Raw genomic sequence first — 225,552 nt, 5'->3', positions numbered from 1 at the left:
TATTTATTTATCCTAAATTGATATTTACTGTAATAAATATCACAAAATTGTATTTGCGTAATAATATTACAATTAAATCTCAACTAAGGTGAATAAATACTATATGTTCTTCGTTGATTATTTATACTGTCCGCGTCGTTAATGCCTAAATTGACGTTACAAATTAACGTTACAAAACGTCGTAAATTAACCGTAAATTAAACGGATCATTTCTGGTTGCCGTGACCTTACAGAAACATTTTTGGAATTACATCTGTGCATACAACTTTTCCCTAATGTTGTATGCAAGTTTCGCAAGACTGTTGGAAATGGTATGACGTCGCATATGTAAGGTAAAATTGAATCGGGACATTTCTGGTTGCTTATACGTTACCGAACATTTATGCGACAATTGCATAATGCAACGTTATATAAACGTCGTTGCAAAGTGATTTTATTTAGCAAGATATGACTCTCAAGCATCATATGTGTTTTTTTTTGTTTGCGATTGATACATCAGGTCGTATAACATACATACAATCGTATAAACATATATGCTTTTATCGTACACTGTGATTCAGCGTACACGTCTTATAGGAATAAATCGATACAACGGTATCGCTGATTTGATACGAAAGACAAAATATTTTTACAAGATTGGGCTGTTGTGTATGCAGTTTTTACATTATTACTGCGAAACGGATGTTATTGTTATCTAACCGACATACTCATAAGAGATGACTTACGACTTCACTCCATATAAATTACATGGAGCAGTCAGTAGTCATAGTGAAGGCGCGCTCTTCTGATAAAAGGTGTATACAACCATTAATGAACACCCTGTGACGATGTAATATTTCGTCGTAATAATTCTTGGACAATAGCTCCATATTCTCACCTCATTTTTACCTGCTTTATTCGGCCAATTTGAAGAGTGTGAATAAATTTATATTATAGAAGCGTCACAAAAGTGACGTTTATTTTCACCTTTAGTCTAGAAATACACGTTGTACAAGAGTTTTTGGCTAAAACTCAACGAATGTCATTACCGACCGTACTCACCTGATGTAGCCCCGTGTGACTATTTCTTGTTCCCGAAGCTAAAATTACCATTTCGAGGAAGGCGTTTTGAGTCAATTCAGGCCATAAAAGAAAATTCGCTGAAGGAGCTGAAGGTCATACCTCAATCAGCCTACAAACGACATATGGAGGATTGGATCAAGCGGTGGTATAGTTGTATTGCACTTGATAGGGCTTACTTTAAAGGCGACAAAATAAATTTTGATAAATAAATTAATTTTTTTGTGTTTTACTTAACAATTCCGAATACTTTTTACACAGAGTATATATTCATATCATATTTATCGTGTTTAGAGTGACAATCTCGAATAAAGTATCGGACAAAAATAACAAACAGATAATAAATTTATCTCTTTTCCCCTCCATTATTTAAGGTAAACAAGCGTATAAAAAACGCACCCGCGCTGAAGCCGCACATTTGCACTGTGTGTTATCACGGGCGTGGTTATTACGGTGTGCAGTTACAACCTTGTCTTCAGAGGCACGGGCATTGTGAAGTAAGTACTTTGTCAGTAATTTTTTAATATTATATTATACGAGCAGATTCAAGAATCTCGCAAATACGAAGTACATAAATATGATCACATTTTCAACAAATATCTTTATATTTTGTATAAGTGCCCAAACAAAGACGATTAAATATTTCTTTTATGTATGTACGTAACAAATATGGTTTATTTTACACACACTTATTTTATTCAAACAAATCATTTTTAATTAAATCTAACTTATTATAAAACTTAATTGTAAATTAAATTATAAATTTAAATGTAAAATTTAATTTCTTCAACATTGTTGTTTTAGCAAATTAACAACTATTTGATTAATATAACAAAAACATTAATTAAATGAAACAGTTTCACAAAATTATATTGTTGTTTTAAATCATACGATTTTGTTAATTATTGAACGCATATTTAACTTAACAGTATATAATTCAAATTAATCTCCAAATTGAAAAAACTAAATAATTTTGTTGCTGAATTTAAATGAATTATCACTCTTTCTCTCTCTCTCTCTCTTGTTGTAGTAATGAAATTATAATCTTTTGGAATAAGTTGCAATGTTGAATCAATCGTACTTATGTGACATTGATTCAACATAAAGTTTATTGTGTTCATGCAGCTTCCTTATTTAAATCAAATAATCGTTTAGTTGTATAGAATGAAATATTTAGTTGCAGCAATAAATAAACAAGATATACGATTGAAATAGTTTAGTCAAAACAACTAATATTTATTCTATGCAACTAATCGATTATTTGGATTTGTTCGCGATCAAACCAAAGTTAACAATCTTGTATATTTTTATTGCGTCCTCCTGTAGATTTAAGTTTCAAAATTCAAGCGGTTACTTTCATTATTTCTTGTGTGTACACTTGATTATTTCGACCAGCTTCGGTGCTATTATTATTTGCTTGTGTATACGGAGTCGAGTGTTCGGTCGCTCCGTTCTTTATCACGCGCTAACAGCGGGGACAACTCGGCGGGAAGATCGTGACAAAATATTGATATTCTTCTCCTAAGACGCTGGCCACGGTTATCTTAGACCAGTCAGCCAATTAGACGATTTCCCGCGGAAAGATCTTTCCCCCGAATTGTTCCCGTCGATCGGTCGCTCTGCCGAAGATCTCGTCGCTAACTCAGACTCTCAGAGTGATTCGACCGAGAACGATCGCATTTAAAATCACGCCGCAACGATCCGTGAGATTGAAAATCGACAGACTACTGACCGACGTTGGTCGGAACTTGTTTGTGAAGGCCAAAGACAGATTTATTAACGCAAGTGGTGGCATGCATATTGGTGAGACAATTTGACAATAAAGGTCTTTCGTTAATTTTGTGCAGCGGACCTATTGAGTATTTCTTTAAATCTCAATCCTCGCGCCTTTAAATCTCGCACGCTCGCGGAGCAGCTGATCGCGGTCGATCCTCGTCGCTCCTCTCGGCTCACTCTAACGCTGTCGCGCTCAGCGGCAGGACAACGGCAAGCTGTGTATTACTGAAATTACGCGTCTCACTCGCGCTCACTCGAGCTCGCCCGGTAAACTCAAGTTCGCGCACGTTCTCTCTCGGCAACGTGCAGTCGCGAACAGGATTAAACGAGGAAACTTTAACATAACAATATTTATATTGAATAAATTCTATATATGTGATTGGTTTAATATGTTGCCGCTTATTTTAATTGAATATAATTTGATTAGTAAAACAAGATCTTAGTTCATTTAATTAAACACGGCAACCAAATTATTTCATTGTCTTAAATTGCAGATATTAATTGGATTTACTACAATGTATTTGAGTCAGATATTTTAATATTTGAACTAAGCAATTTATAACCAATTAAACGCAGATAGTTCACTTAACATCTTTTTTTCTCAGAGTAAGCATAAATTTATACCAAGAATTTTCTAAAAGATAAGTACATGGTTAAATACGGTCCTTTGTACTTTGCTGCTGATTTTACGTTCGTTCCCGGTTTATACTGCGTGACTCTAATTAAAATCAAGTCACCTTCTTTATACTTATCGTTAGTATTAACTTTTTATTCCCTCTATTAATAATATTATAAGATATTATTCATAATATATTTAATTACAAAAAATGTTACCCATAAATTATATACATGTATTAATTTAAATAAAAGTACACTCTTATAAGTATACTTTAGATATACATATATAATATTAAACATAGTAAATGGCACATTCAAAAATTTTTTACGATCTTAGACTATATATAGTGTCGTTCCTAAGACCGAGCGTCGCGCGTTATGATAACATAGTAATGAAATGAGGAATAAAAACGGCAATCATAGGTATGAACACCGATAAACATTTTAATTTCAAGCCTAAAAGTACAAATCCAAAATAACTCTGTTTTAAATAAATAAATTGTTATTAATAAATATATACTAAAAAAATTATCATTTTTTGTAATAAATTTGTTTGCACAAAAGTTTGGTTCTATTTTTGCAGATCGAGAATAAAAGAAGGTCCATTCGAGTCTTCTACAGCAAGATGTCTACTTAGTCTGAAAGTGTCAACGGTCCTAAGACGCGAGAGTCCGCGATTGAAAATGAAGTACCATATTCTGAAAGTGATATTGCTATTACGGGAATATCAGGTAATTGTCGATTATAGTAAGACTTGCACGTGGCTCGCTAAGGCTCGTCTAGGCTCGTCACAAGCTCGGCGAGCCGATTGGTAAAAAATAGGCTACAACCGTGGTCGCACGTCGCGTAGAGACTCGCCGAGCCATAGCGAGCCATAACAGATTTTGGCTCGGCGAGCCTCAACGCGCCATGGAAACATGGTGGCCCGTTATCGTTCGAGATAAATCGTGACTGGCTTGTGGCGCGTCGTATGCACAGACCAGCACAGACTGTCGGTAGCTGTTCACGAGTCAAAGAGTTCGCGGCTGACACGAGATAAAAACAAGCGCAGCAAGCGCAGCATTGTTAGGCCACATTTCCCCATTGCATAAACGTGTCGAATCTTGTTCGATATTGATAGATCGTATACACTATGGAGTGGTGTAATGAGAAAATTATTGATTTTTTGCAATTATATGAAAAAGAAGATTTATTATGGAATCCAAAACATCCACTATACAAAGATCGAAATGCAATGAATGATTCATGGAAAAGAATAGTAGAAAATATAAACATTTCGGTGATGGAAATAAAAAAAAAAGATAATTTGTTAGCGACCTATAGAAAAATACATAAAAAAGTTCAGGCTTCAAAAAAAAAAAAAAACTGGAAGTAAACGTTCGGAAATTTTTAAACTATCTTGGTTCGCATATGATATCATGGAAAATATTACTAAATTATATTAAATATTTATTCAAATAGTACTAATTAAATATAAATTCAATGTATAAATATATATTAATTTAATACAAGAATCACTAATTTAAGTATTACTTTTTCTTAGAGTAAGTATTTTTGTACTATAAGTAAATATTTTATTAGTAGTATTTGAATAAACATTTATAAAAATGTATGAAATTTTTCTCACATAAATATATAGCGCGCGAAGTGACTTGGCTCGTCCACAAGTCCATTGATTCGTGCACTTACCGACAATCTTCGAAAACGATGCTTTCCGAGCCACGGATCGCGACAACGAGCCACCCCAAGGGGATAACTACTAGCTAAAATGTTGTCCCACAAATTACATGATTTCATATGATTTCATATGATTTTATTACGATTTCTGGTGATTTCATCCGATTTTATGATTACATCTAATTGCAAAATGATTACACGGGGATTTGTAAGGATTTTATTATTATTTTATATGATTTCATCTAATTACAAATGATTTCATAAAGATTTCATAATGATTTCGGGGACTGTCCCACGATTACATGAAGTGGTTACCCCCTCGGAAATTCCAAAAGGGTTTAATGAAACGTTTGCATGAAATAACGACTTTATCCATTCATTATCCCGTGTTATTCGAGTTTCTTGCATATTGCTTCTCTTATAAAGTCACCTCGTAATAATCGTCAACGAGCAGAAGTTTGCTCGTGCACCGTCAATTGGCAAATAATTCTGTTTGCAGTTGTTTGTCACTCTGATGCTTGGCGGCGCCCTTTTTTCTAATTCCATGTGCGTGTGCATAAGTATACATTTTATGTACCGAGAACTCTCTTCTTCTCTCTCCGTTCCATTATTTTTTGTTGTGAGATGATCTTTGACCTCTCTAGCTGATAACCCTCCGATATTCCATGAATCAGAACACTTGTTTCTTTGAGTATATCAATATCTGCTTCTGGTTAAAGAGGTGCCGATCGACGTTTAAATTTAGCCCCACGATTTTAAAAAGAGCCGAAGATCAGTACAGTAAGACGCTCGGTGTATCGTGGAAGTATCGAAAATGACACGCAAGGTTTTAATTATTTCTTCGTCGCCCTCTATCTCATTTACACAGCTGTGTTTTCTTCCGCGGTATATGGTGGAGTAGTTTGCTTACAAGTGACTTTTATCGATACAGTTATTTTAATTTAATTTTTTTTATACAAGAGAAATTATAATTAAAATCATAATCTAAGTGTGATGTAGATTGGAGTAAAAAGAATATGGCAAATTTGGCATCGTCAAAAGTATCGATGTTTTACTTTATCTAATATTTTGTACGAAAATACGAATTTACAATGCAATACTTTTAGATCGATATTTATAGTAGTAAATAATTTTTAATCTTTGATTAATTAATTAAAGATTTATTCATAAATTTGTTACATTTTTTTCTTTCAATCAAAGATTGAAAATCATTTATGACTATGAATATTGGCCTTAGACTTCTCACTTCTTCCAAAATTGATAGAGCTAAGAAACTCATTTACTTTTAAATTAATAATTTTGTTAATGAATTGTCTTGCAAATAAATCGAGTCAATTAAAGATTGAATTTAATATATATTTATTTGTCACACACTATGGCCAATCTTACATTGCTGTCGCTAATTGTACATATTGTCGAGGTTTTCTCGTTCGCTTCTCAAGGACAACGACAACGACTGATCAACGCGTGCACAAAATTCTTTTCTTACTCTTTCAATCGTATTTACATGCTATTCAAATTTTTCGACACAGTCAAAATTTGTTAATTTTAATGTAGTCTCATTCTATGAGCGAAATGTTATACATCCCGCCCACCAATTAATGCTAATTAATTAATACAAAAAACCTTTTTTACAATTGTCATCGTTGCTGTCAGAATCTGGAAGATTACATAATTTAGTTAGCGACCTTTTATACATTCCGGTTGCGGTTTTTAATGTGACAACTCGAACCTTGTCATCTATGCCCTTATGGATTTCAATTACCCTACCTAATTTCCATTTTAACAGTAGTGAATTATTATCTTGTGTTAATACAACGTCATTGATTGCTAAGTTAGATTTTTCGACCCTCCATTTCACCTTGCCTTGTAATGATGTTAAATATTCGATAGTCCATCGCTTCCAGAAATCCTGCGTAATTTTTTGTAATAATTGCCAACGATCAAGCCGGTTGATTTAAACGCTGGACAAGTCATTGTCTGGAAGACTTGTTAACGGCTCTCCGATGAGAAAATGGCTGGGTGTAAGTGGTTGCAGGTCTTCAAGTGTGGAAGGCAGTTGGCAAATTGGACGCGAATTCAAGCATGCTTCTATTTGAATTAAAATTGTATTTAATTCTTCAAAGGTCAAAAATATGGTGCCAATTATTTTAAATGAAACTTACAAGATTTGACTCCTGCCTCCCACAGCCCACCCATGTGAGGTGATGAAGGTGGAATAAATTTCCAATAAATGCGATTGGGCACAAAAAATTTCTCGCTTATTTCTCGCTTATTTATCGTTAATTAAGAAATGCATCTCGCTGAGCTCATTTTTCGCTCCGACGAAATTCGTCGCGTTATCGCTAAAAAAGCGTTGAGGGCAACCCTGCCGACCCACAAATCGTCTAAGTGCAGCAAAAAATAATGCCGAACTGAGGTGGCTAACTAATTCGAGGTGTATTGCCTTAGTCGCAAGACAGATAAACAGTGATATATACGACTTATTGGTCTTTCTACCACGTCCGCGATTTACTAATGTTCTGATAGGGCCAGCAAAATTCACGCCAGTTACGAGAAACGGGCGTCCCGGAGTGACACGGTCTGCGGGTAATTGTCCCATTATCTGCGATAATGTTTTCGGCTTATTTCGGAAACAAATCACATCCATGAGCAATCCTTCTAGCGATTGCCCCTCCCTCCGAGCGGCCAGTAATTCTCACGAATAGCGTATAATAGATTTTGCGGACCGGCATGTAATAATCTATGATGTTCTCGCTTATTTAATAATCGTGTAAAATTGCTGTCTGAAGGCAACAAAATAGGATGTTTTTTCTCAAATGACGCGACCGCGTTTTAAATTCTGCCGCTCGCCCTGAGAACACTTTTTTTGTCCAGAAATGGACTAAATTGCGACAACTTGCTTGTTGCATTAACATGACCTTTTGCTTGTACGGCTGCTATCTCACTGGCAAAATGAGCCCTTTGCGTAGCTTTAATTAGTAATTGATGTGCCTTACCGATTTCTTCCACTGACAAATAATTGAAATTTCGATTTACTTTACTTAATTTTGCATTCTGACTAAATTGCAAAATCCATGCTAAAATGCGCTCGATCTTTGAGAGCGATGAATAATTATTTATTAACGTTTGAATTAAATTGTTTGAAGTATTAACGCTTAAGTTTGTTCGTGAATTTGGCCGTTGTTCGGCTTCAATTTGATTTATCTCTGATTGTGACAATTCAGTCAATACCGATTGCAACTCATTTTGCGAGCAATCATCACACTTCGCTAGCCAATCGGGACCCTCCCACCATAATCTACTTTGTATTAGATTTTTCATACTTGTGCCTCTTGATATTAAGTCGGCTGGTTTGTCCTCGCTTCGGACATAACGCCAATGATTCGACGGGAGAGTTGACCGAATTTCGGCTGTTCTGTTTGATACAAATATTTTTTGACGCGATGGATTGCAGGCGATCCATGCCAACGCCACCGTGGAATCGCTCCATGCATATATTTCGTCAAAATTGATTTTAAGAGCTTCCCTTTTTAATAATCTAGCTAAAACAATGGCTCCACATAGCTCTAACTTCGGCAATGTAATGGTTTTATTTTTAATTGGCGCTACTCGTGATTTTGAGCACAACAATCTTGAACTATAATTATTTTTGTTATCAATTGTTTGTAAATAGATGTATGCTCCGTACGCTTTCAACGAGGCATCGCAAAATGCATGCAGATAAAATCGAATCGCATTAGAATGTGAGATGACTCTTCGAGGGATCCGAATCGTGTGGATTTCCTTGAGATCACCCACATAAGCATTCCAATGCCTGTTGCAAATCGTGCGTTAACGGATCATCCCATTCCAAATTTGTGGAATGGCGCCTATGTCTCTTGCATGATAAATGTTGCGCGAATTAAAATTGGACTAACTAAGCCTGTGAATCGAATAATTTTGAAATTGCTGATAAAATTTTGCGTTTTGTTTTTACTGAATTCGTTATTGGTTAAAATGTAAATTGAAATGTATCTAGCTCTGGGTGCCAGTTTAAGCCTAATGTCTTAACTAAGCCCATATTAATTGTAACCGTTGAATTTTCAACTTGATCAGCATTCTCGAATTCACTCAGAATTTTCTTGCAATTTGAATGCCATTTATGAGCCTTCGCTCATAAATCCACCGCTATTTAATAGTTTTCTTAATTACGAAATTAAATTAATTGCTTTAGCCTCACAGTCAACTCCGATAAGGATATAAATCGACATATAAATCGTTTAATAAAACCTTAGACGCTTGACCGACCTCCTCGCCGGCGCCACTAGCTAAATATCGAACGCAACGTATCGCTAAAAATGGAGCGCACGCTAAGCCGTATGTTACGGTGTTTAATTCAAATTCCTTTATCGGTTCATTCGGAGAAAATCGCCATAAAATTTTGAAATTTTTGTTCTGAATATTTTATCTGCGTTGCTCAATCGGCTGTTAGATAACGACCTAAGTCTGGAGCGTAATGTAAATGTACTACCAGACAATCATACTGTGGAAATGTGTAATTTATTAAATGGAGACTGAAAATGTGTCACGATATATTTTTTCTCTCATACGTATATATGAGAGAAAAATATACAGATGGCACATTGTCAGTCTCCATTTAATAAAGTTTATATAATTAAACGTTATTCAGTTTCTATTTGATTATCATGTCTGGTACTGAATTCACATTACGTTTTAAATTTATGTCGTTATTTAACAGTAGATTGAACAGAACAGATAAAATATTTTTAATCCAATTTGTTCTTTTATTTCTATATAAGGTACATTATATTACAGTGATAAAAAAATTAAGCTTACTTTGGTTTTTAGTAAATTGTTAATTTAAAAGTATTAAATAAGTTTTTTTGCTGTACCAATCTTGTAAATATAAATAAATATAAATACCATATAAATGCGCTGGTTGAAGTTTGGAACGTTTCTGGAGCAATTTTTAAAAAATTATTTTTTACGATTCTACTTTGTCAAACAATGACTGTTAAGTGCTATAAACTGTGCTAAAATCATAATGATTACGCATGATTTCCATTGATTACACAAAAGCCCAAAATGATTTCTGCTGATTACATATGATTTCATTATAATTTCTGGTGATTTCATATGATTTCATTATGATTTCTAATGATTTCATATGATTTCGTTATGATTTCTGATGATTTTATATGATTTTATTATAATTTCTGATTTCATGATTACATTTGATTGCAAAATGATCACACGAAGATTTCGTAAGAATTTTATAATGATTTTATATGATTTTATCTGATTACAAATGATTTCGTAAAGATTTCATAATGATTTTGGGGACACTGTCCTATGATTACATGAAGTGGTTATCCCCTCGAGCCACCCTGTTCTTACGGCGCGTATAGGCTAGTCGAGCCAAGGCGAGCCTTGGCGAGCTACACACCGTGGGACCTCGCCTTAACGTACAAACCAAATAAACACTTTTTCCAGGTCGTTTACCCGAGTCATCTACTATCGAAGAGTTTAAGGAGAATCTCATGAAAGGAATAGATATGGTCACCGATGACGAGCGCCGTTGGCCAACGGGCCTTTACGGGCTACCAGCAAGATTTGCCAAAATAAAGGATCTCAGCAGCTTTGATGCCACTTTTTTGGGAGTTCATCCTAAACAAGCAAATGTTATGGATCCGCAGCTTCGTTTAATGCTCGAAGCAACATATGAATCTATAATTGATGCTGGTATCAATCCTACAACCGTGAGAGGATCGCGTACCGGTGTATTTGTAGGAATATGTAACTCGGAATCGGAAGAATTTGGGATGAGGGACCCAGAGGCCATAAATGGTTTGTATATTATGAAATATAATGCCAAAATATTTTCTCATGATCAGTTTATAATTACTTTTATTTTTCTATCTATAAAAGTCTAGTTAAAGAAACAATTTCTTCAATGAAACGTAACTTTTATTTGAGTGTACGTGTAATAATTGTTGTTTATATTTGTATATTTATTATAAATATCTTATGGCATGAGAGAAGATGGCATGATTTGATAAAAATAAATAAAAAATTTATATTTGTTTGCAGGAGTAGTACTTTACAAATGAGTACGAAACTCTATTCGCTAACATTGCTTTAGCACTTCCCAGCATACATACAGTATGTAGGGAAGTGCTAAAGCAATGTTCGCGAATAGATTTTTGTACTCATTTGTAAAGTACTACTTTGTTAATTCAAAAAAGCAACCGCATCGCTCCGGTAGGCGGTACATTCAATTCAGCAGCCGTCCTTCGTGATGCTCTCATCGAAAATTTGGAAGAAGCCGATTTCAAGACAGTTATTTCACCAAAAATCAATGTTACAAGAAATTTAGACGCGGTATCGAGAAAGCTTTGCCCATCGCTCGATTACTTTGTGGTATTTTCGTCTGTATCAAGCGGTCGTGGTAATATGGGTCAAACAAACTATGGTTTCGCAAACTCAGCCATGGAAAGAATGATGGAAGAGAGGCAGACTAATGGTTTATCTGGTCTTGCCATTCAATGGGGTGCCATCGCAGACGTTGGCTTAATCATGGGTAATATTATATTAATATATGAAATGTTCCAAAAAAATAGAAATCTTTTTTTTAATCAAATTCTTGAATGAATCGTCTCTCCAAACTTTTTCCGATTTGCCTTTTCTTTACTTTTGTAAACTCAATCTTTATTTTATGTCCTTTTTAAAAAGTATAATTTATAAAATAATAATGAAACAATACGTAATGCATATTTTATATAACATTGTTGTCTACAGAATTTATTAATTTCATATATACACAGTTTTTCTTATGACATTTTTCATTTTCAGAAATGATGGGTGGTAACGACGCCGAGGTGGGCGGTATTATACCACAACAGATATCAAGTTGTCTCGCAACGATGGATATATTCCTTCAACAGTTACATCCGGTGTTGGCTTCTTCGGTGTTAGCTGAAAAATATAAATCCGACGATGGCAACAAGGCCAATCTTGTCACAACTGTTGCCAATATCTTAGGCATTAAAGATGTTGATTCGATTAATCCCAATAATACCTTGGCCGACTTGGGTATGGATTCGTTAATGGGCACGGAGATAAAACAGACTCTTGAAAGAAATTACGATATCGTATTATCGGCGCAAAAGATTCGTGCCTTAACTATTGGTACATTGCAAGAATTATCAAGAAGATAATTCTTGCAATGTACCGATAGTTAATAAAGGTGATATTACTAACTCTTATTCGATCATAACTGTGTTATATGACCGAAAGTAACGGCGCGCAGTTTGGTTGAGTCTGAGAAAGTATATAAAATCACACGTATATATAAAGCACTAAGATCTAGCTATGACCAAATAGGCCTTCTTATTTGAAATTGTATGTTATATGTATCGGTCGAATATCTCTCTAGTTTATAATTTCTTTATTATTGTAATCGGTGGGTAGTTCGTATCAAATATTAGTTACATATAGATAGTTAGTAAAAGATAGTTAGTACATCTATTACTATCAATTTGATGTACTAACTTCTAAAATAGTATAGAAATGTTATAATACATTGCATTATTAATAAAAAATGTTAACGCATTATTTTAATGTTTACACATTATTTTCCCGACATTTTCTTTATATCAACTTTTGTAAATATTATATAACGGCAATATACAATTTCGATATTGACATATTACTTTTTTCGATTTCAATACGGATGTAAAAAAATTTATTGGAAATGTACTGGTTCAGTACTGATATTCGATATATTTCTTTAACCAACGTTTGTATAAGTTCAGTGTTATAAATATAACGGCAATGTACAGTTTTGATACTGATACCCGACATATTACTTTTGCCGATTTCAATACGGATAAAATAACAAAAATCTATGGAAAATGTACTAGTTCAGTATTAATATTCGACATATTTCTTTTGTCAATTTTTGTATGATATCCCAGATAGCACAGGACGTCCTTGGGACGTCCATTTTAGTTCCATATGTCCACGGACCAAAAACGGATATCCATCGGATCTAGAGGCGCGGTCGCGACTCGCGCCTGTGTAGGAGAAGCGAGTCGCAAACCGAACCTCTTTTACGCAAGTCAGCGAGTTCCAAGCATGCGAGATTATCAGATCTCAGTAACGGCTGAACCGATCAAGTTCTGAGTAGTCTCAAACGATAGTTTGGCCCCGACTTGTATAAAAAAGGTTTTTATTTTTCCTCCCCGTGCCCTACGAACGGAGATATCGCAACGCAAAGTCCAAATCTCAATTTTTACATTTAAGAAACGTCATCGTCGCCAAGATTTTCTTGTCCAGTATTTTCCACATATTTTCGACACAGAGAGGCGTTCGCTATTATATTATATTAGCTATATTCAATCAATCATGTCATGCACCTTCATTTAACCTGAATAGTAGTTGTCACCTAACGCAACTGACCATTCCGTCACGGCAATTCCGGTGCGAACAATCCTTTAATCCGTTTTCCGCCCGGTTAAGAATAATCAGTACAAAATTACCGTTTCAAAAAAAAGGTAAGAAAAGGCACCAAGTGTATGTGCGCGCACTAAAAACCTTTTTTTTTCTGCAACTGGTACTATCTCTGTGTTAATTGAAAAACTTACTATGCCAGCCCATGTCGTAATATCTTGAACTTAAATATAGTATACCTTTGTGAATTACAATATTACATTTTATTCCATTTTTTTTCTTACAATTTTGCCAAGTTGAAATCATGTCTTTTATTACAAAAAAATACAAATTGCTTGATACTGCAAAACGCATGACATCAGTATAAAATTACCTTTTCAAAAAAAAGGTAAAGAAAAGCACCAAGTATGCGTGTGCGTGCACTTTATCTTTATTTTTTTTCTAAACCCAAGTGATATTATTTTTGTATTTTAACAGAAAAAATTTTTTATGCTAATTTAATTTTACAAAATCCAAGTAGTACTACTTCGTACTTTATATTTTCATTGAAAAATTTTCCTATTCTAACCCAATTGGTATGTATTTGATTCGCTAAAACCTAAGTAACAGTGTAAATCGTGTCTTATTACAGAAAAAAAAAGAAATTACATATTGCTTAACTACAAAACGCGTGATATCAGTACAAAATTACCTTTTCAAAAAAAAGGTAAAAAAAGCGCCTATGTGTGTTGCGCGCAACTTATTTTGAAATTGTGTAATTTAATAAAAATGATATACGTTTATTAAAAAAAAATGTGTGAAATCTTTTAAAATGCACCTATTATAAAGAGAATATACTTTTTCTATAAATTAAAGTAGTCGTTTGTAATTTTGTATTTGTAATTTCTTTGAAAAACATTCCTATTCTAACCCAACTGGTAGTATCTTTAATTTTTATACAAAACCCACGTGGTACTATCTCTGTATTGTTATTGAAAAATTTTCGTATTTTAAAAATTCAAGTAATAGCATCTTTAATTCTCATTGAAAAATTTTATTCTAACCCAAGTAGTATTTCCTTAAATATTGTGTAATTTAATTCAACCTAAATGCATTTTTCCAAAAAATCTTTTAAACAATCAAAGAACTATTTTTGTATTTCCATTGAAAAATCTTTCAATTTTAACCCAAGTGGTTGTATTTCATTTTAATAAGTTTCAATGGAATATTTACCATTTAATTTAAAAGATTAAAGAGGAAATGGTACAAAATGAGAAAATTTTATTAAAATAAAAAATTTTTGATGTACAAAAACGTGGCACTGCTAGATAGGAAAAGCAATGAGAAGAATTGAATAATTTCTGTACAAAACGTAATTGCTACTATCTCTGTATTGTCATTGAAACTCTTTCAAACCAAGTGGTATTTAATTAAAAATAAATAATATATTAAAATTTTGTAATTTAATTTAACCTAAATAATTTATATTTTAACAGAATCTTTATTTTTTTAAATAAAATTCAAGTGGTATCTTAAGTTTAACTTACAATAAGAATTACTTAAATGTTAAGTAATTAAACCTAAAGAAATTAAAACTTATTTCGCAAATTTCTTTTATAACGCATATCTTACAAGTGTTACATTTATTGCGTTCTTTCTTATGTCTTTTCTGCTTTTTCTATCTAGCAGCGCCATGTTTTTGTACATCAAAAATTTTTTATTTTAATAAAATTTTCTCATTTTGTACCGTTTCCTCTTTAATCTTTTAAATTAAATGTTAAATATTCCATTGAAACTTATTAAAATGAAATACAACCACTTGGGTTAAAATTGAAAGATTTTTCAATGGAAATACAAAAATAGTACTTTGATTGTTTAAAAGATTTTTTGGAAAAATGCATTTAGGTTGAATTAAATTACACAATATTTAAGGAAATACTACTTGGGTTAGAATAAAATTTTTCAATGAGAATTAAAGATGCTATCACTTGAATTTTTAAAATACGTAGAGTTTTCAATAACAATACAGAGATAGTACCACGTGGGTTTTGTATAAAAATTAAAGATACTACCAGTTGGGTTAGAATAGGAACGTTTTTCAAAGAAATTACAAATACAAAATTACAAACGACTACTTTAATTTGTAGAAAAAGTATATTCTCTTTATAATAGGTGCATTTTAAAAGATTTCACACATTTTTTTTTAATAAACGTATATTATTTTTATTAAATTACACAATTTCAAAATAAGTTGCACGCAACACACATAGGCGCTTTTTTTACCTTTTTTTTTTGAAAAGGTAATTTTGTACTGATACGGGATACCGCGGTTGGTCGCGCAATGTTTTAATTTTTAATTGCATAAAGAAATTTACTTGGATACGAAAATTCGTTTGAAAAATAATGTAAATAGAATTACGATTTTTAATAATAAATTAAAATTATGTCATCACAGCAATACAGCACTTACACGAAAAGAAAAATTTTCTTCATCTAAGCAAATTATGTCTGTTTAAAATCATAAATTTTTCCAAGATTTTATATTGTTGCTTATATAGATTTTATATTGTTGCCTAAACAGGACGTTATATGGATGTCCATTTTTGGATATATTTTGGAATATCTTAAACAGGACATTTTACAGATATGTTCTTGGACACAAATCTTATATATAATGTTTATTCATTAATATATAATATTTTATTTCTATTGTATTTATATGACACAGACAAATACAAGTTTTGGAAATTTTTTATTTGTATATGCTTTTTAATCTTTATTTTAATATATTATAATAACAATAATGTAATGTTAATATACGAAACGTTTTTAGAAAACTTTTGTAATTTTGTAATCTATATAATAATTGTTACAGATCCAGTTCAAATTGATAAATTCGAAGAATAAAAGGTGGTAATAAATAGTTATTGCCTCATCTTGTACAATTTTAATTACTGAAATTTTTTATAACAATAATATGCGATAATTTTCTTTTATTCTCTAATTTGAAATTAATGGTTGCGCGCTTCCAGCCATTCACTGAAAAGTGCTATTGCGCAGGCTCGATTTTTCTAAGCTGGAACTGGCCGGAACACACGGCAACACGCGGCATATACTGGTGCCGGCCAAAGTTAAATGTTTACTTTTCGCAGACATAAATGTGTTTTCAGTGCAAATGATCTTTTTCTGAACATTGTGTAGTACTATAGAAAACGCATTGTGTAGTATAGAACGTTGTGTAGAAGCAGGGAAAACCAGATACAGTAAGTATATTTCTTTTGATGAGTCTTCGATTTCTTTTAGATTATAAACCATCTAAATATTTCTTCCTCATTATTTCTATAACGTAATTATACATGCATTTTGCAATGTTTAATGCTTCATATGTGTAAACAAACGTAAAAATCTGTGGATAGTTTTAATTTATACTTATAATTTATAGCTACAATAAAATACGCAGTATTGATATTTGTTAACTTTATATATACTGTAACGAAGCGATCACAAGCATATAGGCGCATGCGAGTAGAAGTGTGCCTGTGGTGCGGGGAGCGGGCGATGGATGGGCGATGCGGTGTAAATTAAAACAAAGGGAAGTCGCAGTTGTCACCAGGGGTCTCAAGCCCCCGAATTTTCCTGTTACTATGTAGCATTCTTTTGATAAAAAATTGCAATTCAATTACGATATCGCTCGTCTTGATGCCGCCTCTCGCATTCATTACGTTCTCGACCACGGGCCAGAGTACACGCTTCCGCACGTACGAAAATCGTGAATTATAATTTGATACGAAATTATTCACTCTTTCTTTTCTCTAAAGACGAGGATTAAGTAAAGAGTTGAGATACGAGTGGCTGCTTCAGAGTGTGCCAAGACGAAAGGTCAAATTCAGTTATTAATAATAAGTGCATGTATCTTATACGATTATATTTGTGACTATAAAAAATAAATTCAGTGAAACGAAACTAAGTGAGGAAAAATTAAGTTTATTCCCGCTGAGACATATACATTTTAGAATTGTTATTTATTTTTGACGAAGATTTATATACAATTAAAAACAAGGTCCATAAAAAGTAAATAAAAACGAGGAACACAAAATTCAATATTAAAATATGACTAATTCTTATTTGTAGTCTTAAAGTGCATACCTTTTTTGAAGCTAAGAACCACATTTTGATTTGTACTTATATGCAATATAAAACTTATTTCTCTAATATTCACAAGCAATTGTATTATAAAATTCATGTTTAATCTTCGTTACACATAATAATTCTTCACAACATAGTGCTCTCTGTATTTCCAATGTTACGGACTTTTTCTTCATATTATTAGTTTTTTTTTCATTAATAAAGCTTTAACTTATGATTATTTTTATAATTTCATATATTCTTCTAATTATTTTTTACATTATCTACTAAATAATATAATTTATTCTTTAGAAATCACTTTCTTAGTTTGAAAATTTATAAAAACCTATAAAACTATCAATAATAAATTAAACCATAATGTGAGTCATTAATAAGAAAATGTTTTTTATACAATTTGATACAAAACTGATTTAATGTTGCACTTTTTGTATATGTATATATTGTAATTAGAAATAATTCAATTCGTTCTTTTCTTTCCACAGAATTTTTTCGAAGGAAATAACATCACAAAGATTACGGCAAGATTAGATCAAAATCAAGTAAGGAAACGAAATATAATTTTGATAAAAAATGCCAAAAATAAAATATAATTATTATCGACGAGCGAAAAAGATGTCAGATTCGGTGATTAACACTATACAAAACATTTGTGAAACGTCATTATTAAGAACTTCGTTCCCGAATTCTAATAATAGCGTTACTAGACCATCACTTGAAGCTGACAATAGGTTACATGAATTACATAATTTATCATTGAATTTGGATAACAATGGTGAATGACTTGTCGAATTCTGATCACTCCACAAATATAAATATCGATTGTGAAATTGAAGTAATGAATGAAAATAATTCTAATGACAAAGTAATTTATAATGCTAATACAGAATCTAACAATTTTTATTCTGATGACTGTTTAAATTTTTTGCCATGGCTTCGAGATTGGGCAATCAGAAATCACATATCACACGTTGCATTGACCGAATTAATGACTCGCATAAAACCCAAGTATCCGGAATTACCTACTGATGCACGTAGTTTATTAAAAACTCCTAGGAAAATTAATGTATAAAGTATTCCACCAGGATATTATTATCATTTTGGATTGCGCAATTGCATTGAACAACTTGTATCGCGATATTCTGAAAATTTGCAATCTATTCAAGTTAATGTGAATGTCGATGGGCTTCCTTTATTTAAAAGCTCAAGTAATCAAGTATATCCGATTTTATGCAACTTAGTAGAGAATTATAGCGAAGTAAATGTTGTTGGGATTTACTATGGAAACGAGAAACCTGGAGATGCAAATTTATTTTTACAAGCTTTTACAGAGGAAGCAATTAATTTTACTTTAAATGGCATAACAATTAATGGGTATAATTATGCATTTAAAATTAATGCATTTATCTGTGATGTACCCGTTAAAGCATTGATTAAATTCACGAAAGGACATTCGGGTTATTATTTGTGTAACAAATGTATATGTAAAGGAGAATATTATCTTGACAGAGTGTGTTATCCATATGTAAATAGTTTTGATCAAAGAACGGACCATGATTTTCGTCGAAAATTACAGAAAGGTCATCACACAGGCACATCTATACTTGAAACAATTCCTAATTTAGATATGGTAAAGGATTTTCCATCTGATCCAATGCATTTATTGTATCTAGGAATTGTCAAAGCGTTAGTTGTAAAAATGTGGTGTCATGGCAAACTTCGATGCAAATTATCTTTTAATCAAATATCAGAAGTCTCTGCATCATTGGTGAAACAAAATCGTCATATACCATGCGAAATTAACCGAAAATCAAGATCATTAATTGAAAGCAATAGATGGAAAGCAACTGAGTTTAGAACTTTTGTGTTATATACAGGACCACTAGTTTTAAAATCTGTTCTGGATGCTGATAAATATGTTAACTTTTTAACTTTACACGTAGCTATCATTATTTTATCAAATTCAAAACACATAGAATTGCATTTAGATTATGCGAAATCACTGTTGAAATATTTTGTAAAAACGTTTATAATTCTATATGGAAAAGAAAATGTATCACATAATGTGCATAATTTACTTCACCTTTATGATGATGTTGCAAAATTTGGAACATTGGAGGAATTTAGTGCATTTGCCTTTGAAAATTATTTGCAAATAATCTTAAATATGATTCGTAAAAATGAGAAACCGTTAGAACAGATTGTTTGTCGCATAAGCGAGCAAAATTCTTGTGCAAAATCTATCGATAAATTAAGAACAATTAATAGAAAGCCACAACTTCAAAATCTACACTTTAATGGTCCGACTATAAATGACATTATTTACAATTCAAAATTGAGTCAATATAATAAAATTGTGTTTAAACAATTTATATTAAAAACGGCACCTGATCATATCTGTTGTTTAACCGATGGAACTATTATAATTGTTCAGAATTTTATTTCAACCGATGAAAATACTTTTGTAATTGGCAATAAATATCAGTCACTTACTAATTTTTACTCGGAACCATGTGAGTCATCAAAGTTAGAAATTTATGTTGTTGATCGTATCCAAGATTTACAAATGTGGGATATAAAACAAATCGCATACAAATGCCTGAAATTAAAATTCAAAAACCAAAGTATCGTTTTTCCACTTTTGCATTCAAAATAGTTAAATAATATATTAAATTGTATGTTATATTCATGATACAAAGTAAAAGTTAACTCAATTAACAAACCGTTTTTATGTTTTTATACGATAAAATATAGTGTTCTAATTTTATAATTTGTTGATAAAAAATGTTTCCAATTTTGTTGTGAAAATTTTTGTTTCAAACTTGATCAATCTATATCAAAAGCTATTTGTAGTTATGCCTCGTGCAAAAGTTTTTTTTTAATTTACATAAAAATTATTATATATAGAATGCATATATAAGTGTAAGTGCGATTTAGAAATTATGTTAAAGTTTTTTTTTAATTATTAAGACTAAAGGCTGCGTTTGATTCATTAATTGGAGCAGTAGAAATGTCAGATCAAACATGGACTGTCGTCAGATTTATTGACGAAGATACAGTCGAGGCAGTACCATCTAGTTGGATCATACAAAACCGATGTTATTGGCCGCCGTTTAAAAACGATAAAATTATGGCCATTATTCGGAAAAATGAACAACCGAATACATGTTGGCCTTCTTACGAAATCAGCATATTTCGAAACAGCACTTTTGGTAAGTATATGCAGTATTTGTTTATATATCTATGGTAATTTGTGCTGGTAATCAATAATTTGTGATGGTAATCAATCACAAATAAAATCGTACTAAATATTTCTTTTAAAAAACGCATGTGTTAACATTATAACATTAAAGACATTGTAAACATTTTTTCGATTGATTTTTATTTAAGCCTAAGTAAATTTCTTCTATATGTACAATAAATTAATTTTTAAGTGTTTTAGTTCATATTATGTTTTTAGATAAAAATATCACGCGTAGTCCTTAGATTAAGTTCTGATATAATCTGATTATCAATCTTCATATTTCTAGCCGATTACAAAACTGCCAGGGAAAAATGCAAAAAGTCAGAATGCATTTCTGATTTAAATTCTGAAATAGATGTACGGCGAAAGCGACCCAGTAAACGACTATTATCTTCTTCCGATGACGAGGATGATAGGACCCTACCAACACTTCCGCTTTTAAAACGTTTGTTTAAATATATTCTAACTATATGTACTGTGGCAAAATGTACATTTTGTATAATTAAATTTCAGAAGTGACGGGAGCTCAAAACAAAAAAAAGACAAAATCTCAACTCAACCTTTCGTCAAATGAAAGTGATGCATCCAGTGTGTTACATGATGAGCCAGCAAACATTTTAGACAACAAGATTTCAAGCAATAATTTGATTTGCACTTGCAAACATTGTCCAATTCACAAAGAGTTACAAAATAATAACGGTTTGTATATATTGACGCAGCAAATATTAATAAATATTTTTGGTGTACTCTTTAAATTTAACATAGCTATTTATTCAACTAACTAAATAATTAAATAATTGTGTATTCAATGTACGCAGTTGACTATTTGATTCATTAATCATATGTTTAATCCAAAAGTTTTGGAAAATGCTGATGGATAAAACATTCTACATTTCAGTACATGTATACCATCAAATCTAAAAGAAAATGTAATCGTTACAGTTACTGAAATAAAGAACAAAACTTATAATCCGTAGTAATATTTGGTTGATTCAAATGCAGTACTAGAAAATATAAAATACCTTAACAATTTAAGTTTTAGTGACATATTTTAAAGAAATTATACGACAACAGCATCTCCTTAAAGCAGAAATTTGGCAACAAAGTGACAATTTAAGAATTATTAAAAATGCAGTTGAGAATCCGAATTATGCACATTTTAATAATGCAGACGATGTCAGGAAGCAATCCATTTTTTATTCCTGCAATATCGCAATATCCCTATGGATAATGAAAGGCAATTAGGGCAAATGGAAGGCTTTTTGAAAACGGATGAAAATTTTAATACATCGCTAAATATTTAATGTATATAGTTATCATTTATTTCATATAAAATTATATTATTTATTGCTCCAAAATTAAAAACTAAACGGGAAATAAATAATAGGCAAACAGCGTAGCTAAGTTTACGTGCTATCAAATATTTATTTTATTGATGTATAATATTAAATTATTATAATATTCACAATGGTTACATTTGAAATTGCGTTTAGTGAACATGTTTACTACAAATGTAACTTTTATTCCATCATTAAATGTTATTTCAAATGTAACCATTGTAAATATTATAATAATAAGTTACACCATTAAAATAAATGTTAGATAACACGTTAACTTAAGTTCTTTGACTATTATTTATTTTTTGTTTAATATTTATTTCACAATTCCGTATTTCTATACTGCTGTTTCGTAATAACTGTTTCAGATTTTAGAAGCTTCAAAAATTGGTGGGAACAATGCATACGAGTTCATAAAACGCAATTTGAGCCAAATTTTCACCAATAAACTAGCTTCTGAATATAGTTGGTTGGGAAAAAAAAATAAACGTGTATTCCGATCATCAAAGCTATCACAGCTATTAATCGGTACGTTTTTAATAATCCTTACTTTTTTAAATTATGCTATTTTAAATAAATGTTAAATAGGTAAATATATATCGGATTCTGTTATAGCCGCAGGCGAAATAGTCAACGCTATGTTCACAAAAAAGGATATCGAAGAGGCAATACAGAAATGGCTCAAGAGGGCAAAAGAAAGGCTTCATGCGGAACAAAATAAATTAAACGTTCAAAGGCAACTGGAAGATCAATAAGATTCTTTTAAGCCTCAGTTCCAGTTCTTATTTGGTTTACTTATATAGTTTGTTTTTTGAGTTAATTATAAATAAGAAATAGTTTTTAACAGCTTTTGTTCCTATTTGGTTTACTTAGTTTGTTTTTTGAGTTAATTATTAATAAGAAATAGTTTATAACACATAATTTTTGACATCTTCATGTATCTACGATAAAAAGTTTTTTATTTTGAATGTTTATTTTGTTTAGATATAGTTTATTAACATTAAAATTTTATGTGATAATATATTAAGATAGACTGTATGAAAAAAATCAGAATATATGTTTTTATAATTATATGGAAAATTGTTTTTTTATCATTTGATTGTATTTAACTTTATTATATCACATTTGATAAATTAAACTTAATTATATTGTACGCAACTGACAATAATATAATGTCAGGTGTTCATAAAAATTTTATATATACGCTGTATATATTCGCAGCATTTTTTACGTTTCCATCACTATTTGATTTATTTTAATTAATTAATAAATATAAATTAAATTTTATAAATTTTATGTCTTTAAATATTTTTAATAAGCATTGAGCATATTAAAATTTATAAAATTAATTGAAATTACAAACACGGAACATGTTTTGGACATTCTGTGGATGTCTACTTGTGAAAATTGGACTATCCAATGAATGTCCAATTATAGTCCGCCGGACGTTTGATGGATGTCCAGCATGGACGTTCTATGGACGTCCAATCGATTTGCAAACGTACCTCGAAAGAACGTCCATTGGACGTCCAAGGGCACCCAAATTGGGCGTCCAATGGACGTCCCATTGGGCGTTCGCAAACGAACGTTCGATGGACGTCCATGTGCTATCTGGGATGTTACTGAAAATCTTATCGGTAATATGCTGAATACTACTATTCTGTACTAATCTACATAATTTGTTTGTTTTCTGTTCCTAAACTCTCTGAATTAGTGTACACTTGAAATGAAATAGATAGATGTTTAAAAGTTGGCGAAGGTAAGAAGGAACATTTCAGTGTAGTCTAGTGCAGGAATAGAAAACAAGCCTAATGGGCTAGTATGTACAATACCATTAATTTTTTAATGTTGGTCTAATAGAAGGCCAGTACTGAAAAATGAATCTTATTTTTTGGTGCAGTATCGCTATCTCGTCAGTATTCAATACTGATTCAATGTATTTTATTCCTACTTGGGTATATAACATAATATGCATAAAGTTAGAAAATATTTATCAAATTTTAAGGTTCCTGAGTACTCGCCGCGACTATATTGAAGTCGTTACGTCAGAAGCAAGAAATTGCGTGAAATGACACGTAATTTTGTCAAAGATGCCATTTCTAAATAAAGCCAATTTGGATAAAACAGACTAATCAGATGGCTTTAAACCACTTCTAAATATCGGTCACGACTATCTTTTTCTTGAATTTTATTCGTAGAGATGTGGCTTAAAATGTTTCACGGCCCATACAATCGCTGACAACTCTTTTTCAGTCGTACTCTGTTATATAACTATACTTTTTTTTAGCGCGCGATGATACGCGGCTGACATATGCGATCGGGCGATCCTGACCTACCGCAAACTTAAGACTATTACGACGCGACAGCGTAATCCGACGCGTTTGTCGTCACTATGAATTAGATGTGTAGCTGTTTGAGAAAAAAAAGCTGAAAATCTTACGTTTCATAAGTTCATTACTTATTCTTTTTGCATATTCTATTATACTAGAACAACATTAGCGCGCGCTTCGCCCGCGCTATTTATTTAATTTCATGTTTACATATAACTAAATATAAATAATAAAAATTTCAAAAATTAGTTATACATTTTTAATTAAAAATAATAGAGTTCACGATGACAAATGACAGATCATGTTCTTGATGACAAATTATAAATAAATAAAAATAGAACATGATTGATTTATTACTAAATGTCTATTAAATTATCATTAATAAGTAGTATACATTAATATCACATTCTTGTAATCATTCAATAATAGTCTAACATGCTGCTCTCATGGACATATTTGAGTCGTCTGGAGAGAAGCGAAGATTGTAAAAATAACGTTTTTCGGCTCCGAGCTATTTTAAATATGTCAAGATGGTGCAAGATGATGCGCGCTAAGCTTATAAAAAAGACGCATAAGCGTCTTCAGTGTAATCAGTTCGTGAAGTGAAGTCGCAAGGCGCGCACGCATTTAAACTGCTTTTACTTGTAACAGGTAAGTTACATATAATTTTTAACATACTAGAACAAAACAAGCGCGCGCTACGCGCAGGCTACAGAGCTTTTAATATGTATATATATATATATATATATTTATTTATTTATATTATTAATTGGAAGTCCAATAATATATTCCTACTTATATAAGGTGTTCTAAGTTACTTTTAGGAAATTTTGAACATTATTTTTAAAAAATAAACAAGTTTTATGAGATGCCCTATTATATCCCGCATAACGGAGCATAATAGGATTAGTGCACGTTTTCAATAAAATAATAATTTTGTCCTTTTAATCTATTTTTTTTGCAAGAAATGCAAATTTTTTGTTTTTTCTTAAAATAGATATTCCAAAGAATATTTAAAAAAAAATCAATGTGATTTATTTACTTTTAATATGTTTAAAACTAGTTTAAAATGACTATACCCGTTATGCCCCAGGTAACTTGAGCCGAATAAGGCCAGTACCAAATAAGGCCCACTTTTAAATTTATCATTTAAAAATGCGCTTTATGTTTAAAATATATACTTAAAAGATGTGTCATAGAAAGTAGATAAAGAGAGACTAGGGAATTGATACCGGTAGCAACATGTTTATTCAGTGCAACAAAAGCTTGTAACAAAGTGGGGAAATTAACCGTTTTTATAAAAATTTGTTGTAAATTTAACAAGTATACATTATTTTATGATTTATTACAACATGCCCCGTCATGACAAATAATGTTTCTTATTATTTGTCAAAGATAATTCTTTTATTTTTGAGATCGTTAAAGCACGGACCTCTTGTGTCGATAATACGATTGTATTTGTGTAATGGAGAAAAGGTACATATAAATATATGTATTTTATATGTACCTTTTCTTCATTACACAAATAAAATCGCTTTTGTTCCAATGAATAAACATGTTGCTACCGGTATCAATTCCCTAGTCCCTCTTCAGCAAACGAGAAATAATTGAAAAATATTTAAGATTATTAAATAGAACAAAATCAAATCCAGTTTTTGGACTTTTTGAATCCGTTTTCTATCCGTAATCCATTTGAATCAATAATTACGGATTGGCTATATTTGCTTTCTGTATCTTATTCAATATACATAAAAGTAAAACGTGCGACCTATTCATTTGAATCCGTAATTGTGGATTGATTATCTGCTTTTGATATCATATTCAATATTCAATGCAATGAACGTGAGTCTATTCGTTTGAATCCGTAATTGTGGATTGGCCATTTGTTTTTGGTATCATATTCAATGTACAATGCAATGAATTATATTTGACTACCCTAACAGCACAACCATCCATATGTCAATTGTAAATCGACTTTTCTAAGTCAGGCTTTCGGAGTTGATTGCAAGTCGACTTTGCATAGACGTCCGCAGACGTCCTTCAAATATCACGACTTTACGACGTTTAGAAAAAAGCATATGGTCCTGTAGTCCTGTGTGCAACATGTATTGTTGAGAAACATAAATACTCATATCAATAGACAAAATAGGTCCATATATGAAGAAACCTTGATCTACATCCCAATGAGCAAACAATATTTTTTAATTAGTTTTTTAATAAAAATTTTTTTATATTTGATTTAATTATTGTATTATATTGATATATATTTTCTAATTGCATTCTTTTTTAAACAAATAACAGAAAAGTTATTCCAGATGCTATTTTACATTTGCAAAATTAGTAAAAAAACTATAATTTTATATTTGTTTATATAAATAATATGCTTTAATTATACATATTTCATTTTTTCGATAACGTATATTGACCTAATCTAACAATTATATACACATATCAGTATAAAGTGTTTACAGGTCATCATGAGAGATCAGTTCGCAGCGATCACGGAAGTCAAGCAACGTTCACTGGAGTCGCGACTTGGATGGGCGACCGCTTGAAAATTTCCGAAAAAAATTCCTAAGAAATTGATTTTTTTTGCAAAAATTGTTTTTGAAAATATTACAAAAATATTGTTTTACTCACGTAGATTCCATTTGAATGATTTACGTAAAAAAAATGTAATGAATTTTATTTAATTAGAGATATAGGAAACGGATTCAATGTGTTAAGTTTCTATAAAATTCAATACCTTCTCGCGGATTCAGAAACATAATTCATATAGATTTATCCAATCTAATCATTTCTCGTTTGCTGGGTCTTTATCTACTTTCTATGACACATTTTTTAAGCATATATTTTAAACATAAAGCGTATTTTTAAATGATAAATTTAAAAGTGGGCCTTATTTAGTACTGGGCCTTATTCGGCTCAAGTATCTTACGAGACGCTCGCGGAGAGTAAACAACTCCTCCTCGCGCGCCTAGTATGGCCTCAAATGACGGCACCGTGATATTTCTCATTATTTATTTAACGATAATTCTTTCATTTTTGAGCTCTTTAAAATTCGGATCTCGTGTGTTGATAATACGATATTGTAATTTCTCTCAAGAGTCTGTTTTATTTCTACTCCCATTAGAGAATCCATACCTAAGTCGGCCAAGGTATTATTGGGATTAATCGAATCTTTAATGCCTAAGATATTGGCAACAGTTGTGACAAGATTGGCCTTGTTGCCATCGTCGGATTTATATTTTTCAGCTAACATCGAAGAAGCCAACACCGGATGTGACTGTTGAAGGAATATATCCATCGTTGCGAGACAACTTGATATCTGTTGTGGTATAGTACCACCCACCTCGGCGTCGTTACCTCCCATCATTTCTGAAAAGGTAAAAATGTCATAAGAAAAATTGTGTATATATGAAATTAATAAATTCTGTAGACAACAATGTTATATAAAATATGCATTACGTATTGTTTCATTATTATTTTATAAATTATACTTTTTAAAAAGGACATAAAATAAAGATTGAGTTTACAAAGGTAAATAAAAGGCAAATCGGAAAAAGTTTGGAGAGACGATTCATTCAAGAATTTGATTAAAAAAAAGATTTCTATTTTTTTGGAACATTTCATATATTAATATAATATTACCCATGATTAAGCCAACGTCTGCGATGGCACCCCATTGAATGGCAAGACCAGGTAAACCATTAGTCTGCCTCTCTTCCATCATTCTTTCCATGGCTGAGTTTGCGAAACCATAGTTTGTTTGACCCATATTACCACGACCGCTTGATACAGACGAAAATACCACAAAGTAATCGAGCGATGGGCAAAGTTTTCTCGATACCGCGTCTAAATTTCTTGTAACATTGATTTTCGGTGAAATAACTGTCTTGAAATCGGCTTCTTCCAAATTTTCGATGAGAGCATCACGAAGGACGGCTGCTAAATTGAATATCGCCTACCGGAGCGATGCGGTTGCTTTTTTGAATTAATCTTTTAGCACCCGTTAACGTCGTAATATTCTCTGTGCAAACAACAATTTGTATGCCACTTTCGCGCCAGCGACGTACACACAGTGCTTGATAACCGGTACGTATGCCTGAGCGTGATACGAGAACGATAAATTTGGCGCCGCGGCTGATCATCCAGTTGGCCAACTCCAGACCGAACCCACCGAGACCGCCAACCAAGATGTATGATTTCTCCGGATTCATGTAAGTACGGGGAATCGCGGCTACTGTCTTTGGCGTTGGTGACGCACGTTTCTTTGGTTCTTCATCTGCTTTTTTGATTCATGGCGACAGGCAAACACATCGGTAAAGTGTTTTTTAGTAGCACTTTACCGATGTGTTTGCCTGTCGCCATGAATCTGAATCCCGATTCAAGCTGTTGTTCTGTAAAAATGTTTGATTGGAGCGGACGTACCGCGCCATTTTCCATTCCCTCCGAAACGAGTTTTATCAGTTCCTTTTTTTCCACGCTGTCTTTTTCGAATAGCTCATCCAACAATATACCATGAAAAGACGTATTCTTCAAAAACATTGACATTTCTACACGGCTGCCATTCAACATATCATACTTGCCAATTTCAAGGAAACGGCCACCGTACGCCAGACACCGAATGCCAGCTTCCAATTTCTCTTCTGTCAGTGAATTGAGTACGACGTCGACTCCACGCCCTTCTGTTTCAACAAGTATCAGTTGTTCAAAATTTGTATCTCGGGAATTGCCGATATGCCTGTCGTTTAACTGCGGAAAGACTTTATTCAAATATTCTCTCTTCTCCGGCGTGCCGACGGTAGTAAAGACGGTACACTTAGCGTACAGAGCAATGGCAATTGCAGCTTGACCGACGCCGCCTGTACCAACGTGGATTAGCACGCTTTCGCCTGCTTTCAATCGACCCCGTATAAACAGAGCATAATAACTAGTTGTGTAAGCGACAGGTATCGTTGCCGCTTGTTCCAAGCTCCACTTGTCGGGTACCTCCCAAAGAAAATCACGATCCGCTACCACGGTAGTCGCTAATCCTTTAGCTGCAACCATGCCCATTACGCGACGACCATCGGTGTCTCTTCCAGAAAATTCAAGTCCCAATATGCACTCTTCCGTAGCCATATTCCGTGGTAAGGCGTCTAGCGATAGTTTGCCACTTGCCAACATGATATCCCTATCATTCAAAGAATTTATATCCATTTATTCTAATTGAATGCTATCGTTGAAAATTTTCAATAAATTTCCAATAAATACTACGTTGATAAATAATACTTACCTAAAATTAATTGAAGAATAGTACACGTGGCAAAACGTCATATTGGGAAAATTGTCAGATCGGTAGTAACTTAATGGGCCTTCCATCCATCTTAAGCTGCTGAGGTCTCCCCTCATCAATGTGTTTACGTAAGCGTGCTCCACCTGTAGGGAAGATACATTGTTCTGTTGATCCAATGGCAAGTGTCGATAACTGCCCCATTATCCTCCTTTTAACACATTGGCCATCAATCCTTTGTCTATTTGTTCTGCGTAAAACGGTGAGGATAAGCAAAACGTGGGAGTGTTCTTGTCTTGAATGAAGACAGCGCGCATTTGCACCAGCTGTTTTGCGCCGTATGCAAGTCATGAGTCCGACTAAGCCTATGAATAAAAAGACAAGATTTTGACCCGTTTACTTTGATTTTGTTCCGATAATTAGGATTGCAGAGCAAATCAAAAAAATGAACTTTTTTCTATCTTACCAAGGGTTTCTTCGCCTTGGGATACAAGGAGTACTTCTTGACCCTCGCTATCAGATTTCTTCAATGTTGTTTTTAAATTCTCCAGCCATGAGAGATTTTTCTCTGTAATTTGTATGACGATCGGTTCTCTCCTTTCTTCCCGTTTTTTCAGCAGCAAGTATGTTTTTCCTGCTGGATCGGTTTGTTTCCCGGCCAACGTCAGATCAGTTTCCTCTAACGTGATCTTCAAATCCAGTTGCTTAGCGGTTTCCTCCAGAAGAATGAAACAACCAGGTTTTAAAGCAGCCACCAAGTTTTGGAGAATAATATGAGACTGATTTGACAAAACATCCGCCGCTATGACGAGGTGCACATCCTGAGCGGGAGGTGCAGACTTTACATCTCGCGTTACAACGTCGGCATTCACGTTCATTTGACTTAAACTCTCTATGTAATTGTCGGCAGAAACTGCGATCACTTGTAAATCAATCTGGAACAAATCAAGTGGTTTTATAGTAATTTTAAATACTGAAAAGGGACTTCTTAATAAGAAGTAATTACAAATAGAAACAAATTATGTCTGTCAATTTGTGACATGCCTTATTTCATTTGTAAGCTTACATGCATTTTAAAGCTGTGCATACAAATACAAGAAATAAGTAAACAGTTTAGTAAGCCGAAATGCTTTCTTCAAATGAGCGCGTCATCATAATCAGCGCAATCATAGATTTTTTTATTTCTAATTATGAATTTCTAGAGTTTCCGTTAATCTTTGATATTGTATACACGAAAAAGTATTAGGAACTTTCTAAATTATTTCATTTTGACTGACATAAACTCTTTATTACAATCTTGCGGTACACTTACGATAGGCGAGCCTAGTTCACCATTGAAAATTTCAAATATAATGGGGGCCAAAAGAGCTTCTGCGGGTCGTTCGCCTGCAACTTCCACGGCCTTCAGTTTCATTGCCATCATGTTCTCACACATAATTTGTAAAAGTACAGTGAGTGCGTGTATTTTTCCTCTCTTTGGATCTTCTATTAGATTATTCGAATTTTCATAAGGCACAAAAGTATACCGTTCATATTTGGGATCGAGTCTGTTGTCGTCGAGGTGCCAAAGAAAATTTTATTCTTCTGAGCTCGATACCACCCGATTTAACAATATTGATGTTCTTATAGTGATACACCGGTAATCCACCATTTTCTGGCAATTCTTTTACCAATCGTTTATGAAGAACGGGGTTGATCGCGGCGTATTGGAGACGCGTCGGTAAATACAGTAGTCTATGTCTAGAGGGCATTATGCTAAACTGAAGCATAGTATCTACGTACGGAATCCATTGATTAAACCAGTATAATTCACCGACAACGCTATAATTATCAGAATATTTGATTCCTTGGAAGGTATCGCGATACTCGCACCCGCGCAGCCTCAATTCCTTATAAATATCTTTAGCTTTCAATGGCAAAATCTCCTCGTTGGTAGGTGGCATTAGTGGTGTCGGCAGCTTCAATTGATCCTTCTCGATAGCCTTGGACACGCGGACGTTTCCGCTACCGACGATTGTACCGGCCTCACAGATTTCAAAGTCGCCCGTTCCTTCGAAAATGGTTATCGAGAATTTTACTGTTCCCTCCTTCGTCAAAATAGTCGCTCGCTGAAACCACACGTTCTCGAATATCACAGGCAATTGTTCAAAATCAGTGCCGCTAAAGTTTTCCATACTAGAAGAATATAGCCCGAGGCTGGAAAAAGCACTCGTCCGTCTATCTCATGTCCAGCTAGATATGCATCTGTTTCTTTTGATATATCTATTTCAACTATATGTTCTCCCGAGTGGCTTGATATCTGATTAAAATTAGGGACATCCCACGCGATAGAATGGTCCCACTTGATTAGAGGCCCGATCATCGGTGTTCCTCGACCAACTGGAAAACTTACCGCTGGATATAATTTGGAGATGTTCGGTTGCGCACCAGCCATATATAGCTTACCCACATTAGACAGCAGAAAGATTAAATTGTCCGAATGATCGCGTTTATGGAGACAGATGTTGGTCACCGTTGGTGGGAACGATCTTCGCAAAATTGCCTGTAGCAAACAGTGTGGTGCAATTTCGATTGTTATCGCGTTTTCTGGAATATGCGCAATTGCTTGCTTAAAGAGCACAGGAGACAGCAAATTGTTTACGAAGTATTCAGGCGAGCTAGTCTGCGCGAGCGGACTGTCCCATGCAGACTCCGGTATGGAACTAGAAATCCATTTCGCTGATCTCTGCGTTGGATTTGGAATAATTTTATCAAGCAAAACGCGTAGCATTGGCCCAGCCGATGCGATGTATTCGCTGTGAAGAGCGAAGCCAGAACTTTGCACCATTTTAACGAAGATATCTTTGCTCTTCAGACTTTCTGCAAATTTTTGGATAGACTCAGCCGGACCGGAAACAGTGACTAAGTCTTCGGCGTTGTGGCAAGCAGGAGTGATATCGGGTGGACACATTTTTCTGGCTTCCTCCCAACTTAAACCAACTGCCGCCATAGCGCCAAGTTCCAACTTGGAATCCATAATCGCCTTGCCTCTAGAGTAAGCCGCTAAGACAGTTTGCTCCGGTGTAAACGCACCGTCAGCATAAGCACAACCCAATTCTCCAACGGAGTGTCCGACTATACCGTCCGGCGATATACCTATCGACGTTAAAATATCCACGAGAGCTACCTGCATAGCCGTGATAGTCACAAAAGATTTGAGTATATCCTCGAACATCTCGTCAGTGGCGTTCATGATGATATTAATGAGGTCGATGCCGTGGGGTGCCAACGCGTCCGCGCATCGTCGCAAACTACGTTGAAAAGTTTCAATGCCGAACAATCCATGACCCATGCCTGGCCATTGCGAGCCCATACCGGAAAATATGAACCAAATGGGTCGCCTTTCTTTATAACTCGTTCTCTCGGTCACTTCTCGTGTATTATCGATGTTCAGTACTTCGTAACCGCGAATTTCATGACAGGAAATATCATTATTGTGTATTAAGTGTAATAGCGAGAGAAATTCATCGTTGTTACGGTGCTCTTTTGTTTTATCTAATAAAGTGTGTACCGCTTCCTTTGTTCGACCCGATACAGCAACCAATTTCGGTAACGATTCGGTGATGTTCAATAACGGTGATAGTTTTGGTTTTGCATTGCTGCAAAGAATGACATGCGCGTTTGCGCCGCCAAAGCCGAACGAATTGATGCCCACGAGACCACCGTTCCATGGTGTGGCCTTGTTGACTACTCGAATGCGTCCTTCCTTTAAGGCAGGAATATTTGTATTCGGAGTATCAAAGTGCAAATTTGCGGGTATTACACCTGCTTCCATTGCGATCAATACCTTAGCGATTGAGTATAATCCACTAGCCGGTTCCGCATGACCCATGTTAGATTTGACTGAGCCAATTAGCAAAGAAGTCTTCCGGTCTTTGCAGAATAGTTTATCGATAGAATTTACCTCCTCTGGATCACCTACTTTGGTACCAGTACCATGAGCTTCCACGTAACTCACGTCTGCGGGATTAATTCCTGCTTCGTTATAAATATCGTTCATCAATTGGTTCTGCTTTTCACCATTAGGATACACAATACCCTGGGGTTTGTAGCCGTCGATATTCGTCTTTGTTCTAATTACCGTCGCGTATACTCTACGCGCATTCTTTGCTTTTTGCAAATATATTGCCACCACCGCTTCAGCTCTCACGTAACCGACACCCGAAGCATCGAATGCCTTACATTTGTCATCCTGGGACAGCATATTCAATTTGTGAAATTGAAGTGAGGAATTCGGCCTTAACACAAGATTCAGTCCACCGACGATAGCAGCATCGTACTCGCCGGCGCGTATTGCGCTCACAGCGTGATGTAACCCGTACATGGGCGATGAACAAGCCGTATCCACTGCGTAACTAGGTCCAGTAAAATCAAATGAGTACGAAACTCTATTCGCAAACATTGCTTTAGTACTTCCCAGCATACTGTATCCTGCAAACAAATATAAATTTTTTATTTATTTTTATCAAATCATGCCATCTTCTCTCATGCCATAAGATATTTATAATAAATATACAAATAGAAACAACAATTATTACACGTACACTCAAATAAAAGTTATGTTTCATTGAAGAAATTGTTTCTTTAACTAGACTTTTATAGATAGAAAAATAAAAGTAATTATAAACTGATCATGAGAAAATATTTTGGCATTATATTTCATAATATACAAACCATTTATGGCCTCTGGGTCCCTCATCCCAAATTCTTCCGATTCCGAGTTACATATTCCTACAAATACACCGGTACGCGATCCTCTCACGGTTGTAGGATTGATACCAGCATCAATTATTGATTCATATGTTGCTTCGAGCATTAAACGAAGCTGCGGATCCATAACATTTGCTTGTTTAGGATGAACTCCAAAAAAAGTGGCATCAAAGCTGCTGAGATCCTTTATTTTGGCAAATCTTGCTGGTAGCCCGTAAAGGCCCGTTGGCCAACGGCGCTCGTCATCGGTGACCATGTCTATTCCTTTCATGAGATTCTCTTTAAACTTTTCGATAGTAGATGACTCGGGTAAACGACCTGGAAAAAGTGTTTATTGGGTTTGTTCGTTGAAGCGAGGTCCAACGGCGCGTGGCTCGCCAAGGCTCGCCTTGGCTCGACTAGCCTATACGCGCCGTAGGAACAGGGTGGCTCGAGGGGATAACCACTTCATGTAATCATAGGACAGTGTCCCCGAAATCATTATGAAATCTTTACGAAATCATTTGTAATCAGATAAAATCATATAAAATCATTATAAAATTCTTACGAAATCTTCGTGTGATCATTTTGCAATCAAATGTAATCATGAAATCAGAAATTATAATAAAATCATATAAAATCATCAGAAATCATAACGAAATCATATGAAATCATTAGAAATCATAATGAAATCATATGAAATCACCAGAAATTATAATGAAATCATATGTAATCAGCAGAAATCATTTTGGGCTTTTGTGTAATCAATGGAAATCATGCGTAATCATTATGATTTTAGCACAGTTTATAGCACTTAACAGTCATTGTTTGACAAAGTAGAATCGTAAAAAATAATTTTTTAAAAATTGCTCCAGAAACGTTCCAAACTTCAACCAGCGCATTTATATGGTATTTATATTTATTTATATTTACAAGATTGGTACAGCAAAAAAACTTATTTAATACTTTTAAATTAACAATTTACTAAAAACCAAAGTAAGCTTAATTTTTTTATCACTGTAATATAATGTACCTTATATAGAAATAAAAGAACAAATTGGATTAAAAATATTTTATCTGTTCTGTTCAATCTACTGTTAAATAACGACATAAATTTAAAACGTAATGTGAATTCAGTACCAGACATGATAATCAAATAGAAACTGAATAACGTTTAATTATATAAACTTTATTAAATGGAGACTGACAATGTGCCATCTGTATATTTTTCTCTCATATATACGTATGAGAGAAAAAATATATCGTGACACATTTTCAGTCTCCATTTAATAAATTACACATTTCCACAGTATGATTGTCTGGTAGTACATTTACATTACGCTCCAGACTTAGGTCGTTATCTAACAGCCGATTGAGCAACGCAGATAAAATATTCAGAACAAAAATTTCAAAATTTTATGGCGATTTTCTCCGAATGAACCGATAAAGGAATTTGAATTAAACACCGTAACATACGGCTTAGCGTGCGCTCCATTTTTAGCGATACGTTGCGTTCGATATTTAGCTAGTGGCGCCGGCGAGGAGGTCGGTCAAGCGTCTAAGGTTTTATTAAACGATTTATATGTCGATTTATATCCTTATCGGAGTTGACTGTGAGGCTAAAGCAATTAATTTAATTTCGTAATTAAGAAAACTATTAAATAGGGGTGGATTTATGAGCGAAGGCTCATAAATGGCATTCAAATTGCAAGAAAATTCTGAGTGAATTCGAGAATGCTGATCAAGTTGAAAATTCAACGGTTACAATTAATATGGGTTTAGTTAAGACATTAGGCTTAAACTGGCACCCAGAGCTAGATACATTTCAATTTACATTTTAACCAATAACGAATTCAGTAAAAACAAAACGCAAAATTTTATCAGCAATTTCAAAATTATTCGATTCACAGGCTTAGTTAGTCCAATTTTAATTCGCGCAACATTTATCATGCAAGAGACATAGGCGCCATTCCACAAATTTGGAATGGGATGATCCGTTAACGCACGATTTGCAACAGACATTGGAATGCTTATGTCGGTGATCTCAAGGAAATCCACACGATTCGGATCCCTCGAAGAGTCATCTCACATTCTAACGCGATTCGATTTTATCTGCATGCATTTTGCGATGCCTCGTTGAAAGCGTACGGAGCATACATCTATTTACAAACAATTGATAACAAAAATAATTATAGTTCAAGGTTGTTGTGCTCAAAGTCACGAGTAGCGCAAATTAAAAATAAAACCATTACATTGCCGAAGTTAGAGCTATGTGGAGCCATTGTTTTAGCTAGATTATTACAAAGGGAAGCTCTTAAAATCAATTTTGACGAAATATATGCATGGAGCGATTCCACGGTGGCGTTGGCATGGATCGCCTGCAGTCCATCGCGTCAAAAAATATTTGTATCAAACAGAACAGCCGAAATTCGGTCAACTCTCCCGTCGAATGATTGGCGTTATGTCCGAAGCGAGCACAACCCAGCCGACTTAATATCAAGAGGCACAAGTATGAAAAATCTAATACAAAGTAGATTATGGTGGGAGGGTCCCGATTGGCTAGCGAAGTGTGATGATTGCTCGCAAAATGAGTTACAATCGGTATTGACTGAATTGTCACAATCAGAGATAAATCAAATTGAAGCCGAACAACGGCCAAATTCACGAACAAACTTAAGCGTTAATACTTCAAACAATTTAATTCAAACGTTAATAAATAATTATTCATCGCTCTCAAAGATCGAGCGCATTTTAGCATGGATTTTGCAATTTAGTCAGAATGCAAAATTAAGTAAAGTAAATCGAAATTTCAATTATTTGTCAGTGGAAGAAATCGGTAAGGCACATCAATTACTAATTAAAGCTACGCAAAGGGCTCATTTTGCCAGTGAGATAGCAGCCGTACAAGCAAAAGGTCATGTTAATGCAACAAGCAAGTTGTCGCAATTTAGTCCATTTCTGGACAAAAAAAGTGTTCTCAGGGCGAGCGGCAGAATTTAAAACGCGGTCGCGTCATTTCAGAAAAAACATCCTATTTTGTTGCCTTCAGACAGCAATTTTACACGATTATTAATTAAGCGAGAACATCATAGATTATTACATGCCGGTCCGCAGAATCTATTATACGCTATTCGTGAGAAGTACTGGCCGCTCGGAGGGAGGGGCAATCGCTAGAAGGATTGCTCATGGATGTGATTTGTTTCCGAAATAAGCCGAAAACATTATCGCAGATAATGGGACAATTACCCGCAGACCGTGTCACTCCGGGACGCCCGTTTCTCGTAACTGGCGTGAATTTTGCTGGCCCTATCAGAACATTAGTAAATCGCGGACGTGGTAGAAAGACCAATAAGTCGTATATATCACTGTTTATCTGTCTTGCGACTAAGGCAATACACCTCGAATTAGTTAGCCACCTCAGTTCGGCATTATTTTTTGCTGCACTTACAATTAGACGATTTGTGGGTCGGCGGAGTTGCCCTCAAAGCTTTTTTAGCGATAACGCGACGAATTTCGTCGGAGCGAAAAATGAGCTCAGCGAGATGCATTTCTTAATTAACGATAAATAAGCGAGAAATAAGCGATAAATTTTTTGTGCCCAATCGCATTTATTGGAAATTTATTCCACCTTCACCACCTCACATGGGTGGGCTGTGGGAGGCAGGAGTCAAATCTTGTAAGTTTCATTTAAAATAATTGGCACCACATTTTTGACCTTTGAAGAATTAAATACAATTTTAATTCAAATAGAAGCATGCTTGAATTCGCGTCCAATTTGCCAACTGCCTTCCACACTTGAAGACCTGCAACCACTTACACCCAGCCATTTTCTCATCGGAGAGCCGTTAACAAGTCTTCCAGACAATGACTTGTCCAGCGTTTAAATCAACCGGCTTGATCGTTGGCAATTATTACAAAAAATTACGCAGGATTTCTGGAAGCGATGGACTATCGAATATTTAACATCATTACAAGGCAAGGTGAAATGGAGGGTCGAAAAATCTAACTTAGCAATCAATGACGTTGTATTAACACAAGATAATAATTCACTACTGTTAAAATGGAAATTAGGTAGGGTAATTGAAATTCATAAGGGCATAGATGACAAGGTTCGAGTTGTCACATTAAAAACCGCAACCGGAATGTATAAAAGGTCGCTAACTAAATTATGTAATCTTCCAGATTCTGACAGCAACGATGACAATTGTAAAAAAGGTTTTTTGTATTAATTAATTAGCATTAATTGGTGGGCGGGATGTATAACATTTCGCTCATAGAATGAGACTACATTAAAATTAACAAATTTTGACTGTGTCGAAAAATTTGAATAGCATGTAAATACGATTGAAAGAGTAAGAAAAGAATTTTGTGCACGCGTTGATCAGTCGTTGTCGTTGTCCTTGAGAAGCGAACGAGAAAACCTCGACAATATGTACAATTAGCGACAGCAATGTAAGATTGGCCATAGTGTGTGACAAATAAATATATATTAAATTCAATCTTTAATTGACTCGATTTATTTGCAAGACAATTCATTAACAAAATTATTAATTTAAAAGTAAATGAGTTTCTTAGCTCTATCAATCTTGGAAAAAGTGAGAAGTCTAAGGCCAATATTCATAGTCATAAATGATTTTCAATCTTTGATTGAAAGAAAAAAATGTAACAAATTTATGAATAAATCTTCAATTAATTAATCAAAGATTAAAAATTATTTACTACTATAAATATCGATCTAAAAGTATTGCATTGTAAATTCGTATTTTCGTACAAAATATTAGATAAAGTAAAACATCGATACTTTTGACGATGCCAAATTTGCCATATTCTTTTTACTCCAATCTACATCACACTTAGATTATGATTTTAATTATAATTTCTCTTGTGTAAAAAAAATTAAATTAAAATAACTGTATCGATAAAAGTCACTTGTAAGCAAACTACTCCACCATATACCGCGGAAGAAAACACAGCTGTGTAAATGAGATAGAGAGCGACGAAGAAATAATTAAAACCTTGCGTGTCATTTTCGATACTTCCACGATACACCGAGCGTCTTACTGTACTGATCTTCGGCTCTTTTTAAAATCGTGGGGCTAAATTTAAACGTCGATCGGCACCTCTTTAACCAGAAGCAGATATTGATATACTCAAAGAAACAAGTGTTCTGATTCATGGAATATCGGAGGGTTATCAGCTAGAGAGGTCAAAGATCATCTCACAACAAAAAATAATGGAACGGAGAGAGAAGAAGAGAGTTCTCGGTACATAAAATGTATACTTATGCACACGCACATGGAATTAGAAAAAAGGGCGCCGCCAAGCATCAGAGTCAGCATGACAAACAACTGCAAACAGAACTATTTGCCAATTGACGGTGCACGAGCAAACTTCTGCTCGTTGACGATTATTACGAGGTGACTTTATAAGAGAAGCAATATGCAAGAAACTCGAATAACACGGGATAACGAATGGATAAAGTCGTTATTTCATGCAAACGTTTCATTAAACCCTTTTGGAATTTCCGAGGGGGTAACCACTTCATGTAATCGTGGGACAGTCCCCGAAATCATTATGAAATCTTTATGAAATCATTTGTAATTAGATGAAATCATATAAAATAATAATAAAATCCTTACAAATTCCCGTGTAATCATTTTGCAATTAGATGTAATCATAAAATCGGATGAAATCACCAGAAATCGTAATAAAATCATATGAAATCATATGAAATCATGTAATTTGTGGGACAACATTTTAGCTAGTAGTTATCCCCTTGGGGTGGCTCGTTGTCATTCGCGATCCGTGGCTCGGAAAGCATCGTTTTCGAAGATTGTCGGTAAGTGCACGAATCAATGGACTTGTGGACGAACCAAGTCACTTCGCGCGCTATATATTTATGTGAGAAAAATTTCATACATTTTTATAAATGTTTATTCAAATACTACTAATAAAATATTTACTTATAGTACAAAAATACTTACTCTAAGAAAAAGTAATACTTAAATTAGTGATTCTTGTATTAAATAAATATATATTTATACATTGAATTTATATTTAATTAGTACTATTTGAATAAATATTTAATATAATTTAGTAATATTTTCCATGATATCATATGCGAACCAAGATAGTTTAAAAATTTCCGAACGTTTACTTCCAGTTTTTTTTTTTTTGAAGCCTGAACTTTTTTATGTATTTTTCTATAGGTTGCTAACAAATTATCTTTTTTTTTTTATTTCCATCACCGGAATGTTTATGTTTTCTACTATTCTTTTCCATGAATCATTCATTGCATTTCGATCTTTGTATAGTGGATGTTTTGGATTCCATAATAAATCTTCTTTTTCATATAATTGCAAAAAATCAATAATTTTCTCATTACACCACTCCATAGTGTATACGATCTATCAATATCGAACAAGATTCGATACATTTATGCAATGGGGAAATGTGGCCTAACAATGCTGCGCTCAGGGTGGGCCGAGTCTTATGGACGAATTTGATATAGTATTTTGGCGCCATCTGGGTCGGGATACCCTAAAAATTGGAACTACGTAACCAAAATTCCAATATGGTCGCCAATGTTTCTCGCCCGTGGTTGTCCGTCGTTACCATTACATATGGTTTGATGTCATTTGATGTGGACTTGATTTCGTTGTTGTGTGTAGTTACAATTTTTTACTGGTTTTGTTAATGCCCTGCAGTTTAAATCATAAATTGGAAATCACGTAAGCGTCTTATTTGTGAGTGAGTAATCCCTCGAATCGATAAATATATAATCAAAGAACTGAAGATGTGCATAAAATCACATGTTATTAATCATAGAAAATTGAAGAGGTTATACGAAATAAAAAATGTAATTGAAATAAAAAGAATTGTAATGTAAAAAGAATATGGCGTTATTGGACCTCCAAGTTTAATAAAATAATATTCTTACATAGTTAAATTTTATTATTATATAGTGTTTTTTTAATTTGATTTATCAGCACCAATTTTATTTCAATTGCATTTTTTTTATTTTGTAACATTATTTTTGAATTTTTCACAATTACATATTGTTATTTATTAACCCGTAAATACATTCTTTATTCGTTCTTCTTTTTCTTTTTTTTCCACAGCACTATATAATATTCAAACTTTTAAACAGCATATACTAGTAATATACTTTGTTGCTGTGCTGTTTGATTGATATAGTTGACCAAAAAATTCGTAGCAGTGCGTAGTTACAAACCATTTTTTACTGGTTTTGTTAATGCCCTGTAGTTGAAATCATAAATTGGAAATCACGTAAGCGTCTTATTTGTGAGTGAGTAATCCCTCAAACTTTCGTCCGAGCCTTCTGTCTTATTCAGTTATAGTAGAAGATTATAATACAGGATTCTACTTACAGATTTAAAAATGGGTGGTAGGGCGTGTTGTGTCCCAAATTGTAATTCAGGTAAAAAAACACCACGTCACAAATTTCCAAAAGATCCAATAAGATGCCACCAATGGATACAAAGTTTAAAATTGGACTTTTTGGAAAATGCGTGTGCACAACATTTACAAAAGTACAGAGTTTGCTATAAACATTTTCGAGAGGAAGACTATAAATGTTTTACACAATCTCGAGTATTAAAAGAATTTTCAATTCCTGGTCTTTACATTAATTCTGACAATAATACTGAAAATAATACTGAAAATAATACTGAAAATAATACTGAAAATAATCCTGTTAATCCTGAAACAATTCTTATTGATCAACAACCATTGCAACAAATTTTGGAAGAAACTGAAATCTCGCAAACCAATAAAAATATGTCCCATATAAAGGAACAAGTACAGCAGCATACGGCAATATTAAATGAAATGACAAAAACAACAGGAGAAGTGCAACATCAATATCAACACTTGCAAAATGAAGTAAATGCATTGAAAAATGAACACGAAAAACGATTCAGAAAGATAGAGGGGTACCTAAGAAGGAATAATAAAAAAAATAGTATCTCCCGAAGACCAAACTTGCAAGAAGTTACTCGAAGAAAAGATCTAAGTCCCATTGCGAGAAGATTATACGACACCACTGTACTGTTAAAACGAAAAAATTTACGACTAAAGCGTCTTGTGAAATCCAGTAATAAACATAAAAATAAAGAAAAATCAATTGACGACACAATGAAAAAGCAATTTTCAAGTGAAGTACAACACCAGTTCACTGGTATGCTTTTGCGAAATAGTGATGTACCTCCGAAGGTACATATTTTAAAGACTTAACACTGATCTTATTGCAACTTTTAATATACAGCCATGTGTGTGCAAAAGTATTAAGCATCTTATAATTTTCAAGTTATTCTAAATTGTGATAGAAGCAGGCAAAAATAAAACTATATAATTTTAAGTAGTTATAAATATTGATTACTTAAAAATATATACAGATTTATTTTTGCCTGCCTCTATCACAATTTAGAATAACTTTAAATTTATAAGGTGCCTAATACTTTTGCACATGGCTTTGAAAATGACAATGTCAAAAATTTTTTTTAAAGTATTAAATCACTTTGTTTAATAATTAATAATTATTCTTTACAGTTTTTTCTGAGAGAAAAGGGATCGAATATTAAAGATGCAAGTTAGCATCGTTAATCATTAAATTGATTCAATTTAATAAATGTGATATTCAACTGTTCAGATTCAACTTAGAACTGAAGACAGATATCCATTAGCCATCAGAAGAGCCTGAGATGTTGCAGCAGATTCCCTACAATTACGCAATGAAGAAAGCGCAGCTGATGAGAGAACGCGATGCGGCTAATTGCAGGGGAAGTAAGGATTAACCGGCTTAATCAAGAATTAAATGAATTGTAAAAGCGCGCATCGGAATTGGATAAAATGCATATAGCAACAATTTCGAATATGTTGTACATAAATGATCACAACAGAAAGAAAAATGTGGAGGAAGCTGAAAAAGCTATAATGGTAATGTTTAGGATATGCTGTTTATTGTAATATTTCAATCGATTAATCGAATTTATTATAATAGGAAGAGTTGAAGGCGGGTGACACTTTTTTGGACACAGCACGATTGGACACCAACCAATCATCTTGACTTATCTAACCAAATCAACGGAAAAACTCTAGATATCGGCCGCTGTGAGTGGTGGTGTCCAATCGTGCGGTGTCCAATCGTGTGCACCCCGTTGAAGGCTAACTAGGGAAAGAAGGTCGATAACCTGTTCACCAGGCAAAGTACTAAACCGAGGATATACAAGCTGGAAGATGACTCCGAAGTAGTAGCAACAGTTTCAGTAAATAATAAATTGAATCATCCTGTTGGAGATTCTGTGCTGCTGATAAGGAAAATGAACAGGAATGTAATAAGAAGCACAGCACAGAAGACCTATTCAACGCGCATGATTTTAATATAACACTCGATTTGGAAGTTTCTATTCTAAGTAAGTAATACGCAACGTATGATTACTAATTTTTGCTCGATTAAAAAAACGAGTTACATTGCATACAATACATATATTTATATTATTTATATGATTTTACTTCTAGGCAATCCTGTTAGCGTTTTACCGAAGCCCATTAATAACATCAAGGATACAGGACCCTGTCGATCTCGTTAAATTTCGAAGATAACAAAAAGAAATGCGGTCTTATCTAACAGTTCGTACGTCTTAATTATCGTAATATTAAGGCTCGACGAGGTTGTGCACATATTGGTCCTTCGAGCCGGATGTGAAGTCTACATAATTCTCCCGACCACGAGGGTACAGCAATCGTACCCAAGAAGAAGGAACCCACGCACCATTTTGAGACGACCACCGTTGCAACAATACGGACTCAGTGCTATCCGGTAACCGCCGAATTAAGGCGAGAACCACGCAGTAAGCACGCGGTCGCCGCTGTGAATCAGCATATAGCGAGATAAAAATATCCTCGATCGTGCACGTGGACCGGCGGTGTAGCGCCGCCATAATTGCATCCTCGCGAGCCCGCGAGCCATCGCCGGAAAGGCGAAAAGAGGTACGACCCCCCCCCCATTTGCTTACACATCAAACGGGCCATCGCCACAATCATCGTGGTGCACCACGCGCCTCTTATCCTCGTTCGAGAGGATCATCGGCAGCCGTCAAGGACATCTCGGATTCTCCCTCTCTCTCATACACACAAGAGAGAAACGGACACGCACGTGCAGGCGCACGTCGAGATCAGGACAGCGCAAAGCGGCTCTCTCCCTCTCTCTCGCTCTCGCCATTCGAGAGAGACAGCGACACGGCCGTAAAGGAAGCAGATAGGCGCGGCGCAGAACAACAGCGTGATCGTCAACCTTCTGGTTTCAACGGTCATCTTCGCAAATCCCACAGCTTCCACGTTCCAGAGACAACAGCCCAAGTATTTCTATACATACAAATTTCTATACGATACAGGCTTGTATCGTAATCACTCTTACCACAATTAATTAGTGATTGAGAATATTAGGCGTAAGACCACGTGATTATATATATCATATAGGTTATTTCTTGTCTACCGTATCGCATATGTAATCATTGAGTTGGCGCTCGCAGAATTATACGACAGGCTCGCACGGAAAAGCTCGTTCGTCACTCTATTTCTATCCCTCTCACAAGAGGCAAAATAATTTCATCACATTAATATGGCGGAATTAGCACTGTTAATAAAGCAACGCGGTAGAGTAAAGGCGAAATTAACAAATTTCAGTAATTTTATTCAGCGCATTGACGAGTTGCCAGAAAATAAAGAAGAGCTACCGTTGCGAATAGAAAAGGCCGAGGGCCTATTAACTGAATTTGAAATAATTCAAAATAAAATCGAAGACGCGGACGCGGCGGAAACGCAACTAATAGATAGGCAGGAATTTGAAAACAGATATTACCAATTAATAACTGCTGCACGAAAACTACAAATTCGCGAACGAGCTCCTCCATTGCAAACTTATCAGGATGTTCAAATAAATGCACAACGCAACGTTGACAATGTTGGTAATGAACAATTCGTGTTCAGGCCGGCGGTTAAGCTTCCGACTATCGAACTGCCTAAATTTGACGGTAACTATGAGCAGTGGATTCCATTCCGCGATTTATTTCAATCACTGATCGCGTCAAACGCGTCTATCCCTGCCGTTCAAAAACTGCATTATCTAAGATCCGCATTGACGGGTGAGGCGGCAAAGGTGATAACCACCTTGAAGATTACCAATGACAATTATGAAGTAGCATGGACCTCCTTAAAGCAAAGATTTGAAAATAAAAGGTTAATTACACATCACCTCATTCAAACATTATTAGACATGCCACCTATCCCAAGGGAATCACATGCGGATCTTAGACAATTAGCAGATAACATATCACAAATTACGCAAAATTTAGCGAAATTGGGTCAGCCAATAGAACACTTTGCCATATGGGTTATACATATCATGTTGCCCAAAATTGATAAAAATTCCCGTAGGGAATGGGAATTTACACGATCGGATACCGACGAATTTCCCACCCTAGATAACTTCATAAACTTTCTCATCAATCGCAGTGCATGTTTAGAGGCAGTGTTCAGAGCAAGTCGAGGCACTCAGCCCCTCAGCGATAGTCGTAACAATAACAAAACAGCTCAAAGTCAAGGAAAAAATATCTCGCGTTCGTATGTCGCAGCTAGTAGTACCGCGTGTTCAATTTGCTCAAATGATCACAAGATCAACGAGTGTAGTTCGTTTCTCAGCATGGCCGTCGCCGATAGAAACACGGAAATAAGAAAAAAACGTTTATGCGTAAAATGCCTCAAGCGTTATCATGGCAAGGGCTGCAAGGTTTCCAACTGCAAACTATGCAACGGATATCACAACACATTGTTACACAAGTCTAACGTCTCGACAGCGGAAAAAGATCAGGAAACGAAACCACAAGACGCGTCTCAAACCAAATTAGCTGAAGGCAATACCGTGAAAAAACAAGGCACAACAGCCTTGGCAGCGGATTCGCCTGTACTTATTAATCATCTCGTAATGAAAGAACCTTCTCAAGTTCTACTCTCCACGGCTATCGTACTTATTCATGACTCGCAAGGAAACTTACATAAATGTCGAGCTCTTCTTGACAACGGATCGCACTCAAATTTTATCACGCGAAAATTAAATAACAAATTAAAGCTGCGATACAAGACTACAAATAAAAATATTAAAGGCATGAGCAACATGCCAATAAGTGCAACACATCAGACAAACGCAGTAATTCAATCGCGTACATCCAAATATCAAGCAAAAATTCCTTTAGTAATAGTCGACAGCATTACTGATCTATTACCTATATTTAAAATAAATAAGGATTATCTCAACATCCCACAGAGTTAGCAGATCCAAATTATAACGTTCCAAGCGACATAGACATATTATTAGGCGCATCCGTTTTTTGGAATATATTAAAGCTTAATCAAATCAAAATTTTTAGAAACGGGCCGACGCTTCATCAAACTCTATTAGGCTGGATAATTTCAGGAGACATACCAGCCAATGGTACACACCAACAACAACATAAAATTCATTGTGGCGTATCCACGAGTATGGAACTCCGGAAACAATTGGAGAAATTCTGGCAGATAGAGGAACTACAACCGACAAAGCTTCGATCACAGGAAGAGATCCAGTGCGAAGAACACTTTAATGCCACTCATTCTAGAAAAACAGACGGCCGCTTCGTTGTACACTTACTGATCAAGGATGGTATCCAAAATTTAGGCGAATCCTACAAAATCGCCGAAAAACGTCTGAAAGCATTAGAGGTCAAATTAGAAAGACAACCCGATCTCAAGCGACAATATCACGAATTCATGCTTGAATACCACAAGCTGAATCACATGACAGAAATACCAGCAACAAGGATGAATGACAAGCCTAGTTACTACATCCCGCATCATGCGGTCATAAAAGAAGACAGTGCAACCACGAAGCTAAGAGTAGTATTCGATGCTTCATGCAAAACAACTGCTGGTAACTCTCTAAATGACTTCCTCAAGGTAGGGTTAAATTTACAGGAGGATCTATTCGATATTGTCGTACGCCTTCGACAGCATGATTATGCAATGGCCGCAGACATCACCAAAATGTACAGACAGGTCGAAGTAACAGAAGACCATCGTAAACTGCAACGAGTACTCTGGAGATGGTCGAAAGAGGAACCCATCCGGGCATTCGAGTTGAATACAGTCACCTATGGTATGTCTAGTTCATCGTTCTTAGCAATAAAATTGTTGCAAGAAACAGCACATCAACTCAAGAAACAGTATCCACAAGCAAGCGAAATAATACTGAAAGATTTTTATGTGGACGACCTGTTAACAGGAGCCAATTCAATCGAGGAATTAAAGAAGATAAAATACGACGTCATCAGCATTCTATCAAGCGCAAGATTTAATCTTAGTAAATGGAAGTCTAACGCCAAAGAAATAAGTGATTCAGATGCCAACGAAAACACTGTAAGACTCGGAGATACGACTAAGGTTCTCGGTCTATGGTGGAACACCACTACCGACACATTTCATTACCGCATTAAGCAAGAAAACGAACCAAAGAGGACCACGAAACGCTACATCTTATCAAAAATAGCGGAAATTTATGACCCTCTTGGTTGGATAGGTCCCATTGTGGTACGAGCTAAAATAATAATGCAACGTCTATGGCAAATGAAGAAAGACTGGGATGACGATATCACAGGAGACACTCATGCAATGTGGATTCATTGGAGAGCGCAAATCAAATTCCTTGAAAGCATCACCATTCCACGCAAAATCCTATGCGACAATCCCACTCAAGTTGAACTACACGGATTCTGCGATGCATCCGAGGCAGCATATGGCGCCTGTGTATACTTACGCAGCGCAAACTCCCAAGGAAAATATACAGTAAACCTTTTATGTGCCAAATCGCGAATAGCACCTATAAAGAAAGTATCATTACCGAGACTGGAACTCTGTGGAGCCACGTTATTGGTTAATTTATGCCAAAAGGTCTCTCAAGCACTGACTGTGCAAGTGCACAACACATACTACTGGAGTGATTCCATGATAGCTTTATCATGGATATCCAGCGACGCAAGCAAATGGCACACATTCATCGCCAACAGAGGAGATAAAACGTATTACACATGACGCCCTATGGTATCACGTCAAATCCGAGGAAAACCCAGCAGACCTGTTATCGAGAGGAATCAATCCTGAAAAAATAAAGTCAATGGAACTATGGTGGAAGGGCCCAAAATTTCTTCAGCACGGTCCCTCTCCACAACCATTCAAATCCGGAAAGGCCTCCGATAAGGTTCCCGAAGGACGTGTCATAAGCCTGATAGTACAAGATAAAAGCTCTAAAACCAATTCCAGTATAATTAAAAGATTTTCATCACTTACAAAATTAAAACGAGTCATAGCGTACTGCCTACGCTTTAAGAGCAACGCATTGAACTCCAATCGATCAAACCAACCGTTAACGGTTCAAGAAACGAACAAGGCATTAATTATAGTTATTAAAATCTGCCAAGCCGACGAATTCCACCAGGAACTACATGATCTCCGCGATCAACGAAAAATAAATTCTAAAAGTAAGATGCTAACCTTGCACCCCTTCCTTGATGATGACGGCATTATTCGCGTGGGGGGAAGGTTAAGGCACGCGCCCATCGAATACAGCAGGAAATACCCAATCATATTGCCTAAAAAACATCACCTCACAGAACTAATCATTAGAGATGCTCATTATAGAAATTTACACGCCGGAACACAGGCAATACTCGCAGATGTCCGCAATAATTACTGGCCAATATCTGGCAAAGACGCGATTCGCCGCGTATTAAAAAAATGCATCATCTGCTATCGCGTAAAGCCCACTATAGCCACGCAGTTAATGGGCAATCTACCCATTCATCGGGTGACTCAGGCGCGCCCATTTCTAAATACAGGCGTAGATTACGCTGGTCCATTTAATATTAAAATTTCGCGGAACAAAACCGGAAAAGCATATCTATCTATTTTTATTTGTTTGGCCACTAAGGCGGTACATTTTGAGCTGGTTCCGGACCTAACCACAGTAGCCTTTTTAAACGCAATGAAAAGGTTCATCGCTCGAAGGGGTAGGTGTCTCACCTTGTATTCAGATAACAGCACCACATTTGTTGGTGCTAATAACCAGCTGAAGGAGCTAAAAGAATTCCTTGCTAAGGAAGCCACTCAGGCGCAATTAAAAGAATTTTTAGTTGGGCAGTTCGTTACTTGGAAGTTTATCCCTCCACACTCTCCACACATGGGTGGACTCTGGGAAGCAGCAGTCAAGTCTGCCAAAACCCACATGAAGAAAATCATCGGTACAAACGTACTATCATTCGAAGAACTTCTCACCGTTTTGCTACAAATAGAGTCATGCTTAAATTCCAGGCCACTCACGCCAATAACCAATGATCCTACGGATCTGTAAGCGCTAACTCCCGGGCATTTTATTATAGGCGAAGCTCTTAATGCAATACCCGAGCACGACCTCACTGAAGTGCCTTTAAATCGTCTAACACGCTACCAACTAATAACACAGATAAAACAAAACTTCTGATCCAGATGGTCACAGGAATATATCTCGCAGCTACACCAACGTTCCAAATGGAAGCGTATGGAAAATACAAATATAAAGATAGGCACTATGGTGCTAATAAAAAATGAAAGTACTCCTCCGATCATCTGGCCATTAGGTCGAATCGTAGAAACTCACCCAGGATCAGACGGTATAACACGCGTTGTTACCGTTAAGACTGGTCATGGTGTAAGTAAACGAGCGTTATCTAAACTATGTATTCTACCCATAGATGACAACATGTAATTTAATGATAAGTTTAAATACGCGACGACGTATACATATATGACTAAGTTCAATAAAAAATCCAAAGAATATGTTAATACTCATCGTTATAACTCATGATATAGAATTTACCTAATTATATTAATCTTAAGTTGTGTTAACTCAAGTCGCGTTAGCCATTATAAGCATATCAAAGCGTTATTAGTATTATTTTGAATCATAATTACAATGCTTTACCTTGCAACTACATGTTACCACTGCGATGTCGCGTTGCGTTCGTACCTATTCAATAATTTTTTTGTTAATCTCATACTCCGTTTAATTTAAGTTAACATTTTACAAGCTAAGCTTTTCAAAGGGGGGCAGGATGTTTGATCCTACGCGTTACGCTAACGCCATCTAAGCTCGCGGCCATCATTGCGATCTACCGGCAGGACGCCGATCTACATTTCATATACGTGTGGGGGAATCTGGAGCGAAAGCGCGCGCTTCCATAACGCACTTCTTCTCGGGTCATCGACGCAATCGCAACTCACGTGTGTCAAATAAAGGTTATCATCAGAATTGTGACTAATACTTCTATCATCCCTTCCTAAAGTCGATTGAGTACAATCGCACACATCATCTCACCTATAAAATGCTCCGTTTAATGGCAAAAACAGGTATACATTCTTGTAATTATTGATTGATAGTCTACATTATTTAATATTTGCAATGCTATTACTGATAGCGAAATCATCTGTTTAATATGTTGACTGTGATAGCAGTTTGCTAATTTTATACACCAAAATTAACTATTATTGTATTATAGTTACATAATAGCAAAAGGAATTAATGAAACAAATTATACGATAACTAATGACTTTTAGAATTTTATAACATGATGTTATAATAATTAGATCCGTATATGGATACGTGATAATGGCTTAGTTTACACCGAGTACTTGATACGCGCGTATTAACTAATAACTTTCTAATAAGACGAAAAGAGCTATAGAGAAGAGCTTATATTTATTTTTAATTTTTTAATAACTTCATATTAAATTATTTTACTTTCGACGATGCGTGTATACATGATACATATATCTAATTATCTCGATTCATATTGTACCAGCTTAATATACTATTCTTTAAATTTATTGCTGAAATTAAGAAAATTACTAGTTAGTACGCGCATCAAGTGCTCATCGGTGTAAACTAGGCCAATTTATGTAAGGTACATCGAAATTATTGCTGACTTATCCAGATGTGTCTGGTACTTTGGAAGAAAGCTGCGATGCTTTAATTTATTTACTTGCTATATAAAGGAAAGAATTCATAAAAAGAACCAGCGTTTATCATGATATTCAACGTATTATTATAAATAATTTTAAGGTTTCAACAAATTTGTTCTTATTCTGTACTCCAAATATAAATAAAATATAAGAAAAAATATTAAAAAATTGTGTACTTTTATTTAAAAAATTATTTCTTAAAAATATTAAAAATTAGTAAAGATCGGAACCATTTAGCAAAGATAAGAACATAAAAGGTTTCGCATTCTTACCGACAGAATGCTATTTAGTTCGGATTTGGGGGGTATCCCGAGATAGATGGCGTTCAAAACACTGTAAAATTTTTTAACATGGGACTCGGGCCACCCTGGTTGCGCTTGTTTTTATCTCGTGTCAGCCGCGAACTCTTTGACTCGTGAACAGCTACCGACAGTCTGTGCTGGTCTGTACATACGACGCGCCACAAGCCAGTCACGATTTATCTCGAACGATAACGGGCCACCATGTTTCCATGGCGCGTTGAGGCTCGCCGAGCCAAAATCTGTTATGGCTCGCTATGGCTCGGCGAGTCATGGCTACGCGACGTGCGACCACGGTTGTAGCCTATTTTTTACCAATCGGCTCGCCGAGCTTGTGATGAGCCTAGACGAGTCTGACCACAACTGACGAGAGTGACGTCAATCTGTGTCAGTAATCCACCTGCCACCCCCACCAGTCCTCTGACACACCAGACACCTGACACTGCAACATGTATACTAAACTTCGTTAGAGTCAGAGCAGGGGGTCAATCATGAAACTTTTTCCCTAGGGCGGAAACGTGAAAAGTGAAAATTTTTACCATTGAAGTTAATGGAGAAATTTTTCACTTTTCACGTTTCCGCCTTAGGGAAAAAGTTTCATGATCGACCCCCAGTGGTGCCAGAGATGCCCCGCACTTGCGCATGCGCGTTGGTTTACAACTGAGATAGCAGTACTGTAGCTATAGATAACGCTGTGGGGGATATGAGGTTTGCGCACTTGAGTCATTAGTTAGAATATCTTTTTGTTATAATTTAGCAACACAATTAATTATTTTAATTTAATTAGATTATATTACTACGAGTTATGTCTTTATACATTGTGTCCATAATTCTATTTTTCTTTGGGGTGACTAAAGACGCCAGTTTCACGAACGGTTTAGATACTTTACTGGTGCTACTAACTTTGCACATGCGCGAGTGCGGAGCATCTCTGGCATCACTGGGCGAAAGTCATGATGATTGTGTGTTCGATTTAAGAAGTGACGCGGTAGCCGAATCAATTTTTTATTACACGAATAAATGTTGAGTTGATTCAACTCTAAGCTTAAATTTGAATGAATAACTTTAATTATTTTTAACACACATAACCATTAACTTATAAAAATTAATTTATGTAAAAAAAATGCATTATATAGGAATATAAAAAAACTATTTTTTAAATTCCATGTAAACTTGATTTATAAATAATATTAAATAATAATTAATATCTAGATCATAAAATGTACAACACATTAAATCAAAAAAATGAAAATAAAATATTAAATTTATTTAACGATCTATATCGTAATTATTGTTTAAAGTAACCTAATTTTAAAAAATAATGACATTTTAATTTAATATAAACACAATATTTTTTAATATTAACATTTAATTCATTTTTTTAACTTTAGTTTAAAAAAATTATCTTGATATTTAATGAGTTAATCAAAATTTGGAAGTAGTTATTTTTGATCTACTTCAATCTTTAGTTTATCTTTCAAAATTTTTTTTGAAAACTAAAACGTTTTTTACTAAACTATATTGAAGTATTTATACTTAAATGCTGGTAAAAAAGTAATGATTTTCTACATTCAATTGCAGCAATTAATTGATAATTCTGAAATCTATAACATTAACTATTAGGTTTAGAAATTAATAATATAGAAAAAATGAAAGTTTACAAATATTTTATTATGTACAACGTGCTAATAAACATACTTATTTGAGTATAGTTATCTAATATAATTATTATCGTCCTAATATCTCTATCCCGTATAGTTATTACATTCCAAATACGCGCAAGTTTAATTCTTAATCTATTTTTAATTCTATTATCATACAACTATAAAAATTACTTTGCATTTTACATAAACATAATTAGAGATTCATATAAGCAAATACTAAAACCTTTAAGATTTTTTTAAATAAAATTTTTTAAATAAAATTTTTATTAGGACTTGTAAAAATATGGAAAAAACGTCTGGTTCTCTGAATCAATAGTTTTGAAATTCATATAGTTATACTTTTGAAATTATTTTCTCTATTGTGAATAAAATTTTAGGTGTATAAAAAATATTTAAGAAAAGAATATAAAGATACCATAGAGTTAAACATCATCATCGTAAACAGTTAATTTAAACACAAGTTAAAAAAAACTGCTCGTTAAATTGTGCAGATTTTGAACTCTTTCAGGTCTTCTAAAATCTCAAAATATATGTGCAGTAACAATAACAATTCAGTTTTTCCCCTGTTACTCTATTACCAAGTCATGCTCTTCAATTTCTTGAAATGTGGTATTAACTGTTTTTATCCATTCATTTATTCTTTTCTCCTGCTCTTTTTCTGTTTTTGTAAGTTTCTTTTTCTTCGGACGTGATTTGATATTTTCTTTCTCTTCTTTTTCTTCTTCACCACTATCTTGTGAAAAATCGAACCTCACGGCACGTTTTCTCTTGTATGAATGTTGGGGTGGCTGTATTTTAAATAAACATAATTAATGAGAGATATAAATATATATTATAATAAACAAAAAAAATATAATATTAATAATACCTTCGTAAAGCGTGTGGGTTCTAAATCCAGAAACAGGGGAGCTTCATCTCCAATATTTGATAATCTCTCAGTTTCAGATAAGATGTCAAATGTGTCAGAAAAGTTGAGATAATCCACAAGCAGTTTCTCTTTTTGTTCTGCAAGTGATTTATCAACTTCAGAATGTGTTTGATCTATTGTTTGTTTGTTATCGTTATTAACATTTGGTCTATGCAACAAATTCTTTATTTCTCCCAGGGATACTCTGGCAGGTGCTGCTAAGTCTGACTTAATTGCAACTACTGCTCGAACTTTCTCTGGAGCCTTATTCTCTGAAATTAGAAGTTTCTTTTGCAGAAACTTTTTGCGAGGACTAATAGCTTTTTTTCTTTCTTTGTTCCTCCGGCCTTTATTTTCTTTATTCATCTTCATATTTTCTTTATCCATTTCCATATTCTCTTTATCCATTTCCATGTTCTCTTTATCCATTAGCATGTTCTCTTCATCCATTTTTATATTCTCTTTATCAATTTCCATGTTCTTTTCATGCATTTTTATGTTTTCTTTATCCATTTTTATGTTTTCTTTATCCATTTTTATGTTCTTTTTGTCCATTTCCATGTTTTCCTTATTCGTTTCAATGTTCTTTTTAGTTATTTTCTTAATTTCTTTACTTTTTTCAAAGTTTCTAAAGGGTGTACTCTGAATAAAATGTTTAGTTTGAGAGAATGTTACTATTGGAGGTCGCCATGGACTTCCAAAATCACAGGCACTTGACGTCTTCACAATGGGAGACAAAATGTCCATCAATAACGAATTTCTCAACGTAATGTTGGATTCCTTCAACGAGATTTTATTATCAAATATATTTTTCGGCCGAAAGGGCCGTGAATCTTCAATATTATTAGGTGGAGTTCTAGTGACTATAATATTATCTGCATTTTCAACAGATATAATTCTTGGCTTGCTTGATTCTTCCTTTCTAACTTGTTTTGCAAATGATCTGCGAAGTACAGGTGTCTCTTCTGCAGCTTGAATATTTGTAACTTTGTCAGGTCTTGATTGTATGTTCTTCGCAGTATCTTCTGTTGAGTTTTCTATTATATGAACACTCACGTCTATTCTTGATTGTTCAATATCCTTCTCAATATCTTTGTTTATCGATTTCTCTACAGTTTGAACATCCATATTTATTTCTAATGTTTCAATGTTTGTGATATTTTCCCTCGTTGATTTTGTAGGTACTGCAAATTCTAAAGGAGGATTGTTTTGTGTAATCTTCACAGAAGAACTTGCTTTAGGGTCAGGAGATTCAATTACCTCGCGGTTAATTTTTTTTACAGTAACTTTCTTATTTGTCTTCTTACTTATTTTGCCTTTTTCTTTATTAACATTTCTTTTCCTTTGTTTCTTCTTAGCCTTCTCTCTTGAGTCATTAGTATCAAACTTAAAATCATACACGTCATTTTTATCTTCCAAGGATTTCTTAGAAGGTTCAATAGCTTTGTACACAGGTACTTTTTTTTTGCCTTTTACATTTAGCTTTTCCAGTATTACCACACTGTCCTGTTGCTTCAACAATTTTGAATCATCACAGTAATTTTTTCTATTTGTACGAGGACGCAAACATTTTGGTGATATTCGACTCTTTCTTAAAGATACATTTTGTATGCTCTTTGATATGCTCAAATTTTTGCCTTGTGCATTAACATTAACCTTCTTTAAATTTTTATTGATAGTGCCCGTCTTTGAACTTTTATTGATAGCAACTGTCTTTGAGTTTTTATTAGTAGATTTTCCAAGTTTGAACTCATTTTCAGGTGCAACCTTCACAGATAGTTGACGAGTTCTCAAGCGTGTCATACGCTTGGCTGGTGTAGACATTATGCTTCAATCTCTCTTGAATCTGGAAATATATTTAATATGTAAGTTTATTTGGGACATCAGTAAGAAAACAATACAATTGACCTGAGAGATCAAGCCTGTTTTTTTTTACAGCTGAATTGAGTGTCTTTGTCCTTGAAATAGATGTTTATAAAGTATGTTTTCTATCAGAAACACAGTGTAACATAGTGAATCATTTCATCTTTGTCGTTTGTCAGTGTTAAGCAAAGACGAAATTATTTATTTTGTTGGAAAATAATTTCATCTTTATTTAACATTGACAAATGAAATGATTTAATGTGTCAAGTGTTTCTGTTGGAAAATGCCCAAAATTTGACAAAGACGAGAAAAAAAATTCTTTTGCATTCTATTGCGGCAATAAACAATAAATCTACTAAAGCAGTAAATTTTAACAGTTTTGATCGAAGCAATTCTGTATGCGGATGACGACTTGTGACTATGTTGTCAACATACCTAAGTACGAGGAGGCGGGAAACGTTACACGTTACACGCTCGGTGAGCACTCGATCGCGGAAACTTAACAGATATGTACAGTGTCAGCTACTAAACTGAACGTACGTGATGAACGTAATACTGTGTAAATTCGCATTGTACAATTCGCACTTCGAGCAAAAATTCTAAAATTTCCAACCGCATCACAACGTAATTATCATGTTAAGATGGCGGCGACACGTCTGCCAACCTGATGCTCCTTCAGCTGTTAGCAAGTGCACCAACGTTCGCGATTTCTTGAAAGTCTTGATGAAGCGAAAGTGGAAATTATTTGATCAACAAGTCTGTTCTCGTTCTTTTAAAATATAAATTAAATCACATTTAAGTATCAGTAAAATATGATTTAAATAAAATATAAATTAATTTAAAATATAAATAAAATAAAATTAGGATCTATAGACAACTAGAAACACCGCGGTGTTTGATACAGAAAAATAAATAAATAAGTAAAATGAACATACCTATTGTAGTCTATCGACAAGCATTCTCGTGAACATTCATAAACGTTAGAGGTTAGAGGAGGTTAGAGGTTAATGATAGCAACGTTGCCTTTTGCGCTGAACTGTGGTTATATTTTTTGATCTAAAAGTTAAAACTGCTTTATTATCATTCTAATTATTTACTGCTTCTTGTGTTTATAGATATTTACAAAGTTTCATAATCGTTTTGCACAGAAGTGATAAAGAGATATACGAGATGCAAAACTGGAGCAAGTGCAATTCGACATCAAATTAGCAAATTTTGTGTGTTTGATTTTCTTTTTATCATTTTCTTAGTGTAATAGTCCGATTTTGTCTTTATAATTAACTTAAAATAATTGTGAAAAATGGCCGATGAAAAATCTACGGTGCAAGAATTCAAGTTGGATCCGGACTGTGAACTGAGATTCGAAGTAGAGAGCAAGAATGAAAAAGTCACATTGGAGGTAATAGGACCCGATTCCTCTCGGAGAATTTATTTATTTTATCAATAGTTTGCAGTGTTGCATTTAGTGCAGTGTTGATTTAAAATTATCTCGATAAAGATAAGTTAAATTATGTGTAAACGTATCTTTGTTAGGTAAGATGATGATTTAATTTTAAACTTGTCTAGACAAAAGATAAAGTTATGGTTTTATTTAGATAACTTTAATATGATCATTATTGAGTAATTTTGAATATAAAAACAGCATATTTAGGGTAACAGTAGACACTGCTAACAAGGGAACCATCACGGGTGTCCAGCGCCGATTTGATTCTCCTTGAAATATGTTGTTAAACACGAAAATCTAAGAGATCCATATTTTTTAATATCGGCAGAATCTCGTGTTTAGGGGGTGAAACACCCTATGAAAATAAAAACGGTATTTCTCTTTCGGAGCGAATATCGTCGAAATTAGAAGAGATAGAAAAAAAATTTTTTAACAAAAGTTGTATGGTTTAAAGAGTACTTTAAAGTTGTACAGAAAAAAATTTTTTTTATTTAACAAAATGTTTCTATCACACAGTTTTTTTCAAATTTTTCAAAATTTTTTTAAACCAAATTAAAGGTTATTTTTTTCCAAATCCAAAACCATATATAATAAAATTTGAAAAAAAGCTTTTTGAAAAAAAATTTGTTTTTTTCTACAATTTTAAAGTATTTTTTAAATCGTACAACTTTTGTTAAAAAATTTTTTTCTGTCTCTTCTACTTTTGACGATATTTGCCTTGAAAGAGAAATATCGTTTTTTTCAAAGAATGTTTTACCCCCTAAACATGAGATTCCGCCGATATAAAAAAATATGGGTCTCTTAGATTTTCGTGTTTAACAACATGTTTCAAGAAGAATCAAATCAGCGCTCATGACAGTTACCTTGTAAGTTTATTTAATTAATTGACACAAAGTTTGTTATTGCAGTTAAAGAATGGTCTGGCGGAAGTTTTTGGTACAGAATTAGTGAAAGGAAAGAAATACGAGTTTACCGCTGGTGCGAAAGTCGCAGTTTATACTTGGCAAGGTTGTACTGTCGAATTAATTGGGAAAACAGACGTCAGCTATGTGGCAAAGGAGACGCCTATGGGTTTGTATTTGAATTGTCATGCGGCGATGGAACGGATGAGAGAAACAGCGGAGAAGGATGACACCAGAGGTCCAATAACGATGGTTGTTGGTCCTTGCGACGTGGGAAAATCTACACTTTGTAGAATACTATTGAATTACGCCGTTAGGATGGGGAGAAGACCGATCTTCGTCGATCTTGACGTCGGTCAGGGACACATAGCGATACCTGGCACTGTAGGTGCTTTATTGGTAGAACGACCGTCCAACATAGTGGAAGGTTTCAGCCAGCAAGCTCCACTAGTGTTCCATTATGGACATAAATCGCCACAGACCAATGTAGCGTTGTACAACCTACTTGTAACGCGTTTGGCAGAAGTCTGCTCTGACAGATTACAAGCCAACAAGAAGGCCAAAGCATCAGGGATCGTTATAAATACGTGTGGCTGGGTCAAAGGAGACGGGTATAAGTTACTTACGCATGCCGCACAGGCGTTCGAGGTGGATGCGATTCTGGTACTAGATCAGGAGAGACTCTACAACGAATTGGTGAGAGACATGCCGGACTTCGTTAAGGTGGTCTTTTTGCCGAAGAGTGGCGGAGTCGTCGAGAGAAGCGCGGCGCAAAGAACCGAAGCGAGAGATCAGGGTGTTAGGGAATATTTCTATGGTTCTCGGACTCCGTTGTATCCACATAGCTTTGAGGTGAAGTGGAGTGAAGCGAGATTATATAAAATCGGTGCACCGGTTCTACCGGCATCCTGTATGCCATTAGGCATGAAAGCGGAGGACAATCTTACGAAATTGGTGGCCGTTACATTGGGACCCAGTTTGCTCCATCACTTGCTGTCCGTTTCCTTCGCCGATTCTCCCGAGGATGATGTCGTACAAACTAACGTAGCTGGATTCGTCTGTGTGTTAGTATACAATATTAGACATTTCACATATTTATCATTATCTGTGTTGATAACTAGTTAAAAAGTTAATAACTTTTAATTTAATTAATTGTAAATGAGTTAAAATTTTTAACTTGAATTAGTTAACTTTAAAACGTAAACTTTAAATTATTATCTTTTTTTTTAACTAAAAAAATTTGCTGATATAAAAAAACAAAGTATTAAGATACACTTTCATAAAAAAAAAAACAATAATTCTTTATTATTTTATATAAACTTATAAATAAAATATGAAATTTTTATTTAGTAACATATTGTAATTATTTTAATATTTAGACTAATTTAACTTACTTAAAAAATTATGACATTCTAATTTAATAAATAATTTTCAAAATTAACTTTTAAATTAAATTTAATCTTAATTGAGTTATTACAGTTTTTTTGTTCATGTAACTTTTAATATAACTTTTAATATGTTTTTTAAATACATTAATGTTATTAGCTACCAATTTGAACTTAATATAATTATAAAAAAATGAATTTATACAATCTTGATTATTAAGTAGTCCTTAGATGCTCAAAATTGCACAATATTCTGGAGATTACATTGAGTTTATTTTGAATTAGCTAGAAAAATATTATACAATACATATCTAAATTTCACTTTTTTATAAATTTCTACTATAATTATTTATAACAGAAGTTCTTTAAATTAAAAAACATCCGCTTTAACAATAGATATTATTTTTTTATGAAAATGTATTTTATATTTACAGGACTAACGTGGATGTCGAAAGGCAGACATTTACAGTACTTAGCCCACAACCTAGGCCACTACCAAACACGGTGCTATTACTGTCGGATATACAATTTATGGATAGTCATTAGTCATATAAATGATTTTCTAAATACTAGATACTATAAATGTGATAAAGGTAAACAGCAAAATAAAATTTTTTTAAATAAAATTATAAATTTATGACATTAACATGTCGCAAATTTACAGTGCAAAAATAAATCATGTAACTTTCTATAAATAAATTTGTAAGCATTTGTATTATTTAAGTATTTATATTTGTGTTAATATTTGTATAATTAAAAAATAAAACCAGAAAATTTCTATGTTATTTACAATATTCTTCTCTAGCAAACAATTTAATTGTGGATGTCGTCAATCGGTAAAAGGTACAGTATAATAATTGCGATTAATCAACAGCTGCTTTTAATTAGTGGAAAAATTATTCATTGATAGCTGTGAGCAGCTGTGGTCAATCTTGTGGGACGCTTCCTCGTCAATTGGCTAATTTAATATAAATATTTCTGATTGGTTATTCCAACGGAAAAATTCTAAGCATCGATACTGTGAATGGCTGTGGCCAATCACAATAATGTCCAACTGCAAAACTTAAAACTGATCATTCCTAACCTAATTCTTTTATTATTTTAAAAAAAGATTATCTAATTATTAATTTAAAGAATTATATTTTATATAAAAAAAATTATAATTTGCAGAAAATGGAAAGAAAAAACAAAACAATACGATCAATTTTAAGTTTTGCAGTTGGCTATTCTTAAATTTAATCGGTCCATCAAGCTAAGAAAATTGAAATGATGAAACCGGCCCATAACAATTTTTTGGAAGGACGGGGAAAGACATACATATGTTGTATTTTATACGCGCATATTTATAAATTGAGAAGGTGAGATAGGATGAGTGTGATTGGGACGCGATTGAGCATGATGCCGGTTGCACGATTGAGATGATCGGTGGATCGCGAGTGGCTTCTCTTTATTCTTTGATGTTGACGCGCATCTCGCCGTGCTGGATCCGATCGCGTGCGCCTCCACGTGTTCCGCGATAAAGAGACGACCGTGTGCCACAGCGAGGGATCATCGAGCATACGATAATGTCTCGTTAACTCTCGAGGAAGCTGCTCTTTCATCGGAGAAATCAAGTAATCGATGAGTGACGCAGCGTAACCTCCAAACACGTGACATCTCTCGCAATTGGTCAGGTTGACGACGCTAAGTAAGCATACAAGAAATAGACATTGCATGCATGATGGATGAGCTCGAGCAATATTAGAGAGGATATAGTATTGTATTTATATCTTGCTAATTACAATTATATTTATCTTTTTTTAGGTTTTATTGCAATATATACATATATTTATTTATAATCATGCTTGCTCGTCGAGCACGTATTAAAGCTTTGGCCGCTGTGCCAATTCGGAAAAAGCTTACGCAGGATTCAGTAGATGCTAATAATGTTAAAGATGAGATTGACAATGAAAAGAAGAAAGAAAATGTATCTAATATTAATGATATGGAACAAGAAGCTACCAAGAATATTTCAAAAATAAAAGAACAGAAAGAGAAAGTTGTTGTTATAACTGAAGTGTCAAAACAAAAAGAGGATATAGCCAGCATTAATATATCAAAAGAAGAAAAACAGAGAGAGAAAGATATATCTAATAGTGATACACAAGAGCGAGAAGCTGTCAAAGCTGTTACAAAGTTTCAAGAGAAAACTGTTAACAAGGAACAAAACAAAACCATTTTAGAAGAATCAGTTGCAATTGAAGAATTAGATTCCCAAGAATTATGTTCTCCGTTAAAACCAGATTCTCAAGAATTACATGCTCAAATAAAACCAAATTCTCAAGAATCTCATTGTACTGGAGTGGAGCCTGACAAGGTTACTGATCAATTGGTTCAGAAAAGTATTCCACCCCCAGAAGTGCCTACAGTAATAGATATAGGTAAGCTTGTGTGTTGTAAAAAGAATAAAAAATTTTGACTGAAGAATATATGAAGAAAAATATTTTATATTGCGATTTATGTCAATATATTTGTAATATCTTTTAAACTTTATGTATTAAAATTATGTATTTAAATTATTTTAATATCCATATTTTTCAGCCTCTCCTACAAAGGTAATACAGGGCCGATCATGTTTTATGAGACCTATACCAAGGTTGGACAGTGGTGGTAGAATAAGAAAGAACAGTATACAGGGAAGTGGAGCAAGTGCAAGTGAATCCGAGGATGAGCACAGCAAGAGAGTTGCGTCTGTCGTGCTGAGTCGCGTACGAAACGACTCCATCTGCTCTGTACAAAGCAACAAAGAGAGCACTACCAATGACAATCAAAACAATCCTCCAAAAATTAAACCGACTCAGAAAAGACGTATGCTGGTCTCGGAGTCGGCGAGAAAGTTGGCTGAAGCCAGAAGAGAATTTTTGATAAAGCACGAAAATAGAACGCCCGATAGAAGTCAGTTGAAAATGTATGATTTAATTTACTATAATCCCATGACAAATCCTATGAAAAAATTGCCAATTGAACGCAAGTCTGTGACTATACCGCAGTAAGTATATTGAATTATATAATAGTGAAATATTTTATGTAAAATATTATCTATGTTGAATTTTTATTAAATATTATCTCGGATTTTTCTCCAGACCAATGGAAATACCGGAAGAGGAAGACGAGGATGATCCATCAGCAATGCCTACGCCACAAGTGAAAGTGGGTCCCGATGGTCAGTTGATAATAGATGAACAAAGTCTCGTCATAGAACAAACGGGTGCAAAAAGGAGTGAAGAAGTATTGCCGAGCGAAACTATTATCGAAGACGATAATTCCCATAGTGGTGGTTTCTATAAAAGACATAAGAGGAGCAAGGACTGGCCCAAATGGGAAACATTTAAATTTTACAGAGTTTTAAATGTAGTAGGTACGGATTTTTTATTGATGCAGACTCTCTTCCCAAATAGGAGTAGACAAGAAATTAAGCAGAAATACAAGAAGGAGGAGAGAGTTAATCGACATTTGGTTGAAAAAGCTCTGAAATATCATCAAGAATTTGATACCGATATGCTACAAGAGCAACTAAGTATGTTCTTTTATGGATATTTAAAATAAAATTAAAAAAATGAAATTTTGTACATTAAGTAAACCTTAAACATCTTTGGTGCATTAATTTTTTTTGGATTTTGATTTATATTGTGATTCTAAATAAGTAAATTATAAACTATGTCTGTTCTGTCCTTAGCCATGTTACAAAAACTAGAAAATGTTGAAGATACATGTAAGAGAGTACCAGAGAAAAGGAGTGGACAATCCTTGAGTAAATGTGAACGAAAACGCAAGAATCGTAAGTACTTGTAATAATAAGTAAGTTATATCTTTGATCTTATGAAATAATATGATCAATAGTAACAAAATAACAAATTTTTTTATTGAATGGATTTATTTAAGGAATTATATTTTGTATGAATTACTATACATTCATATGAGAAATTAATCCAATATATATATGTAATCATAGGATTGGTCGCGGATAGTATTGGGGAGTGTGAGGCATTGTCTACACGCAAAGGACAAGAAGCTGAAAATACTGTGATATCATCGACAAATAATCAGGGTTTGGTAAGATAATATATTTTTTTAACTAAATTTATTTAAAGTTAACAGATTTTAAAATTAATTTGGTTATTTTAAAAGTCACATAACAAAAAACTAGTTAAAAACACTGTTAAGATTAAATTAACTTATGTTAAATTAAAAGTTAATTTGGAAAAACATTCACATTAAATTAAGAATTTGTAAGTTTTTAAAGTTAGATTACTTAAAACAATTATAGTATGGCTCATCAAACACATTAATATTTTATTAAGTTTTTGAAATTAAGTTTTGTGAAATAACAAAACAATTGTTTTTTATGTGAGAATGTATTTTTTTTACATAAATAAATTTTAACTTGAAAAAAAATTAATAAATTAAAGTTTATGTGTTGAAAAAATAAGTAGTTAAAGTTAAAAATTAAATTATTAAAAGTTAACTAAGTTAAGTTAAAAGTTATTAATTTTTTAATTTTTTAATTTTATTTTTAATTTTTTAACTAGTTATTACCCAACTCTGCAAATAATGAAATCGCTATAGAAATAAATGGCGACACAAATACCATTCAGCAACAAACGGGGAAGAAGAATAAAGCGCGAGGGTCGAAGAAGCGTGTAAACGATAAATTAGAAATATTCGAAAATTATAGCTCTTGTACGGATGCTGATTCAGACAGCTCTGAGGAGATTTATCAACTTAGACCGACTAGATCTGGCAGACTATCGAAGAAGATAAGGAAGTTACAAACACTTGACCTTAGTACACTTAACAGTAATATCAAGAATGAATCGGTAGATGACGAGACTGCAATACCATCACATGTAGCTGTGGAAGTTACAGAGTATGTAAATGCACCAGTTATGGATAGTGAAAACGTGGAAACGTCTTGTTCCGACAATATTATATCAATGATACCGAATGTTAATCAAATGGAGCCTGGAGCCTTAGTTATCGTCTCGAAGGAATCTTCAGAAAATCCTGGAAATACTATTTTACAAGTTTATATGGTTACCTCAAATATCGACTCTAGCACAATAGTTACATCTAGCACGACGGTTAAAAATCAATCATCGGAACCTTTAACCACTAAACCGGAAAATGCCGAATCGATTAACATTGTAGAGGATACTGAAAAATGATTTTTCATTTCATACAATGCATTTTATTATAATCTAATTTTATAAGAAACTATAAAAATAAACTATGAAGACTTTAAAGATAGACTATTAAGATAGATCATATCCTATAGAATTAAAGTTTGTTGTATATTTATGTAAACTATGTATAAAATAAATTTTCATTTTTACATTTTGCTTGTGTGTATGTGTGTGTGAAATGAAAAATAAAATTATTATATATGTTACGTGCAATTCGAGTAATTAGGAATTATACATAATGGAATTAATACATAATCAATATGAATATTTCCTAATTTGTTCGGTCAAAATGATTAATAGAAAAGAATTAAATTTTCCGGTTATATATATTTTCCAATGTTAAATGATTATTTTGATAAATCATTTAATTTTATTTTCCTGATAGTCTTGTGACATTTTTCCACAACGAAACTTAGTCAAACACTGTGACACAGTGTTACACAATGTCAACTTATAACTGAAATGCTGCTTAGCTTTTTTACTTCCCTTTTTATTTCAACGTTACCTTTTATTGTTACCAAAATGTAATGTGGATACATGCGCATGCAAAAAGTATACGAATTTGAAACGTGTGTAAATAAATATTCTGTAATTACGCAAATTCTCTGCTTTAAAAACACAAATTATTTTAAAGTAGTAGAGAGAGAGAGATATTTTAATCGTTGCTGTATCAATACAAATTGAACCAGAATGCCTTCTATGGTCACAGCTAGGTCTTCGTGCTTGTATTGTTTGTGTGATTTTATATACTTTCCACAAATTATTTTCTTATATAATTTTTGCGTTCTTAAAGCAGAAAATTACTGTGTATTTTTAAATCAAATAAATAAAAACTTTGTAAGTGTATAATAACTTTTACTAAGTAATAATTAAGTTGAGATTGTGGAAAGCAGAGTGCTCTATCTTTTTGTAAAAATATTTTTAGTCTTTCAATCCATTAATCACATTGCCTACATGTCTGAGGGCTGCATAATGACCGAATAAGAATGAAAAATGTGTATGTGCAAAACGAAAATTGTCTAATCTACCTTTTTTTTTATTTTTTTTTGCTAGAAGATAGATACTAATCTTCGGATAGTCGAATTTTGTATGCGTATGCCTGTTCATTTTACCATTCAATTTATACATAAAATTATTTTGTGAAAAAGAAAAATATGTCTATTATTCTATTTTTTGTACATAACTGATGTTTCTGATTACAAAAATATTAATAAGTAGATGTAATACATTGTTTATTTTCAGACAAACAAATCATAATAGTCTATTCAGCAAAATTCTGAAATTCTTAACGACAGTATCAGTATCGTTATTAACACTAGAACGACGGCCACAGTCAAAACGACCGTTTCAGTTTTTCGTATTAACTTTATAATGAATCTATTGCTTGTAGAATCTTGTAATTTTGTGATTGTGCATGAAGTTTACTTATATAAAAGTTGAAAAAAAGGAACTAATTAATTAATATGATTTATCCAATCGCGTGTTTTTCGTGAAAAATTTTATCATAGTTCTAGTGTTAATCTCGCTATTGAATAAATTAATTTTAACAAAAGCAATTTGAATCAAGTAAGAAAAATGATATTGGAATGTATATAAATATATCCACGTATGCTAATGGTAAAGCAATAGCGTTACGATACTTGTCAATATTAAAAGTACTGCCATGAATATTTTTAAAAATTGTATTACCGACTTGTAATAAATTAACTTGAATAATATTGAAATTATCGTAGAATATATAAACTCAGCTGTCATATGTAAAACATTGAGTAATTGTACATTAATTTATTTTGCAATAAAAAATTATACGTGCTATATATAGAAATATTGATTTATTTTCAATGCTTAAATAAATATATGCTGTGATTATATATTTAAAAGATATTGTGAAATTAATTTATATTTTTATTGCATATGTGTGATAATGGTAATAATGGTAATGTATCTTTGTGATTGCTGCATCTCTTTTATTTTTTTATTCTTAATTATTAATAGCATAATTCTATTGTGTCACAAGGAATCCATTTTGAACTTTCCAAAGCATCCCATAAATTGTAATCTTGTTCGATTATTTCTCTGTTCACTTTATCGATGTCAATGGGAATTGAATGCTCTGTAAAGAAAAGAAATACATATAAAGTAACAGATTAGAATATTTAAGTAAAATTCAACAAAATAAGATACATATTTGTTTACTAATGTTATAAGAATAAACAACATATGTACCAATCAATTCTAATTCATCTTCCTCGGGTTTTTGATCGGATACATAGCTGTTGTAAGCATCTGACGTCGGCTCGCTTTCGTAGTAACCTTGTTGCCAAGCACTGTAACTATTCCAGTATGACGATGTATCATAGTAATTATACGCCTCTGAATTCATATTTGATGCAGGATATTCCGAAGTTGATTGTGGTGGTGTTGAACTAAAATCATTAATTGTTAACATTAATTAAAATTATTATAATTATAACAAAATAAAAATCGACCAATGAAAATGTTAAATATAAGAAAATTATCAAGTGTACATAATTATTATAATTAAATATACTGCAGTTTCATCTCTTTTTGCAGTGTAATATCAAAGATGAATATTATTAGTTCAGATAATGGTCAGAGAAAAGAAATTATTCTTATGAACGTATTAATGCACCATTTAATGTACAATTAAAATATACCCAGATATTTTATTCCAAGGTCTAGGCACTGCGTTGCAGATTTTCAGGGATTTTGTTCCGAGACCTCTATAACCATTCATAGTGATTAGACTGTTCTTTTGTTCCTCCTCGTTTGCAAATCTAACAAAACCGTAGCCTTTGCTGAATCCAGAGCTATCTAATATAACCTTAGCAGTCCTAATTGAGTTATACTTCGCAGCAAACGCCCTGTATAATGAGTAATCATCTACATCGGTTGATAGATCGCCTACCCAAATACTGAATTCTCGCTCAGTGGTTGGTTTTCCTGTAGTACTGGCATGATTTAATCGAAATCGCACGGGCTGCAAAATGTATGTTTATTAATTAATTGTGTGTTAAAGCTATGTGCTCATCAAAATTTAAATTCCATTTCTATAACCATCATCTCCCATACATGATGCTAGAAATTTTGGAACTATTCCGTTTACAGAAATAAAGTTCCTAAATATGAATTAATCTCATGATAACTAAATGATAAAGTACTGTACTATGTTATCCCTTGAAGGATAAAAAAGTAACAATGAGTAAATTTTAGAAGCTTGCTTCTCTATAATAGAAGTTAGATAGATATAAGGGATTTATAAGTTTTTTTTTTCTATAAAATTATAATTGTGATAAAGTTAAGAAAAAAAATATATGTATACATATATATATAGGATGACTGTTTTTTAAGAAGATAACTTGCAAGTATCATTGATTGATTATTAAATTAATAATACATACTATAGTAATAAAATAATATTACAAATGCTGGTTCCAAACAGATCTATTTATTTAATCACTACCTCTTGGTAGACAATAGCAAATCACCAAGAATATCTTGCCATGAAAACCTCTTTAAATTAAGTCGTTTGGAACCAGCATTTAAATTGTAGGTCCCATATATCTGTATAAATTGTAAAAAGTGTACACCATAGAAATACATTGCGGTCACTATGCTCTGATAAAAGCTGAAGACTGAAGAAGTTATTAAACTACAATACTATACTTACAGGATTTGAACCAGGTATGACTTTGCCATTTAACTTGTGCATGGCATCAAGAGCCATTTCGTCAGTTGGAAAATGTACAAAACAATATCCTGCGGGCTCACCGGTATACCGATTTCGCATAACTTTTACCGTCTGTGGCTGTTCACCCATCTTGTGAAATGCATTCATGATAAAGCTCTCAGTCATGTACGGTTCCAGCTGAAATAAAATAATTTTCAGTAATGGATCGCATTTATGTCGGAATAGTTGTGTATACGGAGGAATAATTTATTCTGTAAAGCATTTGAACAATTTACTTACACCACCCATCCATAGTTGACACAGTACCATTGGCCCTGACATTTTGCTCGCTGTTAATCTATTTCCTTTTGATAATTATCTTTTCTGAGCTGATTAAATATTGCAGAATAAGATGAAAAATATATAAGAATTTTGCGTGTTATTTTCTTGAGTGCGTAAAAGATTTTAAATTGCTTTCAAAGCGTCGGATATACATACGTAATGTGACAACACGCACTGTGTATTCACAAATCACGATGTTCAATTACGATATTCTGTTTAGAATCAAACGAAAACTCGACTCTGCAAGGGAAAATTAAATCAGAATACATGTAAATACGTCAGTCGTACGCGAAAAACAATGCCGACGGCCGACCGTAAGAAAAATGACAGATGCCGAACACTAACCTCTTTTAAAACCAGTATCGGAGTGTATCGAGTGTATCGGAGCGCGCATTATAATTGGCGAACCAAGAAGAGTGCAATTTGGAGTTTTAGAATTCGATAATTTTTATTGTTGTTCCGATTGGTTACAATCCAACTTCCAGTTTGCAGTCCTGAATCATCATTGGCTCGCCGAAGGTCCATCAGCGGACGCGCTTTCCCGGGATAGCCGCCCCACTATCTCACTTTCTCGCGCCGTGGCCAGCGGCGTCCGCGGCGTGTGCGCAACTTCACTTTAATGGCAACAAAGATGGCGGGTGCAGTGCGCGCAGCGATTATGTGTCTCCGATAGGCGCGTTGACGCACGTTGACGTGCCTGACGAACGTCGTGCAGCCCGGCCAGCGGGCAGTGTAGCTGTGTCGCGGACAAACGCGCGGGCGGGCGTGCGTGTGTGTGTGTGTGTGCGTGTGTGTACGCGTGTCGCGTGCGTGCGTGCATGCGTGCGTACGCGTGCGATTACGCGATTCGGTCGTGTGCGCGCGTGAGTGCGCGCGTGCTTGGCCGCGCTGGTGATCGCGGGCTCGCGTTTTCGACGTGTTTCGACGAAATATGTCAGAGGCTCCGGAAGCATGAGCGAGGGAGCGGACTCGGGTGCGCAGATCCGCGGGGATACGCTCACGACCTTGGGCGACGAGGGCAAGCGCAAACGTGAGAGCGATGCGACGACGACGACGACGGAGCAGCCTCCGCCGTCACCACCGCGGACGTCGCCGCAAACGTCGTCGACGCCACCGCCGCTACCGCTACCGCCGCCGTCGACGGCACCGACGACGACGACGACGACGACGACGACGTACACCGGCAGGCGGCCGCGTTTCGGCACTGGCGGCCCCCCGCCGTCACCTTACGTGTGGATCGACGGTCGTCAGCTGCGGAGCGCCCTGGCCTGGACCAAGAAATGTCCGCCCCGACGAGTCACCTTTCCCTTGAGCGACAGTCACCTGGTTACCGGCTACCTCGAACCCGACAATCCCTGGCGACACGGTGAGTACTCTGCTACCCGTCCTTCCACGACGTTCGTGCCCTTGCTCTTTCATATTTCTGGTTTTTATGCTCGGGTCGAGCATCGGAGCATCACTTCGAAGCGCATTGTGTGTGTTAACTTAAGTTTAACGACCTTACCGTTGCTCCGACGGTCTAGATTAAGTAGATCTGATTAGCAATTTATCATTGACATCCATGTGACATATACGCACACGCATACACGTACACATACACGCGTACAGGCGGGGAAAGATGACATAATTAAGCAGGATTTAGTGGCAAAAGTTGACGCGATCAATTCGCGGATGTTTTGTCGTAGGATTTGAAGAATGCTTAGTGCTTATGCTCAGGCATGATATAAATTTTGTCGGTGGTGTCGCTCTTAGAGACAACAGAGTTTCATTATGGTATTTATATGATTAGTGCAGAGATGTAGAATGTGATGATTAATTTGATGTTACGATGTTACAGGATTGTTCTGCTTGTTCTCAAGATTTAAATTAATGAAACTAATATTGAATATTGTTGTAAATTGCATCGAGTTTATAGCTACTCGCTGTAGCATTATACAATTTAATAGATAAGTTAATGGATTTGAGACCAAGGCTGTAATTTGTTATTTCGAGATACAGCAAGAAACTTCATCAGTTACATTGAAATATGCCTATATAAAATGTATGATGTAATATATAAACATGTAAAGAACTGTGATAAATATGTGATTTTTTTATTAATTTTTATTAAATCTTGTTTTTCTAATTTAATAGTTAATCATTTTTTTTTTAATTTAACAAAAATACTGTACATGAAATGTTATTTAGAGCTAAATTAATAATTGTTTGCTCATGGAAACATTTTTATAGGTAATATTCTACAGTTGTTAAGTTGTTCACATAACTTCTTTATCTTTAACACAGTTGTATTTTGTTACTAAGCTATCAAGTTTTTTATAGATCGTCCCAAGCGAAGGATTTCACAATGTGAACCATGTACTAATTATAAGTTTGATGAGAGAGAGATAGCAATGTTAAAATCTGATACAATATACGACAGAACTGTAATAATATATATTTTTTTTACTGTAATTATTGTGTAAAATGATGATTTTTGTAAAATAAAAATAAATAGACAATTATACACCATAACATTACAGACTTTTTTTTTAACTTCACACTCATATTCTATCTATTTTATTTATTATATGTCTTACGATATACATATTATATACATTAATTTTATATATATATATATATATATATATATATATATATAAATACTTTATCACGTCAGAAGAAATTGCATAATGAAGACATTAAATATGTAGAAATTCCGTTTTGTCTTTTAAAATTTTTTTTATTTCTTTTAAAAAGTCTTCTATCTTCTATTATCTTTAAAATAAATATAATATACGTGATGATAATTTATTTTAAATAAAGATGTGATTTTTTTAAATTTGTACTAATCTATGTTGTTTGTAAAATAAAATGATTAATAATTGTTCCCAGCTGAAAATGTGAATCGCGAGGACTTAATCTTTGCATACAAGGAGTCTTGTGCACGTCACGCTACTGAACCCTTGCAAAATGTTTTAGTTCAACTCGAGGTAAATCCATTTGCTTCTTTATAATACTCCAATCAATTAGTATATTATATATAGCCATCTTTTATGGTATATATTGAAAGTAATATTAAATTCAAATATGTTTTAGTAAAATAACAATTTTAAAAATTAGTTCATATATATGAGCTTGTTTATGTGACGAAAACATTGAATTAACTGAAAGAGCAGTTTTTTTTTATTCCTTTAGCACTGTATTTTATAAATATTTTAGCATCTATTTATTCTAGCATTCTAGCGTCTCTTTTTTTTATTAAATAAATTAAATCATAGTAATGCACTAACTTGCTGCTTTGAAGAATAAGGAAAAGTTTTATCATACAAGTTACGATATTTAATAAACTTTATAGGAAAAACAGTTTTGAAGTTCACTTTCACACGTGTTCTCATTCTTGTTACATAGAATTTGGATATAACTCAAGATCGCTGTGAAGAGCTGAATTTGAAAGGGGAGGTTTTGAATCAGGATCATATCGAACCACTAGAGGAGATACTGAAGAGAGTACAGTTTAATAAAATTGATTTAGAAGGAACATCTCTGAATGACGAGGTATTTTGTCCGAAAAAATATATATGTGTATTATTTTATTGAGCATTAATTTTTACTATATGATCTACATTAATGATTATTATTATTATTGTTACAATTATTGTTACAGAGTTCCGTGATATTATTTGATATGTTGGAATATTATGAATCTGCAACACATTTAAATATTTCATCTAATCCAGAAATTGGAGCGCGCGGCTGGCAAGCATGCTCACATATGATTAAGAAGGTACTTGTGTAATCAATTAAAAAATTTTCATATTATTACACTAGTCGTATGTCAAAATTATTTTCCAAATTATTTTTATTTTTGCTTATATCCATTAATTACTATTTGATTGTATCACAGAATCGCTTATTTACCATAACAATAACACTTTGGAAACAAAGTTTTTGTATGTTTTGAATCATTAAAATTTTCTATTATTTTTAATGCGATTTTGATATAATAATTTTATTTACTGATTCTAAAAAAAGGAGGAATAAAATTATCATTAGCTCTCTAATAAACGTGAATTCTCATCAGAATTCTCTTTTCTTTATAAACAATGTAAAAATAATAATTTTTGAATTTGTTATTGTTGTAGCAAATAAGCGATATAATTTTGCCATTATGATATACCTATGTAAAGTGAAAGTGCTAGAAATGTAATTAATACAGTTATCCTTATTGATTTAGACTGAGAGTATAGAACAGTTTGAAGCAGGAGACATAAAGTTTGACGAACAAAATATGAACATTCTGACCCGTGCACTGCGGATAGTTTGTCATCTCCAAGTCCTTAAACTGGAGAATTGTGGACTGTCGGGCAGAGCAGTTATTATGCTTGGTATTTATTGTGTAACAATTTTTTTATGCGTTAGAATATTGTGTATTATATTGCATCTACAATGTGTAATAGTGTTGTTTTCAATTTATTAATAGAGTAACATTTACCGTTATAATTCACAAGAGAAAATCACTGTTGGTGTATTAAAATATTGAAAATGTGTTATTGCAGTTATTAAAGTAAAATTTTGAAGTTCTTTTATAGATGATTCATATGGATTATGACTCTTTGTTTTTCTAACAGTTACAGCTCTAAAAATAAATACCGGTATACGGGAACTATATTTAGCCGATAACGGGCTTGACTTATACGACGCTGTACAGCTTGGATCTCTCTTAAGAATGAACAATCAGTTGCAATTGCTCGATATTAGGTATGTATTATTTGATAATTAAGAGCAATCTTTTTTTTCAAAAGCTTTTCCGGAATAATGAATGCGTGTATAAAGTATATTAGTGATTTTGTTTTTAAATCTTAAATTAGATTTTTATGAATGTTTTTATATTAAATCCTTTGTGCAAATTGGTAGAAATTATATACATAATCGAAGAACATTATAAGAACAATATTTTTATGTGTAGGTTGTAGATTTGCTTCACCTTTGTGAGAGGCATGCATTATGCTTAAACGAGTAACGATGTTAGTACAGATTGTTTTTTCTTTTTTTTTTTGGAAATGTTTTTCCTTAGTAATAATAACGTCCAGGACGATGGGGTACGAGATATATTAGAGGGCCTGATCAATCAAGTGAACGAGGATAAAACTGGCAAGGGATTGAGCATCTTAATATTATGGAATAATCGTCTGACCAAGAAATCATCACCTTATATCTCAAGAATTATAGTATGTACTACGACCATCTTTTGATGCATTGCTTTTAATTGTATTATTGCTGATATACATTTTATGATAACTTGTGATATATTATATACATGTAAATTGTTAATTCGCATACTGCAATCAATAATGTTCTTATAAAAGAATTTTATTTACCGAAATTATTACTTTAATTATTAGAACTGTTATTTTATTATATCAATTTTTTAGTGATTTTTATTTTTAATATTTATTATTTAATTATATCATTTATTTAATATTTATTACTCTTAAGTATGTTTATTTATGCTATTATTAATAATGTGTTATTGATATGCGTATTTTGAAATGTGTATTTGGAAATAAGATACAATTAGCAGTTTACATTCATAAAATTCATGAAAATTGTATATAAAAGCAGAAATCCGAAATTATTTTAAAGCAAAAGACAAAGTAACAAAAAGTAAACTGTAGCGTAATGTGTGTTATTTTATTACATAATAATTATGTTTAGGCATTATCGAAAACGTTGGAGACTTTAAATATTGGCCAGAACATGTTGACGGACGAGACATTGAACATCGTTAATGAGTCATTGAAGCAAAATCGTGTTCTCCTACAATTAGGCATGCAATCTACGGAACTCACATGTGATGGAATAATCACGCTCGCTGAGATAATGGAAACGAATCAAGTTTTGCAGGTAAAGTTTTTGTTAATGTTCTCAATAATTGTTTATGCTCTATACACTTCTTTCTTTTACAGAGGATAGATTTAAGGGATAACAGTATACAGATGCGCGGAATGCATGCTCTTGTGAACGTTATGAAGAAGAACAAGACCATTACACAGATTGATTTGGATGACAATCCTCGGATAAGAATAGTGAGTGTCGTTATTAATCTCATACGGCAAAGCTTACAAGTCTTACAATTATGTATTTTTCTATTAAGAACTTGTTAGTAACAAAAAGTTATTCGTGCAGTTTGTTTAATAATGCTTACATTTTGTAATTCTTATATTTAATACACTTATCTTTATTTTTCAAACATAAAGGACGGTCCCTTGCACCAGTATAAAGATATAGCTGCGGAGATTCGCAGTTGCTGCAAGCAGAACGAGGAACGCCGTCTGCTAGAGGAGTCCACCGAGGATGTTGAGAGCCCGCAGCATTCAAACCGGTTGCTGAACGCGAGCTCCCGTAAGATCTCGCTTACCTGTCAGACACTGCCAAGTCCGTCACGATCGGCGATGTTAGCCGCCGATGAGTCGGCGACACGCACCATGCTGGAGCCAAAGCGCACCAGCGGAGGCCGTCTGCGCTCCCCGGCTCCCAGTCCCATCCCCTCTCCCGTGGCCAGTCCAATCCCCAGCCCGTCCCGGAATCGCTTCGTCGTGTGTCGGGTGTCGGAAGCATCATTGCGTTCCGCCGACTCCTCGGTATCCTCTTCACCAGTCACTCCGCCGTCTCTCGGTTCCTCCCCGTCCCTCGGTTCTTCCCCGTCTTTCTTCCCCAATACGAGCGGCGGCCCGTCGCGGTTCCGTGTGTCGGTCGTCGAGTCGGCGAGCGCCGACCACTCGTCGCCAAAATCGGTCGTCGCCTCCTCAAGCGGCAGCTCGGTCACAATCGGTTTTAACGTCAGAATCGACGCGGCCGACTCCGACGATTTCGACAGCGCAACCAAGATGGATACGCATGCGACGCAGGCCGCTAACGGTAGCACTACCTTGTCCGTAGATACGCTTAATGTAGTTGCGATATCGACAGAAATGTCCTCAAACGAAGACATTGCCAAAAACGAAGATCGTTGTGACAAAGGCATGAAAAGGGAAGAGGAGCGTGCACACCAAGTTGATTCGCGATTTTGGACTGATGATAGCGTTACTGCGAGTAAATGCGATGTAGTAACGGAGGTCGAAGAAGAGCGATTAGTTCAAAAGGACATAAATGTGACGTCGCAGTCGGAAAGAAATAAGGATGTCACAACGAGTCGCGAGAATTATTGCGATGGATCGGTGAATCAAAGCAACGTTACGGTAGATTTTGAGAGCGTTGCAACGCTTGACAAGGTTACCGAGGATTATCGCATCGTGTATACGAGTACAAAGGAACTACAGGTACCTGCATATCCTAATGAGGATACAGCTTCGATGAGGATTAGCGTAGTTGAGGATAAAGCCTTGATAAAATCGTCCTTGGATGACACTTCGGAATTGCACGTGAATCAGTCGACTTCGGAAGGATTGTCCACTTGCGTTTTAGAGTCTTCCGTAAACACTACCTCGGGAACGTCCTCGACTCGCACGATAGAGTCACATTCGCGGGAACAGGCGAACACGTCCGTGCAGAGGCACAAGTCTAGCTTAGAAAAGCTCCTATCTTTGTTCCAACATCCTGGCCAGTTTTTCTCGGACTCTGCAAGCACTGCCGCAAACACGAGAAGCTCTCTGCAAGAGAACGTGAGTGGTGTGATGGCATTGGGCGACAGGCTGCAACAGTACTTGAAGGACAACCGAACCAAGATGAGCACCGATAATTCATGGTCTTCGGAACCTGGTTCTTTGTTGAGAAACAGATCGGTGAGAGTAAATGTATCGCAGTTACAGAGTTTAACCAATATATTCGCGTCTTTCAAACTCGAACCTCACGCAAGTCTCGTCGAGCAGAGTACTAAGCTCTTCGGTCAGGCAAAGAGTCAGAATACGAATGTAAAAGAGAAAGATTTAGAACAATCGGCAAAAGTTGAGGTTGCGAAAATCGATGAAAAAGATTTATCCAGTCAGGAGAAAAGTCAGATTGCGAGAAACGATGACAAGAATTTGATTAGCCAGAACAGCGGCGAGAGTTCGTGTTGTCAGGAGCAAAATCGAATTGTTAAAGATGATGAGAAGAATTTAATCGTCCAAGAGAAGACTCAGATTATTGGGAATGACGAGCACAATTTATCTGTTGAGGAAAATAATCAGATAGAAAGGAACGACGAGCAGAAGTCGTTTGATCGGGTTATGAAAGACGACGAGGAGAACTTGATTAAGGAAGAAAGTCAAGCTTTGAATGATGAGAGTAATTTGTTTAATCAGGTAAAGAATCAGATTGTGGAAAGAGATTTGGCGGATCAAGAGATAGAACAAGTTGCCAGGAGCATTGATGAGAGCTTTGAACATCAGGAGAAGACTCAAGTTACTGAAGATGGCCAAAATGTCGAAAATCAGAGAAGAGATGAGGTCGTAAGTGACAATGAGCATGATTTAAATAATCAGAAGAAGATTTCCGCGAGAAATAGCGAGAACCTTGAAGACCAGGACAATGGAATCGCGAGAAAAAACGAGAAAGATTCTATAGACGTGCAAAATATGCATATTAACAAAGAGAATGTTAAGGAGGTGCGTTGCGCGGATCAGTTACAATGGACGGAATCTGACTTTAGTGATCGACTGTTACCTGAAAGTGTGCAATCAAAGGATGATTTTGTTAATAATTTAGTATTAGATGGCGGCTATGTTGAACCGGACGTGACGGTTTCATCGTCGCTGGCGAGTAAATCCACTGTGTGTATAGCTGTAGAGTTAACAGACGTAGCCGGATATTCTGCTTTAGAATTAAGTAAGACCGACAGTACAGGGTGTAACGATGATTTTATTAGTGACGATGCGCAGGATTCAGAACATATGGACCGTAACGATGTTGAACACTTGAAATGCGACAATCTGAAGAGTTTAGAATGCGATGGAATTAAGGTTTTAAAGACTAATGATACAGAGTGTTTAGAATATAATGTTACTGGGGGAGCGAATGCCTTAACGGCGAGGACATGTGATACAACCACGGACAGTATTAATCAGACTAGTGATAGTAATTTTCCGATTTGTAACATAGGGCATGATAGGAAAACCGTAGATAACGTAAGTACCACGAGAGCGGCGAACACGGACGACGATGTCGGCACGATTAAATATACGCTAGATAACTACGGGAAGTCGTCAGCGTCATTGAACGACGACTGGGTGTCGTCAATGTTAGTGGACGACGTTGAAACGTCGGCAAGATCGTTGAAGGACGTCGACTCGGATAATCACTTAAGTGAGGAAGTTACCAGCAGCACATGCTGCGTTGTCGACCAAGATTGTCAATGCGAGTCTACGAAGAGGGAGGAGGAGGAAAGGGGGGCCTCAGCAGAAATCCTCGATGATGTTTGCCGCGATTCCGCTGACCGTAAAAGTACAAGTGTAAATATTAATATAGAATCACGCGAATCGGTGACGACGAGTTCGGAGAGCCAGGAGGCATTCGGGAAGCATCACGAGGGACAGTCTTTTATGCCAAATAACGTCAACGTACATCGAACTGTCCTTAAAGACTCAGCTAAGATCGAGGAGCAGCCGGAAGACGCCGTCGACGATGGTAGGCGAATCGACCCGACCATCCTCGTCACGCCGTACGAGATGTCAACGAATCTGGACAAGTCCGACGCGGAGGAACTCATCTTCTGCATGACGGACGTCTCCACGGATGGCACATCCGTGGAGGACGAGCTCTCGCCGAGTGTTCCGTCGCGAAATTCGCCAAACGATGGCGCCAAAGTGACGGAGTCGTACTTCGAGCTGTCGGCTTCGAGGACAACGTCGACGAGCACGCTGCTGATTGAGAATCCCGAGGGCATACACAGGAACAGCCAGGATTCCGGTATCGAGGAAAGCGCCTTAACGATCGACGACGCTGTCGTTGGAACGGTGGACGCGCACCCGTTGCCACCGCCGCGCAGCAGTCTCCAGGAGAGTGTGGATTCCGGAATCGAGTCGGAATGCTCGTCGATTTGCATCAGGGAGCCCGCCGCTGAGCGGACGCTGGAGGTCGTCGTGGTCCCGAAGAGGCCCCCGCGTGACGACAACGGCGTGGGCGATGACAACGATGAGTACGGAGAGTTTGCATCGGATTTCCTTGCGAGGGAGGCGCAATTGGTAGATAGTGACAGCGTGAACGACGACGTCGCACATTCGTACCTCAACAACATCAAGTGCACGGTCATCAGTACAGCGCGGCCCGTTGCCGACGAAGACGTCGCGCACTCTCCCGCAGTCGTGCATGGCACCAGGTGAGTATATTGAGCGCGGGTACCGGGCGGTGCCTTCTCCTCCGGTTTCTTCGGAACTTCCTACAGGAACCCTAGAATGCGTTATGGACGCCATTCACTCGACTGGCTTACAATCTCAGCGACGTAATCTCGACAGATAAGAAGAATAAAATGTGGCAAATATTCCGCACTCTGGGGAAAATATGCTTATAGACGTCGCTCTCACCAATATTCTGTCACATGTTGAAACAGCCAGACAAAAGTCGTTTGGAATTTAGGGAATTATTTAGCTAAGAGGAGTTCTCTTCAATGAATTCTCTTCGGTTTACTACAATTCTACAACACAATTCAATCAGATAAATTTCACTCAAAATTGAGTTTTCCCGACGTCTAAATGATTTCGTCATATTAGACTTTTAGCTCAAAATTATTAAGAAACAAGAAATGACAATGCCAACAGAAATAATTGCATTTGTGAATGGATGACTTGTGCTATGTATTTATATGGAAGAGCCATACATTCTAAGGGTTTAACGCGACTGATGGAAAGGATGTTCCTTTCACTGCTTCGACTTTTCTTGGCTTTCCGCTTATTCGCTTTTGCAACTTGCGGTATCAGCTTTCATTGTTGCTATTATTGGGAACATTTGAAGAAAAGAACTTTAAAATGTTTCGAATGCTCTGCTTATCGTGATTTAAAAGCGAAATGTTAAGAAATAGCCGGTTAAATATGGTGAAGGATGCAATTGTCTCGTTTTTTTCGTGGAATCATTTGGAGCATTCGAAAATCTTCAGACTCACGCGTTCCTACATAAGATTTCTAGAGAACTTTCAATTTCTACCTCACGATTTGTTGGCGATCTTTTCGTTCGTTGTCTTGTTAAATTATTCTATCCTGTTTTTGTTTGTCTGTTTGTGACGAATACATTAACATCTTCACTTTATTAACAAGTCATTAGAAGAAAAGTTTAATTTTATATAAATATCTTGTTGTTGCTTCCGTTTGTATACATGTACATTTTCCTCTTATTGTGTACGTTTTCCTCTTGATATTTCCTCTGCGTTGCACATCTTTATCATGGAAACTTCAACATACTGAACATACATTATACTACAATTTAAAGTGAATTGGTCATAGTTACAGTTTGACAGTAACTATAATTTTACAATAAACAATTAAGCTGAAAAGTTTAATTTCTTCTGTACTAAAATTTCACTTAATTTTTTGAAAGCTTCTACACAGCTTTTCTTTCAAAATGCAAAATGCACTATTTATCTGTCACATGCCGAAAGCACGAATATTAATTTATGAGACAAAAACAAAAACTGTTTCATTTTTTGCAGCCCAAAATAATGCAGCGAAAGAGAAAGAAGGGAAAGCGAAGGATAGCGAAAAGAACAAGACGAATGCAATCGAGAATGACGTCGACGATGATGAAATCGACGAACTCAAAGAAGTGATGAAGCAGCTCGAGCCAAAGTATCGGCGCTATGCCAACTGGCGGATTTGAATACTGTTTAAAATGCTGTCCATTAATTCTTTTCGGGGATTGTTGATGCAAAACAGATGCATACTTGGCTCCAAGGACTCTGTTGATTCCGTGGACACTTATACTTATACATCCTTTTTTGGATTTTTGGTTCCATGAATCATTGATATTATAGATTCTTTAGTTGAGTTTCTTATCCTTTCGCATTTTTGCGCCTAGGACTTCTTAGTTTCTAGATAGAGTTTATTTTTAAAAACACTTGCCATTGTAAATTGACGAATAGGAACTAGGAAACTTTTAATGATTAATTATCATAATAGACACCTCTTTTCAATGATCTTTGTTTTAAATATTTGATAATATATTTTTGTGTGTACATAGATATTTTGATATCATGCATCTTTGAATTCAGATTATTATTGTGAATAGTACTATAGCATTATAATATCTTGCATATATAGCACTTTATGTATCTTTGTTATCTCTCGTCTGAATTGTAATATTTCTATATTTCTTGAGTTGTAATCTATTTTGGCAAATCCATGTTTCACAGATCTTTGGAGTTGTTGCATGTCGAAATAATATGCAAAATTACGACGCGGATTTTTTTACGACTCCGTGGTAGTGAAGATTTATGTATATGACGAGCGAGCGTTGAAAACTTAATTTTTAACTGTAATAAGTGTCTTATGTACTAGCTAGTTTTTTTGTCGATTATTTTTTATTTGGCGGAGAGGCGCAACTCTGTTGGAAAGAAGAGTAAAATGAAGTGGATAATGTACAGATTGTACAGTAAACGATCGATTCTAGTCCCGAAGACAGTCGATCTGTCTTGGGAAACTGTAAACTTAACATGCACCACTGTCTCTCGCCGCGCGTAGGATGTAACACGCTGGCAGTGATCGATGTAACGCCAGTGCTTCTTAAACTTATAAATCACGAGACACCAAAGGATAGAGCGTTCTCTTTGTTGTGCCTCGAGCCTCTATGAAGATTTACCTTCAGAAACGATAGGCGAAAGTTACAATTATAGGGTGTTCCGTTACAATTGACGATGTCCTTTCAATTAGAAGACAGAAAAAGTGATAAAGTTGTTTTCAATGCCAATGCTACAATAAATAGTTAATAAAATTGTTAAAAAAGTTTAATGAAAAATTCTAATTTTCATTAAATATCTATATTAAAAGTAAAAGGATATTTCTGTGTGCGCGTGTGTATGAAGGGACATCTAGACGGACGCCTTATATATAAAACATAAGGGATAGTATAATTTTTCAGTGTAACTTTCTTTCTATGATTAAATCTTATTTGTGTTGAATTATACAGTGAAATAGATATAACAAAGGATAAATATTTGTCGCAATTAACGTACTAATCAATATGTAGAATTATCTGTTATATTTCCAGATTTTCGTGGAACACGGTTTAAGGAACACTGACCTAAAAAAAAAAAAAAAACGTGGCGATTATACCTTAAACGAAATACTTTAACGAAATATTACTTAAATGTACATCACTGTTAACTAAAACTGAAAAACTTCCTGAATGCCTTGCATATATAGTATATCGCAGAAAATATGAAAATCATTAGTAGATTACATTCAAATAAACTTGAAGCTGGTTTTTTATATAGCTTAAAAATACATATAATATTTTCCTTAAAATAATGTAGTACAACTTAATATCGGCATCTAATATTGAAAATTAAGAGATGCAGCGAATCAAGCTTTAGAAAAATCTAAATAAAAATTAATATTATTTTTTAATTAATTCGAAATTTTGTTTATATTTTACTTTAGTGATTGATTATCAAGATGCTCAATATTAAAAATTAAAATTTACGTAGAAAGTTTAATTTTTTGTTTAGCGATACATTCAACATGTATTTTAGCTTCATGAAGAAGATAAAGTTTCTATTACTGGTTACCATATTCTCTGAGATGTTCTGTACATTTATGTATATTTATGTGTGCAGGTGTGTGGTATGTAATGTGTATGTTGATTGCAAGAGAAACGCGATCGAAAAATATTCGCGGTTAATGGGTGATCGCGCGTTACATCACAAATGATAGATTTCGAAGACGACTCGAATCTGTATTTTTGTGAAAGAATTTAAAATGAAGTTTCAACAATACAAGCAAGAAAAAAGTTTTTATCTTTTTTATAATATTGTAGTTATATTTTTTAAATAATATAGAGCAATTAATTTTTTGCGCGTTTATAATTTGCATAAAGAAATGAAAGTAGTTTAAGGTCATCTGCAATGTGTAGTTAAAATTCTTATTACAATATACATTCATACGTACATACATATATATGTATGTATGTATGAGTGTGTTTGTATATTTTTTTATGTAAATAATATGTACTTTTTATGTAGGATTAAGGTTAAAAGATTAACTTTGTATTTCATTGTGTTTTATTTATTAACATTTAGAGATTGGAAATTGACGCAAATTTTCGAATAACACTATTTCGCTATTATATACATGTGGTTTTTTTTCTTTTTAAATGTCGTTACGTACGTTAAAAACAGATTCGAGTCTAAAGTCGAAGAGTATCGTCAAAGTTCTCGGCGCGTTTAGGTAGCTCGCAATTTTCGGAAAAACGAACTACTAACTATTCTATTATTGTATCTTAAATTATATCTCTCGTTTTTTGTGGTTATTTACTCTCTTACAAATCTCGTTACAAATGTAAATATATATATATATATACATATATATATATATATATATATATATATATATATATATATGTATATATATAAAATACGTATGTATAAAAATATATATACATATACATACGTACGTTATATTTATGTATGCATATGTATATGATATAAATACATATATATTTGCCACACTGCTAGTGGCTAATGTTATGTAGAATAAAATCGTCGCCCCTGCGACGATGACAACTACAAGCATTCTTGTACCTGTCTCGCGCTGAGTAATAATTGCACGTGCAATTATGGCATTTTTACTTTGCATCCTGCAATTTGTCAAACAGTAAACTACAAGCGCAAGTTTCTACGTGTATTCTATTGACAATAAGTAATCGCTAAATTTTTGGTATTCTTTTCTACGTATTTGACCAAGCGCAGATAGTGGCGATAAATGGAGATATAAAGAAAATAAACAGTCGTGCACTTGTCCATAGACTACGCGACGATATCTTCATTGAACAAGCGTTTTAAAGCAATAGTTTGAGTCGCCGAAAATATTTGGCAAATTAAACCTGACAAAGTTATTTTGATAAACAGAGAATTTTATCGCGAGAGATCAGATGTGTTGCGCGTGCAATTAGAGCGTGTTTTGTTTTGCGACATGTACAATTCCCTGTGCTAAAACTATACATATATATATGATAATTTTATGAAATTGCAGTTGCACGCGCACTTATTTCCCAGTGAAATGCGAATATTAATCCTAAACTATGCCATGCTCCAAAGCCGTGGTTCAGAAATGATCACGGATATTGTAATTCAGACCGAAATTGTACAAAGCATTAATCGTACAAAGTCAGAGAACGATCCCTTTTGCCCCATCGTTCCCGAAATAAATACGTTTGAATACTAGAAAAAGAAAATTTATAAAGCTTGCAAGATTTTTGTAACGATTTCTCTATATATTCAAGTGTATTTTAATACGATTATACCGGAAAGAAAAGGGTCGAGATTTAGGTTTCCTGTATACTCTCGTGTCTGTAACAAATTTCTCATCAGCTCTGCGACAAATTTAATTGCTCGACAGAGGAGCAATTTTTATTTTGCCGCGAGCAAAAAAATTTGAAGAATTAATTTTGAAAATTTAGAGATGAGCTCACTTCATTCTCTCGTCACTCACAGCACGCGAAATATCTGGACGAAGTGAACTCATCGATTTTTGATGTCTTCGTCACTGAAAAATGATTATATGTAAAAAGGACAATGTATTGTTAGAGATATATTATTATTAGAGATAGTAAAATTATAAATTGGTACGATAAACGGTACAGATTGATTTCGACCGACAGTGTGATTCGAGAGCCTTTTCTTACGACGATCGAGCCGCTTATTTGTGTGTATATCTGTTTTTCTAAAAATCGAGATATCTATTTGGAATATCTTTTCTAGACCGGTGATACTGTTTGCGAGTCTCTTGTTGTTGTTGAAAACGTAAGGAAACCTCTTTTAGGAGTGCTCTGGGAACAACTCTAATAAATTCGTCTCCTAGATCGCTCGGTGTACACACGTGTGTATATACATGTGTGTGTGTGTGTGTGTGCGTGTGTGTGTGAGGATGAATGTTGCAAGCATGAATGCGTGATAGTGTTTAATATGTAAATAACTATTGCCGAACGCGGCATCGTTCTACGAATGTCCTGAGAATAGATGTAGTATATGAAAGAGAATTCTATATATGTATATGAGAGACACAGATTGAGTTTGAGAAATTTTACTGAATTGACGTACGAGAGAATAAAGATGATTTAATTATAATCACAGGCCCAATATCTTTTTTCTTGCCTAGCGTCATCTGTTATTATCTTTAAATCCTTACATCCTTTGTTTAACAACAGGATATGACTTTCTGAAGTTCGAGATATTCTTATACTGGACGAATCGCAATTTGTAATTAAACGGTATTATGCAAGTGCTAAATGCAAATTAATATACGAGTATATACATATGTATATAGATTTTAATTAAATTTGTTCTTCCATTATAACTAGTTATAATATCTTGTTATATTTTATTTTGCATTAAATAAATTGTAGATTAAAGCCACCATTTTAAATAATAATAATTATATGATTTACAGTTTATTAGTATGTTTGAGCGATTATTTCGCCTACAAAAGGAAAAAAAGTAGTAGGATGTACATTATCGTTTATAAATTCAGGAACACTTACTTCTTGCATCTCATGAAATATAAAAATCTTTAAACATTTTCTTTCGTTTTTAAATTCTTTCGAAGTTAAAAACATTTTATTTAAAAAAAGAGTTTTAAGAAAAAAAGTTCGATATCATTGCGAAATCAATTTTTTTGAAAAAAGCATTAAGTCTACTTTAAAATACTTTTCTGATAATTTTTGTCCAATGTTAGAATAAGCTATATATATATATATATATATATATATATATATATATATACACACACACACACACACACACACACACACACCCACACATATATTAAAAAATTAAAAAATCGGTTTAAAAGTTTAATCTTTTCTCAAAATGCATTTCTGTGGAAAACTGCTACGGTTTTTTTTCCGAGATATTTTTCGTGAGATGTGAAAAAATCGAAAGCGTTCTTGAATTTATGAATATTACAAGTATGTACAAGTAGTACGTACATCAAAAATGTATTGAAAAAATGATAAAACGAGTAATATGTATCTATTGAGGGATTATAAGCTCCAAATGAAAGCTTCGGTTTTACGTACGTTTATTAAAGCTTCCACAATACAATTTATTAATCATCGTTTGCACAACCTTACGTTTCTCCTCACGGCGTGAACTAGAAGATAAATTGCACGTAAAATTGTATCGAAAGTCTGACAAACGCCGCTCTTTATACTTCATTTTCTGCTTCTTTTTTTTTTCTTCGTTTCACAACCCTTTTTTTATTCCTTCGTTACGAAGCGGTATGTCCCCGATTACGTTTGTTCTCCGGTTTTCTTAGCGATTCAATGCCGGCATTGGAAGATTATCGCTCTCTACTATCGACGACGCGATGTAATAATAATATATAAAATAGAATATTTCGGAAATAACGCTCGAATCTGTACAACCGAAAAATTACACATTCACCGGTCTCGTATTTATACTCGTATTTTTTTTCATATGTGTATATATAATATATATAATTATCTCTATGCATGTAAACCTATGTAAATATACATATACTGTCGACATATTCTGTGTACTTTAGTCAAGTTTACATGCTTACACGGCACCACGCCGTATGAGTATTTAGGACAGCGCGATTGCTCATGTGTGCAAATGAACAAATGAAAATTCTAACGATCCTTTGTGACTTTGCGCGGATAATGTCGAGTAATTTTCAATTTTTCTCCTTTCGTTAATCTCTTCAATCCTACATAAGTCCTTAGAATGTACATAGGTTTCGCAAAGTCCTCGAAATTTATGCGAGTTTTGGAGGAACTTTAAACCTCAGCGTTCATGTAACTTCGAAGGATCTACAGGCGATATTGAAAAGCGAAGAATTAATGCACATTGCTAGAGTTTAGATTACTGAACATTCGATGAAGCATTGATGGACCTTAAAATTATGCCATAAACATCAGATTTAATAATGAACAGTCGTTCAGAGATTGAAAACTTGTATTCTACAGTGTAGAACTAGTGCAACTTTGACGTATTTTGGAAATTTTTCAAAACATGTGTCTCATTCAATCTCATCATTTTTAAATTATTTTGAAAAATTATTATTAATACAAAAAATTATTGTTTTCATAGTCCTACTTTCGGCTAGGATCAATAATGAACAACGTGAATGTGGCAGGGGAACACTATTGAAGATCACTTGTACTTCGATTAAGTTCATGAACATTTTTCTATTATTTTTGTTTCATAGCATGAGTGCTATGTAGGATAAACGGCCTAATTGTTGATAAATTAAAAGATTTTTACTTTAAGTATATATTTGACTGATGACATTTTAATTTATTAAAGATTGTTTTTTTTTTAATTTTTATATTACAGCATTTTAATGAAAAATTTAATTACTTCAATAAAAATACTAATTTTATTAAATAAAGCAATTGCCGAAATTATTGCTCCTAATATTGATAATTTTAACATTCTTTTGACTATATTTCTGGCAATCAAATGACCGTTAAGTTGACAGTTTTTATTTGATAGATATTAATCTAAATTAAATTTAATAAAATAATTAACAAGAACTATTTGGTTTTACTATATTAAAAAAAAAAAAAAAAAATTCTCTTTAAATTTCTTTGTGAGCTTTGTATGATGCTTTAAAAAACCGAATAATCATATACATGTACATCAATTAAGCATTCAGCTTATTAAATTAAAATACAATGTCAAAGTTACTTTCACTTTTAAATTTACATCTAACCTAAACACAAAGTTCAAAATTGGATTATAAGACGTTTTAAAGAATCTTTGAAACGTTTTATAATCCATTTCTCAACATTATATTGACTGGAAATATAGTTGACAGTATTAGGAACAGTATCAAAAACTATGTATGTACTATCGATTAATTATAATGTACTTATATATAATTTATTCAATATTTTGCTTCTTTTATTTATTTTTAAGTTTACATTATTGAACAGTTCCAATAACACTTTTGTTAATTTTAACTTAAAATTACTCATTTTCGTACTGCTTTTTCATTTTTTAGAATGTTTAGTAATATCGGATGAAAAACTTTTATAACGATAAGTAAATTCCTTGAGAATTCAAATAAAAATAAATGTAAATCTTTGTAATATAATATATATTGAAAACATATGTAAGATCAGATTGCCAATATTTGAGACATTGCCACTCATAATCGGGCTATTTATCCCATAAAGTAAGATTGGTGCTCTGTAAGATATAAAATCAATTGGACACTATATATTATACAGAACGAGTTTTACACCTTTGATAAACTACAGCTCAAAAACTATCCATTATTAAGTCTGATGTCTAAGATATCTTTTGTTCACCAGATTATAAACTACACCATATATAAAATCCAACTTAATTTATCGGAACCCAATTTTTTATGCAATTAGTGAGGTGTTCTTTCCATAATTTCTTGGTTTTAAAGATCATTGCTTTTATGTTTCGCAAAAATCGCATTTAGTGGATTTTTCGATTTATAGATCTAGCTGCGTATCGCAGAAAATAGAGAGAAAAAGAGAGGAACTGCGACGAGCAGGTAGTTTCACCTGAAGTATGTTGTGACATATAACAAAAGGTCCACTTGCGTTGCGCGTAATGACGAGACTTATATGACAAGAAAAGACTCTGAGATTCAACAAATTAGTCGCGTCGTATCGTCGATGTGTTTGCTTAATAATTAATCAACGAATGTTATTTTCTGGTCGAGGAGCACTCGTGCATTCTTTCAGCCATTTGATGGCATATAGGATACCGAAGCCCTTGTTGCTTACACGTGCCTCATTTATGCGATATTACAACAAGAAAACGCATCCACATAAAAGAGGCCTTTAGATTCTCATTCTGCTACTCAACGCCATTATGTTACTCTAGTTCAGATACGAAAGCACATAAATGAGATAATAAAGAGATATCTCATTGTTTCTTTGAAGTCGAGAATTTTTCAAGCATGAAATATTACGTATTCGTTATACAATTATAATATAATAATATATTATATATATGAGATAGATTTAAACTTGTGATATGTAATCGCGTAATGCTCAGGTGTTTTCAATTCGCAAATCTTTAATTTCACAGATTCTTGGCGTTATCCGTTATTTATTCTACTTTCCTACCATTTATTGATCTACAAATCCTTAATTTCTAAACTCTAGCTTCTTTTACCCATAGACATTTTTTTACACACATAGATATATATACACACAAATTTAATCTTTCACATGTATTTATAGAAACAAACTTCTATTTCTGTAAATTTTTGCTTCTATATCTTTTTGTATTTATATAAAAATTGTCTGATTAATCGGCGTTTATGCTCTTTTGTTTTGCATTCTTTAATTTTTGCAGCTCTTGTACGAGCAATGCGATATTATTGGTTCTGTATGCATAAATATATACTTTTGCAGTTTTTGAATTTCAAATAAAACATTATCCCTGCATTATCCCATTTTTGTGCTTCTAATGATAATTATTAAGCACGTCAATGCCAATATTGTTACGACATTCACATTACTTATATGTTTTGATTAACATATAATTGTTATCTTTGATAAAAAAAAATCACCTATCATATCGAGTAGAGTGTTTTTCAATCAGTTACGCCAACGACGCCAGTTATAAAAGTTTACAACACGCATTTACAACTTTCATGTGTATATGTACATCTCTTTGCCAAATAAAATCTTCTGTCTTCACCCACTTATGATAAATAATATATTATTATATTTAGGACGCTCAACACATCCATTCTAATCAATTTGGCATAGGAACCTTGTTAACGCACGCATCGTTGAGCTCCGTCTCTAATCAACAATTCTAATACTGTTCGTTCAACCGATACGAATCACGCGAAATCGATTTCACCCGCTTCCGAGAATAGTCACGAATGTTCCATGACACGAAGCCACACCTTGTAAAATGTTTCTACAAAAATGTATAAAGTACGAATTAATACATAATTACAGAGATTATTGTATATACAAACGTACAGTCTCGTCATGGAATGGTATACGACAATATATTATATTTAGATTAAATAATCTTACGATCGATCGTCTTGTATGACTACTTATACAATATTAAATCTCTTAAAAAAAAATTGCTCGATTTACAGATTTACGATATAAGATCCTTGGATCCGCTGGTTCTTGTCCATATTCTTACATTCTTTGCAATTTAGAATTCAAACTTTTAGTACGCTTTTCTCTGGCCCTCAATAAATATAGAATATATTTATATCTAAGCCCCAACTATATATAAAAATCTTCAATTAATTATACAAATTTTTACGTCATTTTTACGTATTTTTAGATATATATATTTGATTTTATCTATGATTCGAAAAATCTTCGACGATTTCAGGATCCATGGATCCAATATTCGTAATAAAATTCGGCGGAATATTACAGTTAGTATTTATTTTATATACCTGTGTTCGATAGATTCAGTAGTATTGTTCTTATTGCCAATCAATATGTGTGAGATCAATAAAAAAGAAACAGAACAAATTTTCAACAAAAAAGATAAAATTGTAAGCGATGTTTCGATAGTAAAATACGTATTTTGTTAAAATTCATATTTCCGTTATACATCCTGAGTTCATCTCATTCATTATCTTTATCGTGTTAAAACTGTCCCAAAAAGGGAGGCTGCCCGTTAAATCTAAAGACTAATTCCAGGTCCATTATACCTAAATTTTATTACAGCTACATTCTGTAGCAGATTGTTCAAACATCGGTGACTCTTATCGATGCTCGAGAAGAGTTCAATGAGAATACCGGAACCCGAGATGTGGAACTCGAAAGCCGTCGAGATCGAGATTCCACAGTAACGTGGGTTCAGTTCGTCGCATGACTATTTCTACGTCTTAAAAACACTCTGCTGTTGACTGGGTAGACTCTAGTCAAGAGTATGAGCGAGCTGCCCAAAGCCAGTTTGACGGGTGCTTGGCGGCCGCCGGGTAGCCTGATGAACACTGTTGCCACCGCCGCGACACCGTCATCAGTAGGTTCAACAGCTACCGGCCTCACGTCGCTGTGAAAACTCACATGCTTGCCCCGCCTGCCCTTACGTTGCGGCGAGCTCGGGCTACACTCGCCGCCGTCCCGATCATAGAGTATCGTTGCGGAAGCAAATGGTCGTTTCGCCATGTGTAACATCTCCACAACGTGACGACGTCGAGCACGGCGTAAATCTGCCGTCTGCTTTGCCTTCCACACGACCACGCATATTGCCAAGAACAAGAAGAAGCAGGAGAAGAAGCACGAGAAGAAAACGAACAGATCGATGTGCAACTGATCCTGACGGAAGAAGATCATCCCATAGGCGGCGCGACCATTCAGTTCCGGATTAACCGGGTCGATTGCTCGTAGCGCGATGTGAAATTTGGTTTGGCCCAGCTCGTGCTTGTCTTGCGGCAATGTCAGTACCAGTCGATTCGTTAGATTACGGATCACCAGAAAGGTGTTTCGTCTCTCGATTGTCAGAAAGCTAGCCAGATCGTTCTCGAGCCAGCGTTCCATCACGTAATACTGCTGTCCAGTGTTCCATCGGGTCGGTTCTGTGGTGGTGCCGTTAATCATTCCAAAGTGAGGATGAAACTCAACGATCCGGAATCTATTATTAGGTTGATCAGGCCGCAATCTGAATCTGTTATCTAGCTCGACCTGCGAACGTAATAAGTATTTCAGATACTTTATTGATAAATATATAAGTATCGCAAAAAATTTATAAATGCATAAAATTATAAAATAATAAAATAATTAGCAATAAAAATTCAATGCGATAAATAATGTGCAAATTAAAGATAAAATAAAATTCTTTAATTGGAAAAAATGAAAAGAATCGTAAATCTTAAATATAATAAAAAATAAATTTGATATAAACTCATATCGATTTTTATATTAGCTCAATAGCAATGAATCAAAGTGATCCAAATTTATAGATTAAGAATGCAAGGATTTAAAATATAGAGTTTTAGGTTACATAATAGAAAAAGAAAGAAAAACAGTAGACATGTCCAAAAACGGAGAAAATAGATTAAAATGCAAAATAAAGTAATATTTTTATTGGCAAAGTAGTTTGTAAAAAGATTAAATAAGAGAATCATACATCTTGATATCCAGTCGATGAGTTTAAATTGACGACGAAGGAATCGTCTCGAGGACTCAAGAACAGATCCAAGGCACCTTGGGTAACATCTACCATCACTCTGATGTCCACGTTCATGAATCGTGGTTGCACCATGTAGAAGACGGTTTGGCCAGGATTTAGGGGCTTCGGCTTCATCTTGCACTCGTCTGAAATAGCGAAACAATGTAAAGTTTTATCTTGGATATGCAAAAACGGTAAAATATCGCATAATTTACAGTAGAAGAAAGAGAATACGAACCGTAAGATAAACCTCCACACAAAAAAGAACGTTGCAATTTAAGAAAAACAATTACTTGACCAAAGTGTCGAATGCGTGAATACAAATATATGAAGTGAAATCGAAATAGTACCAATGCTCTTGATCGAAGTTATATTGATTAATACTAACATTAATATTATTTATATTCACGTCAATAAAAAAAAAAAAAAGATAACACAGAAGTGATTTAGAAACGGAAATGTTATTGCGAGTGAACTCTATTAGATTTATTAAAAGATATAAAACTTAGTGCAAACGAGAATCTTGTACAGTGATTTTTGCAAATTAGATTGCGTATTAGGTGTCGCTGTAATGACATGAAGATTTAATTTCTCATTTACATGTGCATTTACCTATTAATTTTGAGTCAAAGCACATTTTATTATCGACTGTGACAGTCTTGTAGCACTGATGGCCCATCGTTGGGGTGCCGGCGTAGTTTTCTCTGCACTTGCTGCATTGTACCATCCAGCATGGAGTGCCGCCGGTGTTTGTGCCCTTTATAGGACCGCTGATGCAGGATGGCTCGCTCTCGGTGTTGTTGCCGCAATTGCACTTCTCACCGGTCACAGGATCGCACGTGAAGCCGTGACCATGACACTCGCATGGCCGGCACACATCTCGAAGATCTTCCGTCCCCCGGAAGTAGCCAGTCATACATTCGCCGCACTTGTCGCCTCTCGTATTGTTCCCACAGTTGATGCACTTCGCTTTTGCCACCGGTCCTTCACCCAGCTGCCTACTGAGTTTCTCTATCGACATCTTGTCTACCGAGTTCGGATCGGGCACGGTCATGCTGTCGTTGATGCAAATCCGAGTGTGCCCGTTGCAGTATTCGAGACACGGCACGCACTGACCGTTGTCCGCAGGATTTCCGACGTACAAAGGCAGGCACTTTTCGCATTGCTTTCCCATCGTGTTGTTGTGGCATTTCGTACAGTTATCGAGCTTGTCCGGACCGGCGCAATCGCTGTGGCCGTTGCATTGACATTGGATGGAGCAGTTCGAGCCGACGTAACCGAAGTCACAACGACACAGGTCGGGCTTCACACATGTGCCTCTCACACAACCCTGTGTGCACATGGGCACGCAGATTTTCTTACCAAAGTCGTTTCCCCAAGTAGTTTCAGTTTTATACCCATCTCCACACTTACACTCGAAGCCTTCCTCCAAATCGAAACACTTCTCGCTCTTTGGCGAACACGTGTGGTGTCCATTCTCGCATTCATTCTCCGGCGGACAACGGACATAATGCCACGAGAACTCTGGTTTCGGTAACGCGTTCAACAATGACATCGTAACATTGTCCTGTGCTTCTAAGGACATCTCAACGTGATACGGATGCAACGTTGTGGTGATCGGCGCCTCGACCTCCGGGAAGTGTTGACGATAAAGCATTTCGCAAGTACCACCCGCCGGATGGTCCGCCGGTGCCTCGAGTGATCCTTCCGTGCATATTCCTTGACCGGTTACATTAGCAGAATCCAAGGAGCACCAGCCGCAATGCGAATGCTTCAGACAGGTGCTACACTGCTTGAACACAGAGCACGGTTCCGGGCAATGGTCCATGTCCGCGCTACGCAACACCAAACCGCAAACACCACCGGCGCAGTAGAGCGGCTGATACGATGGAGAGATACACTCGTTCAATTGCGTGGACCACCTACATTCGCTCCATCCACCTTCGGCTCCGGTACCCTTCAGACAACTTCTGCAGTCTTTGTGCTCGGAGCACCTCTTCTCACACTGCGTGCTGCTTAATTTGATGCTGGACCGCTCGAATATATCATCCAGAACGCAGATCCAGTCGTAGACAGGCTCGCCCGTTAGCTTCAGTCCTAATTCGTTAGTCTTCAGTACCTGCCTCGTCCACACGCAGCTGCCCAAATTGTTGCATTTTTCGCAGTCGCTCGCCGGACACAACCGTTCCCCGCATAGATTCACGTTACTTACCGACACGCTGCATTTGCTTAGCTCCGATAGATGCTCGTCGCAATCTCTGTCTGACGGGATGCACTTGCCGTGCGGACAATTGGTGCACCACTTGCAAATCGGCTTGTTGTCTTTGTAATACGGCCATTCCGCCAGACATTCCGTGCAGGTTCTGAAGTTCTGGCACTTCCTGCTTGCCATCCACTCCGAATTGCAGAATATTCCGTTCGATCGTTGAGCTTGAGTCACGTTGATGTCACACTTGTCGCCTCGATTACTCGATATCTCGTTCGAGAAACAGAAAGAAGTATTGGTGCCATTGAGAGTAGTGACAGCGCAGAATGAGCAACCAAAATATTTCCTGCATGTGGTTTTATCCTTCCACAGATTGCACAGATCCTCCGGTATGCTGATCAACGTAACGTGACTCTTAATACCACCGTCAAAGCCACCGACAACGTAAACGGCGTTCGACTCTGGATCGGCGTGAGTCATCGCATGGGCATACGCTGGTGGTGGCGGACTGCCGATCGTTTCCATGTCTTTTGTTATCAAACGTATCCACAGGTTGCATGAATATTTGTATGCTATTAACGAGTCCGAGGTATTGTGAGGATTTTGTCGGCCGCCAAATATCACCATATATTCGTCCGTCGTAACCGCGGAATGAAGGAATCTAGCTTGAGGTAAACTGCTGCCATCGGTAACATCGTCTTCAAATGGTGGCAGTACAGACCATGTTCGTGTCTTGTAATCCAAGGCATACAATTTGTTTGAAATAAACGTTCTATTTACCGCATAGGTGTAGCCACCGAAAACGTAGAAACTATCGGACTTACTGTGATATACCGTAGAATGACCGTAAATACCTAGAGGTCCGTTTCCTACAGTGTTCACTGTATCCCAGGTCTCAGTCTCTAGATTAAATTCCCAGACCGTGTCTAGGTACCCATATTTAGGACTAAAGCCACCGATAAGAATCAGACTCTCCGATTCTCCGTCCCTGCGTAAGGTTAACGTGTGACCAGCCAAAGGCAGCGGCTCTTTCTTTGATTCCTCCTGCACAATTTGGCTCCATCGTTGGTTTTGCAAACTGAATTTCCAGAAGTCGCTGAGAGTGTTGTTCGACAGCCCTTGTACGTCCTCATCCTTCATAGATAGACCACCGTAGACGTAGATTTGTTGCCTACTATGTACAATTTCAGCGGCATGAAAGTAACGCCCCTGTGGCATAGACGCCTCCGACGTAGATTCTACTGTCACTGGCATCCACGTATTGTTCTTTGTATCGAAGAGTCTAATATCATTCAGAGGACCGTGGCTCAGTGAGTAACCACCGAACATCCAGAGACTGCCACGTCGATCAGCCACTAGACTGTGCCCGAAGCGCGGCAGCGTTTTTCTCAAGTGGTCCAGATGATCGGTCAAATATTCTGAATTAAAAAGTTCCGTGAATATCAATTGGGTGTTATTGAGTTGGATAGAGCAGTCACGACCACCGTAGCCCGGTACACAAACGCAACGTCCGTAACCTTTGTCGCAGACGCCGCGTTTCTCGGAAGCAGTACAATTATCCGGACAGGTCTCCACGTCACAGTTGATACCGACGTAACCGGATTTACAAAGACAGTTGCCGTTGCGACATTCACGGTTCCCCGGGCAATTATTGCATGTCATTATTACATAGCTTGCATTGAAACCCTCCACTTCGTCCAGTTGCTTATAGTGCACTGTTAAAAATCCAGATTTGGCCTCCACTGTCACTGGATAGTTGGTGCTCTCCGTGCAGTACACGCCCAGTAGTTGGCTTTGATGGCCACCGGTAGATGAGACAAACTCGGGCAGACCGTCGTACACGTACACACTGTTCTCCTGGCAACTCACATTGATGTCATCGTGAATAGTGAATTGTATCACGCTTTGAATCGCCGAAGTTGTTGCATCTAAAGAAAGATCCGTTTCGGGACTGACAATCCAGAGGCACTCTCTCGTTGGTGAGTCACCCATATAATTATCCCAAAGCGAAGATTGAGAGTGTCGACTACCAAGACCTTGCTTGCCGGTTTCTTCGCCGCCCAGCATACCTCGAGACATGCAGCCGTAGTAGCACATCCCACCGTTACGCGGGTCACCATAGTAATCCCGCTTACAGCGTTGACACTTATCGCCTTCGGTATTATCGCGGCAGAAACACATGCCGGTCTGCTGATCGCAAATGCCGAGAGTTACGTCGCCATGCCCATTGCAGTTGCATTTACGACAACCTAACGGTGTTGTTGCATTCCCATAACTTCCTGCCTTACATTCTTCACAGTAGCGTCCAGTTGTCCAGTCTTGACACTCGTCACAGATGCCTGGTCCCTAAACATTAAATAAGATTCTTATACATAACAAAAATTGATCAAGGAAAGATTAAGAAACAAGTTTATATTTTCTGTATGCAATCTTTGCTTACCTGCAGACACGTGGAATGGTTGTAGCAGCCGCAGTTGGTCCGACAATCCGGTCCGGTCCAACCTAGATTGCATTCACACTTGTAATCCGGCGCCTCGCTGCAATATCCGTTGACGCACCTCTCGTAACAAGTCTTGGTACAATTCTCCTTGCCGTCACCATTAAAGCCACGTTTGCATTGGCAGCTAAAGCTACCATGGGTATTGGTGCAAAGCGCATCGGGATGGCAGTCGTGCAAGCCGAGATCGCACTCATCCACGTCCGGGCACTGTGCATACGCCCAACCAGACTCGTCGGCATTCAGACTGCTGTTCCGATACTCGTTGATGATCGTGCTGCAGTTGACGTGAGCCTGATTGAAATCACCCTGAACGCACACACCGGTAATGGGATTCTCCAGGCTGTAGCACCAGCCGCAGCTGAGCGAATGCAAGCAGCTGGAGCAGTTGAAGTGCCGACTGCAACTCTTGCACTGATCATTGCCGGTAAGCGACGAGTCGCTACGCGACGTGACACCCATTAGGCCTGCTTGATCCAACCATTCTCGGCACAAGCCGAACTGATATTCCGATGTGTACACGGAAAACGAGAAGCACTCCCGCGTGGCTTCACACCATACACATCTACCACGCTCGTCCAGACATTGTGTACAGTTGGAGCGTTGTCGACATGGAATTGGACACTGATCCAGACTCACCACGGCATTGGGTAGTCGAGCGATTCGCGAACACCTCGCTTCCTCCGTCCACCATTCGCACAGATTAGTGCTTACACATGACTCGCAGGAAATGTAATTGGAGCAATTAGCGCATGCCGATGGCGTGATTGTTAAGTAGCGCCATTCGCGTATTGCCTCACCGCGCTCCTCATCCCATTCCACATCTGCCGCGCAGCTCTCCGTCTCGTTGGCAGAGCGCGGCAGACATTGACTGATAATGTCGCACCAACCGCATGAAGAGTCAGTCAAGCAATGCAGACAGTTGCCATATTGATGGCAAGAGCCGTTTTGATACGGCTCCAAGTACTCGAATGTGAATACTTTCGAATTCTCTAACTTCTTGTTATGAGTAATCTCCATTTTACTCGCAGAAGCATAACTCGCGGTCACCATTCTTTTCGACTCAAAGTCCAACAAATAACGGCCCGGCTGCAGCTCCATCGGATATCCGTCTGGCCATTTCATTGGTATACACTGCGATGTCTCCGCGGTTAAATTGGCGACCAGTTCCTGAATAGAATTTAAAATTTGTGAAAGTTTAATTATAGGAAAACTTAAAAAAATTGAATTTGTTCGATCGGTTTGTACGATGAGAATTTCAATATCCAAATTCACAAATTTCTTTCAATAAATAAAAATAAAATTATTTTAAGTTATTATTTTTCCTTGCACTACGTTTTCATATTTTTTACTATTATATCATTAAATCTCTTAACAATTTGTTGACAAATTACGAAATAATAGAAGATTCACTGAAAAAGCCTGGGTAAATCAAAACGTTCGAATTTGAATAAAATAACTAAATGATTTGGATATATTCAAAATAAATAAAATATCTACATATTAAAGATGTACTTTAATTTGCTCATTATTGGCCGTTGACCTTCATTGATCACATTTGTAAATAAAACGAGTTTGCTATTTATTGTTTATACTTTTTTTATAATTTTTACATTTTTTTTACGACTTTTTAATACAATTAGAGAGTATGGCAGTTGCTAATCGGCAAAGATAACTTACCAACTTATCAGGTTCATCGTTTCGTGATACGTGAAGTGTCGCACTGTTATAACTGACGCAGATCTTCAGATGCTCCGCTGCACTATCCCAAAAGTAATATGGCGGTCTAAGGAAGCCAGTCAATCTGGCGATCATTTCGCCGCCCAACGCCGATTCTGTTTTCGCACCTTGCGTAGGTAGAATAGTGAAGTCGACCGTGGTCGCGTTCACTATGGCTACTGAGTCGGGCTGACTAAAGTTAACTGGTGGTCTATATGTGAGAAAAGTCAAACCCGGCCTCTTGTCCATCTCTCGACATTCTTCAACCTTAGTAATCTCTGTGCCCTTCGAACCCCACCAGCCCGGTATCTGCGATGGCGTGTCGTCCCGCAGACCGCACACTCCATAATTATCATCTTTGTGATGACAGCGAGCATTTTGGACACACCACGTGCACGTTCCCAAATTTAGTTTATTTGAAACGGACTTTCTGCCGCGGAAATTTGTGCCCCAACCACCACCGGGCTGGCCATGTATTAGGCAAGAATGACAGTCACCCAGGGCAGGACAGACTCCCGGACAGCGCGTCGTCTGTAGATTCGTTGTGCAATTGCTGCCTATTGTCCGACCGTAGCACGTCTATAATGTGCCAGAAAATTTTAATACATTAGAGCGTAAAATTGAAAGTTGCTTTATAAATATATATAGAGATGAGATTATAATAAGTAAAAATACCTCATCCGCGGAACACCAGCCACATTCAGGATTTGCTGCGCATTCCATTAGGCTCCTATGGTTCACGCAAATTTGCTCTGGCTCCCTGTAATCCGTGTCTCCAGGTGCTAACATAGGCGGCAAAGTGTATGCGAGAAGATCCGCATTTACATTACCATGATATCCACCAACAAGCAGCAAAGTATTTCCATTACGCACATCTGCCGCATGAGCAAATACACCTTGTTGCTTAGGATAACGAGAATCTAGAAATGGAAAAATAAATTTTTGATATATTTAAATCGTTATAAAATAAATTTTATGTAAAATAAATTAAATTTGCCTTACCCTTATTTGCCTTAACCTCGTTTAAGCCTAATACATCGTGGCTCACCCAAGTATGACAGCCAAGGTGATAAAGATACATTTGATTATCGTAACAGATCTCCTCCTTGTTATGTCTATGGGAATATCCGCCAAACACTACTAGATAATTTCCTGCCGTAACAATAAATAAAGTGTTATGTGTATTTTAAATTTAAAAAAAGTGCATTAAACACATATCATCAAATTTATATATATTAAAAAAACACTTTATGTATATATAATATTTTAATATCATTTGTAATGTTGTTTTATTTTTATATAATTAAACTTTATATACAAAAAAAATTTAAGAAATGACCTAATCATTGGCAAGTATCTTAAATACAAAAAATCTAATTTAAATACTTCCTTTCAATTAAAATTTTTTAATTAAAATTTTATTTTTAATAAAATATTATAACAATAAGCAACTCCTTAAGAATTAAATAAGAATCAAGTAAAATTAAATTTAAATATTATGTAATAACATAATTTATATTTTATAAAAAATATTTAAAATCGATTTTTCAGTATCTAAGATATTATTAGTAATCAAGCCATTTTTTAAATATATATATTTACATATTTTTAAATTTTAAAAATTGTTTTATTTAGTAATAACAAGTAATTACCTATGATACTACATGTATGGAACGCGCGTTCTCTCGGTACGTATGTATCTCGCAAGTGTGCCTGTGGATAATCAATCTCGGACCAGACCTTTCTGTCCAGCTGAAAGACGAACATTCGGTCCGACAATTTACTGAAACGGGCGACGCTGGCGGCTACACCGCCGTACACCAAGAGAGAATTGGTAGCATAATGATATACAGTCGAATGTGCTACCACGCGTACGTCAAGTTCCTTACCGCCTCGCGGTCGTACTTCTATCCACCTCTCATTGATTGCAGTAAAATCCGCTATAATTATACGTTATGCTAATATTTCTCAATATTAACTGTTTCATATAAACGTAGAAACTAGAGAATTTATACGTAAAAAATGTATAAATATTATACATTCTCTTTGGATTTTCTTTTTTCACTTTAATAAATTAATAATAAGTTAAAGATAAACTTAAACTTACCTAAGCGCAATTTAATTTTATAAAGACTGGATGAAAACTCTCCGTCAACGGTACTACCTCCGAATAGATAAATGTAATCGCCTGCTAAAGTTAGAGTATGCCTTGTAAGTCTAGGCGGGTAGAAGGGGGAATTTTTAGCGCGTAAAGTCCACATGCGTTTTTTCACATTGTAATGCCACAGTTCATTCGATAGAGAACCATCTTGTACCTTTCCTCCGTAGATCACAAAACCATCTGAAATTATTTTGTTTTATTCGTTTTATTAGTCGATAATAATTAAATAATTTTAAGTTCAAAATTTTATGATTATAAATATATAGTTTGTCTTAAAAAATGCTATAATCGTAAAAATTTTTTCATAATTTTTTAAACACAAATTTATTTCGTCCATTTGTAATAAATGCAACCAAAAATTTTTTTCTCTTCTCTCTTATTAAAAATATATTCGAAAAACATTTCTTCGTTGCTTATTCAGACAAAAAAAAATAAAAATAAAGTTTCATGAAACAAGGTCTTCGTTCTACTTTATATTAATTAAAGCTATAAAATATCAATTTGAATGTGTTAATTTGCGTGTAAAATTAGCGGCAAATTCCTTGATTTCTACAGCGTGGAATTTTTTGCCATATTTTTATTAGCATAGATTAGTAAACGATATATGTCGTACAGACCTTGGTATTTACATGCAGCGTGACCATATCGAGGACTTGGTTTGGGTAATTCATCAATAGTTGGCTCTGTAACTTCCACTTTTAGTGAATCAGTAGTTACTTTCGGATACTCTGGATCAAAAACGTTTTCTTCTGCGGATCCCTCCACAATTCGCTCTTCCCATTTCACGTCGTCATTCTGCATATCCGTTGCATCGTGTTCTTTGTACAAGTTTTCCAAATTTCTGCGATATCTTTAATAAACAAATATGTAATAAAATATTAATTTAAGTCTAATTATACAAATAAGTAGCATTAAATATTTCGTAAAGAATCTTGAATATATAAAAATTCTATACAAAGTTGTTCTAAAGATTACTTTAACTAGATTTAATGAATTTTTATTTATGATATTTTCAATAAAAATATATAAGTTTTTTTTTATATATATGTATATACATATATATAGTACTTATCAATTTTTATATCTTTACACGAACAAAATACAAAGTTGACAGTGCATTGTTTCGAGATTTTCAAGATTGTTTCAAGATATTAAATTAATAAACGAGTCACTTATTACCTTGTTGATATTTGTGAATATCGTGGTCTTACATGTCGTGGATGCTTTCTCCTGGGATCATCGTTCCTATCGATCCTAATGGTACTTCTGCTCTTCTCGTTCTCTTTGTCTTTATGCATATTCCTAAATTCTCGCGAACCGTGTTGACCTAATGTATTATTATCTTTGATGCTATAAAGTAGCTTCCAAATTAAAGTTGATGTCGGTAGGCCGTATATCTCTTTGGCACCAGGATTGCGTTGTAATTCCATAGCGATCAATGTTGGATCCAGATACTCGGCAGATGTTGCGCCTTCTACGAATGTAATGTTTCGAAGTTATTTTTTATTTTTGGATGTTGCAAAATATAAAAAAAACTTTTGGATTTTACATTATAATACATGATTCTTTATACGTTAGAGAAGAAGACAAAAACATAATCAAAATACAATTACAAAAGTTATAAAGAAATTATAAAAAAATATAATATTGTCTTAAGTTTCTTGAGTAGAATTGTGCATTAATTTATGTACTTACCTAATACATTTCCATATTCGTCTTCCCATTGACTTGTGCTAAACCTGTATATTTCTAAGTCACTGAGTATATAATTGAGATCGTAGCCGCCGAAAACATAAAGTGAGTCTGTTTCCTGAACATAGATCGCTGTATGAGCTGCGCGTGGTCTGAGTCCACCTTCTGAATGCGAAAGCCAATGCCATCTGCATATAAATAGATTATTACACAGCTTTTTTATTTGCATATGTCCCATTCACATGTTAATATCCACACATGTAATAAATAAAATAATAAAAGAATAATTTTATTCTATTTCAAATAACAATATATGTACGATAAATAACAATGTAAGTACAAAGCGCAAAATCGTGAAATTTAACAAGATAATGTACCGATTTCCATCTGGATTCGTTTGATGCAACGAACAAGATTGTCCGGAATAGCCGGCCTTGCATTCGCATCTTTTCACCCCACAAATACCGTTGTTGCTGCAATTGTTTGCACAGAGAGCTCGAGAGCAATCTTTACCTCCCCAATCGTTTTCGCAAAAGCACGTATTGTTAATACATTTTCCATGATGAGTACAATTGTTCGGGCAATCCGTGACCGAAAATTCTGCATGAAAACCGTCTAGGACATAATTTGTGTCACTATATAATAATATTAACATCTGAAAAAAGATATGCAATATTACAATACCTAACACTACATAATAATATTTTGTGTATTTTATATTTTTCATTATTGTTACACAATTTCAGTAGTAACTTATATTTCAATTACATATAGATATATTATATCTTTATATCTAAATAGTTTACATAATCTTTCATTATAAAAAATTATAATTTTCATATTAATTCATGATATACATATAATATTGATTGTTAATGCCTGAGTTGCTATAAAATCTTGAATCTGTAATTCATTATCTATGTTATTACTGTGGAATGCATCTACTTACATAACCAGATGATGATGTCACCTGCTGTGGCTCGGTCTTGCCACTAAAGCTACCCAGAAGCGGTGAGCGAAAGGAATCTCCATCATAAACAAACACATAGTCATAGCTGCACTCTGTGCCCATTGTCCGAAAACTTAATGTAATAAATTGGCGGCTGTGGTTAGCTACAACGAGATAAAGAATATGGATTACATGTTAGTTGTACTTAAAAAAATATAATTAATTCTTTGTCTCTTTAAAATCAGTACTCTATACCTTTAATGAGCCATTCGCAGTGAGAATCTTGAGTATAATTGGAGCCCATGGGCCCATCGCTGATGATTCCCCATGAGTCCATAAACACCTTCCTCGTCTTATCGCACGGCACTTGCTTCGGAGGTGCCTGCGGAGCTAAGTAGAAGCCCGGCAGCAGGCAGCTCCATATGACAACCCATGCTGTGGGGGATATCGTCCACCCCATCACAGCGTGTTTGCCTCAATAACGTTTAACGACACACAGGTCATCATTCGTGGGCATCATATGATTTCTTGAGCAATTACGTGGCGTAGTATATATGAAGAGAGTCGTATCTGGAAAGGGCGTACAATATGTTAGTTTATCTACGCGTGTCATTGGATTTTTTAATTAACAAGTACAAGATAAGGAAACAGCTTCATTCGCCCGAGAATAAATTTGCACAGCTGCACGTTATATTAACAGAGATTAACGTACAATGCAGTTTGCAGGATGTGTGCAGTGACACGATTAGACTTTAAACGTCTGTTTTACAATGCTCAGTACTCTAAGAAACGCCGGATGTCTTTGAGCTTTAAGATAACGTGCAATAATGTCAGATTACCAGGTGTAGCGCAAACTCCACATGTTAGAAATCAAAGCAGCCAAATTAAGTGTCGTCCTTGAGCTTTGCGATGTTAACGTTTTATTAGTACAGCAATAATTTACTCCAAGAATTTACGAAAAAAAAACAAAAACAAATTCTGTTAAAACTTTTACATAACGTGCAATAAAATAATGCCGAATCTCAAAAAATAGCGAGACATATTTTGCGAAAGTGCAACGCGTATGCGAGCGAGCTGAAGCTTTTCTTGGGGATTGCGTCGTCGCGTTTCGGTACCATGCTCCGAAATTCATCGCCGCACAGTGAGAGGAGAATATCGGAGGCTATTGTCAATCGGTCGAAGCAACACCCGATGATCAAGAATTTCTCAACAAACGCTACGAGCGAGCGTGCGAAACGCTCGCGGCGGCAACGTCTTTTGGTCTTTGTTACACGTCGTGCAACGTGTTGAAGGACAATCCCCCGGAGCGAGCCAGCATCGCGCGAGAACGCAAGGCTCTCGGCTCGGCTCCTGATCAATTTGCAAATAAGCACAAATAAGCAAATGACATACACGCACACTTCCGCGCGCACGCACGCACGCACACGCACACATGTGCCCGTGAACTTTCCGCACCTATCACGAGACGACGACGACGACGACGACACGACGGCGACGACGATGACGAGAGCAGCATAATAAGCCCCCGGGGAGAAATTGGCCTCGGGAAAAGTCGCAGAGCTCGAGTAAAGTCCACAGGGGAACGGTCTCACCTTCGACGGGACGGAATCACGGCTCGTCCTCCGGTAGGAAAAAACGGAGAGAGAAAAAGACAGCTGGATAGAAGGATGGAGAGGGAGGGAGAGAGATGGGATCGTATCAAAACATCGCGATCCGCGGGAGGAAAGTCGCGGGCTGCCAGAATCCGCGGGTGCGTCGAGGCACCGAGATTGCCGCCGGCGACAACGTTAAAATCTCGTCGCGAGAAACGTGTGCGACGAGCCACGGGCGCACGTGAGATGTGTCGCGATGTGCCAGGCCAGGCGACCGTGACGTAAAACGCCGTGAAAACGCCAGTCGACGCGGGTCCGGGTCCGGGTCCGGGCTCGCCAGCAGAACTTGGCAGAACTCGGCGCGCGCTTCGACTGCCCCGCTATGTGCATCGCTTTTTATGGTCGCGCCCGAAGTGGGGGGAGCACCGCGGCACTTATTACGTGTGGCCGCTTTATTTTATTAATAAGGACTATGATACTATCGCTACTATCGGCGCACCAATCCTTTCTTTCACAGTTTTGCTCTAGCCTGTTATTTTTATTCTGGGTTGGGTAATAACTATAATTAAAAAGTTAAATAATAAAGTTACAAAATTATAAATAACTTTTAACTCTTTAGTAATTTTACATTATTTTATTTTAACTTTAACTAGTTGTGCTTTTAAACACAAATTTTAATTTATTAGCATTTTTGCTCAATTAAAAATTTATAAAAGAGAAAAAATTATAAAAGAATACATTTCCATATAAAAAGCAATATTTTTTTATTATTTCATATAAAATTAATTTACAAATAAAGTATTAAATTTGTTTAATAATTCATTATAATTTAATATACTTTTTTAAATTAACTTTTAAATTAATTTAATCTTAACTTTTAACTAGTTAATTTAGTCTTGACTTTTAATTAGTTCTATGTTCAACTTAATTAAATTAATTTTAAAACTTATTGACTTTAGCTTTAAAAAATGTATTAACTTACTCAATCCTGAATTTTTTTATAACATACAATTGATATTTATAATGTAAAATAGTGTACTATGTGTACCTCGAGAATTTAGCTTTACATTTATTCAAAAACACCCTTTATCTCTTATATATTTCAAATACGTTAATAAAACATGTTCAAAAAGTATTTGCGTATGAGATAAAGATTATTGATAATGTACACAAAGGCAATGACACTGATAATTTCAGATAATAAAGATATTCTTTGTGATTATTATTTTGTTCATCAATACTTCAATGGTGATAATTCATGAAAAATTTTTATGAGTGATCAACTGCTAGATAGGTTCTGGATTCGATTTTAATCCTTATTCTGTGTTTTGATTTTATAAAATTGATTGCACAAAGCTGAAAGTTGTAAGAATGTGTGTGTGTGTGTGTGTGTATATTATGCACAGAAAAAAAAATTAAATTAAAAATAATATATTCTATTTAAGTTGTTTTATAAGCGATAACAAAATCTTTAAAAAATTTAATAATTTTAAACAAATTTAACTTGTTTATATAAAGAATTTTGTGTAGTTTCATAAAATGATATATTTATCTTTATTTAATGTAATATACATATATCAATTAATTATTAATTTTCACGAGTTGGAAAGAAAACAATATCAAATAGGAAATAATTTCTTCAAACTGAGAATAAAAATTTTTTAATACTGTTATTGTCAAAATAATTATATTGTACTATTTAGATTATTATAATAATAAAAAATAAAAATATATACTGAAATTTAAATTTATTATCAAACTCTTTAAAGATTTTATATTCTTATACATTTTATATATGTATATAATATACTATAAAATCCAAATTGTCGCTATAAGAACACACTTAAAAACGGAAGATGAAAATCGGTATTATATTCACAAAAGTATCAACAAACACAGGCGTTCTGACAATACAAATGTTTTATTATTTCGGCAAGAATAAATTACTTCAATCCTTCCGGATCGTTGTATTGTAACATAAACAAAGTAGAAGTGAAGATAGAGATAATCGTTAGAAATCTTAACTATGCTCGGAAGTTTAAAACTGTTTAAAAGGTTCGGAGACCGAAACATACATCGAGTTTCGCAAAACTTTTAAAGTTCGCTAACTTGACGTACGGAGTTGCTCAGAACTTAAATAGGGAGAAACTAACTGTTCGTTTCTAACATATACATATACATATACTGATATGTTAATAACATACAATAAATGGAAAATGAGAGAATTGCTTTTGAGTATTCTAATGTAACTCGATATCGGCTTTAGATTTCTCTCGTATTCCATCAGATGAAATTTATACTTAGAAATTCAACAAGTCAGAAAAAAGCCAAGCTGGAACGACGAAGTTTCTATAAAGGTATTTAAACTACCGCAAGTAAACGCACGTAAATTTTTTTTAAAGCCGATCCTGCGAACCTGTCGCCTTAATTATAAATTTCCGACGAATGTGAAATCGCGGATTTACACCGTCATTTCGGAACATACATTGCACTCGAATTTCACAATATTAAGTTCCACGTTTCTTTTGAAGCTACCCCTTTATCACTCTTACGCTAATTATTAATACAGTACTTGCTGGTTGATGTCGTTTTTATAAATTATCGATAACAAAATCTGAGGTGTTTTTCCAATTTAGTTAGCGTTCCGCATTGTCGGTCTTTCGATTTTTCGGTATTTAATCGTGTTATTGGAGCGGTGAGAGAACATCCGCGATTTGTAATCGTTACTTGCGTTGGACGCAGAGGGTTTAAAAGGGACGTCCGGCCTCCGCGACAAGTTGACCGAAAAAAAGAAAAAGAAAGAAGACAGGTAATGTCACCCCCGCGTAGTGCAGCGACGTGATCTCCTAATACAAATCGTGTATTTGTTTAATATCCTTTCAACAAATGTACTGTACATTGTCCAGAGTCTCGACGATTGATACAATCACTATATTAGCTTGTTACAGCCTTTTCTTACTACTACAATGCAGTACGCACTTTACTTTCCCGTGAAAAATTTTACAAAGATCTTTGGCGTGCCGCTGCACGTTCATATTTCTTCAACCCTTCAGCCGGTAGATCAACTCTTTGCGCTACGAAGCGTCAATTCAGTTTCGGTCTCGATACTACCATTATAATAATATAACAGCATTACGTTATCATAATGTATAATTTTTAATAATAGGTGTTATTAAATTATTGTAACAGTACTGACGCACTGTGAGACAATAGAGTATTATTATACATATAATAATAATAGTAATAATTAATATTCCTAGCACATAGGTATCCAAAAAACCCATAGCCCATCATTCGTGAGATCAATTCGCGCAAAAATGTATTTGTTTTATCTAGATCCCTCAGTTAATTTATTTCCTTTAATCGCATCGCATGAGAATACAATTTCACTATCCAATAATTTATTGGATAATCTTATCAATTTTATTAGCGTCTTTGTTTTCTCGTTAATAAACCAATTTGAAAGTCGAGATAACAAATCTTTTAGTCATTGCGACAAACGTCTCCTAAAATAAACCTGTCCGACTTAACGTTTCGTAATGACAAGAGCATCGTGCATTCCGAGCACAAAGTATTGGCTCCCCATTTATCCGTGGTGAACCATATCCGTCTGTCTTCAATGAAAAAACACGAGTTATTCATAATATCAAAAGTCGAAGCGGACGGTGTGACGAGTTTGGCTCGTCATGCCATTAAGCTATGGATGGACAAAGCTATCGGTTGAAGGGTTAACGTTTTTTGTGTCTCGAAGAAACATATGATGCGCTCGGGAGACTATTAGAAAGCGAATAATGCTTCTCGCGTTCGACCTCTCTGAGGTGCACTTAGTGCGCTAAAACTAAAGCGAGAGACCGGCCGCACGTTTCCGAAGTTCTTCACGTCGAAAAGATATTCTCGACGAGTCTATCGGTCGAACCGGTCGACCTCTGAACATCGGACGTCCGTCCACTGGGCGTACATAAAGAGACTGCAAATTATTCGCAGCGTCATCGTAAAAACTATTTAGAATGAGCAAAACTACGCACTGACTCGTCAGTGTTAAAAGTATGACGAAACAAAATGGAAAAAAAAAACGAGATATGCGTGTGCCTTTCATCACTTTTTTTTTCTTTATTTTCCTTGATCATACGCTCGCGCTGGTGAATAGTCATGTGAATTGTCACGTGTCGGATGACATAAATAAATGAATATGAAGTACTTTCTAGATGATTACGAAAAATAGTTTAGCTTACGGTCTTATTAAAACACTTGAGGTACAGCTGTCGAAAAGGCAAATTCGAGGTGCGGTGCGATCATTTGCTCTCGCATTCGGCGCGATTTTTCGTTCGACAGCTTGTAAAAAATCGTATCAACTAATGGCATTAGTTTGCTCTTCGAGTAACGAGCAACTCTCGCTCTTCTTCTTCGTTTTCTTTCTTTACTTTTTTTTCAATTTTCTCTATCTTTTCCTCGTTCGCGTGTATTGCAACCATCCGAATTAAATAGCAAAAGAGATTATGGGAGGAGAAAAGTATTTTCTTTCTGATTATAAATAAAGATATACCTGAAGACATTTGTACTAAAAACATAACTCCCGCATCGGCTCACCGCGAGCGGACTCACGAGAGTTAAGATCATTTTCTATATCCTGCGCAGGATTTATTAGCATACTAAGGTCTTCCATTAAAAATTAAGGTGCACGTGAAGTGCGTGGAAACAGTTGTATGCCGGTAGTGGATTGAACAATCCGCTTTCAATTTCTTTTCACAGGGAATAAGTAATCTAGCAACTAAAAAATGAAAGCTTTCTGTATAAGTAAAACTATTTTCTTAGATTTCTATATTTCTATCTTTTAGACATTTGGATCGTTAAACCATTAAGATTGAACGAAAAAGATTGCCTAAAATTCTTAAATACTTGGATTTCAATATTTGTGGATAAAAACTAGAACATTGAAATTTTTGTCTAGATTCTTCAAAGCTTGGACTTGTTTCAAAGTTCCAGATTATTAGACATTTAAGGCTAAAAATTACACATACATGATGAATAATATTCGAAAAAGTGCAAATATATGATTAGAATTATTTACTCATGGAACAATATATTCAGGATTTCTAAATCATTCTCAATTAAAAAAAGCCCAATTTCAAAGACCATTTCTTTAAGAGTATCCGGCTACACACTTTTTCCGACACACGTTACATAAAGCGCGAAAAACTTTACAATTGGAAAAATGTGAGAAGAGTAAATCGGATGATTTTTTCTCGCATATCACGTGTTATAACGATACTTTAAAATAACAATCAATGTGTTATTCTGTGATCTGCAGATAGGATTTACTGAAATTTCCTATTATCGTAAAACATGACCGATCTGAATAATTTCAAGATGCAGAACACAGTTTTTTTCGTGCAATAGGCTGTATATATCATAGTCGTATTTAAAGCTAAATATTGAATACGAATATAATGAACTTTTAGCAAATCTCAGAATAACAGTGATTGCTTTGATTCCGAATTATTTATACATAATCTGTGTGATGATCTGTATAAGAGCATTACAGATCTCAGAAGTACAGACAAATCCTCGGTATTTCCTCGGCCTATCAATTATTATCGTATTATAAATTACAAAAAAGTTATCTCCCTGTCATCGTATAGCTTAGGATCCCTCTTAGTGACAATTTTCCATCAAAACCATGAGAAGGGTTTTCTGAAAGGAAAGCATCAAAGGCAATCCTTTGCCGCCTCGTCTTCACCATAAAATTCAGGTAGAGGATTCGATTGTCCACATACACCGGAAACGCCGTTTGTCTTTACCGAATGGCCGAAAGTATTTGCGCAGGCACTGAAATCCTTGGTTATCTCGTTAATGTCGCTTTCCTCGCAGTTGGTTGGCAATTTCGGTACGGAATATATATTGTCGCCGCCAACATTGTTCTTCAAAAATGATGTCGTTGACGGTCGATTCAAATAATAATCCTAAAATTAACATTATCCGAATCTATAATTCTATATTATCTATTTGAATTTTTGGGTTGTAAATTTTATTGTACTCTCAAGTTTATATATATATAATTATATATTAGTTGCGAAGAAAAATAATTATATTTCTTGAAGAAAATGTGTTATTTCAGAAATAGTAGGTTTAAATTTGGTAAATTTTAATATGAAATAAGAATATGTGAAAAAATTCATATAAAAAACAGAATATTTACAAATACGTTTAAATTTTTACATTATAAAATTACTGATAAGATGTGCATATAGGATGCTGTATTTCAAATGTTCTTATGCATGTTACATGTTAATAATGTCTATTAAAATGTGATTACCTTTTCTGTATTGAGGGGAGTAGGGATTTGTGTCTGTGGTGTTTGGCTGCTGTGTGCCACGGCTATCAATTCTTTTTGGCTTTCTCTAGCATCCACTAAGAATATACTCTCTTTCACTTCTTTCGCGTTATATTCATCGATTCTAAAACAATAACGTTAAAAACGTAAAATATACACACGCGGAAATTTTTCAAGTGACATGATTATTATCTCAATATCTTTAATCTGATTAATTATTGACTTTTATTATTGACTAAACTGAATTTGTATCATGTTGCATTACTTACTTATCGTATATGACCGCATGTAAGCCGAGTTTCTTCAGATATTGGATAGTCTCTTTATCATTGTTATCATCGCCCCAGCAGAAGATAATTAATCCCGCGTCCTTGACTAACTTAACTTGAGACGGATCCCGAAGAAGATCTTCGGTGTGGACGTTAATTCCTAGAATATCTGCGGCCAATGCGTGTTTCATCGCCATTGGTACCGTTTGACATCTTGGATCGTGATAAGTGGGATATTTGGTCGTAATTCCTTGCGTTAAAAATACCACTGGATACTTGTTTTGTTTGAGACGGATCATCGCGCAGATATCCGGATTGAACGAAGAAAACACGATTTTTCGGTCACCCCCATATTCTAATACCACTTTCAAAATAACATCTAGATATATATTGAGATCGAAGGGATGATTGAGTTCGAACGTGCCATCCTGATGACAGAAAGATCAATTTAACTCATTATCAACTATGTTAATAAAATGAAAAGTACTGTACGATATTATTAAACGCATTTTCACCTTCAATTGCATCGTCCATTTAATTTCGATATTACACCCAACGTGTTGCTCGAGTTCTTGCAGTACCGTTTGCAGCGTAGGAAAGGGCTGATGATCTTCCAAATCCTCGTCAAAAAATCTTGGATTCTTTTCACGACCTTCGGCCACGTGATAAACCTGAAAAATCTCGCTAATGAAAAATATGTACACATATGTCATTCGTTTAATCGTAAGAGTCGTCAAAGTATAGCTCATATTATTGTTGACATAATGAAGCAAAACAAAACAATCGTACTGACTTTATGCAAAATACATCTTGTAATTTCGTGCCGTTTGTGATATACATTAGTCGCATGCCGTGATTGACGAAATTGTACAAGATGTGTCAGAAACTATTTAGGAAACTGAGCTACAGGAAAACAATTGTAAGAAAACATATTTATATTTCAGTGTCCTTTCACTTTAGGACAATTTTTGAAAACGCATTTTAATAAAATTTTGTCGTTAATTTTTCGTCTCAATTTAGTCTTGAAATTCTATTCTCGCACTTTGAGTAACGTTACTGCAGCCGTATTTTGCGCTTGCGTAATGTTTTTACATCAATCTTATGACCTGCTACAAGCTATCAGACTGAATGTTCATCAAATATATTTTGTTTTCGAAAGCAATTTGCGTGAATAAAACTGAATTTTCGCGATCCTCATTTTTATCTGTTTATTAGATAAGTTTGTTTCAAACATTATATAAATTTTATAAATAATTATTAATAGAGAGATATATTTGTAAATACCTGCTGACAAATTTTCTTATTAAAATTAATGTTTGGAAAGAGAAAAGAAAGATATAAGTTTATAGATAAACATTCAATTTTATGTTCTAAGAAAAGCATTGCATATTGAGAAAGAATATCGTTTCTCTATAATAGCAATAGTATTTGAGATATTGATGGATTTGATCGCTTTATAGCTTTTGAAGAAAAGCATGCAAGTCAAATGAATATAGTGGTTACATAAATTTTGAGCGACGAGTTAGCCGGCGCAAGCGATATAAAAGCTCACCAATCTGTTAACCCCCTGCTCAGCTTTATCAACGTAATAGAGCACCTTACCCAACGAGTCCCTCGGATAAGAATAATCCTGTTGAATATTAAAAAAAAGACAAATACGAAAGAGCATGTCTTTTTTTAATGTTGATGTGTGAGCTGATGGACATTACGTACGACACACTCCTGCGTAGTAATCTACTTTTCCTTTATTAAAATTAAAGGGACATAAAAAGCAACACATTGATACGCGAAGCATTCCCATAAAAGTTTCTTATCACCATTCATCTAGTGCTACATGACCAACTATAACGGATGCATTTGTTAATTAAGCCAGAGGAAGATCGGTAATAATAAAAAATATGTTTTACTTTAAAAATACCAATTTTTTTTACAAATTTAAAAATTCAATAATCGCATGATTACAGTGCCCAATAAAATATTCTTTGTTAATAAAATATTCTTTGTCTAGTATATTTTTAAATAATAAGAGATAAATACATTTTTCAATATGCTCTTCCATTAGTTTAATTAATCGTATGTCCCAAGAGCATAATATTAATCTCTAAACACAATTTAACATACAGTTCGTTTCTACAAATGTTAGTTTGTGTTATAAAAAATATAATAAATCATATATAAGTTTGTTCAAGACTATGAATTGATAAATAAGCATGTAAATTGTAAACGTATTAATTATTAACATTGATATACACATACGTTATTATAATACAATACAAATTTAAGAAATAGGTGTGTAAATATGTTTAAAAATGCAAGAAATGAAAATGCATGACATAATAAACATTAGAAGTTACTATAATTAATTAATTTACCTTGAGTAGATGAAGCTGCTCTAAAGTAAGATCCTTAACGGGTATCTCTAGCATGTCCATAGCCTCTATCTGCTTCTTACGCTTCATCGAGATGGATACATAGAAGTCGTGATAGATTACAGGTATAAGATCCTTTGATAGTTGAACATCAAACTCGACCATGTCCGCACCGTGATATGATGCAGTCTTCAAAGATGCAACTGTGTTCTCACGCACGTTAGCACAGCTGTAAATATTTTATCATAAATGGAATAAATTTATTGGTATATTCTAAAAAGGAGAAATTTGTAAATAAAATTATAAATATCCAAAAAAACAGGGTTTATTCTTCGTGAAAAAATTACCTGAGAATTCCTGGATTTTCAGGAATTTTTATTTAAAATTCCAAATAAGAGTAGAACATTTTTTAATGCAACTTTGAGATAAATTTATTATTTTGTGCTTTTAAATTTTTTTAATCATACAATCATAAAGAAAAGCCATCTAAATTTTAAATATTAAATTTGAGAAATATTAAAGTAAGTAATACTGCAGTGATACAAAAAAAATGTAACTATTTGTTCGCAATGCATAGATCTAGCTCAATAAAAATACATTATTCAAAAGGTGATAAAATACAACATAACGTCTTGTAGTATTTTTTATTGTTATTAATTTTTTAATAAAAACTTACAAATCACACGAGAATATGTGTGAACGTACGTGGATGAGTATGTCATATTTATTGCAATCGATTATCAATATTTTGCATTTAAATATCAAGAAAAAATGATCAAGAAAACAATTTTGTCAGAAACAGAGAAATAAAGTAAATTTAAAAGTAAATATCTAAAATTTTTCTAAGTGTTAATAGAATCCCACGAAAATGATTTCAAGGGCAATTTCATGATTTTCAAGGATAAAAAAAAATCCTCTGAAAATTTCAAGTATTACTGTAAACACCTTGAGAAATACCTCGAGAAACATATCCTTGGAATTTTAATTCCATTATAGTGTTAAGGGTGAATAATGTTTAAATATAAATCAACTCACTTTTTCGTTTCAAATTTGAAAGATGTACCAAGTCCTCTGTGTCCTACATCTAAGCCTGACCAACGCTGCTCCCAATGCTTCGCGTACGAGATGCTCATATCCCATGGATGATCTGGTATTGGTTTTATAACAACGTACTCCACTGTCAATTGGCCTATAATGTAAGAGCTTATTGCAGATATATGAAGATTATTGTTTACAAAAAAAAGTTAACACAAATTGATTAATTATACTAATTATTTTTAGTTTGAATCATTTAATCTTCTGATAAATTTTCATGCAATCAATAATCACAGTGTTATTATCTTGTTTGAATAAAATTAAAATATATTATGTTCAATGATTTATTTTTTAAACTATACAATAATATCAAATGGTCAATTAATTTGTAATAATGGATTGAAAGTATCCTTATATATTTGTTATAATTGTTTCTTTACTTACCAATGGGTCTATGTTTTGTACTAGTAATTGGTACGGTCAGAAGTCCGACGCTAGGTTGTAAAGCACCCGGCAAGATATAGCTGAAACCAATGTGATTTGGTGGTTCTCCTGGGAAACCCCTTGAGCTGTACACGTAGTAGTCCACTAAGTACCCCTGGAAAAACAGTCTACTTAATGCTTCATAGAAAAGACCCTAACACTTTGAACAACACCAATATGTTTCTTTCAATACAACTTTAGCTCATCCATTTTTCGTGCTCGCTTCAATATTAATCACGATCTATGATTCAGGAATAGGCAAACAAGAGCAAACAATAATTGTTTCGAAATAAGAATTTTGTTTCTTTCTTTGCCATAACAGACGATTTGTATTGCTTCGAAATTTGTTTAGCAATAATTCGCGAATATTCCTTCAGCATACATCCTATTGCGATAAACTAAGTTGCCTGAAGCTTCCGGCGTAGAAATTTTGAAACTTGGTTGAATCGTTGGTAGGCAAGAGCAACAAATTTCTGGTAATCTAGTAATGAATCGGATCAATAATTGCTAAACGTTGTACACTGCCTGGTGACGCGTATTCCGCAACACCTGTCGAGATCAATATTAAATTTCGACAGAGCGAAATAGATAAAAAGATTAAAAAGAGCAAGTCAGCAACGTTTGCAATTCAGATTCAGAAGATTCTGACAGCATAGATTCTGGCATTGGCCGCACAGCGGTGACACGTACGGTACAGAAGAAGTCGGCCAGAGCTAGAAAATATTAGTAGTATACTAAAAGGATATAGGAGTGATGGGAATCTCACCATTTTCGACGCACACAGATGGATATGAGATGTGATAGCGTTGATATCGCAACATTTTTTTGGAGTTTATGGAATGGCTGCGACTCGCGCAAATCGAGGAAACAACGGGCATAAACATAACGAAATGAAACAAGACTCGATTTATCTGGAAGTGGAACAAGCGCGACTTCTTGTCGTTGTTAATCAATCGATATATGTAATTTTGATAAGAAAGCACACACACGAGACGATTTACGAGAGACCAGCCGAAGGATGGGTCTGGTAAGGTAAACGACAATCAAAACCATCATATCTCTGTGTGATGTCATGTGACACAGATGTAAAGTGGTAGACGATGCTTAGCATCGATACATCAGATTGTATGTTAGCATCATCATTTGCACCAGAGGTCTTGCTTTTGTACAAGTTGAACAGGTCGTCTTCGTGTTCCTCGGGACTGGACACCGCGCGATCACGTCGCTGCTGGCATTTCCGAAGAGGGAGATAGCTGCTGGACAAGTTTAATTATCGTTTACCAAGTAATTCGAACAAGTCGCGCGAGGAGACGTGGCCAGCCTACTCGTGGTCTACTGAAAACTCACATGATATGGTCAATGCGTATTCTTAGTGTGCTTAGCTCGTTTTGTGAATCACATGACTAACCAGTAATTTATTGCTCTGCCATGCCAACGACTTTCTTGTTTTCCAGTCATGTTGCATACAGGTTCCCCTCTCAAAAAATTTAAGCGTGCGAGAATAATTTTGCGCGAAAGATCAAATATAAGGGGAACATCAGTGTATTTTTTATTTCGTCGTGTGATGTAGTATTGAATGAGTATCGGAGAAGCGGACGTGATATCTTTAGACACATGAAACTATCGATGTGATTGAAGAATAAAAAGAAGTTTGCATTTGAAAGTGTCTCAACAAAATCGCAAGCAATGCAAGCAATAAATCCCAGCTTTCACATAGTGTATATAGTATGATGCCTTGTAATGAGACCTATCTATGTGGAAACTTACGATTGTTTCAGGATACCGAACGGCAACATTGAAGATTAAAAAATCGTTTTCATTGTAAGGGCGGCCGAATTGCTCCTGGAACGTGAATCTAGCCTCTTCATCATCCATCACCTGAAAATACACGTAAGTGTTACTTGACTTGTGTGATGGTGATGTATTAAGATATTTAAAATTAATACATACAGCAATTTCTGTAATACTGGTAAAGGCGGGTTGATCAACAATATCTTGCGTATCCATAGAAAGACTATCGTCTATACAGTCGCCTCCAAACTGTTGCAATTCTAAAGAATTATGCCTAACTAGATTTACAGGTGTCATCTGTAACATAAATAAGGTATCGGTCATCATCCATTTTAGAAAAAAATATTTAGTGAAAAAGCTTGATAAAATATCTCTGCATTAATGTATTTGATATCATTAAAAAAAAAACTATTAATTTTCTCTTACAAAAATTAAAAAAAAAAAACTAAATCATCATTTAAAAACACAGTTTATTAATTTGCTATTTAAAAATTAAAATGTAAGGTTTCTTTTTTTTTAACGGGGGGCACCCGTCGGTTGAAATGCATGCGATCCCGGGGCGCCCCCTACGTCACTTTGATAGGAGGACCATCATGGGGTTTTAGCCGGTAGAAGTCCGGCATAATCTCCCCCCTCCACCCCGGGAGGAGGGGGATATCCATGAGAATTTCCCCATGTTAAAAAGTTTTTTTTTTTAACAGAAATAGTAAACAATAGAAATAAAATAGAATAATAACATACCTTAATATGAACTTTTTTGTTTTGTAGCCGGTTCTTCCAAAGTTTAATAGGATTGTTAAAAAGTTTAAATTGTATCACAGTTTCATCTGTCAGCCAACCTCGTTCAATCTTGCAGTAATTATTATGATAGCCAAATTTGTCAGGATCAGGCAATGTGTCATTGTCAAAATTGCTTGGTGCTGCAAAGTAAATTATTTGATTATATACATAGTTTACAATGAGATATTTTTAAGGATATTATGTGCTCTGTAAATTTATTCTTCATATTGTTTGTAGTTTCAAGGCGTGTTCAGAAAGAACAGTCAGCGTTATTCAGTACTATTGCGTCATTCTATATTTATCGTTAAAAAACAAAAAAAGGTAGAATGACGCAATAGTGCTGATAGTGCTTTCCTCGAACACGCCTTTAGTCATAAAAAAATATGACTATCAATAGATACATACTATTTTTCCTAATTGATCGTGGTGTCATATGAGTTTCCCATCTTCGAATAATCAGAGTTTTGGCTGAATTTTTAGTGCCGTTTGATTGACAGATGACAGCTACAAAATATCGAAACTCGATATTTGCGTCAATAGGAAGAGCAACCTTCTGTGAGAATATTCGCCCGTCTCTGGAATAATATATTTACATTGTTATACATGATGAATAATAAGCACAATACATGATTAATGTCTTTATAACTTGGAGAAAAAAAACCAAACGCTTTTTAAGCAAATATTTATAAATGTACAAACATCAAATATTTGTCAGTACATTTCCATCTCGTTGTTTTTAAGTATCGTATAAAATTGATTATTTTTTAAACTAAATTAATAATATATATAGGATTCAATAAAACTATTCTATATCTTAAGAAGAAAAATGGAGAAAAGGAAATAAAAATTTTATATAACTTCATAAGACTCAATATTTCTTTATTTTGCATGCATACTTACTCTTCAAATATGCCATCAGCTGCATTGTCTCCGTCTTCGCTATAGAAATCTCCGCTGTTGCTATTGTCTAATAATATAGGAGACTCCCGTGGACTACTATGCTCCTGTGTCATTTGGATGGCCTGGTTGTGATTCCAGGCACCCAACTCAGGCAAATTTCCAACTACATAAACCACTTCATTTTTCTCCAGGTTAGGCACCTTTAGATTTAAAGGAAGTTATAAATGTAGATAAAAATATTCTGTTTTTATATTTGTTTAAAATTGTGATTGCTAAAAATATCTCTATAATAGTATTAAGGAATTTCAGCAAAAATTACCTGGACTCTAAAAACCCAGTCTCTTTTAGACCCCCTCATGTCGGAACTTTCTGCGACCGCCACTTCGGTGATGATTAACTCACGTGGTGTTTGTTTGATCTTCTTATTCCCTCTTCTTCCTAAAAAAATGTTTCCAGTGCATATTACGCTTTTTTTAAAGATGATTCATTACAAAGTTAATTTTATTTACGCAACGATTTAATTATTAACGGTCAACAAAACTTGCAAAACTTATGCAAATGCTTATAACATTCTTCCATTAAAGTTATTTACTTAGTTTCATACAATTGAAGCATGCTATATCAAAACATTACAAGTTTGCCAAAATTATGCAAATTTGTACTATAAATGGAATGTAAATTCTGCATTGTACTAATATTTTGCTTGACATGTGCTGCTATAAGTGGAGAAAAAAAAGATGATAAGAAACACGCAACTCTTGCATTATTACCTAAATTTACATTTTAAAATTTTAATTATTTTAATACAATTTTTTGAAATTTATGATTTATTTAAAAATTTTCGCAGAAATTGATTGCTCATATTTTTTCTTATGATAGTAATTCTTTGAATATTTAATGTACTCTAGTTTTCAAGAAAACAAGTTTCTTTATTTAAAAAAACTAACTATAAAAATAATAAATATTTCTAGCCAATTTAATGCCAATATAATATTATTGCAATAAAATAAGAATTAGACTGTTTATTCAAATTGGTAAAAAAAAATTCCAAGATTTTTTTCAAATCTTGGAATTTATTCAAAAAATTCCAGAGAAGATTAAAGAATTTTTTTAAATGCTGCTTTGAAATAAATTTATTTTATTATACCATTTAATGTTTCCTAATCTCTACAATGACAAAGAAAAACCATTTGAGTTTTTTTTATTAAATTTAGGAAAATAATAAAAAAAATAATATAAACTAAATATGGCATATACCGATCTTTGCAATATATAAATCTATTTTATTATACCTTTTAATGTTTCCTAATCTCTACAATAACCAAGAAAAACCATTTGAGTTTTTTTTATTAAATTTAGGAAAGTAATAAAAAAAATAATATAAACTAAATATGGCATATACCGATTTGTCTTTGCAGTATATAAATATATTTTATTATACCTTTTAATGTTTCCTAATCTTTACAATGACAAAGAAAAACTATTTGAGTTTTTTTAATTAAATTTAGGAAAGTAATAAAAAAAATAATATAAACTAAATATGGCATATACCGATCTGTCTTTGCAATATATAAATCTAATACACAATTCAAAAGATAAGGGCCTCTTTTGCCAATTTCCAGTTATTATCGCATTAATACGCAAAAATGTCAACAATAATTTCAATGTAACTTAACGCTTTTTCGTGTCATGCCTTGCAGTTATAATATATCCGATAATTAATGTAAATGGAAATTATTAAGAAATCATTCGCGTGAATAAGATTAACATAAATATAAGTTGAAGTATGGGGACACTTTACTTCTTCCACTGACAGATTATGCTCAATTCTCATGTTGACAAACGTGATGATTGAACTAATCAGTTGATTAGATTAATCAGAGTTGGCTCTTGAAAGAAGCCCTTAACACATAATGCTTATTTAGAATGATATGTTGCTTTCTATTATCACTTTCTTTAATTAACTAATTTTTTAAATAAAAATTTGCAAATCACGAGAGAATGTATGTGTGATATTTATAATTACTAATTGATTTTGCATTATAAAAAAAACGAAAAAAAAAAAAGATTAAAGAAACAGTTTTCTCAGAAAAAGAATTTAAATTTAAAAGTTTTCTAAAAAATTTCCTGAATATCAGTAAAGTTCCATGAAAATCTTATGAAAATCCAACAGTAAAAAATAAGGCTTTCTGTCTTTCTCTCTCTCTAGATTTTCCCAGTTTTTCCTAATAGTAAACATCTTATCACTGAAAGTACAGAATTCGAAAAGTGGTATAAAATATGTAATGTTAATTTAGAATAATGAGTATGCTATTATTATGAATTCTTTACACATTCATAGTTTACTAAGGAGTTAAGTTATTAGTTATAATGTATGTAGGCATGTGGGCCATATTTATTGTCAATCTATTGTCCACATTTTACCTTATAAAAAAAATAAAAAAAATAATTTTGTCTAATGGAGATAGAATTTAAATGTAAAAGTAAAATTTAAAAAATATCTTCAGTACCAATGAAATCCTGTGAAAATCCATAATTTTCAAGGGCAAAAAAGAAAGCTCCTGATAATTCCGGACCTTCCCAGTTTTTCCTCGTAGTATCCACCTTGATAAGATTATATCATTATATCATCTTTCAATTCCTGTGAAAATCCATGATTTTCAAAGGCAAAAAAAAACTGAAAGGTCCAGACCTTCCCAGTTTTTCTCAGTAGTACACACCCTAATAAGATTATACTATTACATCATCTTTCATCATTTCTGCAGAAATTCTGTGGTATCAAAATTATGTGAATCAATTACAAGATTCATAAGAAAAAAACGTGAAGAATAAGCAATAAATAAGATACGTTTTCTAAGAAGTTTGTGAGAGATTAAAAATTTCCACACTGAATCAGATAAATGCACGACTAAGCAGCGATAAACATTTTGATGCAATTTTGGTACAGTTACCATATCACATATCACTCCCTACTCTCTCATACGGATCAAATAATACACACTCTGTAAATTATTTGACTGACAAATCTATATAAATATCCAAAATAAATTAAATTTGTCCATGTACTTTAATCAGAAAAATAGATTACATATTTACATATTTACAAAATGATGTAGGCCTTTCTATTCTATAATTCTTAATGACAGTTACCTATAGACCTTCCTATCTCTTAATTCTTAATGACAGCTATCGTTACACATATTGTTGCACAGATGTAATATATGATATAAAAGCTGCGCCATATTATAATGATAACGACTATCGTTGCGTCATAGAATAGATCTACTGACACATCAGCCTTCAAAACATCACTTGCAAGAAAATTCTAGAATAGAATACGTCTCTCAGTGAAGTCACGAGCTCATTTTACTCTCTCAATGACTCTGTAGGACTGATATCTCATTGGTACGCAAGGTCCGTTTTCCATAGCCGTATCATTTTATACGTCTTGTAATTGAAATGAAATAGATACGCAATTGAACGTTAGGGAGGAGAAAAATGAGGCAAGGTGAGAGGTAGGTCGAGTAAAAAGCTTCAGCTGCAGAAAAACGAGCCTCTCTCGCGGCGTCGACGTGGCCACTAGTTTTTTTTTCTTTTTTTTTTCGCGACACGACAGTGGTGTTCTTTCGTTTCCCGTATGCGATGCAATACACGGACCGACGAAAGCCGATGCACGCCTCGGCACGCGGCGGTACAACGCAACGCGAGCACAAAGTGCGGATAATTGGATTCGCGCGAGCAACTTTCTCCTTGCGGAAGCGGCGCAACGATCGAGAGAAAAATCGCCCGTGGCTGCATGCGTGTTCGCTTCGTCTCGCGAGCAGAACGAAAGGCAACGGTTCCCTTTTCCTCTTACTTTTTTTCCACCCGAGGCACGCGCTCCGAAGATACACCAGCTCACCGACAGAGACTGGAACGTGTCACGGGAAGAGGCATGTTATTTAACAGTCATTCCGAGGCTTAATATTGCGGAATTCTAGCGGTGAACTTGGAGTGAACAAAGGATTTCGCTCGTGCAAATTGTACTTTGCACCCGACGGATGCAATGCGACAAAATAAAAAGAGAGCGACTATCGACTGGCGTGCTACATAAACGCGAGAAACGAAACTCTCTCCGTCTTTTTTCCTCCATTTTTTTCCCCCCCGAGCTTCTCGAAACACTTCGCGGAGAATACTGCGCGCTTTCCCCTCGTCGGCGAACACATCGCTCCAAGCACACGTTGCTTCAATCTAACGAACACATTTTTTTTTTTTTTACTCACGTTACGTGGAAGAGTGTCGACCGACGGCGATCCCGTTTTCACGGAGTCCGTCGCCGCTTCACTGTGTCTCGGCTGTCCTCGCGCGACCTCGCGTCGTCGCTTAGCCGTTCGATGACACTTCGCGTTATTTAACGAACGCCTGCGGCAGTCGTTCCGGATGCTTCGCGGCACTCGTCATAATCGCGACTCGACCGTAGCTCTCGTCTCGAACGAAACGCAATACACCGCACGCACGACGCGCTGACATGGAAATGATGCACAGTGTGATGGCGGAACGACCAGGAACGACGGACGACGCAGACGACGGCGCGCGGTGCCCCGTTCATAGGCCAGCTCACCTGCAAACGTGGTAGGGCGTCCGAGAGCCAATAGAAAAATTCGTTTTGAGAGGGAGAAACGTGCCGTCCGTCGAAGTCCCTAGACTAGCGAACTTTTCGCAATCGAACACGCCGCGCCGTATGAATTCCCTATTAGGCGCCAAAAATCAATTTCGCTCGGTCCACCGTCAAAAAATTATTCGCACTTTGTGCGAGCATCGAAATGTTCTTAAATATTCGTACGATATCACGTACTGTTGGGGAGTGATATTTCGAGAATGGGTGAACCAAATGACTTACGCTTTTGAATGCATGTTTAAAGTGTCTTTCATCAGAATCACTTTCAAATAATTGATATTTCTCTGAAACTTCTTTCGTTTGCATTTAACATGAGAAGATAAGATTTGTAAATGTAAAAACAAATTTCACATCTACAAAATAGTACTTTATAAAATAGTATTTCACATTGACAAATAGTTTATTGTATCTGTTAAAATATTGTTTAGAGCATTTCTATTTAGTTAAATCTTTTTCGTTTCTTTAGGCTCAGACGATATATTTATATTATACATTAAAAATTTCTTTAGTTTTAGTGTCTCAAATAAACTGAAGAGTAATTATTGTGACAGTTGCATAACAAAAATGTACAAGCTAGCTTCTAATATTTAAATAAAAAATATAGAAATTTATTAAAATTTATACATTTATCATACATACATATATATTTACATACATGCAAATTGTATATAATTTAAGTACATTAAATATGCATACCGTTTTATATTTACAAGTATAGTTTTAAAAAATCCGCTTTTTTTTTTAAATCGCTAGAAGAAAAGAAAAATTCCATTTTTTAAAATTGTTTTTTTGCAAAAAATTGTTGTTTTTGCTATGTAAATGACATGCTACCTAATTTTACAGTATAATAAGACATTAAAATAGGACTCATATAAGCGCTGGAATTAATATTGAATTAATTTTTATATTTTGAATATTACATCACCCAAGGTTTAATAATTATTAATTATTAAACAAACTGTCGTAAGGACAAATTTAATCTTAACAACTAGTTTAAAGACTAATTTAAGTTTATGTTAATTATTTTGTAAAGAATTTTGAATATTATATTAGCAATTATCAAGAAGCATACGCTTTATTTTATTTAAAAAATGCATTGTTTTTATTTATTTTTGTGGTTTGCTTTTGTTCTGCTTTTCCTTTGTACTTATATCATCATAAATAGGTACTTTAAGAACAGAAACTTGAAGACAGAAACTAACATTAGTCTAACTTTATACGAACCATTTCCTATAGTTATTTCTTATTAACACAGGTTTTTAACTCTAGTTCACTATATCCTGATCCGGTAAACTTCTGAATGTAATTTTGTTTCATAATTTACTCTTTCCTGTATATTGTTATAAATTTAATTACTTCAAATCATTCTCTCGACCTGCTATTATCTTATGAGCATGGTATTTAGCTTAGATGTTTACGATACAAGTTTTAAAATATTAATTAAAATAAAAGTGACAAAACAAAAAATTGAGCTGTCTTACGGATCGAAGTATGGCAAATTTTGAACTCAAAAATAAGTGTGGCGAGCTAGAGTTAAAAAAATTATATCGTAAAACACGTAACTTTGATACTGATGAGATGCCATCATATTACAATACTTTTAGAATTTTTTCAATAAATTTTTCTACCTTTGAGAAAAAAAATTGAAAAAATTCTCGGAAAAAATTAAACAAAAAAACGGGTTTTTTTTCGCGAGCCTTTAAAACTATATTTACGAGTTTTCTAAAAGCCAAAAAATCAATCTAATTCGTCGCTTAGATAGTATAATCTTTCTTTAATATGGAAATAATATAATCACATAGTCTTTTTTTACGATCATTTGAGATGATTTGTGCACTGATTAAAAATTGTATTATTATTATTAGTTATATAATGTATACTGATTGTTCTCCAATTTATTATATAATAAAATAGTTTAAAATTATTTCAGACAGAACACAGAAGTCATAATGATATCAAAAATCACTCATTTACTTGTGATCATCATATTGCAATATTTCAGCATTATATTAAACCATTTCAATAAAATAGTATTAAATATTAATTTATCGTGCCAATTAATATTTAATACTACTTTGTTGAAATAGATAGAATTATTGACTTTGTAATTAATTAAAAGCGATGTGTCTATAGTCTGAACAGAAATACATAAATATTTAGAGATAATGCGTTCAACCTGAAAATCGTAACACAGAAAACATTAACAACACCATTGAACATATTTAGATAAGAAATAAGAAGAACATATAAGATAAAGACAAGAAATAATTTAAAATGCAATTCTTTCTTTCAGGTTCTTAGAAAAGCATGAATTTGTTTTTCGAACAAGAAAGGCATTCAAGAAATTACATTATCTTTAGGCTGTACATATTTTTTCAAGTTCTTGTTATTCTAATGAACCGCTCGAAAATCCCTTTCAATACCTGCTTGCTTTTTGAAATAAAATTCCTGCATTGCGTAAGATACAAAATCTTTCTCAACATTATTCAATTCTGTACGGTAGAAATGTTAATGTTAATGACAGGAATGCAATTGTTACAAAAACCGTGTGTATTGAATGACAGAGGAAATCTCTGCGTATTTGAACAAGATATTTCATAATGTATAAATTATATATATTGTAATAATAATTGCGCACATACTCGATATTAAAAATTAGAAACGCGTGACACAGATTACTTGGTCAACATCTCATATGTCTAATTACGACTTCCATCTCGTATTACGCCCTATATTTACGTGCCACATTTAGCGCACGAATGCCATTGATCAATAGGTCTTTTACTATATGTACGCAATCTTTCTAAGATACAAAAGTATATAAAGATTAAATCCTCTCAATTGCTGCGTTATTATAAGTATAAGCAAAAAGTACTCATTTTATTACTTTTATAAAACCAAATATTTGGCCGTCTAAATAAGCTATTATTACACCCAATCAGGAAACAATATTTTTTAAATGTTTTTTAAATATTTAAAAAACGTTGTAATAAAAAATAAATATTTAAAAAACATTTAAAAAAACATTGTCTGCTGATTGGACATGAAACAGTATCTTTTTTTTTCTTTACAACCTTTCAAGAGTGCGGAATAAATAAATAGATACTAAATAAAGAGTCTAAGCCCAAGTTTTGCTATGCATAACATCTTTTTCTTTCTAAAAAAAAAAAAAAAAAAAATTTACATGTGTGCTACGCGTGCAACACAATTGTAATTGCCAGCTGATATTTGTGATGTAAATAAAATAGAAGCGCGACGAATACATTGAACCAAGCCTTCATTCTTCATGCATGATGCGCACGTAACCACTACGCGCGTGAATTTAGTTTGCGTAACGCAAGTTTAGTTTGCTGCTACCGATCTAAATCAAAAGAGTACCGAAATGTCGTAGGGCAAATCGGAGCGAGATGCAGCTACAGTGTGGCACACAGCTCGCTGCGCCCGCTGTGATAAGAGCGTATCGAATTACGAGCGAAGGAGCCAAAAGTGGCGTGAAGAAGGATCATTAAGGTCGATGTGACATCTCTGCGAAACGTTTCCGGGAAATTCTGCAGAAAGTCCAAGAACGTTTTTCCCTTCTTCCCCCCTTCAGCCCTGGAATTCCCCCAAGATAATATACGCTGCAATTACTTAGAAAGTTTAGATTTTCGCACCTAGAAGTGCAAGCATGATGCAGTCTTTCCTCGTGAGTAATATCGAAAGAGATAAACAAAATAAAAAAAGGGAGATATGAGTCTTTTTCTTTCATATCGCGCCTAACATATATTCCGATTTTATTGTTGTGAAATTTTTCGGATCGTGCTATGAGAACAAGTTCAAACTGTAGAAATATTAAAATGCTTTTTAATTGATTTTTGAATTGACATTGATATTTTTTTTATATCTGCTTTATGGATGATAATTTAAGGATGTATATGTCTCATATATATCTCAAAACATTATCAAAAATATAAAAATTTCATAGAGTAATTCTATTATAGTATTACGTTTAAGTATCTTTATAAAATTTGAGCGCAATTCACGTAGTGGTTTAAAAGTTATTTAATTTTTCGTTTTTTTTTATTCTTATGTAAAATCGTGTTTTACAGTATTTATTTAGAAAGCTAAAATAGCATTATCAATTAAATCAAAGTATTTACACACAGTGATAAAATTCTAATAAATATTTGAGCAAAAATTTATTTAGATCCACTTACTCATTTAAAAATTATTTATTTAAAACCAAAGCAAAATATAGTAACTTTTGCTGTAAAAATCATTTAAAATTATTCAAAATTCGAGTATTTGCAATATTTATAAAAAAATCGCAATTATAAAAAAAAAGAATAAACCTAGAAAAGTTTCAGTTTTTAAATTTCGATAATTTTTAGCTCGTATTGTATATCCAAAACATTCTCAATATTAACATTTGAGATCATTATTAGATTTTCGCGTGTTAGTATCAATTCAACTCTGTTCGAATCAGTGGCGATCCGTCGATGACGTCTGCAAATTTTTGTCATGTTCTTTTTTTACAGGACATTGAGATACATCCTAGTCATCGTGATTTATCAAGCGCATTACGGCCTCTTTCAAGAACAATTTATCACCATTTACGCATTATCCCGACGTCTAATAATATTTGCCGTCGCGCTGTTACGCGCGCATCGGCTTTACGTCAAGTGTCGGATTAATTGTGGGTACGACGTGACGAGATCGTATTTTTCGCGAATGAAATACTAACGAGTTATGTAGCGCAAACACATCAGATATCGGCAACTTCGAGCCCGGCGGCCGATGCAGCGAACAAACACGTTTAATCATGTTTTCGAGAAGTTAACATTTTGCTTGCTAATGATAATCATAATGACATAATTAAAAAAGTGGAATTAACCACATCTGCCTTCGTAAAGTTGTATGCACAAAAATGCATTGTCTGTTACAGCAAAAAGTATGAATAACGTGGAGAAGAGAGATACTTTAAATAATATATAACATATAAATATATTACTAATATTTTTAATGAAATATGTATTACTATGTTGAATTATTATAACATTCTTCTTTAAAATACATTATTTCAAACATATACTTTGTTACGTTTTCCTTTGTTCTCTCTTTCGTCAAAGACAATTCGACGTGCAAAAAATTTTACAGAAGTACAGAGTGCAAAATTTTATAAAGGTCTTTTACCAACATTTTAGAATAAATCAAGAAGAGAGTTTGAGCTAACATGAAAATTAAAGCCAACATTAATAACAGTAATCACGAGATTCGAGCAAATATTCTCTATTGAAGTTAAATACTCGAAAAATTAATTCAAGAGACCTCCTGCTAAGTACTTTTTAAAGTCAACAAATTTTTTGTTTTTTTGAATCGCTTGTGTAAGATAGAGCAGCGTGTGTAACATGTCGAGAATATTTAACGATGTTGAAATGCCGAGAAAACCATTGGCACTTTTCGTGATTTATATATTTCGATGGCTATTTATAAAAATTAACGAGATATGACATTTTGTGACATCGATAATATGCGCTTGTTTTGATACTCTGAACAGAATCTGTTGTCGCAATAAAAAAAAAGATACATATTTCATCACATGTTTTCGATATACATATACCTAAATGCTTTAATTATTCTTATTTTGTGATGTAGAATGTTATATTTATGTGGACAGTAAAATGCGTCGTTTCGCAACGATTTACTACGCATTTCACCACGCGTTTCTGATTTTAAACTCATTGCATTTTTTGCACGCAATTTAATACGCGTTAAACAAATTGCTCCCGTTTTTTTGATTGGCTTGAACCTAGAAACCTCGGGAATTTTAAATCGAAATATAAAATCGCAATGAGCAAATATTCGTCTCTCTAAAAGTTACTCTTTATATTATTGTCTAATAATATTATTATTAATTTTATATTAAAAATATGTATAAAAAGTTCGTGACATGATAAATTTCGGAATAAAAGTTGCAACGATATTTAGAATTATACGATATAATACATACAAAAAGAATGAACATAATAAAAAGTCGAGTTAAGATTTATTGCATTTTTCGTTAGTTGCGGGAGTTCTTTTAGAGTTTCTTTTTCGTGAATCAGAATCGATCATTCTGGTGTCGCAATACAGCCTTTCATTGTTCGAAATATCTATTCACTACATTCGAAAGACTGTCCCAAAAGACTATTTAGAAAGACTGACTTTACGAAAATCTACAGTACCCAAAATATAATCGTATTGTTTAAGAACAATTGAAATTTACTTTCACGTTACAATAAATGTTTTGTAAGTATTCACTGAAAAGATTTTCCCATTCTCTTCTTTTTCAATAAAAATATTTTGATATACAAAGATACATCAGGATAGAATTTAGGTTCAAAACAGTTTCTTCTAGCTGTTGCAAGGCTTCTTCCAAATACGAGTACTTTGTACAGTGTAAGAACAAATAAAGAAAAAAAGATAGAATTAAATAAAAAGAAGAAAGATGTAGATAATTAATCCTATTTTCACTTATAAATATTGCATTTCTCATCGTTAATTAATGATAATTAATTTCTTTTTGTAGTCTCAAAATTTTAAAAATTAAAATTTATTTGTCAATAAAGAATAATTTATTTCTTCATTAAAATTTTACATTTTCTTGTATTTTTAAACGACGGCATACTATTAACGATTAAATTATGTAAGAATATTTTTCTATCTAATACCAATTAAGATTAAATTAATGTCGACATCAAGTTGCCTTATTAAATAAATCATTAATTAAATAAATTGATAAGTTATTTCTTTACGTAACCATCAATCTATGAAACATTATTTATATTCAGATAATATTTAATCGCTTAATTAAAAAAGGCACAAAAAAAAAAATTGGAAAAATTTTTTTTCACGTCTACGAGAATGCAAGCGTAAATTGGAGCGATCCTGTCTCGATGGAATTATATTTTTGAACCTGTTTCTATCGACTTTGACATCGGTCACATTGAACGAAGAATTTTTGACTGAAACGAACCCGAACGTCCGTCATCCGTATCTATCTCGTGACTAGAAAGATGATTCGACGAAAATTTCGGAATACGCTGTTATCGCGGCAGTCAGATGACGCACAGTTGGGAAAAGTGTTTATAACCAACAGCTGCAAGCTATTTTCTCGTGACAGTTCAAAGTCCGCCGCGAGAAATTCGTTCTCTCTCGTACATATTTATAGCGTGTCAAAAACCGCTTGTGCGAAACGTACCGATGCACCGAAGCGCGACGAGCGCAATAAACTCTGTACTCCTCGTTAGTTTAACATGCCTCTTCTCTCTCTTTCAATGCAATTTAATATCAAAAATACGTCGTTCAATCTCTTTGGAATACCGATAACCCAAGAATAAGTGCTTTGTTTGCCTTTCAATTGTCTTTCTCTCGCGCGCACCGATATAACTTCACCGTTCGATTTATCCCTCCCTCTTCAACCCCTCACATCGGGATCGCCGTCGTTTCCGATCCACACTCACCTGCAGAAAGTGGTCCGCGCACGTGCTAACTTCCGGCAGGCTGCATTGCGCACTGGGTTGCGACACTGCAATCGATCATCGCAGATCTCTTCGATCTGTGTGTGTCCGACGTGAGAGTTCCTGGTTTTCGGGAACGATTCGAATGAGTTTGTCTCTCGGTGGGAACCTCCGAAATTGAAATCGCGAATTGCGAGCAAACGTACAAAAAAAAAAGAAAAGAAAAAAAAGAATCGAAAAAAGATGGAGCGGATAACCGATCGCTTCGAACGTACGTTTCGACGCGCGCGAACGCTCGAGTGCTACTGGCCTTCGTTCCTCGATCGCTTCACTCGAATGCTCGACATTTCGCTTCCCCTCGCCCCACCTCGTCGGTTAACTCGTTGTGACGCTGATGTTTCTGCAGTTATAAGTCTGCATCCACAAAAATAAATCGGTCCGTTCTAGGGGATCGTCTATACATGCAGAGAAGAGAGAGAGCGTGACGCAACGTGAGATGAGCGCCGAATGACGAGTGGTTCCGGTAGTCACGAAAATCGCGATACCCTCCAACCTCGTGGGGAGTCGCAGACGTCGATATATTGATGTCTCCGGGCGGAGGAAAGAGCCGATGTGTCCTGGTGTGGTACCTCGGTGCCGGATAGCACACGTTTCGATCGTATCGCGTATCGTCGCATTGGAATATTTGTGCAAGCGCGTTCGAAGATATCTCTTCCTCGGGTTTCGACTTCGGGGCTCCGATGAGATCAGAGTTAAAGCGATAATTTTGATTGAAATCTATTGTACCTCTTGCATACTTTACTTATTTACGACACGTTGTTTTCCGTCTTGCGCGGCTCTTATCAAAGAAAAAATCCAACTGCAAGTCAATGTGCGACTTCTTTATCTTCTCTCCGAGCATTTCGCTTGCTTGATAATAACGTCGATAGCAGGCCGCGTTCAACTCATTCGATGTTGATTATCGTGCGTTGCATCATTTACATCCGTGTCTTCGGAGGATTACGAAATTTGTCCCGCTATCTTGTAAAAGCTGTTTCAAAAATGTCGAGTGAGACATAACATGAGTCATTTCTTCCTGTCTAATCTTCCTGTCTCCGATTGTTAATTGAGCATAGTAATATCTATTGATTTATTGATAATTGATCAGTAATTGATAATTAATGAAAGACTTAACGGCATTGTTTCTTTTTCTGCGCACACATTTAAACAATCGCTACTCAGTTTTATATCTTTAAAGAGATCTATGGCTTTCTTAATCAGAATTAGCGTTAATATTGCAAACTACTTGAAAAAGTATTTTATACTCACATTGTTTTAACTATGTCTTATACTTTTAATTTCATAAATTATCATAATTATCGTTTCACGTTTACATTTACGGAAAGACTGAAGAGAGTTGCAGGAAGGAACTATTATAGAGTTTCATTACTTTTAGTGCCACAAAAGAAATAGCAAGTTTGTAAGAGAATCGTTTTAATAAATTAATAAAAAAAAATTGATTTTTTTTATCATTATCGACAAGCCAAAATGGAATAGGCATATTTTATAACGCCACTTGATTATTGTTCACAATTGTAAGCAACAGAATATTCATCGTGGTAAGAAATATGTTAAATGTAACGTGTGCAAATTATTCGTTTTGAAATAAATATTATTCGATAAATGGGTTACCCAGTAATCAAGAGATTCGCAGACATTACGCGCAATTAATTAATTATTTGATATAGCTGCCGGCAGCAGCGAATAATTGACGGATTCCAAAGTTCGATAAAGAAATTGCTTATCGTGCTCCCGGTAGACTCGTCGAAGAAAAAGAGCACGTGCTGAATCGGTAAGATTATTTTCCCTCACGTGCTATTTGAAACTGCTCTTTCTCCATATTCGCGGTGTTGAAAAATATTTGACTTTTAAGTAAAAAAGGCAAAAAAGAAATCGTTTCGATTACATCAAATACAAATCAAATTATAATTACAAGTTGCAACATTATTAGAATTTATTGAAAAAAGAATTAACTGAATATTTAAAATTGATAAATGCAACGCGATTTTTAAAATTTTTAATTATCGATCTTAAATATTCAGTTTACTTTTTCCAATATCAAATATCATTAAATATGCCTATTATAAATAAAATTCTATTAATTGAAATTTAATCGAAAAGATAAAATTAAAAGTAAAAGCTTGTATAATGCTCATCCTTCTACATATAATTTTTTTTGAATTTTATAATGCCTTTGTCTTAACTTTTTAATTTTCTACCTTAAATATTCTGCTAATTAAACTCTGTTTGAAATTTTTACAGGGAAAGAAAGAGCGGACTTTAAATTCTTCAAGTAATATTGCTCCTCTCTCTTTTACCGTTTATATAATTTCAGCAATTCTCATGAAAGTAAAAAAAAATCTCGCTGTCTTCATTTAACTTCCTCCGTTTGGCTTCTTTTCGTGACTCGAGCAGAAAAATTCGAAGCGATATCGCTGTAATAGCACGCTACAAATAAGATAACGCCCGCCAAGGCCAGCGCGAAGTCATTAATCGGTAGGCAGAATGTAACCGAACACTGGCTTGTCTCGAATATTGCCGTCTGTTGAATTCATTTGTCGTAACGAGTCGCGGAAGGAAACGATTATTTTGATCGCGCGGACACGCCGATGGACAGGAAGTCATATTAGAATATAATGAATAATGACGCGTATTTTAGAATTAATGATGGATTTATGTGAGTTGTACTGTAGGAACCTGTACCTCTCTCTTAATAACTTATTTCGGTCTTTCGCTCAATTTTTTTTGGAATTTAATTCTGTTTTAGGACTTTGGATGAAATAAAAAAAAAAGAGAAAAGAAATTGCAATGCTTTCGATTACTTTTGCCTGCAATTGAGAAAATTAATTACAATTAACAAACAAATAAATAAGTCAGGAGATCAATATTCGTTATTAAAATGTGCATATAAGTCAATTTTAAACATTCAAAAAATTTCATAAATGTTTGAAATTTTAAACGCAAAATTTCAAATGTATAAAGAATTCCGAATGTTTTCGTTAAATTCTGAATGCGCCAACATTTGCAATGTATAGTTTATATGCTCTGACAACAATGGGTCACTGCACGCCATGATTTATTTGGTCCAGCCTCAGGTACAGTTTTGCTACATGGTGTCCGGAGAAAGTGTGTACCAAAAGCATTTTTTTAACATGTGCTTGAAGCGATTCACTACATATTTTGTTCACTACATATTCTTTTCAAACCTGGAATTTTTTGTAGATTTGGATAGAATACTGAATAATTAATATTGAAAGTTTCTGCTTTTACTGATAATGCCGATGACTTTGGTTGATTAAACTTTTGAAATTGTTCTTTTCTCGTAATTTATTTTGCGATTAAATAACTTTCGTATTTTAGATAAATATAAATTTGTCATTGTGTGGTACATACTTTCTTCCAGGACACAATCTATATTATATCAAAATATAAAAAAATATCTTTGTATTTCTAAGAAACATTTCCTTCACGTGTCTTTTTTTCTTGTCATCAAAGAGCACAATTCCGATTAAGAGGAGGCATAAAAAATGTGTTTTAATGACGCAGTAGCGAATGAAGAAAAATGAATTTTTATCGAAAGTATGCTCTTTGATCGCCAATGTGATACAACTTTATCTTTCTTATAAATATAGAGTGTCTCTGTTCTACCTCATTGCTTTGATCAAATAAAAATTTGTATAAGCGTTGCTTACTGGTTATCCAAAAAATTAACGATGCCAATATCATCAATTACAGTAAAATGGCAAGTTTATCTATTGACATAAAGAATTGTAAGATTATTGACTCAAATATCTCTTATTACAATTCTTCATATACATATATAATTATCTTATCTTTTATTTTTATAAAATAACGATTGAATATTTTCATTAATGTAACATGTTTAACATTTTACACACAAGAATCATCGTACACATGGTGATGTGATTCGTTAGAGACACCCAGTACATTATAAGCTGAACATCGTCAGTAACGTGACGTATACATGTAATTGAAAGCACGAGATCGCACGTTGCGTCAATGGTATCACGTGTTCCTTGGCATTATCTATAATTTATTGTGGGAGTGTCACAATATCGAAGATATGTCCCAAGATATGTTAAATTGTACTTATTACGCAATTATATGTATACGTATGTATATAATAATAATTATGTACAAAAACCATTTCTAAACTTTAAGAAAACTTAAGAAAATATATGAAGCACAACGATATCTAACACTACTAGATACTAAAACATAAAAATATGGAGCAACGAATAATTGAGATTTACGAGATAACGTAAAATCCGTGCAAGGAGAATCTGTACGTTAAAAGAAATAAATAGAAATGCAATTTTATACTTTGTATAATTAAATTAAATAATAGTGCTAAACTCGAAATATTTTGTATGTTCCTCAATTAAATCAAAGTGAAGAAATTTCTTTTTGAAGAATTTATGACAAATAATAACGAATTTAATAGTAAAAAAAAAAAAAAAAAAAATACATGGAAATCTCAGAATATTTAAGTTTCTGATCTCGAAGATCAGATTTTCTTCGATCTCTGTTATTTAGTCTCTGTTATTTTCTGCGCAATGTCGTAAAGTCGTTCCGCAATAAAGCAGATATAGATCTTCCGCGTGTCTACCGTTATAAAGAAATAAAGCGAGCTTTGTGTAGCGTAAAAGCTGCACAGTGGTTTCCGCGGTCCCTTTATTGCACGCGTATCAGCCGCAATAAACGAGCGAATTACCAAAGTGACGGTACAAATCCCGCCGTCTTTCCTCACACAAGGTTCGAAGAACTTAATAGCTTATCTTGGCCGTGCCATTGTTATCAACACGATCGATATTATTACTGCGATTGTGCGCTTCTGCTGACGATTAGCTCTTCGCTTCGTCGCGTATTTCATTAATTATTCCGTCAGCCAAATGAAAATATAATTAGAGTACAGCTGTAATTACTTGGCGCCGTCGAGCCTCCCAAGACAAATCATTCCGATTATATTAAGTTGTTGATAAGTAACTGCAAATTAATTTATCGCGATCCGACAAACGACTTAATGCAACGAATTTCCGTGTTAAACCCTGCAATTAGGTACGACGTCGATGATATGAAATGCTTTTTGAAATGTACATGCAAAATATGAATACCTTAAAACCCGCACGAAGAGGAAACTTTTTCGGGACATTCAGGACCGGGTGACATTCCTTTTAATTCCGATTAAGCTCGTTCATTGTTGAATGTAAATTTTTGCACTTCTATCTTATTCCTAGTATCCTCTCACTAGATTCTTATCTACAGTTCTGTGGTGGCAACTCCCCAATACTGCTGCATTCTCGAAGCGTCCTGCTCCAACGAGTCCAAGCCGTTTCTCTCCTGGATTACGGCGAAATCGTACTCGAGATTGTACGGCATCAACCTCTGCAGGCTACCGAAATAGGCGGCATTCGGTCCGCCGTTCAGCAATCTTCGTCCACTGCCGAAACGGACCATCGGCGGTCGTGATAGCGAAGGATTGAAGGATCGGGCGCTGCCAAACCTTTTCGACAGAAAGGGCAAATTGCTTCCTAGTTGCGGCGTCGACCTTGACTGGCCGCGATGCAATGGCGCCTTCGTCAGCGTGTCCAGCTCTTTGTCAAATAACAGCTGAGTATTCTGCTCAAGCATATACTCCCAACAACGAAATTGCTCCTCGCTGAGAGCGCTAGATCTTTCTGAGATAGCATCTTCTTGGGTAGGAAGGCAAGGTGATACCTTGAAAAAGAAAGCGAGAATTTAAATAATATAGACTTGGTGGTTTTTTTTTTCCATGTCTTTCATGTCTCTATTTCTTTTATTCGTGATCGTATTTGTGTGCGTTTTATGAACACATTAATCGCAAAAGAATCAAACTGTCATCAATTTTTATTGTCGATTTTTGCTACCACAGTAAAAAAACCGCAATTTTTAGCATTTTTTTAGCCAGCGTATTTATAAAAATATTTTTTTACGAAGAAATACCAATGAAGATTTGACTCAGGCTTTACTTTTCGTATGTTGTTTTCTTGCATGAGAACACTCTGGTGAGCTTTATTTGTCGCTCTGGCAGCTGCACTTCCGGACCACATCCTTCCGGATGGATGACGAGACTTGAAAGTGCTGTCGCTGGCTTGATCGGATTGTCCACTTGGCGAACTGCGGTCATCTCTGTACGGAGGACTTTCGTTCTCCTGCGTCGATCTAGAGTTCTTGAAGTATCTTCCAGAACCACCGTGAACCTTGTTGGATCTGCAAATACCAAACAAACAAAAGAAATTTTATTAGCAATTTTTATATTTCATGAAAAATAAAACTCTCAGTTCTCAAAAATAAAACTCTCACTTGTCCCAGTAGAAAAATTATACAGTAATTTTTTTATAAAAAAAAAAACAAGAAGAAAAATTTAGAATAGATAAAGAAAATAATAGTTTTGAAATAAAAATTTTAATTTAATAATATTGATTCATACTTTTTAATTGATGTATTTTTTGCAATAAAAAAAATATATAAAGAATATTTCTTCGAGATAAATAAATAATTATTTAAATGCTTATAGATGCTTATACAGTTATTAAAAATTATAATGTATAAATGTTGCTTTTTTGCATATTTCAGTTATTTTAATATATAAAATTATGATATTGATCAACTTTTCCATCACATTTTATAACAGCATTTTATTACCCTTACCTGCCTACAATGTTTTTCAGCACGCCATTAAGATAATAGCCTTCGCTCGCGTGACAACAGCAGGCTGCCGGTGGTTTATGCGTCGCTGGCGGCACGCAACAAGGACAAGGACATACGCTATCGTTTTGGCTTCGGTTTTTACCAACGGCATGCCTGAGTTCACGCATGAGCTGATCCATGTCGCCCGGGCTCGGTCCCGCCAACCGGACGACGATGATGCTCAGATTGTCTTCCGCGCCGTAAGACTGCGCCAGATCTTGAAGTCTTTTGGCGGCCAGAACAGGACTGGCCTCTGCTCTGGCCTCCCTCACGGCTTCCTGAACGCTCAGGACCTCCCATAATCTTCGATTAGCGACTATGACAAACTCATCGTCGTCTTCCAATGTCACTTCCTCGTATATCGGATCGGGCACCACCAAGGGGAACATGGCAGCATTACCAAGTTGGTTTTTAACTGTTTGAGCTTTTTTAGACTTAGCGAAGGTCAAGGGACCTGCGGCTCTACAAAGGACAGCTTTGGCATCCCCGGTGGAAGCAATTTTCAGAGAATATTTGGTTGAGGATTTTGGATATCCTTGCTGCAACGGTAGTTTCACTATATGAACCAGAGTTGCGTCGACGCCGTACTTTTGGCCCTTCTCCTTGAGCTCCCTGTGTGCCGACAACAGGGTATACTTAAGATATTCCTTCGATGTCTCCCGGATCGTTCGTTCCTCCAGTAAGAGACGAGGAATCATTTCTTGAAGGGCGCTAGGTGCTTCTTGGTTGGAACCACCGTCGAATACGCCGAATAGACCCTCGACATTGCAAAAGGATGGCATTCGCACTTGGGAAATGTATAGTCTATAAGAAAACACAAGGTTTTCAAATTTATTAAAACACATTTTTTGATATTTCTATAAAAATTTTTTCTGCTTAGAAGATGGATGTTGTAATTTTTGTCATAAAAATAAACTTCTTTTAATAAAGAAAAAAAAAATGTCTTTTTATCTATCTCTTTACAATTGTTTATTTATCTATTTTGAAGAAACAGATGCATATAAATAATGTTCTTACTTTTCACGCGAACCCGCCGTTTCCGAAAAACCCAATCGCCATGGTTGTTCGGTGCTCTTCTCCGCTGCGACGATTTCTTGTTGATGTGGATGAGAAGGCAGACTGGGTCTGTTCTGTCCAGACACATCGACCAAAGATATCGGTCTTTGGGATCTGTAGTCCTGAAACTGTCGCGGGTCCACGTGCAGTCGGGAGTTGCAGGATATATCGAGAAATTGCAGTTGAGGTGGTACTAGTGTTGCCAGATTTACCCTGTCCAACTGATTGTGCGCCAGATCCAACACCTGGACGAGATAACTATTTTTATTTCGTTGCGTTCCATAACGTTGCGTTGAATGTATTATTGATATTTTTGTGCCCTTTGCATTTTTATATTTTTTTTCTCCGTTGACACAAGTTATTTATACAATTTATTTATTTATGTATAAAACACACTCCAAATATTGTAGTTTCATGAAATATATTTATACGCTGCTTTAGAATTATTTTATGGAATCAGAATTATTTTGTGGAAAACATATATTTTACAAAAAATTAAAAATGTTGATAATAAATTCAATTATAAATAATAATAATTTTTCGTGGTTTAAGTAGTAAAATGAAATGAGAAAAATAGAAATATAGGAGAAAAATATTTAAAACTTTCATATACTTTTACGTATTTTAATTAGCCTTTTTACTTTTACGCATTCATAAAACATATTTATATATTCTTGTCTTATATTTTATATCTACATTTATCATAGTAAAGAACCGATTATTAAAATTCTTTCGCTTCTTAAATCGACTCTATATAAATACTGAGAATTAACTACTAACATCCTTGAGATTTAATAAATAACGTTTTTTTTTTCTTAAGTAAACGGAGAATGTAATGAGAATTTGAATTGCAATTCAAACTCTCATTACATATCTCGTGAATCCCATGAATGACACTCATACGCGTTTCTAGAATCTTACCTTCAAGGATGCTGTTCTACTGAAGGTGGGACATGTTAATAGTCGATTAGAATGTACGCGCAGCACGCGCAAGTGTCGCAGATTTGCCACGTTGTCTGGAAGGTACTGCAATCGGTTTCCGGACAACACTAGTTCTTCTAGGTCGCCCCACGCAGCTATGCAACTGGAGAATTTTGCATCAATTTTAATGGCAAGCATTTTATAAAATTATTTCAAATCTTATCTTTACATATTTAGATAAAAAAAAGTTTATATGTAATCAAATATAAATATCTTAATGGTATAAATATAATTATATATATAAAATGGTTTTTCTTCTCTCGAATAATCTATATATATTGTATATATTGCGTTCATTATTTAGTATCTGATAGCCGATATAGAATTATCATTGTCCTTCCATTTATTCTTTATAAAGAATGAGAATATACAGCCTCACCTTTCCGGAAGCGTGTCCAGGGTGTTGTAAGCGATATGAAGAATTCTCAAAGATGTGAACTTCGCGAGAGCATCCAGAGCGGTATCAGTCAGACAATTTGCAGTGACATATAATTTCTCCAAGGTGTGCGATCCCTGGTGAATTTTTCCGGCCTCTTCGCGATACGGAAGTTCGGAGAGCCGATTGTTGGAGAGATTCAAAACTTTCATCCTGAAAAAGAATTCAAAGTCTAAATTCCATTGCATTCAAAATATTTACGATGAACGGAACGCGGCAACTTCATTTTCGACATTTAAATATATATATATAAGAACACATTTAGATTTGATTTAACTATTGTGTAAATAAAAAAAGTAAAATGTTACTATCCTTATTACTTGTTCTTATTGCCACAATTTTAAAACAAAAATAAATTTATTTATTAACAAAATTTGGATTATTATATGCAGTATAATTGATGTATCTCACTTCTCTGTGTTCGCGAAAAAACTAGTTGGCAACGTGGTCAACATATTGCCCTGAAGAGTTAAATGGACGATATTCAGTGGTCTCCTGGGTGGTGGTAGTGCTTGTAGTCGATTGTGAGGAAGATGAAGAACTTCTAGTCTTGAAGGTTGCGACAATAACCTGTCCGGGAGAGCCGTGAGAGCGTTGTGTGAAGCGAAAAGGACTCGCAATGCTGGCACTTCAGTCGTCCATTCTGGTAACGTATCTAAATTGTTGCTGAGAGACAAGAGAAAGAAAACGTTTCATGTAAAACAAAAATAAATAAAATAAAACGTACACATTCTCTCAATCTTCTAATATATTATTAGAAATATATTAAACAATTTGTTAAAATATGTTTAAATATTATTAAACAGCGCATTATAATGTATATTATTTTTAAATAATCATCCTAAATAATCTTAAAATTAAAGAGCTCGAATAAAAACTAAAAAAAAAAACATAAATACATTACATATATAAATAGAGTTATTAATAACTTTTAAGAATAGTTAATAGTTAGTATTACATAATTTTTGAATTTACTACTGATATTGATGTATTAATCTATATTGCATTCACTCACTACGAAACATCTAGATGCTCCAGATTAGTTGGCACAGGTTCGACAGTTAGTTTTTTTATTCCTGTAAAAAAATCATTTTTAATTTTATTTAATTCCTCTAATTTTGTTTTTTAATTCTCTCTGGATATATTGAATAATTAATAAAAAGTGCATACATATTATTACATAATGCATGTTAAAGTTTATACTCACTATTGTTTCCTGCAATAAGCGATACAAGATTTCGGCCGCAAAGAGTTAATTCCGTTAAATAATTTCGCCCACAACGTACACTTCTCAATTCTTGCAGAGCACTGATGTCCAATTTTTCAATGCTATTTTCGCTCAAGTCCAGATGCGTCAAATTCTTAGTTCGTGAAAAGAAAGAAATATATTGAGTATCAAATTACTTTGATATTAATTATTTATTAATCTTTTTTTTTTTTCAGAAAGACATTTTTTATTATATATTATTATGTAAATTAGTAAATAAACAAATATACGAAAATTGAGTAAAATAAAAATTTCGTTGCAGATATAAACTTACGCCGTAATTTCCCAAAATTATATTTCCTTTCAACTGATTGTTCCGTAAATTTATCTTGTGCAAATTGCTATGAATGATTTTTTCATCCTTGTAAGATTTTCCATGATCTGTCTTTGACAGAACATCCTGCGGATTATCATATAAATAAATAAAATATCTTCAAAAATTTTACAAACATTTTGGGGAACCATAATTTATAAAATTCAAAGAATCTAGATTTTATATAACAAATGAAGTTATAATTAAGTTATACTTAAAACTGCTATGTGGTTTTTTTTAAACAAAAGAATTTATCCGTGTATTAAAATGAAATCAAAGTTAAAAACTCTTTATAGGTGTATGAAAACCTCTATATACATTAGAATATTAAATTTTATTTTCAGAAAACATTTCAACTTAATAGACATTTTTTCATAATTGTTTTCAGAAATAGTAATATAATTGTTTTAACGTTTTATTGTTCTCAAATATACATATGTGTGTATAAATCTGCTAATACAAATAATGTTTTGATTAAAGAAGAGTAATTTCCTCATTTGATAAAATTTTATAAAATTTGAAAGAAACTAATTACACAGTGAATTTTTTAAGAATATTTCTTTATTTAATGACATCATCATTTTTTATATAAAAAAGTTTAGATTCTTTACAAGTTCTTTATATTAAAAAAATTGATTTGGTTATTAATAATATCACGCGTATATGTATGTTCGAAGAAGTTAAAAAATATTAACAAACTAATTCCTTAGATATTATTAATATAAAAGCAACATCCACATGCACAAACAAAACATATTTTTATCTAGCATGTATAATCAATAATATGTATATTCAGTAGTAAAATGATAACGTAAAACGATAAGCGTTAGACACGTGTGAATAGTTAAGTTCAAGGTCGGATATAGCGGATCAATAAAAGCCGCTCAGGATTCACGTATTTGATATCTTTTACAAAGTTTCCACACTTCATTGTTCTTCCCATAATCTATTTGAAACATTGTTGATTTACTTGTAATTTTTTTATGTACTCAATAAATTCTACTATGTATGTATAATATATAAGTGTGCGCGTGAACACGTGTGTTTTCTCTAAATTTTTAAACGTTTTCTGTATTAAACAGCTGTTTAAAGAAAATCATGTTTTTGTCACAATTTATCAATTTACATTTTATCTTGTACAATTTTTATGAACGGAAAAAAAACAATCATGGTTGAATCAACAAGATATATTTTGTTAAATTTTGGTAAAAATAAACAGAATTTTTGGTTATTACAATCAAATATTTTGATTTGTAATCCAGAATATTTAGATATGATAACTATAAGGATTTAGTTAACACTTTCTGGTTGAATTTGTAAGAATTCTGAATACTATAGCAGTACGCGGCACCGCCGCGTATCAGATGGACGGCGTTCTATTTCACGTAAAAAGAAAAACGGTATACAGTAAAATAAAAGATGTAGCATTATGAGATTTCTCACAGATATTCTAATAAAATGATTTCTTTTACGAATTCCTAAAATTTGGTTCAGAGACGAAATCAAACAAGAGATGTGTCTTGACGTACAATTTTTAATTCTATTCAAAAATTAGTTAAAAAATCTGATAATTCCTATAAGAATTTTTTATTCCACTAGAAACAGACATACAGTAAACTTGAATTTATCAGATTTCTAATTTATGCTATTAGATTTTTTTTCAGTGTAATATATAATCGAAATCAGAATACATGCAATCAAATTTGTGTAATTATCTCAACGAGAAAGAAAAAAACAGTTTATCTGATTAATTTAATGAAAATTATGAATCATTTGTTTTTCACCTGTCAGGTTGTTTGTATACGTATAAACATACACACATACATATATTTCAGATTAATTTAATTAATTTTTTTTTTAGTGTAATAAATCATTTTAAGTGTTTTCAATACTACCATTGATTATCAAGTATTTATTATATTATATAAGAAAATATATTCTAACTTACTGTCAGAGCGAGAGCTCGCATATTGAAAAAGGATGGTACGGTGTTGAGTAAATTTCCGACGAGGGAAATATTCCTCAGGTTTCTCAGCCGTGTCACTTCGTCCGGTAGATCCTTGATGCCATTACGGTCAAGGATCAACTCTTTCAAACTGCAACGTTGATGTTACGTAATTATGTTTAATAAACAAAGATTATACTTTAAATAAATTAACAAGCTGCTTCAAAAACATTATTTAGAAAATATTGATATTAGTATCATTTTTAATTATAATTTAAGAATCTAAGAGTTCAACTTGACTTTAATTAATGTGTGTAGATAATAAAGATACTTTTTATTTACATTCTTTTTATATTTAAATAAGTTTGTTTATTTATTTGTTTCATTAAAAGTAGATTCGTTTCGTTTTCCTCGTTTATCTTTGCAGAATAGTAGTAAATTATTTTAAATTTTTAGCCGTTTCTTTATTAAAAGAAGAATCTATCTGAAAAACTTCATTCATATTAAATTAGAGTTTTTGCGATGTAGTAACAGTGCAGTTTTTAGCTACTGTGAATTGTATCCCGAAGCTTCGGACACGCGAGTCGGTGAACCTAAACGAGCGAGCCGCCCACAGGATGTGCACTTGAGTAGAAAGTTTCGAATTATAGTGAAAACCTTCGTTGCAGTAAGCATCTGTGTCATCGGACAGACTTTCGATTTTTACCATCAAAGCAGTGATGGTTCTTATCAATAAACGTATTTAATCTAACAATTTTGATCTTTTTATTCTATCGTTTAAACCAATTTTGTATAACGTGCTCCACAATTTTTTTTGTTTTTACATCTTTTTCTGTTTTGATATTTTTTAAATAAACATTATTTATAATTATTAGAACATCTTATAATTGATTCTTTAACCTTTGTAATACGAACAATTAAAAATTTAAAAATTCTATCTCGCAAATTAAAATAGTTTCAGAGAAGTATTTAAAACATTATATCCTTAGTAATACAAAAAAGGAAACAAACTGTTAAACATTTAGAAAAAAGCTTACACAAATATCTATAAATATTCACAATTACAAAGTATTTTATATTTTTCTATAATTAAGTAATAAATAAATATTAATAAATAATCTCAGAAACAATTGTTCGTGATAAAAGGTAATTACAGATTATTAAAAAAATAGAAGATTAAAGAATTATTACGTTATTAAATAATAATTGCAAATGAATACGAAGAACAGTTTTGCTACCTGAGAATATTTAACAGTTTAACTGGATACTGGTCTAAAAATAATTTCATTACCATTAAATTAATTATGACCGTTAAATTTGTTATATAGGACGCTCAAATTGGTTGCTGAAATGTCAAAACTTTTACAGCATTGCTCACCACGTTTGAACGTCTTTCATAATTATTTTAATGCCCATGAATTATTTTTAAGTCTGTATTTAGTTACATTTTTAGATACCTCATTCAAAATGGTTTTTTCTTGCATTATTTGAACGTTAACAACGTTCGCTTCACGAAGCTATTGCCACATTATTTTACAATACAACGCGCACTAGTTTCTCACCTGGCTTGGCACTTGTTGATTTTTGATGTTGCTGCGCACACGTTCGTTCAAGAGCGAGGCAGTGTTCAAGTACATGAAGTACTTTCTTTGGTACGCTTGGCAGATACGATTGCTATCATCAAGCAATATTGTTTAAAGCACACTCGTTTCATACGTAGCTATTTTTTGCGAATTCTTTTCTTTCATTGCCATTTTAATTATGCATTATATATTGTGCGGACAAACAATTAAATATTTAAACTCTTCGCTACTGTCTTATCTAGTATCTGGCATAATTTATTTAATTATATTAATTGCTGTGACATGTTGTAGAGTTATTTGAATTGAATAAAGACGCGTGTTATATAAATAAAATACAACGCTATATATTGTACAGATGTTAAAAATTTCTTGTATATCGACGACTTTTTCCAATATTGCATTCCTTTCGAATGCTGCGGAGTCCTGGAATATCTTGACTCATCGCAAAGGATATTACGTCCTCGTTGCGAGCGACATTCTCACTTTACGAGGTGAATTTTTTTGTGAATTGCGAATCATACACCGCGCACGCAACTTTCACCACCGAACACGTAAAATATATTGCGTGGCAAGACCATTAGACTTTTATGATTCGACGATCCAATTTTGAATTTTAATCCCACGGCAATCTTTAAGGATCCAGGCAATCGCGATCGTCCCGATCCTCGTTCGAAAAGTTTCGCCGTATTTCTCGGACCACGGGATTTCCGGCGACGCGGCGCGGGGCGGCTACTCGGAAGCGATCTCCGCGGCTTTTCGCGGCCGGAGATGCACACTCGCGGCGGCTCTTCCGAAGACTAAAGAGGTCGGTCGAAAGGCAAACTTATTTCTCTTGAGGATACCGTCTTGTGGCGAGGGAAGACCGAGGATGGGTTGGCTGACCACTCTGATGTAACAGAACAGAAATTGTCTGCCGCGGCGCGGCGGTGTGCGAAGCGGGACCGAGCGATAATGCGCCGTGGCTTAGACCGGACATGCACCAGCGATGGCCGACACACAAGCCGGTGAAATCCTTGTTACATATAATATCTTAATTCCGCGTGAATAACGTCCCCCGAATTATACCGTTTGAAGTATAATGCGCGATGCACACCGCGGCAGATCTCCGGTGGAAACCTGCACCCAAATATCCCCGGGACGCGGGATAATTTCTGGATACTTGAGCTTTAATGCGTATAATTATACAGAACTATTTTGGATATTCAAATTGTTCATAAGCGAGATAATGTCATTATTATATGATACGAATGGCGAAACGATTTCAGCACACAAAGGGATTAAATGCGTTATCAACGGACGTGTTTAAGTGAAAAGCGAATTCAATTATACCAGAAACCTATAAAGATTTAAGTCTCCATGATCCTCGTAAGATCCTTTATCTTTCGAAGCCTTTTGTTCTCATATCTGGGTCAACTATATTATACCTGGAACGACGGGTGCAGCCGCGTTATCGCGCGCGGAGTCGTATAATCTTAAATTCAGATTTGGTTTTCCCTCGTTTTCGGCGCTTCGTTTGACGCGATCGTCGAAAGTGAATCATGCAAAATTGCCTTAAAGTGCCGGACTCTTCTTGCGGTAGAAGAGAGCGGGGTTAGGCAACACCGGCAGGAGTAGTCGTACGCCGAGGCAGTGGCGCGAGACGGCGAGACTCGGGTGGAAACCTCAGGCAGGCGGCGCACGCGAGCCAAGAAGAGGTGAATGTCTATGGAACTTATGTCGGAGTGAAGTACTTGCCGAGTGCTTCATCCCGAACAATTAGATCTCGCGAGGTCCTCACACTTTAAACGAACGTAAATTTCCAGAAGCGCTGCGTTACGCTGCTGCGATCCATAGTCGGAAGCATCGGCGCGTGAAGAGTAAGAAAAACAAGAATAAATTTCATACGTTTGCTTTGTAATTTCTGAATTTCCGACGGCATTAATATATTACTATTAGTAATATTATTAATATATGTATAACTGGATGTATCAAATATACATAAGTATTTTGCTATTAGTAATATTATTAATGTGTGCGTAACTGGACGTATCAAATATACACATGTATTAATATATGTAATATATAGCTGAACATTTCTTCCCGGGTTTACGCAGAATCGAGTGTAGTTAAACAAAATTTAACGGAGACAGCTATAAAACTTTATATATTCTTTGAAAATGGAAATGTTCTTTGGTCGCCTGAAAGCAGGTGTAGATTTGTAGATTTAATTAAATGTGAAGTATGAAAACAGACGCGGTCCACTTCAACCTTCGCAAAATGCATTAAAAACCGCTTAGCGGTGAACGTAAGGGAAATAATACTTGGAAATTTAGATAAGGGATATCGTTTTTTAAAAAGTACATCAAAATATATCTGCTAACACATATAATGCAGATCTTTCGTTTAGATTTAGAAAAAGGGGGTCAGGGATATGCGCTGTAGCTATATTATACCTTGAGTCGATTATCACTTATGATGGCGCGGTTGAATGGAGATTTTCGTTTATCTAAATAACTATGTATACCTTGCAAAAAGTAAGAGAGGGGCAGAGAGAGAGAGAGAGAGAGAGTGTGTGTCTCCTATCCGTAATGATCACCAAGACTAAATTCCGCAAATTTGCCTTTGAGTTCACCGATGGCGAACCTGTGCGAGGAGCACTTTTACCTGCCATGCGTGTGTGCGCGCGTACAGCGACGTCGTCGTCGTCGTGTTCACACCCCGTAGTTCCTCCTCCCCGTCGTCCTCATTTCCGGTCGGTGGAAAGCGGTTTTCGAGAAACTTTACGTAATCTCCGTCTCGATTGTACATTCCCTCCCCCCTTGCAAGATCAGATTTTTACGTTGTCTAAAATTGCGTGGCGCTAAGAAGCTATCGTATCTTCATGTGGATCTCTTTAGTAGCTCAAACTCAACGATGTAGAATATTTTTAAGTACAGGTTGCATTAAAAATCATGGAGTTTAAAATCATCTGTGTAGAATGGATGGAATGTGGAAGAAAGATTGTATTACGTTATCATAATTTATAAATCATTTTTAATTAAATTAAACAAATTCTATATCTATCTTGACGTAGCAAAAGCAAATCATAACAAGAAAAGGTCAATTATAACGAGCAGACAACTGATGTTATTTGTATGTAATTGATTTGTTTAATTACAGTCAGACGTTTCGGTTTAACCTAACCCTCCTTAGACAAATTATTAAACAATTCTCAAATTTTCTTTTACATTATTTAAAATAGTTAAAACTTTAATTAAACAATTCTCAAATTTACTTTTAAATTTACTTTGACATTATTTAAGATAGTTAATTAAATATCAAACGTAATAAGCCACATCATTATGTTTATTACGGTTTATTACGTTTGATATTTAATTAACTATCTTAAATAATGTCAAAGTGAATTTAAAAGAAAATTTGAGAATTTTCTAAAGTTTTAACTATCTTAAATAATGTAAAAAAGAATTGAGAATTGTTGAATAATTTGGCTGAGAAGAATTTAGTTAAACCAAAACGTCCGACTGTATTTAAACAAATCAATTACATAGAAATAACATCGGTTTTCTGCTCGCTATAATTGACCTTTTCTTGTTATAATTTCATTTTTAATTATTTTTATTTTTGCTTAATAATTAAAAAATTATTTAATAAAGAAAACACGTTTAATAGTAAACATATTTAGAATTTATTTTTGGAGAAATCTATATATATATCTAGATATATATATATCTAGATATCTATATATATATATCTAGATAGATAGTAATTTAGTTTTTCATAAAAATTTAAAAATTATTACAAAATTAAAAATAAATTGTAAATTACAAACACAAAAGATTATTTATCTGATTAAAAAATGAAAAATTCTTGTATAATTCGCTCATTTTGACTGATCTGCAATACGTTAATTTCTCATTACGTGATTCTCATTTCAGAACGGTCTAAAAGCATTGTAATGCATTATACAATTCTCTAATTGATATCATATGTTTCTCGAATTCTAATATTGGCAATCGTCGTACATTTTTTAGAAAACCGGAGAATTAACAGCGCTATTCGATCATTATGGCGCGCATTGATTTTCCATACGAGCCTGTTATCAACACTGATCGACAATAGTGCGCGTGATTAATGTGTTGGTAATTAATTGTACTCCTAGATTGACGCGTATAAATCAGGTAGTATAGAGGGAAAAGCCACGCGCATATTAATTCATACGCCATGCCGATTAATAAAATAGGTATTTCAATTCAGCGATTATTAATAAAAATAATTAGAAAGATTCGTGAGAGTCTCAAGAAGTCGATTATCACGAGCATGTTTTCTTATATAAAACACTTGAAGATAAGAAATGCTATCGATCACAATTTTTTATCAAATTTAAACAGGTAACAAGTGACATAATGCTGATTAAATATTTTTAAGATAACTGCATATCTGGTACACATAAATCTTTTCTACTAACGAAGAAATAAGTGAAATGACCTCGTTTTAATAAGAAATTATGAAGGATGCCTGTGTCTATAAAGATATATAATAAGTAAAAAAAGTGTTTTGTTCACAAAATAAAAGTTCTTTTGTAAAAACACCACAAGTCTCATCTTTTTTCAAAATTTTGTTTTTTTTTCAGATACTTATTTTTTAATATCTATATTTTGGTTACAACAAATAAACTTTTCATATTTTTTTATTATTTGAATAAAAGATAAATTAAATTACTATTTCAAGATTATGTTAAAATTGACTATAATATTATGCAATTACTATTTTCAGATAAATTCTTCAAAAAAACATTTTAATAAATTTTACAAGTATTTTGTACATATTTTTACATGGCCATATGCGAGCCATTGTTTAAAAGTTTACTACAAAAAATACATTTAAGGCGAGTTTTTTAATTCATCAATTGGTTAATCACATTGTGCGCAAATGCAATGTTGCTCTGTAAGAGCATTTATGCATAATGCGATTGATCAATCAATGAATTAAACAAACTCGCATATATTGGAATAAATTACTCAAATGCATAAAAAAATTGAATACAGTGGAGCCTTCCATATGCAAAATAATAGGGAGACAAAATTGTTCAGATAATAGAATAAACACGTTTTTATATTAAATTTCACTTACTCAAACAAAAACTTAAATTTTTAACAAAAAAGATTTCATATATTTAAAAAAACTTAAATTCTTTACGTAAAAAAAAAACGAAATTAATTTCATAGTATGTTATACCATTCGAATAGTAGAACGTTCGGATATTAAGTATTCGGATAATGGAATTTTAGATACTGAAGTATTCGGATAATTGAACTTCGGATATGGGAGGCTCTACTGTATTGGATAATTTTACTACAGATATTAGTTCTCGAGCTTCCTTCAAAACAATTGAATATGTATGATTTGTTATTTACGATTTATTTGTGACTTGTGTCATCATGTTGCTATATTTTCCAGAAAAAAACCAAACTTGTATTTTTTCAATGAAAAAGAAAACACGTTTTTTTCAATGCTTCTTTCTACTAAAAAAAAACTGTTTTTTACATTTCTATACGTATATACATCTCAAAGTCTTGACAAAAATTTAAAAACTTATTTTACACAAATTATTTTAATATTATGTTTAAGTATTTGTATAAAATTTAAACATAATTCTCTTATTGACTTAAAAGTTATTTAAGTTTTTATTTGTTTTTAAGTAAAATTGCGTTTTGTAATATTTATTTGCAAATTTGATAAGCAATAAGTAGCAAATCAAATTTTTTACAAATCTTATCAAAATTCGAATAAATATTTGTGCAAAAATCCACTTACTCTCTTTGAAAGTTCTTTATTTAAAATTGCAAAATATGATAACTTTTGCTACATATAGTAAGTCATCATAAATAAAATTTTTCATTGTCTTCTTTTTTACAACTGATTCAAGGATAAAATTCGGATATTTATGACCAAAATCTTTTATTGTTAATTAGAAAAAAAAAGTCTAAAAAACCTGCAGATTTTTCAATGACTGTAACTAATGTTCGAAACCTAAAACGTTCTTAATCTAATTTCTACTTTCCTCACAAATAAACGAGCAGATAGATGAATATGTAAGTATAAAATTATACACGTACTTGATTAGTTGGCAGATGTCACTCGGAATTATCTCAATCTTGTTGTCGGAGAGATTAAGATAGGTCAGCGCCGGCAGCTCCAGCAGTTCTCTTGGGATTCTGTGGAGATTGTTGCTCTCCAAATGGACGGTATGAAGTTTGGGAAACCTGCGCAGGAAAATGAAGAGTTACGTACAAATTAACTACCAATTAAAGTTTCCTCGCAGTTTCGCCGCGTTTATACAGTCGGACACTCACGCGCTTTTCTTTGCTCTTATCAAAGAAGAGAGTTCATCTATCCGCGCTCTAATTACTCGATATTCCGCAAGAATTAATTTAATTTCTCCTTTTGTCTTTCTTATCAGCTCTTTTTCTCATTAATCTTACTGAAGTCGGAGGGCATTCGGTTACTACTTAGTTTTTTATTCGTCGCGCGATAATCGAAGAAAAATCAGAAGTGACGGAAAACGAATGGAAGAACCGAAGTAAGTATTAAAATTATTCAATATAGGAGCAATTTAATGTGGACACTTAAAAGTATACCTATGCAGTAGCTTCAGATTGTTATCAACGTTAGTGAACTGGTTGCATCCTAACGCGAGCTCTTCTATTGCTGGAAAAGCAATTGCGCTGTCGGGAACTCTTGATAAACCCGCCTTGCTCAAGTCTAATTTTTTGGGGCATGTCGACAACTGCGTAGCCTGTAAAAATACGAAAGAGATGCATTAATATCATAAATATGTTTAACAAGATATAAATAATAAAAGATAAATAAGGTAAATAATATCGTAAATATACGTTAATATCAATAAATAAAAGTGCATGAAAATATTTCTTTTCGGTTTTTATTGCAAGAAATCCTCGATATAATTTTATTAAGAAATATGCGTAATGCACCATTAAGATAACTTTATCGCATCACAAAATTTCACCATTTCGTAAGAAAGACAAATTTATTTCAGGCAAATAAAGTGATCGCTGTTAAACAGATTATTATTGCACAGCTAGATTATCACTGCGATTTTTATCAATCGTAAAACTAGATGCGCCGCGTTTACCTCGAACTCCAAGGAGTCCGTGTCTATGGTGTCATCTCTGTCAAAGTCACACTCTTCCATGATAGCAATCAAATCTCCGACATGCACCATCTTCCGTAATGCCGCATATTCTTGCACATCACACGCGTTTCGCATCGAGAGCTACCGTGCGATTTAATTAAATTCACAATTTATTTTAATGTACTCATCACAATTTATTTTAATGTACTCGAAGTGTAAACTATATAACCTTCGCAGAATGTAACGGCAAATTACAAATTTGCTCACGAGGATGTTGTAATTGCGTTTTTATTCCTTGCATTAATTTTATATCTCTATATTTCGCTAAATGTACGTTGACCTTTTAAAATTGCAAATTGTATTATCTTCTCTAGTTAATGTTGACTTCAGTGACGTATCGTTGATTTTTCATACATTACGGAGCAATAGTTTTGTTCAGATCGATTCGTTAGCACGCCTACAAACGAGAGAGAGAGAGAGAGAGAGAGAGAGAGAGATATCGCTTAATAATGAATCAATAATTTAACAATATCCATGAAACGCGATGATTAATCAGACATAGAGCGCATTGCTCTCGTCGGAACAGGCGTTCAAACGAAACAAACGAACGAATTTTAACATTGTAATTTCGTCACGTTGTTTCGATTTGTTCTTCTGAAAGTTGTGCATTCGAAATTACAAAACGGCCAATCGACATAGCGCAATTATTGGATCGCGTACAAATACGAACAGCTCGCAAATCTAAAAATAGAGTGATATATGATGCGCCCAATAAAATAAAACAATTTCACAATGGAGGTACACGTAGATGTGTGTATGTGTGTGTGTGTGCATTTGTGTCAGAATATATATATATTTGTAATCTTTTAGTAATCTCTCTCTCATTTGCTTGTACGTGTGTTAATTTATTACTCTATACAATATGTGATATGTTATGTCTGTATAATGATCTCATCCTTCTTCAAGTCAAATTCTGTAATAAATTTGAGATCAATAAATATTAAATTAATAATAAACTGATCCATTAAAAATACAGCTTAAATTAAGTAGAAAGTAATTAAGAGAGTAAAAACAAAATTAAATTAATCCAATTATAATCAATTTAATTAAATAAAAATTATTTATTTACATCCTTTGTAAATTTAAATATAAACAAAACAGAATTAAATTAATTTAATTAGAATTAATTTAATTAAATAAAATTATTTATTTATATATATGTTCTTTGTAAATTTAAATATAAATAAAGTGATAAATAAAAAGAAATAAATCTAATAAAATTTACTGTAGAAAATATACTTTTTTTTTATTTTCTCATCAAACAATTTAATTATTGTTTCATTTTTGTTTGCTTTTGCTAGCGCCAACAATAATTCATTCTGCGTTTACATTTCGCTTTTTACAGACTTTTTGTAACTCGATTTGGATCATTTTATCGTTGAGTAATCTGAAGATTATAACGCATTCAACCTTGCTGAACTTCATTGTAAGAAACCGACGTAAAGTAGCGGCGGTGCACGAGCAATATTTGTGCCGACAAGTATTGTTCTGCTCGTTGCCCCGGCTACGAATAGCCTCTCATTGTCCGCGGCGGATTTTCATCCGAACAATGAAGATGTCAGTCATAGCTTTCTTATCGGCGTTAGATTCGTCTGCGATCGCGCGCGGACCTCCCTAAAACAATACGACGGAAAAATCGCTACCGGTATCATTAGAAAGCAGAACGTCGCGCACCAAATCATAACAAAAAGGAACGTGAAAAACTTTACATTATTACATTTAGGAAACAAGAGCTAAAAAGAATTTTAATTTGCAGCTGAGAATATTATTTAAAATCAGAACAATAATTTCTTCCAATCAGATTAATTTTTAATGTACCGTGTCAATTCTAAGAGCGTCACAGAGAAGATAAATATCGAAAAGAAGCCTCGATTGTTCAAAAGTTTTGAAAACTTATTTATCGTTAATTATTTTTGTGGAAGAAATGGTTTTAATTAGAGACACTTTGTTTTATATATATGTATACAAAAAATAAAATTTTCGAGAAGAAAGAGTTTCGATTATCACTATAGAAAACTGCATTATACAATATATATTACGCAACAAGAAATCTTATTCTGTGAATCCTTAATATTAAGAAGCTATCAAATTTCAAAGTCTAGATTTATCAAGTCGCGATAGCAATAATCATTAATAAGCACAATACCCGTCTTAATGATAGAAGAGTCTAAAAATCACAAGGCGAAAAGAAGGGAACGTTAATTTCTATGGAGAAAAAACAATATATAAAATCTTTTTTAATATATTATACATGTGTTAGCTTTTTAACATTATGGATTCGTAGAATGAGATTTCTTATAGCGGAATATATAACGCAGTTTTCCATAATAATCGAGAATCTTTTCCTCGGGACGCCATTAAAGGAAGTGTCAGCGTTGATGAAGGGAAAAATAGGATTACGTGGAAAAGAGAGCGATACCGTGTCGCGGGAAAGAGCTCGAATCGCGTGAGCGAGCACGATCGTCGCATGATGATTAATTTCCGTTCTAGAGGCATCAAATCCGAGAGAAAGTGATTTACGTTTTAGACGTGTGTGCATTACGTATAGTCTTATATAATCGAACGTTCAATGAATTTAGAAGCGATTCTTTTTACACAGGAATCCTCAGGGCATTCATAATCGGGGTTTAAAGTGATCAGATTCGTTCAGGCGTTTCTGACGCGAAGCTCCCAGCATTCCCGTGGTAGTAGATCCCAGATTTACCTTTACTTTTCTATCGTCTCAATTCCACCAATTTCCCGACGATAATTTCCCATTGAAATCCCGCGATCGATCGATTCTACTTTCCGATCGCGACTTTGGGTTCGCTGACCGTCCTCGAGTTTCCATTCGGGAGGGATTCTTCAGTTCCAGGTGGAAGAGGAGGAAGAGAAAGCTGCGAAGGATATAGAAAACGGGCGGAGGAAAAAGAAGGTGAAAAAAGTCGCGCGTAGATGGCCGGTTGACACACGCCGATGCGGTGCCGCGGCGGTGGGTAGAAAACGAGAAGGAAACGAGACGAAACGACGTTTCTAGCTAACGGACGCGCTTAGCCCACCGTGAAGAGACGAGATAGAGAGGAGTAGCGGGGCAGAAGACGAGGAGGAAGGGAAAGAAGAAGCTCCGTGTCCTGGCTGTCTGCACTCTTCGACGATGGCTAACGAGGGAAGTAACTTTCTCGAGAAAGTTCGGGCCACAGTCGATACTGATGCGTCAAGCGAGCTGCGATAATCCCCCGCGCGATAATCCAGGAGGAGGATAATCTAGCGATGGACGAGATCGCAGTGAGAGAGGAAGAGAAAGAGAGAGAAAGAGAGAAAGGTGCGGAAAGCGCGGCCTTTTCTTGGAGAATTACTCTTTCAGCGTTGAAAACTTTCTATCTTCTTTTCCTATTGTCTTTTTTGATTTAAGAGAGCGACCAAGTTGGGGGTCAAGCCTTGTGAGTCGTAACGAAGATAAATAATCCTGAGGATCTGTGCGGATCAAGAGTGCACGCGAAATCAGGGACACTACGGAAATGATGAGTTGTGAAATAGATTCAGCGAGCGCGCGCGCGCGCGCGCGTGTGTGTGTGTGCACGTGTGCGTGTGTTTGACGCACGAATTATTATGAGATATAATTAGCGAGTACTGTTACCACATCGGACGTGAATTCGCTTAACACCGTATACCGTTCGGCACGTGCGGAGTAAATTCATCGTGTGAATTATGTAAACCGTTAAACGAGTCTTCTGAAACATTTGAAGAGAACAATCGTGGCAATTACGGGGAGCGCAGGAGGCAAATTAAGAACGAAAAGTAGCTGATTAGGAAAAGTTGATGACTAAGAATATTGCCTTTAATTGCAGGACACGTTAATTCTTGTAATCGATGATACACGGGCACTTCGAATTACGGCGTTAAACGGTATACATATAGTACAAAACAAGATGTTAATTGAATATTTCTGTTTTATAAAATAAATTTATTTTATTACGTTATAAATTTAAAAATAATTTTTAGCATTTGATTGTTTCTTTTACACTAAGGAAAAAATTACTAAATGTTAATAAATGTTTATTCGAATAGTAATAATGAAATATTTACTAAATGTAAAGATATACGAGTATATCTATTTCGTACAAGAACCACTGATTTAAGTACCATTTTTTTCTCATAGAGTAAATATGTACCGTAAGTAAAAATTTTATTTATATTATTATTCAAATAAATATTTATTAAAATTTAAGATTTTTTCTCTCAATATGTAAACACATTAAAGAATATATTACCGTTTTTGCAAAAATATGCTAAAAGTATCAAACATATTTTCTACGAAAGCATGAATCAACACGTGATAAATCTTTAATGCATTACAATTATTTATTGCAACGCGATTTTGTGCAGGGTACACAGAATACTTTATCAATTATTGAAGCCACATAACGTTATAAAATTATTATGTACGTGTAATAAAAGTTTTACGATTCCCTTGACGCTGACAAAATTTCGCTCAACCGTGATTCTTTTTTAACGTTTCTGCGAAATTAACGCTGGGCCGGGACGGTTTTCGGTTTGTTTAATAATAGGTACGTCGAGCGCGGAGTCAGATGAATCGCGCTTAATCGATTATCGGCAACCGCGTATCGGTGGTTTGCGCGGATGGTTAAAAATTTTGACCGCAACGCATGTTCCGATTAATTTTCCGGCATAGTGCCTAAAGGGAAGCGCGGCAAGGACGTTCAAACGCGATCTCAAGCTTCTTTGATGTTTTGAACTTTTAATTAAATCGCCTGATACATAGCGATCGTGCTTATTTCGGCAATTATTATATTGCGTCGATGAAAACACAGGTATAATTTTATGGACGAGATCACAAAAATCGCGATATCTTATTCACTTCCCTCCAAAATTGTTCAAGTTACTTTCTTGAAGGAAAAAAAAATTCAATCTACTTTTCACGAAGTTAAAAATTTTTGAAAAATTGTTCCCGCATAGTTCAACTCGCCGAATTTAATATTAAAACGCTCCCCCTCCTGCAATTATGCTGCGCTTTGAATTCTCGCAAAGGAGAGACGGACTGAAAATTTGCGAAGGTACGTACTTCCGGGCTTAATGAAAACTTTACGGAATATCTCTACAGCATCCGGGATGAACATCGCATTTCCAACGGGCGTCTTAATTCCATCAATTTCCGAAGTTGAGCACGATCGCGAAGTAACGCTCGTTCATTGAAATGCGAAGCCTCTGGGATACTTATGTACGTTTGCATCCTGCGAGATTCGGAATTCTTCAACCGAACGCGCCGTCGCGTCCCGAGTGTCACCCGAAAAAGACGACCGAGAAGCACTGGTCTAGTTCGTCGTCTACGTCTGTTCGCTGGATACGGAGCATTATTCACGACTACCGCCGGCGCGTCACTGAGGAGTCGCGCGCGGAGACTTTGTCGCGTGTCCCGCGGCACGTAAAGCGGAAGAGAGAACGCTCAGGTGCTTAGAATTGCGCAATTTTTGTGTCTGCTAGACACTTCGGGTTTCAGCCCCGGGACACCATACGAAAGGACGACACGTAGATACCGCTCCGACATTGACATTTAGCCGCTGGGAAAATACACACACACACACAAACACGTAAACACACGTACACGCATTCGTGAGTTGAAATTCTCGACCTCCTCGATCCTTATTCTCAACTCGGCTATGCTATTTTCTTCCTCTATCTAGTTACGAGATAAAAATTCTTAAAAGAAGAATGCAAAATGCCATTGTTTCAATACAGGATTCAGAAGGAGAAAAAAAAGAAAATATACAAATTGCGATGTAGAAGATATTATGGATGAATATTACATTTTAGTTATATGTGAACACTTTTTTATTTTCACTCAGGAAAAAGTTACGGTTAAATTGAAGAAATCTTCTTTTTAACTTGTTTTTTTTTTTTTAAATTGAAGTGAAAATACTTTTAAGAAAAATAAAAATTTAATTCCAAGAAATGGCGTTATTACCTTTTTTTTTAAAGTAAATTATTTGTCCAAATTATTTGTTTAATTTAAATAAATTTTTTAATTCAATAACAGTACTCACTAATAGAAATGTAGGAAATAACTTGATTGTTCTGAATATTTTAATATATTTCTTTCATTTGATTTAAAGAAAGATTTGCGTTACACAACCAAATTATTTCTTCAAATCAAAGGAACTTTTCTTTAACGGTGTAGCAATGCACAAACTTCTTTGATTCAAACCAATATTTTTTGAATCAAAAAAACTTTTCTCTGGATGTACATAAGAAAATGTACACGCAAATAAAAATAATTCTCATAATATAATAACTGTATAAGAACATTATAATTACAATAATATATTAAAAATAAATATTTAAATTTACTAAATATTAAAAAATTGAAACATATCAGCATACAGCAAATTGAGAAAAATTCTTCAATCTCTAATTCGGAGAATCCTAGAAACATAAAAAAACAGGATGCAATTTGCTTATTTTCTTATCAAAACGCATTATGTTCCTATTGTATACGTGGCGGTCAAAATAAAAGTAATGGTGACGACATGGTTGAGTCCTCGCGGGAGATTGGCGACGCGTTTATCTTTTTTCTTCTCTCAATTACGGGGACGCATTGCGCAATCTTCGCGATGCGGCCAGAAGACTTTCCTAATGGCCAATTTGAAGATCAATTTCGCGTGCCCGTACCGTTGGAATGCACGTAACGGTTCGCGTACATTCGCGCTTCTTCGTCTCTTCCAAGAGGAAGAAGAGTTCAGCTGAACGAGCCTGCACCACCTCCTTGTCAGTTCTTACTTATTTTCTCGCAGCGAGATATCGATTGGATCACCTCGTCACCGTGACATCACCATATTTTATTCTTTTCTTTTTTTTTATTAAATCATATTACAAAATTATAAAAATTTATACATATAAAATGAGATGTCACCTTCAATTAAAATTTGCCACTATTAGAAACGTTTCGACTGACGATTATTAGAAACTTAAGCCGAATCTTTTAGCTTCTTAATTAAATGAGTAAGTTGATACGATTGTGAAATTTACAAATTAAAAATAAGGCTTTCTGTGAAGTTATCCTTTAAATTTTGCGTGGAAAATTGTCAAACGGTATAAAGCAAAAAAAAAATAAAACTTAACGAAACGGACTAATGAGAGTTTACGCGCGGTAATCGATGAGCAAAATTTATTCTTCTTAAGTTTAATTCGAAGATTTATTACATTCCAACATGCATGAACATTTCGGTTCTACTTCAGGCATAAAAAATCTTCAACATAAAAAATTCAAATTGCTACGATCCTGTAGCAAGGGAAGGCTGGATTTTGATATAGAATCATTTCCTACGAAACTCTCGTCGTCGGTGACGACGAGGAAATCGCATGATAGATAAATTTCAATTCAGGATTTTCTCGAGAGCTTGGTGAAGAAGTTGCGCATGCTGAAGAAATTAACTGACATTATCAACCTCAACATCAATCTAAATACGAAGTGAATGAAGTTATCTGCTATCTCGCAGATTTCTGTGGGTATTTTTCGAAAAAGCCCCGTGGACGCGAATTGTCGTGAATTGTCGCGAATTTTTTTGGAATGTACACTTTTTTTTACCTGCGATTTCGCTGATGGTCACTTTTTTCAGCTGTAACACGCCGGTGATTCTCGGTTTTGCATTTCATGGTGGGCCGAGCGTGTCGATCCAATCTCGAGTTGTTCGAACCGGCACCAGCCAGCGACACGCGCCGTTCGTTAAGGTGAAATTCCTCAATTTGCTTTTGACCGTTCCGAATGAGTCACTCGAAACGAAAGAAAGCTGTATATAAATAACGTCCTCGCGAAATAAACACTTGCGACAACTGTCTCTCTCCTCGAGACGAGACAAATCAAAAGATCAGAATCTAGAAGTCTCGGGGATTATCTCATTGTCCCAAATATGATAAACCGTACCGCGGTGTTTCTTGGAATCATTTCGCTAGAGCTTTGCACGCGACAAGTGTTGCGATATCACGCGCGAACCCCATTTAAGTTACAATTATGGTACAGTAGGAAAGCTAATTGTGCCGATATCACGTTACACTATCATGATTCGTATGACTGGCTGTTAAAGCTAATAAACTCCAACGCCAGTTTCGTTGCTCATTCCCTCCTGAGAACTACTACCCCCGCGAGCGAGGACGCGAGATAAGGGTTACGAGAGAGCGCCGTAGACGATATCGCGTCGCACTCGATAATTTACGGGCGAGTAACCAAAGGAAATACGAGGAAAGAGAGAGAGAGAGAGATAGAGAGAGAGAAAGAGAAAGAGGGAGAATAAGAGCGTTTTAGAGTACACAGGAAGTATGCGCGGAAATATAGGAAGCGTCTTGGGGATACGTTACGTTACGTTACGCTATGCCGAGACTTCTTCGAGCCTTTTATCCGAAATTCCGCTCGGGGGGGCGACGCGGGCTGCGCCAGGCGATAGATACGGGGAGGATATTTGATATACGCGATCGAACGTGCACGAGGAGGATATTTGAATAACGCGATAAGGATTCTTTTCCAGCGTTCGATAAATGCATTCCGGCCGTACCGGGCTGTCCGTTTTTGTCCTGAAAAAGCAGGAAACGCCGTGGCAGGTGGAAGTTGAACGGGAGAGGAATTGACGAGGGTGGATATCTAGGTGATCGGTCGATTAGCCCGGTGCGGAGAACTCGCGAGGGGAGGGGGTGAAATTGGTTACGAGGAAGGTGACGAGATACCGTTCGTTCGATTCGTGTGGAGAAAATCAAGTGCATCAGGTCACGTTGGCTATCAGCTTCTTTTACGTCGTGGACTAATCAGGATAATTGCCGCATTAGGACAAGCATGACGCGTGATGCAATAAATGCAGAAAAGTTATGTTCTTTAGTAATACAAATAGTAATTAATGGTTAAGAAATTATTAAGAAATAATTTAAAATGTATAAAAAATTTTGTCATAGATTAATTTGTATGATCTGTTGTAGAATTATGAAAGAACGGCTGCCACTTCTTGTACGAGGGAGATATTTTAATGGCATAATTTATCTTATTTTCAAAATTAATTTTCATCAGTTTTAAACTGTAATGTTTCTATTATTTTTAAATATTTATTATTCTATAATATTATTTCTGTCACTAATTTTTTCTTAATTTTCGTATTTTTATATTCTTTAATATTTATGTCAATGTCCATTATTATATGAGGAAGATATCCAAATCCGCGTGTTAGCTGTTACATTTGTACAGGATTCTGCCGTATCAACGTAGCGTTTCTTCTTACTTCAGTCTAACTTCTTCGTTTCTCAAAAGATAGTGTTACAATCTCTGAATTTGATGATCAGATTGAGATGAATAATTAAATGTATTTTTTTAAATATTAGTTGTGCAAGAATATATTATATTAGCTAAAAGAATGTACTTGTTTGTTAAAAGAGATTACGTTTACCTTAAATATTTATTTTTATTTATTTGTTAGTCAAGTACTAATTGTGAGATAATTGGAACATTAGATTCTTCAGATTCTAAAATCTTTTAAAATTCAGGAAAGCACATTTACATAAAAATTATATATGTGTATACTCATGGCATTTATACAAATTAAATATTTGGAAATCTGATAATTGATCATTTGCACACACGAGAAAGTGTGTGCAAGTGATAAAGCAGTTATTTAACAAGTTTCTAATTTAAAAAGATGTATATGTATAGTCACAATTTCTCCCTTTCTCTCTCTCTCTCTCTCTCTCTCTTTCGTTTAGCTGTAAGAAGACTGTATTGCTGTCAAAATTACAAGTATCATTGTATGTTATTTATATCGAAGAAATAAATTTTATCCTAGTTATACGAAAACCGTTTTCTATAAAGCACAAACAGGTACAATTATCGATGCGATAGTATGTGTTGATAAATCTCAAAGGATCAATGTGACATTCGGTAAGCACGACCTGTCCATCTGTACCGTAAACGCGTTAATCTTGCCCAATGAACCGAAAAGCGATAGTCAATGCGGTTGTTTATCTTGTAGGAACTGAGCCGCTATATAATTTCCGAAGAGAGTAATTGATAATATAAGAAATATGAAAAGTGCCATTTTTCAGGCAAAGTGCATCTTGGAGTAAAATAATATTTTTATTTATTGATAATGTTATCTCTCGTTTATTCTAATAATAGAAATTACTATATAAATAAAATTATATATAATATAAGTTATTATGTGTATATAACTGTTTTAAATCATATCGATGACATAAAAAAACAAGTACACAAAAATTTTTTTTCAATCTTAACCAGTTTTCAAATCTCTATAGTTAAGTCACTTTGTAATAAAACTAGCGTTATATGTTTTCCTAGAGTTCTAGATTTAATTTTGGATTGATTTATGACCCAGCTTTCATTGGGCACTACAAAAAAATCAATAAAATCCACACAATTTAATCTCCACACAATTTAACACCTCAAAATCAATCAATCATTAAAAATCATAAGTATCGATCAAGAGACATCATGTTTTTTAGTGAATGATGTTAAGTTCATAAAAATATCATATAATAGTCATATAATAGAACATTTTATGTAAAATTACATAAAAATATAAATGTCACATATAAAGATATATGCTACGTATAAAAATATATATGTCTCTTATATACACAAGAAACCTAATTCTACTTATGAGATACGTTTAAACTTAGGACTTCTAGTGATCGTATTTGGAACTAACAGCCCTTACATAGTTTTCAGAGATTCTAAAGTCGTTACATAGTTGTACCGACTGAACAGAAATTTACACACATAAGATTTACAATACATACGTATGATTTACGCAATGTAACATGAAATCTAAAAAATCTGTACAACCTCTAAGAGGTTTCTATAAATTAACGTACAATTTACGAAACATTAATACGTCATTACGTACTACTACATCGATATTGCACGCACACGTATGCATACATTTTCATAGTCGTAAATATTTTTAAATTTTTGATTAAAAGCGTAATTAATTACAAATACATTCATTATTCTTTTTTTTTTTTTTTTCAATCAAAGATTGAAAATTATTTATCATAAATACTATGAATGCCAGTCTCATTCTAAGAACTCGACGTTGTTTCTTTATGTAATCTACATGAAAGTATCTGGAGATTCTAATTTTCTAAGTAAACGCTGCAGAGCACTTACATCAAACAAATATTGTCACGACTTGACAGCTCTAGACGCCGTAGTTGTCTAAGAAATGGTTAAAAAGATCAGAATAAAAAAAAAGAAATATTTTTGTTTCAGACATAAAATCCATATGGACGCGTATTAATGTTCTTGGGTTACTCACATATCAACCTAACGTTAAATTTATTATTGTTAATTAATATTGGCACAGCTGGAGCATTTAAACTTGACCAGAGAGAAACAAAGAATTGTGAGTTTCACAAATTTTTCCTTTGCAGACTTTTGATGCAACAAGTCGCTTTATAATTCCATAGTCTTCCCTCCCCGAGAGAAGCGCGGAACGTTTTCGCAATTTCGTCTACGATTCCTATGTGACTCTTTGAAGCGATCTCGCGCGTCGCGGAAGCGATGATCGGAAAATCTGGATCGATCGATCACGGACGGGATTGTGTCGGTTACCCGATTGACGTGGTAATGCGTGAAAAACTACCGAGATGTTTCCCCGGCCATCTGCGTCATTCCCGATGAAAAACCGTCGCGTTTAATGAGTCGTTACCGCACGATCTCGTTAGACGGACACCCGGTATACGGTGGACTTTGTGCTCGGGCGAAGGGGATTTTTCTCGTAACGAGAGCATCATTATCGTGGTTACCGTTTCCGCGGATCGTTTTTTTTTCTTCCCCTGCTTATAGCCTGCTTTTCCACCTGAAGAAGTCCTATATTCGTTCCGTAAGGATCTGCAAAGTCAGGTGAAACGAGACGCCTCTCCTGTTTCCTCGTCCTGGATTCTCTACAGTCTCTCCTTTGTGTCGCCTTCCTCTTTGCGGCTAATTCTCAAGTTTGTAGTTTTTTACAAGGCTGCTGTCTGACGATGTAGCTTCTGCGACAATGTTTTTCCGTCGTCATGTCCATCCGGGAAAACTCGGCAAACCAGAAATGCGCCTCTTATCATTTAATCTTTGACGACAAACAGATCGTTTGAGACGTCGTTGATTGAGAGTTATCGAAAGGCAAATTGAGAGACAATTGAACGACAGTTAATCAATTGCTTGCATATTAAAAGCGTTGTTATACAGACTGTCGTTGAAACTATGCGAAGAAATACGCGCGGCACCGAGTCTTCCTGGCGAAATTTTGAAATTAGAGAAAGTCGACGATACGTGAAATATTACGGTCCGTATCGAGCGAAGTTCCATGTGAGAACTTAATAAGCTGCCTTAATAAAAATACCTCCTTTGATCATGGCCGGTATGCGAAGCTTTAAGGGTCCTTGGAAATTATTTCGTCGGCGAAAAAAACGACGGGGTGGAAGGGTTCGTTCGCCCTCGGTGTTTTCCCTTTGTGACTAACAAGCGGAATTCATGTGAACGCACGTCCCTGCTACGGTTTATTCTCGTGAAGATCTTTTGAGGATGAAAATGGGACGGGCGAGGCGAAGGGATACGAAGACTGGACCAGATAGATCAGTAGATAATAATGGTGCTTTATTAAAAAATTTATCACCGGCAGCATCGCGCGCACAATATTTCGTAAAAATAAGTCGCGTTTCTTCTTGCGTTAATAATATCACTGCTAAAAATTAATTTTTGTCGAAGGAATGTTGAATCCTCGATCTATAACTGGAATAACATGGTTCGATTTTAAATTGCAATAAAAAAATGTAAATAATATTTTAAAAGCTTCTACGTTTCATATTTATTCACAAATTATTATTTCTGTTAATGAAAAGTTGTTTGTTATAAAGACCAGTTATTTTTTTAGCTACTAAAAGGACATTCAATGTTGATTTATTTGAACAAATCTTTGTTTAAAGTTACACAATTGTACATTCATTATAAGATAAATATGAATTTTGCAATTTTGTAAAACACGTTTGATATATTTATGGAGAAAGTTTGCTATTGGAATATCCCGTATTTCTGTAGCGTTATCGCAGTCATACGTCTTTTATCGACTTTGTGATAAATGTAATGGTTTGTATTCCAGGCGATTGAACAGTTTCAAGAATAATTGAGAAGCAATCTAAGAAAAAGGAGAAACAGGGCGAAAATAGTGATGCGAATGTTGTAACTAGCAACTTTTACGAAGTGCTTTTCAGCGATTAAGACGAAACTTTCGCGATTTACAGTGGATTCCAAAGAGAGCCGCAGACCTCGACGGTTCAATCGAAGATTTACGGTTGAAATCGCTATTTGAACTTTATATCTTTCCTACTAAATTACAAAATGTAGATGGCTTCGAGTATCAAGCGTACTCCTTTAATTATTACAAAAAGATAAGAAAAAACATGCGATAGTACTTTTATTGAAACTATTTCCTTCACTCGACAAGCAGCCTTTACGCCATACTCTAAATTTACTCTTCAAATTTAAAAGTAGAAGTTTTAATATTCAAAGTTATTTGTCATTCTATGAAAAACGACTGTTTCTTGAAAAAAAAGTTTGAAATAATTCATTACGGTCTTCACTCACGTGTTATTTTTCTAAATAATTTTCACGGCGGAGGGGGAAACGATGAATTAATACGCACTGCCTGCGATATTATTTTTTTTATCCGGTAATTCATATAACAAATGTGTCAATTTAGATCTTCCGGGTTTCTCCCAGGTCTTAGTGATAAATGCCCAAAAACAGTCAGCCCTAATTTCGAACCCCTCGCAAGGCTAATCGCCGCTATCTTCCTTCGAGGCGGTTCTGGATGCGTGAGAAATTAGGGCAGACCTTCTATCCCTCGAGCCCGATTTTTCTCTCACGTTATTCTGTTCCTTTACTCTTACGACCACGAAGAGCCGTTAGATGTGTGAGAATCCGCGCGAGAATAAAAATTCTTCGTATAAGGAAGGTAAAATCTCTGAATCATTCTCTCCGCATTTAACGATTGGCGATCATAAAAAACCGCGCCAGCTTATGAGAAGGGAAAAAAGGACCGCTCGCACTCTCCTCATAATTTCGTCAATGTTGCATGACTTACCGCTTGTGGCGAGAAAATTAATTCAGATTCGCATTACGTAACGCACAGAATTTCGCAGTGAAATTTCGCTGCGTTAACGATCAACGCTGGTTAAACACGCACTTGGTACTCACGTAAGAGTAGATTTGCGTATTTGCAGCGGCAAAAATCGACCTATGATACAAATTACGGTATTAATTCCGCGTAATAACACTGTAGCAAATGGACTCATTTAGTTTCATGTTTGCGAACACACGGACTCGACAAAGCGTATACCTATTACATCCGCGCGCAGATGAATCAAAGCACGAATATAGAGTTTTAATGTATTTAATGCTTATTCTATCTGGTGTGAAACAATTATACGAGTAGTAGTGTAACATAGAAGATTGAATCACCATATTTCATAATATACGTCATGGAATAATTGGGATACTTGAGGTCACTAGTAATTAATTAATCGATATTATTGAGTTTTACTTGAATTACAGGTCAATAATTAATAATTATGTGGTTTTTAAATTTAATAATACAAAATACAGGAAAGTTGTCTCAAAATTGTAATTTTGACAGTAGATTTTATATAAGTAAAACTTTTTTTTCTATAAATTGTCTTAAAAATCCTTGGAATTTAAATCTCAAATTAAATGCTTTAAATTTAAATCTTAAAATTGCAAAATTTATATTTATCTTATAATGCATTTACAATTGTATAACATTAAACAAAGACTTGGTTGAAATAAATCAATATCAAATATTCTTTTAGTAACTAAAACAATATTCGATGTTGATTTATTTCAACCAAGACTTTGTTTAATGTTATACAATTGTAAATGCATTATAAGATAAATATAAATTTTGCAATTTTAAGATTTAAATTTAAAGCATTTAGATTTGGCTTGACTTGAGATTTAGCTAAAACAACTGGTTTTTGTTACAATCTTAATTTTTTATTAACAGAAATAATAAATCGTGAGTAAATATGAAATGTAAAAGCTTTTAAAATGTTATTCATATTTTTTTATTGCAATTTTTTAAGAAAGTATTGTAGAAGCAATTTTTATATTCTTCTTCGAAAACATTTTCGAGATATTCTCTATATTTCATCTTGACGTTATATAATTTCATTGTAATATTAGTTCGTTATTGTGTTAATGCAAAATAATCAGAATGCTATAATTTCTTTTATTAATTTTTTTTCTCGATGAATTAATTATTTCGATATTAGCGCTCACCTCTTGAAATAATCAATTAACGTTGAAATTACGGTATTAAAAAATCTCCGAGCTATTATATTCCTCATTTCGATGCAAAATCGACGTTCAAGAACAGTGTCATTAACCATTGTGCGATGCCTTTGATCTATTAATTTCTTAATGAAGCAATTAATTATTTGCGCTTTCATCGTAACAGTCATCAAATCGCCGCCGAACCAGATTTATCTTTACCGTTTCACGCACCATATAGTTGGCGTTAATTAATCTTCCTCGTTGTCATTCGCGATTTCATCGTAAAAAAAAGCGGCACCGCGAGATTGATCACCTGCGCCGTACGGCAATCATTCCTCGTAATCCACTGCCATTTCCGAGCCTCTTATAATTTCCGGTTAATGATACGTTGAATTTTGCTGCCATATTATCGCTGAGTGAAACGAATTACGCGATGCGCGTTGAACAATTTTCTGCATATACTAAACAGCACACTTTTTCTTCCGAATAAAGAGAGTCACGCGTCGGTTGTTGCGAAATTAATTTTGATAAAGACTGACTTTACACGACATCAAAGTAGAATAAACAATTAAAAGATACTTAACAAATTGCGTAGAGAAAAATTTTTCTGTATAAAAATACAATTTTTATCGCACGTCTTTTTTCAGAATTTAATATTGTCTGTCTTAGATTTTTTGAAATCTTTCGAAAGTGGATTGATGAAACAAACTCTTGGTTGATCTTATGTTGATTATTAAAAAATTTATTTAAAATTAATTACATTGTAAGTAAAAATTTTGATAAAATAAAACTTGATTAAAGTTCATTAGTTTAAATAAAATAAATTAAATTTTAATTTTAATGCCTCTTTTTCCCTTCCTTATTTACATTTTAAACTTAAATAGTTGTATTACTTTTTTTAATAGCTCGCAGCTCGAAAGCTAATATTTTTATTTTCAAAAATTTTTAAAAATCAATTTAACCGTATACTTGTACTATTAAGAGGGGTTATGCTGGTTTTATTCTGCATATTGACGCATGTATTAAAATAAAATGACCGTTGCAAATAAATTGTAAAACCCGGTAATCTTCGATGCGACAAGAGTACAACAACCATTTTTGTTTATTAAATTGTTTTTAATAAAGATCGATTTTACGTGTTAGTTGCGTTGCAAATGAAAATCACGGTATTAAAAATGGCAACAAAAATGCTTTGCAAGAGCCAAACTTTTTTTTTTATAGAAATACGCTGACAAGAGCGTTGAAGTAAAATAATATTTATAGTCATAAGTAATACCGGGATTATGTTTGTATAGTAATGGAAACAATGCATTACAGATTATCTATTGTGCGCTTCTACAATGGACAGATAGAAAATGACAATATCACGAAGACAGGAAAATTTTTGTAAATTCTGAATTTTGATCGACAGATTAATAAAAAAATAAAAAAAAAAAAGAATTTGCGATGAATAATACGGTCGCAATTTTAGAACACTTCGTATAGATAGACTCTGTAGATATCTCATCAGTGATGTTTAATTCTAACTGCGCATACAGCAAACACGAGGAATACGATTAATTAATGAGACGATGACACGTAGTTGGCTGCAGCTACGTGGTGCAACGTTCCATCGTGGTCAATGCGTACTGTTGACACGCGTGAACGCATCTCGCATAGAACGCGTGGATAATCAGATTTGAAAGTATCATCCGTTATATCGAGTCGAATTGTTTATTTTTCATTTTTTTCCTGTTGTTTTTGCCAAACAGAACAGTGCGATAAATTTACCAGCGCGACTGGAATGTCGATTCGCCCGTCGGTCGTCGAGTGAAGGTAATCGAATATTTGGACACGTCGCTATTAATCGGACTTCGCGTTTTAAATTTCGTGAATTTAATGGACCCTTTATTATATAAGCTTTCAATTTTTGGAGGAATTTCTACATATGTATGTGCATGCGTATGGAATTCTACATATTTAACATTAAATAATAATGCCTTTTTTGTAAAAGGAAATATAATGTCACATTTATTCTTTAGACATTGATTAAGATTAAATTTTTTTTTTATGTTAGCAATTCTGCCCAAGAAATAATTAAAAATTAATACTAAAAAAATAATAATGTTAACTCTCTTTCTCGCAATATATATATACAGGGTGTCCCAAAATTAGCAAAAATTTTTTATGACCGAATTCTTCGGAATATTCGAAGTCAAAAATCCTAATACGAAAATGTTGAGGCTATAATACTTTTCAAATTATAAATTATTATTGTTATACAATTGTAGTGCTTAGAATTCGCGCGCTCAGGCATGGCACACAGTACAGTAGTGAGAGTGCCCTTATACACTGGCTAACTTTCTACATATTAACTTAATTTTGTTACATAACAATAAGAAATCACTTTAAAACTTTGTCTTGTTTATTAGTGATTATTTAATTTAAATTATTCATAAAGATTAATGTCAACCTAATGTTATGATATGTCAAGCCATACATAAATTGAATTATCAAAATTATCAAATAAAATACGTCGACATGTTTTATTTGACAGTTCGCTACGGTGCTAACAATAAGTGTCATCTCTGAGCGCGCAAATTCTAAGTGCTACAATTGGATGACTTTATAATTTATAATTCAAAAAGTATTATAGCTTCGATATTTTCGTATTAGAATTTTTGACTTGGAATATTTCAAAGAATTCACTCATAAAAAAACCTCTGCTAATTCTGGGACACCCTGTATAATTTTTTATTACTATGAAATTGTATATATATATATATATATATTCTTAAAAATAAAAGAGAATATCTGATTTTATTAAAGAAATTTTTATTACTATTAAGACAATGTATATATAGTTTCAATAGTAATAAACAATTCTTTAATAAAATATCAGATATTAAATTTTTCTTTTTAAAAATAGATATAATCTTTTATATACAGAAATAAATAGAGATTCAAAGATTATTTAGTTAGTGAATATCTATTAGTCAAATATAGGAAGACTACTCTTATAAATAGCATCCAATTATAGTTATAAATTTAGAAAGTCAAAAGGAATCTCCTCGAAAATATAATTAATATTGAATATTGCCGATAAACCGTTTGATTTAATAGGGAATATCGAAACTGTCAAAGTAATAAATGCAAATAGCTGACGTATCGAATTTGTCCTAGAATAAATCGTTTAAAATGTTTCGCTTCTATTAAGTGAATAATGAAGTTCCACTACAAAATGTCACTGTCCACTCAATCGTGTCATCGGCATATATCGTATTCAAGAAAATTGTTTCATTATCTGATGTGTGCTTGAAAATAACTCAGTTTGACGCAAGCAAATTCCAATACAAATAAAGAACAGATAATAATCCTGTAAATTGAATGATAAATCTGTAGCTAAACTCTTGTTTCTGTCAAAAATTTACATATAAAAAGTGTCTTAAAATTATCAATTCAATACAAACAAAATTTGATCATGTATTAATAAATAAAAAAATAAATAAATTAAATAAATGGGTGATTAAATAAATTTTAACAATCTTGATTAAATATAAATTTATATATTTTTTTCTCTGTTCTGTTGTTTTATTTCGTACTATCAATTTGGGTTAGAAAAATTCAATTTTCACATGCCAAAAAAATGAATATGTGTTGAAATTTTTTAGCAAAATTCTTTATTATTTTATTATCATTTTTATAATTTTTTATACAAAATTATAAATTTTTTTTATAATTGTTCTCGTCGTACAATATAATTTTCTAAATAAATTATCATTATGTAAAGCAAACTATAAAAAAATTTGTAATACAAAAAGAAATTAAAATAATAATAAAGTAATAAAGAATCTCGTTAAAGAATTTCGACACATATTAATTTTTTTGCCATATTCAAAATTTTCTACATACAAAAATCGATAGTAGAAAATAAAATAACAGTGCGGAGAAAAGATTTCCGAAGGTTGAAAATGTGGACTGACATTCCGGAAATTTCTCCCATCATTCACCGAGAGACAATACATTAGCGGAAAATTCAACGGACGGATTAAACGCGATCGCCGTGCATCTGGTCGACGTAATAACAGCAGGCGCGGCGATGCATTTGCGCCATGGAGAAAAGCGGCAAAATACTACGCGCGTTGAATAATTCAAGGCAAACAGAAGAGAGAGACAGGGTGAGTGAGATAGATAGAAGGAGAGAGGGAGACGGCCGCGTCTCGTATTTGTACAACTGATCGCTGAATATTTAGCAATGTGTTTATCCGAATCATGATCTCGCGTTTCGGGCCGCGTCACGTTCGCTTTGGTGTGCTGCAAATGCTGCCTGCTCGCTCGCGTTTGCCGCGCGTCTCGTATAATATGTTAAACTTCTCGCACAAGTTGCCATTTACTCCAACCGAAAAGAGTCCAATGGCGCAAATGGAAGAGAAATAGGTGCGAAGTAAAGCTATTGTCAAGGGATGCCTTTCCGCGATGGCCGTTCAGAAAACACTGACACCTGAGTCGCGCTGCAATTTTATAAATATTTGTTTTACAATAGCGCGTAGTTAGATTTAAATAACACGTACTGATGCGAAAATAAAATCCGCGCTACACTGAATCTATACTGAATTGTTTGGTCTAGTTCGCGAAGCATTTCGTTTTAATATTCTCGAAAAAGCGTCAAATCATTGGGAGATTTGAATGTTGTTTCGCTTAAAACGTCAAAGGCGGGGGGAGGGGAGGGGGAGGGGAGGGGAGGAAGGGAGCTTTGAAATCCGTCACTGGACATTATGAGTAAGTCACATGGAACAATATATTTTTTTGACTGCGTCATTACGACTTCGCTCTCCGCCGGGAAATACATCGGGGGATCGAGCTGGATCGCCGATAATGTCGCGGATGTTGCCAATCGTTCGGTCCACAACGGTATGGAAACAGCGTGTGTACCTTCGTCTCTTATCTTCTCTCTCCAACCTCTTTACCCCTTCTCCTCGTCGCATTCGGATATTAAAGTTTGTTCATCGTGATTTCATATTCAGGGTGTGCCTCTAGGCTAATGTTTGCATCATTTTGGATTCCTCTTGCTGGCCGTCTCCTCGCGATTCTTCTTTCAGTCCCGAACCACCCCGCAGCCAATCCCACCCTCCCGCGCTGTCGCTGATCTTTTCAGTCGCGGTGTCGACGACGGATTTGCGAGATGAAGAAGGGGGAGAGGGAGGAGTTGTCCTTTGCTCTCGCTGGCGCTTTAATCGCACTGTCGGACTCTTTGAAAAATCGACTGTTCCGTAGAATTATTAAAAATTAAACCTTTATTTATCAATTCCGGAAATAAGCCAGTACGGCGGCGCGAATAGGAAATCTTGAAAAATTCACAACTTTTCTCTTTCGCTGTGTACGCGTACGTAAAATCTTTATTTATAAACGCTACGTTACGTACGTAACGCTTTTGTAATGGCGTTTATCAAACGATAGTGTGTATATATATATATATATATAGTGCGCTATGATGAAGAGACATTTTATAGTAAAGTGATGCATATTTGTGGGACATTGGATTGTTCGGCTATAGGATGCTATCGGCCAGCCTTCCGTTGTCCTTTTTGTTGGCCGATGATTCCATTAAAGCCCATCAAAACGCCTGTGTTTGTCCTCATTTGCATCGTACCGCGAGTCGACAATACACAATTCTAATTCACTGCGCTGTCCGTCGTCGTGTAACGACATTATCGGGCGCCGCGTCCGCGCCTTCCCCGCCTGGCATAATTTCCATGTTGTACTCTGTTCGCCGCTTCTGCATTGACGTTCCATCTATTCCTTTCCAGATATGGTTGGTATGCTTTGGAATATTACCTATTCGGAATATTACCTCCGTATGACCTATTTACACGTACCAAAGTCGCTTTCAAGAGGGTTATTGGGGTCAGTGGAAACGCGCGCGGTACAAAGATGCCAGGATCCAGAGTTATTTACGCAGGTATTCTAAGAAGTGGAATTATTTATTCCCTGCCGCACACTGGTCCTTATGCATTTTAAATATCCATTCGCGCACTGCTCGCGTCAACGTCGATTTCCGTTTATCTTCGGGACATCATGCAAGATTCAGCTTGTCCGAGCTCGTTGCATAAGAATCGTTCATTTTCTCGTCGAGTTACGTATGTTCAAAGAAAAGTCTCGAGAATCGGTTTCAGCTGCGGGAGTTGAAACTTTAAGGCGGCTGCAATTGTAGCGCGAACATCGACTACGACGAAGACTGCAACACGCCTCTTGGAAAATAGATTTTTCCTATTCTTATTTCGACACACGTCAGCGTGTAACTTGCTCTCTATATTTATTTATCGCATGCAGCACTAAAGGTTTGTCACTATTGAACAATTGGCGTTTTTTTCTAAATATATATCAAAATAGATAACAATTTGTTAAATTGATGTAATGTCGATTGATTTTGAGAATAAAGTGTGCCTTAATTGACAAGAATAATATGCAAGATAAAAAATATTAATGACGATATATCCTTGGAGTTTCGGAAAGCGTTAGAAAAGACGAATATAAATATAAATGTGAATAATGTAAGAAATAAGAAAAAGTGTCATTTCTTGGTCGAAATAGACCTGGATGCTTAAATTTTTATTGCTAAATATACTTTTCAGTTCTATGAACATAAGCTACGTATCGACGTGTTTGTCGGACTCCATCAATATAATTGTCGTCTTTTAGTAAATAAAAAAAAATGTAATAAATTTTCAGTAACAAAATTAACGCCGTATCTTTTTTTTAATAATTTCACGACAGTTGTTGTTTCTAAAGAACTGTTGCATTGTTGGATGTTTTATTCAACTGCAATTCAATTACTCCGGTCGACTTGGTATCATATTTTTTGTTTTAAGGCAACGTCTCTAGACGTTTTCTGTATTTCGTCAGAATCGTTGCAGAGAAATTTTCTCGATTTTGTGCGAAAGAACAGCGAGTGTCGTTTACCTTTTTGATCCAGCTTTTCCAGAGGTCTCGATCCCAGGGATGATGAAAGCCCAGATACAGATGCCTGGTTTCACGATGGTGACTCTCTTCGGGGTGTTGGCTCACATGGCACTGTTGAGTGACCCTGGGAAACCCAGTGACACGCAAAACGAGTTTGCCCAGACGTGACGGCGCATAGCATACCGCGCCACCTCCGCCGCCCAGCTCCATCCATTCCGCTCGCGATTCCGGACAAGCTGGGGAAAACGCATTTGTCTCGTTATTTATCAGCCTTTTGATAAATTGGGAGTACGTACGATCGCGGCTACCGTGATACCGAGGCGCGAGTAGCGTCGCGGGGAGGTACTGAAAAACGCAAAGTGCGATATTTTCACCGATCGTAACGGAAAAAAAAGAATTTAAACTAAATGAGATCTTACTTTTTTTTTTTGTAATTACTACAAAGAAACGTACGTTATAATCTCTCGAAATTTTCTATCAACTCGTCAAACTCAGTTTCTCCACTCAATTGTTTCTAACCGAAAAACTGTTGACGCAGGTCGACATCAAAGCGACTATCATTTCTCTTCGTTTATACGGTTGATAGGAGCAACAATTTTTGACATGTCGAGTAGGCGATACCATCGGATCCTTCCGACACGCGTGTTAGGCACGTTGACGCGTATCGACGTATCGCGTATAGCTTTAGCGCTTCGAATTCTACGAGCTCGACATGTTTTAGGCGCGCAACAGTGGTGCGGAGGGACGACTCCATTTCTTGCCCTGAGAGACCAACACCGGGGTCTAATTACGTCGAGCTACGCCGAGAATGCCGCACGGTCATTGATATTCCGATGACGGCCAGTTACATTCCACGGCGTCGGCTTTCGGAGAACATCCATCACTGGCCCGTACACACTCGCAGACACAAACGCCATTCGGGTATTATCGAATTTTTGCCCGTCTCTCGGGAAAAACGGGGCCAGACGCTTCCGGGCGATTCGATACAAAATTTATCCGGAGCGACGGATCGCGAAATACCAGGGAGCACGACGCTCTATCAGCGAACAGATGCTTGTACGATCAAAGAATTACTGTTTCAGGTGGAGAATTCCTTGTCGGAATCTTGAAAGGCTCGAAAGCAAGCTTTCGTGTACGTATAAATTAATACATTTTCTGAACGTTGGATTATGAGATTGAATGTTCTGAGGGTTCTGCAATGTACAAATATGAATTTTGCAAGTTGCGTTTATGAAAATATTTAATAACAATATTTCTCTCTGTTAATATTATTATTATTATAGCTGCTATGAAAATATTTAATAACAATATTTCTCTCTGTTAATATTATTATTATTATAGCTGCTATTATTACTAGAAGTAAAGGTAGCTAAAACGGGGGTCTACAATAGAGCTTCATAATACATTTAGATCATCTTTCCTTCTTCCTTCGCCGGCATAACTAGGCTAAAGGACCAAGTCTTATCTTATGTAATCCTTATATCCTTAGCTCATACAAACATGCGTCCTCAGGTTCCGTGCCTTCTGCAAATGCAGCGGCCGTCATTAATAATTTTCTGTGAATGATATCAGAATCGGTAAGAGCGCGATAGACTTCTAAATGATTTTCGTTATTCAGAATTAAAAAAAATATAATGCAATATTTGTTAGCTATTTCATGAAATGCGGAGCGAAAACGATCGTGTTTTCCTATTGTTCTCGAATTGCGGTGCCAAGCGGCGGAAAATAGTTGAGGCTGGCAATACTTTGTTTCAGTTGTTAAGCGATACGGCGCACGCGGTTGGCATCGTTTCCCGATGAGACTGCTGCGCTACTGTACAACTAATTTCCGTGCTGGTTCCAAAACTAAACGCTCCGGGAAGTTCTTGCTAGTAGCTCATTAAGTTAGATTCTAACAAGTTTAACGTATTTTGCTAACTTTATGTAGGACGAATAGAATGAACACTTAAAAAAGGCAAATTGAGCGCAGTTTAATTTTTACCAAGACACCGAGCTATTCTTCTTTTTTATACTCTAGTTTAAATTAAGACATTTCTAACAGAAAAAAAGTATAGAAAAAATTATATAAAAAAATAAATTTTTTCCATAAGACTCAAGACATCTGAAAATTTTTATGTTAGCAAATATAAAAATATTTAATGAAATGTTTAAATATCTACAGAAATGCGAGGTTAATTTTAGTTAAGAATTCTAGACTTTTATGTAATGACACTAAAAAAAAAAGAATTGCAGCTATCAAATGTTGAGTGAAATAATGCCAATTAAATATTGGGTCAATATAATCAAAAATAACTATACTTTTTTAAATATTTAATAAGTACTACCAAACATAATAATGTATCCAATCGCTTAATTTAGGAAAGTAAAATTATATTTAGTTATATTAACTGAGAATATTTCATCGGCATTATTTTATTCAACATTTGGTATTATCAAATTCTTTTCTTTCCTAAGACACGTGAACACCTTAGTGCGTTCGAAATTTTAGAATTCTTCAGGTCTCTAGAGGTATGTTGGGTATATCAGGAAAATAATCGTTAAATTCATAACGCGGGGCCAACGATATCGGGAGGAATGCTGTTTGCCTATACGTGCCAGAGAAATGGCCGAATATTCGTTTCTAAATCGTAGAATTCCAGGCAATTCCTAATTGAAGCGGACGGTAGCCGCAGCTTAAATCAGCAAATGCCGGCGAGGCTGGTCAGTTTCTGGAATAGCCGCCATTCTACGTCCATGCTAGATTGTGGTTCCATTTGCAAGATACGTATCGAGCAGTGGGCAATTTCCTAACAGCGATGCACAGGGTGTATACAAAGTCCCCGCGCTTTCTCGTGAAATCGAGGCTTGTTACTATGAATTTAACACTATTAGATTTTTTAAAAAATAGAACAACAATTCTAAAAACATTTCAAAACTATTACTGGCACTTTCTCTGGCATTTTTTGGATATTCACATTATCCGAAAATGTAATAAAATGTAAATTTCGTTGTTATTGAATAATTTCTTTGTAAATTCACAAGTTTTGAGAAAGTTTTCAGAGTTTTTAAACTGTTGCACGTATATAATCGTCAGGTGAAGAAAAATCATAGTTATCAGCTCGATATTAAGAAACAGTATGATAGGAAAACACTTTTGGACACATGACCGCGTACGCAGGTGTCGATCGGAATCGTTTTGCCAAAGACGACGCGAATGTTCCGTCTCTCGTCACATTTGCCGGATATGAATCTCCGGGCGATGACCGGGAAGTAACGACCGGGAAGTCCGGCAGTAGAAGGATCGTCTCGACGAAGTTGTTCGCTGTTGATTCAGCACGGGTCCGCGATGGCGAACACCTGTTACCACCGCTATCTCGAGTTTAATCAAGGCCCTGGCTCCCGTAGGAGCGGCTACAAGCGCGACTCTCTAACTGACGTGATGCCGCGGGACGGCCGGGTTTAGTGCGTCGTTGGGCGCTTATGGGACACGCTCGTTAAAATCGACTACTGACCACCAGCGACCGTCCGGCGATATTCGGGTCACCCTTGGAACCCATTTAACGTAGGCGCTGGGCGCTCTATCCGGACTCCTACCGGGTGTCGCATCTCGAATATTCAAATAAGATCCGTAAAGTAGATGGAATTAGGGCGGCTCTCATAAAAATAACACACCTTCCTAATTAGTCGAGTAAATTTTTACCTCGGCGCGAGTCGCTGTCGCGTCTCTTGATGAATTGCCAACTGTAAAACTTAAAATTGATCATCTCTAATTTTACTCTTTAATTACATTAATTAAAAAATGATTTAATTATTGATTTGAAAAATTATATTTTACATAAATAAATTATAATTTGAAGAAAATGAATAAAGAAAATAAAATAATGCGATAAATTTTTAAATTTTGCAACTGGCTATTTTTATTGAATTTAATCGCTTGATCAAGCTAATTAAAGATTGTGAGGCCAACTTGGAATCTTGAATAATCAGAGAGATATTATTTTATAAATATGTCGATGTATTGATATATCGCCATTTTTTAAAAAGCTAATTTGATTGCATACTGCACTCGCTATGTCGTTCAGGATACATCAAAAGATACGCGAAACTTCGAAACTTGAGGTGAAACATGCAGTTTACGTTAGAATATTAAGTCTCAAATTATAATTACAAAAGAAGTTAATTTTACATCACAGATTTCATATTTTAAAGTGGCAAATTTTATCAAAGAATTTAAAATAACACACAAATAAAGAAGATAATTTACAATATCAAAGGAAAAGAAAATTTGAGATTTTTCTTTTCAATCTCTTTCACACTGGATTGCTAATTAATTAATTGATTTCATTGCATATGTCTTATGTACAAATTTGTGTGCGACAAAAGTAATGATTACTTCAATATATTCGAACAGAAAATAGTTTTGGAGTTATGAGCCACATAGATGACTAAAATAGTACATGTGTAGATATACATTATTTTCGAAACAAAAGTGTATACATAAATAAAAAAAATGTTCCAATAAGTGCCAAGTTATGAAAAAAGTAAAACAATTTTTGTTTATTACTCATATTAATGGATTTTGAAAAACCACATATTTAGATATAGAATAGTAAAAGTTTCGGTTAGGAAATACGTGTAATGAAAATTTTAACACAATGGGCATTACTAACGACGCGATGTACGCTGCTCGCGATGCTGTCGGCTCACCGTTAAATAATTCCACGCATTTTCAGTGTTATATGTATGAACACGCCGACATGAAATATCGACCTAGTCTAATTTCTCGGTATAGCTTGAATGACGCGTCCATCGCACGTAAAACCGCGGAATCGAAATTCCGTGAGCGTTTCCAACCAGACGAAACGTCGCTTCGTCGTTGTTTCGAGGGTAATGAAGGGTTGTTGGTCATCTCTTGCCGTTGACTTTGCGCACCGCACACAATTATGGCTTAGAAAATGCCGAATGTGTCTGAGTGTTTCGAAGGGGAGACAATTCAATTCCGGTCACGTTCGAAACAAAATCGCGTCCCACGTCGCGGTTGTCATTTGGCAAAAATATCTGAATCAACAGATCTTCATAGATATCGACGTGTGCAATATAAAATGTTACATAGTCTCAAATTTCTAACAATTATACAATTCAATTTTTATTTTATATAAAAATGCACACTGGATTTTATTGAAGAGTAACTCTTCATTTAAACGCAAATTTCTCAGTCAATTAATCGGATTCGTTAAACGAATTTATTAGGCGACTAAAAATAGAATGTTCTATTTATAAAAATGTACGCGTGATTTCTATCTTATTCAGAAGTGTACTCAAAATTTTTTTGAGATCGTACTTTGATATTTAAACGCGGCATTTATTTCTCGGCCAATTAAACTGGTCCATTAAATGGGTATATTAGGCAGGTAAGACATTAGAGCATTATATTTATAAAATTCTATCAACACTCCGTTTATATCAATTCGATACATTACTTATCCGTGTTGTAAATACAGTTCTTGTTACGCGAGCAACGCCATTTTTCTTTCGCGCGATAGCGACGCGTCGTATCTGAATGTTCGGCGACGTAATTGCACGTCAGGACGATAAATCCTTTCGGCCGAAGAAATTCTTGATCCACGGCACGCATCCTGCTCGGTGACAGAATCGTTCCAACAGAAGGATAAGGGACGGACATAGATAAATCATGATGTTTCGGGTGTCGGGCAGGGAGAAGCAAGAAGGAGAAGGGGGAAATATCTATAGAGTTGATCTCGTAATATTTTCCTTCTCGCTAGTTTCGCCTTTCCCAAGAATTGCCGCTGGATTTATTGGTTACTTACATAAACGCAACTTGATCATTTTAAGAAATGACTCGATATATTGATACATATTAATTTAAATTCAATTGCAGATAAATATCGTATTGATTATCTTAGAAGAAATAATCTTTTCTACCGTTTAATACGTTAAAAATTTTCCAAATATGTCTCGTTTTCTAGTTCGTCTGTTTAATTTTCAAAGGATTTAGTTTGTTAAAAGCAACTTGTGTCTGGATGTTCAAATCGAACAAATGTTTTATTTAAGAGCGACGGTTCAACCCACGAAATTCAGTTTTCCTACATCAAGTACTAATTTCACGAATTCTTTCGAGATTGTACGAATCACAGGAAAAAGGGGAACAGATACTATCGAATGATTCCTAATGCCTCTGACAGACGCTTAGGGGTTGTTTCCCCACGGCAAATATTTGTTTCCGAACGAGCCGCATGCTACCTTTAGTCTGGAATTTTCTTATCTCTGGGATTGGCAGAATCCACGAATAGAAAATACTTACCCGGATAAAGGAAGAGCCTGGAGCCGATGACGGCCAGAGGTCGTCGTTTCCACTGAGGAAAAACCAACCCCTTCAATACCAAAGCGTAACCGCAACGGCTGTATCCCACCAGATCTGGCAGCGGTGATGCGGGTCCTGGCAAAAGGAGAAAAAGCGATGAATAACTACGGCTTTAATCAACGCGCGAATGAATCAGGTGTCACTCTTTAAGGGTAACACGTCCGTCGCCTCTCGAGATCAAAGCATTGGAGTTCTAATAGGGTCATATAAATTTTCTGATATGAAAAGGGAGCGTATTTACTTAAAAATTTTTGGAACCACTACATTTAAGATTTATGTTATAAATTTTATTATTAAAATTATTTATTTGATAAATTTTTAACTTCTTAACACTAAATCGTCTTAATATTTGTATTTTTCTTTGAAGAAATTGTTGCGTGATACATCAATTAAATACTTTTTTTTTTATTTTTTTTCCGGAAAAATAAAAGTTACAAAAGTTAGATATAAAAGTTACAAAAATAATTATGTATATAATTATTTATACAGGATGTCTCGCAACCATTAAACAATATCTTTATAATGTATTCTAGAGATAAAGTAAAAAGACTTAATAGAAAAGTGTTGAGGCCACAATAGTACGAATATCTTAATATAAAATTTCTTGTTATAAAATATTTCTTTCTTCCTCTTTATCATTTTTGAAAGTTTGCTGATTCTATTCAAAACTGCTCTATATACTGTGGTATATGAAATTTTTCATTGCATATGCGGCAGCAAACGGCGCTCTGCGAAATTGAGTTACGTTTACAAACAGAAACGCAAACTCCCGGAGTTTTACAGACCATATGCGACATGCGAAATCAAAATGTTATTTTTTTCGATTCACCGTGCGAAAGGATAGATCTTTAACCATTAGATCGGCGGCATTGGATCTATTGTAATTCTCTTAGAAAATTCTCGAAATATTGTACTTGTAACCTATACAATGAAAGATCCTCCGTAGCGTCTACATTTAAATTTTCCGGTGGTCTAAAGGTTAAACGGGAGATCATTACAGCTAACTTGTAAAAATGTATCCTACGTGCTCCTTGTTCTTATACAATTTTCAACGAGAAGTTTTCAACACGTTTGATACTTACAATTAATACAAATGGCATTTTGATTATCTTAGCAAAATAATGCTGTTATAATTTCTTGCAAAAGTTAACTTTAGATTTTCTACATTTAAATTTGTAGAAGATGCAAATACTATAAAATCTCTAGTGTAACTATTTTTTTCTTAAACACCTGCTTATAGTAAGGTGAAACAGTTAAAGTGTTATAAATTATTATTCCTGATGTTTCAAGCAACTATGTGTTTTCTTTACATCAATTAATTCATCTTATTATTTTACACATAAGAATATTAAGGTACAATTATCAAAAAATTAATAGTTTACAAGATATTTTATATTTTATGTCAAAAAAAATAAAATATTTAAAAAATAACATATCTTGTAAATTGCTGATTTCTCGATAACTCTACCTTATTTCTTTTATATGCAGAATAATTAGAGAAATTATATTATGTAAAAATGCATATAATTTCATTAAAAAAATAGCAATGATCATGAAAAAATTAATGTTGTCATTTGTTTCTCTCTAGACAACTTTTATCCAATACATTTTTTGTTATAACATGTAATTTCAGGGATTATAACTGCTTTATGCTTTAAATATCTCACTTTGGATATATAATAACATGTTTTAAAAATATACAAAAAGTGATTCGATTAAACGGTGCATCGAACATCTTGAATACATATAGAAATCAATATACGTGGCAGCCAAGCAAATGTAAACGTGCAAGTCTCCATTATACAAAAAAAGCAATTATTACCCTGGCAATGCATGATATTTCCTTGCGGATGTGTAAATATCAGACTATGTCGCTGTCGGCGAGAAGTGCTTGCGAGCTTTGTTTCGCCATCTCCGCTATAAAATCCAATAAATCGCGCGCGGTTATTAAAGCCAGCGTGCGTGAGCTTTATTGCAACTGGAAAATGCTACGGTACGAACAATATTCAGCAATTTCAAAGAGAAAGCGATTTATTATGCGAGTATGGATTCTGCTGTTTTATTAAATAAAAGGAAGACTCGACCGGTGCTTTGGAGTTAGAACGATCAACAATGACCAATCACACTCCCGTCCAGATTAAAGAAAAATTAAATTGATATTGCATCTTGCTTGTTAAAACTTGCAAAATTTTTATCAAAATGAAAATTAAATCTTAAAATTGATTAGCACTATCTGATTAGCACTATCTAAGAAAAGATGTTCTTTTTATCAATCTCACAATACTCAACGAAAGGACATAATTTTGTTTAAAACATCAAATCACATGTTCTATTACTTTAATACTTAATATTGCCTTATATTTCAGAGACAATTTCTCAGTTTCGAATAGCGAAGAATCGATCGTAGATTTAGCTGCGAGAAGACTGTTTTCTGCGTAAAGTGAGTTATATTTGCTATTTAGCGCTCAATACCGGGAGTCTGTTCCCGCAGGCGAAAGTTACCGCGAGAAATTACAGGAGGGAGTATGGGAACGCGATAATCGGCGTTTAACGTTTCGGCTTAGCTAAGCAGGCGGTCGCTTACCAGGGTGACGGCGCGAGCGCGCATTTCCGCTACTTCCGGCCAGGAAACTCTCAGTCGTTAGCGGTTATTATGGTTAAATATGCTGGTGCCGGCGGCGTCGGTACGCCGCCTGCTAGATAAATTTGCTGTTTTAACGCTCACAGCCCTACTTGCGTCAACGTGCGCGACCTCACCGTTCCAATTCTGCACCATGAAACGTCAAACGGCACGTAAACGCGCGATACCGCCGGATTCGCAGCCGCAGCATAAAATGAAAGAGTTTATGATGGAAATTTATGTTAGATTGCATACGTAAACGAGTGAGAGATGTTTGGACGATGCTGATATCTTTGGACATCCTTGGATTATTAGTGGCAACCCAAGTAGCAAGCGCACCGCTTTGATATCAAACATATCATGTTGACATTAAAATAACAATAAATTACATCATAAATATTGGAAAAGCTAATTTCCCATGCAGCACAGAAATTGCAGCGACATTGTTACAATGTTGTAACAATATTTCTGCAAACAGAAGATTGCAGAAATATTGTTGCAACGTTGTAACAATGTTCCTGCAAGTTCTGTGCTGTATGGGTTTGATATCAATCTTCCTGAACGACCATCTCTCCGAATTTTTCGCCTCTCTCAATTCAAAATACAAAGTGTAATTATACGAAAATTATTCACTCGAATATTCGAGTGGGTGATTTGCAGCTATGAAGAACAAAAGAAAGAATTCTGGGGAAAATGTTGGGAATTCGTCTATACGTCCCAATAAAAATTGGATAAACAAAAACAGAGTATAAAAATATGTAGGTATACATGGTTTCTGTATACGCTGGGCGTGAGTTTGGACGTATAAATATTGGATTCAAAAATACTTTAATCATTAGAAATGTGTATCGATGTGCCTGAGACCTCGTGTATGTTATACGCTCGCAGCTTCAAGCGTATCGGTCTCGTCCTCAGTCGCATGTATCTTTACATGTTTGTACCCTGAGTTTGGTTATTTGAATTTTGCATATCTCGATCAAATAAACAACAAACATGTGTAAAATAAAAACATGGAAAAAACACATAGCCACGTATCGTTCAAACGTCCGAAACGTACGCGTAGCGCGGAAACTGTTTACGATTGCCAGTTTTTTCCGGTGTATCAGTCCGACGAAAAACAGAGTGCAAAACGTCTCTCAGACTGGAATATCAATCACCCGGCGGTGTCCAATATCGTTGGGTTTAGGGGGCGAAATGCGAACACTGCCGTTTACCGGCTGCTCGCAAAAACCACTCCGAGCGTGCACGACAGTAAACAGAAGTCGTGAAAGCACGAGGGGTAATTTTAGAGTTGGTCTGTGAAAAGCGACTAAGAAGACGGACAAGTAGCTCTTTACGGACTGGCACGAAAGTTTTGCTCCGACCTCTCACGGATTATACTTCTACGGCGAGCACGCATACCGTAACGCTGTAAGAGCAAATCATAGATAAATTGCCTTATACATCTCGCCATTAAAACCGTAATTACGGACGTTAAAGGCAATCGTCCGTTTCGCGAGTTTTGCGAAAACGCCGGCGAAAAAAAAGAAGAAAAAAAATAAAAGAGGAAAAAAAAGGAAATAATCGCGAGAAATGAGGCGAGGAAATAAATGCCGTCGCAGTTTTGTGACGATGACGACGTTGACGACGACGACGACGACGACGTCGACAGCGATACACGCAACTCGCCCGCGCGCAACACACTTTAACTTAATTAACTCGGCTAAATTGCGCCACGTAAGTTACGTAATGCGCTTCGAGTTTATATCGCCGGCGACCGAGAGCGGTGCACAGAAGCGCCCTGAAATTGCTCATTAATAGCGGCAATAACGTTATAATTAGCGGAGCACGCGCGCGAACTCGCTCGCCCATCGTTTCATGCGTCTCTGTATAGAGGAGATCGCTCGCGAAAGTACCTACTTAAAGCTCTCGTGTCGACAAAACGGCGAATACTCGCGTATACGGGGCGCACTGCCTCAAGTGGAAGCGTATCCTAGGGCGATCGCAGTCCGACGTCGGAATGTCGCAGTCGCACCGGGTCGTAGGTGACCCGTAAACAAAATGAAGGAAAAGAAAAAGTAGACCGCGGCTGAAAGTTTTGCTTTCGTAATAACTGTAATGCGATGCTGTAAGGGGGTGGCGCGATCGACGGAAAGGAGGCGATTATCGACGAAAGTTAGCAGAATGTGGCTGATCATCGAGTCCACTTCTCTTTTTTTTTATTTTATTTTTGAAAGAAGTTAAAGAGATGTGTTGTATTTTTATTTTTATCTGAGAAGCAGGCATGGTGTTATTTATTATTTGTTGATAATTTGGTAATAATGTTACAATTTTCTATAATGATAAGGCCAGTGTTGGAATAGTCGCTTTTGACAATCATCTCGTTACCATCGAGAACTTATTCATTATTACTTATGCGTTAGGTATTGAAAAACATTTACTTGTAACTTTACTCATTACACAGCGAGTCAAAGTAACATGTTGCTTTAGCTCGTTACGTAACAAGTCAACTAACAAGTTATTCAATGGAGGAATAGTGGAGGAAGGACGGCGGAGTCGTGGAATATATCTGGGGTGGAACATTATGATATCTCATATAATTCGCGTTGAATTCTAAGAGCAACAGTTAAAATTACTTCGTTGCAGTCTATTTAGACATTGCAGAATGATTACTGGTCATTAGCATTCGCTGTGTTTATATGTATATAAAAACTGAACTTTCAGTTTTGCAATTAGCATAAATTTTCAGGTGTACATTTTTTACGTAATGTTGAGAAGCATGTTACATTTTTTAACTTTAATCCAACTTAAGGACTTTGAATGTGAATTTCAAATAATATCATTGAATTTAATGTCTGTCGTAATGTGTGTATGAATTCAGCAAATAAAGTCACGTTGTATGTGGTTGTGGAATATGGTCGTCTGCCATGTGCATCTCTCTCTTACGACTTTATAATTTCATTGTAAATGTTGTGTAATGTTTATTAAAAGCGAAAAAATTATTTTTAAAATGTTTAAAATTTTATTTAAAAAATTTTTTTAAGCCAAAAAGATTATTAAAAAAAATTTTTTTTTAAATAAAATATATTTTATGAAATGTTCGTAAAACCTTGTTTTATGGCACGTATTTGTGTGTAAAAACTACGAAAGAGCATTAATTTATATTTTTTTTATGAATAAAAATGCCTTTTGTGACATTAATTGTCAGTACTCTATGATTTATCAGTTATTCCACAAATGCATCCTTTTTTCTCCTCTTCAGTAATTTGTAAATTACGTTCGTTCTATGTATTCAATGAATTTCTACCTACAAAGTGATTGATAGAACTCTATAGCTAATAAACTAGCGTTGGTTAGAAATCTGTCGCATTAGTATTTCCTGAGTTATTGTTAAAAAATAAAATAATATTCCACAATCTCCTCCTTTCCTTTAATGCATAATGATAACAAGTTGCTTGTGACTGTTTCGCAACGCCAGCGTTATTGTTATAAAAAATTGTAACGTCATTACCAAATTGTTATTATAAAATATAAAAGTAACGACAAAATAACGAGTCGTTACTAATGACTTCAAATTTCTGTTTGGGAAGCAGCTCTTTCTCGTTAGGTTCCTGTTATAGCACTTGCAGTGTGGTTTAATGCATTCGATATACAAAAATATTTTATATCTATCCAGAGTCAGCTCGCTAAACTGCTTGGGTCCTCATAATCAATAGGCACGCCACTTACAATTAGTCAAACCGCGCGTCTTGCTAATTAATCATCACGCCTCGGCGCATGAAGGTTAAGACGATGGGAATTAGACGGGCGCGATTCTCGCAAAAGTTGTTCGCGAGTGCTGGGTGACGAGGAGACAGGCGAGATGACGAAGTGCTCAACTAACGCAATTAGCTTGCAGAAGGTGCACGTCGGCTGATCGAGAATGTAGTCGAGATGTAACGAAATCCGACGCGCTTTGTAATCATCAGAGTTGGGATTTACGTGGAGCATTAAAAGTGCGTTAAGTGTATACAGATCAAGGTGGAAAGTATGACTTGTAACGTTGTCACCGTTACAATTACCTTTTTTTTAGTAACAAACTGGTAACGATATTTTGTTTTCAAATTTTTCGCAATAGTAATGTGAATTTATCAGTCATTTTTATTGCTCTTTTTTTCACTTTTTAAACTTACTTGTGACAATTTCTATTGTACATGTAAGTATTCAATATTCAGTAGATCTTTAATCTACTGTTGTAAATAAATACACAAATTTACAAATAACTTTTTACTTAATTTCCAGAACTTTTTTTATTGTAACATAATATTTTAATTTGCAAATTTCTGAGCATCCTGTATAATTTATAAAACAATCCAGTCATCTTTAAGTTATCATCTCAAGTTAAATAATATAACAGAATAGAAATAAGACAAAAGATGCCAATGTTCAAATAATCATAGTTTACAGACAAGTTATTCGAGATAAATTATTTGAAATAAATAAATATATAATACAAGTATACAAGAGATCTTGAAATAACTCTCGAATCAAAGAACATATTCCATTATAATTTACACTAACCTACGTGAAAGCTGATGAGATGTCTGAGTTCTGGATCAACTCCCAGACGAGCGCGCCGGGACATATCCTGGTAGCCGAGCCTTTGAAGAAATTGATCCTGAATCTCCAGCGGCTTCTCCAGGGACGCCAACCTCCTGCTTGGCTCACCGCCATACTAGAATATAAATTCATGGAATGTTTATTTTAACAACGAACAAGAAATAGCACAATGAACATTATTGTATTCAGGAAAAAGTGAAATTCGTGTGGAGAGGGCGAATATTAAAAGAAGAAGAAAGAGAATATGCAAGTCTCCGGCAAAATTTGTGAAAAGAGATTATGCTAGTTAAATATTATAAACACATCTTTATTATTTTATGTTAATTTTATTCTGAATTGTAATGTTTTGGTTATAATAACCAATAAAAACTTTTATTAAATATCTAATTTAATGTTAATGTTGTATTTTACAGTTCACTGGTATATGATGAGAATCTTAATAAATTTTTAATATCAAAGTTATCTCTGAACACATCATCATTTCTGTTAATTAAAAAAATATGAGAATAAGTTAAAATATGAGAATGAGTTAATTTTAACTTAGATCTTTGGAACTTGTTATTTTTTTATTTAAACTAATTGTAAGTCAAGTATTTTTCCACACAGTCTCTTTTCTTCTATCAATAAAATATCAATTTCCTAACAAATATAATAACAATTTATCGCAAAATTAATTACTAAGATATTTAATAATAACACTCAAAGGGTATTAAAATGTAATGTAAAGAGCAAGAGCAGGTAATAGAAGCTTGCTCTGTATATAATTAATTCACAGTAAATCTTCATTAATTACACAGGTCCAATTATCACATAATTTATTACTACTAATTAAAAAAATGTGAACAAAGTAGAAAATATAGAAAGTTAATTTTACTTTTAATTTGAATGTATTAGATTAAATTCTGGATAGAGTTTATATCATGTTTAATCCTCGAAGAACATAAACCACCGTGCAAAGTTAAAGTGATTTGAATTTAACTAATTTATTATTGTAAACGTTCTTAAGTTAAATTTATTTCCAGTACAGTTACTCATTATAAATTTTACAATTTTGTTTTTAATAACTTAATCCTTTTTCTAGTCCTCTTAATCTTTTTTTAATCGCAACTTAAACATATATTAATTAAAAATGTCGAAGAGAGCTCAGATTAAACTTTCTTTACAAAAATTAATTTTTAACTTTTTAAAATGTAGAACTATATTACATATTTTTATCGTTACATGTTATATTTTTTTTCTTTTTTTAAATACAATAAATAATTATAAATATTATTTATCTTATATAAGATTATACATGTAAGGAAAGAACGGTTTTTCTACAGTATGAAAAATGTAGCTAAAAGTAAATCTAAAAATTTTGTTATAAAAATAATTATGTAAGACGTTGACTGTTAAAAACTTTCCTTATGTCAAAACTTTTTATAGCATGGTTCATTATTTTTGAGCGTTCTATATAATTATTTTAAGAATTCAATAAAATTATTTTTAAATCTAGTCAAATATTTAAATACTTTAGCAAAATTAATCTCGACGCGGTACAAGAATTGCGCGAAATAAGTTCAGAACTATTAAAGATTCATAATTTTCAGTTTATCACACATTTGTCAGAAATGTGTCTCCAAATAGTCAGTTATTTAGAGATATAAATTTTTAGCAGAACTAATTTTTATTTATTAGGATTTATATAGATCGCATGTGAGAAGCTTTAGTTTCTTAATGACTGCAAAGTGCAGATAAAAAATATTCTTCAAAGTAAAAGTAGTTTAAATTTATTCAAAGTTATATAATACAGCACATAAACGGATTTTTAAAACTGATCTTTTTATGTGCTTATAAAAAAAAATGTTTCCCTTCTTTCTCTCATTTTAATAAAAAATATTATAATATATTAGTACAGGTTTAAAACTTAAATAGTAATTATAAAATAATTTACATCAATTTTTGCTAGTAAATAGTGCAAAGTCAATGTGCAAAACCATTAAAATATGTAAAATAAATTGTCAGAATGAATGCAAATATGACGATGGGTATGCTCAAATATATATCGCGCATTAATAAAATATTAATAATTTTTTTGTTGACTGTTCCTAATTTTATTTTAAGAATGATTAACTAATTCACGTCTGATTCTTAAAACATATAATACTGAAAGGAGCATAGACTTAGCTCCGTGCATTTGCCTGTCTGAGAGTAGATTGACAAGAATGGAGAGAGACACTTTCAAGAAACTATGCTCCTTCCGGTATTATATGTTTTAATGTCTGACTAAAGGATTTTAAAATTGCCGATTATAAATTTGTCAAAATTTTAAAATTGAAAATAATGGATTAAAGTGAGTTTCATTCAAATCCAACAAAATTTTGGTCCGCTGTATTGGATCCATCATTGTCAATTTTGAAATTTTTACTGCAGCGTCATCAGTAACTTCAAAAAGCCTTTACGTTAGCCCTTCAAAATGAACCCAGAAACAACTCGCTATCTTCATTTTTATGGAAGATATATGTACATTTTTATCCCATTTTATATAAAATATTTGACAAAGTATGCAGATCAAGGGTGAAATTCACCCATACTGCACAGAATTTTGCAGTAATATACAGTAATATTGAAGAATATTGTAAATGTTGTTGCAACATTGCTGGAATATCCCGTAATATTCAGTGCTGTATAAGAAGGGTATTAACTTTTTGTGAAAGTCCCATCTTTCATTTTTAAAATAAACCCAGAGAGAAGTCTATCTTTATTTTTGTGGAAAATATGAATTTTTGAAAGACTGAAACGCATATGTTTCAATCATTCAAAACTTCATATTAAACAGACCACGAAAAGATTAAAAAAAATACACTTACGTGCGTTAAAAAATGTACATAACTGTAAAATTAAAATGATCTATCCAATTGTTAATAAATATAAAACTCCTGTTTCTGTAAACACGCTTCTATCTCGGGCGCGTTTACTTGCATCATAAATTCGTTACCATTTCGTCGATGTCGTAAAATACTCATGCGGAAAGTCTTCATTCTATTTTGAACGTCGGTACGTTTTGAGAATTTCCGACAGCTTCCAAGTTTCAGATCGGCCGACGAGAGCGACGGATTCTCCCTGGAAAACTCGTCTGCCGGATCGTCGAGCAGGGCTTTCAACGTCACGTCAATCGCGAACTTTCTCGGAAAAAGTCGTACTTTGGTCAAACACCCCTTTTAGGTAGCAATCGGCCGAACTTCGGCAACTGCGATCTTCGCGCAGAAGTTGCCGCTTCGCTAAATCGTTTTGCCGTCACGACTTACTCACTGCAAATTCTGTCCCTCTTTCGGTAATACTTCAGTTACTCAAAGTAGAATACGGCATCCTTTCAAAAATTATATGTCTAATAAAACCACAAATTCCTCCCAACAATTCACATAAATTGATGCGTAGAGTTTTGAAATTAATGAAAGCTTATATGTAACTATAAATTGTGAAATAAGAGCTTTACATATTGAAAGTTTTGCTTATAAAGAATTAGAAATCAAACAACTTTATTTATTTTGGTCTACTTAATATTGCTATAATAGTTTACATTTCCGTGGAATTTCCTTAATTAAATAACAATTATATTACATTTATTTTTCTATTAAAACATATTCAATTACTTAAAGCCTATAATTAATTAAAATAATTTATTTTATATAGTATATAGTATTATTTCTGTTATATTATATCACTTATTTACCTCTTAGTAATTTTTACAAAAGTATTTAAGAATTTATGTGTTTAACACTCAAAATTTTAAGAAATAAATATTGTTAAATAAAAAAATTATTTTCTTGCTATATATAACTTTTTAATATGTTATATGCGATGCTTAATTTTCAAGTACCTTTTTCTCTACGAGATTAATCTTATGAAATGTTAATCTTATAATCTTCCATTAAATAGTATTTGTCAAATTAATAACGTTAATTTTATATATCATAACCAACTGGTGACCCGTTGTATGAACTCGATTTGCATGATTTCGTACGCGCCAGAATTCTCGAGAAATCGTAGTATTCGTATTAAAACGAAGACTGCCATTCAAAATGCAAAGCCATCTATCTGAGCGCGCCGTGTAGTCTTTCGATAATTCCGTAATCTGGGAAACGGTTTTAATTTTGTGAGATAAAACGGCACGTAGCACTTCGCGAGCAAGGGGAGACATTAGTCGTGACATATGCGCCATAAAAAATTGTAATTCCGGAAAGTGGCCTGTAAATAATAACCCGGTTAGCCACAGGGGTAAAGAGATTAATCATGCTGCGCAATAAATACCAAGCGAATGCGGCCGCTTGTATATATCATCGTCGGTGCATCGGATTTTCTAATTTTTGGCCAGGGTAATTCCAGATAATCTCGGCAATTTTGATGCAAGCTTATGGAGCTTTTAGAATAATGATATTATTACATACATTGTTTCTCGGTAATGTTGTCGCGGATTTTGATCTTTCCTATGTTTAACACACTACACGCTTTCGTACTTATGAAATTAATACAACAACATAATTATAGCATATCAACAGTGAGTTAATGTACTATATATAGGCAGTGTTTGCCGTAATCTATATAAAATAATTATCTAGATAACAAAATAACTTCATTTTTTCCTTCTCGAAATTATTATAATGTAAATTATTTTTATTTTAGATATATAAAAAATTATTATGTTTTAAATTATTTAAGATAATGCGAGCAATAACGAGAATGAAGTATCGTTAGCCTAAACCTCCAAGTTACTATTTATCTTAACTTAGAAAATTTTTCAAAGTGACAAAATACCAACAGGGTTGCGTTCCAAAATTCACTGCCAATACTGAAAATCTATAATGTACATTACATAAATTGGCAGTATATCGGAGCTTAGATTGAACAGATTAGTAATAGTGCGATATAAAAATAACCAAATCTGCAAATTTGAAAACTTTTACAAAAACATTATTTGTCAGTCATTATATAATTTAAGTTATACATTCCATTTATTTTTAACTTTAATTTTTATTTGCATATTGATTCAAATTCAAAGAGAAATATTTGGATGTCAAATTAAATTATTTGAAAAATTTTTGTTTTTAAGAAATAAAGATTTAGAAAACAAACGTATAAATGTATTATTTTCATATACTAAATTGTTTTGCTCAATAATAACATAATCTAAAAATTATGTAAATTAAACCATACCATAATTTTATTTTTTATCTAGATAAATTAAAATTTAATTATCTTGATTTTACGTAAGATACATTTACATGCAATTTATCTTATTTTATCTAAATAATTTTAAGTTATCTAAGCGCAACACTGTATATACATATACTACTGATATACACGGTCAGCAATGTTACATCATTGACTTTTACAGCAATTTGCTTTTATCTCGCGACTATTATTAGGTCGGTGTGCAAAAGATTTATTATTTTTACAAAATAAAACTAAAAACAAAGTTTCAACCAAATAGAAGCAAAATTGCCGCTACGAGTTTCAATATATTTACTCCCTTTTCCATTCAGAGAGAAATTTTTCAATCCCCTTTTGAAAGAACTATGGCCCTTTAACTGTATTTAAAATAAAACTTGATGGAAAAATGATAAATATTTGCTTCCATATAAGTACATCTATCAGGTTAGGAGCAAATGTTTATCGTTTATATACGTACATCTATGTATGTATATAAAATATGTATGTAAAATTACATATGTATGTTGGTATAAGAAAACATTTTTTTTTATACAGCACGTTTCGATCTTCGATAATCATGAATAGTACAGATGTAATGTTATGTTGCAAAATTGCCTACCTATTTAAATAATATTGATTACACATTATTATTTGACGTCCAGATTTGATATAAAAATTTTTAGAAGTTTATAAAAGTAAAGGTATAAGCGCGGATTTTATCGATACAGAGAACCGCCATTGAAATTATTTTACTCAGTTCCTGGAATAAAGTTTATTCATGCTCTGGGATTAAGCCTGCGACACACCTGCAAACGTCATTGCACATGCACACGTTTCTAATAATGCCACTGAATGCGAGTGCCTGTGTGGAAGTTGATTTTCACGTTAAGTCACGCGGATATTTTTCCAATTGCTCTTTTGTAATTTGTTATAGAGCCTCGCTCGGAGCTATTTGAAACGAAAGCTGTTCGACGGCAAAAGGAATCGTGAATCTGGAGAACGTTCGTTCCGCAGATAGCGAGAAAAGATAAAACGACATCTCTTCGTTTGGCACAAAAGAGGAAGCTCTTTATTAATGAAGATAGCGTAATTAAAGACTCGAACACTTTTGCACCGCGCGGATAATCATATTTCTGCGCGGAGCATCTCACTCAGCCGATGAGCATGAATTTTCGACTTTCTCGCCACGTTCGCGGATTTAGAAATTAATTGCTGCCACCGAGTCAGCGGTAAGTAGTCTAGTCTGTCTGAACTCTGGATCTTAAACCAAGAAATAACGAGCTCTTTACTTCCTTTGAGTTTCAGACGCAACTTATCTGTTCTTGCCTTATGCCGCTTTCGCATTGTATTAAAATATTGACGATTAACCGCGCAAAATGTTTAAAGTACACTACATTTAAAAGTTTCCGCATTTTTCTTTGATGTACGTGATATTTGTGTACTTGAGGAATTTACTTGTATTTTTGTTTATAATTATTTTTGGGCAATCTTATTAAATACTTCCGTGATCGAAAATAAGAGTATCAATACTTTATGCATAAAAAATAGAATTGTTTGTAAAAATATAAAATGTGCTTAAATTTTTAAACGATATTTAAAATCACTATTAATTCCAAATGACACTCATAGTTTAAGAAAAATGTGTTTACATTGATAAGATATTATATAATATATTGGAACAATATATTATGTATTGGAAAGCTGATTAATTTAATTTAATTATACGATTGCACAGTTTAGTTTTTCATATACATTTAATCGATGTAACGAAAAATATTGTCGAAAATAAAATTTAAAAATATTTTTATAAATGTCTCTACTCATATTATTGTTATTGCAACGTTGCAACATTCTGTATTTTTTAATGACTTTAATTAGGTTAAGTATCAATTTTTTAATTATAATTTATGTATGTTCAAAAACAACTAGAGAAAAGAGAGAGAGAGTATTTTTGACTGGATTGTGTTGATATGGAAAGATATGTTAGTTTAACAATAACAAAAAGATTTGATTAAATCCGGAATGATTTCGTGATTAAAGTTAAAACTCTTGTATTACGAGAAAAATATAATAATTCCAAAAGTGATTACTTCTCTCTTTTGTCAAAGAGAACAAGTTTAAAGTAAATTGAGGTAAAATGAATAAAAGTTGTCGAATGTTTTTAATTGAATTCCGAATTTATAATACTGATCATTTTGCTATAGTACTCACACTAATTTGTTTAAAAACTTGAAATTTGATAAACTATTTAATGTTCAATACTTTTATATTCATTCTGATCATGTCATATATCCGACGTTTATTATTACGATAAAGGATTGCCATGCCAAGTTACGAGGCATCCTCGCGGGACGTTATATCTTTGCAGTTATGTCTAATTAGTCACGTACCCAGTTCCACGTAGATCATTGTTTGTGGAATTAAGTTTGTTGTTTCGATCGAAAATAAATTTCATTTCCTTATTTAATTTTAAGTTGTAATTCATTTAGACAGTGTACACTGAAAAAAAGGTGTTGACTAAATTTTGCAACCTGATAAAATTTCTTCAGCACAACTATTTATGTACTTAAATACATAAAATACTTAAACTTCAGTTTAAGCATTTATATATTTGACTTAAATACTTGAACTGAATAAATGTAATCTAGTTGAAAACTTTAATCAAGTTGACAACTTTTTTCCTCAGTGTACTAATTCTAATGTTGTTTATTAACTAGACAGGAATTTACGCCTAGGTTTATTTCTTCCCTCATATATTTTCTTACCTCCCTTTTTCTAACTTACTGAACGTACCTCTTTCACGAAAAAAGTAATGCAGTGTATAGCAAAATGTATGCGAATACAGGCTGCATATTTCACGCGACGTTATTATGAACGTTGCCGTTTACGCGAAGTGCCTGTGAAAAATTTCATCAATCCGTCTAACGGCGGCGGCTGCAAGTCGGACGCTTCCTCACGTCGTAAAATCCTCATTTGTTACGATTTAGGGGCTTGTAAGTAACGTCCCGAACGAGCGCTGGGGAGGACAAGGGAGACGGCCACCCTTTCGCGACCAGTCGGGTATGAATTTTCGCGTGAACTTGCAGCCAGCAGCACTCGCGTAAATTAAAGTTAAATTGGAATCGGCCAGCTCAGCCTCGAAATTCATTTTGATTCCCTGCTGGCCACCCTCGACCAGGCTTTCATTTCTCCTGGCACCGACGGCCATTTTGCACGGGCACAGTTACTCAGAGTTTCGGGTAGTAACAAAGTCCATTGTTTAATCTCTGTTTGTTTAAATCTCTGAATTTTGGTAATAAAGTTTACTGACAGTTTTATTAAGATGTCAACTTGCTGAGATCTTTATTTCTCTGTACTATGGTACGTTTATTTTAAAACACTTATATTACCTTTTTTTGTATTTATAAGTTATGTCAAGTGCAATTAAGAAAAAAGAATATAAATACAAATTGATTATTTCATTAAAAATGTTTTTCTGGATATTTATGGATATGGCAATGTAGAAATGACTGCTTTATAAAAAAGAACGTTTCACTAAAGTATCTAAAAATTTAACTAGACACAGATTTGAAGATTTGAATTTTGTTGGACTTTCAAAATAATTATATGAAACATTAACTGGTTTTGTTAGAATTTGTCAAAATTTTTTGCAGAATTTATCAAAACTATTGAGTGTTTTATATAATTATTTTGATGATCCAACAAAATTATTTTCAGATTTGAATCTATTACAGTTAAATTTTTAGACGCTTCAGTAAAACCGTTCTTTCTGTGTAGTACATGTAAACGAGCTTTGTAAAAATTATATAATTCTGTTAATCAAGCTCCGGATTAATAAGAGTAATTATTATACTGTATGAGTTTGTGATAACGAGTTTCGATTAAAATATCGGAGCGATGCGAAATCTAGTCAGTGACGCGCGTATATTTTTGACTGGCAATCGTTAATGTCTGCAAGTCGTTATTCTGGTTTGATAGAACCGATATTATCGATCCATCGGTTCGTCCGAAGGGAAACTGGGCTACCTCTATTTCTCTCGAGACCCACACGTAATTAACAAACTCATTATAAGCGTTCCCTATGTGCGGCGATGTCGGTTTGCCGCGTTGATTTTGTTAATTTCAAAACGCGAAAATTAGTTCGCGTCGCTCACATTTTAAGTTAGTTTTAAATAAAAATGTATGAAATCTAAATTTTACATACGTCTAAAGTTCCTTAATACCTTTTAAAAAATATTATTGATTTGATTATATAAAATTATTGGTATGTTCCTAAGAGTTGCAAATTAGATAAATTTATCTTGTTCAATGTGTGCATGTCTCTTTTATAATATATTTTTTAAATTTTATATATTTAAATAAATTAGTTTTTCTGGGAAAGAGAGAAAGAGAGAGAAGCAATGTAGAATTAACTGCTTTAATTATAACTATTCCATGATCAATTTTTTTCTAATTAAAATAGGTATTAACTAAAAAATATTAATTTATATAAAGCTTGTTTTAAGCCTTTAGTCTATATTTGCAAATATTTGGAAAATTAATTTATTAGCTTTAATTAGAGATAAATGTGAAACTACGGAATTTCTCGCCAAAAAGTATATTTAGCATCGGATATTTGGTATGGAATAAATTTTGCATTTGACTAACACAGCGGAAAGCTAAATAATCCTCAGCTGCTCTCGTAATTATCGAATAGTATAAATGTCATATCGGGTTATGAAGTGTCGTTATAACGCTCACATACTAATCGAGAACGGGACATTCCACTTTAAAGACTGCTATGATTAACGTTTTACAATATTCACGTATTAATTAAGTCAAATGTTTTCCCGTAATATTTTTCCCGTATTTTCGACTCTTTTATAAAGTAGCAGATTTCATATATTTTTTGTAAGCCGGATTTAGTTTAAATTACATGGTGAGTTTAACTGATGAATTACGTTTTAAAATATTGCGCAGTCGTATATTTACTTGAGGTAAATTATTAATCAGCAATCTGTGTTTGACTTTCCTTTTTACATTTTCTTTCTATACAGTAACAGTATTAAAAATTACAGTAAAAATAGAAATTTTCGTTTGAAGGTTCGTTTCACCGATTCGCTTGTAGCTACAAAGATAATTGTACGTTCAGCATGAAATGTGTTGATTTTTACGAAATTTTGTTGTGTGTACAAGCGGTAAATCTTTCTTGTTAATCATCACGAATAATATGGAATTTTTTTTCTTTTTTTTAAATTAATTTTAAATAATTAATTCTTAAGCCGCGATATTTTTAATTTAATATTTGACAATACGCCAAAGCCAAAGGGACCTTCAGGCCCGTCTATTTTCTTCGCTGGCGTCATTAGACACCTGTTCGTTGTACGATCGAATACGTTACCCGACTTCTCTCTCGTGAATGTAAACGCAAACTGGCAAACACCTGCCGTCGCGTGCGAACGGCGTTGTGAGGCAGGTGCCCGCCGGTAAATTCGTTTACATAATCGGGCGAGTTTAATCTATGTTGAATTACGCGTGGCAGGCGTGGAAAAACGACGGAAAGACGACGGTCCTTCTCAAAGCGCGAATAAGTAAATGGAATTAGCTTCCTCACGGGTCGACGCGAAAATGTGAAACGTTCGAGATATACGTTCGCGCGATTCTCTCAGCCATTACAGGATTTCCGGAACAAGGAAAGTAAAATGAGTTTGAAAACCGTCAAAGAATTTTTCACGCAAAACCGCTTCATAATATTTTCATAATTTATTTGGTCAACGGTCTGTTCGTTCTTTTTCCGAGGAAAGAATAAACAAGCTGGGCTTGAAAAAAAAAGCAACCGCGCCGTAAAATTTCAACATTTCTCTTACGCGTCTGTTGCCTCGAATAAGAATACGTATTGCGTCCGGTCTTTTTACCATCGCGATCCATTTAATGGCACTGTGTGCATGTATACCTAGGCGACGACGAGCGCCTTTAATTAAATTAGGCAACGGCGCGTAAAAATTTGTTCGCTTAACGAAAGACAATTTCCAACGTCGTTATAATTGACAATTTTATTCCCGCTGCGCTTTCCGTCGGATTTACGCTGCTGCCGGACTGATTTTAATTAAAAATACAAATTGCTCGCCGGCCTATCTCGTCCGTTCCCATCACGATTTTGTTTCAAGTAACGTGGCCGTAATAGAGATTATTTATCCTCTCGCCGTGTAAGAGGATTAAGAACAGGATCACATTTCTCGTATGATTCGGATCTTCTTTGAAAGTATGAAATGATCGTTTTCTTGCCATTTTACGAGTGACGCGAACTGAAATGTAGAGCACAGAGTACGATTCACAAGATTATAACAAAGGTCAAAATTATTTTTACATGAATACTTTGAAATTATTGTACATTGAATAAAAATACATTGCTCAAAATAAAAATGATCTAAACTAAAAATCAATGGCAACAAATTAATTGTATCACATATTGATTTAAGTAGATACAAACTTTATAAAATAGAAGATTTAAAAGAATACTTAATATATGTATGTAAAATATGGAATATATAAGAATTAAAAAGATAGACAGCATTCAAAGACTAAATTGTATCGTAATAACTGATTGTGAGATAGAACGATTAAATAATTCTTAATCAAAGATCTAAAATTAAAAATCTGAAAATAATCAACCTAGATTAAAAGCTCCAAAGATCATTCGCCACAAGACAAATAACGTCAGCCCTGTGACAAATGCGATTCGTTGCTGAGATAAAAAGATATAAAAAAGCAGTATATCCGAGAGCATCACAGTAATTGGTTCATAAATTTGTATAACTATTAAACGTTGGTCCCAATAAAATTCTATCGTATAAAATCGCGATGTTTATTGACAGTAGAAAACCAGGAAAAAAAGTATCATCCGTAACCAGGGATACAAAGTGCTTTTTGACGAAGCGATCGAAACTTTATGGTCGTCTATTTAACATTCCTCTAACTTCTCGCTTACCCACCCTCTCTTCCTTATACTCTTCTTCATTCTCATTTTGTTCTCTTATTGAAAAAAAAAAACAGCAGCGAAATCGTTAAGAAATGGTGAAAGTTGTAAAGTAACAATCGTTAAACAATGTCGCTCTTAAAACGATGCTCGTTAAGTGCACTAACTCGTGAATGAAGCGTTTGCAAAAGGAAAGCAACAAATAACGATTTTAGTTAGCCGTAAAATGTTCCGTACGTTAGGAAGTTAAAAGGCGATTCGGGTGATTCTCTCATACGTTTTGTGTAATTTTGATTCGAAATCAACAAATAGTCATTAAAGTAACCAGCTGATACTGTTAGATTATATCAAATCTAATTAGATGGTATTTTTTTTCATTAAACACAGCAATCTACGAGAAGATTATTATTGTCTATTGATGATTATTATAAGATGATTATTATTTCTTATCTTGATTATAAGTTTCTTATTATAAGTTTCTTATCTTGATTTCTATTATAAGTTTCTTATCTTGATTTATTATCGTCAGAACTTTTTATTTTTATATTTTATTTTATTTTTGTACAATAAAATTAAATAATTTAGCTACAGATTTAAAAGCACATATATGTATGTAAGTTAATATTCAATTAATTAAACAGTGTACGTTTTTTTCATAGCTTATTATAAAGAGAATTTTAAATATAAGGTCTTAAAAGATCTTTCTTACTTTGTTCAATATTCTGTGAAAAAATGAGAATTTTTATTCTTTGTGTACGTCGTTTTTACTTCTTAAGTAGATAATTTAATTCTTTACTTTCGTTAATAATAACTTTTATAATTAGCCTTAATACACCTGATCCAATAATAATCTAATTATATTAGCTTTAATTACATTTAATTACATAGCTATAATTTTATAAATTGGCACTACTGTTTTTCGAAAAACTGAAAAATCAAAGGATATCTTAAATTTCATTTTATTTTTATGCTGAATAAATTTAGCTTAAATTTTAATTGTTAAATTATTTTTCAGCTAAATATTTTAATTGAAATACTTATGACAAAAAAATTTCTAAATTGAAATTAATAAATAAAAAAGAATCTATTAATCCATAACTAAAAGCCCTGTTTAAATAAGATTTTAATTTAGATAAAAGAAACTCACTCAAGATAAGAGAATATTGCATGTCGCATGTGCGAAACTTCATAATAGCTGCCAATCCTACGCGTTTCGATCCTTGTTTAGGGGAAAACTGTCTCACGATCAAACCGAAACGCAACTTCAACGGTTCTCGCATAAGTCTTCCTGACTCCGTGCATTGTTCGTACGAGTTGACAGATGAGCCTGACGTGTCAGGCCTGTCGAGAGCTCGAAACACTACTATTGTAGGAAACGAGCTCTTCCGTGTCTAGTTCGCTCTAAATTCGGTGTGCCAGACTCCATAATCCCGATGTGGAATAATCTGTGTTCCGCGAGTATTTAGAAACGGAATGGCAACGTGTGACAAGTTTGTGCGATTACCTCACGAGATCTAGTTTGCGGAGACGTAATAAATACCAAGCCCCTTCACCTCCAGCCTTCATACGTTATGTTAATGAAGCGTCAAGATATGCTGAAGTGCGTATAGTCCTTTCGAACGATTAGCGATCCTTTTCATATACCGATATTTTAATTTAAAATATTTTAAATTTAATTATTTTTTTACGAAGATATATATACACTAGATTATCTATTATTATAAATATATAAATAAACATATAAATAAACAATTAATTAGTTCCGGACTCCCAAAATTTAAACAGAATTAATAATTAAAATAGGCTAGTGAGTGTCAGCGCGGGTAAAAGTGCGCAATCACAAGTGTTAAAATTAAATCATTTCTTTATTTCTAAATTACAAACGATCGTTTGTGATTGTGCACTTTTACCCGCGCTGACTCTCATTAACCTATTTTAATTATTAATTCTGTTTATATAAATAAAGCTAAAATAAATAATAATACAGTCACAATAATTATAACAGTGCAAATACCGAAAGAACGCACGCTACCGATGATTTTCAACTGAAAAGTTGATTCTCGTTTGACAAGAATACCAAGTATTTTTCTTGCGATGTTAAATCCTGCATTACACGTTCGTTGAATTCATTATCGTACGGTCCGTCTTCGTGCATGTTTGTACCTAAAGCGCCGCGATGTTTCTCTCGGGAAGGAAGCAGGGTCGACGCAAGAAGACTTTTAAATTATTTGAGAACTTAGACCGGAAAAAGCCAAGATGGAGCGTAAATCTTCAGTCTTTTCACAACTTGAATCTCTCATATTTTATCCATCCCTCTCATATGTACAATATCAATATTTATTACGTATCTAAACACTGACATTTTAAACATTTAAATATTGTTTCTTGAAATTTTTATGTTTTTCCAGCATTACAAGTATCAATAAAAATATTAATCTTAATAATCTGCTGTTACCGTACTTTAATTACATTGTGCTTACATTGAACTCTTCCTACGTGAGATGAAAAATTTCTCGCAATTCCGACCCTGGCGAAATACCTCTCGAGAGATTTCACGATCTTTGGAATCTTCCTCCTGTTTCCATGGATTGGTCTTCTTTACTCGCGCATCGATCTCTTCCCTCGACCAATAACAATCCGTTGGACGGATGCAGAGTTTCGATCTACGGGATCTCTACCGTTAGCAGCGACAGTCTCTCGCGAATCCCGTGGGACCCTCCGAAATAATGCTTGGCTCGTTTCGCGTGTTGAATTTTGAGTTTCCGCCTTGCCACTTTTGCTCTATTTTCATAACTTTAAGCATGATCGTTACTTCATGTAACATTTCCGAAGATATGTAGAAAATGGCCGGTATTCCTACGCCAAATCTAATACGTGCTGAGATGTTGGTTACGCCTTAACAGTCAATATTGTTTCGGTAATAATCCATTACCGGTTAACTATCGGAATTACCATGTCTATTCGGGTCAATGCTCGTTACAATATTCACGTACCGATATACCAAGAGTATTTGAGGACGTTAACATTTCAATAGCAGATAGCGGAGGAAATTATATGTAATTTCTCGTTTAATAATGTTGTAATCCAATATAACTACAATGATTAATCCAGAGCCTTAAGGGAACATGTAGTTTCCCATTATCATGAAACAGTCACACTGATCTAGGCCAATATTGGTCTTTGTAATTGCCAGAGAAAGAGAGAGAGAGAGAGAGAGAGAGAGAGAGAGAGAGCGCAAGCGAAAAAGAGATAGAAAAATAGCTATCAAAGTATTAGATCAACTATCATGTCAATACTATTGAATACATTTCTGAATCTATAGCGAACTTTACCGCGATGATATTATTCTCCTGTGGTCAAGTTTAACCAGCAGAATGCTGACAGCCGAGAAGAAGATATTTCAGCACTGGAGGGCCACTTATAAGATTCCAGCGTGAGCGATTACCTCTCTAGAGAAGTTTATAGATGGACTTGACATTGAAGCAACCACTATTATTGATTATCATATTGGTGACCATTGGTCCGAGAGAACATTCGATATATCTAGGTTGTTTTGTCTCTTAAGCCCGCGCGCGTTTACGGTTACGAGGATTCGGTCGATCGGAAGAAACTCTTCATCGATACGCACCGCGTCGCTGCAACAATAGATTCCCCCGGCGAACCTTTAATATCTCTGGCGCGTCGGAAATATAGAGATTTTTCAACGAGCGCGTCGGCTCCTCTATTGCTTCCGCGGAACTTCCAGGAACTGTCTTCCGGTTCGCTGACGAAAAAATTTAGCTCGCACGTGGGCGATCATGGCATACGTCTGTTTCACTCGGTGATTTGAATCAACTCGAGAATTATCAAATGAAAGATGTCTAATTTTTTGTAGCATGATTTTCATTGCTGCCAAATAGAGCGTCTATAATATCCTTCTTTTTTTTTACATGGCGAATAAATATGAAGACCTAAATATTCAATATTCATTGTACGTATTCGAAATAATTACATAGCAGTTGTATTAGAATAGTTACGAGTTATAGTATAACTCTCGACAGATTTACATTTTAAAAGGTAAAAGCTGGAAGGAATTCGCTGATAAAGTCCACGGGAAGTGTCAGTCTGCCTTTCTGCCGCATGAAGGCTGTTCAAGCAGCCAACCATGCGAATAATACGGATAACGGGCGAAAAATCTATTTCGCAAAAACCCAAGCGTACTCAATATGTCGAAATGAAACGAATTATTGCGCATTAAACATCAAACTTTTATATGGTATATGTGCATGAAGGAAATTTACATATGGAGCAACACCCTTGGAAAATTTGGAAAGTTGTATTAGTTATACAAAACGTGTCAATAACATATAATTGTATATTATAAATAAAGACCAATATTATTAATGGTAATAATTTAATTAATTAATTAAATTCAAAATTATTACGTAATTAAATAAAAGGACAATATAAATAAATGGCATAAATTGTAGCTTGTAGAATTTTGTAAATAATTTTGTAATATTATAGTTTGATACAAATTACAAATTGATTTGTTCTTTTACTTTTAGAGTAGTTTTCGAGCGTCTAATGATTTTAATGAGGTATTGTAATAATTTAATGCGTTATATTAGTATAGCATCATCTTATATCAGAGTACAATTTTATGCGTTAATAAAATTTTGTTTGATTTTGTGTAATATTTAATTAGCTATCACGTAAACTTTAATGCTAAATTTTAATAGAAATGTTTTTGTACCGTATATATAAAAGATACTAAATTATATAATTTAAGAAACAGTATAAAATCAATTTAACGGGTAATTTATTTTCTTATTTATATCCGCTCAAAAAGATACTTAATTATTAATATTATTGTAAATAAGACTGTTATTAACTTCATAATTTTTACGATGTAAATTAAATCAGACTTTAATCACAGCAAACTTTAATTTAGCATTTACCACATTTACATAACTCTATATTTATGAGCAAAATTTTAGTAGAAATAACTGCTACTCTTTTAAATTTATAGTTTCTAACGTGAATGAGTGTTATTAATTTTAATAGAGTCATAAAGACCCATTGTTAGTTAGATATTAATGTTGCTTAGTTTCGTATAAAGCTGAATGTAATTGTTAATTAACTGTTTGCGGCCAATTAACAATTACGAGATAATGAAGTACCTAAACGTCTTCGCCAAATGTTCGCGGTATAGAGCTATTCCTTGCAGGGGCATAGTTAACTCGGTATTCAGCTCGGTGGCTTTAGTAGTCTCATTGAGCCGAAACTTCTTTCACCGACTCGGCCGGCTATTTAAGTCTTAGACTCCTTTGATTACTCGCGCGTACATCGTTATCTTTGAGAAGCCGGACTACGCTACGCTTGTCTTCCGAACAGTGGCGCATAACACGCGGGCTATCTCTATACTTTCTTTGAGGTTATATGAATTTCTCTTAATTAAAAATAGAAATTCTTAAAAAAAAAAGTAGAATAAATTTTACAACGATTATAATTTCGGCAATGTCAGATTAAAAAAAATGTAATAAAGAGTCAAGAACTTAAAGAAAGTACAAAGACAAAAAAATTATCTCTGTATTAGAACTTATTTACTTCAGCTTTTTTTTTGCTTGAAAAAGGGCTGCTCTCTTTCTCTCTATAAATATTATCTATGATTAAACGAACGTTTTATAAGCAATTATAAAATATTTTCTCATATTAATGGAATGTGAAAAATTAAATCGTACGTCCCTCCTATCCACGAGAATTTCATTTATACTTTATATTTCATTTTCTTGTGGAACAAACAGAACGTGATGTTGGCACGCAAGTTGAAGGGACAATCAGCCGCGTGGACTGGCGTTTACCTGAACAAACAGAGACAAGTCGTCTCCCAACAGCATGTCCCTGCAGACGTCCTTAGCTGTGGTGTCCAGAGTAAGATATACGAGGCTGCTCTCGATCCCCGTGTGTATCCTCACCCACCCACTCCCGTTGCCGACGTCCACCCCGACTCCAGAGTCCCAGGAGGAATTGAAGGTATCCAGGAGGTTAGCGGCGTCCTTCGAGTCTTTTACGCTCGACGGGCTCCCACTCTGTATAGAATCTGTGCTGAAGCTATCCTTCTCCTCGTTGCTATCCTCCGACGTCAGCTGCGTCTTTTCGCTATCGAATCTATCGATTGTCTCATCCAGGTTTTCCAGGATCTTGCTCTCCAAAATCTTTTCGTCGATCACAGCATCCTCGCTCAATCTCTGCGCTTCAGCATCCTCTCGCGAACCGGATCGATCGATCTTCGAAGCTTTATCTTTCACATTTTCCTTCAAGCTATCATTCTCCGGCTCGTTATTGTATAAATTGCAACTTTCGGGATACAATCTGGAATTCTCCAAGCAATCTTGAGTCTCAATTGATTCAATCTCCTTCGAAGGGATGTCCTCATTTGTATAGAAGACCGAACTTTCTTCTGATAATCGTTCTTTCTTGTTTTTCATTTTCACATACGATGGCTGCGTTTTCTCATCTATTTGATAGAAAAAATCTTCCTTGGGAGCCATGCTAAAGTTTGTATTCTCGCAAACGATCCTGCGATCAGGCTTATTAGTATCCGTTGAGGTCTCTTTTCTTTTCGTCCGACCTTTGATACTTTCGTAGTAACTTTTAGATGAAACTGATTTATTAATATCCGCTTGTTTGCAAGTATCTCGCTTGGAGGAATCTTTTCTACAAGTTTCTTGGTTAGAGACATCCTGCTTAAGAATGCCTTGGTTCCTTCGATCGCTCGTTCTACAGGTTGTTTTGTTTTTTCTTTTGATCTCTGTGTAAATATGTTCTTCAGGATCAATTCTGTCCTTGGCGCAATTCTTGACGGTCTCTTCCTTCGTGTCTTTCGCACGCTTCGATCTTTGCTGAAATCTTTCATAATTAGCCAAAATCTTTTGATTGAGTTCGTGGATCAATTCTAGCCGTTTGGAGATGGAATCGCCGGACTTATCCTTGGTCCATCTTCTCGTAATATCGATGTTGTTCTTCCTGAGAGTATTCTGTTGCCTCTGCGTTCTCGTCGCGGAGTTACGGCTGGGAATACCGATTTCGTACTTCGAATCGCTCTTGAGAATATTCCCATCCGCCGTATCGATCTCGATTGAATGAGAACTTCCACGGTGCTTTCGATCGACATTTGAGAGGAATCCCGACACGTTCATCAACTCCAATGTCGGTTTGGTTGACGACAACGACGACGATTTAGCTTCGCAATTTCGTTCCGCCGAACATTCGCCGATTTTCGATCTACTTTCAATTTCCCTCCTGCGATTTTCGCCAAACTCGATACCTTTCCTACTATCGGGACGAATCGCTAATCCGACACTGGAACCACTGCTCAAGCTGATCCTCTCGTTCATCTCCCAGTTTATCAGTAGTCTACCGTTGCTGTTGTCCTCGTCGACGCTCTTGCCAGCTGCGGGACAAGGACCAAATTTCTGATGGCGAGCTTGGCATGGAAGAGAATCCTTCGAAATATTTGCTGTGGTTCGTTGCTTCAATCCTCTGGTGGATGATAATCGGGATCTTCGTAACTTTACGGATGACGGAGGAGCAATTGTTTGATTGTTGGATGCACTTGCGATTAGCATTTTAATCGTGGGTCTTTTACAGTCACTCTACAAATCACGATTGTTTAAAATTCAATATTAAAATTAACTTCGTCAATTTGTTATTAATAAAAATATTTAGGATTAAAAATATAATTTGTTAAATTAATATATAAAATAACTATTATATAAAATCTTTTAGAATCTAGAGTATCATACTTTTTAGACGTATAATTTTTTTTTATACGGAATATTAATATGTTTATCATATTATTATTTCCGGAGCTAATTAGCGGAGCAAATAAAAAAACGTAAACAAATTCCATTGTGTAGAATAAAAACGTGTAGAATAAAAGTTTTTCTTATATTCTGATACGAATCAAACGTAAAATAATTGGCATGACAGCGACGTCGTGGAATTTGCGAGAACGATTATGCGTTGTGGAATAGCGAAATTTCCACATGACGGAAGTAGGATCGAGCGACAGATCGTCAGTAAATGACTACGCTGATATGATGGTGAATGTATCGCTGTCGTTTTTATGTACATGTATTTGTGCGTAGGGGAAGCCGTATAAAATGTCACGCCTGGATGCGCGTTTCAAGCAGCACCAACGTCCATGGTGTGTACATGGTAATGCAGTCGGTTAAAGCATCTATATGTGCACATAAATGAAAACACTAGACAAATGTTAGAGAGATCAGATCTCTTAAATGACATTTAGATGATTATTACATAAAAATGTATATTAATTTATTAAGTAGATATAAATGGTTTAATAACTTTAGAAACTTTTTTGTTAAAATCTGTCTATATTTTTATCTGTTTGTTCGTGTTTTTGTATCAATAATTTTTTAATTATTTTAAAAATATCTTGGATAGAGAACTGAAAATATCTGGTTACATTATCAACGATATAACAATTTGTATCGTTCCGTATTTAGTTTTTTTTTATTTCTCCAATATTTTAATGCATAATATAGAGCAGAACAAAATATGAAATTTCAGTAATATTGCAAAAATGTATGCAACATTATTGGAACGTTCTATGCTACATGACAGATTAGACTGATTCGATTTTGAGAGATAGCTTTTGAAATATTTTATTTATCCCTTTAAAAAATCCGTGAATTTTTTTTTGTCCCTTTAACAAAGCCATCCCTATTTCTCGCGCGAAACACATGTTCCATAGCTAATAAGGATGATGAGTTATTCATGTCTCGCGTATCAGAAGAGAGAGAGAGGGCTCATACCATAAATCTGTCCGGTTGGAACGTGACGTTTAGCCGATTTCGTGACGTCGCGTCATATTGTCGCTGATTGTCGCCCGCACGTCGTGAGTGATCAGAGAATTTGATCCCAGCGGAGAATTACCTTTCAGACACCACCGAGGCGAGATACATAACCGTGAAACGTGTGAAAGTAATCCGCGGGGAACGGCCAGGAGGGCAAGGAAGAAGATGCGAATACGTGTTGCACTTGCAGCTTCGAATCACGTAGCCGCGCTTTCTATTTATCTATCGTCCCGTAACCGAAAAGGAATTCATCTTAAGTTTATCGCCGCGTTCGCCGAGAAAATTTATACCAAAGGAAAGGGGGAAGGGCACCGGGGTGGCGAACTTCCTTTCTCACGAAATGCGAGTTTCCGGGGCGTGTCACGGCGTTATGCTTGGTATAAATTTAAGCGACATGGAGGACACTCAGTATGTCGATCAACGGACGAATTCATGAGTAACGTGGGTCATGAATGTGCGGTGAAAAGAAATGGAAATGAGGCAGTTTCCTCTGTGATTTTTTTTATGCTATCGCACGAACCATGTGTAACGTTTCAACGTGCAACAGCTTTAACAGACGCGTTAATCTTAATCGTGTAATATGTAATTCTTTATACATTTTACATTTATAATACATTTATACGTCAATTTTTCATTATATATATATAGTTATTTTATTTATATTTATTTGATTCAAGAGTTCAAAAGTTATTTTTTATTTAATTAATATCTGATTGATACTGACAGGACATTCACTTTCAAATTCAATATTAATTTGCTGTTTTGACTGGAAATTAGCCGGAACGGACAGAAGTCGTAAACCCATGACAGTCCAATCTTGTTAATGAAAACAAATATTAACTAGCGCGAATAATCATTAACGACAATACCATAGGTAGCCATTTATCAACAGAGCAGTAGCCGCGATGATTTCCGTCGAGTTGCCTGCCAATATTATCGAACAAATATTTCCGGCTAACAGAATTTGGTAGAATACGATCGATATCCATTATCCACCGAAAGGAGAAACCGAATTACGAAGGTACAGCGATGTACTTCTCGAAATTTGTTACAAACTAGATAAATATGTACTTATGTGAAACATAATTCTATTTCTTAAAATGGCGATATTAAACAATGTAATTATATTTTATCATTGTAATTAGAAAAGTACTAATGCAACAGTTACTTCCTTATCCTACCGACTAAAATATCAAGAGTTATTTTTACGTCCTATAAATTCAAGGAATATACGTCTCTTAACAGAATTGATTTTTAATTATTTGAAAAGAGCTTCTAAAATCGAATTTTGAGTTTAACTTCGTTTTCAAGAGTAATTGAGACAAAAATATATAAATGAGTGGATATAATAAAACCGAATAGGTTTGTGTAACTGTGAGGATTTGAGAGAATATTTTGATTGAAAGTTTTACAGGTACTACAATACATTTTTGAAATTGTTTAATCGTTAAATTAATTACTGAATTTTAACAAACGTTAAATTAAAAATAGATTGGATTAATATTTACTATGATGTTTAATTAAAACAATTAACTCTTTGTTGAAGCAAAATCACGGGATCAGTTAGATCAGTCATGCGAATCAGTGAATTTCACATTTTGGTTTTTTAACTTACACACAAATAAATACTGCGATTCAATTCATTTCATTTAGTTATTATTCAATGATTGTACGTAAACGCCGCGCAATAAGTTCACAGAAATGCTCTAAAAGGTTCACAATCACTTTGTCACAAAGCATCACTGATAATCAATGATTCTAGTGCAATTAGAATCGTATTGAGAAAGAGATATATATATATAAAGACTTTGATTAATTTCACAAAAAACACAGAGAAAATCGACGCTATATTATATTTATCCACCAGACACGTCGATTCACGAGGTAGTCATCACGGACACTGGCCAGAGTTCAGGATTGTCGTATCGCACCCGGCATCATGCATACATCGCCAAGCCACCTGTCTCTCTTTCTACCTGTTGGCTGCCAAAGGATAGAAACGGAAGAGAAAGAGAGAAGGAAAGAAAGAGAGAGAGAGAGAAAAAAGAGAGAGATAGAGCTCGCGCTTCGGTTAGGGGGAGAAGAGAGAAAGGTCTCTTCGCCGGCGGTTTCTCCTTCCCACGTGTTCGCGTCACGTGTTGTAGCCTGTAGAGAAAGAGGAGGACAGCCCGATGCGGCGATCCTCCCAACCAGCGACCCTCGTCGGGGAAACCAACGGCAGCGGAATGATGTACTTCCGCTCTTGACGCCGCTCTTGGCGAATAGTTCGAGAGGATGATTGAATTTCGGGCATGCCTGGGAAAGGCTGGCAATCGAAAGTGGTAAAGGTACCATCGGGAGATCCCGATGACGAGGTTCGCCAGCGAGTCTCGAATATGAAATTTTGAAGTTGTAACTATTCAGAGATCCTGAAAACGGCGGAGTTCTCTGGAATTCCCTCGAGAAGGATTATTCGGAGATTTATGATTGGTTTTATCAATATCGGTTAACTTCAACCGACTCTTTATCTCAATTTTGTAGAATTAGAAGTGGGAAGGGATGAAGAATCTGGCAAATTACGAGTGAAGTTAATTGAGACCTCGATAAAGCAGATTGTTGGAGACTGTCTCGTTACGTTCAGTTGAACATAAGTTAAAACTTGTAAAATAAATATAACGATATACGAATGACCTAACAAAAATAATAATTGAGTAATTTCATTAATATTCATTAATCATTAAGAGACTAACAGATTAGCCGCGAATGGAGAATGGTTGTCGCTGTTATAAACACAGTATAGAGTTTATCCCGTAAATACAGTTTGGATTTGCAAAATGTTTCACGAGTACGTGTATTGTTCTCGAAAGCGGTTTAAGAGCGTTATACCGAAATGTAACTCGGCATAAAGGAGGCCATTCCCACGCGTCTCTCCGCGTTTCCCTTTCTCGGGCGAAGCAGCATGGCCACCCTTTCAGGCCAGGAAGCGGTTGTATGGGTGCGCCTCGCGTGTTTGTGCGGTCACCGAAAAATGTGTCCGCCTCAGTCAAACGATTCGACACGCTTGTACGCGGTAATGTGCAACTGACTCCGTAATTCCCTCCCGAGTTACACTTTCAAGAGCTATCGCTGTTACACCAAGTAACACAAGGCTGCAAAATTGCAGCTACACGCTCGAGAATTATTGCCTTTACGATCTTACGGCAGCTGCAGTCAAGGATCTACGAAAAGGAAGATTTATGAAAACAAAGCTCTGCCGCACGTGAGATTTATGAAATGAAGAATTTACGAGCGAGTCCCTGTAGTATTAGCAAAATTAACTCACGCTCACTGAAGATTGAGCGCGCCTCTGATATTCTTCAATTATATGCACCTCAAAGTGTTATTAACGTATTTAAAATGATTCTCAGTCACTTATGTTGACAGTATTCGATTAATGCATACGGTTAAATTACTCGTATCCGCAATTAATGTCACAAAATTAAATATGGCAGATAACTTGAGAGCCCTGCGTTGAACGTGATATTACGCGATCGAATGTCCGCAACAATATCCCCGCGGCGAGTAAAAAAGTCTTTTGTCTGTGGCAAGAATCTGTATCGGGTTTTTCCCGTGCAGGAGGAGCTGACAATGGCGGTTCGAAACTTACTTTCCCGATCTCTCCAAGACACAACCTCTGTCAACGCGGGCTATTCGGGTTATTTCACCCACCCCTTCCGGCCTCTTTCTTCATTGTCTTCGGTTGTACCACCCTTATCGCGGACTCCTCTCATCCCGTAATTACAAACGAAACCAATTAAAGCTGATGAGCCTAAATAGCCTTGCGCCGAGGTTTGATTGCGTCCTCAAAGCCATCCGCAACACAATAGCATTGACTACCATCCTGTCATCGCGAGAATTATGCATCCTTCTCAATGCTCTGTAGGATAAGGATCGGTAGATCAAATTATTAAATACTATCTAGTGCCATTGAAATGGCGATTTGTGTTAATAATGTTATCAAAATTATACATATATATTTTTATCTTTTAAAAAAATAGAAGAAAGTTGCTAATATTAGCCTATCCCTCCTAAAGGGGCACGCCCATTTTTTCCCGGAAACTAAACATTGCACCGTATTAATACCGATAAACATAACTCCTTAGATAATTAAAGAAATAAAAACCCAATGCATACTGTTCATGCACATTCTTAAATTTGCAGTTAAAAATGTCGAACGTGATTGTACAATTAGGCAATTGCTCTGCAAAATTTCAATATCGCATATCATGCATATTTCAATGCTTGCCTGCACTTGAAACTTTACAATAGTTTAGATTTCAATTAATATGTTTATAATCATTTTTTAAATCGTTTTCCAACGCATCGCTAAATTTTCCATTTCTTTAATACGAAAATAAACAGATGATATATTAGTCGTTCGATGTGTTTGTCGTAAGATGTCATAAAACTCTAATTTGAACTTTTATTTTTTTAGACGCTATACGTTCAGTTTAAAAATTTAATATAATATTAGTTTGCCTTTAAATAATATTTTAAACATTTTTTAACAGATTGAAGCATTTTGATTTTTCGATCATACCTCCTAAAACTTGACTCAAACTTCGTTTGCTTCCATTAATACATCTATTCCATTGATATTTCATATCTATGGCTAGGAAGCCTCGAAATAAAATATTTGGCACGTCTGGCACTGAGAAACCCGCATTGCAGAATTTCTTTGCGATGTGTATGTGTGATAAACAAGATTACACGCTTCACAAATCTTGCCTTTATCTCGTGTCACGTCTATTAAAGACGTTAAAAGAAACAGCACTAAGAAAACGTCATCTTCCCAGGGGAGCTTAGGGTGTGCATTTAGTTCAAAGTTAAACCGACGCGCGATTTCAATCGTCATGACGTTTAGATCGCTGCGAATCGAAAGCTGTCGGTCCGTATAATCCAGTCCTGACATCGCCTAATCGCCCCCTTGGATTTCCCTTCGTGATCCCACTTGACCTTCTTTCGGCCACCCTCGTAATCCGCTCGAGTGCGCGAGAACCAACAGTGGCCGATATTTAATCGATCGCGGCTCCCTCGACGCCCGTGCTCGATCTCTCGATTTCGCGACTCTGTCCGATTTACCTATTACCGTTCGTGAAATATTGGCAAACTCCGCAGCTAGATTAACGAACTCATGATTTATCGGTCCCTTTTTGGCCGCTCCGCTTCGCTCGATTAATGAGAATCTCGCGACGGTCACTTGTCGACCTCGATTCACCACGATATTTATGACGATGACTTATTGATGTTTAGAAATCATCCTACTCTATTCACGAGTTTCGACAAATTCAGTTATTCAGTGCAAGTTTCAAATAATAATTTGTGACTGGGTAATTAGAAATTATAATTAACAAAATATTATAAATTGTACAATTTATGTAAAAGAAAATTTAGTTCTTAATTTGTCACAGTCATTCATGATTGAAGAAACGATAAATACTTACAATTAGTGAACGCCTTTACATTACAAGTACGTAATTTAAATTAAATTATATGTATTAATTATATAATTTATAAATACAAAGAATTGCAGACAACTGCAATAAGAATTATGAAACAGCAAGAAATAGGGACTTTATGAAAGAGAAATGGAGTTTCTTGCATCTTTCGATGTCAAATTTTAGCTAAAGCGATCTCAGAATTCCTTTTCAAATTATAACGACCCACTTAACAATTCCGATTTTATTAAGAACCCCCGCGGAAGTGCGACTCGGGCTTTCCCAGACCGGAACGAAGATAGAGAATAAGGAAAGGGATAAATGGAAGAATGGCGGTCGGCGCTATGATAATTAAAACGGAAAATTATGAGACGTAAATCGAGAACTGGAAGTTCGCCGATGACAACGCCGTTGCATCCTGCGTGCAAAAGCTTTTAATGCGTAACGTAATTTGCCTCGGCTTTAATGAATGGTGTAAATCACTCAAAGGGGGGAAAAAAAAGAAAAAAAGAAATAAGATTCGCGAATTATTGAATTTAATAACTAAATTAAACTGAAGGACAATCTCTCTTTTTAAAACTTTGTTAGCTTCTTCAACGTAGTTTATCAAACTCGTTTTACTTGGTCGAACTTTTATCAACTATTATTAACGCTCTTGTATAAAGCAGAATGAAGTTTGATCAAAAGTGCGTAATTATGAGTTCGAGACGAGTTAGCTATTGAAGCAAATCCGTTCGATTTGTAACACGATAGTAAATAATTTTGATTCAAAATCCAATCATCGTGTGGATGGCTCAAACACTGACAAATCCGTGGATATGTCGGATATATCGGCTATCGAGGCTTTCATTCCTGATGACAGTAATGTCCGCAATCCTCTGCAAAAACACGATTCATGTGTACACAAGACAGGTTTGACATTGTTTTCGATACTGCGTCATATATCATTTTAACTTCATACGGACAGAGAGAGAGAGTGGACACATTGCTCATCAATTTACAATAAAATAATTTGTCAAATAACGTTTGTTTAACATTTTCAAGTTTCACGTTGCACGATATCCTTGTTTTTTTAAATATTTAACAACAAATTGTTGCAAATAAACAATAACAAAGACAATTACTCTGAAATAAAAGTTTCAAGTAATAGCACGAAGAAGTAGCGACGAAAATTGTAATTGTTCGTTGCATTTTATGTGTAAGAAAAATCGTTATAACTCGAAAAGTTTTAACGCTCTCTTACGGGTAAGGTGTCGATCAATGCGGCTCTTAATAGTCGCGAAGTAAAAGAAAAGTGCGAGGTAACACCTGTCGCCTGTCGCGGATACGATACGGTTCGTCCCGTTTAAGGGTATCCAGCGCCGGCAATTCGTTTCACTCTCGGTGTCGGTGTCCGTGAGTTTAGGCATTCCGACGACGTTCTAAGGATATTGCCTTTCGTAGTCCGTCACGCACAACGTCGTGCGCATAGTAAGAGCGCTGATGCCGCCGGTTTAAGAATACCTGAGCGAGCTATCGTGCGGATCCGAAGGAAATGTCAAGCGGACTCAAACGGCGCGGAAAGCCCCGCCGATCAATCCTTTCCGCTATCCGTAAACGCCGCGGGGTGTCACGTCAATGCGTTCAATACCGCGCGCTATTCCAATTTCTTCTCAATTAGATGAGTAAATGTAAATTGATGCTCAAAATTTCTTTTCTTAATTCAAGATTATAATTAAATTAATTTCGGAGAGACGCTTTCGTAGCGGCAGATATTCAAGCGTGTTACCGCTTGAAACGTTATTCCAAGAGGAACAGTTCTGTCAGGTAATATATACTATACAGACCGATTATATTTAAAAGGTTAATCAGCTCGCTAATGAAGTCCCATATCAAATTTTCGACCTGTGCAGGCAGGTAAAATTATTAGACGAATAAAATCCCATTACATGACACACTGTGCGGCCCATATAATAGATTTAACGCGCCCGTTCCTTTCTGTTTGAATTTTACCAAGTAAATCTCGTTTAACGTCAGGTTTAACGTCGCGCCTCGTAATCCCGCTAATCTCGATTTAATGAGAAGGTAATTTTGTGCCGGAGTTATCGACGTTTATGCCCTGTCGCGGAGATCAACCATCCACCCGTCGTTAGTATAATGCCGGTTACGTTCAATGCCTGTCGGGGTAGCCTCGTCTAATCCGATCCTACTTGGTTTACACGGCGGCGAGTCGAACGTAATCCGGATCTAACCCCGCGCAAACACGCCACGTTGCCAAAGATGCGATTTCCGTGGGTGAAGAGACGAAATTGAGTGCCGTACGATTCTATGAATACAGCCGTATAGGGTACAGAAACTAACTGCCTTAACTAACTTGACCCACGTCACTCTCATCATCGTTTTACGAAACTACTACTACACCTATTAATTGTGAGAGGAGAAATCCACCCATTTGTCATTGTAAAGAGTATAAGAGTATCCTACGCGCAATGGAGGAATATTGGATACTAGAAACAAAAATTAAAATTTTAAAATTAGTCTCCTCATCAATGAATATTAAATAATTTGCAGTGCTATGTTTACAATCAGTGATTATTTATCGTTTTTCATTGATCTTGATTATAAGAGAGACTCTTACTGATAGAAATCAGTGTATTATCTAAAAGATATTGTATATATTAATATAATTATAATTATAGCACTGAAAGCAGTAAGATTTTATTGATTTTGGTTCAAAATGGTAGAATATCATATCTTTGTAAATAATTTGATAAAATAAATTTTCTATTCAAGTACAATTCTGTTCTACTCATTCTTTTAAATTCATAGATCTTTTAGGTCTTATCGATGATGATGTTAGCATAAATACTGTGTTTATATAGAGTCGTAATTTATAATTCAAAATTGTTCAAAATTTTAGTCCACAAAATAAAGAAGATTTATGACATTGTGAATTCATAAAAGCATGAATTATAAATCATAGATTAGATTCTAATTTTACAAATTACTCTATTTTATGTATGTACAAAATCTGTTTCATCCGTTTTCAAATTGACGAAGTAGTTTGTTTTTAAACAATAAAAATAAAGACCGCCTAAAAAAGCATTAAAAATGTAAAAAAACCAGCAATGTTTACCGGCCAGTAGATCTATTCTGTAACTTCATAACGACAATATCACCAGCTAGGAATATCGTTACGTGTTGTTGCGCAGCTTAACGACGCTGATAACGATACCGAATTGTCACTAATTGTGACCTGCTCGTTCCCTTGCCGCGCCGCCTGCTTCTGGCTAGGCGATCGCTAGACGATTTCCGCGCGTTTGAGCGCCCATTGGTTGAAATGCTTGCAAACCCGGGGCGTCCCCCTCGTTCGGACAGGAGGACCACTGTGGGATTTTAGTCGGTAGGAGTCCGACTTAACCTTTTCCTCTATCCCGAGAGGGAAGGGTATCCATGATGGATTTCCTCGTGTAAAAAAAGGCGGTCTCCGCGCGCGATGGGTAGGGAAAGTGTGCGGTCATTCGCCGATTTTACTAATTTCTATTTCGGGAACTGTTACAAATTTTGAAAGATGGTACAGAACTTTTCAGCTCAGTTTGACATGCTCTATCAATCAACGAGACCACGGGCAAACTTTTCCTAATATCCTGTATATGTACGCTATACGTACGTACTTGTTCGCGCTGGAACGGATTCGTCTCATACCTATCACTAATCGCGTATTACGCGAAAGAGGATTGAAGACAAATATAGTACAATAAATATTAAAATAAAAATACAATGAGTATTAAAATTTTTTAAAATAATAATAATAATAATCGAAAAAATAAAATGAGTTTTTTGAACTCAACTGCTAAAATCAGTCAAATATTTTTGGCGATGTTAAAGTATGTACGTAATACTTTGAACATAGGTACTTTAAAAGCGACCTATAAATAGAGAAATTATTACTTTTGTAAAATATCGTTTATTTAATTTTGACTGTAAAACAGCTGACTGCAATGGTCAATGTATTTTATTGACGAATGTTAGGCAACCCGAAAATTCAGTAAACTTAAAAATATTGTTTGCAAGTAGAATAGTTCACAAAATTATTTTTGGCTCATAAAAAATTACAGTTTTAAAGGATGAAATCACTCTTTAAAGAAAATGTACATTTTTTCGGCGAAATAACTACCGAGAATGGTGACACGTATAAGAAAATTTAAACAAAAGTTACATCTCGTTTTTTTTTTGGCTCTACGCAATTGTATATAGATATAAATAAAAATATTCGTCTTATTTAAGTTACCCTTGTCATCAACCATTAAAATTGAATTTTTATTCTTCGTAAATGAAAATCTTCACACCTCTTTTACACTTTTTATAATCATTTTTTGTGATATCTTTTATAAATAAATTGTATCCAGAATCATTCGTAAACTTCAAGATATTCCCCGATGTGTCCCTATACGGTCACGTGAGCATTTCCCACGAGTTTTATCCGTACCTCATAATGTAACGTTTACGAACGCAGCTTAAGTAGTCCCTTTCAACGAGTTTATGAGTTTATTATGTTCTATATCTGTACAGTTTATATGTGTTTTAGTAAATAATGGTTATACAAAATTGGAAATGTATACTTTGAGTTGACACTTTGGTCTTCCTAGGAAGCTGACAGGTAGTAGTACAAACAGTATGGCATCAGCAGTCGAGCAGTGCACTCGAAAATTCTAACGCAGCATTTTATTTTGTGATCTCTTGTTTCATTTATCATTACAGATTAAACATTTAGAAAAGGATCTAAAGATTTGAAACAATCGATTAACCTGCGGAAATCGAGGTCAATAGAAGAAAGTCTGTAAATCCGGAACAAATATAATGTGATGAAGAGAGTTCTAGTACATCGGCAAAAAAAAAACGGTTAAGTGAAACGCAAGAGAACGTAATTGTACCAGAAGGTTATTCTACAGAATATAGGTATTAAATTTTATATTACTCAAAATAACAACGAAAGCTTATATCAACTAAATTGGAAAATTAAATCTAAAATCATTTCAAGCTGCAATAAAACCTAAGAAACAGTTGCTTATATCGTCGCCGGCATATTTAATGAAGGTAATGCTGTAATTCTTAAAATGTCTCAAATTATTGTATTGAATGAGTAATGATCTGAATGCTCGCAGATGTGTTGAAAAAGGAATCGTTACGTGCTTCAAAATTTCGGATTTCGGCGCGCAACAGAAGACTCAAGAGGCAAGAGCACCTTGGCGACAAGTAGAAACTAAAAGTTTAGAAGCTGCAATCAATTTGGAGGACTTACAATTTGACCCTGGAATGGACGAATCCATATAAGTAACAAAATTTGCAGTTTATTTTGTTGGAAACTTAACTTGAAGCATTAAACGCATTTTCCTAAAAATTGCATTTTCAAAATCGATAACCAAAATATCTTGAGAAACACTGCATCAATCAAAATAAAATTTTGTAGTTTAGTTTTAAAGGCTCGGGAAAAAAACCCGACTGTTTCAATTTTTTCACGGGTTTTCTCGGTTTCTTCTCAAGGGGCAGGAAAATTTATTAGAAAAATTCAAAACGTGTGGTACTATAATGGTTCCTCATTAGTGTCACAGTTACCTGTTTTACGATATGATTTTTTAACCCTAGCTCGCTACGCTTATTTTCAAGTCTGTAGTTCGCCATATTTCCATCAGTGATTTTTTGTCTGGTTTCTTTCAGTCAAATTAATATTTTAAAACTTGTATAATAAAAATAAAAGCTATATAATCTGAATACCATGCTCATAAGATAATAGCAAATAGAGAGAATTATTTAAAATAATTAAATTTATAACAAAATACAGAAAAAAGTAAACTATAAAATGAGATTACGCTTCAAGAGTTCAACGGATCAGGGTATAGCGAACTAGAGTTGAAAATCTGTTGAAAATAAATTAAACAAAAATGCTTTTAACGGTCGTAACTAGACCTTAATGTTTATATTTGTTCGTGTGATTTTATTTTATTATTGGTCAAGGTTGGTTAAAACATCCGTAGCGGAAATTCGGCAGGTTTGAACCCTGGCTAAGGTGATATTTTTGGCAATAAATTCTTTACTGTTTTTTCAGGGGCAAAATGCTAATATTTAGATGCTAGTTAACATCATTTAGTATTAAATTGATTTCAATTTAATAAACCTGATACTACTAATTCTTATTTAACTTAGAGCTGTGTTATGACTGAAAAAGTATTTTCGCGCTCAGTTTGATGAATTTGATGAAGTATATAAAGTCACACGAATAAATATAAGCACTGAGATTTAGCTACGACCGTTGAAGAAGTTTTTGTTTAATTTGTGTTGTCATATTATCAGTCAAATATTTCTATGGTTGAAAATCTGTTAATGAGAAATATAATCAGTAAATGGTCCATATAAAATTAAACTATTGTTGGTCTCTGTCTTCCAATTTCTGTCCTTAAAGTTTTGTCTTTCCGTTTATGATAATGTAAATACGACAGAAACAAAAAGCAATAATGTGTAAAAACAGAATTAATATATTTAAAAAAAAAATAAAGCGTATGCTTCTTGATAATTGCTAATATTCAAAATTCTTTACAAAATAATTAACATAAATTTTAATTTTAATTAGTCTTTAAACTAGGATTACATTCGTGCTTCCAACCGTTTATTTAATAATTATTAATCCTTAAATGACGTAATATTCTAAATATAAACATAATATTCCAAATATAAATATTAGCTCAATATCAATATCCGCGTTTATATAATATGTCTCATTTAATAATACTGTAAAATTAGGTAGCATGTCATTTACATAACTCAAACAAATAGCAATTTTCCGTAAAAAAAGCAATTTTCAGAAAAAAACAGGAATATTTATGATATTCTTCCAGCAATTTAACATACATATTAAATATTATATGTTTATGCGGTGTATATATTTATGTTTTACGATTATTTGGGATTAATAAAGTTTTTCATGAATCTTTGTAACAAGTTTTAACAATTTTAATAATGTCCAGATAATTTATGTTAACTTAATTTTTATTTAATTAAATTACGCTGTAAATTATTTGAGTAATTGCAATGTTAGTATTAAAAAACAAAGTATGCCAATTTGTTAATTTGTTTGCTGATTAACCACTCCTATAAAAAATCGAAAATTATTAGTCAATCAGGAACTAATCGGAAAGAGCGGTATAATCAGTGAGTGATAACAGCTAATTATTTTGAGGATAAGACAAATACATATATAGGTGGTACTTTTTTTTCAATAAATAAGCAGAGTATAAATAAACAGAGAATACTGTCCGATCAAATTATTTCATCAAAAAATACGAATATTTATCACCTTTCCGATAGTGCTGACTACGATTCATTAGAAATAAAATCATCGGAATGTTCGGAAACTAATATAAAAGAAATATTTATTTATCATTTTTTGAACGTATAATCCATTTATTCCTAGAGATTAGAATCATATTTGCGGTTATTTACTACGGACCCATATATTGCAGTGTAATTCGATAAGTTTACGTGAACGATAAAGGGAATAAGATAAATCTATAAATTAATAAGGTTTTAATTTGAATTAATAAAATATTGTAACATTAAAATCATTGAGTATTACGTACATTGTTTTAATATGTTATTATTTCATTTTACATGGAAAGACAAAAAAATATACTTGGCGCGAGCTGCTACCGCGTCTCTTGATAATGTACGATTTAGATAATGTACGATTAATGACATTTATAAAATTATTTTTCGTTTTATAAATGACTTGGTATATCTTTTACATACCTAATCTACATTAGTGTCAGAGATATATGCGCAAATCTCAATATCACGAATATTTAATAAAACATCTGCTATGTGCCATCTTGCAAAGCGAATGGAAGCTTCAAATTAAAAAAAGGAAAAAGAAGAGAAACGCCAATCTTTCTCTCGCTCTCTCTTCCTCAATTTTCACCAGCTGCTATCGTCCTTAAAGATCAATAAGAACCGTTTTTATGGCAACCAACGTGAATTTGCATCTCACTGGAACGGAAGTGCAGAAATGAGGATTTCGTTACCAATCAAGAGCTCGTTAGAAATTAATTGGAACGAATGTCCTCGCATATTCGTTGCTGCATGATACGCTTTAATTTTATGCGAATCCGTGAAATCCAATAGGCGCGATTCTAATTGCGTTTATTAACGCTAATAAAAGTGCAATGATATTGAGACGATTTCGTAAAGAGATATATGCTTATTTTAATCTTTTGATAAAAATATACTATTAAGTTTACATGTCCACAAAATGAGACACGTAATAAATTTCTTGCGTTCGGATCAATGAGAAATGGATTTAGATTCGAATTAATGAGAAAATAATTAATAATAAATCGGATATAATAATAAGCTGATTAATAAACGACAATCATGGTATCGCATCTCATTAATGACGACGAGTAGTTATACCAATAATAAATTGATGTATTAATATGTTGTGTAAACGCAAAATTTATTGGATCTAAATTGTTCGCATATAGTGTGATCCAAATATTTGAACCCATCTAAAATTCGTACAACAAATTAAAATATTGATTTTAATCTTGATCAAGAGAAACCTTCAATAAAAATTGTATTAAACGTTTTATTAAAAAATTAAGTTGTTTGCATTTTTCTCTAATTTTGTATATCTCTTGTATAAGATTTGTGAACAAATTACAAACAATGTTATTATAATAATTACTGCAGAAATTTAAAATATAATTAAAAAAATTACGGACACAAAATTTTTGTAACGTTCTCCATATTACACATATTTGTTCTGATATTCAAATCTGTTTTAATCTCCAAAGTAAGAATACCTCATTAACATAATTTACGCATGTAATATGTATAAAAGTGAAGGAATATACGTGTAATGTTTTTTTTTTAATAAACTAATTTCTTAATAGATACCACTGAGATAATTTATTAATGTACATGCTAATTAACTTTTAAATTAGATAGATTATGCATTTTCATTAATATTTCTGTTCGTTTATCGACGAAATAAATTCGATACTGTGTTTAAAATACCAAACAAAATTAATTTGTTGTAGTTCCAATGATTATTACATTTAAATAAAATTTATATAACTCACCACTTGGAGACCATGGACATCGTCGACTACGAATTCTTGATCAATAACGATTACTTCTGAAACCAATAATTTATTGCCTTAATTAATTGTTTCGATTTGCGGCTCATATTAGATTACAATAATTTATAAAAGCAATAAAATTTATATATTTCGCAAATTCTTATTTCAATGAAAATTTTTTTCATTTTTTATGAATTTTGAATACTTCGGAAATTCTTGTAATAGATTACACGGAGTGTCTCAAAAGTCGCGAATTAAAATATTATAACAAGAAAGTTCTTGAAAAATAAAATAAAAAAGTTATTTGGAAATTTTTATTTTAAAGTAGTTTTTTTTGGAGATTTAAGAGCTTAAAGCTGATCAATCAGAGATTACGCTTAGACAGTCACCTGTCATTCGTTCACTAATACTACCGCACGCATGACATGCGACGGTTTAAACGTAATCTCTGACTAGCTTTAAGCTCTTTTATCTCAAAAAAATTATTGCTTGAAATAAAACTTGACAAAAAACTATTTTAAACAATAATAATTTGAACTAGACTATTTTATTTAATTTTTCGAGAATTTTTTGCTATAGTATACTATTTTCACGAATTTTGGGACATCCTATATAATTTATTACGATATAATTACAGTAGAGGAGAAAGGAATATTATGGTTACTGTGGATTACGGCTACCTCTATTATTTCCATTATTAGATAACGGATTCTAACAATTGATTATTGAATTATTCGTTTAGTAGCCCGCCAACACACAATAGCTGACAATTGTTATAAAACATTTTTATTTTTGAGCACTTTGAAACTTTTTCAAAAAACATTTCAGCACTTAATTATGCATACTTCCTCATTATTTTTAAACTTAAACGTGTTATTATACTGTGAATGTATGTACACTCAAATATTATTTGTTTGTTATTTAATTTTTTATTCGTATGAGAAATTTTTATGTCGAAATATTTCTTTGTTAAATCGATTATCACTCTAGAGA

The 225,552-nt window shown here is 34.3% G+C and overlaps 12 protein-coding genes and 1 pseudogene across 29 annotated transcripts; 7 read left to right on the top strand and 6 right to left on the bottom strand.

Moving 5' to 3' along the window:
- The first annotated feature begins 1,452 nt into the window (after positions 1–1,452).
- Positions 1,453–12,747, top strand: LOC113005988 (fatty acid synthase-like). Of its 3 annotated transcripts, none has more exons than XM_039446512.1 (5): positions 1,453–1,556; positions 4,037–4,184; positions 10,627–10,980; positions 11,399–11,713; positions 11,986–12,747. In XM_039446512.1, exons 3-5 carry the CDS (start codon positions 10,674–10,676, stop codon positions 12,348–12,350), a joined length of 987 nt encoding a protein of 328 aa, XP_039302446.1. In that variant the 5' UTR covers positions 1,453–1,556; positions 4,037–4,184; positions 10,627–10,673; the 3' UTR covers positions 12,351–12,747. The 3 variants fall into 3 exon arrangements, 2 of the variants coding, with proteins under 2 accessions (XP_039302446.1, XP_039302441.1); XM_039446507.1 differs by lacking the exon at positions 1,453–1,556 and adding an exon at positions 2,097–2,862; XR_005574266.1 differs by lacking the exons at positions 1,453–1,556; positions 11,399–11,713; positions 11,986–12,747 and adding an exon at positions 2,110–2,862 and having other exon boundaries at positions 10,627–11,016.
- Positions 12,748–16,327: 3,580 nt separating this feature from the next.
- On the top strand, positions 16,328–22,375 carry LOC105207151. 2 transcript variants are annotated; one of them, XM_039451316.1, is made up of 6 exons: positions 16,328–17,442; positions 18,192–18,248; positions 20,677–20,918; positions 21,237–21,395; positions 21,464–21,649; positions 21,993–22,375. In XM_039451316.1, the coding sequence occupies exons 3-6, from the start codon at positions 20,717–20,719 to the stop codon at positions 22,193–22,195; spliced, it is 750 nt and encodes a 249-aa protein (XP_039307250.1). In that variant the 5' UTR covers positions 16,328–17,442; positions 18,192–18,248; positions 20,677–20,716; the 3' UTR covers positions 22,196–22,375. The 2 variants fall into 2 exon arrangements, with proteins under 2 accessions (XP_039307250.1, XP_039307256.1); XM_039451322.1 differs by lacking the exons at positions 16,328–17,442; positions 18,192–18,248 and having other exon boundaries at positions 20,628–20,918.
- A 2,738-nt stretch (positions 22,376–25,113) lies between these two features.
- LOC105207058 lies at positions 25,114–47,026 on the top strand. 9 transcript variants are annotated; one of them, XM_039453147.1, is made up of 6 exons: positions 40,896–41,351; positions 41,742–41,929; positions 42,014–42,855; positions 43,192–43,578; positions 43,643–44,054; positions 44,161–47,026. In XM_039453147.1, exon 6 carries the CDS (start codon positions 45,263–45,265, stop codon positions 46,967–46,969), a length of 1,707 nt encoding a protein of 568 aa, XP_039309081.1. In that variant the 5' UTR covers positions 40,896–41,351; positions 41,742–41,929; positions 42,014–42,855; positions 43,192–43,578; positions 43,643–44,054; positions 44,161–45,262; the 3' UTR covers positions 46,970–47,026. The 9 variants fall into 9 exon arrangements, with proteins under 9 accessions (XP_039309098.1, XP_039309081.1, XP_039309086.1 ...); XM_039453152.1 differs by having other exon boundaries at positions 40,896–41,370; positions 41,742–41,910; XM_039453155.1 differs by having other exon boundaries at positions 40,896–41,370; positions 43,292–43,578.
- Positions 28,768–52,471, bottom strand: LOC113005652 (annotated as a pseudogene).
- Positions 47,179–50,470, top strand: LOC105206968. Its single transcript, XM_039452897.1, has 3 exons — positions 47,179–48,603; positions 48,683–50,073; positions 50,212–50,470. Exons 1-3 carry the CDS (start codon positions 47,179–47,181, stop codon positions 50,468–50,470), a joined length of 3,075 nt encoding a protein of 1,024 aa, XP_039308831.1.
- A 1,201-nt stretch (positions 52,472–53,672) lies between the features above and the next one.
- Positions 53,673–57,136, bottom strand: LOC105197590 (girdin). Its single transcript, XM_011164049.3, has 3 exons — positions 56,892–57,136; positions 54,555–56,439; positions 53,673–54,474 (listed from the first exon to the last, which is right to left on the bottom strand). The coding sequence occupies exons 2-3, from the start codon at positions 56,415–56,417 to the stop codon at positions 54,253–54,255; spliced, it is 2,085 nt and encodes a 694-aa protein (XP_011162351.1). The 5' UTR covers positions 56,418–56,439; positions 56,892–57,136; the 3' UTR covers positions 53,673–54,252.
- A 182-nt stretch (positions 57,137–57,318) lies between these two features.
- Positions 57,319–60,961, top strand: LOC105197589 (protein CLP1 homolog). 2 transcript variants are annotated; one of them, XM_039453171.1, is made up of 4 exons: positions 57,319–57,494; positions 57,572–57,855; positions 58,809–59,866; positions 60,622–60,961. In XM_039453171.1, the coding sequence occupies exons 2-4, from the start codon at positions 57,757–57,759 to the stop codon at positions 60,731–60,733; spliced, it is 1,269 nt and encodes a 422-aa protein (XP_039309105.1). In that variant the 5' UTR covers positions 57,319–57,494; positions 57,572–57,756; the 3' UTR covers positions 60,734–60,961. The 2 variants fall into 2 exon arrangements, with proteins under 2 accessions (XP_039309105.1, XP_011162350.1); XM_011164048.3 differs by having other exon boundaries at positions 57,319–57,855.
- Positions 60,962–61,369: 408 nt separating this feature from the next.
- Positions 61,370–66,010, top strand: LOC105197588 (transcription factor TFIIIB component B'' homolog). Its single transcript, XM_011164046.3, has 7 exons — positions 61,370–61,874; positions 61,991–62,607; positions 62,768–63,215; positions 63,310–63,743; positions 63,903–64,004; positions 64,179–64,279; positions 64,756–66,010. Exons 2-7 carry the CDS (start codon positions 62,028–62,030, stop codon positions 65,389–65,391), a joined length of 2,301 nt encoding a protein of 766 aa, XP_011162348.1. The 5' UTR covers positions 61,370–61,874; positions 61,991–62,027; the 3' UTR covers positions 65,392–66,010.
- A 1,345-nt stretch (positions 66,011–67,355) lies between these two features.
- On the bottom strand, positions 67,356–69,958 carry LOC105197587 (tRNA selenocysteine 1-associated protein 1). The gene is made up of 7 exons (XM_011164045.3): positions 69,788–69,958; positions 69,599–69,682; positions 69,401–69,489; positions 69,101–69,298; positions 68,088–68,410; positions 67,636–67,835; positions 67,356–67,522 (listed from the first exon to the last, which is right to left on the bottom strand). Exons 3-7 carry the CDS (start codon positions 69,440–69,442, stop codon positions 67,398–67,400), a joined length of 888 nt encoding a protein of 295 aa, XP_011162347.1. The 5' UTR covers positions 69,443–69,489; positions 69,599–69,682; positions 69,788–69,958; the 3' UTR covers positions 67,356–67,397.
- Positions 69,959–70,089: 131 nt separating this feature from the next.
- LOC105207925 lies at positions 70,090–85,667 on the top strand. Its single transcript, XM_039453129.1, has 11 exons — positions 70,090–70,808; positions 72,314–72,411; positions 72,830–72,976; positions 73,086–73,205; positions 73,656–73,806; positions 74,050–74,179; positions 74,496–74,649; positions 75,137–75,325; positions 75,388–75,507; positions 75,679–79,715; positions 81,039–85,667. The coding sequence occupies exons 1-11, from the start codon at positions 70,394–70,396 to the stop codon at positions 81,046–81,048; spliced, it is 5,571 nt and encodes a 1,856-aa protein (XP_039309063.1). The 5' UTR covers positions 70,090–70,393; the 3' UTR covers positions 81,049–85,667.
- Positions 85,668–85,965: 298 nt separating this feature from the next.
- Positions 85,966–106,095, bottom strand: LOC105197584 (multiple epidermal growth factor-like domains protein 8). Of its 4 annotated transcripts, none has more exons than XM_026138365.2 (17): positions 105,391–106,095; positions 104,191–104,505; positions 103,936–104,099; positions 103,364–103,641; positions 102,990–103,174; positions 102,474–102,768; positions 101,912–102,144; positions 101,241–101,474; positions 100,786–101,073; positions 100,136–100,285; positions 99,809–100,053; positions 99,095–99,712; positions 97,358–98,584; positions 93,324–97,263; positions 92,950–92,961; positions 92,670–92,857; positions 85,966–92,224 (listed from the first exon to the last, which is right to left on the bottom strand). In XM_026138365.2, the coding sequence occupies exons 2-17, from the start codon at positions 104,393–104,395 to the stop codon at positions 91,397–91,399; spliced, it is 9,090 nt and encodes a 3,029-aa protein (XP_025994150.1). In that variant the 5' UTR covers positions 104,396–104,505; positions 105,391–106,095; the 3' UTR covers positions 85,966–91,396. The 4 variants fall into 4 exon arrangements, with proteins under 4 accessions (XP_025994150.1, XP_025994149.1, XP_039309055.1 ...); XM_026138364.2 differs by lacking the exon at positions 105,391–106,095 and adding an exon at positions 105,051–105,355; XM_039453121.1 differs by lacking the exon at positions 105,391–106,095 and adding an exon at positions 104,775–105,017.
- A 1,334-nt stretch (positions 106,096–107,429) lies between these two features.
- On the bottom strand, positions 107,430–131,930 carry LOC105197583 (glycerophosphocholine phosphodiesterase GPCPD1). 2 transcript variants are annotated; one of them, XM_011164037.3, is made up of 14 exons: positions 131,624–131,930; positions 119,805–119,923; positions 119,486–119,685; positions 118,991–119,160; positions 118,547–118,725; positions 117,965–118,102; positions 117,782–117,892; positions 115,976–116,129; positions 115,532–115,685; positions 114,500–114,725; positions 112,643–112,798; positions 112,128–112,555; positions 111,841–111,982; positions 107,430–111,487 (listed from the first exon to the last, which is right to left on the bottom strand). In XM_011164037.3, exons 2-14 carry the CDS (start codon positions 119,841–119,843, stop codon positions 111,233–111,235), a joined length of 2,352 nt encoding a protein of 783 aa, XP_011162339.1. In that variant the 5' UTR covers positions 119,844–119,923; positions 131,624–131,930; the 3' UTR covers positions 107,430–111,232. The 2 variants fall into 2 exon arrangements, with proteins under 2 accessions (XP_011162339.1, XP_011162338.1); XM_011164036.3 differs by lacking the exon at positions 131,624–131,930 and adding an exon at positions 123,748–124,631.
- A 2,616-nt stretch (positions 131,931–134,546) lies between these two features.
- LOC105197592 (PH domain leucine-rich repeat-containing protein phosphatase 2) lies at positions 134,547–212,448 on the bottom strand. 2 transcript variants are annotated; one of them, XM_039449545.1, is made up of 18 exons: positions 211,525–212,448; positions 206,970–208,763; positions 188,943–189,096; positions 181,724–181,858; positions 175,423–175,658; positions 152,590–152,747; positions 152,068–152,214; positions 144,393–144,540; positions 142,406–142,531; positions 142,072–142,225; positions 141,880–141,940; positions 141,276–141,530; positions 140,808–141,017; positions 140,369–140,531; positions 139,409–139,692; positions 138,353–139,195; positions 137,671–137,911; positions 134,547–137,398 (listed from the first exon to the last, which is right to left on the bottom strand). In XM_039449545.1, the coding sequence occupies exons 1-18, from the start codon at positions 211,564–211,566 to the stop codon at positions 136,940–136,942; spliced, it is 5,610 nt and encodes a 1,869-aa protein (XP_039305479.1). In that variant the 5' UTR covers positions 211,567–212,448; the 3' UTR covers positions 134,547–136,939. The 2 variants fall into 2 exon arrangements, with proteins under 2 accessions (XP_039305479.1, XP_039305521.1); XM_039449587.1 differs by having other exon boundaries at positions 211,606–212,447.
- Positions 212,449–225,552: the final 13,104 nt, after the last annotated feature.

The sequence above is a fragment of the Solenopsis invicta genome, chromosome 1, assembly GCF_016802725.1.
Source record: "Solenopsis invicta isolate M01_SB chromosome 1, UNIL_Sinv_3.0, whole genome shotgun sequence".
Classification (NCBI taxonomy): domain Eukaryota; kingdom Metazoa; phylum Arthropoda; class Insecta; order Hymenoptera; family Formicidae; genus Solenopsis; species Solenopsis invicta.
Note: the sequence above shows the minus strand (reverse complement) of the source record. Positions and strands in the feature narration are given on the sequence as shown.

Coding starts and splice junctions, on each gene's coding strand:
- LOC113005988 (XM_039446512.1), top strand. CDS start 10,674: ATGAAAGGAATAGATATGGTCACCGATGACGAGCGCCGTTGGCCAACG. Junction 10,981..11,398: donor GGACCCAGAGGCCATAAATG/GTTTGTATATTA, acceptor TCGCTCCGGTAG/GCGGTACATTCAATTCAGCA. Junction 11,714..11,985: donor AGACGTTGGCTTAATCATGG/GTAATATTATAT, acceptor TTTCATTTTCAG/AAATGATGGGTGGTAACGAC.
- LOC105207151 (XM_039451316.1), top strand. CDS start 20,717: ATGTCAGATCAAACATGGACTGTCGTCAGATTTATTGACGAAGATACA. Junction 20,919..21,236: donor ATTTCGAAACAGCACTTTTG/GTAAGTATATGC, acceptor TCATATTTCTAG/CCGATTACAAAACTGCCAGG. Junction 21,396..21,463: donor AACACTTCCGCTTTTAAAAC/GTTTGTTTAAAT, acceptor ATTAAATTTCAG/AAGTGACGGGAGCTCAAAAC.
- LOC105207058 (XM_039453164.1), top strand. CDS start 45,263: ATGGCGGAATTAGCACTGTTAATAAAGCAACGCGGTAGAGTAAAGGCG.
- LOC105206968 (XM_039452897.1), top strand. CDS start 47,179: ATGGAACTCCGGAAACAATTGGAGAAATTCTGGCAGATAGAGGAACTA. Junction 48,604..48,682: donor TCTGTGGAGCCACGTTATTG/GTTAATTTATGC, acceptor ATTCCATGATAG/CTTTATCATGGATATCCAGC. Junction 50,074..50,211: donor ACCAATGATCCTACGGATCT/GTAAGCGCTAAC, acceptor CTTCTGATCCAG/ATGGTCACAGGAATATATCT.
- LOC105197590 (XM_011164049.3), bottom strand. CDS start 56,417: ATGTCTACACCAGCCAAGCGTATGACACGCTTGAGAACTCGTCAACTA. Junction 54,475..54,554: donor AACCCACACGCTTTACGAAG/GTATTATTAATA, acceptor TTTAAAATACAG/CCACCCCAACATTCATACAA.
- LOC105197589 (XM_039453171.1), top strand. CDS start 57,757: ATGGCCGATGAAAAATCTACGGTGCAAGAATTCAAGTTGGATCCGGAC. Junction 57,856..58,808: donor ATGAAAAAGTCACATTGGAG/GTAATAGGACCC, acceptor TTGTTATTGCAG/TTAAAGAATGGTCTGGCGGA. Junction 59,867..60,621: donor GTAGCTGGATTCGTCTGTGT/GTTAGTATACAA, acceptor TTATATTTACAG/GACTAACGTGGATGTCGAAA.
- LOC105197588 (XM_011164046.3), top strand. CDS start 62,028: ATGCTTGCTCGTCGAGCACGTATTAAAGCTTTGGCCGCTGTGCCAATT. Junction 64,005..64,178: donor TGAACGAAAACGCAAGAATC/GTAAGTACTTGT, acceptor ATGTAATCATAG/GATTGGTCGCGGATAGTATT. Junction 64,280..64,755: donor CGACAAATAATCAGGGTTTG/GTAAGATAATAT, acceptor TTTTTTAACTAG/TTATTACCCAACTCTGCAAA.
- LOC105197587 (XM_011164045.3), bottom strand. CDS start 69,442: ATGTCAGGGCCAATGGTACTGTGTCAACTATGGATGGGTGGT. Junction 69,299..69,400: donor GTCAACTATGGATGGGTGGT/GTAAGTAAATTG, acceptor ATTTTATTTCAG/CTGGAACCGTACATGACTGA. Junction 67,836..68,087: donor CCTTGGAATAAAATATCTGG/GTATATTTTAAT, acceptor TAATGATTTTAG/TTCAACACCACCACAATCAA.
- LOC105207925 (XM_039453129.1), top strand. CDS start 70,394: ATGAGCGAGGGAGCGGACTCGGGTGCGCAGATCCGCGGGGATACGCTC. Junction 73,807..74,049: donor CAGAGCAGTTATTATGCTTG/GTATTTATTGTG, acceptor TTTTTCTAACAG/TTACAGCTCTAAAAATAAAT. Junction 74,650..75,136: donor CTTATATCTCAAGAATTATA/GTATGTACTACG, acceptor AATTATGTTTAG/GCATTATCGAAAACGTTGGA.
- LOC105197584 (XM_026138365.2), bottom strand. CDS start 104,395: ATGGGGTGGACGATATCCCCCACAGCATGGGTTGTCATATGGAGCTGC. Junction 100,054..100,135: donor CGAGGTTAAGGCAAATAAGG/GTAAGGCAAATT, acceptor TTCCATTTCTAG/ATTCTCGTTATCCTAAGCAA. Junction 97,264..97,357: donor ACCATTCCACGTGTCTGCAG/GTAAGCAAAGAT, acceptor TTTAATGTTTAG/GGACCAGGCATCTGTGACGA.
- LOC105197583 (XM_011164037.3), bottom strand. CDS start 119,843: ATGAGGGGGTCTAAAAGAGACTGGGTTTTTAGAGTCCAG. Junction 118,726..118,990: donor ACGATCAATTAGGAAAAATA/GTATGTATCTAT, acceptor TTTACTTTGCAG/CACCAAGCAATTTTGACAAT. Junction 112,799..114,499: donor AGCAGCTTCATCTACTCAAG/GTAAATTAATTA, acceptor GAGATTTTTCAG/GTTTATCACGTGGCCGAAGG.
- LOC105197592 (XM_039449545.1), bottom strand. CDS start 211,566: ATGACTGATCTAACTGATCCCGTGATTTTGCTTCAACAAAGA. Junction 142,532..144,392: donor TGCGAGCTCTCGCTCTGACA/GTAAGTTAGAAT, acceptor GATAATCCGCAG/GATGTTCTGTCAAAGACAGA. Junction 140,532..140,807: donor CTGGACACGCTTCCGGAAAG/GTGAGGCTGTAT, acceptor AAAATTCTCCAG/TTGCATAGCTGCGTGGGGCG.